The sequence below is a fragment of the Miniopterus schreibersii genome, assembly GCF_964146895.1.
Source record: "Miniopterus schreibersii genome assembly, chromosome: X".
NCBI classification, from domain to species: domain Eukaryota; kingdom Metazoa; phylum Chordata; class Mammalia; order Chiroptera; family Miniopteridae; genus Miniopterus; species Miniopterus schreibersii.
Genome location: NC_138104.1, coordinates 67930549 through 68188832, shown reverse-complemented (window position 1 = coordinate 68188832; position 258284 = coordinate 67930549). Strand labels below are relative to the sequence as shown.

At 51.9% G+C, this 258284-nt stretch overlaps 11 protein-coding genes across 36 annotated transcripts; 5 read left to right on the top strand and 6 right to left on the bottom strand.

Annotated features, from left to right (window-relative positions):
* Positions 1-3277: 3277 nt before the first annotated feature.
* On the top strand, positions 3278-28240 carry L1CAM (L1 cell adhesion molecule). 3 transcript variants are annotated; one of them, XM_081126476.1, is made up of 27 exons: positions 3278-3614; positions 13205-13393; positions 16942-17047; positions 17275-17477; positions 18309-18431; positions 18536-18706; positions 18944-19055; positions 19178-19362; positions 19758-19889; positions 20024-20167; positions 20696-20807; positions 20920-21086; positions 21181-21337; positions 21534-21658; positions 21820-21930; positions 22174-22371; positions 22620-22690; positions 22868-23090; positions 23623-23738; positions 23943-24144; positions 24240-24362; positions 24478-24651; positions 24751-24870; positions 24993-25148; positions 25684-25818; positions 26119-26202; positions 26803-28240. In XM_081126476.1, coding segments are annotated over exons 2-26 (3444 nt in total). In that variant the 5' UTR covers positions 3278-3614; positions 13205-13392; the 3' UTR covers positions 26196-26202; positions 26803-28240. The 3 variants fall into 3 exon arrangements, with proteins under 3 accessions (XP_080982602.1, XP_080982603.1, XP_080982601.1); XM_081126475.1 differs by having other exon boundaries at positions 3547-3614; positions 13205-13389; positions 26119-26191; XM_081126477.1 differs by lacking the exon at positions 25684-25818 and having other exon boundaries at positions 3502-3614; positions 26803-28235.
* Positions 28241-57072: 28832 nt separating this feature from the next.
* On the top strand, positions 57073-81637 carry PDZD4 (PDZ domain containing 4). 3 transcript variants are annotated; one of them, XM_081125073.1, is made up of 8 exons: positions 57073-57745; positions 74823-75058; positions 76152-76242; positions 76738-76836; positions 77770-77832; positions 78260-78361; positions 78653-78748; positions 78928-81637. In XM_081125073.1, the coding sequence occupies exons 1-8, from the start codon at positions 57686-57688 to the stop codon at positions 80473-80475; spliced, it is 2295 nt and encodes a 764-aa protein (XP_080981199.1). In that variant the 5' UTR covers positions 57073-57685; the 3' UTR covers positions 80476-81637. The 3 variants fall into 3 exon arrangements, with proteins under 3 accessions (XP_080981199.1, XP_080981198.1, XP_080981200.1); XM_081125072.1 differs by having other exon boundaries at positions 74823-75076; XM_081125074.1 differs by lacking the exons at positions 74823-75058; positions 76152-76242 and having other exon boundaries at positions 57074-57745.
* A 3258-nt stretch (positions 81638-84895) lies between these two features.
* SSR4 (signal sequence receptor subunit 4) lies at positions 84896-89009 on the bottom strand. Of its 2 annotated transcripts, none has more exons than XM_081126085.1 (6): positions 88731-89009; positions 86752-86870; positions 85875-85949; positions 85602-85691; positions 85239-85304; positions 84896-85057 (listed from the first exon to the last, which is right to left on the bottom strand). In XM_081126085.1, exons 1-6 carry the CDS (start codon positions 88795-88797, stop codon positions 84953-84955), a joined length of 522 nt encoding a protein of 173 aa, XP_080982211.1. In that variant the 5' UTR covers positions 88798-89009; the 3' UTR covers positions 84896-84952. The 2 variants fall into 2 exon arrangements, with proteins under 2 accessions (XP_080982211.1, XP_080982212.1); XM_081126086.1 differs by having other exon boundaries at positions 86752-86867; positions 88731-88887.
* A 170-nt stretch (positions 89010-89179) lies between these two features.
* On the top strand, positions 89180-98390 carry IDH3G (isocitrate dehydrogenase (NAD(+)) 3 non-catalytic subunit gamma). Of its 2 annotated transcripts, XM_081126083.1 has the most exons (13): positions 89180-89262; positions 93220-93258; positions 93556-93567; positions 93830-93927; positions 94361-94473; positions 95680-95740; positions 95841-95973; positions 96135-96268; positions 96605-96707; positions 96805-96951; positions 97693-97787; positions 97872-97932; positions 98216-98390. In XM_081126083.1, exons 1-13 carry the CDS (start codon positions 89182-89184, stop codon positions 98315-98317), a joined length of 1179 nt encoding a protein of 392 aa, XP_080982209.1. In that variant the 5' UTR covers positions 89180-89181; the 3' UTR covers positions 98318-98390. The 2 variants fall into 2 exon arrangements, with proteins under 2 accessions (XP_080982209.1, XP_080982210.1); XM_081126084.1 differs by lacking the exon at positions 93556-93567.
* A 43-nt stretch (positions 98391-98433) lies between these two features.
* On the bottom strand, positions 98434-103130 carry SRPK3 (SRSF protein kinase 3). The gene is made up of 15 exons (XM_081126082.1): positions 103003-103130; positions 102798-102928; positions 102542-102650; positions 102325-102412; positions 101968-102055; positions 101388-101494; positions 101140-101305; positions 101005-101030; positions 100376-100505; positions 100047-100286; positions 99859-99959; positions 99312-99419; positions 99174-99243; positions 99002-99094; positions 98434-98864 (listed from the first exon to the last, which is right to left on the bottom strand). The coding sequence occupies exons 1-15, from the start codon at positions 103026-103028 to the stop codon at positions 98680-98682; spliced, it is 1668 nt and encodes a 555-aa protein (XP_080982208.1). The 5' UTR covers positions 103029-103130; the 3' UTR covers positions 98434-98679.
* A 1537-nt stretch (positions 103131-104667) lies between these two features.
* PLXNB3 (plexin B3) lies at positions 104668-121412 on the bottom strand. Its single transcript, XM_081126161.1, has 36 exons — positions 121337-121412; positions 119839-119935; positions 116701-117744; positions 116056-116235; positions 115375-115503; positions 115195-115295; positions 114523-114655; positions 114206-114362; positions 114009-114117; positions 113815-113929; positions 113502-113627; positions 113304-113420; positions 112902-112995; positions 112649-112818; positions 112269-112420; positions 111944-112049; positions 111034-111164; positions 110605-110781; positions 110308-110497; positions 109932-110162; positions 109686-109847; positions 109453-109604; positions 109190-109290; positions 108875-109098; positions 108532-108710; positions 108181-108247; positions 107548-107875; positions 107317-107420; positions 107135-107228; positions 106611-106789; positions 106306-106466; positions 105908-106055; positions 105627-105691; positions 105486-105561; positions 105291-105365; positions 104668-105033 (listed from the first exon to the last, which is right to left on the bottom strand). Exons 3-36 carry the CDS (start codon positions 117733-117735, stop codon positions 104929-104931), a joined length of 5673 nt encoding a protein of 1890 aa, XP_080982287.1. The 5' UTR covers positions 117736-117744; positions 119839-119935; positions 121337-121412; the 3' UTR covers positions 104668-104928.
* A 9439-nt stretch (positions 121413-130851) lies between these two features.
* Positions 130852-152065, bottom strand: ABCD1 (ATP binding cassette subfamily D member 1). The gene is made up of 10 exons (XM_081125973.1): positions 150737-152065; positions 147767-147947; positions 139576-139718; positions 139319-139487; positions 138598-138692; positions 135716-135861; positions 135027-135172; positions 132712-132796; positions 132362-132487; positions 130852-132171 (listed from the first exon to the last, which is right to left on the bottom strand). Exons 1-10 carry the CDS (start codon positions 151652-151654, stop codon positions 131964-131966), a joined length of 2217 nt encoding a protein of 738 aa, XP_080982099.1. The 5' UTR covers positions 151655-152065; the 3' UTR covers positions 130852-131963.
* A 159-nt stretch (positions 152066-152224) lies between these two features.
* On the top strand, positions 152225-176270 carry BCAP31 (B cell receptor associated protein 31). Of its 3 annotated transcripts, XM_081125972.1 has the most exons (8): positions 152225-152548; positions 153570-153705; positions 155412-155512; positions 160517-160664; positions 172782-172917; positions 173825-173942; positions 174670-174770; positions 175869-176270. In XM_081125972.1, exons 2-8 carry the CDS (start codon positions 153614-153616, stop codon positions 175905-175907), a joined length of 735 nt encoding a protein of 244 aa, XP_080982098.1. In that variant the 5' UTR covers positions 152225-152548; positions 153570-153613; the 3' UTR covers positions 175908-176270. The 3 variants fall into 3 exon arrangements, 1 of the variants encoding a protein (XP_080982098.1); XR_013998025.1 differs by lacking the exons at positions 172782-172917; positions 173825-173942; positions 174670-174770; positions 175869-176270 and adding an exon at positions 164509-164596 and having other exon boundaries at positions 152475-152548; positions 160517-160814; XR_013998026.1 differs by lacking the exons at positions 172782-172917; positions 173825-173942; positions 174670-174770; positions 175869-176270 and adding an exon at positions 164505-164595 and having other exon boundaries at positions 152475-152548; positions 160517-161064.
* Positions 176271-180054: 3784 nt separating this feature from the next.
* On the bottom strand, positions 180055-189529 carry SLC6A8 (solute carrier family 6 member 8). 2 transcript variants are annotated; one of them, XR_013997977.1, is made up of 14 exons: positions 188629-188961; positions 186871-187002; positions 185613-185862; positions 184981-185113; positions 183873-184007; positions 183686-183789; positions 183470-183594; positions 182777-182889; positions 182558-182695; positions 182376-182478; positions 182183-182283; positions 181937-182107; positions 181214-181590; positions 180062-180328 (listed from the first exon to the last, which is right to left on the bottom strand). XR_013997977.1 is itself a non-coding variant. In XM_081125219.1 (13 exons), exons 1-13 carry the CDS (start codon positions 188888-188890, stop codon positions 181450-181452), a joined length of 1908 nt encoding a protein of 635 aa, XP_080981345.1. In that variant the 5' UTR covers positions 188891-189529; the 3' UTR covers positions 180055-181449. The 2 variants fall into 2 exon arrangements, 1 of the variants encoding a protein (XP_080981345.1); XM_081125219.1 differs by having other exon boundaries at positions 180055-181590; positions 188629-189529.
* Positions 188428-209798, top strand: PNCK (pregnancy up-regulated nonubiquitous CaM kinase). 15 transcript variants are annotated; one of them, XM_081125228.1, is made up of 13 exons: positions 188428-188498; positions 188651-188742; positions 198562-198631; positions 198869-199000; positions 199227-199301; positions 199385-199523; positions 199664-199787; positions 199991-200066; positions 200162-200274; positions 200369-200447; positions 200544-200631; positions 200803-200947; positions 201278-201689. In XM_081125228.1, the coding sequence occupies exons 2-12, from the start codon at positions 188703-188705 to the stop codon at positions 200938-200940; spliced, it is 1074 nt and encodes a 357-aa protein (XP_080981354.1). In that variant the 5' UTR covers positions 188428-188498; positions 188651-188702; the 3' UTR covers positions 200941-200947; positions 201278-201689. The 15 variants fall into 15 exon arrangements, with proteins under 15 accessions (XP_080981354.1, XP_080981352.1, XP_080981355.1 ...); XM_081125229.1 differs by having other exon boundaries at positions 188438-188498; positions 188646-188742; XM_081125221.1 differs by lacking the exon at positions 188428-188498 and having other exon boundaries at positions 188602-188742; positions 200213-200274.
* A 4830-nt stretch (positions 209799-214628) lies between these two features.
* Positions 214629-224213, bottom strand: DUSP9 (dual specificity phosphatase 9). 3 transcript variants are annotated; one of them, XM_081126446.1, is made up of 4 exons: positions 224036-224213; positions 218148-218573; positions 216372-216821; positions 214629-216059 (listed from the first exon to the last, which is right to left on the bottom strand). In XM_081126446.1, the coding sequence occupies exons 2-4, from the start codon at positions 218536-218538 to the stop codon at positions 215734-215736; spliced, it is 1167 nt and encodes a 388-aa protein (XP_080982572.1). In that variant the 5' UTR covers positions 218539-218573; positions 224036-224213; the 3' UTR covers positions 214629-215733. The 3 variants fall into 3 exon arrangements, with proteins under 3 accessions (XP_080982572.1, XP_080982571.1, XP_080982573.1); XM_081126445.1 differs by having other exon boundaries at positions 224026-224206; XM_081126447.1 differs by lacking the exon at positions 224036-224213 and adding an exon at positions 219207-219358.
* Between the last annotated feature and the right edge of the window lie 34071 nt (positions 224214-258284).

The following is a 258284-nucleotide window of genomic DNA, read 5'->3' as shown; positions in this document are numbered from 1 at the left end:
AACTGCTCACACACACACACACACACACACACACACACACACACACCCTCTGACAAATCTCAGAAACTATACTGAACAAAAGAAGCCAGATGAAAGAGTGCATACTGTATGATTCTGTTTGCAATAATTCTAGCAAAAACAGGTATCCCAGTGGGAGCCAGGGGCCAAGGGCTGAGGCTGGAGGGAATTTTGGGTGGTGATGGAAATGTTCTATATCTTTATTTTAGTGGTGGTTACATGATATTTATACAAATTTATTGAACTGTACACTTAAAAAGGGTGAATTTTACTGTATGTAAATTATACTTCAATAAAGCCAATTTTTTTAAAAAAGGTAATAACTTTTAGAATGTATCAAACTAAACTAAAGCCAAACTATATTTCAAGAGATACACCTAAGACACAAAGACATAGAAAGATTGAAAGGGGCTGAATAGGTCCGGCCGGGCATGGCTCAGTGGCTGAGCATTGACCTAGGATCCATGAGATCTGGGTTTGAGTCCCGGTTGTGGGCTCAATCCTCAGTAGAGGGTGTGCAGGAGGCAGCCGATCAATGATGACTCTCTCATCATTAATGTTTCTCCCTCTCTCTCCCTGTCCCTTCCTCTCTCTGAAATCAATAAAGATATATATATATATTTTAAAAAGGGGGATGAATAGAGAAATATAGGTCAGGCTCATGAGCCCATCCTGCTAGCTCACTGAGACTTTGTCCCTGCTCCACTGGCTTCTGTGACTCACGCCCCCTCATCATATGGCTGTCTGGGAGAAGCTGGCCAGACTCTGGGGGACTGCTCTCAATCAGCTGACTGTTCCCAAGAGGGGTGGGTCACAGGGAGCTGTGAGTGGCACTTGCCATTGAAGGGGGTGTGAATGGGCAAGACCCAGCCATCTGTCTGTCTAGTACTCCCCCAACCTCCACAGAGAACACATGGCAGTGGAGCAATGATTCACTTCTTGGTCAAAGTCAATCCCTCCTGCTTCTCTTGGGACTTGCTCTGCCCAAAGTCCTCTCTTGTTCCTGCTGCTCTTGCTCCCATTGACCCCTCTATCTTGGCAAACGGCAGTGGGAGAATGGGCTTTGCAGTCACATAAAGTAAGTTCAAACCCCAGCTCTGCCATTTATTTTCTGGGTGATCTTAGGTAAGTCACTTGGCCCATCTGAACCTCAGTTTCCTCATCTGTAAAATGGGGGCAATACTGGTGCCTACTTACTAGTAATGGGCTGAGGAGTCAGTGAGCAAATGCACAGGGAATGCTCGGCACCTCCTGGCTGTGTGACTGCATAACCTGGGGCTCCTCACTTGGAGGGTGAGGATAATAACAGAATCTTCATCATAGGTTCATGTGCAGATACAATGAGCAAGTGAAGAGAGATTTCCTGGCTGTGCTCCCTGGATACATTCCTTGGCCTCTTTGGGCTTCAGTTTCCTCCTCTGTCATGTGAACTAATGATTGATCTCCTTGAGTTGGTGTGCAAAATAAATGTGCTAATACATGAAATGTGCTTAGAGCCCTGGCCGATTTGGCTCAGTGGTTAGAGCATCGACTTGAGGACTAAAGGGCCCTGGGTTCGATTCTAGCCAAGGGCATGTACCTCAGTTGCAGGCTCGATCCCTGGCCCTGATTGGGGCGCGTGCAGTAGGCAACCAATTTATGTGTCTCTCTCACATAGATGTTTTTCTCTCTCTCTCTCTCCCTCCCTTCCACTCTCTCTGAAAAGAAATGGAAAAAATATCCTTGGGTGAGGATGAAAAAAAAAGTGCTTAGAACAATGGCAGGCTCAATAAATGTGACTTAGTGTAATAATTGCGATGGGTACTAGTATAATAAATGGAAACTGAGCCCATCATTATGCACTTAGGCAGAGCATATAATGGGTTCTGTTCTCTTACTTTACTCCTATCATTGTCGTTGTGATCAGCATCAAACTCAATATTCCATAAAGGATTTGTGGAAGTTGGTGCTGGGGGAAGAGGCCTTGGAAACTATAGGGGATGAGAGGAGGCAGAGGTGGCTGGAAAGAAGAGAGGCCAGGCCTATCAGAGGTTGGATCAGAGCAGACGGGAAGCAGACTCCAGCTCAGTGCCTCATGGAAAATACCCCCTTCTTGGGTGCCTAGGCTTGCCCTTCAAAGCCAGCTCCAGGCCCACTGGCCTTGTGCCCCAGCTCAGCCTCCTCGTTGCTCCTGAAGGGGCTTGAACCAGTGGCATAAGAGTCCTGCCAGCACTCCCACTCTTGGTCTCCTGGAACCAAAAGACTGGCCACTGGTAGCCCTGGGGGTAGGCTGGAGCTGGGTGTGGAAGACCCTCCACCTTTACTCAGGTGTCCAGTCTTGTGCATGCTCCTTCTAAAGACCGCCAGAATCAGGGCATTCTGACCTTCCCTGAAGGAAGGTGAGGCCACTCCAAGCCTCCTCTTCCAGAATAAACAGAAGCTGGCAAGGAGATGGTTGGATGGGGTGGGGACAACAGGCCAGGATGCCAGGGCCCCTCCCACGTAGGCCTCCAGCACTGCTTGGAGGGTCTCAGGAGGCTGAGCTGAGGGCCCCGGGAATGCTTCATTGGGCAACAGGAATGCCCATAAAAATACTGTGGCCACCAGGGCTGCAATCTGCCATCTGGGCCCTAGGCCTTCCTTGCCCTGCGGCAGGCTCGGCTCACTCCGGAATTCTTGCACCCTCCGCATGACCGCCTCGAGCTTAGTGGGGCATTGGGGAGGAGCTCCTTCCCCGGGCTTCCTGGGCAGGGCTGCGGGAGAGTGGAGCCACCGGGAAAGGTCGGGATGGGGCTAACTCCACGACAAAGAAATAAAACGTCGAGCTTGGGAAAGCTGGCAGGGAGTCAGAGGAATATCTGGGAACTGGGAGTGGCAGTTGAGAGGGGCGCCCTCTCCAAGACCTCCTTACCCCCAGGCTCTGGACTGGTTAGGAGCCCGTGCCCCTCTGCGTGTGTCTGGCTGGCTGAGATCGAGTCCCGCTCTCTCCTCAGGAACTGGGCGCCTAGGATTAGGGGGGACTCATTGGGAGAGCCCAGGGCTTGGGAATCTTGCCTTGGGAGGGGAGGCATCCAAACACCTCAAGACGGGGGCAAGACTGGGACCGCGTTGCATGTGAGTGCCCAAAGCTCGCCCAGCACCCTGGAGGGCAGACGGAGGGCTGGGAAGAGGGGGTATGTTTCACAGCCCGACTCCTCTCTCCAAGGCCGAGCCCCAACCTTGGGAGCAGCCCCGCCCCGCAATTTCTGCCCGGAGCCTCCGCTGCGGTGTGGGCATCCGAGGCACTCCGGGGATGTGGGCGCGGGTCCCACTGAGCTCCCCGAAAGGGCCATCAGCAGCTCTCAGCGCACGCGGGGCTCCGCAGCCTGGCTCCTCCGGGACGACGGGCGAGGGCGCGGCGGGGCGGAGCGGGCAGCCGGGGAGGTGATCTCACTCCCCCCTCCCTCGCCTCCACTGCGCTCCCCTCCCCCTCCCCTGTGCGCACGCCCGCCCCGCCCCCGCCCCGCCGCCGCCTCCGCAGCAGCATCGCCAGGCATCGCAGACTCGCTCGGGCCACGGGTCCTAGGCCGGCGTGCGCGGAGGCTGGGCGGGCAGCCCAAGTGGCGACCGTAGCGCAGGTAAGGCGGGCAGGCCTGCCCTCGGGACCGGGCCACAGCTGCGAAGCCCCAGGGCCCCCGGCCCAGCCCTAGCCGGAGGACGAGAGCAGGAGCGCGGCCCCGCCCGTGGTCAGGGGCGAGCCGGCCGGAGCCCCACCCAGGTGGCGGGGACTCGGCCCTGCGGGTGGGAGCGGGGCGAGGGAAGGAGGCCAGGGCTGGAGTCCGACAGGTGAGAGGGGCACCTGGGCTGCGCCCAAAATGCCGACCCGAGGAGGGACACTCCAGGTGTGGGGGGGAGTCAAGTAAGGTCTGTGCAGGCAGGTGGGGGCTGAAGTTGGCACGTCCCTACCGGTGCGTGCGTGTGTGAGAAAGGGATCGCGACGGGGCCTGATAGCCGCCCCCACCGTCCCCCGCCTTAGGCTGCTGCAGGGTGTGGCCCTGGGCGTGGCTGCCCCCTTCCTCAGTTGAGGTCCGGGTTCCACTGAAAATTCGGCCACGGGCGTGGTAGGAGGGGAGGGTGGGCTAGGCTGCCCCTGCAATGGGGGAAGGGGAGGGAACCGGGCTGGGCGCTGCCTGGCTCTGTGCCCCAAGGTAGAGGTGGGGGGCTTTGTTCTTCTCTCTCTTCTTTCCAAACCCCAGCCTGGACTCCCAGGGCCTCCCCTCCAAGATTGCACTAGGACTGGGGTCTCCTCCCCAGAGGCGCAGGGTGCGTCTAGAACCTCAGTTTCTGCAGGCTCTTGTGGCCAAGAAAGGGTGCATCGAGTGAGATCGGCCTGGGCGCCCACCGGTGTGTGCGCCTGTGCACATGGTTGTAGAATGTGGGTCTGTCAGGTAGAGGGGTGGGAGGGAGGGAGGCCATCATTGGCTCAGGGCTGGGGATTCTGGAAAGCAAGATGCTCAGTTCAGGGCCCTACCCCAACCCACTACAGGTCTTTTGCCCTTACAGTCTTCCTACCTCTATTTGGTTATGGAAGGGTCTGCAAATCCTATTACCCCCTTCCTAAGGCAGATTTTGGGAGTCTTGTTTTGCAGGGATTGCAAAGAACACCTAGTACAACCTGCTGCCCCCTGCAGGATATCTGGAGCCCCGCCCATCACTGCCGGTCTCTCCCAGGCCCTCCTAGGGCCATCGGCCCCCCTCAGGGAGTGGGGGCTTGGCACTCCCCTCCAAGTAGGTGCCTTGCTTCCAGTTAACTCCACCCAGAAAGCAGGGACTTCTGGGCAGCCCGGTGCCATCTCTGCTGACAGTGAATAATCCAGTCAGCTTTTCTTCCCATAAACTGCTTCTGAGCCCCATCTTGTCCCCTGTAGGGTGGCTGGGGCAGGGGCCTGCTTGGGGCCTCTCACCTCTGGCCAGCTTCTTACTGTAAGCAGTGAGACTCAGCTGGGCATGGCCTCTCACCTGGCACAATGCCCATGCAACGCCAGCATGTGCACCCATGGGCTCCTGAGCCTTTGGGGCTCTTGGATGTTTGTGACCACATGGGGAGCTCAGGTCAGGGCTGGGACCCTCCTACCCCCAGCTCCTGGCCATTTTTCTGTGCCACATCCTAGTCTTTCCATACTTATTTATGTCTGTGTGTGTGCAATCCCAAAGGTAGTACATCTTATTGTGGTACACTTGAAATATACAGAAAAGAACAAAAGAAATTAAGAATCACTAGTGATCTGATCACCAAGGGAGAAGCCTGTTTAGTACACCCCAGCCTCAGTCTCCTTGGTTTGCTACAACCTGCTCCTGAGAGGTTCTTCCGCTAGTGCCCAGACCCATGCAGAGTGGGCAAAGAGTGGGCACATGGCAACCTGAGGCTGTGGGAGCCCCTCCCTATGCAGTAATGAGCTCCTCCCTGCCTAAGAACTCAGTGGCCCATGGGGTGGGCAGTCATTCACTGGGCAGCTGCTCACTGCCAAGTGCCTGCTTGGGCCGGCTCACAGCTGCCCATAGAAAAGCCAGTAATGAACCACACTGACACTGTCTTCGTCCTCAGGGGGCACAAATTGATTTTCATTTTTCCTATGTGACTGTCTAAAGGGAAAAGGGAGGCATGGAGTAAGGAAGGGCCTACTGCAGTGGACAAGAGCACCCCGGCTGCACTCCTATCAGCCTCTTTCTGCCGCTGGGGCCGGTGCCTTCCATGACATGTGCTTGGACAAGACTGGCTGGGGAGGGTGGAAGAGGCAGCTCCCATGCCATACCTGCCACTCCCTAGTCCAGTGACTCCAGATCCTCAGTCCCTTCCCTGGCTTTGAGTGTCAGCCTTCTTGGCTATCCGATGAGAGCACTACTGCTTAATCTCCAAGGTCCCTTTCAAGGCAAACAGTCCCTGGTGCCACTTTAAAGGGCTACAGCTGGAAAGAAGGTCTCTGGGGCACTCTTCTGGGCAGTGAGAGCCATGTGGTCTTGCAGAACTGCCCAGCCTCCAGGAGAGCCAAGGTGAAGGTGTGATGGAAGCTTTTTCTGGATCTCCTTCTTGGGCTAAAGGTTGAAACAGCTCTGGGACCAGGAGGGAGTGTGGGTGCCCTGGGTCCAGAAAGGGCATATTCTGGGGAGAATGGAATGGAAGTGGGGGTTTTGTGCAGAGATCTACATCCTAGCCAATGGCCCTCCTCCACCAGGCCCCCTCTCAGCCCCAAGGGCCACGCCCTACCCTGTGATTCAGACAATGGGGAAGGTGGGGTGGGGGGGGAGGTTTGAATCACCCCTCTAGGGTTCCCAAGATGGCTGCTGCATTTGCCATGCCTCCTTCTCCCCTAATTGGGAAGGTTGGATCTAGATCCCTGGATAAGGCTCTGTGCCAATCCTGGACATCCCCTCCTGCTTCCCCACCCCCCTGCTCTCCTTGTCAGTCACCCAACTCTCCACTTCCCCCCAGACCATCACCTTTCCCCCACCAGCTCAGCTGAAGTTTCACTGTGAGGGTGCACCACTCCCCTACTCCCCCATTTGCCTCTGCCTGCCCCACCCCTCCCTGTAGGTGCCTTGGGTTCCATCTCTCTGCTTCCCCTTTTGTCTAGCTTCTCTCTCTGCTCCTCTCCCTTCCTGCCTTACCACCTCTCCCATATCCTGCTCTCGATTAAACTTGGCCCCCCTGAGCTCTGAGCCCAGCACACATCCACTGGGTTCCATGACTTTAGGTTGGGCTCAGACCTCCTGTGGGGGCCTCCTCTGACCTGGAGGGTGGACAGGGGCACCTGGTAACCTCCAGCCAGAGGACTGGGGCAAAGGTAGAAGGTTAGCAGGACGAGCCTGTCTTCTCCCCAGATATCAACAGGATCTTTGTGGTTTCCTGAAGGTTGGAGAGAGAGAGGAGCCTGGAGGGTGGGGAGTTCCTCTGTAGGGGGAGGTTGTGGGTTGCTGGTCTTTCCAGAAGCTTTTGTTTGTCCAGTGCCCCCCACCCAAGGCCTCAGGAGCTTGCCTGAGTCCTCCATGTTCTTCCCAGGTCATGAAGCTGCAGAGGGAGCACTCAGCCACTGTCCTGACACTCATGCCAATCTTTGACCCTAAACCCAGTAAGGACAGCTGTGTTGGCCTTGGATTGGGTGGAGCAGAAGGGTGACAGCATCCTGGGCTTTGCGCACTTGGCCATGGGTGCCTTCTGAGCTGTCTATCTTGATGTCAGCCTGATGGTGGAGCTTGAAGGGAGGGTATGAGTCCCATGGAGCTTCCTCCCCTCAGCTCTCCTATCTAAAACATTCAGAGCAGACAAATTGGAGGAGGGCAGCAAGGCTCGAGGTTTGTATGGGGGACGGCTTTGGGTGTGTGAGTGTGTGTGTATTACTCTTTGCATGTGTGGGGATCATATATCTGGTTGCATGTGTGCATTCGTGTGTGTATGTGTATGTGTGTGTGTGAGAGAGCATGCGCACACAGATCCTCCTATGCCCACATGAGTCCCCTCGGAGCCTCTACTGGGCCTGTGCTAGGAAGGGGTGGGACTAACGGTGGTGGCTGCAGAGGCTCACATGCCTAGCTGCATGATGTGGGGCTTCCCATTTGGGGTGCCCTCTGGCCCCTCCCCTGGCTGCCTGTGTTCATTCCTTAGGAATGCCTGGGATGACAGAGGCTCCATTGTCTGCCCCCAGTCTTCCTGTGACCCTTCTGCCCTTTAACCCATTGGGAGTGGGGAGCCCTGAGGGGGCTGGAGGGGCCTGGCAGTGTCTGAGCCGTTTCTAGGTGCCCAAGTCTGCCCCCCCCCCCAACTTGGGGCCAGGCATCCCAGGACTGGGGTCTGAACAGCAAGCTGGGAGACATGGGGCTGGTGCCTCTTGTTGCTGGCTGGGCTGCCTTTTGCTTTTGCACTTTGCTTAGCATGTTCCCAGCATTGCCTGCCTGCTCTGCAGCCTTCTCTCCCCCATAGTCCTGGAGGCAGGCCCTGCCAGTGCATAGGAACAGGATGTACATTGCCCTTCTGACCTAGTCCCCAAAGCACCCTCTATTTCCACATTCATTTCTCAGGTCGGGAGTTTCTGGTCTTGTTCAGAGTCCACTTTCCAGCGCCAGAGGAAGAGCTTAGAGGGGGGAGAGACACAGCTTTTCGGCTGTGGACGTCAGTTTCCCCAACTATACATAGTAAACTTAGCTGTACTGCTGGCATTCTAGGGGTCTGGGATGCCAGAGTCTTGGCCCCTGCTCCACTGGGCATCAGTTTCCCCTTCTACACAGGGAGTCAATGCTGTCCCTAAGCCCTGACTGGAGAGAGGGGCCTTGCAGGTAGTCAAAGCCTCTTTGTGAGGATACCTTGGGGCTTTTGGTTTCAAGAAAGGGATCAGAAGGACCCAACATTTTGGATAAAGGGAGGGGCCCAAGAAACCCAGGCTGTCCCTGAGTTTAACAGTGAAAGGAATTTGCTTTCTCTTGGGCAGAGTCCTTGAATGGGCAGTCTCCTTGGATGGGCAGTCATGTAAAACACAAGGCCAAGGGACGGGATGGTTCCTGCTCAGTGCTGAGGGTCACATCCCACTTCCGAGTGGCCTCTTCCCAAGATTTCCCTCCCTGCTTCCCACATTTGCTTGCCATCTGCCTAGCAAATATGCCTTTCTCCTGGGTGCAGGACTGCTGGAGGCATTCTCATCCAGGCTCCTGGCCCTCTGGGAACACATGTTGGGAAGCCGAGTCTGAGAGATGAACTGACCCTCAGAGGGAGCCTCTGCCCCATCTAAAACCCCACCCTTGGCAAGCATCAGTGATCGTGGATACGGCACTCTGGTTTCTTCATCTGTGAAATGAGGATAATGATAGCACAGCCTTCCCACAGAACAGTCTGAAAGATTAAATGAGTGATGTGTATAAAAGTGTCCCTGTGTGTAAGAGTCTTTGGTGTGTGATTAAGTGCCATCCATGAATTTACTCAATAAAATGGGGCAGCTGACTGTGACATGGAGAGGGGGTAGAAGAAAACTGTCCCTGCCACTGATGGCGAGATTCCCCCTTCCTCCTCCAGCGTAGACTGTTCTCTTTGCTCTCCCACAAAGGGTTAACCTCTGTCCCGCCCTTTCCTCATCCCTTAAGGAGAGTGGTCCTTTACAGGTAAGCTGTCATTGCCTTGGAGACCTCAGCTTTGTAGGGGTTGAAGGTGTACTCTGAGGGGGGGTCCTTTGGGAGGGGTGAGGCAGGGAGCACAAAGGATGAAACATCAGTCCTTTAAGACTCCCAAGCCCCCAGGTACCTGTGGGGGTTCCTACCCAGCAGCCTCCTTTATATATTATCTAAATAACCCCTTAGGCTGCAGTAAGCTTTCCTCTAGGCCTCCCTCATTTCTGCCAGTGGAGGGAGCTGGGCTCCATCTCCATGGAAACCTGCCAGCCACAGGCTGGGGGGAGGGCAAGAAGGAGACTTAAAGGAACACAGTGCATGGGATGTAGGTGACACTCACACCCTCATATATGCACCTACAGGCTCCAAGGCCCCCACCAGTCCTGCTGAGGAGACAAGCCAGTCATGAGTGGCACTACACATGCCCCCCAGAGCTACAGATATGCAGGAGTGGCACCACCCTCTGACCATCTCACACACCTGGGACACAGAGCCCCCACCCCTGCCCCCACTCAGGCCTGCTAGGTCACAGGGCACTGCCATTCTCAACAGACACTGAGCTCGAGGTCCTTGTTACTTATCCCTTGGGCAGGCGCATTTCCATCAGATGGGTGGGGCAGAGAGGACTTAAGGCAGGAAGTGGGAGCTGGTGGGCACATGCAGGGCACCCTTAAGGGTTCCCAAGGTATGTGTGTGTGTGTGTGTGTGTTCAAGGAGGAAAGCAAGCCACCCCAGGTCTCAGCCTGGCTCCATGTCCTCCCAAGCCCCCCCCCCCCCCAAGTCAGCAGACAGAAGCCACAGGAGAGGAGTTCTAGGGGCACAGTAGGGCCAGGGTGTGGCCAAGGGTGGGGCTTCTCTCGGTCCCACTGGGCTGGGCCCCTCCCTGCAGCCTCCAGTGGGCCTGACCATGCCGTCCTCATCCACTTCAGTGCCTGCCACACTCTTTCTCTGCCAGCCTGTGAGTCGTGTGTGAGGCCCCAGGGGAGGATGGATTCCCAGCTGGACCCATTGAGGAGCAGCCTGCCTTTGTTGTGCCCTCCCCCAGCACAGTGGCGGGTTTATGCAGTGGGTGCACATGCGGGCATGCACACGGACACTCATTGTTTGCCTGTGGACTTGTGGGCATCCCCCTACCCCCAGCCAGGCTGCTACTCACTCTGCCTTAGCAGCAATCTTGGAAGAATTCACTGTGGTCCTCTGGGTGCTTCTTCCTTCACCTCTGGGGGGGGGGGGGGAGCACCTGCTCCCTGAGGGCCAGCCAGCAGTGGCTCATTCATCTTGTCTTTGTACCACACCCTTGCTCCAATGCCACAAGTGGCCAGGGACCTGCTGCTCTGTCTCTGTCATTGTTGTCTTCATCATCCTGGGCTTTGTCTCTCTGGTGCTGGCTCACAGCTTCTCTACTCCACCCTGCCCATCAGTCCAGCCTGACTTCCAAGCCCAAGAAAGCCCCCTCCTCTGACTCAGGTTCATCTTTTCTCTTTTCCCACCCCTTGCTTGGTGTATCCCCCAGGGACCAGGACACAGAGGAGGCACCACTAGGCCTGTGCTTACTCACACAAACACATACATAAACACACCTCTTACTCTTGCTCAGCCACTTCTCATCAGTGCTTTCTGCAGCTGTCTCCTGCCCTTTTACTCTTTTCCCCTCTTTTCCCTGCTGCTTGGGTCTCTTTCCAGATTTCATCTTGTTACCATGGTGGTCTACATCTGTCTTTGTCTTCCATTCCCTCCCCCAACCCCACTTCTCAGCCTCTCCAGCTCCCTCCTGCCTCTTTCTCACCCTGTCTGTCACCCTTCAGTCTTCCCCAGTCTGCCCCACCTTCGCAGACATGGCCTTGGCTCCATCTGTACACCAGCTTGTGGAATAGCCCCCCTCCTCCCCTGCCCCTGGAGGTGCTGATGGGGAGTGGGGGGCCTGCTGAGCTGACAACCTGAGCTGCTTGCTCTGTAATTGCCAGAGGAATGGTGAGAGATCAGAGACCCAGCAGCAGTGGGAGGAGAGGAGGCAGAGTTGCCAGCTGTCGGGGAGCCTCTCAACCTGGCTCCTGCCTGCCTCTGAGTGCCTTGGAAGGTGGCGAGCTGGTTGGCAAATACTGGGAGACTAAAAAAGGTTGAATAGGAAACTGTGGGGCATTGGGATGGGGCAGAGTGGGGACCAGGGGGTTGGGGGTATCACATTTCCCCTGGTATACAACCAATGTATATATGCCATACCCCATTCTGGGAGCCTAGATTTGGACAACAAGTGGAAGAGCTGGCGTGACAGGGAATATCATTCCAGCAAATGGAACACTTGGGCCTCCTCGAGTGCAGGAAGGTCCTTCTTCAAGTGTTTTTTTTGTTTTTTTTTCTTTCCCCTCCCCCTCTTAAGACCAGAGCGCTCAGAGCTCCCAAGGCTGCTGTTTGATCGCCTATCTTCTGATCTGAGTCTCCTACTGCTTCCTACAGGCCTTGAAGTTGAGGCCTGGGGCCCACCCTGCTTGCATTGACTTTGTTGGGGAAAGTGGGGGTTGAACAGGTCCGCTGTTGCTCCTCCCTTCTGGGCCCCAGCTCAGCTCTTGCAAGTTGGGAATTGGCCATGTATTTGCCACTTCCTCTCCTCCAAGTCATTCTCCTGGCCTTCGGCCCATCCACATTGACCCACTCCGGTGCTTCTCCACCTCCCCCTGCAGCGTTGGGTGTGGGAGTCTGAGAGCTCCAAGTTGACTGCTATTCACCACCATACACTTTTCCTGCCCTTTCCCCAGGAAATCTGTTGCATTTGTCACTCTTCATAGGCCACCTTACACAAAACCAATTTGTGGATCCTGGTTGCCTCTTAACAGAATCTAAATATCTTAACACAGCATTCCAGACCTCCTCACCCACCCTTCTGGCATCCTGGATGAAGTTTGGTGCCCCCCTTGATAAGATCTTGGCTGGCACAAGGAGGATGCCCCATATGGACTTGGTGAGAGCATCCAGACCCGGGCTCCAGCCCCCAACCTCAGTCACCCAGCATCCTGCTGTTGCCCCTCTTGCACTTCCACCACTTGCCTTTCTCACACCTTTTCCTGTTTGGAGTCAAAGTGGTCTTTCTTCTTAGGAGTCTGTTTCCTCTTCAAAAGCTAGGCCTGCCAGTCACTCAAGAGGTGTCAGAAGTATTGTCCCAGAGCTTTCTCTGACCCCTGCCCTGACCCTGGCCTGGAGCATCTGGAAGTCGCCTTTATTGCCCCCTGGGGGCTTGAGGGACAGCAGAGAGGTGCTTTCCTCCCTCCTTCCCTCCCTCCCTCCCTCCCTCCCTCCCTCCCTCCCTCCCTCCCTCCCTCCCTCCCTCCTGCCACTTCTTGAGGTCAGGCTTTCTTCTCCCTTCTTTGTTGATTTTCCTCAACCTATTCTGTAAAACACAGGCTCTTTGGGCCCCTTTCTTTCCTTACCTGTCTCCACTTCCCAAGCCCCCCACCCCCTTCCACCTTTTTAGGCCTGAACAGCATTCAGGGGTCAGTAGGCTCTGAAACCCATACCAATAAGATTTCGACAAGAGTTCTCTACATATGTGTGCACACAGAAATAGCAGGCATGAGGATTCATCCCCTGCAGATACAGACAGACACACAAGAAGACAGGCACATGCTTCTGAGTGCAGCACCCTCCCAGGGAAGACACATACAAATGTGCTCCTGCATGCACACATAAATACTAATGTGCACATTTGGCTACATGCAGATCCACACCCACGCTCATGCCCATAGGCACCTTGCTGGCACATCGAGTCACTCATGGGAACAACATGCACAGACAAAGCAGCCTGTGGCATGCCCAGGGGAACTGATTGGGGCAACAAGTTGGTGATGGAGAGGCAGCTGATGGGAAAGGCAAATATAGAATAGGAAGGGAATGAAAAGCAACCTGGAGGTCCAGCTATTGCTTAGTCTCAAAGTTGTGGCGGGTGGAGGGAAGGATGGGGGAGTTGGCCATGAGGGTTGGGCTGGGGGCGGGGCCAAGAGCCCTGGCTCGCCCAGATGTTAGTAACTAACAACCCTCCGTTTTTCTCTCCTCCCTCACCTTTCCTTTCCCTCCTCCCGTCTCCCAGTGCCCCCCACCCCCAGCTTCCACCCCAAGCCGTCCATCAATCCCCTTCCCACCCCGCCGGAGCCTGAGTCCGGCAGGTTGTGCCGCGCCGAGCCGCCGGCGCCGCCGGGAAGATGGCCGTGGCGCTGTGGTACTTGTGGCCTCTCCTGTGCAGCCCCTGCCTGCTCATCCAGATCCCCGAGGAATGTGAGTAGCTGGAGGGAGCCTTGGCGCCTCCCTTCACCGCCACGCTTTACTCCTCTTTATCTTCTAACTCTTCACCTTCTCCGGGTTTCGGACCCTTAACCGTTTTCCCCCTCACTCCTCCTTTCTTGGGCACGGAGTGGGCAGGAGGTACCCAGGACACTGGGTACCTTTAGAGAGAACAAGATGGAAGGCGCGGGGTGTCAGCACCATGGACAGGAAACAGTGACGCGGGCGAGCCGGGGAAATTTCAGCACCACGGACAGAGGGCTTGGCCCTGGACCCGCCTCCTTGGGCCTCTCTGTGCTTTTTCTCGGTCCGCCCCACCTCTCCAAAACCCCTCCCCCAGAGGCGTGATGGGCGGGAAAATGGGGTTGTCCCCAGTGCTCAGCTAGCTTGTGCAAAGGCCTGGATTCAAGTCTTGATCCAACTCTGACTTAGGTAATCTCATTTTGGGCCCATGTAGCCCTATGAACTGAGACAGGAAAAGATACCTTGCAAAGGCCAGCAGGCTTCTGGATCCAACAATTTAATGCGTAGTTAGTTGGTGGGTCTGGGAGGTGGACCTGCTGGAGCATTACATTTGCGGGGGATCACAGGTAGGTGCGGGGGTGTTTGGGATTGTAACTAGAGGATTGTGACTGAACATGATTATTCGTTTATGCTTGTGAGTTGGACAGTCTGAATATTTGTATCTGTGGATGTGCGCGCCTATGATTGACTTAGTGTGGTCCCTGAGAGTGATTCCTGAGTGTAATTTTGATTTCCTATATGGGTAAGTTTGTGAGTCACCAGAACTGTTACTTATTGGTCAGGTTTGTGAAGGTCTATAGGTATTTGACTGTTAACATTTGATTGTAGTGGGTTGTGTGTGCATGTGAGTGGGGCTGCATGTGAGTACCTGTTTGTGCTAGGGGGAGTATATTACTGTGATGGTCTTTTCTCTTGAGTGTGAGCAGGAGATGTAAGCACTGCTCTAAATGACTGTTAGGGTTCAGTGAGGGGCATTTCACAGGGTAGCATTTGTGTATCCTGAGCCTGCTCCTTCCATAGCTCCAATCCCTTCCCCCCTCACTTTGCCACCTTTGTCTCTGGGCCTGGACCTGGAGGAGGCCAGTGTCCCAGAGAAATGAGCTGGGAGCTAGGAGTAAGAAAGACTGTCTATGCCAGGAATGGGACAGGGACCAAAGGAGGTGGACTTAGAAGGCACCTGGCATTGGGGGTCAGCAAGGGTTTAGAGGAGGTGGAAAGTAGCTGACATAACAAAGGTCGGGGATGCCCCCATAGATACATACATGGAGGTCCATGCAGTCATGCCTATGCAGACTCCTCCAGCTACATATGCACATGGACATACACATGGGTAGACATAGACAAGCCACCTGTACCTAGCCAGGCACAGAGATACAGAAGGGGCAGAGACCCTGAGAGGACACATAGGAGGCACACAGACATGAATACATGTGCACACACACAAGAGTGAAGGGTTTAGACACAAAAGAACAGTCATCCACACAGGCAGGTTTTCAATACAAAATTGTACACTGAATGCAAGTATGCACACACAGCCTTCAGATGCACTCTGGCAAGACACACCCCTATAATACAAATACACTGGTGGATGCTCACAAACATACTGCAGTCCACCCCGGGACATCCACACATGTGCCGGTGTCATACTTTTGCACATTCACACACATATACTCATCCTCCTTCCCTCTCCATCTCCTCTCAGTTGCTTTTCAGGCATTACCCTGGGTATCAGCTCTCCCTGCTACCACACGGGCTGGGCCATCTGGCCAGGTGCATCTGTGTATGGAGAGGCAGGGAGAATTTGGAGAAAGGCAGGAGCCAGGAAAGAGAAGTAGGCCAAAGACCATGGCAGTTCCAAGGCTGCCCTGGCCACTGGCCTGGACTTGGTATTAACCTCGATACAATATGGCCTCCAGCTCAAGCTCGCTCCCCAGCCAATCCAGGCCCCTTTGTCTCTTCCTGCTTTCTCCACCCAGTCACTTTTCCCTATCCTGTAGTCCCCGTCATCGTCTCTTGTTCTTGGGCTGCCTGCACTGGCTCCTCCCCAGCTCTGGGCTCTCTCTGCAGGGTCCCTGGGGAGCTCCCTCCACTCTCATGGGGACCCTCACACTGAGGTCTTCTGCAGACACAAAGCTTTCAGAAGCAGCCAATGGCTCCCTTCCCAGCCCTACCTGCCCTCCCTCTCCTCCCTTTTTACAGCCACCCTGACCAGTGCTGGGCTGAGTCCTGCTCCTAGGCAGTGGCTCTGGCCTCAGCCCCAGGGAGCTTGGTGGCAGACTGGGAGGAAGGAAGGGGAGAAAACGAGCACTGTGTCAGCCCTGCAGGCGATGGAAACTCAGATACAGCAGGGCCTCTGGGAGGGTTTCACAGGGAGGAGGCTGCTGGGCTCTGAAGGCTGGGCCTGGGTAATTGAAAACATTGAGCCCTGCTAATTGGATTAGGAGGGAAGTGGGCTGGAGCAGGGGAGGGTGCACTGGCTGTGGGCTGTCTGCCTCCCAGCCTTCCTAAGCATCCTGGGTGGGGTCAGTTCTGCAGGCCTTGCCAGGGAGATGCAAGCGTCTATCCAAAGGGCACTCCTTGTTAAAGGCACACATTTCTCTCTCCCAGCCCTTTGACACCCAGGCCTGACTCCCCCTGGGCATTGCCCTACCCCTGAACTGATGATCTGGGCTTTGTCCTGTCCTGGGTCTTGACTTGCCACAGCTTCAACCCGGCATGTGCCTCCCCTGCAAGTTACACCGCAATGGCCTCCTCTCCCACCCCGCCCTTCCCCAGGGGGTCTACTTCTTCCCTGCTGGGGCTGTGTGTCAGCATTTCTCTCCACTTTCTCCCTTGCTGCCTGGATTTCTCAGATGAAGGACACCACGGTAAGTTGGGGGAGGGTGAGAGTGTTTTCTAGGAGGCCAGGGAGAGAGGGAAAGAGGAATGTCAGCATGTTCCACTCTCCTTCCTCCTCTCCCTGTGTGCCATGTGTCCTGTGCTGGCTCCTGTCTTTTCTGGCTCTTGGGTCCTTGTCCCGCTGTCTCAGGTTGGAGGCCCACCTCTCTCTCACCTGTGTGGGCTGTCTTTGTTTTGTCACTGTCCTGGCCTGGCTTTTCTCCATCACTCTTGCTGTTTTTTCTGGTGCTCTGTTCTCTCTGATCCCCTCTCTCCCCGTGAGGGGTTTGCCCTTCTTGGTTTCTGTGTCCTTGGTTTTGTTGTCTCTTTTTTTCCTTCCATACTCTTTGCTTCTCTCTTTGGCTTCATCTCTCTTTTAAGCATTTTTCTTTGTAACTTTTGTTGTTGTTTTCTCTCTGTTCTGTCCCTTTCTACATTTATTCTGTGTCCCTTTCTCTCTTTTCATATCCCACATGCCTATAGCTAAGCTAATTGGTCTCTCTAGCTTTTAGCTTGTTCTAACTCTTTGCCCACCCCCATGGCCCTGGGGCCTCCAGGGGTTCCAGACCAAGTTTGTCTCATGATGGGATGGGGGTTGAGGCCATGATGTCATCCTCACCACCACTCTTTCCATCCTGTCCCCAGTGATGGAACCACCTGTCATCACAGAACAGTCTCCACAGCGCCTGGTTGTCTTCCCCACAGATGACATTAGCCTAAAGTGTGAGGCCAGTGGCAAACCCGAAGTACAGTGAGTGACCTTCACCCTCTAAGCCCTGTTGTTGACCATTGACCTCAACTTCTAGTCCTCAGCCCTCCTAGGCCTCCCAATTTATGAGCCCAGAAGCCCTAGATCTCCCTCATCACCCTTGGTCTTGACCCATCCCAGCCTATCCCGGGGGCCCCTGGCTGCTACTGCCCTTGTCTCCTGATCCAGGTTCCAGGGCCTCAGTCCTCCGAGCCCTTTTCTGCCCACAGGTTCCGCTGGACTCGGGATGGCATCCACTTCAAACCCAAGGAGGAGCTGGGTGTGACCGTGCACCAAGCACCCCATTCTGGCTCCTTCACCATTACCGGCAACAACAGCAACTTTGCCCAGAGGTTCCAGGGCACCTATCGTTGCTTTGCCAGCAATAAGCTGGGCACCGCCATGTCCCATGAGATCCAGCTCATGGCTGAGGGTGCGAGGCACTGCAGGGGTGGGGGAAAGGCCTAGGACACATGAGACGGTCCCTGATCAGGTCTCAGGGACCTTGTGTGGGAGCTTGTGGGCTCAGGCTTGTTGGCTGACAGAGTGGGTGGAGGGTTGATTCTTTGCGTGCATTGTCCCTCCTTCTGGCCTGCCCTGTCTCTGTCTGGAGTCATTGCCTGGGCTTGGGCTTCGGTCCCCCCTTCATCTCTGCAGTCCCATTTCTTTTTCTGCCACTCTTGGGTCATCTCTCTCCACTTCCCCCACCACTCTGCTTCCCCTCTTCTCTCTCTCCTGCTTCTTCTCCCCACCTCCAACCTGGCGTTTCTGGCTCTGCTTTTATCTGTGTCGCCTTTTCCCTGGGGTTTTCCCTCTGCATTCCATCCTCCCTGAGCTTTCTGCCTCCCAAGCTTGCTTCTCCTCTCTCTGCCCCTCTGGTTACCTTGGGAACCGTTGCCATGGTTTCTGTGTCAGGATGATGGAAGGGTCTGTGATTCCCGCATCCCTCCACAGCTCCCTTCCCCCACTGCTGCACCTCAGCCTCCCCCCACCCATCCTTGTCCTGTCCTGGGGTTGGGAGCTGAGAATTGTGGAGGGTTAACCCTTTACAGCCATCCAGACTGCCCATCCTCTCCTGCATGGAATGCCAGTCTCAGCCCTGAGCCCAGAAAGGACCCAAAGTCTCTACCTCCCTTTATGTGACCTTCCTCATGGTCTGGCCCTCTTACTCCCTCAGCCATCCCTCCGCCTTTCCCCTGTCCTGACCTGCCTTAACCAAGAAGAGAGTTGGGACCCATCGTGCCAGCCTCTCTGTCCCTTCTAGGTGCTCCCAAGTGGCCAAAGGAGACAGTAAAACCTGTCGAGGTAGAAGAAGGGGAGTCAGTGATTCTGCCTTGCCACCCTCCACCCAGTGCAGAGCCACTCCGGATCTATTGGATGAACAGCAGTGGGTGCCCACAAGGAGCTGCCACCTGGGGTGGGGGTGCCAGTGGGCATGTCTTCCTGGATGGGGGGTCCTGACCTTTGCTTCCTTGACCCCCACTCCCACAGAGATCTTGCACATCAAACAGGATGAGCGGGTGACAATGGGCCAGAATGGCAACCTCTACTTTGCGAATGTGCTCACCTCGGACAACCACTCAGACTACATATGCCATGCCCACTTCCCTGGCACTCGGACAATCATTCAAAAGGAACCCATTGACCTCCGGGTCAAAACCAGTGAGTCCCAAAGTTTCTGACATACCCCCCTCCTCTTTCACCTCAGGCTTGGCCCATTCCTTAGATCAGAGGATCTTTCTCTTCCTCGAAGACAGCTTGGCTCCCACCTCAACCTTTCCCAAACCCCTTCTTAGGTGGTAAAAGCAGAGGTGGTCGCTCCCTTTAGCAAAGGAAGAAAATGAGACCCCAAGGGCTCGTTCGGGTGTCGAAAGTCACTCTCTCCCTTGCTCCTCACAGCCAACAGCATGATCGACAGGAAGCCACGCTTGCTCTTCCCTACCAACGCCAGCAGCCACGTGGTGGCCTTGCAGTGGCAGCCATTGAGCCTGGAGTGCATCGCTGAGGGCTTGTGAGTCTAGGAGCTCTGGGTGGGGTCGGGCAGAGTTTCTGCTGAGGGACAGGGCTCAACAGCCCTGTCTTCTCTCCCTTCTACTCTCTTCCTTGGCCTCCTTGCACTGTGGCCCTGGGCAGCCCCACGCCCACCATCAAGTGGCTGCGCCCAAGTGGCCCCATGCCAGCCGACCGAGTCACCTACCAGAACCACAACAAGACTCTGCATCTGCGGAACGTGAGTGAGGAGGACGATGGCGAGTACCGTTGCCTGGCTGAGAACTCACTGGGCAGTGACCGGCACACCTACTACGTCACTGTGGAAGGTATGGTGCCTCTGCCAGGCTGGACCCCTGCCCAACTGCAAGGCTCCCAAGAATGACCTCTGGGGCTCTGGTGGGGTAGCTCAGTTGGTTAGAGCATCATCTTGATACACCAAGGTTTCAGGTTGGATCCCCAGTCTGGGCACATACAAGAATCAACCAATGAATGTGTAAATAAGTGGAACAAATCGATGTTTCTCTCTTTTGCTTTCTCTCAAATTTTAGAAAGAAAGAATCAGAAAATCTTTAAAAAAAAAAAAGGCGTCTGGGGACTAACGACATTCACGACATTCACGATGCCCATTGTCACTTGGGGGGGGGGGAAGCAGAGGGATCTGGGCCAGGGGAAGAGCTGGCTACAGGCTGCGGGTTCAGGGCAGCTCTCCCCTTCCTTGCAGCTGCCCCTTACTGGCTACACAAGCCCCAGAGCCGTTTGTATGGACCAGGGGAGACTGCTCGCTTGGACTGCCAAGTGCAGGGCAGGCCTGAACCAGAGGTCACCTGGAGAGTCAACGGGATCCCTGTGGAGGGTGAGAGGGCCTCAGACAGGGGCAGGGAGCATGGGGAGCCCTGGGGAACAGGGAAGGAAGAGGAAGGTGAGGAGGGGCCTCAGCGTGACTCACTCCTCTGCCTTGGCCTGTGGACCCACCTGCCGCATGCACAGAGCTGACCAAGGACCAGAAGTACCGGATCCAGCACGGAACCCTGATCCTGAGCAACGTGCAGCCCAGTGACACAATGGTGACCCAATGCGAGGCCCGCAACCGGCATGGGCTCTTGCTGGCTAATGCCTACATCTATGTTGTCCGTGAGTGCCAACAACCTAGGCCGACCTGCCCTCCCCTCTGTGCCTTACGACCCCCAGTCTGTCCCTGCAGCCCACCAGGCCAACTCAGCCAGCAGCTGGTTTGTCTACCATGGCTGCCTTTCTTATCTCCGGGCCCCTTCACCCTTTCTCTCTCTCTTATCCTCACAATAGCAGGGCAGGGGTGTGGAGGAAGGGCAGGTGAAAGAGCAGCCTTTTAGAGAGTGGTCTGGCTCACCTCATTTCATCCTGGCCAGGATATGCCAAGGCCAGCATGGTGGCTCCTCTCTTGGGGCCTCAGGGAAGATGGGGGCTGTGCCAGGAAGGCCTTCAGGAAGAAGTAGGCTGTCAGTGGGGCCTCGACATTGGTAAAATTTGGGTGGCTGGGATAGGGAGGCACATTCGAGGCAGAGAGAGGTTCAGTCTGGTGGGGGCCTGAGCTGGGCACAGGAAAGCCTGATGAGTATGGCTCCCTTGCCCAGCCTTGAATCTGCCCTCCTGCTCTGTCTCCCATGACTCCTCTTCCTCCAGAGCTGCCGGCCAAAATCCTGACCCCAGACAATGAGACCTATTTGGCAGTCGAGGGCAGCACTGCCTACCTTCTGTGTAAAGCTTTTGGAGCCCCTGTGCCCAGTGTCCAGTGGTAAGTCCCTCCACCCCTGCTGGGATGGTCTAAACCTTTTTCTGGCCTAGGAAGCCAGGGGGCAGAGGAGCAGTTCGGGGAGACTGAACCAGGCCCACCCTGCTTGTGCTAGGCTGGACAAGGAAGGGAAGACCGTGCTTCAGGACGAGCGCTTCTTCCCCTACGCCAACGGGACCCTGGGCATTCGAGACCTCCAGGCCAACGACACAGGACACTATTTCTGCCAGGCTGCCAATGACCAAAACAATGTCACCATTGTGGCGAACCTGCAAGTCAAAGGTCAGGTGACCCCATGTGATTAGCACCTCCAGAAGGGATGATAGGGTCTCTGGAGGACACCAGAGTGACCCTCCCTTCCCATCATTGCCCTCAGATGCCACTCAGATCACACAGGGGCCCCAGAACACAATCAAGAAGAAAGGCTCCAGAGTGACATTCACCTGCCAGGCCTCCTTTGACCCCTCCTTGCAGCACAACATCGCCTGGCGCAGAGATGGTCGCAACCTCCAGGAGCTTGGGGACAGTGACAAGTGCGGGCTCAGTGGAAGGGGGCAGTGTGGGAAAAGCAGAATGTCCAGACCTGGCCTCATCCATGGGCAGAGCGCCCCTGCTTTGAGGGAGAAGGTTCTGGCAGGAGAGGGAGGGAAAGGGAGCAGAGCACAGATGGTAGAAAGTGGTAGCTCCGCCGGGAGCATAAGGACAAGCATTCCCTCCCCTTCCTGCCAGGTACTTCATAGAGAATGGGCACTTGGTCATCTACAGCCTGGACTACAGTGACCAGGGCAACTACAGCTGTGTGGCCAGCACAAAGCTGGATGTTGTGGAAAGCAAGGCAGAGCTCCAGGTGGTGGGTGAGTCATAGGGTGGTAACAGGCTTGTGGCCTGGAGGCATGGGGAGCAACTGGCCTTGGAGCACAGAGGTCCAGGTTCACGTTACAGGACCCTTTGAGCTGGGGGTTGGGTCTTTTGGCTCAAACAAGTTGCCAGAGAACCCACCCTCCATGGCCCTCAGGGAGCCCTGGGCCCGTGCCTCAGCTGGAGCTGTCCGATCGTCACCTGCTGAAGCAGAGCCAGGTGCGCCTGTCTTGGAGCCCCGCTGATGACCACAACGCCCCCATTGAGAGTAAGAGGCTTGAGCATGATGCCACTCACCTCCTCCACTGCCACCCTCGCTAGCCCTCCCTCCTCCAGGGACCTTGGCTCCATGAATGCCACCTAGCTGGGGCTCATGGTTCCTCATGCAAGTTCAAGAATACTAGTTGCCTGGGGCACTCCCTCCTTCTGGGAGAGCCAGACTTAGACCCACATTACCCCTCCCCCATGCCACACACAGATAACTCCATTTCCGATTCACTTCTTTTTGCAGAGTATGACATTGAATTTGAAGACAAGGAGATGGCTCCTGAGAAATGGTACAGTCTGGGCAAGGTGCCTGGGAACCAGACCTCTACCACCCTCAAGCTGTCACCTTATGTCCACTACACCTTTAGAGTTACTGCCATCAACAAATATGGCCCTGGGGAGCCTAGCCCCACTTCTGAGACTGTGGTCACACCTGAAGCAGGTGAGATACCTGGGAGGGGTCTCAGACACCAGGGTCCCCGGGCTTTGCAAGGAGGGCCTGCAGAGGTAACTGTGCCCAAGCTCCTCTGCTTTCAGGTTTCCAGAGGGAGCTGGGGGTAGGGTTCCCTTGGGGCTATTGGCTCCTGCTTTCCAGGGCCAGAATGGGCGATTTCTTCTTTGGTCCTCAGACCTTCACTGCCTAAGCAGGAGCCCACAGCATTGATATGTTAACAACACGTTACTTTCCAGCCCCAGAGAAGAACCCCGTGGAAGTGAAAGGGGAAGGGAACGAGACCAACAATATGGTCATCACTTGGAAGGTGAGGGCACCTGGGCTGAGCTCCCCCTGGACATCATGCCAGGACCCACATGTTTGCTGATCCCCCTGGCTGTGCTAAGGACCAGAGGATGACTGGGGATGTGAGGCTGGGTGGAGGTAGGTCACAGGATGGGACTGCTCTTGGCTGACCAGCTCCTCTTCTGCTTGCCCCCTGCAGCCACTCAGGTGGATGGACTGGAATGCCCCGCAGGTTCAGTACCGTGTGCAGTGGCGCCCTCAGGGGACACAAGGGGCCTGGCAGGAACAGATCGTGATCGACCCCTTCTTGGTGGTGTCCAACACCTCCACCTTTGTGCCCTATGAGATCAAGGTCCAAGCCATCAACAGCCAGGGCAAGGGCCCCGAGCCCCAGGTCACCATTGGCTACTCTGGGGAAGACTGTGAGTAGCAGGGTGGAGCCCCTGTGCACTTTCACAGCCCACCCCCTGCACTGCACACCCAGCCCTTGCCTCTCAATAGTGCATTTCTTGGGAGTAAGAATATTGCCTTACATAACCAAAGTGCCATTATGAAAGTTCAGAGAGTTACCATCGATACATTTCTCTAGTTGGCAGTCGATATTCCAATTATATCAGTCAGTGCTGTCTTTCCCCCCAGTCCAGGGTCCAGTCCAGGATCCCACATCGGGTCTAGTTGTCCTGCTGCTTTCCTTCCCTTGAATCTGGAACATTATCAGATGTTCATTTTGATCACCTGGTCAAGATCTTCTCTGGTTACTCTTCCCTGTAGTTGCTATTTTCTGCCTTGCAACTAATAAACAGTCTGTAAGCAGAGACCCTGAGGCCATGCGAATGCCTTGCCCCTCAAACTGCCTGCTCCCCATAGAGTATCCAAATCCATCTTCTCCTGAGGAAGGGTTCTGGGCTGGCCTCAGGATGCCACAGGCCCTCATCTGTGTTACACTGTTTCCAGATCCCCAGGCAAGACCTAAGCTGGAAGACATCAAAATCCTCAACTCGAGCACTGTGCTAGTCAAGTGGTGGCCTGTGGATCCAGCCCAGGTCAACGGCCACCTCCGCGGATACAATGTAAGGGTCCAAGGTGTGGGAGGTGGGGCGATCCCAGGGTGAGGCGTAAAGCCACTAAAAGTGAGAGAAGATTGGAGGTAGGCCTCTGCCACCTGCCAGCTGCTCTTCTGGAAGTCCTTGGGTTGTGAGGAAAGTGGGTAGCATGTACCTGGGAGTCGCTGCTGGATGCCTTCTGCCTCTACGGGGTCTCTTGTCCATCTGCAGGTGACGTACTGGTGGGAGGGCAGTCAAAGGAAGCATAGCAAAAGACACGTCCACAAAAGCCACGTGGTGGTGCCTGCCAACACCACCAGCACCATCTTGGGAGGCCTGCGGCCCTATAGCTCCTATCATCTGGAGGTGCAGGCTTTTAACAGCCGGGGACTGGGGCCTGCCAGTGAAACGACCTTCAGCACCCCAGAGGGAGGTGAGATTTACACTCTGTGCCCCTGTCCCAGCCCCTCCTTTCTGTCCCAGGGTGAGCCTGGGTGAGTACCTGCTGCTTGTCTCTGTGCCTTGCAGTGCCCGGCCACCCTGAGGCATTGCACCTGGAGTGCCAGTCCGACACCAGCCTGCTGCTGCACTGGCAACCTCCGCTCAGCCACAATGGCGTGCTCACTGGCTTTGTGCTCTCCTACCACCCATGTACGTATGTGGTGGGCCCAGAGCCCCAGCCCAGCCTGAGTGGGAACTGGAGGGGAGCTGGAACATGGGTAGAGCTGTCTGTCAAAGATCACTGCCTCCTTGCCTGTCCTTGCAGTGGACGACGGGGGCAAGGAGCAGTTGTCTTTCAACCTCTCGGACCCTGAGCTACGGACGTACAACCTGACCAACCTTAGCCCCCACCTGCAGTACCGCTTCCGGCTGCAGGCCACCACGAAAGAAGGCCCTGGCGAGGCCATTGTACGGAAAGGAGGCACCATGGCCTTATCTGGTAAGGTTGAAGAGCTGAGGAGGCCCTGCCAGGCAGCCAGGCCCAAGAGGGCAAACCTTAAGCTGCCTCGATGTCCCACACCCTTCTCTCGCTCCTCAGGGACCCCGGATTTTGGCAACATCTCGGCCATGGCCGGCGAGAATTACAGCGTGGTCTCCTGGGTCCCCAAAGAGGGCCAGTGCAACTTCGGTTTCCAGATCTGGTTCAAACCCCGGGGGGGTGAGCACAAATGGTTCCTCTTGAGGGGAAGGGGCTCTGGGCCCAGAGGGGCTGAGGGCAGCTTGGAGCCAGGGTGCAGCCTGGCACTCCCACTCATCTCTGCTGCCCTCTCGCCCCTGCAGATGAGAAGGTGGACACTTACATCCCGCCACAGTATGTCAGCTACAACCAGAGGTCCTACACGCAGTGGGACTTGCAGCCTGATACTGACTACGAGATCCACCTGCTCAAGGAGATGGTGCTCCTGCACCAAATGGCTGTGAAAACCAATGGCACTGGTAAGGCCCCAGGGAGCTGGGGGCACTGCCCAGTTAGCTTCCTTCTGTCCCAGGTTCAGCCACCTCCAACCTAGGCCACCTCCCAGAATCTCGGTTCCATGACGGAGAAATCCAGGCCCCTGAAATGGCCCCTTTTAGTACCCTTCTATTTTTTTTATTTTTTAAAATTTATCTTTATTTTTGAAAGTATTACAGACATCCCCCCCCCCCCACATCACCTCTCCCCAGTATCCTTCTCTTTTAACTGTTTCTAAGGCAGTCATTTTCTCAGGAGGTTTTCCCCCCTGACCCCTGCTCTCCAGAGAGTCCAGTCCCCCTTCTGGTATATCAGTTACACACAGCGCTCAGCCCCAGGTCATCACCCTCCCAACACGGCCCCCTGGTGTCTATGGGCCAGGCTTGCCGCTGCCCCTGACCATTGCTTGAAGGCAGAGGGGTTGTGACAAAAGTGAGGTCCCCGCACAAGGCCATGAAGCTGGGGACATGGGCTTGGGCTGAGGCTCTGTCTCAGCCGGGACCGGGCTCTCCCCGTCAGGCCGTGTGAGGCTCCCTTCCCCTGGCTTTGCCACTGAGGGCTGGTTCATCGGCTTCGTCAGCGCCATCATTCTCTTGCTCCTCATCTTGCTCATCCTCTGCTTTATCAAGCGCAGCAAGGGTGGCAAGTACTCAGGTAAACCTGACCCCAGTCCACCCTACGTCCCTTCCACAAGTCCTCTTCGGTCCCTGAGCCCCCAACAGGCGGCACGGGCATGCTGGGGCAGGCAGAGGCCCAGAGCCAATGGCAGCCAGCCCCGTGGGAGGTGAGCGGTACACCCTCCAATGTTTCCTGGCTTCTGAGAGCTGCCAGGCCAGTGCTGGGGGAGCTCAGAGCACAGAAAGGGGGAGCCTCACCTGTCCTGCCTGGAGATGGGGCCCAGTACCCAGGGATAGGTGGGGCCGGAGAAGTCAGCTCCCCTCTGTGTGTCTTCAGTAAAGGACAAGGAGGACACCCAGGCGGACTCCGAGGCCCGGCCGATGAAGGATGAGACCTTTGGCGAGTACAGGTGAGCTGGGGGTGGGAGTTTTGCCGACCAACTGCCCAGCACCACCCTTGCTTTCATATCTGACTCTGTCTCTCTCTCTTCTCTGTGCTGCTGGGTGACATCAGGTCCCTGGAGAGGTAAGGCAGGGGTGATGGGAAGATAGTCAGACCCCGATCTCAGAGGCCTTGGCTTGCCAGGCTCTGTGCTCCCCCAGCCTTCTGATCTGGCAGCTCCCTGTTTCAGGCACAAGCCAACACCTCCAACTCCTCTTCTGCTCACTGACACCCAGCTTCTAGACCTGCCTGTCACTTTCCCAACTCCCCCACTCTGGGCTCTGCAAGGGCTAACAGCTGGACAGGTGCCTCCTTGCTCCCTCATATCTGCCAGGGTTCTGGGTATGCTCAAGCCTTGCCCTTCTGGTGGTGTGCGTGCCACTTGCCCTCCAGATGTGTGTCAAGGATGAGAACCTCTTCTCCACTGCATTCAGAGTAAATGGAAGACAGATAGGACCTGGGCCACTGGAGCCCCACCATGTCTCCCAGCCAGGCTTCCTCCATCAGGCTAGTACTTGCCAGCTCTTGCTGGGCCCCACTGGGCAGCCTCCCACTCCCTCTCGCCCTCTGCCCCTGCAGCGACAACGAGGAGAAGGCCTTTGGCAGCAGCCAGCCATCTCTCAATGGAGACATCAAGCCTCTGGGCAGTGACGACAGCCTGGCTGACTATGGGGGCAGTGTGGACGTCCAGTTCAACGAGGATGGCTCTTTCATTGGCCAGTACAGCGGCAAGAAGGAGAAGGAGGCAGCAGGAGGCAACGACAGCTCAGGGGCAGCCTCCCCCATCAACCCTGCAGGGACCCTGGAGTAGTGGGGTTCAGCCAGGCAAGGCAGGCAGGGTGCAACCCAGCCCTGGGCCACAGGGGAGTCCAAGGCCAGGACCCCCAGCCCAATGCCTATTTTGGGTCCGTGACCTTGGGACTGAGGTCCTTCTCTGTCTCCACTAGGCCTCGCCCCACCCTCTGGCCTTGGGCCTATAGGAGGCTTGAGTTGGGAGCAGAAGAGAGGAGCCCACTGCCTAATCCCCTTCTGACTACCCGCACCCCACTTTATTGCCAAAACCCAGCTGCACCTCTTGTTGGGCACACACTGCTTTGCTCCAGCTTGGGAGCCAGCTGATCACTCACACATCAGGAGCCTTCAGGTGCTGCCTTGCCAGCCTTTGAGCAGACAGACCAAGGTGGTCGGGGAGGGGAAGTGGGGATGGCCCCAGAGGGGTCTCCCAGATGCTGCCTAGTGGGATCTCCTCAGGACCAAGATTGACACCATCCCCAGCCACTCCTTGGCCAGCCTGACTGGGACTGAGGATAGAATTCGGTGTCCCCACCATCTGCTCCCTTTTCTTTGCCATCTCTGCTCCAACCAGGATGGAGGCTGGGTAAGCTGGCTATGGGTGCAGAGGAGGCCATCTGGAGAGCTCAGAGTCCGCACTCGCCAGTATCGCCCTCCTCCCACTGCCCACCCCACCCTGTGGCTGGCTTTCAGGAGCTCCATACACACGCTGCCTTCAGTACCCACCAGACAACATCCAAGTGGCCTCCATCACTGCCAGGGTGCGGGGCAGGCACACCTCCCCACTTCCCATGTACCCCGCCTCTCCCAGCCGCTACCACACTAGGACCCCTTAGCAGCCCACTCTCCCCAGTCTGAACAGTTTCCTTCCTCAGCCTTCCCCTCTGCCCACCTTGGAAATGTAAATACACCGTGACTTTGAAAGTTCCTACCCTGCCCTTTCCCCATATGCCACTAGTGTGTAGGCAGATGTCTGAGTCTCTAGGTGGTTTCTAGGTTTTATAGCAATTAGCTTTGATGATCCCATCCCAGGAAAAATAAAAACAGACAAAAAAAAAAAAAAAAAAGGAAAGATGGGTTCTCCCAGCCCTGCTGTGCTCTTGCCGGCAGCCCCCATCTCCCTGCCTTTGCTTGATCTGTTGATGAGCCCTTTACAAAAAACAAAAAAGTATATATATGTATATAAATATCAGAATTATAACAGGCAAATAAAAACCTGGAAACGAAGAGGAACTGTTGTCATTTTACTGAGCAAGGCTTCTCTACCATCTCCCTCACTGCCTGCAGTAGGTCAACTCCTTCGACCTCCCCTTCCAGGCCTTGCTACCTGCTCCTCCTGCTCCTGTTGGCCTCCAAGGCAGCTCTGGGCTATCCCCACCATTGGACCCCTTCATTCCTGCAACAGGGCAGGCACAGGAGCAGAGTGTGGCCGGGTCTCAGGAGCCTCTTCCTTGTCTAATGTGACATAACCAACCTGCGTGCCTGCCTGGCTCCTGGCTTCAGCACCCTGATGGAGTAGACCTCCCTCGGTGCCCAGCCCTTGAAACCAGTACATACTTTAAATGAATGACCACACATAAACCTCAAGTGGACCCACAGGGACAACCAGCTTGCCTTGGGAACTTCTGAGTCAGTTTGTTACTTGGCTCTCCCAGGTGAGGGCCCTCACCTTTCTCCTATCCCTGGCCTCCGCAGGTCTTTGATTCATCTTCAACTGAGTGAGTAGAAAACATGAGAAGAAAAATTCTTTCCCCAACGTCATCTATCCCTGAAGCCCTGTCCCAAACCCTCTGTCCTCTCCTGGCCCCAGGGGGCGAACCCCAGTCCATTGAGGTCAGCCTTCCACCTGGGCACCAGGTCCCACTCAAGGATTGCTTTGTTGTGTCTTCCTTCTCTATTCCATACCTCTCATTTTTCTGTACCTATTGGGCATCCCATGGGCAAACAAACGTGCTGTAATAGCTTCTATCGCTAAAAACACTCCCTTACCGCATGCCCTTCCAGCTCTTGCCCCATTTCCACAAACCCCCCTCAAGGCTCGTCTGCACTCATCATCCCAGCTGAATTTCCACCCTTAGCAGCATCCGCTTGTCCCCAATATAGGTCGCCTTGTTCTTACATAACAATAACTGAAGCTAACCCTGTCTGGTTACCTCAGTTGCTTGGAGCTTTGTCCCTATATGCCAAAGTTGCCTGCTGGGTTTCATCCCTGGTCAGGGCGCATACCAGAAGCAACAAATGAATGCATAAATATGTGGAAGGACAAATCAATGTTTGTTCCTCTTTCCTCTCTGAAATCAATTTTTTTAAAGGCAGTGGATATATGCAGTCTTTTTTCGGAGCTGGGGGAGAGGGTATATGCCCTAGGAGGAGAGTTGGGCCAGAGAGTGGCTGCGCCAGTTATGTTACTATGGCTGTCTCTTGCTGGCCTCTGCTTCATTACACCTGAGTGGGGGCTCTGCAAACCGCATTCCTGCTCTGCCTGCCGGCTCCAAGTTAGGCTTTGCTAACAGAATGTGGTGGAGGGAGACTGCAAGTCTGAAGGAGGGCGGAGGGACGTGCTCTTTCCTGTCAGCATCACCCTCGCAGCAAGCATCTCATTTCCATGGCACTAGCTGAATCCAATTATCGGATTTCCCAACACTTACAAAAGCAGCTTTGTTGCATCCAGCTGAGACACCAACACCAGGCAACCAGTGTCCCTCCTTAGAGGTCTGGGTCCCAGGCCCACGGGACCCTCTTCTGAGCTCAGAGACCCCAGCACTAAGCTCTGTCCCCCTCAGGCTGAGTTTCTCCTGGGAGGTTGCTAAATTTGAGGAGCTGCGGCCGCTTCCTTTTGTTGCAGCCTTAGGTGGGAGGCTGCTGCAACAAAAGACCACAAACCACGTGCCTTACACAACAGAAATGTATTGCCTCCCAGTTCTAGAGTCCAGAAGTCCAAGATCAAGGCATCCACAAGGTTGTGACCCCTCTGAAGGTGCTAGGGAAGGATGTCATCATTTCTGCTTCCTGAAAGGATCCAGACTGATGGAGAAACTGGTAATAGGAGCGGTATCAGGAATAATATTCTGAAAGAGACGCTTTGGAGATTGGTTTGTCTTCCTCTTCGGGCTTGAAAACACCATTAAGTTTCAGGGTCCCACTCTTCCCCATCCACAGAAATGTGAAGAAGCTAGAAATTCAACTGACATAGGATCCTGTAACCCACACATTGTGCTTGATTTCCAGCACTGTCAGCCCTATTGCTACAAAAAGTAAGAGAATTTTTAGGGCTGTCATGGAAGCTCTCTGCTGCCTTACAAGGGAACATCCATTCTCCTCAAGACCCACCACAACCATCCCTGTTGCCATTAGACCCACAACGAGGGACCAATCTCAGCATGGTCTAGGGGTACAGGCACATGCTAAGACACAGGAAGAAGCAGCTTATACACCAAAAGAATAGCAAGATTTTAAAAATAGTAAATACTGGCAAAAACCTGGGGAAATAAGTATGGGAGTGGATGCTAAGGATGTTATACCAAGGAGAATGGAATATAACAGTGGTTGGGCACAATTTATTAACTGGGTCCATTTACCAAAGATTCTACATTTAATGTTAGCCCATGCAGCTGGAAGGGACTTTAACAGCCTACTTGGTTGGTAGACTTAAATTTGAACTCACGTGTGGCCTAAATTCAATGATATCAAAATGCCAGGAAAACTCTGGCTTTGGGAAAGAACCCAAAGGTATAATTCCTAGGGGGAACTGCAGCGATCGGTATCTTGAACTTGAAAGTTGCAGTGATGGTAATATCTTTCATATCTCAATTTGTCTACTTGGCCGTGAGCAGAAGGTGGATGGATCTTGGAGAATGGCTGTGGATTGATGTAATCAGAAGTGACTTCAACTGCAGCTGCTGTTCCAGATGCACTCTCTTTACTGAAGCAGAGCATCACAACCCCTGGCCTCTGGCATGCAGCTATTGCCCTATCAAGTGTTTTACTCTATAGCAATTTTCAAAGTCCACCAGAAGCACTTTATTTTTACTGGAAAAGGCCAACAGTACACCTTCACAGTCTTGCCTATGGGCCATGTGATCTCTCCTCTGACATGATATAGTACTTAGAAACCTTGATTATCTTACCATTTTTCACAACATCTACTGGTTCACTACACTGAGGACATCATCCTGATCGAATCTGATAAGCAAGAAGCAGAAAGTACTATAAATGCCTTAGTAAGACTTACGCAAACCAAAAGGTAGGAGATATACCCCCATGAAAATTTAGAAAAGTAAAACCTCAGTGAAGTTTCTAGAAATTCAATGCTCTAAAAGGTAAAGATATCCTCTTCAAGGTGGAAGACACAATGTGCACCTTGTACAAACTACCTCTAAAAATAATGTTTGATGGGCTGTTCTGGATTATGAAACCTGTATCACATGTGTGTGTGCTATGCTGACCTATTTACTGTGTAATTCATAAGGCTGCCAATTTTGTGTGGGGATCAGAGCAAGTGATAGTTGTGCAGTGAGTCCAGGCTGCAGTGCAAGCTACTCTTCCAATTGGTCCTTTTGACCCAGCAGATTCAATAGTACTAAAGTGTCTGAAAATAGTGATATGGTCTGGAGTCTCTGGCCAGCACCAATAGGAAAATCACTGTGTAGATCTATAGGGTTTTGTAGAAAACCCATGCCCTCTTCTTTCAATAACCATTCTCCTTTGGCTTACTATCAGGCCCTGGTAGAGACTGAACTCTTAGGACTACTGGTGACCATGTGACCTCATTTTCCATCAGGAACTGGGTGCTTGTCCGACCCATCAAGACATAGGTTGGGTACGTGCTGCAGTGCATCACAATGGAAATGGGATTTTAGAGATAGGAGCTCAGGTGGTTTCAGAAAGCACAAAAAGTTGCATGAGCAAGTGCCTCTGATTCCTTTGACACCAAGTCCTATAACATGCCCTCCTCTCCCTTAACTGTGCCCGTGCTTCCTGGAATGTTTCCTCTGACCAGTTGACTGACTAGGAAGTAACTCAAGCCTGGTTTACAGATGGTTCTGCACGATCTGCCAGTAGATGGCTGCAGCATTACAGTGCCACCGATGGGTGACCCTGAGGACAATGGCAAAGGAAAATTCTCCAAATGAGCAGAGCCTTGAGCAGTGCAGCTGATTGTTCATTCTTTTTTATTATTGTTGTTGATTTGAGAGAAAGACATCAATTTGTTGTTCCACTTATTTATGCATTAATTGACTTCAATGTTTTTAGAGTCTACATATAAGTGAGATCATACAGCATTTGTCTTTCTCTGCCTGACTTATTTCACTTAGCAGCACAGTGCCCTGAAGGTCCATCCATATTGTCACAAATGGCAGGATTTCCTTCTTTTTATGGTTGAATAACATTCCATTGTATACATGTACTACATTTTCTTTCTCTACTCATCCATTCACAGGCACTTAGGTTATTTCCATGTCTTGGCTATTGTAAATAATGCTGCAATAAACATGGGGGTATAGGTATCTTTAAAATATACTGTTTTAATTTCCTTTGGAAATCGTCTCAGAAGAGGGATTGCTGGATCATATGGTAGTTCTGTTTCTAATTTTTTGAGGGTCCTCCATACTGTTTTCCATAGTGGCTGCACCAGTTTACATTCCCATCAGCAGTGTACCAGGGTTCCCTTCTCCACATCCTTGCCAATACTTATCTCTTGTCTTTATATATATATAGATTGATTTCAGAGAGAGAGGAAGTGAGAGGGAGAGAGAGAAACATCAATGATGAGTCATTGACCAGCTGCCTCCTGCATGCCCCCTGCTGGAGATGGAGCTTGTAACCTCAGCATGTGCCCTAACTGGGACTCGAACCCTGATCTCCTGGATCATAGGTTGATGCTCAACTGCTGAGCCACGTCACCCAGGCTCTCTTGTCTTTTTGATAATAACCATTCTAACAGATGGGAGGTGATACCTCATTGTGGTTTTGCTATGCATTTCCCTGGTGATTAGTGATGCTGAGCACCTTTTCATGTGCCTGTTGACCATTCATATATGTTCTTTGGGAAAATGTCTTTTCTGGTCCTTTACACATTTTTTTTTCTTTTTTTAATATTGTTCAAAATATTACAGATGTCTCTTTTTCTCCCCATTGACCCATTCCAAGCAGCCCCCCCCCTTACACATTTTTAATTGGATTGTTTGTGTATGTTTTTTGCTATTGAGTTGTAGGAGTCCCTTATATATTTTGGATATTAACCCCTTCCGATATGTGGTTTGCAAATATTTTCTCCCATTCTGTAGGTTACCTTTTCATTGTGTCTATGGTTTCCTTGGCTGTGCAGAAGCTGTTTAAAGTGATATAGTTCATTGTCCATTCTGACAGGCCTGAGAGATGGCCAGAAGTATAGATCTACATGGATTCATAGGAAACTGCTAATTATTTGGCTGAATTGTTATGACTTGGAAAGAACAGGGTTGGAAGTTTGGTTATAGAAGTTTGGGGAAGAGGAATATGAATGAATTTCTGGGAAGAGCATCCACTTCAGAGGAAACTCTCTGTATCCAGCTGGACGAAATGATGTGCCCTATGGATGCCGGTCAACCTCTTTCCCAGCCACCCCAGTGCTTGCTCAATGGGGTCATGAGCAAAATGGCCATGGTGGCAAAGGTGGGTTATGCATGGGCTCAGCAACATAGACTGTCTCTCACCATGGCCAACCTGACCCTGGCTGCTTCTAAGGCCCAAATCCGCCAATAGCAGAGAATCATACCGCCACAGACATGGTGCCATTCCCTTGGGGTGTAGCCAGCCTCCAGTGGAGACAGTATCTTAAAAAGTGTGTCTCTGAGGATTCACGCCCTTCAGGAATGAGTTTGAGAAACTCCATCAAGTATAGAATCCCAACCAGCCAGGATGCCAGCTGAGAGCAAGAGAAATATGGAAAAAATATTAGAATGAAATTATAAAAATAAATTTTGGATTCCTGACCAGGTATAGAAATGAGTGTTACAGCCATGTATAATATTTTCCTTAAATATATTAGTTAATTTTATATAACTATTTTCTGCTTCTCCTTTCCCTTTATTACTTTACACAGCAATTGTTTTAACAGGATAATTTATAACTTAGTCTCTGGGTCACAGAATATTCAAGTGGGATTATGACTTATTTAGAGGAGAAACTAACCTCATTTAATACCGTGGCTGTCATTTGGAGAAGATTACAAAGGCTGTTGGGACTTCGTGTCTCTACCCTTTGGGGAGAAGGTAGGAGCATATTTTTCTGAAGGATGCTGGCATTTCATCAGGCAGGAACATCAAGCTGTCAGCATTGCTGATGGAAGTTCAAATACATGTAGAAGGATCCTGGTAAGCAAAAGGGGTGGGAGGGGGAATTGTGCCACATCTGGCTTTGTGATACTGGCACGTGGGGACTCTGCAACCACATTTCTTCCTTGTCTTCTGGCTGTCTGTTAGGTTCCCCCAGTACTGAAGCTAGAGAAAGACTGCAAGGCTGGAGAAGGGAACAAGGGTCTTGTTCCTTCCTGTTTGCTTTCTGTTCCTATTGTCACCCAGCCTTGGCCCTCAGCCTGCCACCATCAGTTGATTATCATCACCAGCTCAGAACCAGTCAGGGAACACTCCCCTCAGGAGTCAGAGCCCAGATCTATATGGCCCTTCTCCTAAGCCTTAGCAGTTTCGGCCACAGCCATTCAGCACCCTTTCCTCAGAGTCTGATTTCCAGTTCAGCAGGGCCCCTCCTCTGAGCTTAGAAATTCATGCCTTGGCCCGTGTGGCTCAGTTGGTTGAGTGTCTTCCAATGCACTGAAGGGTTGCTGGTTTGATTCCAGGTTGGGGCACATGCTTAGGTTTCGGACTTGATCCCTGGTGGGGGGCGTGTGAAAAGTAGCCAGTCAATGTTTCGCTCTTGCATTGATTGATGTTTCTTTCTCTCTCTCCCTCTCCCCTTTCTCTCTCTCTAAAATTCAATAAAAATATTTTAAAAAAGAAATTCATAATTCCACTTCTTCTTGTCCTCCCAGCCTTAAAAGTGGGAGCTGCATTCTGCAGTTATTACCTCTGTGCTCTCTCAGTTCCCCCAAAACCTTCCTTCCACTGCCTCCTTAATCAATTCTCTATATTCAATCCTCTCTGCTGAAATACTGTGTATTGTTTGTTTTCCCAGCTGGATTCTGACTTGTAGCCTCCTTTAATGGTTATTTGTCAATCATATCTCAATAAAGGTGGAAAAATAAAAGTAAGAAAAGTGGGTAAAGCATATGAATAGGAAGTTTATAGAAAAAAAATCCAAAATGCTAAGAGGCATAAAAAGATGTTCAAACCCATTGATTACCAGAGATGCAAATTAAAACAACAATGAGATATCACTTTACACCCATTAGATTGGCAAACACACACACACAGACAGAAACACAGGTAACACCAAATACTGGTACCAATGTAGGGATATAGGGATATAGGACCCCTTGTGTACTGCTGCTGGGAATACAGGCACAATCATTCTGGAGAGCAATATGTCAGTATCTAGTTAAATAAGTGTGCACTTAGCCTAAATCCCTGTAATTCTGCTCTTAGGTATACATCACAAAGAAATCCTTACACGAAGTGTAAGGTGGCATATGTGACAAAGCTTATTATAGATTTATTTACAGTGACTGGCAGGTGCAGGCGATCTGGACATTCATCTTTGAGGAAGCAGGTAAGACATTAGGGAACACTGTGTAGTATTTGCCAGCAAGAGTATCTATAGAGCCCTGGCCAGGTGGCTCAGTTGTTTAGAGCATCATCCCATGCACCAAAACGTTGTGGGTTCGATTTCCGGTGAGGGCTCATACCTAAGTTTCAGGTTCAATCTCGGGACGCAACTGATTGATGTTTCTCTCTCTCTCTCCCTTCCTCTTTCTTTAAAATCAACGAAAAACATATCCTTAGGTGCAAATTAAAAAAAAAAAAAAAAAGATTATGTGTAGACCCAGCAATATTAACAGAGCCTCACCCTGGCTGGGTAGCTCCATTGGTTAGAGCATCGTCGCAATATGCCAAGGTTGTGGGTTTGATCCCCAGTCAGGGCACATACAAGAATCATCCAATGAGTGCATGGATGGATGGAACAACAGATTGCTCTCTCTCTCTCTCTCAAATCAATCAATAAAAAAATAAAAATAAAGAGAGCCTAAAAACGATGCTGAATGACTTCTGGGGCCAGTAACGACAGAGTAAGTAATCTGAACCATAGCACTCACTGAGAACAACTAGACGAGCTCAACAGACTAGGAAAAACATTTGCTTGAAAATATCCAAGTGGTAGCAGCAGGTAGTGAAGAATTATGGGGCAAAGAAGTGGGAGAAAGCAGAAACTGAGAGGTGAGCTCAGTATTTAAGGTGACTTATCCCTTACGGCTACCTGCTAATTCCAGAAGAGGCAGATGAGAAGCTGAGCACAGGTGTTTAGATAGACTTGTGTGGCAAGAAATCAAAACTTATAGTTTAGGGTCCACCAAAAGAGTGGCACCTCATGTGTTGGGTTGAAAATTCAAAGGTCTAGGAGTAAGTGTTAAGTGGAAATAGAGTAGTAGCCCTGTTCCCTAAGGGTCTGCAGTCAAGCTCTGAGCCATTTCAATCCCTGGAGACTAGACAAAGAAAATTCAGGATTTCCAGTGTCCCAGTTGTCTGCCAGAAGCAAATATAAATCTTTGAACCTTGGCCAAGTAACTCAATTGTTCAGAGCATTGTCTGAATACACCAAGGTTGCCGGGTTCAGTTTGATCCCCAGTGAGGGCACATACAAGAAGCAACCAATGAATGCATACATAAGTGGAACAAATCGATGTCTCTATCTCTATCTCTCATCCTTACTCTCTCCCTGAAATCAATCAATAAAAAACTTTTTAAAAAGTCTATCCTTGCCCAGCCAGCATGGCTCAGTGGTTGAATGTCAACCTATCAACCAGGGAGGTCAGTTTGATTGCTGGTGAGGGCACATGATCCCCAGTAGGGGGCATGCAGGAGGCAGCCAATCAATGACTCTCCCATCATTGCTGTTTCTATCTCTTTCCTTCTCCCTTCCTCTCTGAAATCAATAAAAACATATATTCTTTAAAAGTCCATCCTTAATCCATGTAATTGCTTTTGCACCTTTGCCAAAAATCAGTTAGGTAGGGGGTAGAAGGTAGGGGGTGGGGAGGGCAAGAGAGCATAGAGGGGATAAATGGTGGTGGAAAAAATAAAATAAAATAAATTAAAAAATCAGTTGGGTATATTTGTGTGGGTCTATTTCTGGGTTCTCTATTCTGTTCCATTGATTGTGTGTCTTTCCTTGACAAAAACACACTGTCTCCACTACTATAGTTATCTAATAAGTCTTGAAATTGGGTGGACTGATTCTTCCCACTCTATTCTTCTTTATAAAAAATTGTTGTAGCTATTTTAATTCCTTTGTCTTTCAGTATAAATTTTAGAATAATATTGTCTATATCTACAAGAAATCTTGCTAAGGTTTTTATAGGAATTGCATTAAATCTGCATGCTAATTTGGAGAGAGTTTATATCTTTGAGTCTTTCAATCCATGAACAGGTTATGTCTCTCCTTTTATTTAGCTCTTTCATGAACTTTTTTGTAATTTTTAGCAAACAAGTCCTATACATGTTTTGTTAGATTTGCACCTGTTTAATTTTTTTTGAGCTCTTGTAAATGATACTGCATTTAAAAATATATATATGTTTGTTTTGTTTTTAATCCTCACCTGAGGATATTTTTTCCATTACTCTTCAGAGAGAGTGGAAGAGTGGAAGGGAGGGACAGAGAAAAACATCGATGTGAGAGAAACACACCAATTGGTTGCCTCCCGCAAGTACTCCGACCAGGGCCGGGGATCAAGCCTGCAACCGAGGTACGTGCCCTTGGTCAGGGTCGAACGCAGGACCCTTCAGTCCTCAGGCCAACGCTCTAACCACTTAGCCAAACCAGCTAGGTCAAAATATGTTTTTATTGATTTCAGAGAGAGGAAGGGAGAGAGAGATAGAAACATCAATGATAAGAGTCATTAATTGGCTGCCTCCTGCACATCCCCTGCTGGGGATCGAGCCCGCAACCCGGGCATGTGACCTGACCGGGAATCGAACCGTAATCTCCTGAATCCTAAGTCACTACTCAACCTCTGACCCACGCTGGCCTGGCAATGATATTACATTTTAAATGTTGATGTCCACATGTTCATTGATTCTTGCATACTGATCCTGTATAAGGCAACTTTGCTGAATTCCTGTGTTCATTCTAGGAGATTTTTGTATACTCCTTGGTATTTTCCACATACACAATTACATCATCTACAAATAGGAACAGTTTTATTTCTTCCTTTCTGATCTGTATGCCTTTTATTTCTTTTTCTTACCCTAGTGCACTGGCTGTAACTTCCAGCACTACTTTGAATGAGTAGTGAGAGCAAACATCCTTGCCTGTTTCCTTCAGATCTTAGGGGTAAAGCAGTCTTCTACCTTTAAGTATAATGTTAACTGTAGGATTTTTTTAAATTTATTGATTTTGAGAGAGAGAGAGAGAGAGAGAGAGACTGATTTATTGTTCCACTTATTTATGGACTCATTGGTTGATTATTGTGTGTACCCTGACCTGGGATTGAACCCACAACCTTGGCATATAGGGCATATGTGCTCTAACCAGTTGAGCTACCCGTCCAGAGCCTTAACTATAGGATTTTTTTTTTAGATGATACCAGAAGATGCTTAATCAAGTCACCCCCTCTATTCCTATTTTTCTGACAGTTTTTAATAATGAATTAAATTTTGTCAAATGCTTTTTCTGTATCAGTTAATACCATTATGTGATTTTTCTTCTTTAAGCTGCTTATATGGTGGATTGCATTGATTTTCAAGTATTGAACCAGCCTGCATCTCTGGAATAGGCCCTCCTTGGTCATAGTGTGTTAGTCTTTCTAGATTTTGCTGAATTCCGCTCACTAATATTTAGTTAAGGATTTTTAAGTTTATATTCATAAAGTTTGTAGTTCTCTGTTTAAAAATTTTTTAATATGTTTTTATTGATTTTTAAAGAGAGAGGAAGGGAGAGGAGTACAGAGATAGAAACATCGATGAGATAGAAACATCATCGAGGCTGACTCTTGTATGCCCCCTTCTGGGGATCAAGCCGGGAAATGGAGAAGGTGCCCTGACCAGGAATTGAACTGTGTTCATGAGTTGACGCTCAACCACTGAGCAGCACCTGCCAGACTGCAGTTTTCTCTCTCTCTCTCTTTTTTTTTTAATATATCTTTATTGGTTTCAGAGAGAGGAAAGGAGAGGGAGAGAGAGAGGTAGAAACATCAATGATGAGAGAGTCATTGATCGGCGGCAGCCCGCAACCCGGGCATGTGCCCTGACCAGGAATCGAACCCTGATTGCCTGGATCCTAGGTCTGCGCTTAACCGCTGAGCCACGCCCGGCCGGGCAGTTTTCTCTTTTTTTAACTATCTTTATCTGTGTGTGTGTGTGTGTTTTTAATGTTTTTTAATCCTCACCCAAGGATAGTTTTTTTTCATTGATTTTTAGAGAGAGTGGAAGGGAGAGGGAGAGAGAGAGAGAGAAACATCAATCAGTTGCCTCCTGTATATGCCCCGACCAGGGATCAAAGGTTTGGTATCAAGGTAATACTAGTTTCATAAAATGAACTGAGAACTGTGTCCTGCCCTGGCCAGTGTGGCTCAGTTGGAGTGTTGTCCCATGCCCCAAAAGGTGGTGGGTTCAATTCCCCGTCAGGGCACATACCCAGGTTGCTGAATCAATCCCTGGTCTGGGCTCCTGCTGGAGGCGACCAATCAATGTTTCTTTCTCTCTCTTCTTCTCTCTAAAAACCAATTAAAAAAATAAAAAAAGAGAAAGAACTGTCTCCTCTGCTTCTATTTTCTGGAAGAGATTGTGTAGACTGAATATTAATTCTTCTCTAAATGTTTGGCAGAATTATCTAGTGAAACCATCTAGGACTGGAAGTGTGGTTTGTTGTTTTATTTTGGAGGGGGTTTTTAAATCATCAATTCAATTTCCTTAATATTTATAAGATTATTCAAATTATTTATTTTGATGGTTTCTGTTTTTGAGGAATTGGCCCATTTGCATTTTTATTTAAGTTCTCAAATCTATATGTGGTTTTAAAAAAATGTATCTTTATTGATTTCAGAGAGAGGAAAGGAGAGGGAGACAAAGAGAGAAACATCAATGATGAGAGAGTCATTGATCAGCTGCCTCCAGCACACCCCCGACTGGGGATGGAGCCCGCAACCGGGGCATGTGCCCTGACCGGGAATCGAACCACAAACCATGATCTCCTGGATCCTAGGTCTGTGCTCAACCGCTGAGCCACGCCTGGCCAGGCTCAAATCTATGTTTAAGTTATTGGTAGAATTCCTTATTATCCTTTTCATGCCTGAAGGGTCCATGATGATATCCCCTATTTTATCCCTGATGTTGGTCATTTGTGTCTTCTTATTTTTTCTTTGTCAATATTCTAGAGGTTTGTCACTTTTATTGATCTTTTCAAACAACCAGTTCTTTGTTTCATTGATTTTGTCTGTTATTTTTCTGCTTCCAATGTCCTTGATTTCTGGCCTTACCTTTAATTTCCTTCCTTATGCTTGTTTTAGGTTCATTTTGCTCTTCTTTTTCTAGTTTCTTTTTTTTTTTTTTATGAACTTTATTTAAAAGATTTTTTATTGATTTTTAGAGAGAGAGGATGGGAGAGGGGGAGAGATATACATTTATGTCAGAGTGAAACATTGATCAACTGCCTCTTGCACGCCCCAGACTGGAGATCAAACCCTCAACCCAGGCATGTGCCCTGATTGAGAATCGAACCAGCAACCTTTTCCTGCCCAGGACAACACCCAACGAACAGAGCCACACCAGCCAGACCTGAACTTTTTATTTTAATTTATTGATTTGAGAAAGAGAGAGGAAAAGAGAGAGAGAGAGAGAGAGAGAGAGAGAGATTTCTTGTCCCACTTATTTATGCATTCATTGGTTAATTCTTGTATGTGCCCTGACTGGGGATGGAACCTACAACCTTAGCATAGGGGGCTGACACTCTAACCAACTGAACTACCCAACTAGGGTTTTTTCTAGTTTCTTGAAGTGGGAACTCAGACTTATCCTCTTTTCAAATGTATGCACTTAGTGTATAAATTCCCCTTTCAGCACTGTTTTACCTGTGTTACCCACATTTTGCTATGCTGTATTTTCATTTCCATTCAGTTCAGTGTATTTTTTATTTCCTTCAAAACTTCTTTGACCCATGGATTGTTAAGAAGTATGTTTTTCAGTTCCCAAGCACTGGGAGATTTTCTTGTTGTCTGTTATTAACAAGGTGCTAAATCGATGGATGTCAATATTGGAAAGGAGACCAAAGTACCATATAATTTTGCCTTTTTCTTGTCTCAATGCAAAGAAAACCAACCCGTTGTATTTGGATGGCCAGCCAACCTGATGCCATTGAGAAGCTACCTAGGGCTCTAGTGCCTTCCTTGCCAGCTGATATTACTCACTTAAAGCCAGAAGTTGGCAGAAGCACTTGGCAGCATGTTTTCAATCTATGGCCCCATGCATACGGATGTACACTGACTACTGCATGCAATTCTGCAACCAAAGACTTTGCTCATTTGCTAGAGCAAGCATGTCCAGTCCCAACACATCAACGGGTATGGTGGCCAGGCAAAGCCAACTACTCACCATCCCCCACAACTCTGGAAGAACTAAAGGCATTGGAGACTCATCATTGAGGGTGTGCTGATGGCCATACTTGAAGCTTTTCAATAAAGGTGAGCTGGGAGAAGCTGCAGCAGTGTACTTGAAAGACAGTAAGTCTCACGTCAATTTCATCCATGGTTTGTTGAGGATTTTTATTTCTCAAAATTTATTGTCATGGCTCTCTCATCATTGATGTTTCTATCTCTCTCTCCCTCTCCTGTCCTCTCTCTGAAATCAATAAAGATATATTAAAAAAAAAATTTATTGTCATGGATCCAAGTGTAGGTTGAAATCACCCTCTGACCCTGATCACCTTTGTCTTGAGTCTCAAAACTCAAATTAGGGAGATGGGAGAATGACCCAGACTGACTATTACTCAAGCATAGCAGCAGCTATTCAGTTTTGGGAACTCTAGAGAAAGGCAAAGAAGAAAAGAAGAAACTAAAAAACTGCTGTGTCAGTTGCTCAGTTAGCACTCTTTCCTAAAGGAAGTGATTTCTACTCTAGCCAACTTAATAAGGGGGAGAAAGGAAGAAAGACATTGTATGTCCTTATGGCAAAAGGCCAGGATGCTGGAAGAGGGATTGTAGAAAGAGACTGGAGTAGGCAGGAATTTCAGGGACAGTAGAATCAGGAGTGCCTAGCGGGACAAGACTATCTGCTAGAAAATACTTGGCAAAGGGCTCCAAAATCACAGACTGAGGGAAGCTCAGAGGTGGGAACTGGAGAACCTATGTGTCAATAATCCCTTTTCAAGCTAAATTAATCCCTGCCTATTCTGGCAGGTCCTGGTGCTGCTTATTCTGCAACTTCCTGGGAATTGTCTCACTTCCCATGAGTACAGGTTGGTGGTATCTCCATTAGCCTTCTACTGTTCCTTTCCTTCCATGGTTCCCACGCAGACAAGTTCTCTAACTGGGAAACGTGTGTCCTTACTTCTCCCAAATGTCCCAGAAACACAGTGAGGAGAGGCCTGCTGTGCAGTTTAGAGGCTTCCATATTCTGTCCTCTGGAAGGAGTGTGTGTGGAGCTCTTGGGGGAAATGCCACCTGATTTGGTTACTCTGTGCTATCTGAAAGAAAAAGGGAACTGCAGAGAGTGGCCATCTCACTCCGTGCTGGAGAAGCACCTTAAGCTGAAACAACTTATTGCATCCTTTTGAACCCTAGAGAATAAAAATGCTGATTAAATTCAAGATATAGAACAAATAGCCCGGCAGGTGTGGCTCAGTGGTCAAGAGTCGACCTATGAACCAGGAGGTCATGGTTCAATTCTCTGTCAGGGCACATGCCCTGGTTACTTGCAAGAGACAGCAATGATGACTCTCTCTCGTCATTGATGTTTCTCTCTCTCTTCCTCTCTCTTCCTCTCTCTGAAATCAATTAAGACATACTTTAAAAAAAAGATATAAAACAAATAAAAATAGTTTACTAAAGGGATAAGCCATAGTGATGTGTAAAACAATATCGTTTGTCAAGAGCTCCAACAGAAGGAATAAAAACTGTTATAAAAGAATTAGAAAAACAAGGGATAATTTTAATAAGACACTTGCCCCCCTAATACTCTTACACTTCTAATGAAGAAGAAAGATGCTTTAGTCTGCTTGGGCTGCTATAATAAAATATCATAGACCCAGGTGGGGTGGGAGGTGGATGGGAGGCACTTCAACAACAGGCCTTTATTTCTGTCAGTGCTGGAGGCTGGAAGTCTAAGATCAGGGTGCCAACCAAGTGGGTTCCTGGTGAGAGCTTGCTTCCTACAGATAGCCGCCTTCTCACTGTGTGCTCCCACAGCATTTCCTCAGTGCTTGTTGGAGGAAAAAAACAGATCTCCAGCTTTCTCTTCTCATAAGGGTACTAATCCCTTGTAAGGGCCCCACCCTTATGGCCTCATCTAAACCTAATTACCTCCCAAAGTCCCTACCTCCAAATATCATCCAATTGGGGATTACGGTTTCAACTGAAGAATTTGGGAGAACAACAAAAAAAAAGAATTTGGGAGAACAAACTTTCAGACCATAACAGAAGGTAAATTTGATAAAGATGATCAACCACTGAACAGATTTGAACAAGAACTTAAAGAAGTAAATAAATCTGATGCTTCATTAACTCCTGCAACCATTCTGACTTCAAAATTTGTCTGCAAAATTTTTCTTTGTATCTATGTTCTGTCTTTTCTTCCTTTCCTTCTTCCTCTAGCAGGTGAGTCTAAATTTTTGTTTGCTTTTGCTTATGGAAAAAGTTCAATATTTATGGCAAAGGACTCCTCAAGGGTTTTACACTCTCCTATTATTTTCTCTAGTCATTTACAGGCAAACTGAGAGATGTGTCCCACCTGAGAGATCTATGGTTATTCAGAATGTAGATGACTTCCGGTAGCCTCAGAAACTAAAGAGCAATGCAAACCTGATACTTTGACATTCTTACCATTTCTCCCTGGACAGGGACACAAGCCTCAGTAGACACATTGCAGCATTTCTAAACTGAAGCAAGATACTTATCACATTAGTAATCAGCTGCAGGCCATAGAGTGTGACAGTCTAGGAGGCAGCCCACTTTGCAGATAAAACGGCCTACTGTTACTACTACTACTAAAAAAATAATTAGCCAATTTTGGTACTATTAGAGTGTTACCAACAGTGGATTCCTTCCAGCTTTTGCAGAGCAGACCAAACCTCTGATTGAGTGGTTGCATGAACGTCCTCCAGGTCTCTGGTTTGTCCCTAGATTCTGAAGAGGCTTTTGAATAACAGAAATTGGCTTCTAGTCTCTCCCCCAGCTTTAGGGTTCCAAGTTGTGAAAAACCCAACTGATTCATTTAATATTCCCGTCCATATTGCACACTTGACGATGTTTATTCATGGGTCACGCACTTGGAGTAAAAGTGGCCAACTTAAGGCTTCCTGTGCTGTGGGAGAGGCCTCATACCGTGGAGTCACGCTCTGTCTGGAGTTAGGCCTGCACAAGCAGACTAGTTAACGGTAGTGATTAGAGCTGCAATTCTTGGTGCCTCAATTCTTGGTTCTGCACTTAAAATAAACGTATGTGTTATATATATTACATATACATTATATAAAACATCATATATTTTATATATAATATATAAATAATAAATATGTATTTGGTGTCTGTCATACCACGTGTTGAATTTGAAAAAATAGAAGCTTTCTAAATTCCTTGGGAATTAAAATATCTCCTGGAAAAATTGATAGTCGATTTGTCAGAGGTTTTATAACTGCCTGCTCAGATATCAGCATGGTAGCCTCCCCTTACCTGCAGGTTCGATTTCTTTTTTTTTTTTTTTTAGGTTTTATTTTATTTTATTTTTTAAAATAATTTTTATTTTTGTTTAAAGTATTACAGATGTCCCTTTTTCTCCCCAATGACCCTTCCCCCCCCGTTCCTTCCCCCTCCCCAGTGCAGCTTCGATTTCTGAAGTTTCAGTTACCTGTGGTCAAGCACAACCCAAAAATATTAAATAGAGCCCTGGCTGGGGAGCTCAGTTGAGTCATCCCAATATGATATGCCAAGGTTTCGGCTCCATCCCCAGTCAGGGCACATACAAGAATCAACCTAAGAATGCATGAATAGGTGGGACAACACAGCAATGCTTCTCTCTCACTCTTCCTCCCCTCTTTCTCTAAAATAAAAAAATAATATATATTAAATGGAAAATTCCAGAAATGAGCAACTCACGAGTTTTACAGTGCTTGCCGGTGTGTTCTGAGCAGTGTGATGAAATACCTCCGCTGCACTCCCTGTCCCGCCTGGGACTTGATGCACCCCTTTGTCCAGCGTTTCCGCACTGTCAGTGTTCCCTGCCCATTAGTCACTTAGTAACCATCTCAGTTATCAGATTGACTGATAAAATAAGTCGCCCTTACTTTACTTTATAATGGTCCCAAACCATTCATATAACTGTTTTTACAATATATTATTATAATTAGTTATTGTTGCTAATCTCTTACTGTGGCTGATTTATAAATTAAACTTTATTACAGGTAAGTATGTCTAGGAAAAACATAGTACTGTGTATATGTATATATAGGGTTCAGTACTATCCATGGGTTCAGGCATCTACTGGAGATCTTGGAACATATCCCCACAGATAAGAGGGGACGACTGTATAGCATTTAGAGCTCACACAGAGCAAAAGGATGAAGTTTCTAAGGGCAAGGATTGTCCTGCTAGAGCTGCAAACATTGCAAAAGCAGAAGCTCCATTATGAAAACAAGAAGAAGCTGTCATTCCTTAAATAAAAAATGCTCCAGCCCTGGCCGGTGTGGCTCAGTTGGTTGATGTTGTCCAGTGCACCGAAACATTGTGGGTTCAATTCCCGGTCAGGGCACATACCCAGGTTGTGGGTTCGATCCCCGGTTAAGAGCACATACATGTGGCAACTGATTGATGTTTCTCTCTCTCCCTCTCCCTTCCTCTCTCTAGAATCAATGAAAACATATCCTCAGGCGAGGAATAAATAAATAAATAAATAAATAAATAAATAAATAAATAAATAAACAAACAATAAATAAATAAATAAATAAATACATACATAAAGTGAGGTTTAAAAAAAATGCCCCACAAAAGGAAATGGGCAATTGAAAAGGAGACTAAAAGAAGTTGGGGCTGTAGGAATTCCCTAACAAAATCATTCTTCTACCACTGTCCCTATTTGCCTGGTTAGTGTTGTGTAAAAATCATTTGAGTAACAAAGGAATTTTACTTTATTGTTTTATTTTATTTTATTTTATTTTATTTTATTTTATTTTATTTTATTTTATTTTATTTTATTTTATTTTATTTTATTTTATTTTATTTTATTTTATTTTATTTTATTAAATATATCTTTATTGATTTCAGAGAGAGGAAAGGAGAGGGAGAGAGAGAGAGAGAAACATCAGTGATGAGAGAGTCACTGATCGAGCCCACAACCTGGGCATGCGCCCCAACAGGAATTAAACCCCGATCGCCTGGATCCTAGGTCGACGCTCAACCGCTGAGCCACGCCAGCCGGGCTAATTGGCTTTCTTAAGCAAGTCTGGAACCAGGCAGCATCCTACTCAGCAACTAGAAGGGAGCTGGGGGGGGGGGCTACAAAATAGAAGGTTGTTGTAAGAAGAAGGTTGGGGCAAGGGTGCTATTAACAAAAGAAAAGAAGGATTATTTGGGGGCCAGGACAGCTTCTTTTTTGGGCGAAAGAAAAAGGCAAGGGTTTTTGTCATGCAGATTGCCTCTTCTTTCTTTTCTCTTTTTTAAAAAATAAAATTCTCCTTTTATTTGCTTTGGATTTATGACTGTAGCTGTTAAATAGTTGGGTGTATATACCTTTCTGACCGTCCTTTTTCATCAGCAACGTATTTTATCACTACGGACAGAGTACCTCTCTTTATTCTATTTGTTGTTTTAACCCTAAATTCCACGTGACTTGCTACCAATACCAGCTATGAGCATTAACTCTCCTGTGTTCTTGGGTTTGCATGTGTTGAATTTACCCACTGCTTTTATGATTCTTGTTTCTTTTAAGTGTGTTTCTTCTAAAGAGCATGTGTTTGAGTTTTTCCTGTTAACCTAACATGGTGGGTAGTGCATTTTAATAGGTGGTTTCACGTTATCACATTTAAAATAACTAATACATCTTTTTCTTTTTTTTAAATTAAATTTATTGGGGTGAACATGGTGAATATGAACATATAGGTTTCAGGTGTGGGTTTCTGTTACAAGATCTGTATATTGCACTGTGTGCCCACCACCCAAATTCATATCTTCTCCTGTCACATTATATTAGGGCCCCCTTCACCCCCACCCCCTTCCCTCTGGCAACCTCCACACTGCTGTTTGTGCCCACGAGTTAACTTATTTCGTTGCTATATGTATACATAATAAATGTGTTACTCTATATTTATTACTTCTTTAGATTGTTTTAGCTTTCTTCTACTTTTCTTATTTACTTATTTATTTTAATTTAAAGAAAATTTCCACCCTCACCCCCTCCCCTTTGGCTACTATCAACATGTTCTCTATGCCTTTGGTTCTGTTTAGTTTTGTTCACTTATTCTGTTTTTTAGCTTCAACATATAAATGAGGTCATATGGTAGTTGCTGGTGTCTGACTTATTTCACTTAGCATAATGCCTTCTAGGTCTTCTTCTTTCCTTGGGGGATAGAGAGGCCCACGTGAAAGACTACCCTACTGGTGTTTGTGAATTCCAGACTGGTTGATTAAGATTATGTTTCTGGGAGAGGCCAAAACTGCAATTAGATCAAGTATCGAAACCAGATTTGGTATTATGGGCTTTTAGCATGAGGGACCCATGGTTTTCTCTTTAAGTGTTTTTCGCATCTGAGACACATTATTTGAGAAAATGGAACAATTGCTGAAGGGCCTAAATTATGTAAATATGATGCTACTTATATATTTGATGAAAACTCAGGAGAAACTTATTGGGCCTTACAAGAAAAACTCTTAATTAAAAATTTAAATTACAAAGCTTCAGAGTTAAGCTACTCTTTATATTTGGATTGTATAAAAACTTAAAAATAATACTCAAATAGTTAACCATTTGAAAGCTCAGGTAATGTCACAACAGATAGTAAAATTCATGTATGACGAAGAAAATGTTCACAAACTGTTTACCAGGAAACTGATGTAAGCTTCAACATAGGCATGATATAATTAAAGCTTATTCTCCCAAGGCAAATATCATACCGAATTTTAAAATTCATCCTATTGTAATTCTGCTAGTTGTTTCGCTTTGTATTTTAGTTGCTGGCTATTTAAGCACCGGGAACTTGCTCAGAAAAAGGTGAAAACAACAATGGAGAAAATTAATATTGTAAAGTTATTGTTTCATAAGGATACAGGGAAGTGAGTGTAAGGGCAAATGCAAATGAAAGAGAACCTTAATCCTCTCAGTAGAAAATAAGACAAGAGGCTTCCCCCCCTCTCAACATTTTCATTCAGAATCTCTTCCTTTGTCCTTTCAAATGCATGTAAATCTTTTAAAAGGTAAATTAGCTTCAGGACCTTCTCACAACTCAGGAATGTTTCCTCCCTTCCAGGGCCTGGAAGCACCTTTTGAAATGTAATCAAGGAAGATACTTCCGGACATCCAATTTCTTGGGAGGAGATGGGTCTGAGTTCAGCTGACCCCAGGTTCCAAATGGCAAAACATCCCTATTGGAATGACAAGTATCCGCCTTGCTCTGTAGAGGGTGAGAATTCCTGAGTCTCCGCAGCCCTGTGGGGTGGCCTGCCATGCGCACCATGTTCTGTTTTCATGCTTATTCAATGATACCATTATTTCCTTTCTCTTCTGCTTTTATTTTATTTTTTAATTTTAAAAATTGATTTTAGAGAGAGGAAGGGAGAGAGAGAAACATGGATTTGTGTTCCACTTATTTATGCATTCATTGGTTGCTTCTTGTCTTTTTCGATTTTATTCTGGGTTAGGAGATTTTGTTTTTAATCATATTTCCCCAACACACTTCACAGCAATGGGAAAAGGGCAACTTTTCATTAATTGGACCTTTATCAACTGAAAATCAAGCGAACTTTTACGCAAGTATAACATACAGACAGAAAAGTGAAAAATCAGAAGTATACAGCTTGGGGAATTTTCACAAAGTGAACACATCCATGTAGCCAAGAACCCAAGTTCAACATCCAGGAACTCCCAGAAGCAAACCAGAGGATGTCACCCCCAAATTGACCACTTTGGAATATTGATAATTTTGAATCAAAGGCACGTAAGAAATAGCAGGTGCAAGAAGTGGCACTCTGACCCTCCTCTTTCTTTCTTCCTGAAAGCAGGAGATAAAATTCCCCTGTGAAAGGTGCTCTCTGTGTAGCTGGAGGAAGGAGGACATTCTTATCACCAGAGACGGGGAACTGGAGTCCTGGAAATCTGAACAAGCAAACCTTGTTCAACTCACCCTTATGTTCCTAGTTACTTCACTATGGACTACCCCTAGCTCAGATCCCTTTGTCTTGTCAATTCTTCACAAATGCATCATTTCTTTGTCTAAAAGGTATAAAAGCTTCCTGCTCTGCTCACGTCTTTGGGTCTCCATTCTTTTTTGAATATACTTGTAAAAATTTAATAAAATATGTATACTTTTTTCCTGTTAATATGTCTTACATCCGTTTAATTCTTAGGCCCAACCAGAGAGAGCCCCAAAGAGGGTGGAGAATTTCCCCCCTACACCCCTTCCCAAGGACAGAGTAGAATTTGCAAAAGCAGCCCTGAGGTAGGGGTTGGGGTGGGGAGTAAGTGGGACTAGGGGGACAGGCAGGAACCAAAGACAGAAAGTTGGAGACTACAGCCAAGATCAGTGAAAGAGATGGTGGGATTTGAGGCAGAAAGAAAAGGAAGGGTCAATTCCCTTCTCCAGAAAATCACAAGATTAATTTACTTGAGGAAGAAACTGTGACCTGACTCCAAGGATTTCCAATGGTCCCCTTAAAATTTAAAAGTGGCAAGCCTCTCTGTCCTCAGAGGGACTTGCATTTGGATGCACCCTAGTTTGTAGAGAAGTGGACAGTTGTAAAAGTGAGAGTACGTACCGATAATATCACCTCCCCAGAAACTCAGTTTACATTTACTCCTGGAAGCAACTGTGATCTGATTCTAAGAATTTCCAAGGGCTTCCCTTAAAATTTAAAAGTGCCCAAGACCCTGTTAACCTAAAAACAAAAGGCCAAAGTGAGAGGCAATAAGCATTTATTCGGTACTCACTGATTCAGGCAGAAGCCCAAATAGTGTTCAATTAGGCGACAAAAGGGATGGGTATTTATGAGATGGGGAAGGGGAACAATTACATCCGTAGAAGGAAGGCATTTCTATTGATGCAGATAACATAACATAGTGACCTTAACTCTAAACAGCGTTTTTAATTTTCAGTCCAGCAGTCATCAGTCCAGTAGTCATAATACATACTTTCTTGTTATCTTTGCAAACAGTTCTTTGGGACAGAAAGTTGCCCTAAGCCCAGTCCAAAGGTTATTTTGTCTTGCTTAAACATCTCAAAGGTTTGAGAAGTAAGACCTACAAGGCAGTTCCTCTGGCATGGCTGCTCGGGCTCCATTTTAAAGTGGCTCCGTTTATATTATTTTTTACAACTTAATAAGTATAAGCAAATGCCCCACCTCCAAAGGGACTTGCATCTCAATGCAATGTACTTTTTAAAGGAAGGAAATACTTTGGTAGGCTTCCTGGCATTGTTAAAAACAACACTCAAAAGCATCGAGCTGGACCTTGTAATAAGACTTGAGAAAGCAATCCTGAGCATCTTCAGCCTGGAAGAGTCTTTTTTTTTTTTAAGAAAAAAATTCTTGATCACTATACACAAAAATCAAGTCCAGCTGTATTGTAAATTTAAAAATAAAAGGCAAAACAAAAAAGCTTGTAGAAGACAACAGAAGAACATCTTCATGACCTCAGAGTTAGGAAAGATTTCTTTTCCTTTTCAATTTTATTTTATTTTACTAATTGATTAATTTATTTTGTGTTTTTTACTTTTATTTTTCAGTTACAGTTTACATTCAATACTATTTGTATTAGGGAAAGATTTCTTAAACCGGACGCAGAAAGCACTAACCATAGGGAAAGTATTGATAACTTAAGTGTTTTCTGAGCTCTGCCATCACTAAGCCAGTCTGTTACTCCTCTCTTATCTTCACCGCCCCCTCCCACCCTCAATCCACCCCCACAGTGTGGCTTCCGCTGTCTCCATTGTCTTTACCCCAAATCTCTAAACTCCTGTTTTATGCAAAGCACAGGGTTACTACTTCAGGATGAGTCTCTTACCTATGGAAGTGTACTTTGTATCCAGTGTTTCCTGAGATGTGCTGCCTTTTGGCTGCTTTGCTATGCTTGCTGCCTTTTAATTGCACAAATTCTCTCCCCATGTTCCCCAAGTCCTATAGGTCTTGCTGTGTGCGGGGATATAGGTGTCCCACTTTAGAATAAATCCCGTACTTAGACAAAGTGCACTGCTCTTATCTGGAATGTGAAAGCCTAGGGCAGCTCACTATTTACTCTGCATGCCTGTCCCCTGCAGCTTCCACGAGAATTCTCACTGCTTTGGGAAGGCCCCACACTTTGCTTGGGGCTGAGGATACGGGTCTCTGAGTTTTGCTGAAAATGCTTTTGTGAGATCACCAGAACAGTGAAAGCGCTGTCTCTCATAGCCAGTTCGTATGCTCGTACTCTTTAAAAGGAATGAATATTGATTTTTATCAAATGCCTTACAAACCCTACTGATGTGATCAAGTATTTTTTTTTTTAATTTGCTGAGTACTGACTTCGGTGAAGAGATTTCCTGATGTTGAACCACTTTTGCATTTCTGGACTAGACCCTACTGAGTCATACACAATATTTTATTCTTTTGTTATATTGCTGGAGGCCACTCGCTTATCTTTTCTTTAGAAAATTTGTACTTTTATTCAAAAGTGAGAGTTGCCCATAGGTTTTGTTCTGTACTCTCTTTAGCGGGTTTAGATATTAGGTTTATTGTTGGCTTTATGGAAGAGCAAAGGTCAAGATGAGGTAACACCCTTGAAGGAGATGAAGGCTTGTTCTTTGCTAGGGGCTTGCCTAGCAAAGAACAAGCCTTACTACAAAGCTATGATAATTAACAAAGACTTACATTAGTACAAGGGTAGACAACCTGGCCAGTGTGATGAAACAGAGAGCCCTAAACAGACTTCTCAAAGACAAGACATTCCTTTAACATGTGACACAGGTGGCAGGTCAGGGAAGAAGGATGGAATTAGTCAACAAGTGGAGAAGGAAATATCCAGTAGGCACTCCTTAGTCACAGGGGATACGTTCCAAGACCCCCAGTGGATGCCTGAGCCTTTGGATAGTACTGAAGGGTCTTTTATATATTGCTAGTGGGAGTGTAAATTGGTAGGACCACTTTGGGGAAAAATTAGGCCTCACCTGTGAAGTTGAGCATGTGCATATCTTTGACTCTTGGGCACAAATGCAAGAGGAACTTCCATATGTTGCACTGGGAGGCATGCACGCAAAAGTTCATAGTAACAAACTGGAATCAACTGAAATGCCCTTCATGGAAATGACATCATGGGGGGGAAAATCTTAGTTATAGCCTGGCCAGCGTGGCTCAGTGGTTGGATCCAGTCCGGTCAGGGCACATGCCTGGGTTGTGGGCTTGATCCCTAGTGGGTGGCGTGTAGGAGGCAATCGATCAATGACTCTCTCATCATTGATATTTTTATCTCTCTCTCTTCCTTCCTCTCTCTGAAATCAATAAAGACATATTTTTAAAAAATCTTAGTTATATAATGTTGAGGAGAGAAAAGCAAGTCCCAGAAGACTACAGACAGGGTACTTTTTGCATAAAGTTAAAAATATGCTAAACTGAAAACATACAACTTTAGGCATACATAAATATATAATAAATCTATATAAAAAGGGGGGAAGCAACCCAAGTGTCCATTGACAGATGGCTGAATAAACAAATATGGCCTGTTCATACAATGGAATACTATTGAGCCATAAAAAGGAATAAAATTCTGACACATGTTACAACATGAATGAACCTTGAAAACCTTATGCTAGGTGAAATAAGCCTGTCATAAAATTACAAATATTATACAATTTCACTTATGGGAAATATCTAGAATGGGCAAATTCATAGACAGAAAGTAGACAGAGGTTACCTGGGCCCGAGGGACGAGAATGGGGAACTATTGCTAAATGGGTACAGAGTTTCTGTTTGGGATGATTAAAGGGTTTTGGAAATAGTGGCGATGGTTGAACATTGTGAATGTAACTAATGCCTCTGAATTGTACTCAAAAATGGTTAAAACAGCAGATTTTGTATTATACATATTCTATCACAAATTTTAAAAGCAAGAGAATGATAAATCCAAATGCAGGCTATTTGGTCACTGTGGAGTGTGGGGAAAGTGGAGACTCAGGATAGTATTTGTAAGTTATTAGTAATCATCCTATGCCAGGGTTGGGTTGTGGCTTCACAGGTGTTAATGAACTTATTTTAAAAATAAACAAAATGAAAGCAGGCCTTGAATGGACTAATTTGATGGATAGTGAGTAATTCGATTTTGTGCATCTGAATTGAAAAAAAAACAACAAAAAAACGCACTAGAAAGCAAATACCCATGATCTCATGAGTCAGGGCACATTCTCACATAGAACATGAGAAGCCTCCTGGGCCTCCCATTTGCTTCCTGCCTGCCATCAACAGGGTTTCTTTTCAGTTATGCAAAATGGAATAGCAGAAATAGACCCCTACAAATACTGTCAACTTATCTCAATGGAGAAAGGATAATCTTGTTCAACAAATGGTGCTGGAACAACTGGACATCCATATGCAAAAAAATGAATCTAGACAGACCTTATATCCTTTATAAAAAATTAACTCAAAATGGATAGTAGGCCTAAATGTAAAATGTAAAACTATAAAATCCTAGAACATGATGACCCAGGGGAAAATCTAGGTGACCTTGGGTTTGGTGATGACTTCTTTGGATATAACACCAAAGGCACAATCCATGGAAAATGGAATAGCATACACAAGGCTTAGAGCCACATTAGGAGTGGGCAACTTTGCCACTCTGGGATGACAGAGAACGAAGAGTCAAGCTTCCCCAGAGAAGAGAAGCTGGACAGAGTTTCCGGGTCATGGTCTGGCCTCAGTGTCTATGGGAGTTCCATTGTGGGGGAGCTAGTGGACAAGGTCACAAACAAGTACTGGGAAACAGGGCTCCCAATTGGGCATCTGGTAGAGCTGGAATGGAGACCAGAGACCTTACATCCAGTGGGAAAATAGGAGCATGGGCTCCTGGCCTCTTTGTAGCAATCAAGGGTGGGTTGGAGTAGAACCCTTCTTTGGGGTAACCTGGTGCCCTCAGCAGATCCAGGCTTCAGGGAATCATAACAAGACCAGTTCAGAAAAGAACCTGGGCCAAGCTCAGCTTGGCATTTGGTCTTCAGATTAAAGAATGTTACAATGGTCACAGTGATCATGGTGGTGACAACTCTCACAGTGTCTGTCTCTTGAGCACCCTGTTCTGCTCCAGACAGGCTGCACACCACACCTGTTACCCTCCTGCCTTACTGGGATGTCCCTCCACCCTCTTCCTTATTGATGAGCTCAGATCAAAGTAGTTGCCCCTGGATCAACTGTTTCTGATCTTCCTTCCCACACTCTCAGGAAGCTTCATATTTGTTAGGGTTTTCTGATCAAAGGAAGAAACTGACGCTAACTTAAGTGAAAAGATCTATTTATTTGGCACAGTGCTGGATAGATCACCAACTTGGTGGAATGTCTGATCAAACAGGCCTTGGGATGCACAGGTATGACCTGTTAAGTTCTGGCCAGCAGTGCAAGCTGCTCTGTGGCTTGAGCCATGATGCAACCACAATCAATCAACCAAAGGTGCAAGGGAAGGATCTGTCCATGGTAGACAATTATGCTGTGCTGAGTCTGCGGGAAGCCTCAATAGAAGGATCCCAGCACAGACTCATAAAGGTTGGGAGCAAGGCCATATCTTCTATGGCAGAGCTACTCACCACTCAGAACATAGCTGCTACCACGCTATTGGGTTGTGGTACAGACTTAGAGCCTGACCATGGGACATCAAGTGCCTATGTGACTGGAGCTGCCTGTCACGAGCTGAGTACCAGCAGATCCACCAAGTCATGTGGCCAAGCAAGCAGAACAGCAATCCAGTGGAGATGGCACCTTCAGGGCCAGGCCCAACTGGGGACAGATGCTTAAGTCAGGTATATGGACAGGTTGTCCAGACCCCAGATCCCTTGCCTCCATCACACTGGTATTTCTCAGCTCACACCTATAGACTCATGGCAGGATTTTCCCTATGACTGACAGAGCTGGTTCATAGATGGTCATCTCATTATATTGGTAAGAACAGAATGCTGCCTCACTACAGTCCCACTCAGGGAAGAGGTCGTGTAAAGACCAAGGTAAAAATTAGTGATGCAGCTATAAACCAAGGAACAACAAAGTTTGCTGGGAGTCCCCAAGACACTAGGAAGAGACAAAGAAGGACCCTCCCTTAGAGCCCTAAGAGGAAGCACAGCTCTGCCAACACCTTCATTTTGTACTTGGAGCCTTCAGAACTGTAAGGGAATACATTTCTGCTGTTTTAAGCCACCAGGTTTGAGGTCCTTTGTGGTATGGCAGTCCCCTCTTCAGGTCTGGGACAGACAATTCTGAGATGCACTCTATTCGGCTCCTAATAAGATCAAGTCCCAGCAGCTCCCAGTGTCCACCAACTTGAGAGTGCAACCTGGCTTTCATCCTGAGATCACTTTCCAACACAAGCAATCTGCCCACCAGCCCTTGTCTGAAGGTCTGCTTTTGGGGACACTCACATCCCTTCTCCAGATTCCTATAAATCAGGAGTCAGGGAGGAAAGAAGAGCTTTGGAAGGGCCTTCCCCCCACCCCGGAGGTCTAATTGCCCTGTGTGGTTAATGATTTTGTCACTTGCCAAAGCCTGGAAATAAAGCATGCTGCCAGGGGCTTGGGCTCAGCAGCTCTCCCCTGGCACCCCATGGGAACGTGGTCTTCAACCCGATGCGCTTTCAGGCAAAGGCCTTCTCTCTCTCTCTGCTTGTCCGAGAAGAAAGGACAGGTTGTGGGAGAGAAGAGGAAGAGATGGAGGGAACGTTAAAGCGCTGTGCCTGAGTGCACACTGGGGATTAGAGACACAGGTAGGTAGGCAGCAGACCCAGGAGGGCAGGGCCAGTCCTGTCCTCACGCGAGGGCTCCAGGGCATCCAAGCCGCTTGGCAGGCTCTCCCTAGAATCCACGCCACCTCAAGCTTTTTTCCTTTTTATTCTTTAAAAAAAAATTAACAACGATGTCTATTTCAACGACAGAGAAGGAAAAGCCGAGTTAAAGGAGAGAAGCCGACATGAAAGGGAAACCGGAGGGAGGGGTAGAGGCATTCGGGCTGCTGCGTAAAGGACCTGGCAAAGGGGCTGAAATCGCGCCCCCTCCGAGGCCCGGAGCTCTCAGAGGGATCCTGGGAGGCGCTCCTCCAAACAGGATCCCTGTCTTCCGAGCCGGCCCAGTGCTGGACGCCCCGGACCCGACGCCTGGGGTGGCGGAGAGCCATGGGTTCCCCCACCTTCAAGGCTCCCGTGCAGGCCCCGCCCCTGGCTTCCCGCGCCGGCTCTCAAGGCCTCCTGGAGATCTAGCTCCCACCCAGCCCCGCTCTCCTCCCCCGCGCGCGTGCTCCCGGTCCCCGCGCCCCTCCCCCGCCGCCGCCGCGGGCGCGCGCGCGTGTCGGTCGTCCGGGGAGGGAGCTGGAGATAGCTGGGCGGGCTGGGGGCCGAAGAACGGGCGCCGGGAGCGCTGGGAGCGTGGCGGGGCGAGGCGGGAGCACGGGCGCGGGCCTGGCTGCGAGCGGGGGCCGTCGCCGCGCCGCCGCCCCTCAGTCTGCTGGCCGGGCCGCGGCGCTGAGCGCGAGGGCCGGGCTCCCGGGGCCGGTCGCCATGGGCGGGAGCCGGAGGCGGCAGCGGCGGCGGTGGGCCCCTCGGGCGGGGAGGCACGTGGCCCACGACCCCTGACGCCCCGGGCTGCCCGGCTGGCCCCCGAGCCTCCTTGGGGGCCGTAGCCTAGCAACCACCGGCGCACCTGCCCATCCCCCCGCTTCCCTTTTTTTCACGGCCGGGTGCGAGGGAGCATGCCCGCCCCTGGCCTCAGCCAGCTAAGAGTTAACCCGAGGGGCGTGGAGCTGCCCCCCCCTCGGGGGCGTGCCCCCCTTCTCTGCTAGGCGGCCCGCCCCCCGCTTTAGGGTATGGCTCCGGGTCCCGGCCCGGGACCCGAGGTCCCGCGCAAGGGCCAGTGAAAGGCGTTTATCCGATTCTGACCTCTTCCCTCGCCGGCCAGCACCATGGGATGTAATATGTGCGTGGTCCAGAAACCGGAGGAGCAGTACAAAGTAATGCTTCAGGTAGGGCGTCTGGGTTGCTGGGGTGGGAAGGCGTGGGCGCCACCTGAGGAGGAAGTCGGCCCCTGAGTAAGGCCTGGTGGAGCTGGGGGCCGCAGATGTGGGAGGGCTGGAGGGTTCGGGAGGAAGAGGTAGGGAGCCATCCTCGCCCTCAATTTCTGCAGCTGCTGGGTGTTGGCGCTCCTTGGGAACCAGTCATAGATGAGGGGAAACTGCGTGGCGATGGGGTGCGGGGCGCATCCTTTGGACTATGGAGTAGATTGGGACGCGAGCCTTGGGTTCAGATCGGACCCGGTCGGGAAGTTGGGCTCGGTCCGAGTCCGGCGCCTTGCGCTTGGGAGCTGGGAGGCACGGTGCTGCCGGCGCCGGTGCCTGGTGGAGGTTGCATAGCAACGGGCTATACCCTGCACACGCTTGCCTTGCTCGACCCAGGGCAGAGCAGAAAGGCTGGCGCCCAGCGGCTCCGGGACGGTCAAATCCAGGTCTCCTCGGGACAGAGGCGCAGGAGCGGGAGGGCAACCTGGGGCCCTGCAGACGCTAGGTCCGCTCAGGGATGCCTTCCCTCGCACCCACCGGGCTCCGGCCCTGCCCAAACGGTGGCTCCCAGACCTTAGGTGCCTCCGGAGAGTGGCCGCCCTCGGGTTCAGCGGGGAGGGCTGTCCCCCAGCGGCTGTGCCCGGTCTGCTCGCTCTCCCTCTGGGCCTCGAGGTAGGGGGCAAGGACCGGACTGGGAGGAAGAGGAGGCACTGGGCTGCGCGTTCCGACCCTGACTCCAGCCAGGAGGCTGGGAGCAGGGCTTCCTTGCCTGTGCGTAGCGTTATTTTGTTAGTGCGTACCCGTGCCCCGTCTATATGTTCGCCGAGGCTCCTGCGGCCCCCGCGTGTGTGTACTTTCTGTGTGCTCTCTGAGAGCTGTCTAGAGAAATGTCCCAGATGGTTTGGCCTGAGACGCCCCCAGGGATAAGTGGAGGGAGGTCAAGGTCAGAGGGAGTCGAGACCCAGGGGCATACAGGACACAGATAAGCGCTTCAACTCCGTGTTCATTGGTCAGGACTGGGGAGCTAGTGCAGCCAGGAGCGGTTCCGGCTGGGAGAATGGGGTCTCCTTAGAAGAATAGGGGGAACTCCTACAGGCATCAGCGGGGCCGCAGGAAGGGGGTAAGAATCAGTGCATCGGGGGTTGGGGAGGCCTGGGAAGCCCAGCATTTGTGCTGGGAGCCTAGTTCTTCTGGCCACCATGAAGGGAGGGCGGGTGGGCATGAGGGGAATCTTGCCCTAGCCTAGGGGCACTCCTCTGCTTTCTCCTGAATAGACCTCTGGGGCACGCGAGCCCTCCGCTTTGCACGCTCCCTGTCCCCCCACCCCGTTCCTGGCCTTTGCCTTTGCCTCTGCCTCCTCCTGAGATCAGGTTAGGGAATTTCCCGGGTTGGGGCAGTCCTATCGAATTCCAGTGATGGGGGCACTGGAGCTGCCGAAGGGAGGTGGGCTGCGCTGGTTGGTCTGTGAGGCCTAAGAATCCCATCATCACTGCTTCCTTTATTGGAATCATCAAAAGGCAATCGGTTCCAAAGGGGGACAGAGAGAGACTTTAATTGGGGTGATGGGTGCATGGTGCAGCGTGCAGATGGTGTTTATTGAGTTGTACACTTGAAACCTGTATGGCTTTGCTAACCAATGTCACTCCAATAAATTCAATTTAAAAAAAAAAAAGGCAAGCGGTCCCGAAGCAGTGGGCTCTGGACTTTGCTGGGAGGCATTGATGTAGTACTCTGTGAAAAGCAGAGGGCAACCTGCACTACATTACAGGCCTGAATTGAGCCGTGGTTGGGAGGAGACATTATGGTAACCCTTTGGTGGGGGGCTCCCCATGGCAGTGGGAGGAGGCACCACAGGTTGGGCTGGGACTCCCTTCAGTGATCTCCATGTCTGAGGAGGAGGGTTTGAATCAAAATTCCCGGGCCAGGCTTTCCTCTTTGAGAGAGAGCACCAAGGACTGGGCAAGCAGGCCCCCAGCTAGGAAGGTCTCCAAAGGTCAGCCAGTCCCTGGGAATGCTGCTCCCTTTTAAAGCTCCTGCAAAAGTTTGGACAGAAGGAGAGACTGGACGAAGTTTTAAAAGAGGAGCCATCCATTAAAGTTAAGGGAAGACAAAAGAGGATTGAATTTTTAAAACCTGGAAAGCAGAGAAAAACCATTAGCTATCTCAGATAACCCTGTTTCTGGGGCTGGAGTCCCAGCATAGAACAGAGAGCTTTTTGCTGGAGCCTCTTCTCAAGGAAGGAAGCTTTTGTCCCAAAAGACCAGCCAGTTTCCAGGACCCCTTGCTTGGCCCCAGTGCTCCTTAAACACTGGTGTCCTCCCAACTTCAGTGGCACTTCTCCCTGTCTCCTCCGTACCTGCCTGTGACCCCTGCACCTTACCCCAGAGTGAGGGACCCCACCGAGACACAATGCAGCCCAGAGAAATGCACGTGTACCCTACATCACTTGCCATGTAACTTCCTTGTGAAAGGGCTCCCTGGAGCCCCTTCCTAGATCTCCAGAGGTCTCTGACCCCCAGATTAAGGAGCCCCCAAGTCTCTATCCTAGCCTTGAGTTCCAGACCATTTTCTCCTGATGACTCAGGCACTTAGAAACAACAGCACTACAGCTTTATTGAGATAATTCACATACCCTTAAAGTGTACAATTTAGAGGTTTTTAGTATATTCAGAGTTGTGCAACTATCTCCACTATCTAATTTCAGAACATTTTCGTCACCTTAAAATGAAACCCCATACCCATTTCCCCTCATACCTCCTAGCCCCTGGCACCCACTAATTTACTTTGTCTTTGTGGATTTACCTTTTCCAGACATTTCTAAATGGAACCATACAATATGTGACCCTTTGTGTCTGGCTTCTTTTATTTATCATGTTTTCAGGGTTCATGTTATAGCATGTATTAGTACTACATTTTTTTTTTTTTTATTGCTGAGTAATATTCCCTTGTATGGCTAAACCACATAATATTTATCCATCCACCTTTTGGCTATTGTGACTCATGCTGCTGTGGGTGTACAAGTATATGTTTGAGTCTCTACTTTCAGTTTTATTAGGTGTATACTCAGAAATGGAATTGCTGGATCATATGGTAATTGTGTTTGATTTTTTTGAGGAGCTGCTTAACTGTTTCCTACCAGGGCTTAACTGTTTTACATTCCCACCAACAATGTAAGAGGGTTTAATTTCTTCACATCCTCCCCAACACGTGTTTGTTTTTTTTTTAAATTAATGAATGAAGTTTTAAAAATATTTTTAAATTGATTTTTCTTTTTAGAGAAAGAGGAAGGAAGAGGGAGAGAGAGACATCTACCAGCTGCCTCCTGCACGCCTCCCCTCCTTGCACTCCTCGGACCCCCTGCATGCCTCCCACCGGAGTTCCAAACCCACAACCCAGGCAAGTGCCCTGACCTGGAATCCAGCTGGCGATGCCTCAGTGCGCTGGAGGGCGCCCACACTGCCCAGGGCCCAGCACATGTTTTTGGAAATAGCCATCCTACTGTGTGTGAGGTGGTAGCTCATTGTGATTTTGATTTGCATTTCCTGATGGCTAATGATATTGAATATCTTTTCATGTGCTATTGGTCATTTGCATATCTTTTTTGGAGAAATTTCTATCACTGACAGTACCACACTACCTTTACTATAGCTTTGCAAGTAAATTTTCAAATCAGCAAGTGTAAGTCCTTGAACCTTGTTCTCTTCAAGATAGTTTTGGTTATTCTGGGTCCCTTGAGTTTTCACATGAATTTTAGGATCAACTTGTCAACTTCTGAGAAGAAACCAGCTATGATTTATAGGAATTACATTGAATTTGTAGATCAATTTGGGCGAGTAGTTATTACTCATGAACATGGAATGCCTTTTTACAATTTTATTTATTGATTTTTAGAGAGATGCGCGCAAGAGAGAAACATCAATTTGTTGCTCCGCTTATTTACGCACTCATTGGTTGATTCTTGTATGTGCCCTGAGCAGGGATCGAACCCACCACCTTGGCATATCCAGACAATGCTCTAACCAACTAAGCTACCTGGCCAGGGCCAACATGGGATGTCTTTACATTTGGGTCTTCAATTTCCTTCACCAATGTTTTGCACATTTATGTATTTACTTATTTATTTAGTTTTTTTGTGTTTTTAAAAAAATTATCCTTATTGTTGAAAGTATTACAGATGTTCCCTTTTTTCTCCCCCATTACTCCCCTCTACCCCACATCCACCCTACCCCTAGGCCTTCCCCAGACTATTGTCTGTGTCCTTGGGTTATGCATTTATGCATAAAAGTTCTTTGATTAATCTCTCCCTGCCCACTCCCCCATCCCCACCTTCCCTCTGAGATCCCTCAGTCTGTTCCATGCTTCTGTGTCTCTGGATCTATTTTGTTCCTCAGTCTATTTTGTTCATTAGATTCCACATATGAGTGAGATCATGTGATGCTTGTCTTTCTCTGACTGGCTTATTTCACTTAGCATAATACTCTCTAGTTCCATCCATGCTGTCCCAAAGGATAAGAGACCCTTCTTTACAGCTGCATAGTATTCCGTGGTGTAAATGTCCCACAGCTTTTTTATCTACTGATGGGCACTTGGGCTGTTTCCAGATCTTAGCTATTGTAAATTATTTTGCACTTCAATTAAATTTATTCCTGCATATTTTATTTTTTAAATTTATTTTTATTTTATTTTATTTTTTGTATTGTTCAAAATATTACAGATGTTCCCTTTTTCCCCCATTGATCCCCTCTATCCCGCACCCACTCCGCGCCCCAGGCCTTCACCACACCGTTGTCTGTGTCCATGGGTTATGCATACATGCACATAAATTCTTTGGTTAATCTCTCCCCACCCACCCATCCACCCACCCACCCATCTCCGCCTTTCCTCTGAGATTCGTCAGTCTGTTCCATGCAATATTTATTTATTTATTTATTTATGTATTTATTTATTTATCCATTTATTTGTTTATTTATTTTAATATATCTTTATTGATTTCAGAGAGAGGAAGGGAGAGAGAGAGAAAAACATCAATGATGACAGAGTCATTGATCAGCTGCCTCCTGCAGGCCCCCAGTAGGGATCGAGCCCGCCACCCGGGCATGTGCCCTGACTGGGAATCCAACCACAATCTCTTGGATCCTAGGTTGATGCTCAACCACTGAGCCACGCCCAGCCGGGCACCATATTTTATTTTTTATGATGCTATTGTAAGTGGAATTGTTTTCTCAGTTTCCTCTTCACCTTTCTCATTGCCATTGTATAGAAATACAATATATTTTTGTATATTGATCCTGTGTCCTGCAACCTTACTAAACTTCACTTATTAGCTTTAATAGTTGTTAGTGGATTTTTCAGGATTTTCTATATATGGGATCATGTCATGGGCAAATAGATACAGTTTTACTGTCTTTCCAACCTGGATGCCTTTTATTTCTTTTTCTTACCTATTTGCTTTGGTTAGAACCTCCAGTACAGTGTTGAATAGACGTGGTCATCCTTACTTTGTTTCTGATCTAGGGAAGCTTCCAGTCTTTCACCAATGAGTATGAAGTTAGCTGTGGGTTTTTCATAGATGCTTCTTATCAAGTTAAGTTCCCTTCTTAGTTTGAGTGCTTTCATCATGAATGAGTGTTAGACTTTGTCAAATAAATGACTTTTTTGTGACTGTTGAGATGTTCATGTGACTTTGGCTCTTTATTCTACTTTTATGGTCTATCATAGTACTTTAAATGCAGCAGGTCAGAACTCTAGCTCTATTTCTATTATCCTAGTCATGTCCTTCAAGGGTGGGTGCTGGAGGTGGCAGATGGGGGGGGGCAAGCTTGAAAAATCTGGTAAGGACCCTGGGGGGGGGTGCATGTCGAGTTAGGAATCAGAAGGAGCCTAGCATCATCTAGCACCAAGGCACAAAATGCCTTCCATGTGCCCCTGCTTGCTGGGCCTGTGGATCATCACACTCCACTCTGTTGAGCTTGTCTCTTTGCCCTTTTGTCTTTCTCCCTTGCCACTGCAGTCTTCCTGATTTTGGTACCCCTTCTCGGACACCATCATGTGCTGGCCTGCTGGCTGGCAGACCTGGTACACAGGAGGCCAATATGACAGAGGAAACACTCCCACCCCACTCCACCCGTTCCCTGCAATGCCCAGCCATCTCTGCTCTTCTTTCAGCCTCTAGGATGAGTGAGTCAATTGCCTGTCTTCTTCCCTTTGGCCACATCAGGATAGGCCAAAGGACACCTCTCCAATCCTTTTGGTAGTCTCCCAGGCCTTCTTTTGTCCAGCACCTGCTAACTTAGCCCCCACTGTGCCAGCCACCATCCTGTGTGCTAGGGATCCAGCTTGGAACACCACAAACTCCCTCGCCTGGGGCCTTTTTATAAGAGGGGGCATACTGACCATGAACAAAAAGGTGCAACTGTGAGGGAGAGAAAGGCCAATCTGCTGTTGGGAGCAGGCGGGGGGGGGAGGGCAGTGGGCCCATGCCTGTCCCCTCTGAGACATCTCTATCTTCCGTGGCACCTCCCCCTCCACATGCTCCCTCCTGCTTGAGTGGAGGCTTCCTGTGAGCAGGGCTTTGGTTCTATCAGTGTTCAGGAAGTAGGTCCTCTGGAAATCACTGTAGAGTGCATGAATGGGGCACTGAATTCAATATCCATCATGTGCACAGGCTCACCGCGCTTTACCATTGACACAAGGTTTTAAAGTGCCCTTACTTCCTTACCTCATTTCCGAGAACTGTCCGAACCATTGATAGAAAATTGTAGAAAATGCAAATTAATCTATAGTGACAGAAAGAAGAGCAGCATTTGCAGGGATGGTTGGAAGAGAGGGATGATAGAGGGGCCTGAGGACACTTAGCAATGATGGAAATGATCACTATCTTAATTGTGGTGATGGTTTCACACATGTATACATATAACATCAAAACTTCTTAAATTGTATGCTCTAAATAAGTACAGTTGATTGTATGGTAATTATACTTCAGTAAAAACAAGAAATACTTGTGTACACACACACACACACACACACACACACACACCCCAAAGGACAAAAAGCAGGTGAAAGCACTTAGCCCTGCACAGGTCCTAGTGGGGCTGAGTGGGTCTTGCCTTCCTTCTTCTGCCTCAGGTCCCTGCCAAGTAGAACAGTGTGATGTTCTGGTGCTGAATGGTTCACTTGCTCAGGGCCTGTTTCCTTACCTGCTGAATGGGAATAAAGAGTGCCTGCCCCCTGAAGCCATTGCCTTGACAAAATCAGTGTCCTTGGCACTGGGTTCCCTGGGATCTCATTTGGGTGAGGGTGGGGGGTGGAGTTGCTGCCATCAAGCCATTAGGTTGGTTGTTAACTTGTTGAAATTGGATGGAGAAGGCCTTACTCATGTATGTGTCACAGTCAATGTCCAGTGACAAAAGAATGTCTAGTATTATTCTGAGGGTTTCTCTAATGTAAAAGAATCAGACAGATTTGGTCCTTTTGCTCAGGAGTCATGGCAAAGTAGGAAAGACTGAGAAGCTGGGGCTTGGGGTTGGCTTTAGGGTGTTGTAGTGCAATCTGCCCCTTCCTCATGTTTGCTTTGAGCAGCGGAAATGAAAAGCTCTCCATAAAGAATATAATTTTGATTACTGCCAGGCCTCGATTGTGCTCTTGGGCCAGTCAGGTTGGCCCAGAGGTGAGTGGGTGGCAGGATGTTTTTGGTGTTGTCCACAGGCCTTGGGAAGCTGTGAGCACACACCTAAAGGTTGACATTCATGACTTGGCTTTTTCACCCAGGAGGTGTGGGGCATCCCTCCTTCCCTGCTCCTCTCCCCAAGCAGGACTTCAGAGGTTCCTGAGAGGCCTGCTTTCCCTGGGAAAAGCAGGGGCAGGACAGATGGGTCAGATTTCAGTCTAGCATGTGTGGGCCACCATCCACCCACTCAGCAGCTTTGGAAGGAAGGGGAGAGGAGAGGAAACAGACCCTTTCAAGCACTTGCTTGGTGTCTGAACCCTGTTCAGGTGTGTGCAAGTCCCTCCTGGTTCCTCAAGGGGGCGCTCTGGGACAGCTGACTCCACACTGGGGCTCTTGTTAAAATATAGGACCTGATTCAGCAGGTCCATGGTGGAGCCTGGGATTCTGCATTTCTCACAAGCTCCCAGGCGATGCCCATGCTGCTGGTCCTTGGACCACATGCTGAGTCGTGAGAACCTCAGGTGGGAACTTGGATGAAATCAGTGAAGCCCCAAATCACACCAACATCACTTAGGATGTGAGTTTGTTACAAATAAGAAGCAAAGCCTCACCTCAGACCTATGGAATCAATTTCCAGGGGTCATTGCCTAAGGTGGGTCCTAAAGGATTAATCTGTTTTTCCATGTCATGTGTGGTAACTGACCCTCCTTTCCCATCACCCATAGCCTTACCAACATACAGGCAGCTCACATGGGCACCCAGACACACACACCACCCCCAGACTACTAAAAAGACCTTGGAGATGAAGGCCTCTCATGCTTCCTTTTCACACTGTTGTCCCTGGGCAGAAAGGCCTTGGGGGTGTTACGGGGGTGGATGGTATGCCTTGTCCAGGGAGCCTCATCTGGAGGCACACTATACACTTGGCCAGTTACATGGTGATGAAGTGTACTGCTGTGTCCTTGCTAGAATTCTTACAAATTAAGGCATTTTGTAGCCACCAATGCAATTTATTCAGGCAAGAATCATCCTTGGATGGTAAAACCATTAGATAAAGGTTGTTGGGGAATAGGATATTCACAGGGTCTCAAGGTATTACCCCAAATTTCTTGTGAATTAGGAAGGGAAAATGCAACTTTGCTACCAAGAGACCTGGCAGCCTCCACCTTGACTACATGATCAAACCAACCAAGGCTCCCCCAGCCTTCAGACGGCCTGACTCCAGTGCCTCTGGATGTTGTGTGTGTGTGTGTGTGTGTGGGGGTGGGGATAAGGATACAGCAACTTGTCTAAGTGCTTAAACTGAATCTAATGAGGGCAAGTCCAGACTCTGGGACATTCTATAAGGCAGCTGCCCTGGACTCTTTTAAGAGGTTAATGTCATGAAAGTTTTAAAAAGTGGATAAATTGTTCTAGATTAGAGGAGACTAGAGACATAACAAACAAGTATAATGTGTGTGGTCCTTTATTGGATCCTGGAATAAAAAAAAACACCAAAACTGTAAGGGCATTAGTGGTACAGTTGGAGAGATGTGGAGGTAGCTATATCAATGTTAAATCCATGAGCATGTTAAGGGTGTTGTGGTTTCCAGGGGCATGGCAGCGTTCGTTTCAGCAACTTGTTTTCCAAAGTGTCTGTGTAAAAAGGTGGGATCAGGGGCATCAGAATGTGCACTCTGGGGAGATTTGGGTGAAGGGAATGCAGATGTTCGTTCCTGTGGATTGACAATTTTCAAAATCCAGAGTTGGGAAGACATGAATGAGGGCTTCCGCTGGGCCACTGAAAAGACAGAAGTGCAGAGAATCTGCCCTTGGTTCAGACTGCCCTTCCCTGCAGAGGCTTCTTTCTAGGCCAAAGCTCTGTCACCTTGGAAGTCCCAGTAACACTTGTCTGGACTGGGGAAGCCAGAGACAGAGCCAGCTGGTCCATTAGAACTCCCTGGCCAGGGCAGAGGGTAACTTCTGGTTTCTGTTCTCTCCTAGGCTCAGTTTCCTAATCCTCAGAGTGGGGTTAGTTGAGTCATAATAGCAATTACGTAGTTAACTACCTCCTTGAGGCCTTACCAAGAGCGAAAGGGCCTTCCCCTGGAGTCCCCGCGGGACCCCCAGAAAACCAGTCCTGAATTTTCTCAGCCCTCCACTCCCTCCTTTCCTGCCCAGATTCCGCATCGGAGTATTTGGGAAGTATGGCGAGTGAGAAACGGGAAGAAACGGAAAAGACGCGGGAGAGACTGGCTCTTTGTCTGAGGCTCTGGGCTGGGAGTGGGGCGGGGCGAGCGCGCCTAGGCCTACGGCCCCGCCCTCCGCCGCTGGCGGCTGCAGCGCGCGGGGGGCGGGGGACGGCGGGGCGGCAGCGGGGCAGCTGCAGCGGTGGTCATCTCCTGTACCTGGCTCTGCTCAATCGTGACTGCTCCCTGAGCCTCCTGCGTTGCTCTCCTCCACCCCCGTGTCCCCTTATTACTCCCGTGTCTCCCTTCACCCGCCACTGGTGTCCCTTTCCCCCGTGTTCCCCTTGCCTACCTCCAACGTCCTCAAGGCTTTCTCTTTTCCTCATTCTCTGGTATTATGAATTTTTCCTCTTCTGAATCTGTCCCATCAGCTTCAGCTCCCCGGTAATAAAACAGCGGGGTCCCCCAGGGCCAGAGCACAAAGCAGCGGGCAGTAGCCCAGGTACCCAGACTCCCTGTTTCTGGTACAACCTCAGACAGTCCACCTGCTGGGGCCCCTCACTTTCCTTGCTCACCTCCAACACCTTTGATTATTAGAAAAGTCTTCCTGCACCCACCATGACTCCCTTCAGATACTCCTTTTGAGCTTGGTTTGAGCTAGGCACCTGCACCAGCTGTGTGTCTTGTCCCCTCCCCCAACCCTTCCCACTCTCACCCTGCTTTCTGGCTGGTTACCTTGGTCACCAAGCTCCTGTTGGAGGAGTTACATCATAGGGGTCTGGCTTGTACTGAATGGCCTGGGTGAGCATTGGGGTGCTAGGTGGGCATGGGCTCCCTCTGAAAGCTGACTCGGTACCTAGGGGGGCAGTTCCCCTAGGTACTCCACCTAGGCCCTCCTGTCCTCTTCTTTTTTTTAAAAAGTAATTTAAAAAGTTTTTCAGTGACAGTTGACATACATTATTATATTAGTTTCAGATGTACAACAAAGTGATTAGACATTTTGTCACTTAGGAAGAGATCTCCCTGACAAGTCTAGTGGCCTCTTTCATGCCCCACACCTTGGCCACCCACACAATCATTTCTGCAAGTGCAATCCTAGAGAGAGCCAGTGGGAGTGGGATGGGGGGTGGGGTGAATAGGAGGATGAGGGGTTGGGAGGATGGAGGGTTGGAAGGTGTCTTCCCAGTCTTGCTCTGGTCCTGAGAGCCACTGAGGCTGACTGGCCAGCCCTGTGGCCAGGCCCTTCTCAGTTTTCCAGAACCAGCTTCCCAGTGCTCCCTGGGGTGGGTGTAAAGTGGTTTTGGCCACCTCCCTAATGGGTAGGTGGCTGTGACTCATCCCCCTCACCTTCAAGGCAGGAGGTCCTGGGGTGAAGGCCCTTCTCCCACTTGGAGGCCACAATCCAAGGTCTCCCTAACCCTTACTTCTCTCACTCTGGGACTCCAGGCTCCTGGAAGCTGTCCCTTTCTTTTGGGCAGGAAGTTGAAGACAGTGGAGGGAGACAGTAGGGCCTCCTAAGCCTCCTCACATCAGGTTTGGATGTGACGTCTGATGTGACTTCATTGCCACTGTTCTCCTTTAATGGCACTCAAGGGGCTGGAGCCCCCAGGCTGCAGTCTGAGCCTGGCTGCCCAGGAGCCAGGAACACAAACCAGCCAACTTCCAAGGTCTGCAGAGAAACTGAAAAAAACTCAGAACAGATCACAGGCTAGATTGATTTTGTATGTTTTCTCTCTGATTAGAAAAGTAATGTTCGTTGAAGAAAATGCTGTCAAGAACAAAAAAGAAAAGTCACATAAATACTGCTTCCACCTGGCCCAGGGTGCTTACCACTTGCTGAGATTCACACTCCCAGAAATCTCAGATTTCCATTTCCCTTGCACAATATTTTTATTTATTCCTTCCAAGCCTTTCCCCATAAACATGTTATATGGTAATCATCATAGTTCATGTGTCATTTTATATCTTTAAGAAACAGGCTTGTTATTAGAAGACTGTGGTAGACACAGTTAAGGTTGTTGTGAAGTTTTTGGCATTAAGAAGGATGCTGGTACGTCAATGAATTAAAATATGGAATGACCATATGGCCCAGTGATTCCACTCATAGGTATACACCCCAAAGATTTGAAAACAGGGACTCAAACATGAAGTCAGGGACTTGCACAGGAATGCTCCAAACAGCATGATTCACTGTATCCAAAAGGTAGAAACAACCCAAATGTCTGTCCACAGTTTAGTGGAGAAACAAAATGTGGCTTATCTATACAATGGAAGATTATAGAACACAATGGAATATTATTCAGCCTTAAAAGGAATGAGGACAGTCCTGGGACCAAACTGGAATTACAACTAAAATATAGAAAAACCACCCTGAATAATCAACTGCAGCTGAAGATGAGCTGGAGAGCACCCTCATAACCAAGCAGGAAAAGTAGAGACCACATAGAGACTGGTGGGAAGTGCAGAGGTGCAAGAAGGCTGGCTGGGCTCCCACAGGCAACAGCTGAAAGTCCTGAGAGATATCTCAGCTGTGGGGGGGTTCCCACTGAGGACTCTGGGGCCTAAACCCCAGGCTGGGCTTCCCAGCCAAGAGCACCAGAACTGAGAAAGGTGCCCACATGACACCTGGCTGTGAAAAGCAGCCATGTTTCTGTCTGCCAGGGAGAGACAGCTGGAAATGCAGGCACCCTCTTAAAGAGCCAATACACAAAGTTTCGTGTGCAGCCACTCACCTTGGGCTCCAGCAGAGGGAGGGCAGAGTGGACTGGAGCTGTGTGAGGAGAATCTAGGGTTGTGGGCTCTGGAGATAGAGCTCAAGGGGCACCCCTCTGGATTCCTGTGCTGAGTCATTCCCCCATACTGCAGAGGACATCTTTTATAGGCAGACATTTACCTTCCGAGCAGCTTTTGCCTGAGGGGGAAGCAATTGCCCCACCCTGCTGAAAAAATCCTACCCCATGGAGTTTCTACAGCCCAAGGCTCATTAAGAGAATTAGATTAATCAGCCTTCAGGCTGAGGCAGACCTCAGAGTGCTTTGAGCCTTTGCCTTATCTGCTTTTGGACCTGGGCCTTGGAAAAGCAGACTTTGGTGTGCATCTTGGTCCTGTCCAAACGCACCCAGCCCCAACAGAGGGGACCTCAAGCAGTGCGTGGGTTGTTGATAGCTCCAAACAGGGTACTCAAGGCCAGTCACAAATAGCGTCTGACATTGGCCTGCACCAGAGACCATCCAAAAGGACAGGGTCCTAGCAGGCCTACCTAATACATAGAAACAAACTCAAATAGGCAGCCAAAATGGGGAGACAAAAAACAAGCCCTAAATGAAAGAACAAGAGAAGTCTCCTGAAAAAGAGCTAAATGAAATGGAGATAAGAAATCTATCAGATACAGAATTCAGAATACTGATTGTAAGGGTTCTCAACAGCATGAAAAAAGATAGAAACTATGAAAAATTATCAGAAATGAAGAATGACATACAAGAAATAAAGAATACATTGGAAGGAATAAATAGCAGATTAGAGGAAGCTGAGGATCGGATCAGCGAATTAGAAGACAAGATAGAAAAAAATCAATCAGAGATCCAAAAAGAAAAAAACAATTAAAAAACAGGACAGTCTAAGGGAGATGTGGGACAACATGAAACGCAACAATATTTGCATCATAGGAATGCCAGAAGAGGTCGAAAGTAAGCAAGGGATGGAAAACCTGTTTAAAGAAATAATGGCAGAAAACTTCCCTAATCTGGTGAAGGAAAAAGTCACACAAGTTCAGGAGGCACAGAGATTCCCAAGCAAGAAGAATCCAAAAACGCCCACACCCAGACACATCATAATTAAAATGCCAAAAATTCAAGACAAAGAGAGAATCTTAAAGGCAGCAAGACAAAAGCAATCTGTTACCTACAATGGAGCTCCTATAACGTCGTAGGCTGACTTTTCATCAGAAACTCTACAGGCCAGAAGGGAATGGCATGAAGTATTCAAGGTAATGAAAAGCAAGGATCTGAAACCAAGACTACTCTATCCAGCAAGGCTATCATTCAAAATAGAGGGTGAAATAAAGAGCTTCCCAGACCAAAAAAAAAAAGGCTAAAGGAGTTTATCACCACCAAACCAGCATTGCAGAAAATGTTAAAGGGACTGCTGCAATAATAATAAGAAATAGAGAGAGAAACTTAGGCATAAAGAATTAAAATCACAATAAATAAGGACCTATCAGTAATAACCTTAAGGACTTTAAGGGAGAGATCGACACAGTCATAGTCATGGACTTTAACACCCCACTGACTTCCCTGGATAGATCTTCTAGACAAAAAGTCAACACGGACACAGTGATTCTAAATGGCACATTAGATCAGTGGCGCGGCTGTGAAACCTCGCCCATGTGTTAATTCTACCAGGGTCCAGTCTGTGCCACCTGCTCAGCATGCTCAGCACTCTCCCTGGGTTTTTCTGGGCCTTTCATGGCTCCTGATGCACAGGTGCTTGGGCAGAGCCTCAGCATGTGTCTGCTTGCCAGTGAGTGTGGGTCTTCTGTTGGGATAGACACACTTGGGCCCTTGGCTTTGAGGTATACGTGACAGGAGGGGGGCAGGAAGTGATGAGCAGGTGCCAAGGACACGAGCTCCTATTGCTCTGGTCCCCAGAAAGAAGGATATGTGATGTGGCAGGAAAGAGTGGCAGCTGTGAGAGCTAGGGTGAAAAGGCAATGGGGGGTTCCCCCCCAGATGACTAATTTACCAAAAGCTTAGGATAGAGACAAAGGAGGATAATGACACAGGCTGATAGTGCTAAGTGAGGAGGTGGTGGTGGGGGGAGCAGAGGGAGAGGGAGAAAAGACAATCTGGAGGAGAAGAGGGTTCAATACAGGGTCATACACCCCACTGCCACCAAACCTTACCCCTCACCCACACAATCCATTCATACCCAGACCCCCACACCCCTACTCACACCCACCCAATCCATAAACAACCACCCCTGCACACACTCTACCCACACACCTACCCCTAGGCCTCCACACCTCAGCCAAAACCCCACCTACATCCCCACTGCCACCCCACACCCTTATTCCTACCCCTACCGACCCCCACTCACCCTCTGCCCCACTCTCATCCATACCCCACACGGGTACCCATCTCCCATACTGCCCCCCAGCCCCTACTACATAAAGCAAGGAGGGGGCTTCTCCCAGGTCCCCGACTGAGCCCACTCCCCATTCCCTGAACCCCCAGCCCCATGCTGCCCCCCACCAAGCCTGAGATGCTGCGGCTCCTCAGGGCTGTTCTGCGGAAACTCAGGAACTCTGAACTCTGAAGGCATGTACGTGTTGGTTTTCTATATTTTTCAAATGTTCTATAATGAACCTGTTTCACAATTAGACAAAATTAAAACAATCTTTTCTGACCATGGAATGCTTAGAGAGGGGGGAGACATACAAACAGAAATTATCTATAAGGACATAATCATGTAGCAGAAAGGGAATTACTCAGAGGAGCCATGGCTGGCCGGGGGTCCCTGTACTCTGTGCTTTCGTAAGACAGCCTGCCTTCCTGGCATGACATCCAGGGGCTGGCTGGTCTGTCACTTTGCAGCTGAGAAGACATGTTGCAGCTGGATTGGGCATCTCTATGAAGAACCCCATCCCCCTGAAACATCCAGGGAGGAAGGTGGCACTTAGTGTGAGAATAAGATGGGACAGCACAGGCAAGCTGAAAAGGGCTCTCATTTGCCACAGCTGCCTGTGCCCATGTGCCTTTGCCCAAGTGGGGGGCTTCCTCTCATTTTTGTAGGAGCTCTGTTCATGGGTGCACACTGCGTCCCCAGAACCTGCACTCTCCATGCTGACTGCCAAGGACTTTGCTTCCACCTGAAAACCAGCTTCCCTATCTCTGCCCCCCTCTCCCATCCCCTGATGCAGGGCAGGTGGCACCTACCTGCTCAGGGAGCCTCCCTTACCCCCCTTCCTAGGCTGGCCCTGTGCTTCCATAGCACCCTCTAAAGGCCTGTCTTAACACTTACCTGCTGGGTACAGCCATTTGGGGTGTCACTGATAGTGTGTGGCCTCCCCAGGCCCTTCCACAAGCTGCTGAGCCAATTGAAGACTCTGCCATCCCCCTGCTCCAGGAACTGCTTTCTGATTCTCCCTCACTGGCCCCATGACAGATTCTGGCTGTGTTTGTTTGGTCATTAGTCTTGCCTCCCTGCCAAGGAGGGCCTTGAGGTTGCAGTGCGTGCTGTGGGGTTCGCCAGCTGGAAAGTGATCATCCTAGAGCCCAAGGAACACTGGCTACTGCAGAAATTAAGGGCTGGGCCTTCTGCCTCCAGTTGCCCTGAGGGCCACTTGCTCCACCCAGCGGAGACCCTGCCCTGGATCTCTGCCCGGAAGGCCCTCCACTCTCCAGCCAATATCAGCCTGCTTTTTCTTTGAGCCTACTCCAGCCCCACCTTCTTGGCCCCCAGCCTGCTAAATGGCCTCCTCCTCCTCTGCCCACCCCCTCTGACTACTGGCCTGGATCATGACCTTGACTCACTCCCTTTGTCTTGTTGAGCCTTGCTTTCCTCATTTGCCAATATAGATTGTTGGGGTCAGAATTGGGCACATCAGGCACACAAGAAACAGCGGTGGTTGTATAAGGGCCACTTCCTTGGCCTTAGGCTGCCTTGTGATGCTAGAGGCTCTGTGCATGTTGGCCTTTTCTGTTTGGTGAATCCCTCACTACCTTGAGGACAGAGATCCTGTCCTTTGTGTCTTTCTTACTCTTCCCCGACTCTCCTGCCTGAACCCATTTGTTGACTGACACCCATCGGGAGCGGAATCAAGGTCTTCCTCTCACACAATAGATGCTCAGTTATTGCCAAGGGAAACTCCAAAATCTTTTAGATACTAGCTCTGGCCTCAGTGTTGCCTGAAGATGCAGGGCTGGAGTGAGGGGGACAGGAGTGGATGACTTCTGGAGGAGGGCCGAAGGATGTTCTAGTGTGAGAGCAGAGCCCCCAGACCCAGTGCATAGTCACTGGGGTTCCCAGGCCTCTGGGGCATGGCCAAGCATTCCCCAGACAGCACTGTATGGTGATAGGGCTGAGAAGTGGGGTTCACCTGGGAATGAGAGCTCTTAAGATAAGCAGGGCCAAGGGTGGAGAGCAGATTTCTTGGCTGAGCAGATTGGGGCACTGGTCAGTGGGTTCTCATGGGGGCATGTCTCTGCTGCAGGTGAACGGGAAGGAGCTCTCCAAGCTGTCTCAGGAGCAAACCCTGGAGGCCCTGCGCTCCTCCAAGGAGCCCCTGGTGATCCAGGTGTTGAGACGCAGCCCCCGCCTCCGGGGGGACAGCTCCTGTCACGACCTGCAGCTGGTGGACAGTGGCACTCAGACTGACATCACCTTCGAGCATATCATGGCACTGGGCAAGCTGCGCCCACCCACCCCGCCCATGGTCATCCTGGAGCCGTACGTCCTATCTGAGCTGTGAGTCGCCCTCAGGAGGGCCCCGGGCCCTGCCTCCAGAGAGGGCACGTCACCAGGGGCAGTCATCCTCACACCACCCAGAGGCTACGTTGCTGCAGCTCTGGGCATGGCAGGGAGACCCCAACTGGCTTGCCCTCTCAGGCAGGAAGTAGGCTCCTTGTCCTCCAGAGTTGACTGTGGTACCCAAGAGCTCAGAATCTCCAGGCCTCTAGCCTCAGGCTGAAACCAGCAGGGGAAGGGGTCAGGGGAGGCTGCCACACAGGCTTCTCATTGTATCTACCCCTAGGACCAAGGGAGGACCATCCTGGGACCTTGCTGCTGGAAGGTTGAGGTCCTCAGCTTCTCCTCCTCCATCCTCTCTCCTCTGCCGTCCCATCGTCTTCTGCCTCACAAGCATCACCCCTTGAATCTTCTTGCATCCTTGTCTGTCCCATTTCTCTCCCTGCTCTGAACTTCTTCCATCTCTTCGGCTTCTTTCTTTGGCTTTGGCCCACTCGGAAGAAGGGCCTCTCATCCAGGCCTGGTGGCTCATGACTGTGTGAGCACTGACTCATTCTGCTAGTCTAAAACCCCGACTAGTCCTGGGATCCCCTCTGTAGAGAGGTAGGCCCAGGGCCGCCAACAGCCAAACTTAGCTTCAGGGCAAGGGGGGCACCATTGGAGGTAGAGTGGGTCCTTCTCTGCCCCTTAGCAGTCTTCTGGGGCCTGGATAACTCCTGGGGGCATTGCATGAGTGGGGTCAGTGCTGGGTGGGGGGGGCACCCCACAGTTTGGAGAAGTTGGTCCCTGCCGGCTGGCATGGTTTGAGGAGCCTGAGCTGGGGCACAGTGCGGGACAGGGCTGGAGAGCTAGGCATGCCTGTGTCCTCAGTGCGGACCCCTGCACACTCCTGGTCTATGCATGGATGCATGTAGACCAGGAGGGAGTTCTGGAAGAAGCAGCCTGGCCATCTTCCCTGAGGGTGAACCCCGAGCAGGGCTCCATGCTGAGTGCAGTGGGACTGGCCAGCCCCGAAGCTGGGGCAAGGGCATGAGAGGAGGAGATGGCCAGCCTGATCCCCCCTTCTCCTGGGCAGCCCCCCCATCAGCCATGAGTATTATGACCCAGCGGAGTTCATGGAGGGCGGCCCGCAGGAGGCAGACCGTGTGGACGAGCTGGAGTATGAGGTGAGCCAGGTGGCCAGGGCAGGGCCCACAGCCAGCCTCAGGAGCCAGTCCTAGGACAGCTATCTACAGCCCAGCCCAGGCCTGGCTCCTGCTGCTTCCAGGAGGCTGGGCCTTGTGGTCCTTCCCAGTGTGTGGCTGGTTACTCAGGCTCACCCACCAAGTCTGGCTGAGTTGGGGAGGGCACGGGTGAGGTCCTACGGTCAGTTTATGTTGGTGAGTCTGTGTCCTGCACATGTCCGTGTCTTGTGCATCCTGTGTGTCTTGTCTCATTTGTATGTCTTGGGCATTTCCTGGTAGAAAAGACTAGTGAACACATGTGCTATTTTGGGATGGTAAGAAGAAAGATCCTCCAAATGTGAGGCTGGAAGCTCAGTTCAGGTGAAGTGCTACTGGGGGTTAGGGCTGGGTCGCGCCTGCCAGCACTGCAGCATGGGTCCTTGGTCACATATTTCTGGGGCTTTCTTCCTCTGCTTCCCCCACTCCCCCTTGTGACAGGAGGTGGAGCTATATAAAGCCAGCCACCGGGACAAGCTGGGCCTGATGGTTTGCTATCGCACCGATGATGAGGAGGACCTGGGCATCTACGTTGGAGAGGTATGAAGGTGGGGATATGAGGGTGGAGTCTTCTAGAAGGCAGCAGAGCCCCATGCCAAGACATCTTCATTGTGCTAGGACCTCAATGCTGGACTTTGATGCCCATCTGTACTGCACTGGTGAGGGGAATGGGCACCATGGTTGTGTGTGCTGAGGCAGGGTCTGGCACACAGAGAATCCCCATACCATCCAACCTCAGCCTTTCCACACTGCCCAGGGCTCTAAGGCTTCTCACAAGGACCCAGTTGCCAGGGATAAGGCCTGCTTAGCATCACAGGGAGGCTGCCAGTCAATGAGGCCAGGGCAGCCAGTAGCTTCAGTGTATGTCTAGCCTGATAGCCCTCCCCCAGCACACATGGCCAGGGTGGGACAGTGGGCAAGGCTGAGGCAGGATGAGGTCCTGGCCAGGCTTTGTTCTTCCTCCCACATCTTGCAGCCAGTCCTCCTGGCACTCATGGGGTCATTCTCCTTCACCTGTCTGTGTGTCCTCAGGAGGAAGGATGACTTCCCTGCTGCCTGCCACACTCTAGCAGTATTTTAATCAAGTTAACCTTCATATGAACATCCTACTGCTGTTTTTTGAGTATGGGAAAGTATCCAGCTTCCTGCATCTGCCTAGCCTCTGACACAAAAGAACAGGCTTCCATGCAAAAGAGTGTAGGAGGGGCAGTCAGGGCATGGGCATGGGGGGTGGTGGGCAGGGGCTAGAAGGTTTTGGTCAGCAAGTTGGTGACTCGTGCTAGGAAGAGGTGACTAGCCCCAGGCCCACTGTTCTGTCCCTGACTCCTGGAGTTTGGAAGCTGCTGAGTGGAAGAGGGAGTAAGCAAGGAGTCTTTGGTTTGCTTTGGGGGCCCCTGAGGTGAGGATGACCCTTTCTACTGAAAGGGCACCTTAGTGGAGGTGCCAAGTCCCCAGGGTGTGTGTGCCTTGCAGGTGAATCCCAACAGCATTGCAGCCAAAGATGGCCGGATCCGAGAGGGAGACCGAATTGTCCAGGTAAGTGGGGCAGGCACGTCTGACCCAAAGCTTCACTGTGTGAGCTGTCCCATTACTTATCTGAAGCTCTTAGCTCTGTCCTGCTAAGAGTTTATCCTGGTGCCAGGCATCCTTCTGTGCCGGAAACTGGGGCTGGGTCTCATCTCTCCTGCACAACTGCTCCAGGTGACTCCTGTGTATCCATGGGATCTGCTCTGGCACCTTGCCAGCCTTTCCCTCTATCCCCCAGATGTGAGCACATCTACTCTATGCTGCCCTCTGAGCACATGTGCTTTTGCACAGGCCAGGCTGTCCTCTCCCGAGGTACCTTCCACTTCTTTCCATCCTGCCAAAGCTTGAGAGCCTGTTCTAGCCCAGGGTGATCAACCAGGGCCCACCCTGGTGCCAGCTCTCCCGTCTTTGTTGATTGTTCCTCGGCCTGCCACAGATAAACGGTATGGACGTCCAGAACCGGGAAGAGGCGGTGGCCATCCTGAGCCAGGAGGAGAACACCAACATCTCCCTGCTGGTGGCCCGGCCTGAGAGCCAGGTGTGTATCTGGCAGGGTGTTCTGGGTCCCCTCACATTGGGCTTTTTCTGTCTTGGAATCTGCTGATCTGTGGCAAGGGCATAGACATGCCAACAACCTGGCACTGATGGAGGGCTGGAAGTGTCTCAGGGCCTGTTTCTCCTTTTGGCCTACGATGGCTGGGACCACACCCTTTCTTGGGTTGTTAACTTCATTGAGACCAGGAGGCTGGGTATAAAACCTTGAGGCAACTGGAGGGGTATCTGGGGAGGTTCTTAAGACAGTAGGGACATCATGGGTCTGTCTCTGCAGCTGGCAAAGCGAATGAAGGACAGTGACCGGGACGACTTCCTGGATGACTTGGACTCACAGAATGAGGGGAAGTTGAAATCCCCCCCTGCCCAGCAGGTGAGGAAGGAGTAAGGAAAGGGCAGGTGGTGGGGAGGGCAAACAGGAAGGGAGAGTGAGGAGGGGCTGGGGGTGTGTGGGAGGTGGATGGGACCCCAAAGTCCTTCTGATCCTTGATCCTCTTTTGGTGGTCCTGCTAGTGGGACCCAAACTGAGTAGGGTTCATCTTTCTACCCCAGCTTGGAAAAGAAGAGGAGCAAGGGGCCCCTGAAGTGGGCCCAGGCCTGAGCAACAGCCAGGAGCTGGACAGTGGGGTGGGTCGGACTGATGAGAGCACCCGCAATGAGGAGAGCTCTGAGCACGACCTGCTGGGGGATGAGCCCCCAAGCACCACCAACACACCTGGGACCCTGCGAAAGTTTGGCCTGCAAGGGGACGCCCTGCAGAGCCGGGACTTCCACTTCAGCATGGACTCCTTGCTGGCTGAGGGGGCTGGGCTGGGGGTTAGTGAGGTCCCCGGCCTCACTGATGAGGAGTATGAGCGCTACAGGGAGCTGTTGGAAATTAAGTGCCACCTGGAGAATGGCAACCAGTTGGGCCCCCTCTTCTCCCGGGCCTCCAGTGGCAACAGTGCCCTGGACGTCAACCGCAATGAAAGCCTGGGCCACGAGATGGCCATGCTGGAGGAGGAGCTACGGCACCTGGAATTCAAGTGCCGCAACATTCTGCGGGCGCAGAAGATGCAGCAGCTGCGGGAGCGCTGCATGAAGGCCTGGCTGCTGGAGGAGGAGAGCGTCTATGAGCTGGGGGCCAGTGAGCCCAAGAAGCGTGAGCTGTCTGACATCTCTGAGCTGCCTGAGAAGTCTGACAAGGACAGCACCAGTGCCTACAACACAGGGGAGAGCTGCCGAAGCACCCCGCTGCTCACTGAGCCTCTGCAGGAGAGCCCCGTGAGGCGGGCTGCTGCTGTCAACTCCAACTTGAACCAGACCCCCTCTGGCCCCACTGTCGTCACCCACTCCAAGGCAGCTCCTTCACAGGGGAGCCCTGCCAAGTTCCGATCCCTCTCCCGGGATCCTGAGGTGGGCCGGAGACAGCACTCAGAGGAGCGTGTCCGCCGCAGTCCCAAGATGGGGGTGACCCTGGAGCGTGTGGGTCCCGAGATCAGCCCTTACCTCTCTAGGCGCCACCGAGGCCAGGGCCAGGAGAGTGAGCACTACCAAAGTTGTGTGCAGCTGGTCCCTCCACACTGCCTGGAGGATCTGGGCCATGGCCCCTTGAGTTTGGCCGGTGGTCCTCGGGTGGGTGGAGCAGTCGTGGCAGCCACCGAAGTGCCCCGCATGGAGTGGAAAGTCAAGGTGCGCAGTGATGGAACCCGGTATGTGGCCAAGCGGCCTGTGCGTGATCGCCTCCTAAAAGCCCGGGCCCTGAAGATCCGGGAGGAGCGCAGTGGCATGACCACAGACGATGACGCTGTGAGTGAGATGAAGATGGGCCGTTACTGGAGCAAGGAGGAGCGGAAGCAGCACCTAATCCGGGCCCGGGAGCAGCGGAAGAGGCGTGAGTTCATGATGCAGAGCCGGTTGGAGTGCCTGAGGGAACAGCAGAACAGCGACAGCAAGGCTGAGCTCAACATCATTGCCTTGAGCCACCGCAAAACCATGAAGAAGCGGAATAAGAAGATTCTAGATAACTGGATCACCATCCAGGAGATGCTGGCCCACGGCACTCGATCAGCTGACGGCAAACGGGTCTATAACCCTCTGCTCTCGGTTACCACCGTCTGAGCCACCCAGATGGGAGCCAGCTGCACTACAGGGCGGGCCCTCTGCCCCAGCCCAGGTCCAGTGAGCCTCCAGGAGCCCCATCCCCTACTCTCCCTTAGAATCTAGTGTGTCTGTGTGTGCACAGGTGTGCGCACCCCTGTCTTTGTATTTGTGCACAGGACTTTGTTACCAGAGAGAAGCCCCTGAGGAGCATGGGCATCCCTTCAGTTGTGTGCACGTGTGTGCGAAACATGAGCCCAGGCACATGCACATGAATACACTCACACATACTCCTCCAGAGCTCTCTCAGTGTGGGTACTTGGGGACAGGGAAGTTGAGCTGAAAAGGAGAGGTGAAGAGGATTATCCTAAGCACAAGAGAATGTCCAGCTTCCGAGCTGAGCAGTCTCCTCCTGCTGGGAGCCTCCACTGTTTGTAGACAAAGGCAACCCTGATTTTTGTGGGTTTTCTCCCTTTCTGTGCTTGCCACTTGTTTTTCTGTTTTGTGCACCTGCCCTGGGGGCTGGCAGCTCCTTCAGGCAGCCTGACAAAGGTGGAACCCCCCCTAGTGAGGGCTGGGAAGGAGGGGGGGGGGAGTAAGAGGGAGGGTGGGGGTGGGAGGGAAGAGATGGGAAGGAAGGGAAGAATGGGAAGCAGCTTTCCTGCTGGCCTCCACTCTGAGATGTGGGGACAAGGAGCCTCTGACGTGGCTTTCAAGGCTTACCCTGGAGGCTACTTCTGACCAAGGTAGAGCCGACACTTGGGGAACTGAGGGGGCAGTATCCACCCAAGAAGAAATAACAGCCCAGAGCTGGGCCTAACTCTATGTGGAGTGTGGGTGGCTTCTCTTCTGAGGGTCATACTTAGATGTGAGGGGTCCAGAAACCAAGGCCCATGTGTAGTAGCAAAAGACCTTTGAAACAAGACCCACATGGAGTTGAGGGACTGGCCTGGACCCGTGAGAGGCGTGCCCGGCCAGCTGGGTTGACTAGGGAGATGTCCTCCACCCCACTTGGCAGGTGTGGATCAGGCAGCCCTCAGGGACTGGTACATTTAGTGAGAGCCAGCCTCAAGCTCCCTGGGGCCCTTCAGCCTCAGAGAGCCTCAGATTGGAGGCAGACAGGTTGCCCATCCCTGCCCCCCACTGGCAACACAACAATAAAGCAAGCTGCCTTTTTATGGTGACTCCTGGCCTCCCTGTGTTTATTTTCATCAGTCCAGCTGGGAGAAGAGATGTCAGTGTGGGGTGGGAGAGGGAAGTGGGGGGAGGGGGCAGGGCAGGTGAGGACTGGGGACAATTGAAAGCTGTGCCTCAGTCCTGGCTGGTGTGCTCAATGGTAGTGCATCAGCCCACGCATGGAAGGGTTGTGGTTTGGATTCCCAGTCAAGGGCACGTACCCTGGGTTGTAGACTCGGGAAGCAACCAATCGATGTGTCTCACATCATCTCTCTCTCTTCCTCCCACTCTCTTAAAAAACAATGGAAAAAATATAACTGGGTGAGGATTAACAAAAAACGAAAAAGCTGTGCCTTAGCTTTCTTGGCATGTCACTCAGGAACTGCAAGGTCTTCTGATGTCAGTGTCCTGTACCCTGAGAGGAGGTATGACAGGGTCACTTGAATCATTTCAGGGGTGTGACATAGGCTCGAGGTGGTGCCAGATGCAGGAAGGATGGCAGAGGCCTGGATCAGGATTGGTGGTGGGGTCTGCCACTGGATGAGGCCAATACTCCTTCACCGGTGGAGCCTTAGAGAAGTGGGTTCTACCCACCCCTTCCATCTGCTCCAGAAGAACCCTAGCAAAGGCAAGGAGCTGGGAGCTTCTCAAAGGCACAGGCTACCCTCCCTGTTTAGGGACCCCAGTGCCTAGCATATAGAAGATGCTGAGTAAATGTCTTGGTCATGAGATGGATGGCCATAGAGGGCCCTTCCAGCTCGGGGACTTCCAGAGGTACAGCCAGATGCTTGTGGTTCCATTCAGTGCAACAAACCACTGGGCATGGGCTAAGTGCCAGGACCCATGCTACATGCTAGGTGGGGGCCAGGACCACGAAGGCCAACTCCAGGTGCGGCCTGTTATGTGTGTGGCACTCCTTGGAGTGGGCAGTGTGGCCATGAAGGGAGCTTCCCCTGAACAGACCTGGACACTGCCAGCAACTGAAGTGGGCAAACACACACAATGTAGACCTCTCATTAATTCTGCTAATTGGCTGAGATGGGCGTAAGTGAGGAATCTGAGCCCATGTTCCCAAAAGCCCTATGCTCTGCTGGGAAGGTGGGTTCCCAAGTGGGCCACATCTGTCTGGCTACTGTCTTGAGCAGCTGGGAGGGAAGGCCCAGCGCATCACACTGTAGGCTGGAATACCATCGAGTGCAGAGTAAAAGGGCTTGTTGGTGAAAAGGGGTGAATGGGAACAGAGGGGTGGGGCAGGAGATGCCCCCTTCTCAGCTCAGCCCTCCGAGATCTATTGCTGAGGACTAGGTATGTAGACTCTTGTGACCAGCCCGCTGTTCCTCTGGAGAGGACATGGCCCCATGGAGGATGGGGCTCCCCTGCCACGGAAAACTGGAGGACAGAAGTCAACTGTCCCCTGGGCACTCCTCTCCAGCTGCTGAGAGGCTCACTTGGATGGCTCTAGAGATACCCCATTCTTGTTCCAGTGAGGACTTGCTTAGATGCACAGTGCTCAGGTGATGTGGGCCAAGACAGGCCTAGAACCTGTAGTCCCTGAAAGCCAGTGCTGGGGCTCGGCTCTCACTAATTCTTGGAGAGGTGGTGCCAGGAGGGTTGGCAGCCCTTGGCTACTGACACCCTGGAACAGTGACTTTACATTCAGGTCCCATTGCCATCATGCAGATTGTTAGAACCAGGATCAAAAAGAGCCACTGGGAGGCACACAGCTGCCACTGTCTACCCTGCCTGCCTCACCTTCCCGCTGGGCACCTGCCCTGTGCAGGCTGTGTAGAACACAAGCACCTGTCTCCTTTTGCTCCTTAGAATGAGGGTGAGCACCAATCACCTCCAGCAGGTGCCCTTTGAGCTCCCTCTGCTGGTCTTTCTCTGGAATCCAGAAATGTCAGCAGCCCTAGCCTGGCTTGGTCCTTAGGGGACTCTCAGCTGTACTGCTTTTGGGGGTGAGGACCCAGCTCTTGAAAGCCTCCTCATTCCTTGCAGTTGCCCCCATCCCCATGAGTAGGGAGAGGCTGGTGTCCCATAGCCTGAGGTCAATGGCAGTTCCAGGTCACAAGCTACTTGCCCTCCATGCAGCCCTTCCTACTGCTATGGAGGACAGAGCCCAGGCACTGAGGAGTCCCTGCTCTCCCAGGTAGGTTTTGGGCCTCCATTCCTTTTTGAGTGCAGCTTCTCTGGAGGCTTCCATTGTGTTACTCACACGGGCCTGTTTCTCTTCTGTAACAGGCAATGGTGATCAAGCACCAAGGTGCCAGGAGTTTGCCAGATGGGCCCAATGACCCCCTCACAGATCCCATAGGAGGCAGTCATGTCAGAACGGAGCAAACTGACTTGGAACATGCATGTAGGAAGGACTCCCCTGGGATTTGCCATCTAGCTCCTTTGGACGCCAGGGCTCTCGGCACCTCTGTAGCCATGGGTGGCACCCAGGTAGGAGAGCTGAAGATTGACCTGGAGCATGACACAGGCACAGGCATGTCTGCCTGGTGTTCCAATGGCACTGGGTGCTCAGGGGAGTGGGATCACTAGGAGGGGAAAGTGCAAGGCCAAACTGGAAGAGGCTAGCAACGGGCTCCTCAGAGGTATGGGGGTCCAGGTCATTTCTTCTTCCTGTGCCTTCTATGTGTCCCACCTGACACCATGAAGTGGGAGCACATTAAGAGGCAACATGGAGGTGATGGGGTGTAGTACTTACAATGACCACAATCCAGACAGCTGGCAGGTGTATCAGCTTCAACCGCATGAGTAAAATGGGCACTCCCAATGTAAGCACGGAAAGTACTTCCATGTGTGGCTCCTGCCTAGGGCTCCAAACACAAGAACTACTCTGTAGGCCATGCAGGGCTGAGTCTACATGTGTTGCTGACTGCTAGATTTCGGGAAAGCTGGACAGTTGGCTTCCCAATGGTAGGTGGTCAGAGGGCCCTACCCTAAGCAGGCAGAGGGGCTGGAGGAGGGCAGGAGAGAACAAGGAAGTCCTCTCTGCCAGAAGACATCATGTGCTGGGAGGAGGGGCAACTCCATGCCCCACTCAAACCCATGCAGGCAACTGGGAGACACTGGTCACTGTGGGCCCCAGGTAGGGAAGGCATAGCTGGCAGCTGAGGAAGGAAAGGCTGTCACAGCAAAGAGTAAAGAAAACCCACGAGACAGGAGCTTTAGCGCCATCCCCACTTAGCGCTGCACTGTCTGGGGTGCACTGGGGATGCTGGCTGCCAGGCTCTGACGCGTGGAAGGCAAGGTGCAGCAATGCAAGTGAGGAGCCTCTGTTTATTGAAAGAAACAAGTGGGGCTGGGGGTGCTGGCCTCAGGCCTGGATGTGGCTCTTGGCGTTGAAGGCCAGGTAGTAGATCACTATGCCAATGACTGCGGCTAACACCTCAGTGGAAACCCAGGGCCCGTTCCAGGTGCCCTGCAAGAAAGGAGACCAAAGCAAGCTCAGGGGAGGGATGGGCAAGGGGCTCAGCCAGCCTTCATTACCCTCCTTCTGGGGCACAAAGACACACTGGCCAACTATGGCCCAGCCTCCACCCCCCGAAAAGGATGAGGTTTGCTGCTTCCCAAGACCAGGCCAGCCTCTTCAGCCCACTCACCCGATGGTCTACGCTGACTGTGAACAGGGGTGGGATGATGGAAATGTCCTCGTTATTTCTCTGAGCCTGCAAGGGAGGTGCTGGGGTTAGGGGCGCTGCCAGGTGGGGTGGGGTAGAAGAGGCAGGAACACTGGCTTGAGTCATGAGAGAGGAGAGAAATGGGTAAGTGAAAAACACAAGGTACAAGCACAAGTAGGGCAGGTGTATAGGAAGGCACCCACGCCCAGCCATCCTCCCTGCAAGCAAGGCCCTGAGTGGCCCAGAGCTCTAGGAAGGGGGGGGGGCTGTAGGGTGGAGGGGGCTTTGGAAGTAGAGTGTGCCCTCCCTCCTGCAGGCTTGGGAGGAGCTCCAGGTGATACTCACCTTCCTCAGGAGGCTGTAGGACTCCTCGTCGAAGAATCTGACCTCATAGGTCCCAGCATGAGCACTCTTGTGATCTAGGCTCCAGGACACCTGGGTTGGGTTTTGGCATGGGGTGGGCACAATGAACATATCAGGGTCCCCCTGCCAGTGCTAACACAGCGCCACTACCAAGATAAAGAACCCTGACCCTGCTTGACCAGACCACCTCTAGGGCTTCATCACACCTGTGAGCAGGTGGCCTTCCTCCAAAATGACAACCAAAGCGTCCCTTACCTGATAACGCCCTACGTCCTGGCCACGGGTGACAGGAAATTGTTTTCCACTGACATCAGCATAAAGAGCCATGTTCTGGGGAGAGGACAAAGGGAGAATCACTTTCTCCTCTATATGGCTGTTGGCAAAGGCCCCACTGTGCTGCCCACAGCAGCACCTGTGGCATGTAGGGACCGCAGTGTGTCTGGCAGGGACACCATGAGAGAATCATGGAGGTAGGACCGGCACAACCCAGAGCCTTGCCAGGAAGCCAACACCCATGAATGCTATCACTACTTCTCTGGCTCCTCAATGCAGGGGCAGGGGGCACATTCCTCTTATGGCCTGGCCCCCCTAACCCACAGCAATCCTGTTAACTGTGAACAGCATGGGATGATTGATATGTTATTATTTCTGAGGCTGTAAGGGGGTGCTGGAGCCAAGGGGTAAGGCCCAACTTCCTTCTTTGGGCCTTTGGGATGCAGGTTAAGGTCAGGGGCCAACGCCAGGTCTGTTCAGTCTTAAATTTACCAAATACCCACATGGACATATACCTTGGCAAAGAGCAACTAGAAAAGGGATGCAAGAGCCTGGGGACTGACCCCTGGCTGTTTCTCACTTCCACATACACTCTTTTAAAACACAGCAAAGTGTCCATCTGCCTACATTACTGCACCTAGGCAAAACAAACCAGGCAGCTTAGGAGAATGTTCTTTAAACACCTGCTATAATCTGATCTTTGTGTGCTCTGAGCTTTCCTACACCTGTGAATCGAAATCCACATTGGTCCCTGGGTCTGACCCCATCTACTGCCAGCTGAGTAGCTGATGTTAAGGTCCCAGGCTCACTACTAGCCTCTCACCCCAGCACCCTCCTGGCTGAACCCCCACTGCCTTACCTGAACCCTGTTTTTGCATGTCAGGGAAATCTCCACGATGAAGACAGTCTCAGTGGAAATGACGGCATCAGAGGTTGTATAGTAGGAAGGGGTGATCTGGGGCTCCACACAGGCCTCTGCTGTGGGGAGAAGGCAGAGAGATACCTGGGTAAGGCCTAGCTTGTGCATGCTGGGCTGCGGGTCAGAGGGATGACCCTGGCCCTAATTCCCACACCTCATTATCTGAGGACATATGGAGCCCTTTGGACCCCGCCAGGTGAGATGTGGGAGACAGATATAAATGATCAGTCAGAAATGCAGTGGCCAAGGGGTGGGATGGGGAATGGGAAGGCTTTGTATAGGTGGAACCTCAATGCAAGGGCAAAAGAAGAGCAGGGGAGTCAGGGGTGGGGGGCTGGATGGGTTCTCTACACAACTCACATCTGTCCCTAGACCTATGGTCAGGGAAGCCATGCAATGGTTTGAGGCTGCAGCCTACCCTGGCCTGTAGCACTCCAGAAGCCCAGGGGGCTAAGGTGACCTCAGTTCAGAACCATGAAGAGCCCTGGATAGTTTACTAAAGGCGTCCTCCGCAGACACCAAACATGGTGCTGCTGGCAAAGCACGTGGGCTTTTGTGATGAAGGGAAGGGTCTCTCCCCCAGCCAGTTAACAGAAGGTCAACACTAGCTCCAGTTTCCAGAGGGAAGGAAATGGGGGAGGTTCTGGATCTAGATGCACAAATTGTCCCCTTGAACAGGGCTGCCCTGAGAGAAAGAATGATGCCTTGGCCATCTCCGCACTGCTAGAGGCTACAGAGAAAGAAGGGTGCCACCTAAGTCACAGGGCACCAAGTAAATGCTACCAATGGTAAAGTTCTCAGTCAACTGTTCTCTGTATGTGGTGTCCCTGCAGAGCCATGCCTTAGGTTGAGGCAATCAGAGATTTTGGATCAGGACACTGGGGAGATGCCTGGGCACACTGCTGCGGGCGGTTTTTAGGAGCCACATCCCAAAGATCCTTCTGTGTCCTGCTAAGCTTGGCCTTTTTCCTACGGACACTGGAGCACCAAAGGGTTTTACCGCCAGGTTTGTCGTTTCCAGGCATCACTCACTATAGCATGGGGAATTCCTGAAAGATAAGTGAGAAGGGTGCAGGCAGGAGGCCAGTTAGGCTGGTGGAACACTCCAGACACCAAGGGTGCTGGCCTGAAGTAGGGCGGGTAAAGTGAATGCACAGAAAGTAACCCCTCCCTAGTCCAGCCCCTAGCCGGCTCTGGCTGTAGCAAGGACATCTTCCTTAGCACACTTCTGCACTCCAGTCTGAGCTCAACCCTGCCACTAGGTGTTCTTTAAATAATGTCAATTGATCTGTGGCTCTGCTCTGCTGGAAAGCCCTTTAAGGTTACATCAGGGCCTCAGGTAAAAACTAAAAAAATCAACAGTCTGGCCTGACACTCAAGGCTCCCGCTTACCTTAACCTCTCCAGCTCCGATCTAACTCGCCCATGCTCATGGTCACTCTGCCTGGTGGTCCCTGCTTCCTTTTCACCTAAGAGCTCCCTTCCCGGAGAGGCCTGGCCCCACCGCACCCAATCAGGTGGTTCCTCTCCACCAGACCAGTTTCTACCCCCATCACCCTGCGCTGCAGAGCTTTGCTCCTGTACGACCTTCCTTAGAGACCAGGAGCTCTGGGAGAGGGAGCAGGGACGTGTGCACTTTCCCCGCTGGAGATGGGGGCCGGGTGCATGGGAAAGCCTCTGGAACTCTCCTTCGCAGGAGCAGAAGGGGAAAAGATTTGGTTGTTTGTTCTGGCAGCCTGGCTGCTGGATAAACCTGTGTGGTGCAAGAGCACATGGTGGCCTTGGTCGTCGCGCCCCGAGGCCACCTGCCTCTCGGAAGAAGGCCCAGAACCCCGCTTTGCCCGCACCCCTCCTCCCCGCCACGCACCACCACTCGTGGGAGAGAAGCTCGCCAGAGACGAGCTCCAGCTATGCCGCTACCTGAGCAGCAGGAGAGGCCAGACAGCAGGAGTAGCGCCAATGCGCCGAGAGATGCCAGCGCCACCATCGCCTCTTCTATGCCGAGGTAAAAAGAGCGACTCCACTGTACACGAGGAGCAGACTAGGAAGCACGACGCGCAAGAGGACGCGGTAGCCAATCAGACGCCGGCAGGCCGGGCGGGGCTGTGACGTCGCTGGCGGCACTGACGTGTCCCCTCACTCGACATGGGGCTCAGCTGAGCTCCCTTCAAGATGGCGGCGGCGGCGGCGGCGGCGGCGGCGGCGGCGGCGGAGGCTGTGCTCCCAGAGCAGGAAAAGGGCGTGGGAAACGGAAAGCCATGCGCATGCACACTACTAGAGCCACACCCACTCTGCGGACTTTCCTCCCCTCCAAACTCTCGCGAGAGCGGTCTATACGTGTAGGGACGTGCGGTGGTTCCCACTTTCTGTCATGGCGCTGAAGGTGGCAATGGCTGTTGGTGGCCCTGCGAAGGCATTGCTCAGGCCAGCCCTCCTCTGCCGTCCTTGGGAGGTGAGAGTGGGGAGCGAGCCGCAGGGGCAGCTGCAGCGCTCGCTGGGGGGTCCTTGCCCATCAGGGGGCCAGATCTGGAGCCTCAGCTCCCAGGGCGTCCTGGAGTCCGATTGGTTGCACGTCCTGTTGGGGGCGGGGAGGGGGTCTGTGCACCGGAGTTGATTGGCTGCCTCCGTTGTCAGTGAAGGGGTCGGCCAAAGTTGGCGCTGGTCTGGCTTCCCCTGGGGTCTGCATTTTGTGGCGGGGTTGCTCCAGAGTGGTGGGGAGAGTACACTTTGGCGGCCTACGATTGTTACCTTCCTAGTGCCCTTTGCTCCCCTCCCTTGGGGACCCCTCCCAAGACGGTCACGTATCTTGGCCTGCCTTGTTCTTGCCGGCGTGGTAATCCGGTTCCTTGCTGACGTTCCTTGGGTTTCTCTTCTTGTGGACTGTTTGCCACATGTCCCAGTGGAGATGGAGAATTGGACTTTGTCAGTACCCCCCAACACTCCCCATGACATTCTTATAGCCCCAGTTCTCCCCACCGCAGGTGCTTGTAGTAGGAGGGAGCTAGGATTTCTGAGGCTGGCGGGCCTTTGCAAACGGAGTTCTCCGTTTAGGATCTTGGTTATTCGGGTCCGATTCCTCTCTCTTTACACACTTAAATGAGAATAATTTAGTCCCTGGGTGAAGCATCAGCGAGCCATAACTGGCCTGGAGGACAAGAGATATGATCTCGAGGCCTGGCTACCCCACTGACCCACTGTGTGGCCTTAGGCCAGGCCCCTCCTCTATCTGGGCTTTAGTTTCACCTCTCTCTCAAAGGATCCAGCCAACTCTGACCTTCCAGAACGCTGCAACTTTGCTTACACTCCTTGTGGACACATCTCCTGTCATGCTTTCCCTCTCTGGCCCCTGGGGAAGATGGCCCTGTAACAGCATATGCTTTATGAAATTCTGTTTAAAATGCTCACTCCTCCCACCTTGCTGATGAGAGATTTCCCAGAGGCCCTGATGACTCTGGTAGCTAGGCTCCCACAGGGTCTTGGTGAAGACATTTGTCTCCTTCCTGACCTCCCTTGTGTGTGTGCTTGTGTCCATGCTGGGGTGGGCATGAGGGGACTGTGAACAACCTGGGCAGTGCCTTTCCCTGAGACTGGTTGTCCTGGGTATGGGAACCTTTAGAAATGAACCCTAGATTTTTGCTCCCACTAATTGGAACCTTGTGGGAAAACATGTAGCCATCATTCACACTTGATCCAACAGAAACATGTTGAAGAGAGAAGCCTCTCTAAGCTGTGGCGTGTGGGAGCCTTTCGTGGGAACACATACCACCCTGGACTCCTTTCTTTCCATAGCACCATCAAAGAATGAGGGCTGACAGTCCACCCTCTGCTTGAGGAATTTGCAGGAAGTCTGTGCATGTATCCCATCCTGCTGCTTACTGAGCTCCTTTGATGGGTAGCTTCACTGGGACTGGATGTGAAGCAGATCCTCTGTAAACCTGAAGGAACGTGCCTGCATCTGTTCAGAGCAAGGTCAGGGAAATCTCTATCCTGAGAGCTCTCTGGGTCTTTAGCCAAAGCTGGAAGGACTATCTAGTATAGGGACCAAACGAGGAAGAGGTTCAGCCCTGGTGGTGGTGATGTGATCCAAGGTGGGGGAGGGGAGTTGCACAGAAGCAGAGCCAGGCCTGGTGCTAGGGCTGGCTCACCACCACGCCCGAGTTACCTGTCCAGTGGACCTCAGAGGGCCGAAACCCAGGAGGAATTACTGCCAGGAGCTGCAGGGGTCAGCCTAGCATCCCCCTCATTGGACACCAGCCTTAAACACTGGCCTGAGGGGTTGTTGGGGTAAACAGGAAGGTATGCTTTTGCACAGCTCTGTGTGCCTGCTAGGGACTGAACAACTTGCAGACCCCGTCTTGCTCAATCCTTCAGTAGTCACCTAAAGTAGGGACCACGTAAAATAGGCATCTCTTTTCCATGGGTTTCAGGTTAGGACGGGAAACTGAGCAAGGTTAAGCTGTTTGCTGCCAAGAGTAGTGGATGTGGATTTGGACTGAGGTCTCCCTAGCCCCAAAAGCCCTCCATCTCTTCCTTTATTTCCTGATGTGCTCATTCATTCAGGTAGTGTTTCTGTGTCCTATCTCTAGGCTAGGCATTCTGCTGGGTCTTGGGGTGACAGTAGGAGACTGGACAAATTTGGCCTCCACTTTCAGGGACTTAGGGGTTGGGGAGGGAGCAAGACAGCAACAAACCTAGGGAGATTGTGGTTGGAGGGGGAGGAATTGAGGTAGGGCTTAGGGAGGCCCCGGGATAGGGGGTAGGTACCAATACCTCAGCACCCTTAGGGTATTAGGGAAGGCTTCCTGGAGGAAGGGCACTCTGTTTCCTTCCACAAGTTTGTATGGAGAGCCTGTAGACAAGAGGAATACCCAAACTGACAAGTGCTAGAAGGAAAACAGAAAAGCCCTGAGTGTGTTTGTGGCTACAGATTCAGGGGCCACATGGACTAGCAGATACCCCCAGAGCATCTTACCCTAGCAGTAACCCCCCTCTTAGCCCCTGGCTTGGGTGGGTAAGTGGCACACCTGTATTTCCAGAGCTTGTGCAAATGGGCGCCTTGTGAATACTGGCCAGGAGACTGAGATGGGGATGGTCAGCTTCTGCTCGAGCTTTCAGGATTTCTAGCAGGAAGGCACGGCTCTTTGAGAGATGGCCATGGTGACTCTGCTGTTGGCTGGAATGCTCTGCTGCTGCTCCACAGGCAAGTGGCAGGGCATCCCCAAGTGACAAGGAGGACCTTGACTCTGCCCCTGCCTCTTTGGATTGAGGGACACTCAGGTGTGTTCCCAGGTGGGGCACAGCAGGGAGGAAAGTGTGTGGGCCCTGTAGCCCCCCTGCAGTGAGACCTTGGATGAGGGCTTCTCCCTCCAGGACAATGTGGGGACTCCAGATTGGTCACTTCTCAGCACCTGTCCTATTTGGCTTGGTGAGTTGCTCTGAAACTGTCAAGCATGGCACTGATATGGCTGTTCCAAGTCAGAGTTGGGGACATTTGTCATTCATGTAGGCTGTGAAGCAGTTTTGCAATCCTTTATGAAAGCCTTCTAAAAGATTGGTGTCTGTTACTGTTTTAAAAATGGTTGGATTTTTTTCCTGCACGTTTGCTTTGGATTTCTGATTCTGGAGGGCAAATCCCAGCAGTGCTTGCCTCTGGAGGGGGAGCTGGGTGCTGTCTTTTTCTTCTGATCACATATCTCTATGTTCTAGATTTTCTTCATGTTCTGCTTTTGTAATAAGGAAAAATGATAAGATGATCATTGTGGTGGCCCTCTGGTTTGTTATAATGATTTGCTTATTGTGTCATGTTTAACATGCCAACTTTTTCTTGTTACAGACATCACTAAACAGGAATAATTGACCAAAAAAGAATCAGAAACAATTAAAGAGAGGAAGGGAGACATAAACATTTTTTATTCTTTTTTAAAATATCTTTATTGATTTCAGAGAGAAAGAGAGAGGGAGAGAGAGATAGAAACATCAATGATGAGAGAGTCATTGATTGGCTGCCTCCTGCATGCACCCCACTGGGGATTGAGCCCGCAACTTGGGCATTGTGCCCTGACCGGGAATTGAACCTGGATCCCCTGGATCATAGGTTGATGCTCAACTGCTGAGCCATGCCCGGCCGGGCTAAACATTTTTTAAAAACTGACCATGTAGCTGAAGGAGGCATAAAGGATTGTGACAACCCTCCATGGTGCTTCAGCAGGCTAATCCCTGGGAAATGGCTCTGGAGCCATATGTCTGGGCATGCACTGTGTACTGTTGTTCACCAGACAGTGAATATGGATTAAGTGGAAGGGGTAATGTGCAGGGCCTGTCTGGGCACTGTAGGGACAGTCGCTCTTCCTTGCCAAATTGACTTTCTGGGCTGGACAACAACCACTAGCATCTGGGTTCTCTTTGCCAGGTTCTAGGTGCCCACAAGGCCCCCCAGAGGAACTTCTCAGTAAGTACTTGCCTGGATGTGTGTGTGCTTGCATGTGTGTAGATTTGTGTTCATGCATGTGTGCACCTGTCTGTGTGCATGTGTAGATGTGTGCATGTTCTCTTGTATGTGCCGGGCCTCTTTGCTCCCTGGCCCTCTTTGTCCTTCCCTCTGAGGTGTGGTCTCCAGAGGTCACCCACCCCTCCTACTTACCTCCTTACCTGAACTGTGCTGGACAGCATCCCCAGGGAAAAGGCACAGCCTTGTTCCTCCAACTTTGGCTGATCCAAGTCTTCTTCCTTCCTATCTCCCCTCTAGCAACAAACAATTGTGAGTATTCTTTTCATCTGCCTATTAGATTTGGGGCTTTTAGTTGCTTTGGGATTGATGAAAGTCCAGGTGGGGGCAAGGACTGCTTCTCCTGCTGTCTTCCTGACCAAGGAGCCCCCAATGAGCAGCCCTGTCTGGGATGGGGTGAGGGACAAGGCTAAGATACCCCAAGCTGGCACCTCACGATTGGCTGGCCCACCAGGTCATTACAGGTAGGAGGAAGGGAACTAAAGGCCTGCCTTCCCCCTCGCTCTCTTTCCAGCCTCCATCTGCTAAGTATGGTGGGCGGCACACGGTGACCATGATTCCAGGGGATGGCATTGGGCCGGAGCTCATGTTGCACGTCAAGTCTGTGTTCAGGTATGGAGCCCCCAGGCACCTTCCCTTGATGTGTCCTCCTAAGGAATGTTGTGCCAGGTCCCGCCAGAGGGTACTCTGAGAACTTTGTGCCAGAGAAGCAGTAAGCCCAGAAGCCCCACTGGCTGGGACTTTGCCCAAGCACCCAGTGAGCCAGTGGCAGGAGGGCTGTATTCCCAGGCCTTTCATCCCAGTGCTGGCCATCCTGCTAGGCTGGCCTGGGCATGGGAAAGGTAGCACCAGTCCTCCTGTGTTGTGGAGTTCATGCAAGTCCCCATCAGTTGTTGCAGGTGGGCCCAGTTTCCTATCAGCCAGAGCCAGGTCAGGTTAGGCAGTAGCAGGAGAGAGGTTACTGCAGCCAGTGGTCCAGGCAGGCTTCTTAGAGGAGGTGTGGAGGAGGCCCAGGGCCAGCAACCCTGATCCAGTTTTGCCCCAGGCATGCGTGTGTGCCTGTGGACTTTGAAGAGGTGCACGTGAGCTCCAATGCCGATGAAGAGGACATCCGCAATGCTATCATGGCCATCCGTCGGAACCGCGTGGCCCTGAAGGGTGAGCTTGGGGGCCAGGATAGGGTGCTGTGCATGATTATTTCTCTTCTGAGCTGATACTTGTCCCTGGGGCCCTACAGCTCTGACTTCAGGGCTTTTCTGGCCAGGGAGGACCCTTGTGCTTGAAGAGTGGACAGAAGGTTCTGGGGGCCTGTCCGTGCCATGATTCTGAGATCTTAGCGGCACTAGGCTGTGTGGGCGATGGGCTGCCTCCCACCCACTTCTTCCCTCTTGAGGCAGCCCTCTCTGTTGGGGTCAGATTTGACCCTCAGAGTCTGTCTTCACAAACCAAATATCCCAGAGATGCAGTTCTCAACCTCTGTCTGTTGCCTTGGCTCCAGCTGGCACAGCTATGGATGTTACAGACAAGAATTATAGCCCCTCCTGAGTTTGCCTTGGTTTGGTCCAGGTTCTTAATCCATCACTGCTTGGTGTGAGGAGTGTGTAAGCAAAGGTGAACTGAAGTAGAGACCTAGGCCTTGGCAGTCAAGTGGAGGGGCTAACATGCAAACCACAGGGTGCCCGAAGCACTCTGGGTGAAGGCAGTCCAGGCAGGTCATGACTCGGAGGGGCCAATGGCCCTTGTAGGTCCCGAGAAAAGCCTCTTCTACTTTGCACCCTCTGACTGTCTTTTCCCAGTGGTTGCTGCCCCCCACCCCAGCTGCACTTGCTCTGGGTGCCCTCGGTCCAGCCAAAGCCAAGCCATGGTCTTTTTCAGGCAGCTCCTTCCTGCCCCTGAGGTAGGACTTGTGTGGCACCTTGATGCAGGGCCTGGCAGTAACCCTGGCCAAGGTCACCTTGCTGGCAGTGGCCTGGCCCACTAGCCTGTTAATACGCAGGAGCGGCCACTTTCTGTCCAGCCAGACCCTGCTAGTCTCCTCCTAGGGTCTGGCAAGACCTCCTGGCTTCCTGCCAAGCCTTATTCATTTCTTCCTTCAGTAGGTATTTATTGTCTGGTATGGGCCAGGTGCTCTTCTAGGTCCTCAGAACCCATCAATGAAGCAAACACCCTCCCCCCCCACCCTCATGGGGCTTATGTTGGAAGTACAATCTAGTGCACTGTAAAGTATTTCTGCTGCTGAAAGCCATCTTCTCTGGTTGGAGCTGCCTTTGATGTGCAATCCCTGGATCAGGAAGGGGAATATGGTGGCACAACTGAGCCTGAGGGTCCCTTCTTCAGACTGCCTGTCTTGTTTCTGTCCTGCAGGCAATATTGAAACAAACCATAACCTGCCACCATCCTACAAATCCCGCAACAACATCCTTCGGTGAGAGCCAAGTAATGGGATGGGGGCTCAGCAGGGGTGGGATGGTCTGTGCCAGCAGAGATTGGTGGCACTTCCCAGCTGCTTCTCTCTGTGTCCCCAGCACCAGCCTAGACCTCTATGCCAATGTCATCCACTGTAAGAGCCTGCCAGGAGTGGTGACCCGGCACAGGGACATAGATATCCTCATTGTCCGGGAAAACACAGAGGGCGAGTACAGCAGCCTGGAGCATGAGGTGATTGAGACCCAGACTACCCCCTTACCCTCTCAGGTCATGGGATCTGGGTAAGAGCCTGGTGAGGGTTAGCCGTAAGGAAGGCTGTGCCCAAGGAGAAGCTTGTGCTAGAAAGCAGGATCAGACAGGACCTTGGTCTCTTCTCCCCATCTCCTTCTCAGAGTGTGGCAGGAGTGGTGGAGAGTCTGAAGATCATCACCAAGGCCAAGTCCCTGCGCATAGCTGAATATGCCTTCAAGCTGGCCCAGGAGAGTGGTCGCAAGAAAGTGACAGCCGTGCACAAGGCTAACATTATGTATGCTCCCCGCCCCTGCCATGTTCCTACCTATTCTACCAATAGTCCTGAAGCAGCTGAAATGGGCAGGCTACTTGGTCTGTTCTCAGGGACTCAGGGCGCAGGACTCTGCCACCCACCAAGGGGCCATGCCCAGGGTTGTGCCCTGTTGCCTGTGTCTGGCCATGACCTCGCTCCAGTGCACACTTGGGGGAGGAGGAGCAGAATTCTGCTCATTTTGCAGATGGGGGACTGGCTAGAGAGGTTAGAACCCAGCCTTCTGTGGCCATCTGCACACCCCGTCCTTCCAGCTGACCATTGCAGTGGCCAAGCTGGTGTCCTGTGTTCCCCCCATAGGAAACTGGGTGATGGACTCTTTCTCCAGTGCTGCAAGGAGGTGGCAGCCCGCTACCCCCAGATCACCTTTGAGAATATGATTGTGGATAACACCACCATGCAGGTAGTTAACCCACTGGGCTCCACGGCTGCCTGCTTTAGGCACCCTGGGCTTCTCATGCTCAAGCTTCTGTCTCCCCCACCCCCCCCTTGCCTTGCAGCTGGTGTCCCGGCCCCAACAGTTCGATGTCATGGTGATGCCCAATCTCTACGGAAACATTGTCAACAACGTCTGCGCAGGTCTGGTCGGGGGCCCTGGCCTTGTGGCTGGGGCCAACTATGGCCACGTGTATGCTGTATTTGAGACGGTGAGTGCTGCTGTTGGCACCAGGGCTGCTGGCCTTTTTGAGCTATAGCTCACATGCCATCCACTTCATTGAAAGTATACAATTCAGTGCTTTTTAGAATATTCAGTTATCACTATTTAATTCCAGAACATTTTTATCACCCCAAAAGGAAACTGTACTTGTGAGCTGTCGCTTTCCATCCCCCCACCCCTGCCCCTGGCAACCACTGATCTGATTTCTGTCTTATGAATTTGCCTCTTTTAGACATTTTCTATAAATGGAATCATACAATATGTGGCCATTTGTGATTGATTTCTTTCCATTAGCATAATGTTTTCAAGGTTGAATTATGTTGTGGCCTTCATTCCTTTTTATCGTTTAATACTAGTCTATTATATAGATAAACCATGTTTTGATCCATTTGTTGGGGGTTTTTTTGTTTGTTTTTTGTCTTTAAAAAAAATTTGAGGACAAATTACATAACATAGAATGAAACCATTTCAGAGTGAGTAATTCAGGGGTATTAAGTACATCCAGTGTTGTATTTTACTTCTGTCTAGTTCCAGAACATTCCCATCACCCCAAAAAGAGACCCTGTCCCCATTAGCAGGCACTCCTCATTCCCCTTCCCCTGACCCCGGGCACCCGCTGATCTACTTTCTGTCTCTATGGATTTTGCTTGTCTGGACACTTTACACGAATGGAATCATACTCCCTACATTCTTACATTTGCTACCACCTTCGTCATCTTGCCTCTTCCAGGCTACAAGGAACACAGGCAAGAGTATTGCTAATAAGAATATCGCCAACCCCACGGCTACGCTACTGGCAAGTTGCATGATGCTCGACCACCTCAAGTAAGTGTCTTCTTGATGCCCGGTCATCAGCCCCCCAACCAGCCCCTTAGGTCCCAAGGACTGAAGGCTGCTCTCCCTCCTTAGGCTACACTCCTACGCCACCTCCATCCGTAAGGCTGTCTTGGCATCCATGGACAATGAAAATGTGAGGTTCCTCTGCTCCCCTCTCCTGTCCCCCCAACCCTTCCTCTATCTTGGGTTGAGCTGGTGTGATGCCTGAGGGGCTGGAGATGGTGATCTGGCACTTCCTGCTGCCCCCAAGGGGAGGGTGGTACCAGGTAGGGTAGGGCTTCTAGGCCTTAGCTGGTACCACTACCCTCCTGGTGGCAGTTCCAGCCCCTGCAAGCCATAGGCGACAGTGTACAGCCCTGGGCCACTTGCAGGGTAGGGGTTGGATATTGGTGCCCAAACTTGCCCATCTCCCACAGATGCACACCCCGGACATTGGGGGCCAGGGCACTACATCGGAAGCCATCCAGGACATCATCCGCCATATCCGCGTCATCAATGGCCGGGCTGTGGAGGCCTAGGCTTTCGCTCTCCCAACTCCAGCACCCCAACTGCCTTGTTGGATGGACCCAGAATAAACCGGCTTCTGCTCTAGCCCTCAGCTTTGTGCTTCTGTCACTCCAGGACGCTGGTGTTTCAGTTCACACTTTATTAAGAAAAGAAATACGCACAATTCTCACTCATAGGGCCCCCTGTGAGGGTCAGGGGTAGAATAAATTCTCAAAGGTGGGCCTGGCCCCAGCATCTGTCTACTCTGCCATGGGGGTGTATGAGAGCTTGCACCCACAGGGTAGGAGAGGGTAGCTCCAGTAGGGTGGCAGGAGTTGTCTCGCTTTCCCTGAAGGCACTGAGAGGTGAGGGTTGGGGCAGGAGCTGGCAGGGCCTAGGGATTGAGCCAAGGGTGCTGGAGGCAGTCGGCTGCACTGGCCCGCTTTTCAGGGATGTACTCCATCATGGGCAGCAGGAAGGCACTGAACTGCGTGGCCTGCTCCAGGGGCCACTCATACTTCTCCATGAGCACCTCGTATAGGCCCCAGCGCTTGAGGTTGTGGATGTGCCTCAGCTCTCCTGCAGTGGACAGCAGGACTCAGGTTAGGCTCTGCCAGCATCGCTTTTGGCTCTGGAGCCTGTGCTCCCCTCTTTTAGAACCCAAGGTTCCTGTCCCACCCTCTGCACCCAGGTAGCTTGAGTCTGTTCAGCCCCACCTCTCCGGTTGAAGAACTCCCGGGAGTAGCGGCCTGAGAGCGCAAAGGCTGGGGGGATGTCTCCCAGGAGCTCCACAATGTGGGCGATATGGTCTGTGGACAGAGATGAGGCTGGGAGGCAGCTGCGAGGCCCCGAGGCCCCAAGGCCGAGCCCAGGGCATGCCTCCCCTACCCTCATCACGACTATAGTCTTCTCCAGAGTGGGGCTCGAACAGGTAGTCACCAGTGGCTAACTCAAAGGCCTGGAAGGGGAAGAGGTTGAAGCTGCTGGCCAGCAGGCTGACCCCCGGTGGGGGCAGCCCAGGCCTACCATGCATGCCGTGCTCCAGATGTCGGCTGGGGGCCCATACTCGGCACCAATCAGCACCTCCAGGGCCCGGTACTGCCGCGTCTGTATGTCCTCAGTGAAGTGCTTGTGCTGGAGACAAGGGGAGCCCTGGGGAGGAGCTGAGACCACAGCTGGCCTGCCCCACCGGTCTCCCACCTCTTCTGGGCCATGCACCCAAAGAGCTCAGTGGGGCTCTTTGCCCAGGTCTGTGAGCCTCAGGGTCCCCAACTCCCAGGAGGAACTGGCCAGGTGATCTGAGGTAGAGGTTGGCCCCTTCCCAGTGCCCCACCCCGCCCTCGGCCCCTTGCCGTGAGCCCAGTTCTTCTGCCTGGAATGGACCTATGGGCTCTGCCCTGGGTCTGCTGTGCCAGGCAGGCTGTGGGGTCTGGTCAAGTGTATTGCTGGGTGAGCCCTTGCTGAACAAATGATCAAGTACCCCACAGGCCCAAGTGGGGCTCCCCAGGAGTGGGCCTGTGCCTCTACCCTCATGGCAGGGCACCTAGTTCTGCTCTCCAAGGCATGCTCATACCACCCAGCAGGCGTTGCCCAGGTCTGCGATCTTGATCTTGATCTTGTCTGCATTTTGAGGTTCTAGGGGGTTCACCAGGAGGTTCGAGGCACCAGATGGTGCTGAGGAAGGAAGAGAAGGGAGAGGCTGAGCTGGCCTCGCCCCTCCCACCCTACCTGCCCGCCACCTGCTGGCCTTGCCCAACTTACTGCTGGGTGACAGTAGGCCCCCAGTCTCCCGCTGGTTGGATGAGCCTGAGAGGATGGAGCACGAGGCAGGAGAGAAAAGGGAGCCGGAGAAGCCTGAGGTCTGGGAGCCTGGGCTGAGGCTGCGGTTGCCACCCGGGGCCGGGGAGGAGGAAGCTGGGGAGGGGCCGGCTCTGGCCCCCCCAGGGTGGCAGCCAGAAGAAGAGGTGGAGCCACTGCCCCCCTCTAGTCTTGAGCCAGAGTCTGGGGAGATGGGCAGAGGTGGTCTGTGAGCAGACAACCTGGCGGCCATGCTTGGCAGCCCCTGGGCCTCTCCAGCCCCTTCAGCTCACCCTCGGCTTGGGCCGCCGCCTCCAAGGCCTCTAGCCTTTGCAGGTCACGCAGCCGCTCTTCCAGCAGCCACCTCTGCTGTTTCCTTTTGCGCCTCATCTTCTTCTTCTTGTTTTTCGACAGCTTACCCGGCTGCCGTTAGAGCAGGGTTCCTGTCACCCGTCCCTTGACCAGCCCAGGCCTCTGTCTGTGGCCCACATGCCCCACAGGGGACAAGACCTTCAGGCTCCAGGGCTCCCATGGACATAAGAATGTGGCACAACCTCCCTCCATCCCACCCCTTGACACCAGCCACTTGCCCATCTTCTGCCTTCCCTCCTGCCTTCACTCCTCAAAGCTCAAGGTTGAGGAGGAACTGATGGGCCTGCCTCTTGACTGCGTGCCTGCCTCCTTTGGGGGCAGCCTTGGCCCCTCCTGACCCAAGATGTGATGTATTTCCCCTGAGGCAATGGTGAGCATGATGGTAGGCAGTTTGGGGCATGTGATCCACCCTGTGTGTCACCCTCATCTGAGCCATTAGCTTTTTGGAAATGCCACTGCGGGAGTGCTGGGGAGGGCGGGGAGGCTGAGGAGACAAGCTTTGAGGACGTGGGGAAATGAGGCACAGGAAAAGAGGGGTGCCCCAACTTACCGAGACCTCCTGGGGGGCAGTGCTCACTGGGTGGCAGGAGGGGCATGTAGGTGGGGGGTGGGTGGAGAAAGGAACAGACTCAGGTAGGGGCTGAGGCCCACAGGCCCAGCCCTAGCCTCACACAGGCTCTTGTACCTGTGGAGCGGGATGGAGGCAGTGCCCCTGATTGCTGCCACTCTGTGGCTTCAGCAGCCAGGCGCCTGATGTAGGTGTCACCCACACACAGCAGGATGTTCTCGGGCTTGATGTCTGTGTGGATGATCTTGCACTTGGTGTGGAGGTAGTCCAGGCCATGTAGCACCTGGGGACAGCCATTCCTGAGCTCTGCCAGCCCTGCCCAGGCTGCCTCCCAATGCTGTTCACACGGGGCCCGGGATGCTCACCTGTTTCACAATGCTCTTCACGCAGGGCACAGGCAGGCCCTGGTAGTTGGACTTGATGATCCACTTAAGGAGCTGGTGGCCCAGGACCTCCAGCACCATGCACACATCTGGGACTGGGAGTGAAGGATGGCTGGCAGGCACACAGCTGGGACACAGGTCTTGCTCACCCTCAGCTGGGATTGGGAGCAATGAGGCTCAGGCAGTGCAGAGCTGGGCCTGGGCAGTCCTGGTGATCACCACCATTCCAGTGTCATAGTGTCCCTGTCATACTCAGGTGTGCCAGTTGGGATGGTACATTCTGTGGTCATCCTAGGGAGAAGGCACTTGAGCAGACACAGAGGCCTCTTAGACAAGCCTCACTCCTATGCCCAGGTGTGCCAGAGAGGCGGCCCCTGCTATTTGGGGATAACTCAGCAACCTGCTTAGTTATGCACTCCCCCACATGAAAAAGTAATAAGAGTATTTCTAAGAAGTGTCACTGGAAGGCATAAACCCCCATCATGCAGATTTGCAAACTGAGGCCCTAGTAGCTGGGAAGGCACAAGCTGGCCCCTGCACTGCCACAGCCTACAAAGGATACGGACTCCATTAACCCCTGAGATCCTGAAGTCATCGATGAGCTGGACAATGGTCTCTCTTTTGGGGTCACTGGGGTCACTGTCTCGGACCTGGAGCAAAAACCAAGCTGCCGTGGGTGGCTCCAACCTGCCCCTCACCAGTTGCTCCCAGTAGCAGCGGGCCCCTCTCCCATTCTGACCAAGCTGGTGGCCCCTCCCTTGCCAGCTCCTCTAGGTCCTCCCACTTGGGTAGAGCCAGCTGGAGCGTGCCCCTCTGGGAGTCCTGCCCTACCCCAGGAGCCCCGGCAGGCCTTGCACCCACATTGCTAGGCCCCGGGCAGCTCGCAGGGAGCTGGGAGTTGGTAGGGGAGGTCTCTCACACATTTCAGGAGCTTGATCTCATCCACAGCTGTCTCCGTGTAATGCCCTGCGCTCTTCACCACTTTCAGGGCCACAAAGCGCTTGCGCCTGTAGTGCCAAGACCCGTGTTGGCTGCCAGCCACAGCCAGACCCATGGGGACATCATGGTGGCCCCAACCAAGCCCAGAGGCAGGATCCCAGCTGGCACTGGGACCCAGGGGCAAAGGGGACACTCACTGGATGTCCCAGCAGAGCCAGACGGTGGAGAAGTGGCCCCAGCCCAGCTTGCGTACCACGTGGTACCGCCCATTGAATAGGTCTCCGATCTTCACAGGGTAGTAGCCGCCTGGGGAAGGGAGCCCATAGCTCTTTGTAGGGGATGTCACCCTTCTGGCCCCCTGGCCTACGTGGGCTGGTGCCAGCACCCTTTCTCCTGGGTTGTCCCACCCCCTACGCCGGTACCTGGCCACCTGTGCCCCAGGCCAGACCTCACCCTTGCAGTAGTCCTTGGGGTCTTCCTGCTCCTCGTCATCGGAGCCCAGCAGCCCCTGCAGCATCCGAGGTGTGGGTGCAGTGGGTGCTAGTTCAGAGCCTGAGGACTCAGGCCCGCAGGAGGCCTGTGAGCTGCGAGTGGGGTGGGCAGGCAGTGAGCTCCTGAGGTGCCAACCGCCCCCCCAGGCGCCTGGGCCAAGCCCTACCTGCTGCCACCCGTGCTGGCGCTCATCCTGGCCTTGAGGCCCACAGCTCCGGTGCCCCGGGCTGCTGCTCCTGTGGAGCCTGGCCTGCTGCTGCTCCTGTGGAGCCTGGTCTCAGCCTGCGAATTTATAGCCTCGGCCGCTGATCTCACCCGCCTTTATAAATAGCCTCCCAGCTGCTCAGCTGTGGGCAAGGTATGCAGCGAGGAGGGGGCAGTGCTGCGACAGTGGCCAGGGAGAGCCCGACCCCCAGGATGAGCCCTCTGCTGCTGCCCAGGGCTGGTAGAGGGGGCCACCTCCAGGACAGGGTGTGACTCAGCCTCCATACTGAGCAGCCCACAGACACCTCAGGATCAAGGAGGTTACCCACGTGGGGACATGGCGACTGGACCCCAGGCTGAATTCTTGAACTCCAGAGCCAGCTGAGGGGAACAGCCAGGTAAGGATGCTGTGGATATGGCACCCCAGTCCTCAGGCCAAGAATAACTCCCACTTCCCACCTCCCCCACCCCATCTCTGTGCCTAGAGCACTGTTGACTGTTTTCAGACATTCTCTGGCTTCCCACTTGGCCCTTGTAAGAGCTTTCCCAGGGGTGACCCCTCATATTCCCATGGGAACCCCATTCCCTGCAGTTAGATTCCCACTTTTCCTGTACCTCATTGACCCCTGAGACAGGTGGGAGCCTGGTGTCCTCCTTTTCCTGAATGTGGGTCACTGAGGGCCCTGGGGTAGCAAGTCAGGGACATGAGCTGAAGGCAACTCATTCCTCCCATCAGAGGTGCTGGCTAAATGGAAGCCTGGGAACCTGTCCAGCCAGGACTCTGGCACTGAGATGCTGTGCAGTCTCCTCCCCAGCTCTGTTTCAGGCCTGCCATTCCCTGCCCTGCTCATTGTCTCCACCAACATGTACCATGTGCCCAAGTGGGAGCCACAGGGAGCTGTCCACACTGGCCTTGCCCTCAGGGGTCCTCTTCTATTGGGGAGCAAACAAACCCACAGCTCTAGTGGGCTGGTGACAAAGGGATGTTTAGGCCAGGCAGAGCTTGTGACCTTGGAGCTGCATCTAAGGGATCAGGAAGAATTGGGTCCCCAGAAAGGGGGTGGAAGGGTAAGCCTCCAGGGCGGCAAAGGGCCTGGTTGGGATAAATCCGGCAGCAGGATGGACTGGAAACCTCCTGGGCTGGCGACCTCCATGGCTGGCCTGCCACAGAGTGGCTGGGGGTCAGGGAGAGGAGGGCAGGCCTTGGCTGGCCAAGTATGGGGTTCTGGCAGAGGCTGATGGGCACTTTTACTCTTTAAAGGGATCATACTGGCTGCTCCCAGGAGGGAATGGAGGGGGCAAGAATGGAGGTGGGAGGCCAGTTGGGGACTGTTGAGAAGTTAGAATGAAACAGGGGGTCTTAACAGTGATGTGGTTAGCCCAAGATGGGAAACACTTGGTCCTGTGTCCCTGTGCCAGAAAAGAATTGGTAGGGCAGGGTAGGCATAGATGGGGGCAGGAGGACAAGGGCACCTTTCCTGCAGGGAGCAGTAGAAGCAAAGGGAGGGAGGAGAGCAAGGCCTGGGGATGCCCAGTGACCCCTCTTTTTCTCAGGCAACAGAAGTCACAGCCATGGTGCTGAGGAGAGGGCTATGTAGACTGCAGGGGAAGGAAAGAGCTGGAGATTGGCTTTTTCTAAAAAGAGAGATTTTATTTCCAGATGCAATTTTCCAGCAAGCAAATAAATATAATGAGGGGGAGGGGGAAAGATTTCTATAAATTAGAAAAAAGCCTGGGGCAGAGGGGAAGGGTGAGGGGAGGTTGCAGGGACCCCCACCTCCCCACTCTCTGTTGCTGGCTTGATCCAGGGGTCATAAGGCACTGTGGTGATGGGTCCTGCTCACTGCTCTCCAAGCTGATGGGCCTCAGGTTCACATGTGGCCTGAGCTCACAGGTCAGTCACCTTGTTCTCCACCAGGGCAGCGATCTGCTGCAGGCGGCAGGCCAGCTGCATCTTCTGGCCCACAGGGTCCTCCTCCAAGGCGTTGATGATCTGTCAGGGCAAGGGAGGACACCCTGCATGAGCCCTCAGCCTTCTGCCCACTGACCCAGTGCTAGCCAGCCCTGCTTGTATCTCAGGAGTGGCTGGGGTATCCAGCAGGGGTTGCCCGGGGCCTCCTTGGGGAATCTAAACAGAAGCCAAGCCCCTTCTTAACCTGGGCCCCTCCTCTCGTCTGCCTGCGGGGGGGGGGGGCTGGACACCTCCGCCCCCAGGGGGGTGCCTCTCCTCCTGGAGAGTCCTGGCCTCACCTGGTCATAATACCTGTGGATGTGGTTATAGAGTTCTTGCAGAGCTTCCAGACAGTGGGGAGCAGAGGTGTAGTTCTGGGGGGCAGCACATTTCAGGGGTAGTGGTGAGGCACCAGCCTGGGCCTCAAGCCCCAAGCCTCCTCCTCCACCCTGTCCCCCAAATATGGAGGGGTGTGCCCCTGGGTTATGCCTCACCCCCGAGAGCTCGGCCAGAGCTGAATTCATCTCCTGGTAGCTTGCTGGAGAGCTCTGGCGAATGACAGAGTAGTATCTGGAGGAGGGGACACAGTTAGGGGAAAGCAGCCTCCACCCCCAGCCGTGCACCCTGACACCTACCTCTCCACCATCTGCTTGTAGCGAGGGATCTCCCGGGCGTAGAGCAGTTTGTTCACCGGGGAATCCTGCTCCGGGTAGGGGTGGGTGGGTGTGAATGGGGAGGTGGCAGGGCTCTGGCCCTATCACCCTAACTGAGCCACCAATGCCTCCTCCCCCTGGCCCCCATTATGCGCCATCAGCCCCAGCCCCACCGAGGGCTCTGCACCCAACCCCCATGGTTTCCCCCACGAGCCCTTTTTCTTCAACTCCCTGAATGTGACCACAGCTGGCTCTGCTCTCACCCGGCCCACTTTATGCTCTGAGAGAGTACAGGAGTCTATGAAGGTCTGGGCAATGACAGCAAGGATGGCATCCACGTTGTCTGACACCCGTACGTCAAAGATGAGCTGTGGGTTCTTCAGAGTGTTCACCCAGAAACGCAACAGCAGGCTGGAGACACAGGCCGGCCATGGGTGTGAGGCATGGCTAGTCTAGCGCACATCAGCAGCCTGGGCCCCAGCCCTGAGTCCCACGGGGAGCTGTCCTGCGAGTTCATGCTGTGGGTGGCCAGAAACCCAGCCGGATGCCTCCAAGCCTGGGTTCCTGTTCAGGTCCTGCTGCCCTCACCATGGCAATGACTTTGTCCCTCTGGGACGCCATGTCCCATCTGCACAGGGATGGGGGGCAGCAGGCAAGGTACCTGTTAGTCTTCCAGATGTGCAAGGTCTCTGGGTCCTCGATGCCATGCTTCTCTGCCAGCTCATCCAGGAAGTCAAACAGGTACTTGACAGCGATGGGCACGGGCCGGTTCACGCTGAGGATGGCCTGGAAGGTGTCATCCACGAACTTCTGCAGTGTGCCCTGGAAGGGGAGTGGGTTCTGTCAGTGAGTATGGGGCCCCAGGAGCCTCAGGAACATGTCTTTTCCCCAGCTCAGTCAGGGGCCCCTTGGTGAGCCTTCCTGTCACTTGGTTCCCCTGGAGCCCAGCTCCTCAGCTGCACTGACCTTCATGGAGAGTAGGCGGGTGAGGTAGATTTCTGGGATGGCTTTGGCCCGTGTCCGCTCCCGCTCCCGCTCCCGCAGGCTGCTGCGCCGTACCTTGTTCCCTTCTGGCTCTTCGGTGCCCTTCACCAGGTGCCAGAGGCGGACCCCACCCTCCTCGCCATCCTCCAGTATGGGGATGCCTGAGGACACATGTGTGGGCCTCAGTCCTATGTCCCTGCTGCCCACCCCACCCCACTTGGCAGGGTGGTACAGGGTGGGAGGAACCTAGGGAAGCAGAGGGTAGCAGTGTGGAAAGGAGGGTGGCAGCCCTGGGGCTTCCTCAGCCCAACACCCCATAGCCCTGGAGCTACCTGACCAGGACACATCATTGCCCTCATCTGCCCCAGGCCTTATGCTCAGCCTGGAGCTTTGGCTGGCCTGCTGGCAAGGTGTGGGGAGGCCCAGGTGAAGGCATGACCAGGACTCCTGCCTGCCCGCCTCAAGCTCCCTGGGGCAGATGGGCACGTCTGGGTTTCGGGACTCACTCTCCCCAGAGGGGCAGCTCTGGGCCAGGTTCTGGGAGATGGCGCCTCCGTTGTGCAGCTGGGGGATGAGCCTCACTGTGGCCCCATCTGGGACCTGGACAGGAGGGGAGAAGTGGCTGGGCTCCTTCTCTGGCATATCTAGAGGTAGGAGACCTGCTCCCCAGCCTGTGCCCACCCCGAACCTTGTAGTGCTGCAGGGTGTTGAGTCTCTTCCAGTGATTCTGGGTCACTGAGGTCAGGTCCTCATCTGACAGGGTTAGGTGACCAGCCAGGCCCGAGCGCCACTCTGGGGGGACCCAGGGAAGCCAATCAGCCTCCAGCCCTTTCCTCAAGTCTGCCGTTCAGAGCAAGGCAGAGCTGAGCCTCTTTAGGTAGAACAGACCCAGGAGGGGAAGGCAAACAAGCTCTCTCACCAAGGTCCAGGGTGTGCACAGAGGGCCTCTGGGAGAAGGGGGTACCCTTGTAGACTTGGTCCAACACCTTCTCCTTGACCTGTGTGATGGTGTCTGTGTCGAGCACCCGGGCGGGCACGTGCTGCGCTGCACTGCTCCCTGCGGCTCCTCCAGCCCCAGGGCCCACAAGCACCATCAATGTTAAGGGACGGAACTCCACATCTTCCCGAAGCAGGCGACTGTCATTCAGGGTCCTTTTTGCCTTGCCTGTCACAGCGTCCACAGGACCCTTATCCACCTGGTACTGGATAGCCCGGAGAAGCATATACAGCGACTCACCAGCCACCTCCTGCAATCATTAGGATGGGCCAGCATTGGCCAGGGGATTGGCAGACTGTGCAAAGCTCACAGGGCTTGGTGGGGTTGGAGAGGGGCAGCCAGCTGCACAAAGTGAGGGTGGAAAATGACAGCTGGCTCCTGCCTCACATCCAGCCCAGGAAAAAGTTCAAAGCCCTTCCCTTTCCAACCCCCTCCCCATTGCTGTGCCTTCAAGCCCTGAGGCCCCTGAGGGAATTTGGGTGCAAGTTAATGAGGTCACAGGTGGCAGTCCCTCAATGGAGCAAGGGGGGAAGGTGCCATCCAGGGCCCCCTCACCCTCAGGAAGGTGTAGAGACAGATGGACAGCCAGTTAGTGAGCAGCTTCTCCACCATGGTTTCCGTTCTGCAAGGAACAGGCCTCAGGTTAGAGATGGGCGCTGCAGGGCCACCCTGTCCCTGGGCTGAGGTGGGCAATGAAGGCAACGCAGTTTTTCCACCTGTCAGTCCTTTGTACCTAGGTCCCTGGTGAGGGTGCCTAACTACTTCCCTACCAGTGGCTTCTGTCCTAGCCCACCTCCTGGGGACTCCTGGCCCTGCCAACCCCAGGACAGAGCAAGGTAGGGGGGAACTTAGGGAGCAGGGAGCCATCACCCCTGCTGCTAAGACCAAGGTCAGGCCAAAGCCAACCTTCGAAGCATGAGCTTGGGGTTCTTGTGCACGTAATGGGCAGCTAAGTCACCAAGCAGCGTCCTCATGATGTCAGTCAGGTACTCGAGCTTGCTGTGCAAGGCCAGAGACAGCAGTGAAGCCACGTGGCAGCGGTCCCGCTGGGAGAAACTGGGCTGCTCCTCCAGTGTGTGGATGAGCTAGGTGATGGTGGGGGAAACTGTTGCTCACTCTGGGACGCCCCATGCCTTATGCTTCCTCCCACCTTTGTGCCTATACCCACCACCCAGCCCAGCCCAGCCTGTGCCCAGCCCCACCTCCGTGCCCCCCTATGAGATCCCCTGCCCGCCCACGTGGCCCTCACTGTGAGGAGAAAAAGCTTGCTGTTGAGCAGATTGGAGAGTTGCGTGAGGCCCTGTCGCACGGGGGCACGGCGGCCCTCTTCCCCAGGCCCTTCGAACACGGGCTGCAGCGGGCAGCCGCAGTGCCCTGGGAAGAAGACACGCTCGGTGTACGTGCGGTAGTCCAGGAAGGGGATCCCGCTGGCCTCCAGGTCGCTGCTGAGGTCAGTCATCTCTGTCATCAGGTCTGCAGACCGGGAGCCACCAAGGTGTGGGCTCAGGCCCTAGTGGGCCCTCTGCCCCCTCCCCTGTGCCCCCTCCCACTGCCCCCTCCCCACCTGTGAACTCCTTGCGGCACTGGTCGCCCACACCAGTCTCCAAGTTCTCCAACTGCACCAGAACCTTCTGATAGTCCCGCAGGGCCTGCTTACTCTTGTGCCTGCAGCCCAGGGACCAGGTGTTAGCCACAGGCCCAGGCCTGCCTGGGCTGGGCCACCAAGCTAGGATAGCTGCCTGCTTGGAGGCCTGCCATGGGGTGCCCTTTCCAAAAGTGAAGAGGGAAGTTTGTGCAGGTGCACACATGGTGGGGAGGGCCCCTCACCTGTACATGAGAGTGAGGAGGAGCACGGCCGCGGTCAGCACAGCAGCGCCCATGCCCAGGCCTACCTGGGCCTCCACTGGGAAGGCAGATGGTGCAGGCTCAGCCTCGTACTGGACAGGGCCCAGGGCCAGCCTCAGGTTGCCCATCTGCACCTGGGGGCAGGCAGGGCTCCTGAGCGAGGGCCTTCAGTGCTCCACTGGCCATCTACCCCTGCACCCAGGGCCCAGCCTTACCACAAACTGCAGCAGTGTGCTGGAGCCGTTGGCAGGCTGTGGGACCCGCGGGGGTGGCTCACAGTACAGGTGGGTGAGTGTGAGCGTCTTTACCAGGCACTCGCCATTGCCAATATGCACACGCACCTCCTCCTTGCTGATCCCCAGGTTAAGGCCCTCGCCCTGGGAGACAGACCAGGGGCCTGAGCTAGGCTACCCAGCCTGCGCCCACAGCCCTTGTGCAGCAATGGTGGCAGAAGTCCTCACCTCCACATCCAGGACGTTGCCTGGCTTGAGGCGGGCAGGCCCCTCGCGGCTGAGGGGGGCTAGCCGGGGGTTGGGCTGGTACAGAAAGTCCTGGCCCCCGCTGGCATTGGCAAAGTCCACGTGCACATTGTCTAGGGTGAAGAAGACCCGCCGAGGGCGCGTTCCATCTGGCACGGCAGGGCTCTGGCACAGGAGGAGGCTGGAAGAGTTGATGGAGCAGACGGTGGAGCACTGCGAAGAAGTCGGGGCCAGGACAAGGTGGGGTGAGCGGGGGCTGGGGTTTCCCTGATCATTCCCAGGAACATGGTGGCCCTCCCTGCCCTCTTCACTGGGCATGGCCCCATGGCAGCCCCGGTGACTGCTGGTGGGTGCTCACCTGCTGCAAACCCCCCTCAAGCTGGACACAAGCTTGTGGGGCTGTAACAGGGGCCCCACAGCTCCTCTTCAGGTCCTGGGGCTGAGGCCCCGCAGCCTGCATCTCTGCCGTGGCCTCCAGCCACACAGACAGCAGGGGCCACTGCACCACATCCAGGTCCTTGCCCCTGACTCGGATCAGCCGCCCGCCCCTGTGCCGGGATAGTAGTCAGCAGGGGTGGGGGCAGTGGACAGCCCAGCTCAGCCTTGCCTCCCCACCTCTGGCCTCCCAGGTTGCCCCGGTGGACCAGGTCCTCACCCTCGAAAGCTGACGCTGGGCTCTGCTGCCATGAGCTGGGGGTTGGCGGTGTAGCGGAAAGGGCTGGCCAGCAGTGTGCGCTGGGCATGGCCAAAGACCACGCGAACCACAGCTTCTCCTGGCCCAGCCTGAGGCATGGTGTGGCACACAATGGCCTCAGGACATACTGGCTCCTGGCTGTAGGGGAGAGGGGTCTGGCATCTTGGACTCTAGCCTCAGCCTGGCCACCCCACAAGAGCCCCACTTTGCCTCCCTCTAGGGCAGAGCCCACCAGGGGTGGTCGCAGTGACCATTTCTCTTGGTCTTTCATGGGGACCTTGGGGAGCCCTAAGTCAACCCCCTGTGCTGTACAAAAGGGGTTACTGAGACTCACAAGGAGTGTTCCCAGCTGACAGCAGCCAAGCTAGAATGGGGAGGAGAGATACTCACATAGGACAGGATTGGCTGCCCACAAAGGCGCTTATGTTGCCTCCTGTCTGGAGATGTTGCCCATGGATGGTGAGCTGGGTGCCCCCTGCCTGGGGACCCCACTGGGGACTCAGGCTCAGCAAGATGGGGTCCTGGGGTGCAGAATAGGCTGGGACTGGCATGGCAGCCTGGCCTAGCCTGGCACTTCCTCACCTCAGCTCCAGCCCCCAAGCCCCTGGGTTGTGAGGTGCTGGCCCACTTCTAAGCTCTGTCTCCTGGGCTACAGCCGACTGCACTCACCTTCTGGAAGCCCTATGCTCAGCTTCTGTAGTCCCACAGCTCTCCTCTCAGCTTCCCTGCCCTATAGAGGGGGGCTCTTCTCCCCTTACTGTGTCTGTCCTTCCCAGAGGGCCTCCTCTGCCATCCCTTGTACCACCCAAGTCCCCCGAGCTGTAAACCCTGAGATCCAATTGCCTCCTTGGGGTGCTGCATGCACCAAGCAGATGTTAATCCAATGCTAACCTGCCCCAGCCCCCACTGCTCCTGCCCTGGGCTTTTTGGCTCCCCAAATGGCCCCAGCAGGCGCCTAAGGCTCAGGCTAGTGCCTGAAGGTGTCCCCTGCTCTCCCCCATCCCCATGCCCGCAGGCAGCCAGGCCTGCAGCAAGTTCCAACAGCTCCTAGAGTCAGACTGGCCACCTACCCGCTGTACTATCGCTTCTGCTGCCCGCCTCCCTCTTGGACAGCTGCTGCCAGCAGTGTCTTCACTGTGCCGCTACTGCTCTCAGCCCGTCCTCCACTCAGATCATGTAGCTTCCCTACTGGACATGCAGTGTTCTGGCTACGCTTGGGTCAAGTTTGAAATCCTCATCTAGGTGTCTGTGCCTTTCTGCCCCTCCCTCCTACTAAGATCATCTCAGGGTGGGCACTGACCTGGTAGGTGAAGTGCTGAGTTGAGATGCCTGGTGGCCGACTCTTAATGGCCACTTGGATTGGGCCCGTGGTGCCTTTGGGGGCAGGAGATGTTACACACACAATCCTGGGGAGCAGAGGCCCGGTAGTTGCTCAGGGCCCTTATGGGCTGGGCCCTTCCCTGGTGGGAGCTGTGGGCAACCCACCAGCCACTACTGGAAGCCTGCCCCCTCCACCCCTCTCACTGCCAGCTCCCCTCCTCTCCGTTGGCACATCTGACCCAGGCCCACGTTTCTTGGCTGCAAGCCTCCCTTCTCTCTGGGTGGCCAGTCCCTGAGGGCCTCACCGGACAGAGGTGCGGTAGAGAGAGGGGTCCGGGCTGCAGGGCTGGCCAGCCACGCTCACAGCATCCTGCACGTCAGCAAAGTCTCGGCCCAAGTTGGAGCCCAGAATGGTGAGGGCCAAGCCGCCCTCAGGGGGGCCAGTCAGGGGCTTAATCTGTAGCAGGGAAGGATGGCCATGGGATCCCCAAAGCCACACCTGCTCTGCAGCGGGGAGTGCCTGGCTAGCTGACCAGCCAGAGGCAGGGCTCTGACCTGAGTGAAGCTAGGACAGTAAGGGGTACGGCAAGACAGATGGGACTGGGGGTGGGGCAGGAGGTGGGAGACTGGGTCATTGGGGAGGAGTGGAGGGTAGAAGCCAGGGTGGGGGGCTGGGGGGGCTCACTGTGTCAATGCTGGGTGTTGGACACAGCAACTCCACGGCCCCAGGTGGACACAGTGGCCCATAGAGACAGGCAGGCTGGCTGTGGCTGCACCACAGGCAGCCCAGGCTCCCGTTGGCAGCCTGGCAGTGGCTGCAGTCGGGATGGCCCACAGCACAGTCGTACAGGGTCACTAGGGAAGGTCAGGCAGCACACTGATGCACCTCCCCTTTGCTGCACACTCTGTCCTGCTTTCCCTGCCACCCCCAAGCTCACCATAAAGAGTACGGGCATTGTCCAGCCGCTGGCCCTCGCCCCGGGTGACGTAGATGGGCACCGGGAGCTCCCGCTGGGCCATGGAGGGGTAGAACTGTGGGTGGAGGGTGGATCAGGCCTAGCCCAACAACTCAGGACACCTTTGACCTTTGCTTCCTCTAGGACACTCCTCCCAGAATGGGTGCCATTGTTCAGGGCCCACGTCTCCCACCAGACTGCAGGCCTGGGGCAGAGGCTGTGAGCACCATATTCCTGCTGCACAGAGCAGGCCTCATGACAGTGGGATATAGAGGGCGAGCCTCTGAAGGGCTGGGACAAGCTGGGAGGCAAGGGGGTTTGAGGCATCTAAGGGCTGTAGAAAGCATCCAATGGCAGGTGAGGCTGTGGGGCGTGGCTGCTCACCTGCTGGGCCTGGCAGTAGATGAGGCCCGCATCCCCAGCCGTCTCTTCCAGGGAGGCTGGCAGCTTCTGTAGTTCTCCGGGCAGTTCCAGCCAGCAGTGGTAGGAGGCAGGCAGGCCCTGGGGGTAGACACTGTCAGGACCCTGGACATTGTCAACCCCCACCCGCCATTCCCATCCTCTGCCCACCAGACTGCTTACTCGGAAATGCTGAAGGTTCTGAACTCGCAGGACCAAACGGCTCTCCCAGCCCACAGGCACCAGGAGGGGACCTGCTAGGCCCTCAACCTGAGGACAAACCCCTGGGCCACGCACCTGGACGTCCACCTGGGGAAAGAAGATCCCTTAGCCCTTTGAAAATTGAGGGGCTTGGGCAGAGCATAGGGTGGGGTGGGTCTGCAATGGCAGTGAAGGTGTCAGGCTGGCTGCTGGGCCAGCAGAGGCCCACAGTCGCAGCCCTGCAGCCATGGAGAGTTAAGCACTGAAGGGAGCCTAACAGAGAGGGCCCACGCACCTCCTGGGTGCTATAGATGGTCCTCTCGCCCTCTGGGCAGTGCTCTCCATACACACAGCGGCTGCTCTGGGGGCACCAGTGGCATCGCCAGAAGCTGCTCACACAAGCACGGCACCTAGAGGGGCAAGGGGCTATTCAGGCTGGGCACTCTCTGGGGTCACCACCCTTACCCAGCAGCCAGGTCCAGCACTCACGGGGCAGCCACCTCCAAGGCCTGGACAGCACTGCAGTCGTAGAAGGAGAAGTTGGTGACAGCTATGGTCACATCCTCAAACATCAGGGCCAGGGACAAGGTGATGTGGTCTAAGAGGGCATGGTGGTAGCAGAATAGGTCATGTGGCTCCTGCCCCTCCAGCTCCTGCCTCGGCCACCTTCCCCAGCAGCCCCTCACCTGTGCCTGGAGGGTTAAGTGGCAGCTGGTCTTGGGGAGGGGTGACACAGGCCACGTGGGGCCCTTCCACGTGAGCCAAACTGTCATAGTCTCCAAACGCACAATGGAAGTATTCATCCATAGCCAGGGTGGGCAGCCGGGGGACAGACAAGGTGACCTAGGGCATGTGTGAGGAAAACAAAGCAAGGGCTTCTAGGGGGGCCAACTTACCAAGAGATGGAGCCAGAGCAAAGCAAGTGAGAACACAGGCCGCAGGAGAGGACGATAGGGACAGCCTGGGGGCACCCCCCACAGACAGGTGATGACAGGAACCTCACCTGGCCCTGCTCTTGGCGGGGGTGGTGGGTGGGCAGCAAGCTCTGGACATCCAGGCAGCGGCTGTCCTCCTCATAGCTCCACAGCCACTGGTTAGGCTGGTCTGCTCTCCCGCACTGGCCTTTGCGGGTACACCTGCGGGAAGGAGCCCACTGGGTCACTCTGTGGGTCTCAGGCTATTTGGATGACTGGCAGCAAGGGGTTTGGAAGGATGACCCAGCTGGAGTGCAGTAAGCAGGGGAAAAGACTATGCTCACAGAGGAAGGGGCCAAACATGAAGGGCTTGGTGGCCAATGCATGGACTCTGGTCTTTACAGTAAGAGGGGGCTGTGCTACAGAAGGAAGGCATGTGCACCTGACTTAGGGGTGCCGTAGGGATTCCTGGGGCTTCCGTATGGAGCATGGGCTAGAGGGACACCTGGAAGTGGTGACAGAGGCCTGGCCTAGGGTAGAGCTGGGAGAATGAGAAGTGAACAGGTTTGGCAGTGGTGGGAAGGGGCTGCTGATTACTGGTTCTGTGGGATGGAACAGGATGGGGGAACTCAGCAGTGGCCCGAGTCTTTACCACAGGGAGCTGAACTGGCCTCCTGGCATGCCTAGAGCTGCTTCCAGGTGTTGGTCTCCTGGCATGCACCACCTGTCAGCCCCAACCTGGGCGTAGGTCCTGCACTCACCTGCCCTGGAGGATGCACCAGCCACAGAGTGGGTCCCTGGCCAGGAGGCAGCTGGTGCAGTCAGGAAACTGGGGGCAGGCTGCCACGGGTACCCGGTCCACCTAGATGGACAGTAGGGACAAAGGCAGTGAGTGTGGGGACTCAGGCTTCATGTACCCAGACCCCTGGGACAGCTCTCACCTGCTGGGCAGTCAGGACGTAGAGGTGGCTGTTGCTGCTGTCCACCAGCAGGTCTGGGCTGATGGCTGAGCCTGGAGGTCCCACTTGCTGGGAGTGGTACACCTGGCTTTGGGAGCCGTTGAGAAAAACCTGGGGAGACGGCAAGGACAGGGCTGGGCCAGCCTGCTGAGCGAAGGCCCACTCTGAAGTTGGCCACAGGCTGACTGTTCAGGGCATGTGCTCTCTTCCTGACTGGGGATCCCAAGCCATGGAGGCATCCAACCTGACCATGTTGCCTCCGCCATCTAGCATCACCCAGGGGCAGGAAGGCAGCTATGGGGAGATAAGCAGGTCATGAGAAGGCAAGAGTTTGCCTGGGGGAGACTTCTGGGGCCAGGCTGGCTCTGAGGATCAGGCACTGCCCATCCCACCTCCATGCCACCCTCATCCACCTTTGCTGTTAGCTCCCACTATTGGTTGGAGAAGTTGGGGCTGCCTGGGAGGCTCCTGGGCAGTCATCCTAGCCCATGCCTCTGGGAGTCAGACAGCAAGCTGGCGGCACCCAGCGAGCCAGGACACAAGCTGAGGTGGAAGGTACCCAGGGCTTCCCTGAGCCGCTGCAGGGCCTAGCCTGGCAGTGTTGAGACTACATTGCTGAGAGGTTGGCTCTATGGCAGCCCCCTTGCTCTGTCAGGCCCTCACCTTATGCAGCTGGCCCTGGGTGTCCCCCAGGAAGGCTACCATGTGTCCATCTGCCTGGAGGGCTGCAATGGCGCTGATAGGCTGCCTGAGCTGCAGCAGAGGCCCGGCCTCCAGGGGCTGGCGGCCAGCAATGGGGCTGGGGGTGTGCTCATCGCCACAGGGGTACGACTCAGGGGAGTCCTGGACAGGCAGGGAGGGGAGAATCAGTTTTTGCAAGAGGCAAAAGGTACCTTCCCCAGGCCCAGAGCTAGTCAGAGGAGGACAGCCAGGTAGCCAGTGAGAAGAGAGAGAAGCAGGCTGGAGGGCAGGGCCAGGGAGCCCCGTGGCAAGACAAGCTCACAATGCAGAGAGGGAGAAAGACAGACCAGCTAGGAGACTTGGAGAACAAGTCGGCTCCTCCTTGACATCCTCTAACCAAGAGCTTATTGGTAATTGTCACATGAGAGTATCCAGCTGCCCCTGGCCCGGGACTACATGTAGCAGCCCCTGCCCTGGGCTGAGAGATGCTGCAGGACCACGAGGGACCAGGACAGAAAGGCAGGCAAGGCCAGGTGAGGCAGCAAGAGGTCAGAGCTGCCTCCAAAAGATGGTGGGCAAAGCCTGAGGTGAGAAGACAAATGTGGTGCTTGGGCCCCAGCCACTTACAGGGGGCAGGGTGACGCAGCGTGAAGTGACGCCATACTCCACAGTGGCTTCCTCCATGCCGCTGGGGCCCCGGCCGCCTGCTGTGTAGCAAAGGCGCCGGGCCTGCTCCATGCTCCCGTCCAGCTCTGCCAGGGGAAAGGCACATAGGGCTGCCTGTGTCCCCTTCGGGCCTGCAGCAAATGCCCCCAACAAAGTGCCGGGGGCAAGGAATGCAGCCTGGATGAGGCCCTGACCGTGGCAGTTGAGGGGCACCTCCACATAGGAGTAAAGATTGGCATCCCCCAGGCAGACTCGGGCAACGTAGGAGCGGTACTCGGCCTGTGCCCGGGCCCCACGGCGGCGGAAGACGAAGTAGGCGGAGCGGGCATTGGCAAAAGCCGCCACGTAGCTGTTGTTGTAGTCAGAGAAGTCTCCCACCACGAGGCGGCCCAGGCCCTCGCTGGAGAAGGGCTGGGGCCCAGCCAGTTGGCGCACAGTCAGGGGCGGCACCCCTCCTGACAGCTTGCCCGCCAGGCCTCTGGCCACCAGCAGGAGGTCCCGGCCTGGTGCAGGCACCACCAAGCCCACTGTGGCCACTCCTGGGGCATTGGCGGCCACAAACTGCCCATCACCGGGGTCCTCAGCCTGGTACAGTAGTTTGGACACGTCTTCAAGGCGCCGCTTCTCGCACACACCCTGCCTCACCTGGCCGCAGGCCACCAGCTCCTGGGCCCGGCTGCTCACAAGCAGCAACTGGTTAGCGTTGTCAGTGAGCCGGGCCTGCGGGCACTCAGCCGGGTCACGGAAAGGCACACAGTCCGGACTGTCGAAGACGGGGCCGGTGACAGCCATAGCTTCGAGCTGTAACTCAGGGCTGAGCTGGAAAAGGCGGTTCACCGCACCCACGTAGAGTGTGCCGCCGCCGGGCGCCAGTGCCAAATGGTTGAAGGTAGTGTTGAGTGCGGAGAAGTGATGGGCCTGAGTCAGGGGCAGCGGTGGGCACAGCAGCAACAGCACGAGCAGCAGGTGGGGGCCAAAGGGAGACCAGGGAGCCATCACAGGAGCCTGAGGGAGAGGCAAGCACCTGAGGCCCAGTGGGAGGGAGCACCACCTCCCCACCCCTGGCCAGCACCTGTCCGAGCAGCAAGGGGAACAGAAGAAGAAGGGATAGGGAAAGAGCACCAGAGGCAGAGAAGAGCTGGGAAGAGAGACAGAGATAAAAAGGGAGGGAGAGAAGGACAGAAAGGCAGAGAGAGGGAGGCAGAAAGCAGGGACAGAGAAAGAGAGAGGGAAGAGAGAAGCAAAGAGAGGGACAAAGAGAGCAGAGAGAAAGAGACAGGGAGATAGAGGGAGTGAGTGAGAAAGGGGGGTGGAGAGAGAGGGTAGGAAGAGGGACAAAGAGAGTTTCCAAGAGATAGGGGGTGTTCATATGCATGCGCCAGAAAGAATTGCTTTTATCTTCTATTTTATATGCATTTAGATTGTTGGAGGGAGACAGATCTTGTAAAGACAGAAGAACATGAACAGAAGGACTCAGTGACAGGGGGCTGTGACAGAGAGAGGAAAGACCATGGAGAAGAGGAGAGGAGGGCAAGGCAGAGGAGGTGGTGATGGGGAGAGAGGAAGGGAGGCAGAGGAATGGGGAGCACCCAGACAAGGGGGAAAGGGAGCAGGAGCCCAGAGACGGAAGAGGACATGGGAGAAGGAAGGCTGATGGAAACCACATCATAGGGGATCCTGTGCCCGCCACTCAGACGAGAGGGCATGGGAGTAAGAGGTGTGAGGGTTAGCAAGAGCAGGGAGACCCTGCTCGGCTGGCGTGCCTCAGTGGTTGAACGCCGACCTATGATCCAGATCTTGGTTCGAGTCCCGGTCAGGGCACATGCCCGGGTTGCGGGCTCGATCCCCAGCAGGGGGGCATGCAGGAGGCAGCTGATCAATGACTCTCATCACTGATGTTTCTATCTCTCTCTCCCTCTCCCTTCCTCTCTCTGAAATCAATTTTAAAAAAAGTTTTTAAAAAAAGAGCAGGGAGACCCCATCAGGGAAAGGAAACTGGCCCTGGGCCATTGGCAAAGAGGGACCCTCACCAGTGGGCAGAAAGAGTGCTGGAGAGAGGAGAAAGAGCAGGGGGAAACTGAGGTAGTGAGAGGAATGCAAGCTGAGATGCAGCTGGACACTGCCCCAGCTTGCCCCAAAGAACTCAAGGAGGAGGGACAAGCCAGGGCCAAGGAGAACAGGTCATGCCATAGACGGCTGCGAGGGCCCCAAACTGAGCTTCGAGTTGGTCAGAGCAGGAGTTGGGGGAGAGCTGGGAGCCAGCCTGAGTGAGGTGTGGGGGAGGGGAGGGCACCAAGAAACAACACAGGGTACAGGAAGTCTGTCCCCTGCTGGCGCCACGAGTGTGGATGTGGAGGGGTGAGAAAGAACAGAGGGGAATGAGAAGATAGCCAGGAAGAGAGCTTGACTGAAGAGAGGGGAGTTGGGGAGGAAGGGCAGAGTGCTTGAAGGGCGTCCTACCCAGAGAAGGCATAGGCACGGCTCCCCACCCATTTGGAGCCATTTGGAGCCCAGACTGGACGTAGTTCCCATGGGTCTGGTGGGTACTCAAGTCTGAGCCCTGCTTCCCAGTGGGGGGGGGCTATTAGCAGCAGCCCCTACCCAATGGCCCTAGCTGGCTGCCTAGGTGACCAGGCAAGAGAGATAGAGAGATGTCAAAAGGGCAGAGGCCCTGGGCCTTGCTCCTCTCTCCTCCTGACCCCAAACCCAGAGCCACAGAGAAGGGGACAGCTGGATCCTAAGCTGAGCTAGGATCCCACGTAACTGTGCGTATGGGTAGGGCAGGAGGAGGCCCACACTCTTTCAGTGCCCCGTGCCTGCCAGCAGAGATGCACTCCTGGGCTCGCAGGCATGGTGGTGGGGCAGAGCCCCTTATCTTAGTAACACAGACAGGAAGGTCAGGCCTGGCTCAGAGACAAGGCCATTTCCTCTAGACCTGGGATATCAGTGACAGTGTCTGTGGCATGCGGGTGGTGGGGTAGAGGGACTGTGGCCAGGAGGTGCAGCAATTGGAACCCCACACCCAGGATCCCCTATACTATTTTACTTGCCCTGCCCCTCCCAAGGACACCTCTGGGGACTGGGGACCCAGGCACTCACCACGGAGAAGGAGAGCAGGAGAGGGAAACACGTCTCTTCACTTCAGCTGCCCCAGGGCAGTGGTGACAGGCACAAGACTGCTGTAGGAGGCATTGCCCTGAGTGGGAGGGAGACAGTTGAGGCTTGGCCCCGTTCACACTGGCCCTGGGGGAGGAGGGAGGCTTGGCGGGGGAGGGCAAGGGTATAGTGGCCGGGCTCCACCACAGCTGGCAGCTTTGTCAATAGTGGCCTGGCCAACGCAGCCCTGCCTCCACCTCAACAATGTCCCTTCTGTCCAGAGGCCAGGAACCCACTATCTGGTACTCTCCCCCCACCCCGGCTGTTCTGGCCAGGGGACTCCCTGCCACTCCCCACCCTCAGAGAGACACCCCCTGGGATCTGGGGACAAAGGCACAGGGTTTCCTCCAGCCAGAAAAATGACACCCACACAGCCAGCCCCATCCCTCTGGTGTCAGCCAGGGAGCTCCTCCTTGTGCACAATGGCACAGGGAGGCCACAGAGCCCCCACGGAAGGTCAGAGCGCCGAGTCCCCCCAATGCCAGACTCAGCCTTAGTAGTCTTGGTGCCTGGCTGAAGTGCCAGTCCTGGCCCTCAATGCCTGCCTTTGTCCAGGCTGGGGGCAGGGGAGACTCTGACAAAGGCAACCCGTTTAGGAGACTCTCCTCCAACGCCCCCTACCCCTTTGGCCCAGAATAAGACTGGCCAGAGAGCAAATGATTGGGCTGTCCCTGTCCAGCCCCACCTCCGAGGACTGGCAAAGTCATGCCAGGTAGATCATGGTGGTAGTGGACAGTGCCAGCAGAGAATACACAGGAAGGGGTGGGTAGGTATGGCCCACAGGAACCCAACCCTTAGCCTCAGGCATGGCAACTGATTGCTGGCTGTACCCCTCCCCCTCCCCCAAGGAAACACCATCCCAGGAAGGGCCTAGACCCCCCTCCATGCATGGGGTGGGGAAAGCAGTGTCCACTAGCAGCTGGCTCCCTTGCCACCCTCACAGGGCACCATCTGCACACCAAACCATCAGAGCTACAGTTCTGCCCCATGATGTAGGGGCAGGTACACTCAGGTTGGAGTCTCTGCCTTTTCCATGGTGTGCAGCAGCAGCAGGCTTCAGGGCAAGGTGGCAGCAGCAGGGTTTGCTGCCACCTGGCTGGGCCAGTTGGGTGGCTGTGGGGGCAGGGAGGCAGGCGGGCCACCCCCTTATCCTGTGCCCTGCCCTTGGCAGCGCCAGCTCTTCCATTCAGGGGCAGAACTTCTGAGTCTTACCTCCCAGCTCCAGGACCACCCTGGGGGGTGGTGGGGGTGGAGTGCTGTCCCCTAGGCATCAGGAGGTATTATCTCAGGGCTGGGGCCTGGCCCTGAAGGCCTTTGCCGGATCAGAGTTAGTTGACCCTATGGACCCCTGGCTTCTCCCAGGTCCCAGCACACCCTGAGGTGGTGCCCCCCCAATCCAGAGACCTCTGCACCCCTTGCCCTCACTTGCCCTGATCCTTACCTACCTGGGTGGGCCCCCGGCAAAGGCTGAAGAGCAGCTGAGGGTGCCAGAAGTGCCTCTCTGTGTAGCCCTGGCCTCCCTCCCCACAATGCAATAGAGCCCAACCCAACTCATCCTGGCTGGCCAGGCAGCCCAGCCCCTCCCCTTCCACCCGTTTGCCCGACAGCGCAGGGCAGGGTGCTGCTGCCCTCTGCTGGCTTTGGTGGGCATGGCGGAGGGCAGGCTGCAGGCACCTGGCTGGAGCAGGTGAGAGCAGGGCGGTGCCCTCCCATGGAGTGGTCAGGGGAGCATTCCATAGCCTTCCATGAAGTGCCTACTGGGTGCCAGGCTTCTGGCACCGTTCAGAGACAAAGCTCACTTCCACATGCCTCAAGAGTCTTCTGGGTCTCAAGCAGAACTACTTCCCAACAGATAAGGCCCCATTTCCAGAAAAGCCCACCTATGGAGGGCATGGAGGGGCACAGGGAGGGGGAATCAAGTCTAGAGGCACTCAGGGCAACAGGGAAAGGAAGCGATATTTAAGCTAACCTTAAACCAGTGCTATGACTATGGCCCTGCTCTTGAGGTATTGGGGCTGGGCTAAGTGTTCTAGATATATTAACTCATTCAGTCCTTCCATTGGCCCCAGAAGGGGGTATAGCTATTTCCTCCAGTTCACAGGAGAAGAAACTGAGGCATGAAAGGTTAGGAAACTTACACAAGTTTGCACAGCTAGTAAATGGCAAGGTTAGGAGTCAACCACAGGGCTTCTGCACTTAACCATCAGGCCACATGGCCTTGAACCATGAACACGGCAGGAACTGGGCAGGAGGAGTGATGGGGACTGATGAGGCTGAGACTGCAGGTGACATGCTCATGGGGTGTTTCCCTCTACCTGGAGCACAAGGTTGGTTGAGGTGAGCTTTGAGGGTGCAGAAGTCAGCAAATCAGGGAGAATTTGGACATACCTAGTGCGTTCCTGTTTCTCCACACCTTTGCCAACACTTGTACTTAGTACTTTTACCTAGTACTTAGTACTTTCTGTCAATATGAGGGGTGCAAAGTGGTTATGTCTTGCTGGGCTTTTAACTGGCATTCCCTGAGTACTAGTAATATTGAGCTTCCTTGTGTTTCCTCTCCTGTGAAATGCCTGATCATGTCTTTGCCAATTTTTCTATATGAGTTGTCTTTTCCTTACTATTTTGAGGGATTCTTTATATATACTAGATACCAGTCCTTGGTCTGTTATGTCTTCTCCCTGCCCATTACCCATCTTCTCAGTTTGCTTGTAGCATTGTTAGATGAAGAAGTCTTAATTTGAATATAATTACATTTATTGATCTTGTCCTTTATGGTTTGTCATTTTTGTCTTAAGAAATCATCCCCTACCCAAGAGCATAGAGATTTCCTCTTGTGTTTCTATTCTGAATATATTTATAGGCTTTCATATTCAGGTCTGTAATCTATCTAGAATGAGTTTGTTTGTGTATGGTGTGAGATAGGGATAATGTTTTATATTTTTCCACAGGGGTGTCTATTGTTCACACCCCATTAGTCAGCCTATCCTTCTGCACAGATGTGTGGTAAGCCCTTGGTCATATGCCATGTCCCATACCTATGTAAGCATGGCTCTCTTCTGTCCATTGGATTTACTTGCCTACCCTGTTGTATTTACTAGAGCTTTAAAGCAAGTTTTCATAATTGGGAGTCTCTTCTTTTTTATTCTCTTTTTCTCCTTTTCCTCTTCCTTGAGTTCCTCCTCCATTTGTTGCCCCTCCTCCTCATCTTTCACAATTATCTCGCTTATTCTAGAACTTTTAGTTCTCCTTAGAAGTTTAAGAAACAGATTGTCAAGTTCCAGGAAAAACTGTGCTGGGATTTTTTGAAATTTGAATTACTTTGGAGACTAGCCATCTCTAAAATATTGAGTTTCCCCATGTACGAGCATAGAATATCTTTCTATTTATTAAGATCAGTGCATTTCCCCCTAAAGGACTTGCACATCATTTGTTAGATTTATTACTAGAGACTTGTTTTTTGTGCCATGATAAATGCTATCTTCTCTTAAATTCACCTTCTGATTGCGTTGCTGGTATATAGAAACACAATTGACTTTTTTTTCTTCTTTTTTTTATTGATTTCAGAGAGAGGAAAGGAGAGGGAGAGGGAGAGGGAGAGATAGAAACATCAATGATGAGAGAGTCATTGATCGGCTGCCTAGCCCGCAACCCGGGCATGTGCCTTGACCGGGAATAGAACCCCAATTGCCTGGATTCCAGGTCGACGCTCAACCGCTGAGCCACGCCCGGCCGGGCACAATTGACTTTTGTGTATGGCTTTTGTATCAAGCAACCTTGTAAACTCTTGTATCAAGTCTAATAATTCTTTCTGGATTCCCTTTGTGAATTCTTTTTGGTTTTCTACTTACGTAATTATGTTATCTGCCAGTAATGACTATTTTGTTTCTTTTTTTCCAGTCCTTTTAACTACAGTTTCTTTTCCTCCTTTTACTTCCTTGGACTGTACACCATTGAATGGAAGCAAAAAGAATGTTCTCAATGTTTCATTATTAAATATGATGTTTGTTGGGGGTGTTTGGTAGACACCTTTATGAGATTAAGGAAGTTCCCCTCTAGTCCTAGTTTGCTATGTGTTGAATTTTATCAAATGCTTTTTCTGAATGCATTACTGAGATAAGATTTTCCTCCTCTCATCTCTCTCTTTCTCTCCCCCCCCCACTTCTCATCTCTTAATGTGGTAAAGTATGTTACTTGATTTTCTAATGTCAAACCACCCTTGCATTTTCTGGGCTAAACTCAACTTTGTCATGGTGTATTTTATTCATATACAGTTCTGGTTTGGTTTTTTTAAAAGCCTTGTATAATCCTTGTTGGGTTTTGGTATTAAGACATCATAAAATGTACTGGGGGAGCATTTCCTCTTTTTCTGTTCCCTGAAACAATTTAAGAGAAGGGTTATCAGTTCCTGGAAGGTTTGATAGAACTCATCTGTAAAACTATCTAGGCCTTCCTTGTTTTTGCAGCCTCCTGCCCCTCTATCCATACATTGTAAGCTACTGATCCAATTTATTTAATAATTTTGGGACTGTTCAGGTTTTCTCTTTCTTCTTGAGTCATTTTCTTATTGTGGTATAAAATACATAACATGAAGTTTATCATCTTAACCAGTTCAGTTGTGTTAAGTACACTTCTATTGTTGTGAAACAGGTCTTCAAAACTTTTTCAAAATCTTGCAAAACTGAAACTCTATACCTATTAAACAACTAGTCCTTTTCCCCTCACCCAAGCCTTTGGCACTCACCCTTCTACTTTCTGTCTCTATGAATTTGACTACTTTAGATAACTCATATAAGTAGAATCATACAGTGTTTGTCTTATTTCACTTGGCATAATGTCCTCCAGGTCATCTATGTTGTAGCATATGGCAGGATTTCCTTCCTTCTTAAGGAGGAATAATATTCTACTGCATGTATACACCACATTTTGCTTACCTGTTCACCGGAGGATGAACACGCAGGTTGCTTCTACCTCTTGGCTGTTGTGAATAGTCCAACCATGAACATGGGTATGCAAATATCTCTGCTTTCAATACTTTTGGGTATATACCTAGAACTGGGATTCCTGGATCCTATGGTAATTCTATTTTTAATTTTTTTGAGGAACCTCCATACTATTTTCCATGGCAGTTGCACCATTTTACAATCCCACCAACAGTGCACAAGGCTTCTAATTTTTCCACATCCTTGCTAACACTTGATATTTTCTTTTTTAATAGTAACCATCCTAATGGATGTGAGGTGATCTTATTGTGGTTTTGATTTACATTTCTCGATGATTAGTGATGTTGAACATCTTTTCATATACCTGGCCATTTGTATATCATCTTTGGAGTAATGTCCATTCAACTCCTTTGCCCATTTTTTAATTGGATAATTTTATTTTTTAGGAGTTCTTTATATAGTCTGGATAGTAACACCTTATCGGATATATGATTTGCAAATATTTTCTCCCATTGTGTAGGAGTCCTTTTCACTCTGTTGATTGTGTCCTTTGATGCATACAAGTTTTTAAGTTTGATGTAGTCCCATTTGTCTACTTTTGCTTTTGTTGCCGATGCTATTGGTGTTGTTTGTAGGAAGTCACTGCCCATTCCAATGTCATGGAGCTTTTTTCCTACATTTTCTTCAGAAGTTTTATAGTCTTAGTTATTACACTTAGGTCTTTAATCCATTTCAAGTTGGTTTTCCTATATGATGTAAGATAAGGGTTCAACATCATTGTTTTGCACAGTTTGTTGAAGAGACTGTCTTTTTCCATTGAATGGTCTTGGCACCATTGTTGAAGATCATTTGACTATATATGTGAGGATTTATTTCTAGGCTCTCTATTCTGTTCCATTGGTCTATTTGTCTGTCTTCATGCCAGTACCACACTGTTTTAATTCCTGTAGCTTTGTAATATGTTTTGAAATCAGGAAGTGTGAGTCCTCCAAATCTGTTCTTCTTTTTCAGATTTGTTTTGGATAATTGAGGTCCCTTGAGATTCCATATGAGTTTTAAGGTGAATTTTTCTATTTTGAGTCAGTTTTTGGTAAACAATATTTTCTTAGGAACATGCCCATTTCATCAAAATTTCAAATTTATTAGTATAAAGTCTTTTAGTTTTATTTTATTATGAAGTTTGATGGGTCAAAACCAGATGATAATGCTTAATATTCAGCTATTTTTGACCTATAAAAAATGGCTGTTTCATCTCGTTCAACCTAATACATACAAAAGAGCACACAGCACTTACAGGAATTGTTTAGAGGATGATGATAAAGTGCTACACATAGTCCCCACTGTCAGTGGCAGGACAACATTTCCAATGCCTTTGAAGCCCCTCCATGTACCCTCTTCCTCCCTAGACAGAGGCAACCACTATCCTTTCCTTGCTTTTCTTTATACTTGTCCCAAATATGAATTCTCTAAATGATATATTATTTAGTTTTATATTTTTAAAACTTTATATAAATATAATCATACTAGATTTTCCTGTAATTTGTTGCTTTCTTTCCATATTACAATTTTTACATACATCCAAGTTAATACATATAGTTGTAGCTTATTCACTTTTATTGCCAAATGGTTTTCCATCATATGACTCTAACATAGTTTGTTTATTCTCCTGTTAATAGACATTTGGGTTGCTCTTGCCTATTATAAACAATGCTGCTATGAATGATTTGTGCATGTAATCTGTTGTATTTGCGAAAGACCTTCTCTAGGGTGTGCCCAGGAGTGACATTGTTAGGTCATAAATATGCATGTCTTCAACTCTACTAGATAATGCCAAATTGTTTTCCAAAGTGGTTGTACCCAATTACATCCCCCCGCCCCACTCCACAGTGTACGAGTTCCTGGTACTCTATAGCACTGCTACCACTTGGTATTGTTGAACTTTTTAATTTCTGTCGATCGGTGAGAATAAAAGGCTACTTTACTATGACTTTAATTTGCATTTCCAGAGACCTTCTGTTTTAACTCGCCAGAGAGTAAGGTCTGGTCTCCTGCACAAGGTGGGGCAAAGATGTGAGCATTTGGCAGTTTCATGATTTAGAAGCTTCTTATATAGACTTTCAGTCAACTCTCCTGTTGCACCACCCCCACCACACACACGTTTTTTTCTTCTGATCTATTTGCTGCCTCCAATTCTTGTGCAAACCAGTCCCTGCTGCTGGCTGCCTCCCACCACTGTTTTAAAAGTTTGTTCTGGTCTCCTAAATCTCTTATTACTCTTCCACCTGTTTTCTAGCTTCCAAAATTTTCTTAGTAGGTATTCCTCTCGCTTTCTTTGGTGAATTTATTCCTTTTTACATTTGTCACCCCTTACCGTCACTTTCACGGTGTTTTGATTTTATTATTATTTTTATTGTTAATCATCACCCAAGAAAAAATTTTTTTAATCCTCACCTGAGGATATTTTTTCCATTGCTTTTCAGAGAGAGTGGAAGGGAGGGAGGGAGAGAGAGAGGGAGAGAGAGAGAGGAAGAGAGAGAGAAACATGGATATGAGAAAGACACATCGATTGGTTGCCTCCTGCACATGCCCCAACAGGGGCTGGGGATCAAACCTGCAACCCAGGTATGTGCCCTTAGACGGGGAATCAAACCCGTGGCCCTTAGGTCCGCGGATTGTTGCTCTAACCACTGAGATATCTGCCAGGGTACTTTCACGGTGTTTTGAGAAGCAAGGACCACACAGGTGTTCAAGCTCCCATGCTTAACCCAGACTCTCCCATTATGTTTGAAATGACTATTGGGTCTGTGGTTATATTCCACTTTTCCTTCTGAGTATTGTTTTTTAAATTGATTTTGGGGAGAGAAAGAGACATCAATTTGTTGTTCTGCTTATTTATGAATTCATATGCATTCATTCGTTGCTTCTTGTATGTGCCCTGACCTGAGATGGAACCCACAACCTTGACATATAGGGATGATGCTCTAACCAACTGAGCTACCTGGCCAGGGCTTCTGCCCATTGTTTATTTGTATATTCTCCCCTTTCATTCTTGCCAAAGGCTTGCTTATTTTACTAATTTCAAAGAATCAATTTTTGGTTTTATTGATCTTTCTTTTTTTTGGTTAATATTCACCTGAGGATATTTTTTCCATTGATTTTTAGAGAGAGTGGAAGGGAAGGAGGGAGTGGGGAGAGAGAGAGAGAGAGAGGGAGAGAGAGAAAAACATTGAGGCATCGATTGGTTGCCTCCCGCATGCGGCCAGACTGGGGCCAGGGATCGAAACCTGCAACCCAGGTATGTGCCCTTGACTGAGATTCGAACCCGAGACCCTTGGTGTGTGGGGCGATGCTCTAACCACTGAGCAACCTTAGCCAGGGCACTATTGATCTTCCTGTTTTCCATTTCATTAATTTCTGCTCTTTGTGATTTCCTTCCTTCTACTTTCTTTAGGTTTATTCTAACTTCCTGAGTTGGCCCTCATTTTATTCATTTTAAGGCTATACATTTCCTCCTAAGTGCTGCTTGAACTACATCCCATAAGTTTTTGTGTCTTTTTAAAAAATATATCTTTATTGATTTCAGAGAGAGGAAGGGAGAGGGAGAGAAAGAGAGAAACATCAATAATGAGTTATTGATCGGCTGCCTCCCGCACGCCCCCTGCTGGGGATGGAGCCCGCAACCCGAGCATGTGCCCTGACTGGGAACTGAACAGCGATCTCCTGGATCCTAGGTCGATGCTCAACAGCTGAGCCACGCCGGTCAGGCCCCATTAGTTTTTAGATGTAGTTTTTTCATTGTTGTTGTTCAGTCCTCTCTTTAGATTTCCATTATAGTTCTTCTTAGACCAATCATTTGAAAGTGTATTTTTAAATTTGAATTTGTAAATTTAAATTTCAAAACATTTGGGAGAACTTAGTTTTATTATCAATTTATGATTTTATCCTATTGCAGCTTGGGAACATGATCTGTACAATACCAATTCTTTTAGTATTTGTTGAGATTTGTTTTGTGGCTCAGGACATGGTGAGTTATAGTAAATGTTCGAGGTGAACTCGATGAGAATGTGTAGTCTTTAGTTTTGGAATTCCCATTTATCAAACGTGTTCATTTTTTCCCTATATTCTTACTACTTTTGTCTGCTTGAGATGCCAATTGTAGTGAGAGGTGGTGTAATTTATTGTGGTGAATTTACTGATTTATTAATTTTTCCTTTTGCTGCTACTTTTTTGTTTGATATACATTTGAGGCTCTGGCATTAGGCAGGTGCACACATGTTCAGAATGGTTAATGCTTCAAATGAGTTATTTCTGTAACCATTATGCAGTAACCTCTTTAATTCCCAATAAAGATTTGTGCCCTGAGGTCTACTTTGTCTGATATTAATTTCTCTTCACTAACTTCCTTTTGGATGGTATTTGCCAGTTTGTCTCTTTTCATCCATATCAATTAGGGCTTGGTGGCAGACCACAGAACCATTCTAGCTACTTAAGTTTTTGTGTTTTTTTTTTGTTTTTTTTTTTAAAAAGATTGATGATCAGGCAGGGATGACTGACATATTCTTGGGAAGAGATGGAGGAGCAGCTCAACAACCCCCACCATTTGATTCATTGCCTCCCCGGAGTCATGAACAAATCCTAACCTCCACATTTGGATAAAATGCCATCTACCTCTCACCGCCCCCCTCCCCAGACCAAGCCCCTTTCCCCCAGGCTGTCTACGCAGATCTTCAACCACCACCTGACTCTGCCAGCCCATGCTCCCAGCTGCCCCCTCAGCGGATCTGCAGGCTAGAGCTCATCCACACTGCCTACTCCCTACTCATCCTTTCCCAGGGGGCTGCAGGCGCAGGCCCAGCAAGTGCTAACTAGATGATGGCTCCTTTCCAAACTGAAGGGTGCCATCACCCATCAGACTGCCCAAGCTAGAACCCAGAGGTCATCTTGACTTTCCCCCTCCCCTCAGTGTCTGACCCCTCACCCCCATGCCTGTTGATTTTTTTATGATCTCTTTCTGATCTGTCCAGGACTTCGGGCCTCAGCATGTCTTGTCTGGGCTGCTTTAGGTGGTGTGTTTGCTCATATACGTCTCTCTCTCTATTACCTATCAATATATCCTTTATCGTCAAGCAATCAATCTATCATCTATGTTTTGAGGTGAAATTCACATAAAGGAAACCTTGTACCCATTAGCAGTCAGTCTTCATTTCTCACCTCCCCTGGCACCCATCCATCCCCTTTCCGTCTCTGTGGATTTGCCTATTCTGGACATTTCATATGAATGGACTCAAATGATATATGTCTTTTGTGACTGGCCTCTTCCACTCAATCAGCATCACATTTTTGCAGTTCACCCATGTTGTAGCACAGGTCAGATCAGAATTTCATTCTTTTCAGAGTGCTGTGCCTCTCTCCAAACAACCCCTCACACGGCCTGCTTTAAGCATAACTCTATGTGGTTTCCATCCTGCTGAAAACTTTTCAGTGGCTTCTTGTTGCCTCCGGAATGAGTTCAGGCTCCTCAGGGTGGCCCTGGCTCCCCTCCCCTGCCCTCAGCATCCATGTTCCGTGTCTTGCTCCTGATCATTCCCGGTCCTTTTCACAAATGTTCCTTACTGGAAGTCCAAGGAGCGCTTTCCCCACTGTCCCTTGCCAGGCTCTCAGGACCCTTCCTTCTCCATGTTCCCCCAACCAGCCCACTTTGCAGCCCACTGCTCTCTCCATATTCTCTCTGGAAGCTCTTCATGCAGGGACCCACCACCGGTACCCTCCTCCTCACCCCACACTGGGTCTAGGCTTGGTCTAGAGTCCTCAGCCAATAATTTGGGCTCAGCCAATATTTTTATGAGATGCTGTTGCTGAATCCACCTCCCACCACCATGTCAGCCACAGAATGTGCTGAGCTGTGTCTCCAGGTGAAGTGTGGGGGCTGAGGTTATTCCTTCTCTCCCAGGCACCCCGCTGTCCATCCCTGTCTCCCACAAGCCAGGCCAGACAAAGAGGCCAGGAGGCAAGAACACACTTTCCATGGGAGGTTTTTACTGAGGGACTGAGGGAGGCTTCCTGGCCCAAGGGCTGAGCCCCCCTCCACCCTTGGAAGGCACACGACGGCAGTGGGGTCTCCCTCTCGGGCAGGAGCTAGCTTTGCAGAGACAGCTTCCCTGGCTGACCCCTCTTTGGCACTGAGGTGGGAACACTGGTGCCCACACTCCTGAGGCAGCACAGTGTCCATCTCCCCCTCTGGCTGGCCTGGGCCCCCCCTGGTGGTAGCTGGCAGTGTAGGCTGGTGGGGCAACAGGCTCATTGGGGCTGGTTCAGATGCTGGGCCACCTGTGGAAGGACCACAGCCCGGGCTGCCTCCCCTGCCAGCAGGGTGTTCACATTGGCAATCAAGAAGACTACAAACAGGAATCCAATAAATTAGCTTGTAGGGACCGAGAGGGACAGGGTCTACATTCTTATTATCGCTTGCTAAGAAGTGCTATGCAATTCTTTCTCCCAAGAGCTCTTTGGGGCAACTCGTAGGGAGAAGGGGCGCAGACAAGGAGCCCTGTCTGGCCGTGTGTCCTTTTTGGCCATTTCTATGGCAGGAAGGGCATCCAGTGGGATGGGAGCCTCAACGGCCACTTGAGTAGTGGCAATAGAAGGATGGACCATGGGGTCTCCAACGGACTGAAAAAGAGGAAACAAGGGGGACTTCAGTCTCAGGAGGGTAGTACCCCACAAATGCTGAGGCTCAGCACAGACTGTCTTGGTAGTGTGAGCTAGGGCTTACCTCCTACCTTTCTCTCCCTCCCCCCAAAAAAGAGAGGACTCAGCTACCCTGCCCAGGTCACAATTATGGTGGGGCAGGGAAGGGGGCAGGGTTGGGGAGGGCGGCAGGGTAGGACCCTACATGTCTCCTGGCCTGAGGGCAGGGGCATGAGGGTCAGGCACACCCTTTTGCTGGCAGTTGTCTAGGCAGGGCAGGCCAGTGGCAGGGAGGTCTAGGAGGAGGGAAAGTCATGCGGAGTGGGCCTATGGTGGGGCTGGGTGGTGGGGGAGTGGATAGGCAGGCATTGCTGTTTCCTTCATATGATCCGAGGGCTTGGGGCAGGGCAGGGGCTGAGGGCCCAGAGCCATGATCCTCTGTCAGGTGGCAGCACCCTGGACAACCCTGGGGCCTTGGCCCAGGATCTGGCAGAGCTCCTGGAGACGCTGCTGCATCTTGGGAATGCCCGCCAGCTGCTGCTCAAGCCGCTGCTTCTCCTCAGTCAAGCTCAGGCGGGCGGCTGAGTCCAGCTTCTCGAACTTCCAGCCGCCCTCGCCATCGAACTGTAGTAAGTGTGTGTGGTACTTCCTGGACCAGGAGAGGGACAGGGTCAGAGATGCAGAGGCTGCTCAGCAGGAGACGCATGCAGGGCCTACCAGAGTCCTCTGCCCCTCTGATGGCAGCACCATCTCCTCCCAGGCTGCAAAGCCAAGGGGGTGTAGAATGATGGAAGGGCGCTCCTTCCCCTTGACTCCAGGAAGGAAGAGAGGGCACCTACCACAGGGAGGGTCGGTGGGTGATGGAAAGCAGAGCGATGCCTGCATCCTTGGCTGCTTGGAAGATCTTGCCTTCCACGTCGATGCTTATGGCACTGGTACATTCATCCAGGAGGGCATACTTGGGCCTTGAGAGTGGGAGCAGAGTGGACGAGGCTGTGGACCCTCCACTGCTGTTGATCCTAGTCCCTCGCCCCATGTGGCCCAATCCTTGCTGAGGCCTGGATAGGGCCTTCTAATGGTACTGCCTTCTCCCTAAGGAGGCCCCAGGGAGCATGCATGCTGAGCTGCCGTTGGCTTGGAGAGCAGTCAGTGCCTGAGGGAGCCCTACCACCCTGGACAACCCACTCACTTGTGGTAGAACATGCGGGCCATGCCGATCCTCTGCTTCTCACCCCCTGACAGAACGTCCTTCCAGTCACACATGGCCTCCCAACCTAGGCAGGGGACAAGGGGGCTCTGTTCAATTCAACAAGGGCCCAGGCACACTGGGTGTAGTGGGAGGGGGCTGGGGAACAAGTGACAGTGGAAGATGACAGCACATTTGACTCCGGAGAAGGTCGACTGCTGGCTATGTGTGCTCTGGGCATTTGTCTGTCTGTAGGTGATACTTTAATAGTAAAAAAGAAGTTGAGACGAATTATATCTCCTCCAAAAGAAGATATGTGGGAATCCTAACTCTCAGGATCTCAGATGACTATATTTGGAGAAAAGGTCTTCATAGAGGTGATCAAGTTAAAGTGAGGTCACTAGGGTGGGCCCTGATCCAGTATAATGGGTAGCCTTATAAAAAGGGGAGATTTGGACACAGAAATATACATAGAGGAAAGATGATGTGAAGAGACAGAGGGAGAAGATGGTTGTCTGCAAGCCAAAGAGAGGGGCCTAGAACAGAAGGAGCCAACCCTGTCTACACATTGATCTTAGACTTCTGGCTTCCAGAGCTGGAGGCTAATATATTTCTGTTTAAGCTGCTCAGTCTGTGGTACTTTGTTACAGAAAACTCATAAGGGACCTAACAGGGTACCAATGAAGAGTCAGCCCCAGGAAAGCTGGAGCGGTCTCTCCAGAAGGCTTCTCACCTGTAGGCACCAGGCCTTTGTATCACTGACTCATGCCAGACCCTCTGTAAGGCTCAGGCAGCTGCTTGAATGAGCAGATGTGTAGATGATTCACCAGAAATGGCTCCTTACCTCCTGCCACTCTGCCTTCCCACAGGACTAGAATTTTTGGTAGTGCGCATGGTACCCTCAAAAAAACGCTATACTCCCTAGCTTGTCTTGAAGTATATGACTATGTGACTGAATTCTAGCCAATGGGGTTTAAGTGTTACAGTGTGGCAGCTTCTGGAACTTTCTTTAAAAGACAGATGGCATATACCATTTCCCTCCACTTCCACCATCCTATGGCTTGGGATATTATGTGATGGCCGGAACAGCCATCTTGGACCATGGGGTGACTTTGGGAATGGAGGCTGCACAGAGCAGGGCCACCTCAACCAACTATGGCCTTCCTTCCTCAGGACTTTTATGTCACAGTAAGATAAACTTGTGAGCTATCTGAGCCACCGTGGGGGGGGGGGGGTCCTGTTTATTCACAGCTGAACTCAATGTTAATAGGTTGTGATGGTCAGCCTCAGGGGCCCCAGGCACTCAGGGGTGCCTGGAGGACAGGAGGGGTGCACTTCCAGGCAGAGGGTGGCTGGAGCAAAAGAGGTCAGGCCAGGCCAGGAGGAAGCTGGGGATGAAGCTTCAGCATGACTGTGGCAACCAGTACTCCACCACCTGCAGCCCTCTTCCTATGCAGGCCACCACACCTGGGAAGAGTCTGCAGGAGTAACTTCATTTAATGCTGGTGCTGAGGGAGGAACTAGTACCTGTCCCCCTCTACAAGTGGACAGAGGCTCAAGAGGTGAGGTGTTTGCTCAAGGTCAAGCTGCCCCTAAGTGGCCCGAGGCAGGAAGAGGAACCCTGCTGCTCAGATTTCACTAAGAATATCAGCTCAGCCCCGCCCTGGGTTCTGCCCTCTCCTCCTCACCTCTGGGCCCTACAGGCATTCCCAGACAAACGAAGTAGGCCCCTGACCACTGCCTTTTCTTGCCACTAGCCTGTCCCTCCCTCCTCTCCCCAGGACACCGTGCCTCTTAGGCTCAAGGCAGAAACCAGGGGTGTCCCCTACACCTCTGCTCCTGCCTCTCAACCTCCAGGCCCTCTGTGCAGACAGCCTGTGCTTGCTCCTCACTCCTCCCCCCAGCTGCCCTACTCAAGCCACCATGCCTGAGGTCAGTCCTCTTGCTGAAATTCGGAACTGACCTGTAATTTCCCTGCCTAAAGCCTTCCAAGGGCTTCCTTCCTTCTCAGCCTCCCCCGCCCCACTACCCTCACTCCTCCAGCCCCAGGGCCTGTTGTGAGCATCTCACCTGATGGTGAGCACCCCCCTGGATGGCCCCTACCTGCTAACCTGGCCTCCCTTCCCTAGCATACTCAGGCTGCCTGAGCCATCCGCTTCCTGTCAGTCCTCCCTATTAGGAGGGGCTCTCAGGGGCACCTAGCACATTGGCCTCCTGGATGTTGGGGGCCAAGAGGGAGGCAGAGCTGGGGTGGTAGCAGGTTACTGGATGGATGGCTCACTCCCTGGTGCTGAGAAGAGAGATGTCCCATCCCCTACCTCCTTCCCGCTGCAGAATGTGGTTCAGGTGCACGATGTCCAGAATGGCTTCCAGGTGCTGCTCTGAATAGCCCTTCCTTCGCATGTCCTCCACTGAGTCAGGGTAGATCACCTGGTCGCGCAAGGAGCCGACAGACATGTAGGGCCTATGGGAAAGCTGCATGTCCACCAAGGGAAGGGCTGGCCTTGCCCATGCCGTGTCTGTTCAGGCTCCACCATGACCCCTGGATGCCAGAGGTGTGGTGAACTCGAAGCCCACAGATCCCTGCTATAAAGTGCTCCAGGCAGTGCTCACATCCACCTATGCACACCAGGCCCACACAGTCGCATGTGTACACCACACACTCACCCTGCACACATAGGCATGCATGCATGCACGCATAGACACAGCACACACATGCACATGCTCACATGCACACACACACTATATGCACACAGACACATGCCCCCCCCCCCCAGTGTGCACCCTCATACATGCACACCACACAGCTGTAAAGTCACCAGGTGAGGGGGGTTGGGAGGGGGCAACTGGAGGCTCCATAGCCCCTCTGATTCTGGAGCAGCATCTTGCTGTCCTCTCCCAAGGCCCCAAGTTCTGCCATTTCCTAGGTGTCAGGTTCCACAGGTCGGAAGGGGCAAGGGGCAGAGCTGGGGACTCTGGCTCCCTTCCTCTCCCCTGCACCGCTCACCTCTGAGGGATGTAGAACATGCGCTGGGGTGGGGGCTTGTAGAGCACACCACCATATGTGGGCCAGAGCCCGCCAAGGATCCGGAACAGAGAACTCTTGCCACAGCCATTGGGGCCCGTGATGAGCAGGTGCATGCCATCTTCCACCTGTGGAGGCAGCACCATGTGGTACCCAGGGGGGCAAGGGCTTCCTTCCTCTCACCTGCAGCCTCCCTGACAGCCTCTGACAGCTACCTGCACCCAGGTGCATGCCAGGGGCCAGTGGGTAGGCCCTCCTGGTCTCTTGGTAAGGGATGGAAGGGCTTGGACAATAAGGTCCAGCATCCAGAGCCCTAACCAAATACCTGTTTTGGGCCCCAACTTGTCTCTTAAGGCCCCAACACACACCAGAGAGTATGGGGCCAGCAGGAGGAGGGCCTATTCTGCTACAGCCATATGAATGGGTGCAAGCCCCAGAAAGTCAACATCACCCTCCATCTCACTTCACTGGGAATCCAAGTGTTTTGGCCTCCCCAGCAGAACTGCTTTCTCTCTGGGAACTGCTCTGGGAAAGGTGCTTTCTTTAGAGTTCTAGGTGGACAGTAAACTCCAGCTGTCCCCCAAAGCCCTCTCACTGCCCTCATGGATAGTAGGGAGCCACAGAGATGCTGCTGTAACCCCCAGGCTCAGTGTCAAGGGCCTCAGGCTCCCCAATTGGCCAATCACATGATGTCCACTGGCTAATGAAAAAAGACCAGTCAAGCTAGGGGGAGGGAGGTGTGTGGGAAGGAAGGGGTCATAGGGAGGGAGACTGCTGTCCTCAGGCCACCTACCAGCCTCCGAAGTCCTCAGAAGATCTGAGAGTGTAGCCCATGTGAGTCCTTCCCTGGCTTACCTCAGTCAGTGTTAGGGGTTGAACTGTGTCCTCTCAAATTCAGGTATTGGAGTCCTAAACCCCAGGACCTCAGAATGTGACCTTATTTGGAAATAGCCTTTGCAGATGTAATAAGTTCAATTTAGATGAGGTCATCCTGGAGTGTGATGACTCCTAATCCAATGTGACTGGTGTCCTTATTTATAAAATGGGGACATTTGGACACAGCCATGAACACAGGGAGAACGCCATGTGAAGATGGAGGCTGAGATTAAAGTGAAACCAAGGAACACCAGTGATGGCCAGCAACCACCAGAAGCTGGGATAGCCTGGAACGGATTATCCCTCACTGCTCTCAGGAGACACCCTGGTGTGGACTTCTAGCCTCAAAAACTGGGAGAAGCTCCACTTCCATTGTTTGAGCCCCTCAATTTGTGGCCTTTATTAAGACTATAAACTCCCTTGGTGGAGCCTGAGCCTTCCTCCTTTCAGATGTGTGAGGGCTCTTCTGGTGCCAGACTGTGGGAGAGCTGCTTCGGCCCTCAGCTGGTGCCATAGCTCCCTCCCTCCTCTCCTTCCCTGCGTCTCTCCAGCTGTCCTTCTTACCGCAGTACCTGGCCTATCATGGCTGGGAACTGCTCCCCTTCTCCAACATCTCCCAGACCCAGAGCCCAGCTCTACCACCAGTTCCACCAGGCCAGAGCTCTTGCTCAGCCCCCAACCCCTGCTCTTCCACCCCAGTCACCCACTCCTTGCCTGGTCTTGCTTCCTACCCAGCTGAGGCCCGGCTCACTAGGGCTTCTGGTCTTTGCCTAATTGGGCTTCTACTAGGCCTGCCTGGAAATCATTCACCTTGGATAAACCAGCTATCAGCAGCTTCCCCTACATCCTTAAGAGTGATCACTGCTGGGGGCGATGGGGACCACACCACTGTCCTATGCTGCTTGAGGTAATGACATGTTCCCAGCCTCCAACTGGCTAGCAGGGCCCTTCTCAGCAGATCAAGGAAAGAAGACCCAGGCACTGCCTCTCCACTCACCTTTTGCACTTATTCCCTACCCAACCATGGCTCCTGCTGAACCGGTTTCTCACTCCTCCCACCATTCCACTGTCTTTTCTCTGCCTGCTCTCTTGGAGGGGCCTTCTTCAGCACGCTGTCCACCCACCTGGAAGCTTCTGGATGAAGTTTCATCTAACCTCTGTTCCCACCAGGGATGGTGACCACACTTTTTATGACCCCTGCTGGACTCTGGGCAGCTCACTGCGGACCTTTGTAACATTTTAGGGTCCCCCAGAATGGGGCCTCCCAGAGGGCAGGGGCCTCCCTGATTTACTTCTGGTTTCCAGTGCCCAGCCTGGAACTCAGAAAATACTGTTTGAATGAATAAATAAATGAATGAACAAATGACTCCCTTTCACTTCTTTCCATGCACCCTCCCCCCATAGATTTCTCTTTCGCTCCATCATTCCCCAACCAGGTGGATGTCAGCCACCAGGGCTTCCTTTCCACAGATGGCCTGTGGAGTGGCTGAGAGCCCTCCTGGAGGGCCATGCTGCACTCAGCATACACACCTGCACTGGCAGCTTCTTGAAGCAGATGGGTGGGACCCCAAGCCCAGGTCATCGGAGGACAATCTCTTCCACCACAGTAGGAGTTGAACCAGAGTCCCTAAGTTCTGGGCTTCTGTGGGACTAGGATGGGGTAGGGGCGGGGTTGGCAACGATAAGGTGAACCTTCAGGTGACTCTTGGCCAATCCTGGTAATCTCAAGTCTCTCTCTCTCTTTGTTAAATCAGTTCTGTCTCCATTGCCCCACAACTAACAGGCAGAGACACGTTGGTCTTTCACCTTGACCTTTGCACACCTGCCACGTAGATCTTGGGACAATGGCTGCTGACAACACAGGCAGGCCAGCTAGGCTGGATGCCAAGGGCTGAGGCTTGCAGATACAGAAGGCCAGGCCTCAGGCCCCATGGCTCAGCCCAGCCCAGCCCAGCCCAGCCCAGCCCAGCCCAGCCCACTCAACCTACCTTGATGTTGAGGCTGGCCACCACCACCTCTCCTGTGGGTGTGATGATGGGGATATTGTCACAAACAATCCCCTGCTCCACATCCACCACTTGGCCTGGAGAGAGAACACAAGGAAGGAAGCTAGGGAGCAGTAGCACTCCCTTTGCCTTCTGGTAGGTTCCACATCCCCCCCCCCCGACCTCCAAAAGCATGCCAGTGTGTGGCCCAAGGCCCCTTGGGAGTACATTGGGTCTTCCTACAAGCAGAGCCCCCCCACCCCAGTGTCTGGTGCTGTGTTCTGGGTGGGGAGAGGCAAAGCTATTTCTATGGCTTCTGGAATCCAAGGCATGGAGTCCACCCCTGCTCTGAAGCCCTTCCCTCCTGGCACCATCTCAGTGGTGGCTCAAACACTGTGGGCCCTTTATCACAGCATCCTGGCCCCTACTGTAGGCTTTAACTTTCTCTTGCTGCCCATATGGGCAAGTGACTCCCTTACTCAAGGATCATGTCCCCCTCTTTTGCAAGGAGAAATCCTGACTACGGCACCTAGAAGGAACAGGGCAGTGAGTAGGTTGGTCAGCAGTGACTACACTGGGAAGGAAGGCTGTGGGGGCCACAACTCACCAAGGAAGCCCTCCCTGGGGGCACAACTCAAAGATCCTGCCTTTTGGGTGGCACAGGGAGGTGCTAGTGGTGGGAGGGCAGGGACCAGTGGGGCCTCTCTAGGAAGGGAACCCTTACCACGGATTTGCAGGGGACCCTCCACACGGACACCAGACCTGACCACAGCCCTGGACGCTGCCTGAGCGTCCTCTGGCTCCCCAGGCCTCTTGAAACGGCAGTGCTGGACATCTTCAAACACCTGGAACATCTCATGTACACGGGCTGTGTAGCCGGCCAGCTCTGTCACCTGTGGGAAGGGTGACCCTGGCTCAGCTCCTGCCATCTGGGGGTGGGATAGAGGGCATGGTAGGGGTGGATTTGTGGGGGTGGGGTACCTCCTTGTAGGATGAAATGATCCTCTCAATGGCATCCGCAGCAGCTGTGAGGAGGTTCCGGGCAATGGTGAAGGCTTCTGTGCGTTCGCTCACCAGCTCTTCCTCCCTCATCTCCAAGGCTGCCTTCTTCACTGCTTCTGAATCTATGGAGCACAGTGGAGGGGAGGGGTGGGGACAGTGGGAAATTAAAACTGGTCCATTGGAGGAAAGAGGAGTCTATCCAGCAAATGGTGCTAGGACAAATGGGTATCCACATGCAAAAGAATGACCCCCTACCTCACACCACACACAAAAACTAACTCAAAGGGGAGCACTGACCTGCATGTAAGAGCTAAGACTACAAAACTCTTAGAAGAAGGCAGGGGTAAATCTTCATGATGTGGGATTATGTATGACTCCTTAAATAAGATACCAAAGGCACAAGCGACAATATAAAAACAGATAAATGATCTTCACCAAAATTTAAAACTTTGGGGCACCAAAGCAAACCATCAAGAAAGTGAAAAGACAACTTAAAGACTGGGAGAAAATATCTGCAAATCATATATCTGAGGAGGGTCTAGAATCCAGAATATATAAAGAACTTTTTCAATTAAACAACAAAGAAACAAATAACCCAATTAAACAATGGGCAAAATATCTTAATACACATTTCTATTGTATATCTAAGATACACGAATGGCCAATAAGCTCAAGAAATGATGCTCAACATCACTAGTCATCAGGGAAATGCAAATCAAAACCGCAATAAATTACCACTTCACACCCACCAGGAGGACTATAATTAAAGAGATAACAAGTGTTGGTGAGGAAGTAAAGAAATTGGACCCCTCATATACTGCTGGTGGGGATGTAAAATGCTGTAGCCACAGTGGAAAACAATTTGGAAATTTCTCAAAAAGTTAAACATAGAGTTACCATGTGACCCAGCAATTCCAATCCAAGGTACATATCCAGGAAAAACAAAAATATATGTCCATGCAGAAACTTGCACACAAATGATCATAGCACCATTTTCATAAGAGCCAAAAAGTGGAAACAATCCAAATGTCCATCAATGAATGAATAAAGAAATTATGGTACACATATACAATGGAGTATTATACAGTCACTAAAAGGAAGGAAGCACTGATTCATCCTACAATGTGGATGAACCTTCAAAACATTCTGTTGAGTGAAAGAAACCAGTCACAAAGGGCTACATATTGTGATTCCATTTACATGAGGTGTTCATAAAAGGCAAGTCCATAGTGATGCAAAGATTAGTAGGTGCCAGGAGCTGGGGGTGAGGTGGAGAGTGACTGTTAATGGATCTGGGCTTTCTTTTTGGGGTGAGGACAAGGTCCTGGACTTAGATACTGGTGATAGTTGCACAACTTTGTGAATATATTAAAAACCACTGCCCTAGCCTCGCTGGTTTGGCTCAGTGGTTAGAGTGTTGGCACAAGGACCAAAGGGTTGCAAGTTCGATTTCCAGTCAAGGGCACGTACCTCAGTTTCAGGCTCAGTCCCCGGGTGCATGCGAGAGGCAACCAATTGATGTGTCTCTATCATATCAACGTTTCTCTCTCCCCCTCCCTCCCTTCCACTCTCTCTAAAACTCAATGGAAAAATATCCTCGGGCAAGGATTAAAAAACAAACAAACAAACAAACAAATAAATAAAACAAACCACTGCCCTGGCTGGTGTGGCTCAGTTGGTCAGAGGGTCATCCCATACACCAGAAGGTTGTGGGTTCGATTCTCAGTCAGGGCACATACCTAGGTTTCAGATTCCATACCCAGTCTGGGTGCGTGTGAGATTTATCTACCTGTTTCTTTCTCCCTTCCTCTCTCTCTAAAATCAATAAAAAAATAAAATAAAGTAAAAAATAAAATAAAAACCACTGAATTGAGTACTTTAAAAGGCTGAATTGTATAGTATGTTAATTACATCTCAACAATGTAGATTAAAAAAATGACCCAGCTCTGGCCAGTTTGGCTCAGTGGTTAGAGTATTAGCCCACAGACTGAAGGGTCCCAGGTTCAGATGCTGCCAAGGGCATGTGCCTTGGTTGTAGGCTTGATTCTGGCCCTGATCGGGAGCTCAGGTCAGGAGCATGCAGGAGGCAACCAATCGATGTTTCTCTCTCTCTCCCCTTTCCACTCTCTTTGAAAAGCAATGGAAAAAATATCCTCGGATGAGGATTAAAAAAAAAAAAAGAGCCACTAGGCATTTGGTTTACTTTCTTGGCACACCCAGCTCTTTCTCTCTAGACTGCTCTCGCCATGTCCTACACTAATCACAGCAGGCCCCCTGGGGCCATACCTGCACCTTGTTCTCTAAGGCCTAGAGCTGTTGCACCTGCAAGCCTCTCAGACTATCCCCTTTTGGACCTCCACTATTGCCCCCATTTCTCCCTCCCCCCTCCCTGTGGCCTCCATGAGAACTGCCATCCTAGATACCCTGACTTCTCCCTGGAACCTGCTCCTGTCTTGACTTGCTTTGCTGTCTCAGTCTAGACCCCATGGTTGCTCACTTCAATCCTTTCTTGTCAATGCCCTTGACTTCCTTGACTCTTGGAAAACCCCAAGGGGCAGGACTTTTACACAAGGAATGTTCTAGAAATGGTGATGAGGAGCAAGGGGAATGTTGACTCTGATGGTACTGGGTGTGGGTGAATGAGCAGTATCCACTGTGGCATCAAGGGAAGCCGGGGCTCCTGAAGCCAAAGTAATGGGAAGGACTCTATCCAGGGGCATATGTTGATCAGAGGGAGAAACTTCGCATATGGTGATAGGGTGGGGCAGGAAGGGGCAGGAAGTCATCTCAGGGCCTACAGAGCAGCAAGAGTGCAGTGTGGGGTAGAAAGGGGACTTGATGGCTGGCTAGAGCACCTCACATCACCTTCTGGGGCCTGGCCCAAGAATCTAAGGAACTGGGCAGGGGAGGGGGTTGTTAATCATGATAGTCTAAGTTCCTGGGCCTTCATTCTCACTGTGACCCCAGGGACACAGACCCCAACAGGAAGGGGGACACAGACCCTTCTCCCAGGATGTCCTGAGAGCTAGACAGTAACTGCACATAAAGTGAAAGGGTCTGCAGGTGCCTGGGGCATCCTGGCAACAGCTGGTACTTCCCTGGAGACAGAATAAACTACCCTTGGGCAGCTAAGACCAAGGCCCCAGAGCAGCACACCTAGCAGTTGTTCATGGCCAAGGCCTCCCTCGGGCCCTCCAGTTTTGCAGTGCCAGCAGACGAGTAGGGCAAAGGCATCTAAATCTTCCTCAGTTGAGCCCTGGCCCGGTAGCTCAGTTGGTTAGAGCACTGTGTGGATATGGCAAAGTTGCAGGTTTGATCCCTGGCCAGGGCACATACAAGAAGCAACCAATGAATGCATAACTAAGTGGAACAACAAATCGATGTTTCTCTCTCTCCCTTCTTCTCCCTCTCTAAAATCAATAAATAAATTAAAAAAAAAAAATCTTCCTCAGTTGATAAAATACCTGCATCCTCCCACTGGTCCCTAGTGCCCTCAGCCTCTTTGAAGCACCTGGAGCAAGGACAAAACAGACAAAAATCCTTGCCCTCATTGCCCTCCCAGCCTAAAGGGGCAGAGGGACTACAAACCAGATAGATAAGTGGAATAGATAGGGTGTTCAGTGCTTGGGAAAGCAGGGAGGTGGGAAGGGGAAGAAAGAATCAGGGTCATGAGCAGGGCAGGCCTTATCTAGAGGGTGCCTGTGAGCAAAAATCTGATGGGAGGGTGGGACTTCAGAGGAAAGTGCATTCCTGGAACAGGGAGCAGCATATGCAAAGGCCCTGAGGCAGAAGCCTGCTGGTGTTTTGGGGCAATAACAAGGAGGCCAGTAAGAGGGAAGTGGAGTGAGCAAGGGGGCAGGAGAATTTCACATTTTCACAGGTAACTGACTGTAAAAGCTATGAGGATAGAGACAATAGCTTATGCTTCTTAAATCACAGTGCACTATGGCACAGTAGAGGATCCAAAAAGTCCTAGGGCTTCAGAGGAAGGAGAGGCCTCAGGCACTAGGCTGGCCGAGCTGTGCCAAGCACCAGGGGTAGAGGGAAGTCGCTGCAGGCACTTCCTCACAGAAATCATAGGTGTGTTTTCTCATGGGTCTGTCCCCATGCTCTGGACCAGGTATGCTGACTGGGTCTGGCATCAGTGCCTAAATCAGGGCCACTCTTGGAAGACAAGTGCCAATGGGAACAGAGGAGCGCTAAGCCAAAAGGGGTGAGCCAGCCAGGGTTCCAGGACCCTTCACTGCTTGAAGCCCCCAAGAGGAAATGAAACAAGCAGGAATCATGGAAGGAGGGAACTAGCAGAAGGTGTCATGGTGCCCCTGCTCTGGGGTCACGTTGGTGCTTCCAGTTGGTCACATGTCAAGAGTTCTTGCAGCCAGCTTTGGAGGGGAGACCCCTCAGTAACAGAGGTGGTGGTGGAGGCAGCTATTAGGATTCAACCTCTTCCCAGTAGCTTCTCTAAGAACTGCAGGGAAACGCAACCTGTCCCAGCCCATTCACTTACTCCTTGCCCAGGGCTGTAGCTCCCACCTGATAGTTTTATACAAGAATTGCTGATTTCTATTATTTTTAATGCCTGTCACTCTTCCTAATGCTTACTTTCCCATTATGTCCAAATATAAGTTCTCCTCAATTATTTTGAATAGCTAATTGCAAATCCAATATTTCATTGTTCCCATTTGTTTTCACTTCCAATTAAAATGTTTCAATAAAGCTTCACTTGTTTGCTAAAAAAAAAAAAATCAAAAAAAAAAAAAATCAGGGCCATTCTTCATGTAGAACTGTTGGTGGAAAGTAACTATCCACCTCCAATTAGATCCTTACTCTTGGGGGTCACCCAGAGAGGGACAGACAGTTGAGGGTATGGAAGCCCCAAGGTAGAGCCACCAATAGAAAGAGAATCAGAGAGATTTCTGAAACAAGTCAGGCTCTTTCTATACATGACTGAAAACTCTCTCACTATCAAAATGCATAAAATAGAACCCCTTTGAAAGCAGAGCTGTTCTATAGCCCAGGCCAGGTAGCTCAGTTGGTTAGAGTGTCATTCCCATACGCCAAGGTTTCTGTTCCATCCCCGGTCAGGGTACATACAAGAATCAACCAATGAATGCATGAATAGGTGGGACCAACAAATCAATGCCTCTTTTTCTTTCTTTCTTTCTCCTTCTCTTTCTCTAAAAAAATCAATCAATAAAAACAAAAACAAAAAGAAAGAAAAAGAAAGCAGTGCTATGCTCATAGGAAAGCAAGGCAAATTCCCAGGAGCCTACAGAAAAGCCAGCAGCCAGATGCACCAATGAAATCCCTAGAGACTGAGAAGACAGGTCATGTAGCCAGAGCTCTAGGTGTAGGAAACAAAAGGTCACCTCTAAGAATTGGTAATTATGTGTCTTCGGTTTAAATGAATACTACTGTCAAGTTCAGGTACTCCTCTTCCCCAAACTAAGAGGTGAACATGAAAATGGCCTCCAAGTGATTAATTACCAGGAGTGCTTGGCCAAAACAAAAGCCAATATGCACTGGGGAACTGTACCCTCCTGTTAGGCCATACAGGGTTCCCAGGAAAGTCTGGTCACAAAACCCACAAGGAGCCCTGGCCAGGTGGCTCAAGTGGTTGGAGTATCACTCTGTACACCAAAAAGGGCACATACCTAGGTTGCAGGTTCGATCCCGGGTTGGGGCGCCTAAAGGAGGCAACCAATCAATGTTTCTCTCTCACATCTCTTCCTCCCCACCCTACCCCTTAAAATCAATAAAAACATATCTTTGGGTGAGGATAAAAAACAAACCCACCAGGGCCGGCTGGTGTGGCTCAGTTGGTTGAGCGTTGTCTCATGCACCAGGAAGTTGTAGGTTTGATTGCCGGTTCGATTCCCAGTCAAGGGACATGCTCGGATTATGGGCTCGATTCCCCAATAGGGGCATGCAGGAGGCAGCCAATTCATTGACGTTTCTCTCTCTCTCTCTGAAATCAATAAAAAATATATTAAGAAAAAAAGAAAAAAACCCCAACAAAACAAATAAACAAACCCACAAGGAAAGGATTCACCATGAATAAAGACTGGCAGATGGACGATCAAGCTGGCTTAGACCCTCAAGAATTCAGATAACCCAATAGCCAGATAGAGGCTGTGTATCATCAATATGATATACAGCATAAAAGGAGCAGTCAAAAGGTGAGAAAATCAGATATTTGTCAAAACAATTTGAAATTTCCTTTTGAAAATGGAAATTTCTATTTCCAAATTTCTATTTGAAAGAGAATCAAATAGAACTTGATAGAAACAGTCACTGAAATTTAAAAAAAATTCAAATTAGACTCGACTGAAGAGAAAATTGGCAAATCAGTGAGCAGGAAGATCTGAAGAAATCTCCAAGGATTCAGCACAGATAGTATTAGATGGGAAATAGTGAAAAGAGTGGAAAAGCCACAGAGGAGAGAGGAAGTCCAGCAAGAGTTCCAGAAGGATCAAGTGAAAGAACAAGAGTGAGTCAATATTTGAAAAGATAACAGCTGAGAATTTTAATAAACGATTAAAAAAATCTGAATATTCAAAGGCCATACAACTAGTCTCAAGCAGGATAAATAGAAACCCACAGGTTAACACTTCCATGTGAAACAGCAGAATACCAGAGAAAGTAAAGTCTAAAAGCAACCAGAGAGACAATATAGGCTGCTGTGGGGTTAAGCTGATAACAGATTTTCCAGCAGAGACAATAGAATATTGTTAATGGGCTGAGAGAAAATAACTATCGTCCTGGGCTCCCACATCCAGCTAATCTTTAGTTGGGGGGGGGGGGGAGGGTAAAACAAAGACATTTTCAGGCAACAAAATAATTGTGAACTGTCCCCGATGAAAGCCTTGCAGAAAGACCCTCTGAAAGATGTCTCTCTGGAGGAAGGTGACTAGGCTGTGAGCAGAGAAATCAGTAAACATGGGGATGGATTTAGACATGCATCAGCATGATAGCAATAGTCAAGTATAAAAACACAGGAACACAAATGTGACACTGAGCTACATCAACCCATCAGCTGGGGCTGGTCCTCGTGTTAAAGTATTCTCCTCCAAGAGGAGGAGGAGCCATCGATTTTCAACCTTTCTCATCTCATGGCACATAAGCTAATTACTAAAATTCTGCAGCACACCAAAAAATATACTATATTTTTTGCCGATCTGATGACAAAAAATAGGTATAATTTTGATTCATTAACACTGGATGGCTATTGTGTTGGCTGTTATCATTTTTTGTTTGTTAATCCTCACATGGGGATATTTTTTTCCATTGCTTTTTCAGAGAGAATGGAAGAGAGGGAGGAAGGGGGAGAGAGAGAGAGAAACATCGATGTGAGAGAGACACATCTACTGGTTGAGTGAACCCACAACCCTTCAGTCTGCTGGCCAATGCTCTTACCACTGAGCAACACCAGCCAGGGCTGTTGTCGTTTTTTTATTTGACAACCTAAGGGAAATGAGGTCAGTGCCCCTGACTAAATAGTCAGTTACTGCATATTTTAAAAATTCTTGTGGCATACCAGTGTGCCACAGCACACCAGTTGAAAATTGCTGACTTAGACTGTTCTCAGTGTGCACACAAGTTAACCTTTGAAAGGGCAACCATGAAATAGAAGGAATATGTTGCAAGCCAGTAGAGGAACAAAATGAGAATCCTGAGAATCCAATCGCTAAAGTAACAGGCAGAAGAGGCTTCCCAATCCCCCCAGGCCTTAGGGCAGAGGTCTCTAGCCTCTGCAACCTGCGAGAGTTGTTTGAGGCCTGGGAAAGTCAAGGCCCAGGGATGAAGAGGCTTGCTCAAGGTACTTCCCCATCCTCCCACCTTCCAGTCATAGTTGGTTGAGGACAGGCATAACTGGGTGAGGGTACGTGCACCTGGTGAGGGTACCTGTGGTATTCCTGTCACAGTCCCTGGTCTCAGGTGAGAAGTACCAAGAAGCATGAGATACTGAAAAGGGGAGACTCACACAAAGTGGAAGGCAGCAAGGGAGAGTGTGACCTGTGGTGATCTCTAGGAAGCCAGCCAGGCCTCAAAGCCTCAGCAGTGGAAGGCGCAGGTGGGCCAGCTGAGCACTGGACCCTCCAGAGCCTAGCACCCAGTGGTCCAGGAGGACAGGGCCCTGCCCCCACCCCCTGGGAGTGCTGACTCTCACCTGACTCTGAGTAGCCAGTGGCGGTGATTATGGGAACTGCCACCATGAGCAGGCCTGAGGCACTCCACACATACTTCATGAGGAACTGCTCCAGCATGACATACCACAGGCGCTCTAGCAGGATGAGGTTGATCTGGGAAGCCAGGGCCTTGTAAGAGTGCTGCAGCAGGGCCAGCTCCACCTGCCAGGGAGAGGCGACAGAGACAGCCTGAGAGGCCTTGTGGTAATGAACATGGGGGCGACAGCAAGAGGTCCCAATTGCCAAGGGCACATATGCCATGCCACCTGGTGGCTAAGACAAGGTTGAGAGGTGGGAGTTATGACTGGGCCACATTTACAGTAGAAAGGTCTTAGACTCCAGGTGGGGAGGCAGTATGGGATTGTCTGACATAACAACACTGGGGTACAGAGGGGTGAAGAATGACCCCAACTGTTGAGGCCCATTTTGGTCCTGTCTTTCCACTACCTCTCTAGTTGGGTAGCTCACTTTGCCTGTTTCTTTGGGTAACTGCTGGAGGACTAACCTGAACTCAGCAAAAGGCAGTGCTTCATTTTGAAGAACTTGATTCAACAGTTTACTTACGCCTACTTAGGCCCTGTCTCCTGCTACCTTCCCCAGGGATCCTCTGGGTGAGAAACTTCCACTGCATTCTCCCACTGAAACCTGGAGGGCATGCTCCTGAGCCAGCCCTGCAGGACTCACCCTCTAATGGTCAGCTGAGTGCTCCAGTGGGGTGGGCCTCTCCTATCCTATCCTCCCCTCCCTTCCCCATTCCTGCACTGGCCACCACCTGCCATCTCAGAATGGGTACCAGCCTGGAGAAGAGAGAGCAGGAAAGGGAGTGGGAGAGAAAGAGACTCTCCCATGGCAGTACCGTCCAGATAGGCAGGGGGGCTGGAGGTGTCAGGAAGTGGTCACGGCAAGGTGGCCATTGGGTTATGGATTTCTTGGCTCAGTACAGAAGTGTGCATCCCAGCTCTACCTTCCTAGCCCTGACTGACAATAGCTGCCCAGCCTGGCACCATTTCTTTTGCCAAGTGCTTTTGCACTTAACTCTCCATTTGATTCTCACCACATGCTACGCTACCTTCATTCTCATTTCCATTGTACAGTAGAATATTACAGAAGCCCAGACCTGCCCAAGTTCACACAACTTAAAGGTAGCAAGAGGTGTGGAATTTGGACCACACTGGCAGAGCCATCAGGAAAACCAGATTTTTGGAAATGATGCTTTGATGTATTAAGAAAGGTTTACCTTGTTATCAAGCCAGCAAGAGGCTGTGTGTGTGTATGTATGTGTGTGTGTGTGTGTGTGTGTGTGTATGTTTCTGAGATTTCTCATTGAAATCTCAGTAAGAAGAGAATACTCTGCTGTCTGTCTACCAGCCAGCCAGTCACCTCTGCCTTAACCTGTTAGTCTGAGCCTGGGCCAGCGTCCACTGGGACACCAGCCAGTGGGACTGGGATGAGCCACATGCCTGCACAATAAGGAAAATTGACTCACCCATGGTGGCCTGTTATCCCATGCTGCTTTCCAGCCCTTTGGCAGAGGCCTAAAGAGACAGTGAACACATACTGCCTCCCCCTACCCCTATTGAACTCTCCTGGCGAACATGCTACTTCCTGAAGCTAGCCTAGAGAAAGTCCCTCAAAGAGCAAGTGATCTCTCTGCCCTCACCATATAGGTCCTCTGCATCCTGTGGTTCTGCCTCAAGCCCAATTTCCTGTTCCTGAAGTGAGTACGCCGCCTCTGAGCACCCTGGCAATCCTGACTTGTGCTGGGAGCTGGCAGGAGTGCCAGCTGGGGCTGACAATGTAGCTGCGGGTAATGTGCCAAGGGCCTCACCCAAGGCCACGGCTGCCTGCCAAGGACCTGCAGCCCGCATGAGCGAGAGGATAAGGGGGTTGAAGCTGCAGACCAGGCGCTTTTCTCCTAATCTGGAGTCTGATATACAGCCAGTGAGACAAGGTCCAGGGGCAAGAGGTCACCTGACCCAGGGAGGACACATAGGCCTTCAGGAGGTGGATGCCATTGCACCCCTCCCCCAGAAGTACTCAGAACCGAAACCAGAGTTGCTGGGAGCAGGGGGCAGGGCCCTGAGGCAGCTGCAACCCCAGGCATGAGGAAGAGGAGGGGCTAGGGTGAGATAAGGGGAGCATTGGCCTGCAGTAACCTTTCCCAGCACCCAGCTCCTGGCGGTCCCTGCCCCTACCCTGCCTTGGCCCACTGGGGAACTGAGCCCTGGAACACAGGCGGAAGGACAGCCATGCCGGGGGGCAGGGTGGCCACTGGGCGGGCAGGAAGTGCGTCGCTCCGAGGTGGCGGCCTGGGCCCTGCATCTCTGGCTCAGGGCCTCAGGGAGGCGTCTGAGCTGGCAGCCCAGCTGGCCCTTGAGCTCAGGCAGAGTAGCCATTGACCCGGAGTGCTGAGTGCTGCTACTGCTGCGGCCACCTCGCTGGGTGCTGCTTGTTAACCTCCACTTGGGCTGAGTCATGCCCATAATGCCTGCCTGCCTGGCCAGCCAGCTCAGCTGGACGCCAGCCTTCAAAGGGCCTTGGGGCCCAGGAGGGGCTGGGCAGCAGGCCATGTTCCACCATCCCTGATCCCAGACAGCAGGAGCCTCCTTCCAGCTGACTACAGGAATGGGGCGAGCCAGGAGCTCTAGCATCTCAAACCGCTAGGATCTGCAGCTCCAAGGCCAGGACAGCCTCAATGAGGAGAGAAAGCAGAAGTGACCAGGCAGCTGTTCCAGGGCAGTCCCCACCCAGCCTTCCTGCTTCTCCATTTCTGTGTCTAAGTCTGGGCTGCCCAAGGCCCTGGCCATCCCGTCTCCCTCTTCTGTGGCCTGCCCACACCTCTGGCATCAACCCCAGTCAGCCCTCGGCTTTCCCCACCACTCACAGTTGCCTGCCCCTGGGCCTCCCAGCCACATGCTTTCCTCCATGCTCAGCACCCCAACCTGCCCCACCTCATGGCCCCCATAGAAGGCGATCTCCTCTGAGTTGGCCACCACGCGAGAGTGCATGTAGCGCAGCTCCCCCTTCCTTCGTGCCTCCTCTGCCACCAGCTCCCCAAACTTGGGTGAGAAGGCTCGCAGCACGTTAGCTGTGAGAAACACCACGAGGCCAGCAATGGCCGAGGGCCAGGCCGTGCCGGCCCCACGGGAGCGAGCCGTTTGAAGCAGGGTATAGGCAGTCACGGCCACATCCAGGAGTGGCTTGGTCAGGTTGGAGTACAGGTGCGCCACAGAGGCAGCAAAGGCCACCACATCCTCCGTCAATGACTGGTCAGGGTTTCGAAGCCGCCCATCCATGTTGCTGACTCGGTAGTAGGTCTGCTGGGAGAAGTAGAGGCTGTAGGCATGGGCCACTAGACGGCTTCGGAAAGACAGGGTCAGCTGGCCCTCCAGGTAGCGGATGGCACTGTTGATGAAGGTGGCTGGAAGGGCGATGAGGAGCCATTGCAGGAGTTGCCAACCAAAGGCCTGGGGGTCCTTGCGAACGATGCAGCGGGCCAGACGCCCATCCAGGCGGGCCACATATACTGACAGGAAAGTTCGGCTCACCAGGGCTGCTGAGTGCAGTGCCAGTAGCCCTGTCTCCCGGCATAGGATCCTGGGGAAGAGCAGCCTGAGGAGCCACAAGAGTCGCTGCAAGAACACTCGGTTCACACCGGCTTTGGCCGCTGTGGCCACTGTGGCTGACGTGGCCCCTGAGGCCTCTTGCGTGGACTCCCCTGCAGGCACTTGAGGGCCTCTGGCCGGAGCCAGGCACTGCCGCACCAGGGGGTAGATTTTGTGGGCTCCATAGGCCGTGAGGGCCAGGACCACAGCTGTGCGCTTCAGCGTGGACACCCGCGAGGGCCGGGGGGTGGAGAGCACCGGCATGTCACCTGGGCTGGATGCACGGGGCTGGGACTGGTGTCTGAGCCAGCAGTCGAGGCAGGTGGCTGGAAGGGTTGTTGCTCTGACCCCGGCTCGTTGTCTAGGCAACTGGAAACCTTGCAGTGGTCCCTGAGACTGTTGCTCTAGGCCACCGGGGCGGTGCTGGGGCCCCTGGTGCGGTGGGCTCAGGTCCCTCCAGGGTCGCGGCCTCTTCAGGCAGCGGAGGTGGAGGAACTTATCAGTCTCCTAGCCCCTGGGGTCAGAACCTCGAGAAGACTCGAGCAGAGAGGGCGTCTCTTCCTCTCCACCTCCTCCACCTCCTCCTCCTACCCTGGTGGCGCCCCTCCCCGGGGCAACAGGCGCGTCAGTCCTCTCCACAGCCAGGCTGAAGCGACATTGACTCAGCCACCGCCCAGAATCCCCACCCACCCACCCCTCTCCAGGGGCGAGTTGGGGGAAGGGGAGGAGGCGAAGGCGGGGCGGGAGGCGGAGGAGGGGCGGGAGGCGGAGCCCGGGCGCCCCGCGCCCCACCCTGTTCTCGCCCCACGGTCCGACCCCGCCCCCTTCCCGGACCAAAGAGACGTGGGAGGACCGCGCGAGCTAGAGAAGCGGCCCCTCGTCTTCCCGCCAAGGCCTCGCCCCGCCTCTCTGCGCTTCCAAAGCTCTGCTTCTTCCTTAGTCCTGGGCATCAGCGCATTGGCTCATCGGCTGGGGGAGGCCAGGGTGGTGGTGGAAAGCGGCCGTGGGCGGAGCCTACGCGGTTTCGCTTCTGCTGGGGGAGGGGCAGGGCCTTTCTGCGCTTCCGGTTTCCGGCTGCGGGGGAAGGGGCGGGGCCAGTGCCTGGGTGGGAGAGTTTGGCGGCTGCGGAGGAGCGTGCTGAGTTCTGTGGGAAACTCGGTGAGCGGGTCCTCATGCCTGGCTGGGCTCTGGGGCCGCCGAGGTCCCCTCAGCCCCTCGACAACGGGGAACGGCGGGCAGGGTGGAGAGGCCCGGGGTTGAGGGCCGAGCCGGGAGTTCGGGGGCAGTGCTGGGCGGAGGGAAGTCGGGGCTGTTGCGGCGGAGCTCGGCTCTAGGGACGTGAGGGCCGGCTGCGGTGGCGGGGAGCGGTGGTCAAGCCCCTCCGGAGGAGCCTCGGGGGTGGGTATTGGGGGCGTGCCGGGCCAGGGCCACGTCGAGGGGCCTCCGGGGGTCAGCGTTCGGTGTCTCCCAAGCCTGGTGGGAGCTGTGGCCGACCGCGGCTGCCGGGAGGGTCTCCTCTGGCTACTGAGGAGACAGATGCTTCTAGAAATTTCTCTGGATCGGGCTGTGCATTTGCTCTTGGTCCTCGGAGTCGCGTGACTCCCGCCCTCTAGGAGTCGCTCTTGTGGGCTTTTTGAGGTATTCCGAGTCCTCCAGCCCCATCAGAGGCAGGCGCGGCATTCGGGAAGCCTGTTAGCCCCTTCTCTAGACCCAGAGGGAGCTGCTGGTTTTCGGAAAGGGCCTCCTGGTTTCCCTGGGGCGGGGGAGGGGGACGCCCTGGTTTTTGGAGAAAATGCGTTACTGAAATACTGCCGCCGCGGGGCCGGCTGGGAGCTGGGAGCCTCTGCCAAAGAGCTCCTGGTGGCTGGGAAGGGAGCGGGCCTGATGGATGTTAAGAATTTCCTCCTGTCTATATAATTTTTATTAAAAACACGTTCCCACTTAAACAAGCATAAGGTGTCTCTTGGACTCCACAGGGAAAGGAATTGTCCAGAAAGGTGGCTCTGGACGTGTTAACACACATACTGGAGTCGGCAGCAGAGTAACACTGCCCTGGCAGGTGGAAGTTGGTCAGGCCTTTGTGCATTAATGCTCAAGTCTCCCTGCTGAGTCAAGCCCCATTTCCAGGATAGCATGGCTGTCCAGTTTTCATGACTCCTGTTCCTTCTGTTCCCTGTAGGAAACAAGCTCACATCTCCCTGTTGGAAACCTTCTAGCAACAGGATGAGTCTGCAGTGGACTGCAGTTGCCACCTTCCTCTATGCAGAGGTTTTTGCTGTGCTGCTTCTCTGCATTCCCTTCATTTCACCCAAAAGGTATGGCCTGTGGAGCAAGCAGGCAAGCAAATAAGGTGACTGTTGCCAAGCTCCATAAGTTATGTGTGTAAAGTTGGTGGACCCTGGAATTGTCGCCAGACAGAAACAGGTAGAACATGTCTGGGGTGAGGGTGGCAGGGGTTGTGTTTATATTGCCAACCTTCTACACTGTTCTGCTTTGTCATATCTTGCTGAGTTCTTTTCCTGTGCACCCTGCCTTTTGGTCTTCTGAATTCCCCAAAAGGGAGAAGACCTAGCTCTAGTTATGGTTCTGGGAATCATGCCTCCTGCTTCCCCTTGGATCCCTGGGCTTCAAGGATGGCAATGTGGGATCTGGAAGACTTGTACCATGAGGTCACATTGATGCTGATTTGGTGACTTTTGTCCTACTAAACTAGTCTCACTGGTATTGTGTAGTAGCCTCATGAGTATTACTCAGCCTATGCAGGGTGAAGCCATATTCCTTTTCAGTGAACAGAAGACCTGTTAAAAGTTAATTGAAAAATAATTTTTATTTGCATGTAACATGAACACATTCTGACTTAAATTAGAACATTACAAATGAAGCTGAGTCTCCATAGATGTATTTTAAATCCTCACCCAAGGATATGTTTTTATTGATTTTTAGAGAGAGAGGAAGGGAGAGAGAAACATTGATGTGAGAAACACCCATTGGTTGCCTCCTGTACTCATCCAACCCAGGATCGAACCCTCAACCTAGGTATGTGCCCTGATGGAGAATAGAACCCACAACCTTTTGGTGTATGGGATGATGCTCCAGCCAACTGAGCCACCTGGCCAGGGCTCCAAAGATATTTTTTTAAAGCTGTTTTTAATGAAAAAATACAGACACCTGATGTGATACAATAGAAAGTATACAGCACTGCCTAAGAAATATTCTTGTCAAGTGCCAGATCTGACTCTTCACACCTCATACAGTTTGGAGGAAATACAGAGACAGAGGCCCCCTGGGAGCTGCAATCTGGGAAGCTTCATAGGATAACCTGGTTTTTGCATAAAGTAAATTGGGAAAGAAAGCAAAAGAGGGCAAGGGAAGGGCTCAGAGAGTAAGAGAGATTTAAGATACTTTTCAGCTAAATGCAAAATTGAAACCGTATCTCTGCATTCAAATAAACAAGCTATTAAAAATACAACAATTACACTTTGGGATTCTGGCTCTGATAGTGAGGAATTCTTACTGATTTTCTTGATGTTTGGTGATGGTATTGTGATATATTAACCATTTATGAAGGCTTTTCTCTGGTAGAGCTACATCCTGAGGTATTTGTGGAGGGAAGTGAAGGGAGTTTGGATCTGCTTCGTAATAATCCAGGGTGGTGGGATTCTAGATGAATCAAGATTGGTCACATGGAAAAACAACTGAAAGAAAGAATGTGTATGTGACAAGCATTTTGAATACTACATAGAGGAATGCAGTGGAAAGTAAGTTTCTCATTTCCTTCCCCAGAGACTGCCAGTGTTTATGACTGGTGTTCTAGAAATTTCTATTTATGGACAAGCATCTTTTTTTACCCACTCTTGAATGGATGTCATAAATTGGAAAAATGTAAGCAACTAAGGCTGAGTCTGTATGGGCTATTTGGCCATTGGAGAAGACTGCAAAACTGAATTTCTGTTCTCAAGGCCCAGAATCCAAGTGTTCTTTTTCTATAGCCTCTGTTTTTTTTTGTTTGTTTTCTTCACAGATGGCAGAAGATTTTCAAGTCCCGCCTGGTGGAGTTGGTAGTGACCTATAGCAACACCTTCTTTGTGGTTCTCATTGCCATCCTTGTGCTGCTGGTCATTGGTGAGTGAGCTGTGGCTGAGGGCAGCTACCCAACTTAGACCCTTGCTATGGCCTTTGCTGCAAAGCTCTGTGTCATGTTTCATGTGTAGCGTACAGCTTTGGCTTTTCAGAGATGGACCACTTAAGTGTCTGTCTTTCTCTTGGGGAAGAGACTCCCTTCATCCATGAAGAGGGTACTGCTGGCAAGGCCTTCACCTTGACCAGCAGTTTTTGTGGACCCTGTGATGACCACTTCATGTCTCTGGGGCAGCTCCTTGGGGTCGTTCCAGAACTGAAACCAAGAGAACCTTTACTGGCTCATGCTCACCTTGGTCTGAGTAATGCTGCTCTCTAGTCACTTAGACAGTAGCATCAATCAGTCTCTCCCTCCATGCCTGAAATAGGCCACAATTAGGGGACTGAGTGATCCAGTAGATAGGGAGCCTAGCTGGGAAGGAAGCTGCTGTGTCCTGTAGTATAGGGGTGACCAAGAGGTCTGGCAGCTTATCTAGGGAGCAGATCCCAGACCTTTCCGGATCTGGGTCAAACTTCAGGTCTTTCCAGGTTCTTCTAGCTCTGAAGTTCTATAAACCCCACATTGAGGTACATGCCAGGGATGGGGCCTGGGGCCAGGTGGTGCTACGATGAGAGGCAACCATTTTATGACGTGCTGGTGGCATGATTATTTAGAGACCAGTGGAATTAGTGAAGCTCTCATATGGCTGTTAAATATATGTTTTGCTGTGAGTGATCAATACGTCACCTTGCTTGGACTCCAAAGTGTTGGCTCAACTCTGCCATAGACAGAGGTCCTGTTTTCAAGGTGTGATGCTTGCTTAAGCTCAGAGCACTCCTCCCCAGTCCATATCAGAAATTTGGCAGGGGGCCCTGGCTGGTGTGGCTCAGCTGGTGGGGCATTGTCTGGTGCACCAAAAGGTCACAGGTTCGATTCCCAGTCAGGGTACATGCCCGGGTTGCGGGCTCGATCCCCAGTAGGAGGCATGCAGGAGGCAGCTGATGGGTGTTTCTCTCTCATATCAGTGTTTCTCTCCCTTTTCCTCCCTCCCTCTCTAAAATCAATTAACAAAACAAAACCATGTACTTTTTTTAAAAAAGTAAATGCTGCAGGGAGTGGGAGGCCAGGGGGCCAGAGTTTAGGGGAACTTGCATGGTCCTACCCACTAACTGCTGTGTTAGGCATTTCTCCTTCCTACTGTCTCAGGGCCTGATGGGATATGTTCAGGCAGGACTGCCTCTGAACAGGCCAGGTGTGGCCTACTCATTCGAAGCCATGCAGTGGGTGTCAGCTCCCTGCATACCTTGCTGTTGAAATACTTGGCAAGTCTCCATTGAGAGGTAGCTCTTTCCAATCGGTCATCTCCCTGAGCAGCCTCTGAGCCTGTAGGGGTAGGGAATATGCACATCATCCCCTGAGCATGAAAAGCCAAGCTTTTCTTATGCTTTTGCTTTTGAATGTGGAGTGGGGGTGAGAATTTGGGCAGGGAGGGGCTGTGCTTGGGGTATTTCCTCTGGGCCTTCCCCTTCTGCAAACTAGACTCCAGGAGTTCTACATTTCCTAACACACCCGAGTGGTCCAGGGAGGCCTTTGGGGGAGAACACAGTAGTTAGCAAAGGCGCCATTCTTCTTTTTTGGAGTTGGGAAATTAGTCGATAGTTCTAGAGAGAGAAATCCGGCTATGATGACAGGCTGCTTCTTACCCTAATGGTAAGAATTGTAATTAATCTAGAGAGGTCTGTAGAGGCCTCCACAAATATAAGTGTTAGCTAGTAGCAAATACTAGTGAAAGGTGATGGATTTACTAGCTAGAGCTGCAGTCCTGGATGGCCCCTAGTCTTCACTGAGAGGGGCCTAGGGCAGATCTGACTGGGGAGTGGGCTTGATGAGGGTCCAGGGTCAACTGCCCTGGGCTAGAGGCCTGAGATAGGGAGGACAGCACTCTGTTGCATGATTTGGGCTAATATGCCCTAACACTGCCATCCCCAGTCTGCTCTTTGCCATAGGCCAAGGTGGTCCTTAAGGTGGTGGGGTTCCTAGATGCTGATGACTGTAGAACAATGTTTTTTTAATCACAAAAAATAACATTTTAAAAATTTCAGAAATTTAACCTAAAAAGTTAAAGTACCCCATAGTTCCATGTCTCACAGATAACCATCATTAATGCTTTATTGCACGTTTCCATAAGCATTTTCTGTGCTGATACCTTTATTAATATACTATGTACTGTTTTGGATTGTGCATTTTTCCACTTACTGTATTTTAGACATCTTTTTACAGCAGTTTAATTCTTTTTAAAGATTGTGTAACGTAGTCGTCCCCTGGTATCTGTGGGGGATTGGTTCCAGGACCCCTGTGCATACCAAATTTCACGGATGCTCAAGTCTCTTATGTAAAATGGTGTATTTGCATATAAACTGTGCACATCCTCTCATATACTTTAAGTCATTTCTAGATTATTTATAATACCTAATACATGTAATGTTATGTAAATAGTTGTTATACTTATTGTTTAGGGAATAATGACAAAAAAATGTCAATACATGTTCAGTGTAGACACGACCATCATAGGCCTAACTACATAATACACATCAGCAACAATGCAGCATTTTTTTCCAAATGTTTTTGATCTGCATTTGGTTGAATCCATAGATGTGGAACCCATGGATATCTAGGGTTCACTGTACAGGCATACCTCAGAAATACTGTGGGTTCAGTTCCAGACCACTGCAATGAAGTGGATATCACAATAAAGCGAGTCACACAAATGTTTTGTTTTCCAGTGAGTATAAAAGTTATATTTACACTATAGTCTGTTAAGTGTGTAATAGCATTGTGTCTATAAAAATAATGTATATATATTAATTAAAAATACTTTATTGTGACCTGGCCGTGTGGCTCAGTTGGTTGGAGCGTCATCCCGTGTACCAAAAAGGTGGCGGGTTCAATTCCCAGTCAGAGTACATACCTAGGTTGCAGGTTCGCTCCCCAGTCGGGGCACGTACAGGAGGCAACTGATTAATGTTTCTCTCACATCGATGGTTCCCCCCTTCCTCTCTCTAAAATCAATAAAAACATCCTCAGGTGAGAATTATAAAATATTTTGTTGTTGTTGTTAAAAGGGCTAACCATCTGAGCCTTCATTGAATCGTAATATTTTTACTGTTGGAGGATCTTGCCTCAATGTTGATGAAATGCTTTTTAAATTGATTTTTAGAGAAGAAGGGAGAGAGAGAGAGAGAGAGAGAGAGAGAGAGAGAGAGAGAGAGAGAGAGAGAGAAACATTGATGTGAAAGAGAAAAAGACATCAGTTGCTTCCTGTGCGCACCCGACCGGGGATCGAACCTGCAACCTGGACATGTGCCCTGACCAGGAATTGAACAGGCGACCTTTCAGTGCATGGGACTGTGTTCAATCAACTGAGCCACTGGCCAGGGCATGATACAGATTTAACACAAAGGCACCAGTAAGGGAAGGCAGGTTTTTATAATGTAAGATCGGCTTAAAAACCAAGCAGTCTCAGACCAGGAATTAGATTCAGACGATATCCATACAATGATACCTTGCCCTCTTATGTGGGGGTCTATTAAAGGCCCACTTTAGGTAGGTCTTTATGTACTAACTTAAAAAGATGTCTTGGTATGGGGGAGAAAGCAGTAGGTATGGGATGATTCCATTTCTACTTCACAAACATATACATGTGAAAATATTTATAAACTAGAGTACTGTACATCTAACAACGGCTCTCAGAAGCAGAGGCTGTTCACCATTCAGCAGTTACTTGCATACCCCCTGTATACCCAGAACTGTGCTAGGCCCTAGGGATATAGTAGAAAATATTTCTGTTCTCGTGAAGTTTTTAGTTTAATTTGGAAGAGACGGGCAATAAACCTGTAATTAGGATACTTTCAGATATGGGTGTGTATTACCAAGAAAATAACATAGGGTAATGTGACTTAAAGTGACAGCTTTAAATACAATGGTCACATACCATTTACCCTGTTGGAGGTGATCGTGTTATGGAGTTCTTTCTTTTTCTACATTTCTTGAATATTTCAACTTTTTTTTTTTTTTAAATTATCTTTATTGTTGAAAGTATTACAGATGTCCTCTTTTTTCCCCATTGATCCCATCCACCCTGCATCACCCCCCCCCCCCCAGGCCTTCACCACACTATTGTTTGTGTCCACAGGTTTTGCATATATGCATATAAGTTCTTTGGTTAATCTCTCCCCACCCACCCCCATCTTCCCTCTGAGATTCATCAGTTTGTTCCATGCTTCTATGTCACTGAATCTATTTTGTTCATCACTTTATTATGTTCTTTAGATTCCACGTATAAGTGAGGTCATATGATATTTGCCTTTCTCTGCTTGGCTTATTTCGTTTAGCATAATACTCTCCTGTTCCATCCCTACTGTCCCAAAGGGTAAGAGATCCTTTTTTAGAATGTTTGAACTTTTGATGAAAATGAATTCCTTTTTTAATCCGAATAAAAATTGTTTTAAGTAATAAAACTTGTTACAAAGCTTAGAAATGAAAACCCTTGAATCTTTAGCAGGCATCCTCTGGTTCTTGCCTCTTGGGCAGCTCATGTCTCCTTAGTGGACATTTCCATAAGCAGGATTACCTTGGCTTATCAGTGGGGTGGCTGGTGGCTTGCCTGACTTGAGATAAACAGAACCAGACATTGAGGGGGGACCATGGGAAAGCGGGGCTGTTTCTGGCTAGCAGTGCCTCAGACTTGGTTAGTATCTTGACACAGAGAGCAAGCTTGTGGCCTGGGTAGAATGGGGTCAGGGAGGGACATGAGAAAAGCTGGAGGAGAGAGAAGTTCTGCGGGTAGAGCTCTGACAGGCATTTCCTGAGGCGTGTGTAGAAGGGGCGATAACTGGAGATGGTTTGATGGAATCAAGGCCTCCCGGACTCACACTATCTGTCTCAGCTGGACAGCCTGGATTTGTTCCAGAGGGAGTTAAACTCTGTGTCTCCTCTCTGTTCCCCTGCAGATGCTGTACGTGAGATTTCGAAGTATGACGACGTGACAGAGAAGGTGAACCTCCAGAACAACCCTGGAGCGGTGGAACACTTCCACATGAAGCTTTTCCGTGCCCAGAGGAATCTCTACATTGCTGGCTTTTCCTTGCTGCTGTCCTTGTGAGTAGGGAGAGGTGAGGGGCTATGAGGGGACCCCTGGTCTGTGACTTTGACTCCTCAGTTCATGACCTTGAACCAGAGGCCTGCCTGTGTTAGGGAATCCACTGTTTCCCCAGAGAACTCTGATTTTCCTCCTGATCTCCAGAGGCAGTATAAGGAGTGAGACAGGACTGACTGGAAGGTCAGAAGATGCGAGTTCTGGCTCTGCCACAACTTGCCATGTGCTCTGTTAGGGCAAATGCATTAGCAGCTTATTCTCTGTACGTAGTGTGAAGTAAGTGAGGTGTTTCTTTCTCCAGGAGAGGCCCTTCAGAATCCATTTTATTTTTTAAATATATCTTTATTGATTTCAGAGAGAGGAAAGGAGAGTGAGATAGAGAGATAGAAACACCAATGATGAGTCATTGATTGGCTGCCTCCTGCATGAGCCCTGCTGGGGATTGGGCCTGCAACCTGGGCATGTGCCCTGAGTGGGAATTGAACCTCAATCTCCTGTATCATAGGTCGATGCACAACCGCTAAGCCATGCCGACTGGGCTGGAACCCATTTTAAAAGGGACCAATTAAATGGGCTTTTCGTGTATAGGGTCCTGCCCTGGGAGGAGTGGGCAGAAATGTCATGAAGAGGCTGAGACCTACTGTGACCCCAGGGCCTTCCCAGATGTTAGACCTGTGGGAACATATTCTAATCCATGGCAGTCTGAGTATTTCCATTTTTTGTTTGTTCGTTTTTGGTTTTTTTTTTTGTAAGATTGAATTCCTTTATTAGGGCCATGGGGTTGGCTAATTGGGCAAGACTAGACTGATAGAAAGCACCTGTTTGAGCTTGGGACTGGTTTACTGCCTCCTGCTCACAGGGGTTCTGATTGGGGCCCTGGCTGTTCTAAATATGCTGACTGGCAGGGGGTAGAAGGCCAAGGGCTTCCAGAGGTATTGGGAAGATGCCCACTGCGCGGATACTCAGAAGCAGTGTGAGTGTGTGGATCCTTGGGCTGAGATCGCCCACCACCCGTCACCTGAACATCATTTTTCACTAGGCATTAGAATGACAACCTGTCTGGGTTTCAGTTTTTCAGAAAAAGTCAGTTCAGATGAGCCTGCTCTCTCTAGGTCAAAGTTGGAAAAGTGTCACGGGTGGTGCTGGAAAGGGCAGACAGCTCTTCAAGGTGAGTCAACTAACCACAGAGTCAGGAAATGAGAAGGCTGGGAGGAGTCAGACACAGACCCTAGAATTTTAGGGTTTCAGGAAGCTCTGAAAAAGATGATGATCTTGTGGGCTGAGACTGAAAGGGAGGCAGGTCTGGAGGACCAGGTCTCAAAAACAGGATTCCAAGTCCATCTGCATGGGAGCTGGGAGTGGGGGAAGTGGGACACGATGGCACTGCAAGTCTGAGGGACCACAGAGGCACTCAGGGCTTCCCAGCTACTTCATATCTCATCTGGAAGATAGGAAGGCCAGGAATAAAAGCAAGGACTGCCCCAGAGGAGCACACACAGCTTAAGAGTAGTATGAGAAAGGTGGAAGCCTGCAGTGAACTCTGGATAGGACATGTGTGGGACATGGGAGAAGTAGTTCCCTTGATGTTTCTGTGTCAAGGAATGGTGGGTAGAAGGTCATGGGTCAAGGAAGCATTGGGATGACATGACTGAAATCTCAGAAGGGTAAAGGTACACTGGAGTGCCCAGCTACTCGAAATGACTTAGTTTCCACTTGGGCTTGATGACATTATGTCCTGAGGCTCTTGGCAATTGTTTGCAGGTGGAATTGCAGGGCGGGAGAGATTCTGGAAGACTACAGACAGGCAGGCATCCCAACTTCCAAAGGAGGGAGAAGGTAGATGAGAGAATAACTAGAATGGGAGGGTTTGATTCTGATCTCAAGCCATGTTCTAGAAAGAATAGCTTGTGTGCTTTTAGAGAAAAGAGGCATCGTTGGCGACTACTCTGAATTCTTTGAGAGCCAGTTCTTTCAGTCTGATCCTGCCCTCTCTTGAGCTAGTATATATGGATTTTCAGCAGGATGATTTCCAGGCTCCAGTTCAATTCTTATGGACCAGGTGCTAACGTGTGGGCCCTGTGCTAGCATAACAGTCATTAGGTGGGATTTTAACTCCCATGAGTGGCTGCCCCATGGATCAGCTCCATCCAGATAGAGGCCTCAGAAGCTTGGGTTCTACCCCAGACCTGCTCAGTGTTCAGTGCTGAGAACAGTTGTCACGGTGAGCAGATGCAGAGATATGGAAGCTAGGAGGAAGCGAACAGCAGGTAGGTTAGCTGCCTCTCAATCCGTGGTTGTCTGGGTGGGGTTGACTCAAATGGGACTTGAGCTTTTAAAAGGGGAACATTTGTAAACGTGTGTGTAGGTTCATAAAGGACCATGGAGATAGGGCCAAACAGGAACTTGAAAGACTTGTGGTCGTGGCTCATTGCAGCTCACTAAGAGTTAGTGGCCAAACTAATGCAAAAGCTGATGAGCCCTTAGTGCTCTTTAGCGAAGGCTGGGACCACCAGGCTAGGTTCTGTGGACCTCCTGATCCTGTTCCGAGTGTCCATGTCCCTCTTACTGTCTGTCTCTTCCTCGTCTGTGTTTGCAGACATCTCTCTGGCAGGCACTGACTCAGTACCTAAACCTCTGTAGGTATTGGTTAAGTTGGGAAGGGAGGCAGAGCAGGGTGGATTGGTCAGGAGTGGCAGGGGACAAGCTAGAGGGTTTTGACTGAATTTGTACCCAGCCTCCATGTGGTATGTTTGACTGAAAACATACCCAGCTATGTTTTTCCAGGGTACTGCACTGTGGTCAGAGTTGTGTGTTCATATTTGGCAGCAGTGCACTGGATGGAGTGGAGTATCCTGGGAGCACGGAGACCAAGTTGGGGGTCGCTAGAGTGAGATGCCTGAACCAGGGCGTGGTAGCATGAGTTGAGAGTGGCGGACAGATTTGAGAGGTTTGATGGAAGATACCAGAGGAGCTAACAGCCTCTGAGGCTGACGTGGCAATTGTGCTGTGGGCATCTACAGAGTAGCAGCTGTGGCAGAAGCCAGAGGACCACCTGCATGTGCATGTACATGGAAGGGAGGGAGGGGAACTGGTGAGGCCCATCAGAAGGAACAAGGAAACGGGGGTGGAGGATGGGACCGGCAGCAGGATGGCACGCTGTCTCAGCCCAGAAGCCTGAGGGTGATTTGCCTTGCCTTCTGGCTTTTCACATGTGCTCCCCTGCTCCTGTATATGTTTTTTAATTGTGGCAGAATACATATAACATCAAATTGACCATCTGAATAATTTCTAAGTGTGCAGATCAGTAGTGTTGAGTCCGTGCACACTGTATACAATGAAACTCCAGGATTCAATTCATCTTGTAAAACTGAAACTGCCCCAGTTCCACAGCCTAGGTATCTCCCTTCCTGCGTGCTTCTTCAGTGTCCTGGGAGCCACTGTCATGGTGGGGCTTCCTGCTGCCAGCCTTACTCCCCTAGCCAGGTGACCTTTCTGTCATCAAACCGATCCCACCACCCCCTGCTTCTAGTGCCTTCATAGCACCTTTGGTATATAGGCCTGACACCTAGATCCTTTAGGACATGGCCACTCCCTGCAGCCTTCCACAGTCTGTTTTGGCCTCTCTGTGTCGAAGCTCTGCTGGCAGGAATCCCAGGGGGGCTAGTGAAGACATACTTCTAGGCGCCCAGAGGACGCAAATGCTACATAATGCCCTAGCTGGTTTGGCTCAGTGGTTAGAGTGTTGGACTGAGGACTGAAGGGTCCTGAGTTCAATTCCTGCCAAGGGCACGTACCTCGGTTGCAGGCTCAGTCCCTGGCCATGGTCAGGGCATGTGCGGGAGGCAGCCGATCGATGTGTCTCTCTATCTCTGTTCCCTGCACCCCTTCCACTCTCTCTGAAAAGCAATGGAAAAAATATCCTTGGGTGAGAATTAAAAAAAAAAAAAAAGCTACATGATGAGAGTGGGCTTTGGAATTGGGCCTGGGTTGGGATCCTGAGTCTGCTACTGGCTAGCTGTGTGACTTTGAGTAAGTCAGTTACCCTCTATGAGCATTTCCCTTACTTGCAGAGCAGAGATGAGGATACTTCTCTTAGGTGATTAGTGTAAGGATCGAGGCGACTATGCCCAGCACCTGGGGAGTGTTTAATAAATGGTAACTTTTGTCAGTATCCCCCCAAGTAGTTAGAGTTTTGTGGGATTTTTCCCAGTAGGGAAAGGAAGAGAAAGCTGAGTTTTGGCTTTTAGGATTCTTATGTTCTGGGCTGGGCATGGAGTGGTGGCAGAGTAGAGTGAGGCAGAGAGGACAGGTTCTGCAACAAGAGCAGAGAGTTGGGGGAAGGGCTTTCCCAGGTAGAGGCCAAATGAGTTGGAAGCATATAAAGAAAGAAAAAGTTCAAGGCAAGCAAGCTGATATGTCTTTGGGGGCCCTGGGCATCTAGTTGGATGATGCTACGGGGTTCTTAGCCCAAGGTGGACTGCTAGCTTATTGCTTAGTCCATGTAGAAAACATATGTAGCAAACATATGTAGAGGCAGAACAGAATGGTCCCCCGTGAATGTCACCCAGTTCTAGCAGTAAACGTTGCCTGGCCAGTCTTGTTTTATCTCCCCCCATCCCCCACTATCTCCTGGCTCTGGATTATTTTTATTATTTTTTCTTTCATAATTGAGATTTTGTTGTTTGTTTTGAGAATAAGTACATTTCAATTTGTACACAATTCTTTTCTTTCTTTAAAAAACTGTATCTTTATTGATTTCAAAGAGAGGAAGGGAGAGAGAGAGAAACATCAATGATGAGAGTCATTGATTGGCTGCCTCCCGCACACCCCCTACTGGGGATCAAGTCCGCAACCGGGGCATGTACCCTGACTGGGAATCGAGCTGCGAACTGCGATCTCCTGGATCCTAGGCCGATGTTCAGTTGCTGAGCCATGCCCAGCCAGGCTGTACGCAGTTCTTAACATACGTACCAAAAATACAAGTCATGTGGTTGTGATTCTTTTCTAACCAGTTATTCCAGTGACTTTCCAGTTTAAAATCTGGAGGCTAATTTCCCTTAATAGAGTATCAAGTACCAATATCTTCAAATGATATGCTGTTACATCAGAGTCCCACTAATTTACAGTTTAATATCATATATACTACATAATCAAAATTTCAGTCTTTCACAGCACATTAACAAAGTTACTAGGAAAACTGGACTACCACACCAAAGATGTTAGAGTGCAGGAAATAGACAGGGAGAGCCAAGACCAAGGAGTGGTTTTCTTTAGGAAACAATTCTACCAAATTGGGATAGGGCAGGCGTGTGCTGGGTGCCTGAGGGCCACGGCGCACCTAGTCGCTTGGCAAACTTGGGCTGCTTGGCCGCTGCTGCTTCTCCCGCTGCCCAAGCTGCTCACAACTGCCATTGGGGCAGTCGGCTCTGGATTATTTTGAAGCAAATCCCAGATGTCGTGCTTAAAGGCAAAATAATATTTTGGTGTATCGCTTTGAAAAGAGATGGTTGGGCCTCTTCCCATGCACTGAAAGGTTACTGGTTTAATTCTGGGTCAGGGCACATGCCCGGGTTGCAGGCTTGATCCCCAGTAGGGGTCATGCAGGAGGCAGCTGATCAATGTTTCTCTCTTTCTCCCTCTCCCTTCCTCTCTCTTTCTCTAAATGTCAATTAAAAAACCTTTAAAAAAATTAGAGGCACACTAATATCTCACCTATAAGAACATTACAATAACTCCTTAATAACAAACTCATGAGTATCTGCTCACATTTCCCTGATTACCTTGCAGGGTTTTGTTTTTGTTTTTTGTTTATATTGATATCTAACTAAGGTATTTTTAAAATCCCAGTGATTGGTCCTACCCAAAGATAGTGATTTAAGTGGGGGAACACTGCTATAGAAGGCCGGCAGAGGAATTTTTGGTCTTCACTTCCACTTGATCCATGCATTTGTTGGCTGCCATCATTTTCTAAGAATACAAAGGTAACAGCACTTCAGATCTAGGCACTGGTAAGAGCCTTTTTATAAGAAAATATTTTAAAATTGATTTTTAGAGAGGGTGGAGGGGAGAGAGAGAGAGAGATCGATCGATTGGTTGCTTCTGGTGCACCTTGAACCACAACCTAGGTATGTGCCCTGATTGGGAATCAAACCCACAACCTTGTGGTGCACAAGACAACACTTCAACCAACTGATCCACATTGGCCAGGGCATGGTAAGAGCCTTTTTGATAAGTCCATTGACTTTTAGTCCCCACCAAGCAAAAGTCACCCCACCCACAGTAGTGTGCCAGTGTCCTATGGATGCTGAGCATAGGAGGGGCACTGATCAAAGGGGTCTGCAGTAAAGTGTGTGTAGGGGTCTTCCTTATGAAGAGTCCAAGAAGGCTCATCTTACATACATCAGAATGAACATTGACTTCTTTTAAAATAGATTGTTCAGCTACTTGATTTGGGCCAAAGAATTCTCTTCTTCACACTAAAAACAAACAGTGAATGACCTTTGGGGCTCTGCCAAGCAAGCAGGGGTTCCTTCTTCCTGATTCCAAGTTCATCGAAAGCTTACCCTTCCATGAAGGCCCCTTTCTCTCAGAGCCTGAGGACTCCAGCCTCTGGCCTAAAGGCAGAGGGTGGGAGAGTGGAGAGCAGGGTTCTGGATGGGAAGGGACCAGTGGACTCCTCCAAACCCATCACTGTAAGATGGAAACACTCTCACTGTGAGGAGTGTGGCTTGTGTAACTGAGGAACTGGATTTGGACAGCATAGCTGAAGCCACCTCTTCTTGTCCTTTACCTCTCTGCCTACCCCCAGGCTCTGAACACAGTGGGCCTCCTGCTGGAGCCACTGCTTTGTTTCCTTTGGACTCTAGGGCCGTGCAGGGCACATCCAGGGGTGACGGCCCCCTCCCTGCCACTGCCTTCAGGGTTATTTCTCCAGTAGCCAGGTGGGCTAACAGCATGTTTTAGTTGGAGTCAGCTAGTTTCAGAATATCTTTGCCTAGGTTGTCTGACCACCTTCAGTTGCTCTCTGTCCCCCAGTTTACACAGAATCCATTGGCTGGTTTCTAGAAGGCACACCATAAAAACCCCAGAAACACAGCTTGCTCCTGTCTACTGGCTCTCTTCAGCTCAAGGGGGTGGAGGACTGGTTGCATATCCCTGCCCCCTCCACCTCTAGCTGGCTTTGCTGTCATCAGGGTGGCCAATAGCCAACTGGGTCTTTAGTTAGAGTTGCCACAGGGGCATTTCCTACTCCCCCCCATTTTTTTTTTTTAGTTTTAAATATGTTTGATTTCAAAGAGAAGGGAGAGGGAGACATAGAAACATCAATGATGAGAGAGTCATTGATCGGCTGCCTGCTACACACCCCCTACTGGGGATTGAGCTTGCAAACTGTGCCTGATTGGGAATTGAACCCTGACCTCCTGGTTTATGGGTTGATGCTCAACCATTGAGCCCTACCGGCCGTCTGTGCTGCCTCCTTATTTTTTCTACAACCTCTGCTCCAGGGCTAAGAGAAAGGCTGAATGGGTATGCTGAGATTTACTCCATCAGCCTGTGGGAGGATTGTCCCTGGATCTTCTTGAGTTCTGCTTTGCTGCCTCCTTATTTTCATGACTGCAGGCTCTTCAAGGTGAGAGTTTCCTGAGGCATCACCTGGATTTTGGTTCCTTGCCAGGGCAGCCTCCTGTTTTCCTGGACAGCTGGGGCAGGTTCACCCAGAATCCACCCACCCTGGGGAGCCCCACCTGGGGCAGGGCTGTAGTCGACCTGGAGAATCAACAGGTGGCGCTGTGATGCTAGCTTCCCACTTGCACAGGGGCAGCAGGGTGAAGGGAGCTGCCTGCCTACCTGTGCTCTGGTGGTGTCCAGAAGACTGAGTGACCCAGCTCACCTGAGGATGTGGCACTTAGGAGATGCCTGGTAAATACTAAGTGGGCAGGATCAGCAACAGGGATAAGGGTCCACCATAACCATAGAATATTCCAGGCAGGACTTGGAAGGACCTTCCCCCTTGTTCTGTTCTACTTCCTGTTAAGCCCACAGGAGGGAGACAGGATATGAAGCATGTCTCCTCTATTTGATATGGTTGGCCCTGGTTCTCTAGTGTCCATACAGAGACTTGCTCTCTTCTGCCTTCTCTTGTTTATTCAATCTTTTATAAAAGCATGAGAGTCCTGCTCAGTGTCCAAAAACATCTTACCAAGAAACCTGTGTTGTGTTCAGGTATTTGGGGAGGCCATTAGTCTGCCAAGGACACATCTGGATTCTCAAGGTTCCTGTGCTGGCTTCTCCCTCTGTCACTGGGGGCATTGAACCCAGGCCCCTCTGTCAACCCTGTACCTTTGGGAAATCCCTTTTGCTCCTGAGTTCTGTCTGACCTATTGTCCAGAAATGGTTAGCTAAGAGCAGTTACCCCCATGACAGTATTTGGTGGTAAAGCAGGCAATGATGGAGGCTAACTAGCAGGAGAGGGAGAAGCAGTACCTCAACGTTTTCGCCAGGCTGATATCTCTTGGGCTGTTGAGACTTGGAGAGTCTGAAGCTCAGCGCCTTCCATCGTGGGCTCAGTGGAGACTTAGCACTGAGGGGACACACAAGGGGGCATTGATGTGTTTGAGAGGGGCTGGAGGGTGAAGGGTCATGGGAAGTGTCGGAGCTGGATCTTGATGGGTGAGTGTAGGGCAGGTGCAACAGCATGGGGCCTAGTGTATGAGGGGCAGTAAGAGTTCTAGAAGGTCGGCTCCTGGGCAGGCCTAGTTGGTCTGCTAGGGAGCACTCCTCTTGGCTTAGCCTGGGGCCTTGTGGGTACACCCTATGGACATGGTCCAGGACACTGGGATCTGTCCCCGGCTATGGTGATGAGTGCTTTCCGGAGTGCCTTCTCAGCTACCACTGCAGTCACAAGCCTGGCTTGCTCATCCACACGGGTCTGACATGGTGCCTTTCTGCCACTGTTTCCTGCCACCCTGTTGCTGCACGGGCAAGCTCCATGTCCTGTGTCCCCCTCAGTGCAGCTGGTTCGGGGAAGATCCAGGGCCCCAGACCTGCATCCAGCCCTGGCCTGAGATGCAGCCGCACACACGTGAGAGTGGGGAAGGTCACCTCCAGGGCCTTGGGGGATCCATCTAGAGGTCAAAGGTGCAGTCCCTGGACTGAAGGCATTGGTAGCTGGGCAGCCAGACAAGGGAGAAGAATACAGCCAAATGCGGAACAGGGGAGAGCCAGGAGGGGCTTTTGGGGGGCAGGTAGTGATTGAGTTGGGTCTTGAGTCATCAGCAAAGGGGAGGAGCCATTGCAGACTGGAAGACTGAGTGCAGTGGCAGGGAAACAAGGCGAGTGTGAACCCTGCGGGTTCCAAGAAGGGCCAGTGATTTGGTGTTACTAGAGCAGAGAGAGTGCCAGCCAAGGGCTGAGCACAGGTGTTGGATGGATGGAAGCAGAGGGGTGTCATGATCAGATTGTCTTGGAGAAAGATCACTCTGGTTTCCCTCAGGGCATGGATTGCAAAGCAGTACAGTTATGGGTAGGAAGGAAGCCAGTTAGTAGCTGTTAAAACCACCCAGGGCAGAAGCGGTGATGGGGATGACAGGGTGTGTGTGGGGGGGATAGTCTGGAGTTGAAATTAATAGTAGACAATGGCTTGGGGGGAGGAGTGGAGGCCTAAGGTGGGGTGCAGGCCTGAGAGCTTGGGAGGTGCAGGGGCAGTCTGACCCTCATGGACAACAAGCTGCATTGGGTGTGTCTTGGGGACACTCAGGAGCCACAGTCTAGTAGGCAGTTGGGCGTAAGGGTCAGGGAGGAGATTGGAAAGTGGCCAGGGCTGCTTGAATCAAGGGCAGGGGAGGATTCTGTCAGCTGCTTCAATGCTGCAGAGTGAGTGCCCCCCAGGACTCCAGGGTGCTCCTTGGATTGGGTGGTTATGGCACTGGTGGGCCTGCTAGTGGTTTGGCCGGGCTGTGGCCTTGATTGGCATAGGTTAGGAATAGAAGGAGGAGGAGAGGGGGGAGTAGCTTGGGTTGGTAGGAGGGAGAATGGTGAGGAGTGAGGTTCATGGAGGGAAGAATTACCTAGATTCTTCCTGGGCAGGGTTGGAGGAACAGGTCTAACAGGAAGGGAAGGAGAGGACATAGATGGCATGAAACACATGGGGCTGGGGGATATCTACCTTGCGCTGAGGGGGAGACCCTAAGAGCTGCAAGCTGAGGTGGGGGGGCGTGGCGAGCCGGCTGAGGCTTCAGGAGGGCCCTGGATGGCTCCTATTGGCAACACTGGTGCTCCATAGCTGGGGATGGGCTGGTAAGACACCGAGGAGAGGTGGGCCTCTGCTGTGCTGCTGCTGTCATTGCTGCCACCATCACCCATCACCCTGGACCCAACCTCACACAGCACTGCTGGAGTCCTTCCCGAGTCAGCTGCCTGCCCAGCTTTGTTGGTGGGGCAGCTAGGGAGAAGTGTCACCCTTGGGCTTGCCTCTCTAGCTTTGCTTGCTGGGTCCACCAGGTGGCACACGTGCCCCCCCCCCCCCCCCCCCCCCGCCGGGGATTGGCCTAAGCACTCTGTGCTAGGAGGTTGGGGTTTAGTCAGACTTGCCTGCCTTCTGGGGCTCCTCCAGCGACTTCCACTGCCTCTGTGAGTCAGGTACATTGCTTTTCTCTGGCTTCTGGGGTTCCTGGGAGCTCCCTCCAGGGCTCCAGCCCAGTGGGGGGCAGGCTGGTGGGTATGCAGGGGCTGAGACAGGGAAACCTGAGCCCTGGGCCACGAGGTCCCAACTGCTAATTTTAGAGAGCACATGTCACTGGAAACTCTCCCTTCCTGCCAGGAACCAGTGGCCTTGCTCTTCCAGTACTGCCAGGGGAACCTAGAACCTGTCCCTAAACCAGGAAGCATGGTGGGCATCTCATGTCCCCTGGAGCCTGCTCCCCTCTACGTGCTTGTTTCTGACAGGGGTTCTGACTGGGCCCAGGCTCCAGGTCCTGACCCAGGTTCTGGGCCTTTGGGCCTGGGTGTCCAGTCAGCCAGAGCTTGCCTTGTTTGCTTTCTTGTTCCCTCGGGCTGCCTGAGTAGCAGATGTCCATGAGGAACCCATGAAGGCTGGCTGATGGGGCTGGAGAGGATGGCTTGGCCTGGGAATGGCCCTGGACAAAGCATAGTCTTTCCCTCTTCCCCAGGGCTCCTGCGTATACCATGCCTTCCTCCAAGCTATGGCTGGCCTGGGTCTCTGCCCCAGGTGTGTGGGGAAAATTATCCTGTCCATCCCCACCCCTCAGTTTTGACCATTTGAGGGTGACTTCAGGAACTGGAGCAGCGTGTGCCCCCAGCTGCTGCCTGTTTGCCTGTCATGGCTTGTTTCGCCCTGATTCTTTGTTTCTGTCCTCCTAGCCATAGAGGACCTCAGTGTGGCAATGTTATCTAACAGATGTGTTCTGGCAGCTGCCTGCAGAACATGTTTGGGACAGGGGTGGGGAGAAATAGTCATTTCCCTCTTTCTCAGTTGGCTTTGGAAATTTAGAACGTGTAGTCGTTCCCAGCTCAGGCCTTGGGGTGAGACAGATAGGAGTAGGGATTTTAGCCACATCCATTCCTGGCACTTGACCTTGACCAGTTGCTTCAGCCTGTTGAGCCTCAGTTTCCCCTCTGTGAAATGGGGGCAATGATCACCCCTACCTCACATGGTAGGTGTGAGGATTTGGCTGGCCTTTTGGAAGCACCCCCAGGCACTAGCTGCTCTTGTTTACCAGGGCGAGCCTGGCCTTGCATTGAGGAAAATGGTGCTGCTCTGGCTTTTCTGGCACCTCCAGGTCCTGACCTGGAGAGTGCCAAGTTCCAGGCCCTTGGGCTGTAGCTTACCCTGCCTGGGTGTCCTGTCAGGCTCCTGCTTCCTTTGCCTGCCATTTGGGGGCAGTGTTAATTATTCTGGTGCAGAGGACAGCTCCTGATCCACCTTTCCCCCCATGATGCCAAATCCAGGCTTGCAGCGTCTCGCTTGGCTGCCCTGGCAATCCAAGAGGGCAGGTCTAGGCTGGAGGCAGGCATGGAGTGGGAGCAACAAAGAGAAATTCACGTCAGCCATTTTTCTCTCTTTCTTTTGCTCACTTCTCCCTTTTTGTAAACAATCACAGCCTGCTTAGACGCCTGGTGACTCTCATCTCCCAGCAGGCCACCCTGCTGGCCTCCAATGAAGCCTTTAAAAAGCAGGCAGAGAGCGCTAGTGAGGCGGCCAAGAAGTACATGGAAGAGAATGAGCAGCTGAAGAAGGTGAGTTTTTGCTGCCTGACCCCACCATGTGACATTCTTTATGGGCCACAGTGGCCACTGAGAGCCTATCAGTAACACTATGGTTATTGGAAAAGCCAAGGAATTGGGTGGAGGGGCAAAGGGGCAGTTCTCAGTGGGAGCATGTACAAGAGGGGTCTGGGGGACGGGTGGGGAGAGGGGATACTCTTGCTGCTTTCTCACCTCTACCTGCAACATTCAGCCAGATTCTTCCCTGATAAAACTGACTCCCTAGTGAGCTGAGCCCTATGCTGTGACCTGTGGGCAAGTTAGCCCAGAAGAGCATTGCTATCAGCTGGGGACGAGGTAGGGATGGTGTGTGGCCAATCCTAGAAGGCCTGTGAGAAGAGGTGAGGTGTGAGCCAAGCTGGGAAGGAGGCTGATGGGCTTGGATTCCAAGGCAGGATAGAGTTGGACGGGCAGGGGCGAGTTTGGGGCTCCTTGGCCAGAGTGAGCTGTGGAGCCTGGGGGGAGGAAGGAGGAGCATTGGTCACTGGGAGTGACTGGCAGCAATCCCCAGATGACAGCAGATTGACTCACTGAATGGACTGGTAAACTCTGAGGAGCTGCTGAGACAGGAGGCAAGGCGGGGGGCCAGAGTGGGCAGGGTGTGTGGCCTGTGAGCTGCAACAGGTGGCCCTGCTGGCTCTGCCCTTTGCCTGATGGCTAGGAACAAGCAGTGGCCCAGTTCCGTGCTGACATTTCCGAAGGGGCAAGTGCCCAGGCAGCTTGAGGAATCGCAGCTCTGTGGGGAGGATGGTGCTGGAGTGCCTCCCTTCCCTCCCTGCCCCTCCCTCCTTCCTTCTTTCCCTCCTTCCTTCCTTCCCTCCTTCCCTCCCTCTCTCCCTCCCTGCCCCCCAAGTAACCAGGCCCTTGGCACTCTTCCTAGGAAGCTGCTGGTGGTGGAGTCGAGTTGAATGCCAGGGAGGTGAAGTTGGAGTTAGCGAACAGTGACTTGCAGGCTGAGCTGAAGAAGCTGAAGGATGAGCTAGCCATCAACAAGCAAAGTGAGCACTGTCCTCAGGTGTCCCCTGGTCCCCAGAAGTCTGGAGCCTCCACTGGTGGCTGCTACCGCTCATGCCAGAGTATTAATAACAAACATGTGGGCTCAGGAGCTGGGTGAAAACAAACAAATGGCACCCTTATCCAGCTCAGACACAGCCTGTGGGGCTCAGTGGTTTAGCGGTGCACATGGGGTCCCAGTGGCCTGTAAACTAATTCCAGAGCATCTCACCCAGTGCCAGGCATTGCGGTCAACAGGGGCTTGCAGGTAGGGAAGGAAAGAACTTGGGAGGCTAAATGAGAGCTGGTTGAGATGTTCCTCAAAACTGTACTGCGAGTTCCCAGGCACTCCCTCCCTAAAGGCCTCTCCAACATACCTCTCCTGTTCTCAGCTTCCAGGCAGGGATTCTGCTCCCTGCCTCTTGCTCTCACTCCCAACATTATCAGAATGTTTGTCCTATGCCCTCAGACTTCCTGAAATCACCCCTGCCAAAAGCCGCTCAGGGTACCTTCATTAAAGGGTCTGGGAGGTCCTCCGTATTTACCCACTTCCCCCAGCTTTGTTGGCCAACTTCCCCATTTGGGGGGCTCTCGGGGCAGCTGGCAAAGGAGCTTTCTTAAGAGGAGTTTGTCTCACTGGGGACAAATTCAGAGCCTGTATTTGGTGTCAACACAAGTGGGGTTTTTTTCTCTCACTAATCCTCATCTTTTCATCACTTGCATCATCTCCAGAACTAGAGAAAGCTGAAAATGAGACTCTGGCCATGCGGAAGCAATCTGAAGGCCTGACCAAGGAGTATGACCGCCTGTTGGAGGAGCACATGAAGCTGCAGGTCAGCATGCCTCGGCCTGCTCTTTTGGGTGGGAGGGCCCCTCTTACCCCAGTGCCTTATCCCTATCCACTGGGGAGGCCACTGCCCTCCTGCTGTAGGCCCTTCCATAGGCCCTGGTGGTGGGTGGAGGGCTGCTCCCTCTCTCTTGTTCCGCCTTTCTCCGTTGCTGCTGAGTCTGGGCCCAGCAGCCAGACCCCTTTCTTGGGCAGGAGAGGTGTGGCCTGGCAGATGGCACCTACTTACTAAGGTGTTCTTGGCAGTGGGGTTGACCTCATGCCCAGCATTAGTGTCCTTGAAAGGAGCTCTTTCCCTTACATGACCCCCCACCACTGATCTGTGGTATGGGGCCCCTGACTCCAGTCCAAGTCCACTGAAGGGACCTCATCAAGAACCAGAGACGTGTACAGAGGAAGCTCCAGAACTAGCTGCTGGCCTTCCCTCTGTAGGGGCTGCAAGGTTATGTCGGGGTAAAAAGCTCAGGGCATTGCAGGCTGCCCCTGCCCCAGTAGGTGCTAGTTACTGCTGTCACCTATGCCCCCAGGCCTGGTCTGAGTCCTCAGACTAGCTGCATCTGGAAGCTCAGGTGGCCTGGAAATCAGGCATGAAGGCCAGGTAAACACTCCTAAGCTCTTATAGCTTGTCTCGGCAATTGGCAGCCCAAGTTAGGACACCACAGTGGTTGAAGAGGAAGGGCCCAGCCCCCAGAGGGGGCCAGTAGTCTCAGTGTAGGGAAGGTTCACCAGCAAGAACTACAAAAGGTGTGCAGAATTGGGAAGAGGCTGACCTGGACTTGGAAGAGACTCAGAAGGGACTGGAAAGCTGAGCTGTGTGGGCATGGGGGCAGGGGTGGAGTGGGGCCCAAGAGGAGGTATTGGTTTGGGGTCAGCTGATATAAGGGTTGAGGCCTTTGCTAGAGTGAGGCTACTCCCACCCTTGCAGGCTTTTGGATCTTGCTGAGGGTGGGGACATTTGTTCACCTGGATACCTTAATTTGGGGGAAAGGGTGCCATGCTGGACCTCTGGGGTGGAGGGGCTAGAGGGCAAAGGGGAAGGAAGAGTGTGCCACTCCAGTGCTTTGCGATTTTTGTCCTTTTTTAGATGGAGATAGATGGTCCCACGGACAAGAAGGAGGAGTGAGGGCCCCTCCTCTCCACCTGTGGCTGAGGCCTGGCCCAAGTTTGCTGTTTCCTGAGAGCCAGGCCACCCTCAGTACTTGCACTTCCTGCCCCCTCACTCTGCTTACAGTTCCTTGTTCTCCCAGCACCCCCCGGGGGACCGGATTTTCACCCACTCAGGATGAGCTTGCTGCTGGCCTGGCCAGAGCAAGGTGGGCACCTAGAACCCTTGCAGTGGGATTTACTTCCTGCTGGGTTGAGCCCCCTTTTGTGTTGCTCGTTGATGTTCTGGGTTCCAAGGCAGGCCCCTTTTCTCTGTTCCTGCAGGAGGGTGGGTGGAGCAGGCAGAGTAGTTTCTCTTGGCAATAAAGGTTGTTATGATGTGTCCATGGTTCATGTGTGTAACTGAGGCTGCCCCTAAGTGATAGCTCTGACAGAGATCCCCTAGTCTTTGCCCTTCCAGGTACTTTCTTTCAACTTTAATCCTTAAAGTCTTCCCACACCAAGTTAGGCCCAGGCTCATACTTGCCCTCTCTCTCTGCCCCTCCACTTCCTGCTCCCCAGGCCAGGTTCCACTTTATGGCCACTTGGGACATGTCTGTCCTGTTGGTCTCCCTGGCGGTTGGCCTCTGGGCCCAGAGGAGCTTGTCAGACTCAGTAAACTGGTGGGTCTTCCTGGTGGCAGACTCGCTTGCCTCCTCTGAGTCCTATTCATCATATTTAGGACAGATAGAATGTGGCAGAGTGCTACTAGTCACTCCCTGTCCCCCCTCCCCCCACCAAGGTTTACTGGATGACCTCTGAGTAATGCAGGCTGAGAGAGGAGACTCGCCCTTGGCAGTGACCTATGACTGGCCCAGGGCAGAGCTAGGAGGTGGGGAGGGGCTCTAGATTGGTCAGGTGCAGCTCTGAGAACATGTTAGGTGTGCTGTCTGCTTGGAGAGTCTGCTCTTATAGCTCACTGCCCCTCAGCATCCCCTGCCAAGCAGGGCCTAGTACTTAGGGTCAGCCTGAGGCTAGGGCAGGGGTGCCTAGGGCTGCCGGCCCGAGGACTGGGCGAGGGGCGTGGGACCTGGGGAGCTGGTGGAGGGTGTATTCTTTTGGAATTGGGGGGTTCCTGGAGGATGGTTGTGCTGATGACCAGCCTTGTGCTCCCCTCCTCCTGCCCCTGCCAGGCCTGGGCTGGTGGCCGCCTTTTCCAGTGGCCGCCTCTTCCCACCTCTCCCTGGGTGGTGCCTCCTGGGGCGGGGCCCCTAGCTAACACCTTCTGGTTGCTATGCCAAGGTTGAAGGCTGGTCTCGCTTTTCCAGGAAGTGTCCCCTGACGACCACAGCCTTCTGAATTCACCCTGCAAACTTTTAGAGGCCAGAGTCCAGTGTGGCTTTGGGTTCTTCCCTGGCCAGTCCCAGGAGGCCTCTGAGCCCCCTTGGCATCAGGCTTTGGGCTGGGCAGAGAGGAGGCGGCTGCCTAGCTGGGGGTGACAGACTCTTAGAGGTGGAAAGCGAGGCCCAGCTGCAGAAACCGGCCCCTCTGGGTGATCCTGAGTTATTTTCCTCCAATAACCTTACTCTCTGAGCAGAACTGTACCCCAGCATCCCTGTCTGGCTGGCCCCGTGGCCGATCTATTTCCTCTCTGTCTCTCACTTAGATTGCCTGTCCCTGTGTTGTAAGTTCCTACCTCAGGGGGCAGCTACCTGAGTAAATGGTGCTTGCCTACAGCTCTCCTGGCCCCAGCCAAGCAGTCCTACCTCTGTCAGGTTCTCTTTTTGTGATGTCAATGTTTTCTGAGTCTGGTGGTATAGCAGGTGGCTTAGAGGCCATTTGGCAAGAGGTGACAAAGATCTGGAGCAAGGCATGGCCACTGTTGGAGAGTGGAGAAATTAAGGAGTTGATGTGAACCTGGGGTGGGGAGTGGAGTGGGTGTAAGGGTGACGCCAGGCTCTTTTAAACTAGTAGGAGGGAATTGCCAGGGGGCAGGGCTTGGTATAATGAGGGGCTTTATTACCCCAAGAGAGCCAGGCTGGAGATTTAGGAGCTGACAGCACTCAGGGTTCTGGAAGTTGCAGGCGTGGTGAGAGCTGAGGGTTTGTAGTGTGAGAAGCCTTTAAGAGAAGGGTGGGACATGGGTTGGGTTGGAAGAGCAGGTTGTCAGGCATCCTACAGGGGCTGGTCTGCTGGGGAGGTGCCTCCCCACATGCCAGCACAGGCTCTGTGGGGAACTGCCTCCCATCCAGGTTCTTGTGACCATCAGAGCATGGCTGATAGCAACATCACAAGTCAGAGCCTGCCCTGGTTGTATACTTGGGGCTAAAGCCCCTCTTCATTAAGGGGACCACGCCTTGGTATATTAAGAGCCTAGAGAGGAGCAAACTCACTTTTCTCTGAGGGGCTATCCCTTTTGCCTAGGCTGGCATCCAGAGTGAGCACCAGGCTCCTAAACCTTGACCTTCACCCCAGGCCTGCCTCCCCTGGCCATCCCCTGTGCTCATGCCTTATCCTGCCCTTCCTCCCGTGACACTGGATAGAGAGCGCTCTGCTCTCACATAAGGCTGAAGCCTCTTGTGCTTGAGGTCCTGCCCACAAGGACTTGAATGGAGCCATTGTGTCCAGTTTTTTACCACCCCTTCTTTTAAGTTGTGGTAAAATATATGTAACCTAAAACTTCCTTTTTAATCATTTTTAAGATTACAGTTCAGTAGTGTCAAGGACATTGTTGTGTGTCACTGCCATCCATTCCCAGAACTTTTCATCTTGCAAAACTGAAACTGTGCCTCCATTAAGCACTTACCCATACTCCTCTAGCCCCTGGCACAAACCAGCCCACTCTCCATTTCTATGAATCTTAACTCCTCCAGGGGCCTCATAGAATGGAATCATACAGTGTTTGTCTTTTTGTTTCTGACTTCTTCCACTTAGTATAATGTCCTCAAGGTTCATCAATGTTGTAGCAAGTGTAAAATTTTCCTTTTTCAGGCTGAATAATATTCCACTGTATGAATAGTCCACATTTTGTTCATCTATTCCTCTGTCACTGGACACTTGGGTTGTTTCCAGCCCCCTTCTTTCTTAATCCCACTCCATTCAGGCTTTTGCACAGCCCCCCAACCCAAACCTCTCTGGTCCAGGTCTCCATGATCTTGTCGTCAAACCCAGCCAGCATTCTCAGGCCCCCTCTCCCTTGACCATCAGCAGCACCTGACAGCCAAGCACACTCTCTCCTACCTGACCTACGGTGGGGGGGGCATGTTCCTCAGACACATTCCGGGATTAGCTCTGTACTCTTGGGATTTGTCCCACCTGCTGACCACCCCTCCTGTCTCCACTGCCTATTCCCCTTCTCTGACACCTCTGAGTGTTCCAGGGCTCAGTGCATGGGCTGCTGCTCCCTCTATACCCACTCTTCTCTGCCCTTGCTGAGCTCATCCAGGCTCAGGGCTTTCAGGGCCGTCTTTATGTGCTGAGAACTTCCTAGGTTCTCTTCAGTTCAGACTCTTCCCAGAACTCCAGGCTTCTTTTCCAGCTGCCATCTAGTCTCCACTCAGATGACACCACCATCCCCTTCAAACCTTGTCGTCTCCCTGGCATGGGGCCTGGCAATGCCACCCTTTGTGGTGCTCACGCTCAATCTCTTGAGGCCTTCCTGACTACTCTGTCAACCCTGCATCCCAGCGGTCCACAAGCCCTATTGTTTCCACCTTGCAAACTGGTCTCTAATCCAGACTTCTCCCCTGCACTGCTGGTGCCCTGGTCCCAGTGACCTCCACCTTCCCCGGGCTCTGCTGCAACCTCACCTCTCCACCTCGCCTGCCTCTTGCTGCCTACATCTTGGAAAGTCATCTGTTTAGTGTGGCATTTGGGCAACCTTTGGAAAATCTGCACCCGTGACTTCCCACCCACCTTCCATGACCTCACACTCACTTGCCCTGCTTAGTGTGTTCCTCTTTAGCATACTGTTATCCTTTCTCCCCAAGTATGTCAGCTCCCTGGGGAAAAGGCTTTCTGCCAGCTTCTTTTCCTGCTCTATTCCCAGTTCCTGAAACACTGTCAGGTATGTATGGAGACCCCACAGAACAAATACTTCCCCAAGGAAATAACTTGAGGTGAGGAGGCCTCCCCTGTACTTCCAGTCCCACCCCCTTCCCCCAGACAAGCAGAGGTGGAACAGGAGCCAGCTTTGGAAAATGACATGTTTTTATTGCTATGTTTGCAGTGGCTTTTAGCACAGTAAGAATGTCCCCGCTGGCCCCCCGCCCTTGCCTAGTCCCTCCCCTCCAGCTGATGTCAGGGTGTGGGGGAAGTCTTTCTAGGGTCCGCTTGGCTGTCCTTGGATTAGATATGACACAGATGTAGGTTAGGTAAAGCTGCTACATGGAAGACTTGAGACATGAAAAGTGTATCAGCTTTAAGCTTGCAGGTGGGAGCCAAGCCTGGATGATCCCTTCCCTGGCTGGTGCCCACCTCAGATCCCTGTGGTCTGCCCAGCCCGGGGGGCAGGACGTGGGTAAGCTTGAGCATGCCAGGTGAGCAGCCCCAGATCCCTGGGACAGAACACCATACCTACTTAACCCCATGACTTGTGGGCAGAGGGGCAGTGTGGAGACACCCCTGGAGGCCCCTACCATGCACTTTTCCACCTCAGTCTGGGGCCGGGGACTACACATGCATACCCACACAACAGACTCCCACACTCGACAGCCTGAAGCTCTTGTTTTGCCTATGAAAATTAGATCTATAAATTCACACTCCTTGGCTGGGGCAGAGGAATAAGGAGGGGCTCAAAGGGACTGGGAGTGGCAAGGAGAGGGACCTCGGAGCTGTTTTCTCTTTAGAAATATACAAGCAGAAATCTCTCCTCAAGTTTTTATAAAATGTGCAAAATACAAGCCTCATTTGCCCACAGGCACAGTTTACACCTGGTATTCACCTTTTGCTAAGAGATAGAGATCTATATATGCCCTACATACTCACGCACACATGCACTCGTACACAAGCTCACACAGTTGATATTGGTGGCAATTGGCGCAGGAACCAGAAGATTCCATTGCTGGCTGGCTCTCTAAGCTTCTAGATTAGGGATGGGGAAAGGGGTCTAGCCCAGTTAAAATACTCACCTTGGTTCCACTGCCCCTCCCTCCCCTTCCTCCCCTCTCCTGTTCTCTTGTTCCCCAAGCTGCCTCTGGGGTGAGGAGCCACCCAAGGGTGTGTTGGGCAGAGCCTGGAGAGGCAGCAGGCACTAGGGGGAGGGCAGGGTGTGTTGGGCAGAGCCTGGAGAAGCAGCGGGCACTAGGAAGGGCAGGCTGGGCAGGGCCTGGGAAGCAGCGTGGGCACCAGCTTGGTTGGTGGGGGGAGGCATCTATTTTTGGTGGGTTGTGGTATTTTTGGCATTTTATTAAAAATGGAAAAAGTTATTTTAGTTATAAGCACTCATGGTGCTTCCTCCCCTCCCCCCCCAGGCAGACCCCAAAAGTGTCAGGGAAAGGCAAGCCCCCTGGAGGGGTTGGGGGCGCTAAAGCAGGGGCTGCTATGGCTACAAGACGGAGAGCTGGCACTAGGAGCCGGCCCTGTCACATGACGCTCTCTACCACCACAACCTTGCTGCTCTCGGCCACTGGGGTCAGGGTGGTCAGGCCCCTGACCTCCAAGTCCTGAGCTCTATACTCCAAATGGTGGAGGCCCCAGACAGGCTGTGTCAGGTGCTGCCAGCGCTGCAAGAGAAAGGGACATGGTGAGCCCCTGGGAGGGGCACCTGCTTGTCCTTGGCCTCCTTCCACTACCACCACCTGGCACCAACTCAGGGCCCAGGACTGCTCCTCCCAGGACACTGACCAGGACCTAATCCCTGTACCAGGGAGACAGGGTTATGTGGCTGTGAGAATGGAGGTTAGGGACAGGCCTCTCCTCCCCCTGCCATGACTCTGGATGGCCAGCTTTCCTTTCATTCAGCTGGCCTGGAGGTTTCTGGTACAATCACCCATCCTGGTAGGAGGAATGGACAGCCTGGAGGTAAGGCTTTGACCCAACATAAGGGAGGGGCGGTGTCAAGGAACTGACCTCAGCTATGGTCCCCTTGGCCGTGAGGAGGCGGCCCAGCAAGTGGAGGGGCACACACAGCATGGAGGAGAGCGCGAGGCCCCAGCCCATGGCCTCGCCCCACCACGGGTACACATAGGTGTTGTTGTAGACCAGTGGCTCGGAGTACACAGCATTGAAGATAAAGATGCCCTGTGGAAAGAATCTGCAATCAGCCAGTGGTCCGAGGTGCCCCGCCCTACCCAGTCCAGCCTTCCTGACCCTTACCATGCAGACCAGCGGGGTGAAGAAGGACCAGCACCATTTCATCCAGGGGCACGGCCGGTACCCAATCATGCAGGCCACGTCGTCCATGAAGCGGTCAGCTCCTGGGGTGAGGGTGAGGCAGGAGGGCTAGAGCTGGAGACCCACCACCCCAGCTCCACTCTGCAGCCCCACTTACCCCTTGGCCCAGACCTACCATATACCCAGGCGACCACCACGCACTCCCAGAAGGCCTGCCAGAGCAGGGTCGTGCCACTGGCTGAGTAGTAGTCAAACAGCTGGAAGACATACATCCCACCCTGGGGACAGAGCCAGGTCAGGGCAGGTGCCAAGTGGCAGCCAGGGGCCAGAGCCAGCCCTTACCCTGCCCCCACTCACATCAGTCACCATGGAGAGGTCGATGACAAAGCAGAGAGCACAACAGAGGGCCACGGAGATCTCCCTTTGGAAACGGAAGTAGTAGGAGGCCGGGAGGAGGTCCAGCAGGCCTGTGATGAAGCCTTCCACACCTACAAACTGTGGCCAGGTGCTCAGGCCACGTCCCTTGCCCACCTGCCACCCCCTTCCAGCCCCCTCTGTCCTGTACCCCTTGCAAACCTGACTGTCAAGGCCCAGCAGCAGCAGCATAAAGAAGAACAGGGCAGCCCAGAGTGGGGCCACGGGCATCAGCGTGACTGCCCGGGGGTAAGCAATGAACGCCAGGCCAGGCCCTAATTAGAGGGGGAAAGGAGCAGGATGTGGACACCGGTGGCCTATGCCCACTTCCTGTCCCCCACCCCTACTCCCTGATACCAGAACCGTAGATGCCATAACACCCTGTGACCAAGGGCCTTTCCTCTCATATCAAGGCACTTTTAAGTGGCTCAAGCCCTGTGTGGGTGTGCCATACCAGGGGCTGGAAGGCTCCTGCAAGTCCTCAACATATCTCTGCCCATAGGAGTGGGGTGTCTGGTTTGGACTTCTGGTCACCATTGACGCCTTAAAGGCCTTCCTTTCCCTCTGCAACACTGGCAAATATGAGGCCATATCCCAAGGCCTCTGGGGGTGGATGGCCTGGGGCTCAAGCTCCCAGGTGGCCCGGCCCACAAGGCTTCAGCTTCTAAGCTAGCTGGAGCAGCTGTGCCTTGCAGTTGCTCATCCAGGCCTGTCTCTGGCCCAGAGCAGTGACAAGTTGAGTTTGAATTTTTTTTCATTTCTCAGAAGGTCAATTTGTATGTGCTTTCATGTACATGGTATGTTAGGAGAGTAGCAGTTGTTCTGGATGCCAGGCTGGGGCCCAGGGGTCTTTACCTGACTCTGCCACCTTGGAGATGTGCACGCCCTGCTCTGTGGCCATGAAGCCTAGGATGGAGAAGACCACGAAGCCAGCGAAGAAGCTGGTCCCGCTGTTGATAAGCGCAAGGATGATGGCGTCCCTGGGAGCACAGGAGACCCCAGGGGCTGGTTAGGCTGCTTGCTTGCTGCCCATGGGCAGGCAGGGCAGGGGAGCAGGGCAGGGGTCCATACTTGTAGCAATTGTTGTTGAAGCGATTGTAGCTGCCGAGGGCTGTGAGGGCCCCTAGGCCAATGGCATATGAGAAGAAAATCTGGGTCCCAGCATCTATCCATACCTGGACATGGACCAGGAAAGAGTAGATGTGAGGGGCCCTGTTGGGCTGGCCCCCTAGTCTACCTCCCACTACCTCCACCTCACCTGAGGGGACCCCAGCTTTGACCAGTCAGGCTTGAGATAGTAGATGATGCCATCCAAGGCGCCAGGCAGCAGCACTCCACGTACCAGCAGCACAACAAGGACCACGTAGGGGAACGTAGCAGTGAAGTACACAATCTGGGGGGCCAAGTTGCTCAGAGGGGCCCTGCAGCACCCACCACCCTCTTAGAAGCCCCCAGCATGAGCAGGGCAGGCTACGGTCCCCCGCCAGTGGACAGTGTGTTCAGAGGTAAGGCATGAGGCCAGCCAGCAGCCTCCCCTTAAACTCCTCAGAGCCATTTCTCCTTCCAAAGGCAGCCAGGTGCTTGGCTGGGGCATTAGCAGCCCCATAGCAAGCACAAGTCAGCTGCAGAGGAAGGGGAGAGGCAGGGCCCTCCCCGGGCAGAGAATGGGACAGCAGCCTGGAGGCAGGTTCTATGTGTCCTGTGTCCCTGACTCCCGGTCGTCATCTGCAGAGAGGCGGGGTCCTTGGTAGCTGGGATTAGAAGTAGGCCAGCCAGAGACAGGCAAGAGTGAGACAGACGGCAAAGGCCTCTGCCTTCCATCCAAGTGGGACCGCCAGCTCGGGAAGCGGCTGCTCTTCAGACCCTGCTGGGGAGTGAGCCAGCCTTCCAGGGACCTGGCCATGTCCCACAGCCCTCAGAACACTGTCTTATTATGGGTCTGTTCACACATTTGTCTCCTGAACCTGACAGAGAGCTTCTGGGGCGAGCATGTGTCTAGACTCCACTCTGGGCCAGGACAGACATGCGAGAGAGAGCCATAGAGCAGGTCCACCCAGACTGTCCAAGCAGACTCAGATGGTGAGTGAGGAATAGAGAGGAATGTTGAAGGAGGGGAGGGGGCGGGAATGCCCAACACAGGGGAGGGGCAGCTGCTGCCTGGGCCTCTCCAACCAGAAGGAAGGCTGTTAGACCTGGATTTGGAGGGTGGGGAGGACTACGAAGCCATAGGGTGGGGATCAAGTGGCCTGGATTGAAGTACCTGCCCCCTCTTCAGGTCCGGGTCCTGGCCCTAACCCAGTCACCTCCTGTTGCAACAGTGGTTCCTGGCAGAGATTCCCCCCAGCCCTGCCCACCTCCAGCTGTACCTTTCCTGTTGACTTGACCCCCTTCCAGACACAGAAGTAGACCAGCACCCAGCAGGCCAGCAGACACAGGGTCACCTCCCAGTTGAGGTCCCCTGGCACCTCCAGCCCTGTGGAGAGCCGCAAGACTTTCTTCCTGGGGAGGGAGAACACATGAAGGCTGAATGAGCAGAGGGCAAAACTACTGGGAGTTGTCCCAGGGGTGGTGCTCCTCCTGCAGCTCTTGTCTGGCCCCTCCTGAGCGCCTGGGTTGGGCCCAGGCTCAAGCCTGTCACCTGGAGACATCACAGTGTGTATGCCTAGAGCCCGGGAGCCCCTGGACAAAGGTGGTGGGGCTAGTGGCTACCCCCAGCATGCATAGTGGTAGTTCCTCCTCCCCCAGGCTGGTAGGTATGACTGAGTGATAGCGCCTGGAGTAAGAAATGGTGCTGAAGGAGCAAGGCCCATCCATCCTAGCTCCCCTAAGGACTGGGCTGGGGAGGTCCCCCGAGGGCAGGCAGGGCCCAGGAGTGACTCCTGCTGGGAATCCCCCCAGGGCTGGGCCCCACCCAACCCATGCAGACTTGGGCCAGGGGCCACATGTGGAGCTGAGAGAGAAGCACAGGCTGGGCCTGGTCCAGAGGCGCCTGACTCACTCCCAGAACTCGATGACAGGGGACCGGCGGTCAGCAAGCTGGTCACATGTGAGGTTGGCCAGGCTGGCATTGGCACAGTCTTCGTGGTGGAAGATCTCCACGCAGTCAGGAGTGTTCCAGGTATGGCCGCACGTGGCCCAGGGCAGAGTGGTGGTGAAGGACTTCACCAGGTAGTAGAAGCCCCAGGCCAGCACCATGATGTAGTAGGTGTTGCAGTAGAAGACAATCACCATGGAGGCATAGCCCAGGCCTAGGAGGAGAGCAGTTTCTATGCAGGATCTCTCTGGCCAGCTTCCCACCACTCCCCTAACATTCCGCTCCCTGCATCTGCTGTCTTCCCCCTCCCCACCATCCATCCCGTTAGGTCCTCTGTTGTGTTCCAGACCGAGCCCCATAGACTATCCCTTGTACAAGTGTCCCAATGCTGGGCTAACTCTCCAATCTGTCCCTGGCCAAAAATCAGCCCCTGCTCCTGGCCTCACCTGCATCCTCCCCAGACCCAAAGCAGAGCCCCTCCCATCCTGCCCCTATCTGAGCATTAAGTCCTGTTGATTCCCTAGCCTCACACACCTGCCCGTTCTCTTGGACCTCACTGTCACCATGGCAGTTGAAGGAGGGCCAAGCCTCCAACTGGCCCCCCAGTGGCCTCCAGTTCTCAGCAGCATGGGGGGCTTTCTGGTGACCTGGGGCAGTGTGGGAGATGGTCACCCTCTCAGTGGGCAATCTCAGCTAGTCACTTCCCCTCTGTGTCTCAGCCTCCTCTGGACAGTAACAGTAAAACCTACCTCCTAGGGCCTTGAGAGACGATGGGGAACAATGCCACACACAGAAGGGGCTCTAAGGTGACCTTTGCCATTATTGGTTCTTGCATTCAGACCCTGAACTTTCAGTGGCTCCCATCCAAGCTCCTTAGCCTGGCCCTCTGGCCTTGGGAGAGCTGGCCCTGGGCAGCTTCTCCCACCATTGTCTCTTGCATCCAGCCACCCTCCACTCAGCCCCAGTGAGCCTGCTGGGCCTGGGCATCCTCACCCTGGTAGAGAGGCCCAATCCCCCCTCTAGCCCTACCCTGCCCAAAGTCAGAGTGGTCTGCATGGTCTCCAGCTTCCCCCTCATGACTTGGGGGGCCATCAACGGGCTGCAGGCCTAGTGCTCAGGCAGGATGAGATTTCTCAAGTGGGTGCCAGCCTTGCCCCAGCAGTGGAAAAGGGAAAGAGTGCTGAGGGAGAGGGCAGAGAGGGGCTGGCCCAGGGATGCTCACCTTTGAATAGGGGGCAGATGTTCCAGACGTTGATGCTGCCGGCCTTCATGAATTGGCCCAATGAGATCTCCAAGAAGAAAATGGGGATTCCTCCGACCAGGGCGATCAGGATGTAGGGAATAAGGAACACGCCTGAGGGAAGGCACAGACCAGGGACTTGACCCAAACTCCACAACCAGGCCGTGTAGGCTTGTGGCCACTCCAGCTTTCAGAGGGCGTGGGAGGCTGGGTGAAGCCCCAGCTCTGGGCTCTACCCCAGCCCCATCATAACTTCCCACTGGGTGAATCAGTGCAGGGGGTGGCCACTGACTCAGAGGCCCCGGGTGAACAGCCCTGGGGGTGGGGGGTTGGAGTATTGAGTGGGAACTGTGGCCCAGCTCCCTAAAGTGGGAGCCTTAAGCCCACAAGGCTTCTGCCTCCATGATTATCTAGGGTGACCTAATGGGTATAGAGGACACATGTGCTTGCATACACAAGCCATCCCTCGTGTCACAGTTCCTTATTTGCCAGGCAGTACAGGAAGAAAAGGCGGTGAGGGCATGTGCGTGCATGTGTGTACGTGCACCATGGCTGGTGCTCAGGCCTGGGGGCCTTCCTGATTTGGGCGAGGGCAGGGAGCCCTTGCCTTCCCTGTATTCACATACTGGCCTACAAGTGGAAAGGTCCAGGGAAGAGGGTGAGTGGGTGGCAGTCCTCTGCCAGTGGGTGTCTATGTGTGTGTGTGTGTGTCTGAAAATGTCAGTGAGCAAGTACAGAGGGAGACATTGTGGGAGAGGCCACCTGGCTCTGGAGGCAGCATGCAGAGCAGGGTCAGAGACCACAGGTCAGGAATGGGGGGTTGGGGGATCTGGGCCCCAGTAGCCTCTGTGCACTCTCCACTCCACCAGCTTTATACCCTTGCCCCTGGCCCAGCTCTCTCCACTACTCAGAAATCGGTCTTCACTGCAGCTTGCCTGGCTCTTGGTCCCAGCATCCTTCTTGTGTGTGACCTTGGGCAAAGGCCTTCACCCTGGGCCTCAGTTTCCCACCCATCACTCAGTCACGGTGGCTTTCCACCAAGCCCCGTGCTGCTTTGCAGTCGTTGGACATGTGTGCCCATCTCTGTTGCTAAGCTGGGCTGGGGCGGGCAAGCAGGCATGGGGTGTGCATGCAGTGTGTCCAGCGGCGGGGCGCCAAGCAGCCCAGGCCGAAGGCTTCCCATGCCTGGCTCAGGCACCCAGTGTTCCAGGCCCAGGCTAGAGGGGAGGGTGGAGAGGGGAGGGCAGAGGAGAGAGGGGAAGAGAAGAGAGGGGAAGGGAAGGGAGGGGAAGAGATGGGAGGGGGAGGGACAGAGTGGCCCATTGTGTGTGTGTGTGTTCGTGTGTGCACACGTGGGGGGCCCACACAATGTGCCACTTGTGTGCCTGACCAGCGGAGGCAGCCAGGGCTCCTCACCTCTGGGCGCCCCCCCAGGGGGCAGGCCTCTCCTTCCCACCTCAGTGGCCAATCCCAGAGCTCCAGGAGTACAAGGGGGCAGCCCCGGGGCTTGGGCCAGAGGCTCGCCGGCGCCCTCCCCCCACACACTGCCAGGCACATGACTAGCCTGGGGGTGGACGCTGCCAGGCTGGGCCACGGAGCGGCAACAGCAGGCGAGGGGCGACCCCTGGCCCCCGACTGCCCAGGGGGCCTTCCCCACTCCCTGGACTTCGACCGGGTGCCCCGATGGGGCGGGTGGCGGGCGGGGGAGGGTCCATTGCGCGGAGGAGCGGGGGCGCTCACCTCCGCCGTTCTTGTAGCACAGGTAGGGGAAGCGCCACACGTTGCCCAGGCCCACGGCGAAGCCCACGCACGACATGATGAAGTCCATCTGGCGCGTCCAGGTCTCGCGCGGAGGTACGGCTAGGCGGCCGCTAGGCGCCCCCAGGCCCGCGGGGCCATCGCCCTTGGCTGGGGCCCCGTCGGGCACGGGCGCGATCAGCGGGCCCTTCTTGTCGTCTCCGGACACGCTGTAGATGCCGTTCTCAGCGTTCTTCTTCGCCATGGTCCCAGCGGGTGGCGCGGCCGGGCCGGGGGACGGGTGGCGGGGGGCACCGGCGGCTTGGGGGCCCCGAAGGCGCGGGCCGGCCAGGGGCGGCCGGGCCGGAGTCGGGGCGGCGGGCGGGCGGGCGGCGGGTGGGGTGCGGGGCGAACGGGCGGCGAGGTCAGAAGCAGTCCACGAAGCACTTGAAAGTGAGCCTGAAGAATCTCATGTGTGTCGGGGGCCCGGGGGCGCGCGGGCGGCGGCGGGGCCCGGCCGGGCGGCGGCGGCGGCTCCCGAGGCTCCTGCCCGCGGTTCGGGAGCCGGCGGCGACTCCCGAGGCTTCTGCCCGCGCGCGATTCCGGCGGCGGCGGCGGTTCGCCCGGCCCGAGGCTCAGCCTAACGGGGCGTGGGCGGCATCGGGCGCCCGCTGTCTGCAAGCGGTGGCCGGAGCATGGGCTTGCGGCCCGCGCCCCCCGCCCCGGCCCGGGCCCGTACGACTGCCTGGCTCGCCCGCGGCTTCTGCTCAGGCGGCTCCTGCTCAGGCGTCAGTGGCGCCCGGGGCGCCCTCGCCCCTCCTTCCCGGCGGCGGCGGCTCCAGCCGCTCTCCCGGCCGAGGTAGGTTCAGCGACTCGCCACCGCGCTCCTACCGTTCCTCTCCTCCTCACCCTGACCGGCTGCTGCTTAAGAACAGACTCCCGGGTGATGTCACTGTCGCCCCACCCCCCACGACCGGGCTGCTCCCCCTCCCCCTCCCCCGCCCCTCCCTCCCGCCTTCCCCGTCACTCCGCCCACCTCCTCCCGCCCTCCTCCGGAGGAGGAGACGGCGCTCCAGCGGGAAGCACAGGATGGCTGCTACCTGAGGCCCCCGTCAGCACCTCCTCCCCAGAGGCCAGTCTGCCCCTGTCCCCAGGTTCACCTTGGCCTACCCCTGCCCAGATTGCCACTCCTAACCTGTCCTTCCCGGTTCTAGAAGAGCCGCTTCCCTGGCTGCCTTCCAGCCATCCTTATCCCCGTTTCTCCTTCTCCTCCCCCTTCCAGTCTGTCTCATCTCTGGTCCCTCCCTGACTCCCATCTGGGGGCAGGGGCAGTGTTGGGCACCAGAGAGGGTGCAGGATGCTTCAGCCACCTGAAGGGCTGGGCCCAGCTGGCCACAAGGGAAAGGCCGGGGGTGGGGATGTCTGCCTTCAGGTGTGCTGTGGGGTTTTGCCACAGGTACCACCCTGCCTCTTCCTGGCATTCTGTCCTTCCCAAGGGGTGCAGCCCTGGAAGCTGGAGTTCAGGGTCCCAGCGTTTGGTGTGACAAGTCTCTATGAGCCTTTTAAGGGGACAGAGGGGAGCCCTTCTGGCTGAGGTGCAAGGCTACATTTTGTCACCAAGGTGGGGGAGTGATAGGGACCCCTGCTGCCCCCATCCCTGCCAGAACTGCTGGAGACTCAGGTAGAAATCGGGTAAGACTGCCCCCTAGTGCCTAGTGGGTGTACAGACCCTTCCTCAAAGGCCTCAGCTGGGAGGTCCCAGCTCCCCACTCTTGACACTCCTTTCCCCAGGACCTCCAGGACTCCCCAGGAAGAACAAGGTTGTTCAGCTGCCTCTCCACTGGCAGCTGAGCAGCCTGTTTGGAGTTTTCCAGGGCCAAGAGCAGTCATGGGGGGAGAGGAGGAAGGGATCATTGTCCTGGACCGGTACGTGAAGTGTGCCCCTCCCTCCCCACCGCCGGCCCAAGTCCCAGGCTTGCTGCAGTCCCCAGATGGCTCATCCTGTTAAGCTAAACCCTCGGCCATCCAGTGGCTTTAAGAAGAAAAGCAGTTCCGGTTGGAGCCAGATTGAACCTGCTAGGTGAGGGAGGGGCAGCATCTCCACCTAGGCTGGCTGGAGGAGCCTCAAGTGGCTTATGGGGGAGATGGGTGGGATTGAGGAGGGCTTGGAGACCCTTGAGCTGGTAGGGTCGCACTGCTCATCAGAAGACCCTAACTTGAGTCTTCTCTGGCCCAGCCTAGAACTGAAGCTGGTTTGGAGTCAAAGGGGCGATAAAGAAGTACCTTACCCTTAGATGGCCGGGAGAGCTGGCCCCCTGGGTGAGGGTTGCTTCAATGAAGAGGCGAGGGCAGAGGCCAGACAGCGCACGAAGAAGCAGGGGGAAGTGAAGATGTGTCTGTGGGCAGGTGACTCAAGATCACGCTTGTCCAAGGAGCTTGGTAGAGAGAGAAAGCAGTGACTGGAGAAGGACATGGGCGAGCTGATGGTGCTTTGGGGAAGTGGCCACAGCTTCCGGGAGGGTGAGGGCATGGGGTGAAAAGAGCAAGGCGAAGGGAGCCCGAGAAGGACCCAAGGAGCCAAGGGTGAGGCCCTCAACCACTCTCCTGGGAGGGGAGGCAGGTTCCAAGGCTAGTGGCAGGAACGTGGCTGCAGTTGCCTCCTTGGGGTCAGAGGCTGAGAGGGAGGTGGCTAGGCCAGAGTGGCTGCTGACGATGGCTTGTGTGAGCTCTGGGACTCCTGTGGTGGAGGCTCCCACTGCTCCAAGGACAGCTGCTTTCAAAGGGTGTCTTCAGATGTTGGAGCAGGGGCCTCCTCATCTGGGGGGCGGTGCAACAGGCTGCCAGAGCAGACAGGGCCACACCGTTCCCCCTCCCCTTCTCCCAGTCTTCCTCAAGCAGGACACCACTCCCCTGGCCCTCTTGGACTACACAGTGGCATCCTCCTTGAGGCCCATGCACTGCACACTTCTCATAGCATCACAAATCTGACCAGTCCCTCACCATCTGCTCTTTTTTTTTGGGCTTTTTGCACTGGAGATCAAGCTCAATTCCTCTCCAAGGCTGCAAGATTAGGCACCAGCTGGCCTTTGGGCTCCCCAGCACTGAAGAGCAGCCGCCTCCCAAGCTGCTCTCCCTGCCCTTGGCCCTTGCCAAGGCCCACTTCCTGGGGCACCTCTTCTTTGCTGACCTCCTTCTGATCCTGTAGGACTCAGCTCAACTACCACCTGTTACAGGAGGCTAGAGAGGAAAGTCAGGGAGCCTTCTGACCCGTGCCCAGCCAGTGCAGCTGGGCTTGTTTGGTGCTTGAAGTTCAAGAACCGATCCTCTTGGACTGGATGATTAGGCCAGAGTTTCCCCAAGTGGGAGCTTGGGGCCATAATGCTGGCTTCTGGTGTGCTGACCCCCATAGCCTGTGGGAGCATCCAAGCTGCAGCGTTCCTGGGGCACTTTCCGTGGCGTGCTGGGCACCTGAGTGGAACGAAGACAGAGGGATTTCCAGCCCTCTGGATCTTGGCGTGTTCTCAGTGCTTGGGTAAGGTGTACCTTGCCACCCACCCCCAGCAGCTGCTGGAGAGGAGTGGGGCGGATGCCCCAGGACCCCAGCTAAGGGCCAGGAAGCTGTCCCTGCCAGCCCCATCTAAGCCTCTGCCTGTCCTGTCATGTCCTTGTGTTCATGGTCCTGTGGCACTGGTTCCAGAGCATGTGCAGGAGAGGGTGAGATACCTGTAAATAGTTGCCCAACCTCTAAGGGGGAGTGTAACCCCCTGTGTTCAAGTGTGGGCTGTGTACTGGGTGAGAAGCAAAGTGTTCCCCAGGCAGCAGCATGGTGGGCAACCAGTGGGGGTGAAGGTGGAGTAGGAGCCCAGGAAGAGGGGGAGGGGAGGAGGGGAGCACTGGAAGGAGGGCTCCCATTGTCCAGGGAGGTCTGGGAATTGGACCCAGTACCCACCGAGACTGGGGCTACAGTGTCCCCCCCCCCCCCCCCCCGTGGACCATGGAGTGGGCTGGGTGGGAGGGCATCCTGCCCTGGGGCAATGGGTTAACCCCAGGAGGACCTGGGCAGCTGGAGGGTGGGGGCGCCTCCTCTGCTGCAGGCTGCCTGCACAAGGAGCTTTGCAGTTAGAATTAGCTGGCAACAGAGGGAAGGCTGGAGTCCACCTTGAAAGGCTTTGTACTTCCAACAGCTGGTGAGGGGAGGATGGCGCCAGGCCGCCCACTGGGCCTGGGGTCTAGGAGGGGGCAACCTGACCCCCACTCCTGCACAGCACTCCTTGTTCACCAGCTGTGCTTATCCACACAGACCCCTGAAAGGATTTATAAATTTGTTTTTATGTTTTAAATAAACTTTTTATTTCTGAATAGCTTTAGATGTACAGACAAATGGCAGAGATAGCAGTGAGAGTTCCCACACACGCACTCCTAGCATTCTGTTTTGGTGCAGTGCATTTGTCACAATAATCAATAGTATTGTACCTTATGATGAACTCAAGTCTGTAGTCTTATTCAGAGTTCCTTGGCTTTCCCCTCATGTCCTTTTTCTGTCCCAGGATCCCACACTGCATTAGTCGTGTCTCCTTAGGCTCCTCTTGGCTGTGACTATCCTCTCAGATGGGGAACTGCTGTTCGGAGTTTGTCTGCTGTTTCTGCCCTGAGTAGACGGGGACATGGCTATTGAGAGGAGGACCGCAGAGGTGAAGCACCCTTCCCGTCACATCCTAGTAAGGCTTCATGCTGTCAACATGACTAAGCCTCTGTCCACATCAACCTTGGTCACCTGGCTGAGGTTGCGTTTGTTCATCTGGTGTCTCCACTTTCAGTGTAATTTCCCCCCTTTGCACCCTGTCCTCTTTGGACCAAAATGCACAGCCCACACTTGAGAATGGGGTTATGCTCCCCCTTGGGGGTTGGGCAAGTCTCTACACAAATTATTTGGAATTATCTGCACAGAGCTTGTCTCTTTCCCCCTATTTATTATTTAATCATTTATTTTTAACTGGATATTTATTTTATACTTTTGGTTATAATCCAGTTCTACTCTATTTATTTTGTTGCTCAAATCTTTCCAGCATCAGCCAATGGGAGCTTGGGGCTCTTTCAGTTGACTCCTGTGTCCCTTTCTCATACCCCTGTCACGTGTGTGTGTGTGTGTGTGTGTGTGTGAGAGAGAGAGAGAGAGAGCGAGAGAGAGAGTGCAAGAGAGAGAGAGAGAACACTTCTTTCCTTTCTGGCACTACAGGGTGCTCCAGGATCATATTGTCTATTTTTTTGCCCCAGCCCTAGAATCGGCCATTTTTCCAAGGAGCCCTTTATTGGAGAATGGTGTTAGAAACCAAGGTTGGGCTCTAGTGTGCTCATTGTTGCTGGAGTATCACTGCTTATAGGCCCTCTCAGCTGATAGAACAAAGAAATTTATGTGTAAACTAACCTATGTGATACACATATCTATAAACATATGCATACATAATATATAGATACAGATGCATATATCTATATGCATCTGTATCTATATTATGGTAAACATAAGTTCATACTGATGTCTTCAACTCTGATCCATCACCACATGGATCATTCTAGTGCCTCCCCTTGTTTGTTTGTCTCTTCCCACTTCAACAGTGAGAAGCCTGGCTCCCACCATCTGCCTTCCATTTACTTAATTGTCTAATTCCAGTGCAAATGTAGAGTGGTTTAAGAATTGCTAACCCGTACCCCATTGGGAACAGCGTTGTCAGCTAGAGTGCAGTGTTCACAAGCGGTTCCTTGTGCCTTAGGTCTTAGACTCCACTCATTTCCAAAGGGACTTAGATCAGCCCCTTTTCCCTGACCCCCTTCAGGGAGATGCTTTTGTACATTTGTAATACACATAGATTCTTTGGTTATAGTCTGCATTCCTTCCTGGCATCCCCCAACCTCCTGAAATATTATTTTTAATTTTGCATATTAGCATAGATTCGCTCTTTCTTCTGTACAGTTCTTTGGGTTTTGACATATGCAGAAAGTCACGTATCCACCACTACAGCATCATACAGAGTAGTTTCATGGCCAGAATCACTCCTGGGTTTCCCTTAGTCAAATGCCAACCCTCCCCACACCCCTGGCAACCACTGATCTGTTACTGTCTCTATAAATTTGCTTTTTCTGAAATGTCATATACGTGAAATCATGCAGTATGTAGCCTTTTTCAGACTGGCTTTTTTTCACTTAGCAGTGTATATTGAAGATTCATTCATTTCTGTTCATGGCTTCATAGCTCTTTCCTCTTTATAATTGAATAGTATTCCATTGTCTAGATGTACCACAGTTTATTTATTCACTCACCTACTAAAGGACAGACATCTTGGTTGCTTCGACTTTGTGCTGATTGTGAATAAAGCTGTGGTAAACATCTGGGTGCAGGTTTTCAAATCCTTTGGGTAAATACCAGGGAGCACAATTGCTGGATCGTATAAGAGTATGTTTAGTTTTGTAAGAAACCACCAAAACTGTCTTCCAAAGTGACTGTATTTCCACCATTTTGCATTCCCGCCAGCAATGAATTACAGTTCCTCTTATTCCACATCCTTGCCAGCATTTGGTGTTGTCTGTGTTAGGATTTTGGCCATTCACATAGTTATGTAGTGGTATCTTGTTTTAATTTGTAATTACCTAATGACATATGATGTAGAGCACCTTTTCATATACTTATTTGCCCTTTGTAATTCTTCTTTGGTAACACTTCTGTTCAGATCTTTTGCCCATTTTTAATTGAGTTGTTTTCTTATTGTTGAGTTTTAAGAGTTCCATGTATATTTTGAATACCAGTCCTTTATCAGATGTGTTTTGCAAAGATTTCCCCCCAGCCTGTGGCTTGTCTTCTCATTCTCTTAACAATGCTGTTCACAGAGCAAACGTTTAAACTTTTGATACAGTTCAATTGATCACTTTTTTTTTTTTTCATGGACCATGCTTTTCCTGTTGTACTTAAAAACTCATCACCAAGCCAAGATAAGAGAGATTTTCTCCTGTGTTTTCTTCTAGAAGTTTGGCATTTTACATTTAGGTCTATGAGTGACTTTGAATTAATTTTTCTGTAAGAGGTCCCCTGAAAGGATTTTCAAAAGCTCTTAATCCACTACCACCCAACACACACACATGCATTTTGAAGTTCACATTTACAATATTTCAACAGCTATTTAAATAGATGTGAAGGGTGTAATTTCTGGTATATTGTAAATACTGACTTAAAACAAAAATTGTGATATCACTTTTTACACGAAGCCAATGGCATCAAAATCACCTGGTGAACTGATACCCATGTCCATCTCAAAGTCTGCATGCTGGCTCTTCTTTCCCAGGCTCACTTGGGAAGTGGGACCTTTTATTCCTGCCTCCACTTTTCATCTGCTGCCTCTCAGAGAGGTCTCCATGTGCCACTTTTCTCCATGTGGACAGTCTTCTGTTATTCCTCCATCGTATTTCTCTGAAACACAAATGTATATGTTACAGTTCTTGTTATAACCCATGACCATGGGGCTCTGATCATGTTTCTTCTGGCATAATCATCAAACAAACAAGATGGATGGGCTCCAGTCTGCGTCAAATAGGACTTACTGCCAGTGTGAGATGGGGCTCACCATCAGTCCCATTCCTCTTTTCTGTTTTTAGGTGTAAGTCCTAGGAAGCCCTGTTCATAGAGATGAGCAATTGGGAGTGAGGCTCATGCTGCCGAGTGCTGGGGCCCTTGGAGCCTTCTTGAGTGAACTGAGAGGAGCAATTGGGACAGGGTGGGGGATGGGAACAAGAGAGGGCCTTCTCAGACTTACCGATTTTTGGACAGAGTACATGTGGGAGTTGAGATCTGGAAAGATGATTTTAAAAAACCTCTGCCTGCCCCATGGACCCTCTTAAAGACTGTGTGATGCCAGGGGCCTGCAGATCCCTGTAAAGACAGATTCAACAGGTGACTCCTGGACCCTGCGATTCTATGAAGCCCCTGCAGCTCTCGCTTGTGTGACCGTGCTCCTGTCAACAGCCAGGACACCCATCCCCCCCATCCCTGGTGAGGACTGGACCCCCTGGGCAGTGCACCAGAACCCATGGGACTAAGTGAAAGGAATCCACTAGTTGTTGAAGAGATTGATTTTGGCCACCCAGCATTTATTTCCTGAGCACTTTGCCTGGGCCGGGTCAGCAGAGACACTTTTTGGGAGTGGATGTTATGGTGAGGAAAAGACACAGAAGCTGATGGATGTTCTGAAGACAGGACCAAGGGGGGGGGCAGGGGAGGTCTGTTTGAAGAGGTGACATTTGAGCTGAGACCTGATGGAGCAAACAAAGCAGATATCTGAGTGAACAACATTCCAGGCAGAGAGGCAGCGAGTGAAAGGCCTAAAGCAGGTGCATATTAGTGTGTTTGAAGGCCATGTATGGTATACACCCCATGCATGGTGTGTTTGGGGGTCAGTTAGGAAGCCAGTGTAGCTGGAGTTGGCTGAAGCTGCTTGAGCAAGGGTGGAGAGGGGCCAGAGCCGTGATGAGAAAGGGAGACCAATTATACAGAGTCCTGGGGCCACTGTCAGGACTCATGCTTTGACTTGACGTGACATGGAAAGCCATTGGAGAGTCTGCAGCCCAGGGGTGACATGGTCTCAATGAAGGGAATGCTCTGGCTGCTGGGTGGGGAAGAGACTGGTGTAGGAGAGGTTAAGGTTAGGGTTCAGAGGGCAGAGGGAACCCAGTGAGAAGGCTGTGGCTGTCCAACTGAGTGCCGATGGGGCTCAGGCCAGGGGGACAGAAGTGGCAGTCGCAGGGCTGGGACAGGGAAGGAGGCTGTTTTAGACCAAATGGCTTGGACGAAGCGGAGACCAGAAGGCTCATAGCCATGTCAACATGCGACTGAAGAGACTTCCGGATGGAAAACACCAGTGGTGCAAAGGCCCTGGGGCCAGCCCAGCCAGGCCGCCAGGGGCTGAAGCCGGTGGGAACCTGCATGAATGACGGTGGAGGGAGGCAGCCGGCAGCCCGCAGCCAGCAGCCAGCGCCTGCAGATTGCCTTACAAGGCGCCCTGCAGCGCGGCAGCCGGGCTCAGCCACCTCGTGCTCCGCCGCCAGCGTTCGGCAGGAGCGCGCTCGGAGGGGGCGGGGCCGGCAGGGTGGGGGGTGGGGGCTCCGCGCGGCTGCCACTGCGTGAGTCGACGCTGCGGCTTTCGATCCAGGTCTGTACCGAGCGCTCCCAGGCGGGGGCGTGCAGGGTCGGGCCCGGCGGTCGCTGTAGCCCCCGCTTGCCCCCGCGCACACCTGTCATACTCAGCGCTCTCCTGGCCCGAACGCCCGCTGCCCACGCAGCTCCAGACCTGGGAGGCCCAGGCTGCGGAGTTCCTCCTGCCCCGCGGCGCCGAGGGCCGGGTGCACCTGGACAGCCGCGTGGGTGGCCGTGGCAGGCGGCTGTGGGCTGGGGTCGCAGGTGCATCTCAGGCGGGTTGGTGGTCTGGGTGGGGTGTGCCTGTGGGAGCTGGGCAATGAATGGGTGACAAGTCTCGGCCTTTGGGCGCTGTGGATGGGGGTGGGCTCCGAGTGGCCAGGGTGGGGGTGCATGGAGCCTTCTAGAAGGCGGCTGATTGCGGCTGACTTGGTTGTGTGGCGGCAGAGAGCTGGTGTCTGGGCGCTGATCTCCATCGGTGTGGGGGGGTTCAGGATCGCGGCAGTGTATCTGGGGGTGGTGGTTGAAGGAGTGTGTGCTGTGGCCTCGCTGGGGAGGCGTCCACCAAGTAGTGCTGACCTGGGCGGTGGGGGAGGGGCGAGATGTATCCGAGCTGGGGGAGGGTGTATGGAACCTTACCGGACGTGTGTTCCTGAGTGAGGCTGTCGCTGAGGGTGGGTGAAGAACTGCTGGGCCTGGGGTGGGAGACGGGGTTGCTCCTCACCCAGGGCATCTCCCTCCAACTCTCCCTTGCCCCCCAGACATGCTGCTGCTCAAGAAACAGACGGAGGACATCAGCAGCATCTATGAGATCCGGGAGAAGCTGGGCTCGTGAGTGTGTGTCAGTGAAATGTGATGTGTGTGCATGTGTGGCAATGAATGTGTGTTGGTGAATGTGTGTGTGTGTGTGGGGGGACGTCGGCTTGTGATGGAGAGGGCCTCCTCTTCTGCTTCAGCTAGGGGGCGGCCCTTCCCTCTCCCCACCTCTGCTCTCTCTACCCTCCCCCTCATCTCATCCTCCTCTTTACCTTTCCCCCTCCCTTCCTGCCTCCACTGTCTCTGTTGCAGGGGTGCCTTCTCTGAGGTGGTGCTGGCTCAGGAGCGGGGCTCCTCACACCTTGTTGCCCTCAAGTGCATCTCCAAGAAGGCCCTTCGGGGCAAGGAGGCCCTGGTAGAGAACGAGATTGCAGTGCTCCGCAGGTGCGTGCCTGGCCCTGGCCAAGCTGCTATTGCCTAAGGCCTGTGGAGCAGTGTCCTGCCTCCTCTGTGTCCCCAGGAAGGCCTGGCATGGGGTTCTGCCTTGCTGGATTGGGCAGGGATGGCCCGTGGTAGGGAAGGGGGCAGAGGTGGAAGGAAGTGCTCCTAGGCCTTGAGGCCCAGAGGGTTGCTGCAGTGGCCTACAAGGGCTTTTTTCTTGCCGTTACAGGGTCAGCCACCCCAACATCGTGGCTTTGGAGGATGTCCACGAGAGCCCCTCCCACCTCTACTTGGCCATGGAGCTGTGAGGAGAGCAGGGGTAGGCTGGGGCTGGGTGGTGAATGGGGGCCGAGAGGCGTGGGTCAAATGAGCACCTGCTCCTCACAGGGTCACAGGGGGTGAGCTGTTCGACCGCATCATGGAGCGTGGCTCCTACACAGAGAAGGATGCCAGCCACCTGGTGGGCCAGGTTCTTGGAGCTGTCTCCTACCTGCACAGCTTGGGCATTGTGCACCGTGATCTCAAGGTGCCTGCCCTCTTGCCCACCTGCCCAGGCCTTACCCAGCCTCCCTGTGCACCAAGGGTCTGGGGGACTTGAGAGGACCCAGCCCTGGAGACCATGCCAAGGCTGACTTGGCATTTTTTCTGGCCACCTGTGTTTCATAGCCTGAAAACCTCCTCTATGCCACGCCATTCGAGGACTCCAAGATCATGGTCTCCGACTTCGGCCTCTCCAAAATTCAGGCTGGCAACATGTTGGGTACTGCCTGTGGTACCCCAGGATATGTGGGTATGTGAGGGGGCACCTTGAGGCTCATTGGGGGCCAGGGGGCCGGGGAACCCTGTGGGGACTCTGGTGCCAGGGGCAGGGTGGGTGGTGGGCCATTCCTGGGGTTGACTAGGCTGAGATAGACAGCACTGAAGGCTGGTGTGTGCGTGCACGGGTGTGTGTCTGTCTGTCTGTCTGTCTGTCTGTCTGTCTCTGGCCCCCAGCCCCGGAGCTCTTGGAGCAGAAACCCTACGGGAAGGCCGTAGATGTGTGGGCCCTGGGTGTCATCTCTTACATCCTGTGAGTGACCACTGGGAAGGCTCTTCTTCTGCCTGCCTGCCTCCTGCTGGGTTGGGGAGGGTTGGACAGCTGGGTGATTCATCTGTGGGTGCCAGGCTATGTGGGTACCCTCCCTTCTACGATGAGAGCGACCCCGAACTCTTCAGCCAGATCCTGAGGGCCAGCTACGAGTTTGACTCTCCCTTTTGGGATGACATCTCAGAATCAGGTGAACTTGAGGCTGGCCCCAAGCTCAGAGAGGGGAGGGGGGAGTGATAAGGGGAATGGGAACAGGTTGGGCTGACCTGGCCTCCCTGTTCCAGCCAAAGACTTCATCCGGCACCTTCTGGAACGAGACCCCCAGAAGAGGTTCACCTGCCAGCAGGCCTTACAGCATCTTTGGTGAGTGGAACCCCTGCCCAGCTGTCCCAGGACCAGAGGAAAGGACCAACACCCTTAGAGATACCCCCCTCCCACTGACCCTTGGTCTCCCGCTAGGATCTCTGGGGATGCTGCTTTTGACAAAGACATCTTGGGCTCAGTCAGTGAACAGATCCAGAAGAATTTTGCCCGGACCCACTGGAAGGTCAGTATGGGCCAGGCCTGTGGACATTTTTTGGCTCCAGGCTGCCTCCCTTCCCCACCAACTCCATTCCTTAGCCTGAGGGGGATGGCCTGGGCTGCCAGTGGCCTCTGTGATCCTTGAAGTCTTGGGGCCAGGGCTGGGGCATAGCCTGATACCCTTCTCTCCCTGCAGCGAGCATTCAATGCCACCTCTTTCCTTCGTCACATCCGAAAGCTGGGGCAGAGCTCAGAGGGTGAAGAGGCCTCAGAGCGGAGGATGGCCCGCCACAGCCACCCGGGCCTCCGGGCTGGCCAGCCCCCTAGCTGGTGATGACCAGGTGTGTGGGGGTGGGCCCTGCATCCCCTGGGAGGTGGTTCCTTGGTGAGCTTAGAGGGTGTTGGGCCCCATGTGGCCAAAGGCTAGGTGAACCCCAGAAAGAAAAGGGCTGAGGGCAGAAAGCACAGATGGAAGGGAGGATCCAGGGTTCTAGGAGGAATAGATGAGAGTGGGGACTGCGGGGACCATGAGAATCTGAGAGGGGCCCAGTGCCAAGACCCAGTGGGCTCCACAGCTGAGAGCTTTGGGAGCTCGGGCACAGGGCAGGCCAGGGGTGCCTCCTGACTGTTCCCCTTCCCTGTGCGCTTCTCTCTCCCTCCACCCCTGGCAGATGCCGAGGCTGAGTGCACTGACCCCTGATTCTCTTCCCATGGACCCTCTCAGTCCTCTCCCCCATTCCCATACCCTTGGAGCTGGCCTCTGCTGGAGAGTTTGAGATGTGTGTGTGTGTGTGTGTGTGTGTGTGTGTGTGTGTGTGTGGCACATGGTACCAAAGTAGGAGTGGAGCACCCCCCAGGCTCTGCCCTTGCCTAGGGGCTGGTGGGGCATGTCCACGGGGGCTCCCTTCTGCTGTCGCTGCACAACCCCTCTAGAAGCTGAAGAGGCACCAGGGGCTGTCCTTCCTGCATGCTGTTCTGCGCTTCGCTGACTGTGGGTGGTCCCGCTTGTGTCGTGGCCCTTCAGCTCCCCTCCAGCTCCCCTCCAGTTTTTCCCAAATCAATAAAAACAGACAGAGCAATGGGCCAGTGGTGAGCTGGAGGGAGGGGTAAGGGACAGGGATGGGGGATGAGTGTGGAGGGGATGGGTATGACCTATGGGAAAGAAACCAAGGAGGCAGGGCCACTGCCCATGGGACCACACCATCCGATCTAGCCCACTGCCACCCAACCTTCTGCTCCCTTGATCATGGCAGACAAACTCTTGGTTGTACAAGAACTTTCTGTCCCTGCCCCCTACACAAAGTGCCAGCAAGAGGCAGCCCTGGCAGCCAGCTCTGCCACCCTAGAGGTGGGCCTGCCTGTGGTTCTGGCTCCCTGCTGGGCTGCTAGCAGAGGAGGGTGGTGGGAGGCCCAATGGGGGCCCAAGTCTCTAGTACCCCAGGGTTGGGCTGCAGTGCCCCTGCTGTTCAGGGCCCGCGGGAAGGGCTCACAGGCGAATGGAGGCCTGTAGACTGGAGAGCCACCAGAGTCCCAGCCTGTCTCCTCTAACTTCTCCCCACTCCTGCTACCGGTGGCTGTGGCTAGACAGTATTTCCAGTGCACATCTTCATATGGGGAAGGCTAGTGTCAGAGAGTGGATGGGAAACCCCTAGGCCAGGAGAGGGCATCACTGGGGCCTCACTTCCTATGCTGTGCTGCAGCTTTGGAACCCATGGGCTCCAGGCCTGGGGGATCCCGGGCTGGGTTGGTTATGGCTTCTGGTATGAAGAGTGGTGGCCAGTCCTCTGGTCTGCGTGGTCTCTGCCCTCTTGTACCCCAATTCTGGAGAGGCCCAAGCTGCTCTGGCCCCATCAGGCCTCTTTCCTGTGCCCATCAGGGGAAGACCCCCTAGGGCCATTCCTCATCCCCAGCCAGAGCAGAGAGAGCGCCTCCAGAGTTTTGGGTAAGCTGGCCACTCCTTCCTCCACACTGCTACCCCTGCCAGCCCCCATCGTGGAGCATGATGGAGAAGAATCTTCTTGTCGACTTTTGGGACCTGAAGAGGGCAGTGAGACCCAAAGCAAGACTGGCCTGGGTCTCAGGAGTGGGGACTGGATCAGGGTTTGGGGCTGGAAACAGGGGGCCTGGCTTCCACTGAGGAGAGAAACCGCTATACAGCACGCCTCTGGTTAGCTGGGGGTGGGCATAGGCCAAGGTGGGCATGCCTGCCTGCTGGTTCCCAGGCCCACAAGCCCCTCTGTGGCCTTCTCCTACCATCCTCCCACCACCTTCCTGTTCCACATTGCCCCAAGCACAACCCTCCCACAGGTCCCTGAGTCTTGGGCAAGTCTGGAGGGGATGGGCAGCTTTCTCCTCTGTCCCCACACTCAATTCTGGGCCATCCTTCACTCCAGGCTTTGGGGTCACACAATTCAGGGGACCTCAGGCAGGTAGTGCCATGGCCAGGTCTCAACAACTTGGCCTTCCTACCTCCAACAACCTCTTCTGCCTCTCCTTAGCTCTCTATCTGGGGCCTTGTCATCTGTCCTACCACCTCAGACATCTTCACCAGTGTCCCTTTGTTGGCTCTCCTTCCCCTCTTTCCAGTTCACATTAGACCCTGCGACACCGACTCTTTCTTATTGTCTGTTAAATATTGTTTGGGCCTCTACTCTTGTGCCTGGTGCTGAGCCCATCAGTCATGGGGCCTGCCCTCATGGAGGAGGCCCTGTGCTAGAGGGGTGGGCTTACTCGGATGATAGGAATGATGTGCGTGGGGAAAGCAGCATGCTGCCTGCTCAGAAGCAGCAATGTCCCAGCCAGTCTTCGAGAAGGAATCACAATTGTTCTGACAGGGCCAGCTCTTCCAGCCCAGGCCTGCTGCCAGATCAGGGCCCCAGCTCCAAATGCCCTGACACAGGCTGCAGTTTGGCCTCTGGCCAGAAGGTGGCGCCATGGTCACATCCATCAGCCACCCTTGTTCCTTCAGCACCTGGGGGAGTTGCTCAAAAGCATTTCTCTCCTCCACTGCCCCCCAAGATCCTGCCTCAGAAAAGTCACTTGGGAGAGAAGTCCTGCCTTGCCCATCTAGGCACAGGAAGAGAGTGGGACCCTTCCTTCATCCCTCTGAGCCCTTCCCATCCGAGGGAGCAGCTTGTGAGAGGAAAGCTTTGGGTCATCTAAGCTGTGGGATGAGGCCTGGGAGAGAGAAAGGACTGGTTCAGCCAAAAGCAAGAGATGGGGGGTGGGGGGGGGAGAAATAAAGAGGAAGCTGCGGGCCCCTTGAGAGCATTTCACACTCAGGAAACAGCAGGCGCTCAGGCGCTGAGGCTGGCTACTGGAGGGATCAGAGCCTGGCAGGGTAAGAGTCAGGCTTAGTCTGAGCAATGGTGAGCCACTGGAGGGGTTATAGTAGAGAGTGACCTTATCCAGTCTGTGCCAGGTGCTGAGCTGGGGTGTCTGGAAAACTCAGGTGCTGTGGCTCAGCAGCAGGGTCCAGTAGGTTGGCCTTCTTGGGCATTGGGGACCAGACCAGAATTGAGGGGGGAGCCTTGTGGGTGGAAGGAGAGGAAGCTGTCTCCCTCATTCCAAATAATACAAGATTGGTCACACACTGTCTTGGAGCAAACCTATGGGTGGCAGGTGTTCTGGGGAGGTGGAACCTCGGGGGCCACACTGGGGTGGGGAATGAAGGAGAGGGGTCTGGGGTGGCTCATGCATTTCTGGGTGGATTGTGGAACTGTTCACCAAGAAGGGTTCACCTGGGGTGGGTTTGGGGAGAGACAATGGGATTGGTTTGGGATGTGGCGAGCTGGTGGTGTCCGAAGTGGAAGTAGAGCAAACGAGACTTGTTTCTCATCCTCTCTGTAAACACGGGTCTGGCTTTGCAGCTGAGCCCAAGCATTAGCTCAGTGGGAGCCCTTACTGCGGCTCGCTCACCGCCCGGCCCTGTTCCGGAGAGCTTTCCAGGTACTCACTCAAACCTCAACTGGAAAGTAGTCACTCTCGTTATCACTGGCTCCACTTTGCAGCTGAGGAAACTGAGGCATAGAGAGGCCAAGTAATTGAGCCAAGACCACACAGCCTTGTGCTCTATTCTGCCACCTGCCTTGGTACAAGTGAGGAGAGTTCGCTGGGAACATGAGGGTCATGTAGGGACTTGACGAAAAGATGGGGGAGTTCTCCAGCCTTCTCTCTGTGAGTGCAAACTCTGTGAGGACTGAGAAAGGCACTAGGCTAGAGGAACTGCCCTGGATTCGAATTTGGGCCTTGCAGGTGGTTTTGTCACCTTTGAAGTCCTCTGTGCCTCAGTTTCATTTATTTAAATTCCCTGTGAAATGAGCACCTGGGAGGTCTTTCCATAGTAGGAGATGGGGCGTGGCATCTGGGCCCTAGAAAGACCCCTCTGGAATTCAGTATCAGGGATGGCTGGGAAGTGGGGCATGGCTGGTGGCGGGTATACATGTGTGTGGGTCATGTGGAGGGCAAGGCAAGAGATGCAGAGAGCCTGTGCCGAAGCCACGGAAGAGGGACTGGAAAGATGGAGATCGGTCATGTTGGACTGAATGGGGCGGGGGGAGTCGAGAATGCCCTTCCACCAGCACTGCCCCAGAACTCAGGAGAGAAGCAGTCCTATTGAGGACACGAAGGGGCCAAGCCAGGCGCCCTGTCTCCACTCTAAGCTGAGTTCCTTCCTGCCAGTCACTTGGTGGGCTCACGGCAGCCACGTTTGCTGCCCACCCCCAGCTTTGTCCAGGCCCCACAGTTTCCTTTCCTGTCTTCTGGGATGGAATGTTTGGGAAATAACAAGCAGCCTGGTTAGGCTGATTGAGGCCTGTTGTGAGAAGTCGCTAGAGATCAGCCTGGAAAGTGAACTTTCTCACTAGGGAGCCGCTGGAGGATTGATTATAGGCAGCACAGTGACAGGATCAGATTTTTGCTTTAGGAGAATTTTTCAGTATTTCCAAACCCTATCTGCCCCTTTTTGATAAATGTGAAAACCTCATCTCCAGGTCCCCTCCCCAGGCCCCATAGAGAGTTTGATAGTTCCCCTTACTCCAGGGAGCCAAGCCTGCCTCACATAATGCCACAGTAGAGGCCTCATTGCTTCTCTCAGTTTCTCCTTGTAGTTCTCTCAACTATTGCTTTATGTATTTTCAAGTGAGGTTATTAACTGCAGATGAACTTAGAATTGAAATATTTGATCAAAATGTAGTGACATGCATTAGTACTGATAATGGTTTAGTCTTATTGTCTACTTTGATGGTGAACATGGCAACTATAACTTTCTTTTGGTTGATATTTGCCTGATGTATCTTGGTTAGTCCTTTTCCTTTCAAACTTAAACTTTGTTTTTTATTGAGGTATAATTCACATATGATAAAATTCACCTTTTAAAAAGTATAATTTAGCCCTGGCCAGGTGGCTCAGTTGGTTGGAACATCATCCCATAAACCAAAAGGTTGCAGGTTTGAGTCCTGGTCAGGGCACATACCCAGGTTGCAGGTTTGATCTCCAGTCTTGGCGAATACGGGAGGCAGCTGATCCATGTTTCTCTTGCACATGGTCCATGTGTCTCTCTCCCTGTTCCTCTCTCTCTAAAATCAATAAACATACAAGTATGATTTATTGTTTTTTAATATATCTACAAAGTTATTCAATCATCACCGCAATATAATTACAGAATATTTTCACAACCCCGAAAGAAACCCCTGTGCCCATTTAGTGGTCTCTCCAGTTTCCTCACCCTACCCCCAGCCTCTGGTAATCACTAATCTACTTTCCGTCTCTGTGGGTTTGCCTATTTGATATTGCACACAAATGGGATCATACAATATGTGGCCCTTTGTGTCTGGTTTCTTATGCTTTGCATAATGTTTTCATCTATATTGTAGCATGTGTCACTACTTCATTCCTTTTTAGAGCTGAATAACGCCCTGTTGTATGAATAGACCACACTTTGTTTATCTCTGCATCCCCTGATGGGCATTTGGGCTGTTTCCACCTTTTGACTATTGTGAATTATGCTGCTATGATCATTTCTGTGCAAGTTTTTATGTGGACATATGTCTTCAGTTGTGTTATTTGGTAGAATCCACCAGTGATGACTTCTAGGCTTGGGTTTTCTTTGTGGGAAGATTTTCAATTCCTAATTCAGTTTATTTGCTTGTTATAAGTCTATTCAAGTTTTCTATTTTAGAGTCAATTTTGGTCGTTTGTCTCTTTCTAGAAATTTGTCCATTTCATCTGAATTGTCTAATTTGTTGGCATAAAATTGTTCAAACTTTGCCTATAACCCTTTAAATCCCATAGGTTAGTAGTAACGCCCCCATTTTCATTCCTAATCCTGAGAACCTTTCTTCTTGGTCATTCTAGGCAAATCAAAGAAGCAACTTTTGTTTGAATTGATGTTCTCTATTGCTTTCCTGTTTTCTCTTTCATTCATTTCTGCGCTAATTTGACCTCTGCTGGCTTTGGATTTAGTTTGCTTTGCTTTTCCTAGTTTATTAAGGTAGATCATTAAGCTATTGATTTGAGACCTTTCTGTTTTTGCTAGTATAGACATTTAAAGTTACAAATTTCCTTCTAAGTACTGCTTTAGCTGCATTCCATAATTTTCTATATGTTGTGGGTTTTTTAAAAAGAGATTATTGCTGATAATCTTTTTTATTAAAAATGTCTATTGATTTCAGAGAGAGGAAGGGAGAGGGAGAGAGAGATAAAAACATCAATGACGAGAGAGTCATTGATCAGCTGCCTCCTGCACGCCCCCTGCTGGGGATCGAGCCCGCAACCCGGGCATGTGCCCTGACCCAGAATCAAACCTCCATCTCCTGAATCCTAGGTTGATGCTCAACCGCTGAGTCATGCCAGCTGGGCTGATATGTTATGTTTTCATTTCATTCTATCCAAAGTATCTTCTAATTTCCCTTGTAACTTTTTTCTTTGACCTGTTGGTTATTTAGGAGTTTGATGTTCAGATTCCAAATACTTTTGAATTTCCTAGATTTCTTTCTTTCTTTTTAAAATTTTAAAACTTAACCCTTTTAGATATGTTGAGACTAATTTTATGACCTAGGTTATGTTCTATCCTGGAAAATATTCCATGTGTACTTGAAAAGAGTAAGTATTTTGCATTTGTTGAATGGAGTGTTTTATAGATTCCAGTTACACCAAGTTTGTTGTTAGTGTTGTTCAAGTTTTCTATATTCTTGCTGCTTTTCTTTCTAGTTTTATCAATTATTGAAAGTGGGGTAGTGCAATCTCCAACTATCATAGTTGAATTGTCTCTTTCTCTTTTCAATCTGTCAGTTTTTGCTTTATGTATTTTGGGGCTTGTTGTTAGATGTGTATATGTTTATAATTGTTATAGCTTCCTAATGAATTGACTCATCATGATGAAATGTTTCTTTTTTCTCTAATAATAGCTTTTGTCTTAGAGTATTTTATCTGATGTTAATATAGCCACTCCAGCTCTCTTATGGTTACTGTTTGTATGATAAATCTTTTTCTGTCCTTTTGCTTTCAATCTATTTGTCTTTGAATCTAAAATTTGTCTCTTGTAAGCAATATATAGTTAGTTGAATCTTGCTTTTAAAAAATACTTTTATTGATTTTCAGAGAGATAGGAAGGGAGAGGGAGAGAGAGAGAAACATCAATGTGAGAGTGAAACATCCATTGGCTGCCTCCCACAACAGGATCAAGCCTACAACCTGGGCATGTGCCGTGATTGAGAACTGAACCAGCAGCCTCTTGGTGCACAGGACCACGCCCAACCAACTGAGCCACACCGGCCAGGACAAATCTTGCTTTTTTGAATCTCTGATTATTAGTTGGGGTGTTTCGATCATCCACATTTAATATAATGGTTGATATGGTTGGATTTATATTTGCCTTTTGCTATTTTTCTATGTCTCCTGTTTCTCTTCTTCCTTGATTACCTTCTCTGTGTTAAATATTTTAATGTACCACCTTATTTCCTCTGTTGACTTTTAAACTATATATATATTTAATTGCAGTTGCATTATAGTATGCATCTTAATCACAATCTACTTCATATTAATACTGACTTAATTTTGGTAAAATGTAGTATTTGTTCCAAGATAAGTTCATTTCTTCCCTCCTCTTTTGTGCCATTAATGCCATGTATATTACATCTATATAGGTTATAAACCCCCAAATACAGTGTTATACCCAATGCTTTATACAGTCTTATGTCTTTTAAAGACATTAAGGGAAGAAATGAGGAAAATATATTATGAGAGACTTTTATATTAATCCACATATTAATTATTTTTGATGCTCTTCATTTCTTCCTGTGAATTCAAGTTACTAACTGTTGTCAGCCTGAAGTACTTCTTTTAATATTTCTTGTAAAGAAGTATACTAGCAACAAATTCTCTCAGTCATTGTTTATCTGGGAATGTCTTTTTTTAACCTTCAATTTTTAAAAGATAGTTTTAGATATAGAATTTTTGTTTACAACTAGCTCTTTTGTGTTTGTCTTACTTGGAGTTCATTGAGGCTCAATAATTTTTCTCTCTGTTCTTTGGGTTGGATGATCTATTTTCAAGTTATTTCTTCAAATATTTGTCCTACCCCCTTTTTCCCTTTCTCTTCTTCAGAGCCTCCCATTATACATATTTTAGTATGCTCGTTGAACCACAGGTCTCTGAAGCTCTTTAAACATGGAAAATATGAGAACAATGAACTTACTGGATCTGATTAATGTTTCTCATAAAATTTTGGATGTTTCTGCCTCTGAGAAGTCACTTTCACTGACAGTGCCCCTGAGTGTGGGTATTGCCCAGTACTTCAAATTGAGTTAGTCCCCTTCAAACCTAAGCAGAGAAGCTGCTGGTCTTCATGGGCTGTCTTGCCCAGGCAGAACCTCCATGGCAACCAAGCTGGGAGGAAAGAGAGTAGGCCTAGGCCAGAATGACATAAATTCCCAAAGTTCAGCTTCTTAGTTTATTATATACATTTGGTTGATTTCCAGATCATAAAGGTTGTTTTTGTCAATACTCACTTGTCATAGCTGGAAACCTGCCCTTTCAATCTGTTTTTTTTTGGTCCTATCATTTAGATGTATCTCTTATAAACAGATTTTAGCTGGATTTTTAAAAATCCTGTTTTTAACTGAAGAATTTAGTCTATTTATTTTGCTTACTGATATTTGGATTAATTTCTAAAATATTATTTTATACTGTCTCTACTTATTCTAGTGTTTCCGCTTCTTCATTGTCCTCTTTTAACTTCTTTTGGATCAATATTTTTTTCTCATTATTTGATACTTTTTTTCTACTGGTTTGGAAGTAATACTCTATATTCTTTTAGGAGTTACTTTAGAAAGTTTAGCATACATATTTATCTTAACAAAGTTTAAAGTTATTCAATACTGATACGGACATGAGGAAATAACAGGGTCCAGAATTATCTTCCCATCATACACAACTGGAAAACTTGAATAAATATATGATTCAACTGTTTTTAGATGGTGGACAACAGTCAGTGAAGACCCTGTGGTGCCTGAAAGAAGGGAAACAAATAGGTGAACTCCACCACCCAGACTTTCTGACTGAGGTAGAAGAAGCATAAAAATGTAACCCATAATGATAAAAATCAGACAATCAAAACAAACCCAGGGGAGTTCCTGTTTCTGATCTGGCATGTAAGGAGCTTGGCAGTCATGACACCATGCTAACAAGTAAAAAGCTGAACAAGCCGAAAAATCAACAGCTCTCCTTAGATCCATTGGAGAACTGAGGTCATAGGACAAACTGGTGCTCCCAAAACTAGAGAGACAGGTGAATACAGAGAATCACAATTTACCAGAGCAGACCCCACAGCTGGGAACAGCGCTGTGGCAGGAACGCCTGAATTGTAATTGATGAACTGCTGGAAGCTGATTGTGGACAAGTCACAGTCAAAAACTGCAGGGGGATGGGGCAGTCTTAGGGACGCTTTTGCACTTTTGTGAGTTTTACCTCCAGGAGCCCTACCAGGTTCTCACAGTGAAGATCGGAGAAAAATCTCCTCATGGTTATGGCAGGGGGGTGGGGAGTGGGGTATAGATATTTTGAAACACACCAGAGCACTCTGTTCTTCTTAACAAGGCCCACCCTCAAGACAAACTGTTATATGAGAGCCTGACCTATTGAGGTTTTATCAGAGCCTGACAGACCTGAGAGAAGGGAAATTCCCTAGTCCAGCCCCCTCTAGCCGTCCTGTCCCACCTTAGGAGGGGGAAACTGAGAAGCACTGTGAAGTTCACAGTGCGGAGGTACAGGCTTGCTAAAAGACTGAGACCTAATCATAGGTCTATGGAATGCTCCCTCGCCCCTCACACCTCGCCACCACATTACTAAAGGCCTATTTACCACAGGTCCTTTTACCCAGTTCATCATGTCTGGATTTCAACAAAAAAGTACAAGGCAAGCTAAAGGCAAAAAACCTCAACAAAACAAAACAAAACACCCCTCCCCTCCAAAAAAAAACAGTTTGAAGAGACAGAGCAAGCATCAGAATCAGAATCAGATATGGCAAGGTTACTGAAATGATCAGATCAGCAATTTAAATACTATGATTAATATGCTAAGGGCTCTAATTGAAAAAGTAGACAAAATGTAAGAACATGGCCACAGTTAGCCACCAGGGAGGATGCAAAATAAGGTTTCTAGTTAGGAAGCCAGATGCGCCATAAATCTTTGGGGATTTTATTTCTAAAAGGAGGAAGCAGGGAATGGATGCTGGAGGATACTTAGCATTCTCTTCCACAGTGTCTTTCATCAATTTCTGAAAATTCTCAGACACTGTCTTTTTCACTATTGCATAGCCCCTATTCTCTTTAACTTTTTTCTTCTAGAAATTCAGCTAAATATTTGTGTGACTTCAGTCTATCACTCTGTTCTGCATTCTGGATAATTTCTTTAAATCCGTCTTCCAGTGCATTAATTTCTCTGTTCAGCTATGTTTCACATGCCATTTAACCCATATCTGGAATTTCTAATTTTAATTATTATATTTTTAATTTCTAGAAGTTTTATTTGGTCATCTTTCAAGAATACCTAGTCATTTTATAGTCTCTTGTTCTTTTTGTTATACTTTTATATTTCACTTTTTTCTTCAAATATATTGATCATACTTATTTTTTTTAAATATGTTTTTATTAATTTCGGAGAGAGAAAGGGAGAGAGAAACAGCAATGATGAGAGTCATTGATTGGCTGCCTCCTGCACGCCCCCTGCTGGGGATGTGCCCTGACCAGGAATTGAACCACAGTCTCTTGGATCCTAGGTCGATGCTCAACCACTGAGCCATGCCCAGGAGGGCTGATTGTAATTATTTTTATATTTGTGTCATATAATATCAAAATCTGCTATTTTTGCAGGATTGCTACTTAAATTTATATGTTTCTCTCATGAATGGTGGCTTGTTTCCTTGTACATTTTGTGATTTTTTTTTTCATTGTATATTTCAGAATTTCCTATAGGAATTCTTTGAGGCCTGTATTTAAAGGACATCCATGTGCTGAGGATTTGTGCTTGCTTGTGCCAGGTGCTCTTGGGCAATACTCCCTCTGGACCACTTTATTTAAAACTTTTAAAAAATGTTTTTTTAAACTTTTCTATTTTTATTGTACTGTCACAGTCTAACTAAAATCTGTGTGCAAGCTAATCAGATTCAGCTTCAAGACAAATCTAAGAGCTGTCCCCCAACCAGATTGCTCTCCCTAAGTCCCTACAAGAGAGAAATTCTGGCGCATCCACTACTCTATGCTTAGACCACGGTAAACTAAAATTACAGCTTGTAATTTTAATTATAAATTCTCAGGGTCAACATTTTCCTTTTTCGCCCACTTCCACCCAGATCCAAGGTCAAGATATGCAAACATCCTCGCCTCTTTTGGTGGGGTATTTTTTTCTAGGTCACCAATTGTATTAGTTTTCTGTTGCTGCTGTATCAAATTATTGCAAACTTAGTGGCTTAAGACAGCACAAATTTATTATCGTACCATTATGGAAATACAAAATGGATTTCACTGAGTTAAAATCAAGGCATCCACAGGGCTGCATTTAAAAATATATATATCTTTATTGACTTCAGAGAGAGGAAGGGAGAGGGAGAGAGAGAGAGAGAAACATCAACGATGAGGGAGTCATTGATAGGCTGCCTCCTGCAACCCCTGCACTGGGGATCGAGCCGGGTTTGACGGGGAATTGAACCACGATCTCCTGGATCCTTGGTCGATGCTTAATCACTGAGCCATGCCGGTTGGGCTGCATTTAAAAAAAAATCCTCATCTGAGGATATTGTTTTTATTGATTTTTTTAGAGAGGGAGGAAGGGGGGGAGTGAGAGAGAAACATCGATTTGATGCCTCCCGTACGTGCCCTGACCAGAGATCAGACCCACAACCTAGGTATATGCCCTGACCAGGAACCAAGCCTCAAAACTCTTGGTGTACCCGATGACGCTCCAACCAACTGCGCCACTTAGCCAGGGCAGGGATGCATTTTCTGAGGAGGCTCAGGGGAAGAAGAAACCTTTTTTTTTTTTTTTTTTTGGCCTTATCCATCTTCTAGATTCAGGATGCTCACATTCCTTGGCTTGTGGCACCTTCATCCATCTTTAAAGCCAGCAGTGTAGCATCTTCTAATCTCTGTTTGGCTCTGACCAGTGTTTTCATCATCACAACTCCTTCTTTCACTCTCCTGCCTCTCTCTGTCCTTTATAAAGATGCATGTGATGGCATTTCAGGCCCACTCAGATAGTATAGGAGTCTCCCCATTTCAAGAACCTTGACTTAATTGCATCTGCAGAATCCCTTTTGCCATGTAAAGCACCATAGTCACAGGGTCCCGGAATTAGGATGTGGCTTTCTATAGGGGGCCACTATTCTGCCAGCCACACCTATTGAGAGCATTGCCCTTTAAGAGTACAGGCTTTAGGTGGGGGCCCAGGTGTTGTCTCTTGGTTCCCATGGGTGGTGTCTGGAAAGTCATGGGAAGGTGTCCAAGGAGGAGGGGGTGGCCCTGGGCTCCTGGGTGTAGAGTCCCCGCAGACAGGTGCTAGCCCCAGAACTGGTTCCCTCTTCTTGACACAAGTATCCTCAGAGTTTCTGACCTTAGAGGCTTTCTCTTATTTTCCTACCAGCTCAGCCATTCATTCCAACATGTTTTTAGATTGCATCCTATGTTTTAGGGCTCTGGGCCAAGAAGATTGCCCTAGACATGCTGCCCACATTGCTCACAAAGTCACCAGTGTGTTCTTATGCTACACTTGTCCCCACCCACCCTCCAGCTTCCCTTCTACTTCCTGCCATATCTCTGTGGTTGGGAATTCTGACTTTAGAAAGACTACTCCAGCTATGGTGTGCAGAAAGCACTGGAGGTGTTTAGAGCTGAGGCTAGGAGATGGGGGAGGAGCAAGCCTCATCTGTCACTTTGGGTGGCTCAGTGGTCTCCGCAGGCTCTCTTTGCCTCCAGCCTGGGCCTTTTTGGTCCACATTCCACACTTTGTCAGCCAGAGGGACAGGTGCTGGGACATGCAAGTCTGCTCTTGTCCTTCCCCAGCTCAGATCCTTTTGTGGCTCCTATCACCTCATACTGAAGCTTGGGTGTGACTATGCACCAAGTCTTGGGATATAGCTGCCAAACTCCATGGTCACTTCTGGGTCCCTGCTCCCCTGATCTCTCTGCCACTCTGGAACCTAGTGTCATTTACTGCTTTATGGGGTCTTTTGTTTAGTGTCTTCCCTCCCCCTCTGGGAACTTGGATCCAAGTGGCAGGCCTCTTTGGTTCACTGCTTCGTCTTAGTCATTAGCCATGTGTGGCAGATAGGGGTTCAATGGGTCGTGAGTAAATGGGGGCCTTGGCCAGAGGTTGGGCCAACAGGCAGTGCAGGCACCAGATGGGAAATGATGACATGGGGGTGGGGTGGTACTTGAGTCCCTGACCAGCCCAGCATGTTCCCCTCTTTCTAGGCCTCCCTCCTCCCTTCCCCCAAACCCTCCAAGGTGCTCAGCAAACAGCTTCTCTCAGTTCAATATCTTACATAAATTGTTTATTCAGTAACAATTCAAGAAAGCAACTGTGGGGTGGGTTCCCAAGAGTAAGATGGTCACTGGGCTAGGGTGCGTGTGTAAGTGCCACCGCCCACTGCCCGAGAGGGGTGTGTACTGCAATGCATGGCTGTGTGTGTGCATGTGTGTGTGGCTGTGTGGGCCCGCAGCATCAAAATTCAGGCCTTCTTCTTCCCCTCCCCCACCTCCAGCTCTTGCTCTGAGACCCCATCTTCTCCGGTGGCAGTTTGACCACCTCAGTCACAAAGAGCCCCAGTGATCCCGTCAAGACATCTGGGAAAGAGGAAAAAAAGCATCTTTTCAAATGTCAAGTGGATAAACAGTCAGGGCGCCAGATGTGCGGCTGGGAACCCTCCCAATGGCTCTCAGGCCAGCAATCTTCCCAGTGGTGCTGCCCAGCAAGAAGCCACCCAGAGATGGGCTGTCACCATGGACGCTGGGTGGCCACTGCACCTCTGAGTCCACATCCCCTGGGAAGCCCTTGGCAGAGAAGCAGGGAGGTGAATGCACTGGTGGTAGTGGTGAACCCTTCCCCATAAGCAGCCATTTGGGGACAGGGATGGGGCTGGGAGCAGGTCCCTGTGGCAAATGAGGTGGCTAAGCAGGCACACACCCTTCCTGGAGGGGGAAACCACAGGGAGGCTCAGGGCCCAGCAGAGCTTGCAGGGCGCACAGGGCCTGGGCCTGGGAACAGACAGCCACCTGGAATGGTCCCTCAGAATGGGAACCCACCCCCAAAGAAAAAAGTAACAGTCGCAGAAGAGGCAGTTTCTGGAGCATGGTTCCGCCCCAAAGCGGCGAGGGTCAGGCTGGTGGTCCCAGCCAGCCCATAGGCACATTTAATAGGATTCCCGAGGATGTTTCAAGTGGGCAGGGCAGGTCTCTCCTGGTGGCCACCCTGGAGGGGCTCCCAGCTCCTGCCTCCTCCCACAGCCCCCGCATGAGGTATTGTGCTTCCCCCCCCCCCCCCCCCCCCCCCGCTTACAGCTAAGCCCCCTCCCTCCCTCCCTCTCCCCCCAGCATATGGGTGGTCAGGAGCACCCATTGGGGGCGGGGCAGGGCCCCTATGTGGGGTCCAGCTCAAAGACACCATCGCTGGTGGGGGTGGTGAAGAAGGAGGGCAGGTCAGAGGTGGCAGACTCCTGCCCCCCGCTGCCCCGCTCCCGGGCACGCCTCTCCTCCAGCCGCAGGCTACGCTCGAAGTCCAGCAACTGCCCCATGAAGTTGAAGTTGGGCGAGATGTTAGACTTCTTCCGCTTGACCAGGTCATAGGCATCATTGAGCGACAGGTGGAGCTTCTGCATGAGGTAGGCCACGGTGACAGTGACAGAGCGGCTGACACCCGCCAGGCAGTGGACAAGCACCCCGCAGTTCTGGGCCAAGGCCTCATCTAAGCAGGGGCAGAGTGGGGGCCAGTGTGAGGTGCAGGCCAGTGGCCTTCTGGAGGGGCCCTCACAGCCTCCACCCCATCCTGCCCTCTAAGCTAGCTGGCCCTGGCCAGATTTGCCTGGGAGCCCTGCCTGGCCTGAGGACTCTTGGCCCCAGCACTGCCTGACCCCATAAGTGCCATCCTGGCTTTGGGCTCTGGATGTGGCAGCTAAGCCTGGGAGGAGCCCTCATGAGGGTGAGGGGGAAGAAATGGAAGAGGCCAGGAGCCAGGACTGGGGGGAGGAGGGAGAATGGGAGGGCAGGGTGGACTCACCAATGAATGCAATGGCCTCAGGAAAGAACTGGGACAAGTTCTGGCTCCAGTGGTCCGAGATGGGAATCTGCTTGTAATGAAAGTCACCGTTCTTCTCAAAGAGGTTAGGGAGGTTGGGGGTGACATTGAGGATGTAGCGGATGCCTAGCTTGGCCAAGCTCTCCACATTGGCTGAATCTCGGGCACTGCCCAGGTAGAGGTTGGGCAGGATCTGGACAGGGAAGGATGGCAGCAGCCCCGCTGGGGGTGGTGTGGCACCCTCCGAATCCAGGCCACAGCTCATGGAGTCTCGGTCAGGTTCTGATTCTGCATCCGAGCAGTCAGAGCCCAGGCACAGGCCACCCAGACCCACTACTGGGCTGGGCACCATGGCCAAACTTGATCCACCACGGCTGTTGAGGCTGGTCTCACACAGGTGAGGGCACTCAGCCTGGAATCTGCTGAAGCCACCTGGGAGGGAGAGAGGGAGGGTTCTGCTGATCTGGCCCCCTGGGTAGCCAAGTGCCCCCGGCTGGTGATAGGGAACTGACCCTAGATAGCCCCGACACCTGAGGGGGCTTGCAGATGTTCCTAAAGGGAACTCAAAAGCCAGCAGCCTGTTCTATATTGGTGTCACGGTGTGGTGCACCATGGGCTGCTCAGCCAACCTCAGTTAGTACTGTAGGATACTCTTTGGGACAGCAAGTGCCCACTGTGGCTGCTGGGCCCAGGCAGAGCCACCCAAAAAGGATCTTACACCCCCAGGACCAAGCCGAGGCAGGCACAAGGGCTCAATAGAGTCTAGATGTGCTGCTAATCTTGGGGAGGACGGCGGCCATCAGTTAAAGAAGAGAGAAGGTTCAGATGTGAGTGCTCTGCCTGGGTGTCTCCCTAGCCAGCTCAACCAGGAGCACCCTGATGGCAGGGGCCAGGTGACAGCCATCACCGTGCTCTCTTCATGGATAAAATGGGACCCTGAGAGGAGGAGAGGCTGGGAGAGTGCGACATTCCTCCTGGGTGGTTCCAAAGTCCCAAGAAGTGAGCAATTCCTTGGTCTACAGATTACTTCTATTTCCCTGGGCTGGGGTGGAGGCCTGGAAATCCAACACTGTATTTCTATATCCCTGTGCATTCAGAATGGAGCAAGGGAACACAGCCCAATGACCCTCTTCAATGGGGAGGTGGGGACAACTGGTTCCGTAGGTTCATGGGAACCCTGTTCTTACCCTGGACCTCTGGAAGGTGTGTGTGTGTGTGTGTGTGTGTGTGTGTGTGTGTTGGCAAGGAGCTAACAAGCCTGTATCAGCCTGTTTCCCTTCCATCCCTCAGCCCTGCCATAGCTGTAGGGGCGAGACAGGTCTCTGCTTTCTCAGGCCTCCTTCTGCTTTCATTGCTTCTCTCTCTCCGTCTTCCCCTTCTAGAGCCTTTGCAGAGCAGGATTTGTCCTCTTGTGTCCCCTGCCTCCTTTGCCCATGGCTGAGCAGCTGGAGGAGGTGTTATTACTATCTCAGGAAGGCTGGGAACCCGCATGTGGTACTCCATTCTTGAGCATACTGTGAGCCAGATCAGGTCAGCCAGATTCTCCCCATTTTCCAGACTCAGAAATGAGGCTCCCAAGGGTGAAGGACTTGCCCAAGGTCATGCTCAGGGGAGGTAATCTCACCTCCACTTTAGACCAAAAAACGGGGCTTGCTCAAGATCAAGTGAATTGTGAATTCCCTCTGAAGATGGGGGTCCTGCCTACCGGGCTGGGATTCTCCCCAGGCTGTTGCCCACCCGGCCATTGCTAACACCTACCTTGTAGGTAATAGGCCAGGTAGCCTTCCTCCCGCAGCTTCTGGAGCAGGGTACCCAGCACAGACTCGGGTTCCCACTCCTCGGCCTCGGCCTCGGCCTCAAGCTCGGCCTGGGACTCCCCGCGCCGGTGTCTGCCCCCGCCCTGATCGTACAGGAGCACTGGGGCGGGCGGGGGCGGCTGTAGTGGCGGCCCGGGCAGAAGTGCGCGCACCGACAGGCTGCCCCGCCGAAGGCGGCGCAGCAGCAGCGCCGGCAGGGCTACGCTCAGCGCCCCGCCAATGCGCGCCGACTCGTACAACTCCCGGCTGCGGCAGTCAAGGAGCAGCAGCCGCGGCTGCGGGGGCGACAGCTCCCTGCGCAGCCACAGGCACGAGCGGCCCAGACCTTCCATGGGTTCGCGGCTCCTGGCACGTCCGGCCGCTGACGCTGCGGAGAGAGGGAAGACACGCGTCGTCGTGAGTCCGCGTCCTCCGCGCCCCGCTACCACAGGGCTCGGGCCCAGGGCTCAAGATGAGAAGTCAATCCCCTGTCCTGAAGGCAGGCGCCCAGGGCACCCGCAGGGACACCTCTCCACCGCCTGATTCTCTTCTCGCGCCCCTCCCGCAGTGAGGACATACAGAAGGCACTCTGTGCGCCCCACGAAAAACACCCGAGGTAGCCATCTGGTTGCCGGGTAGCTGCTCACCGCCCCGGGAAAGGACGTGTGAGAGGTCCCCCGGAAAGGTAAGGCTGGGCATCCAACGGCCCCTTTGAGAGCCGTGGGTTCCTTCCTGGCCCCCGCCTGGGGCATTCTAAGGCCCCGGCCGCCTTCCTTCACACCTTGTTTCTGAGTTTCTCGCTCGGTGTACCCGAAATCACTCCCCAAGTTCGCGCTTCAGACTTTGGGGGCGTGTGCGTGTGAGAGGGGTTCAAGACCAAGGTCTCCCACACGTCCAGGTGGGCCCAGGTAATAGAGGTGGGGCGGACGTGATGGGCCTTGGCTAGCCCTCCCAGAGCTGACCGGGCTCTGGTCCACCTCCCCCCACCCCCATGCCCCAAGCCCCGGAAAAGAAGAGAGACCTGAGGCGTGATCCCGCGGCGGGTGGCTTTGCGCCGATGTCTCGGCCACGGCCACCGCGGGACGCGGAGCGCGGTCCCCGGACAGGGTGTCCAGGGGCCCGGCCGCTGGGAAAGAGGGCTGCGCGGTCGAGCAGGCGCGCACGTGGAAGCAAAGTCCTGAGCCGCCCGCGAGCTGGCTGCTTCCTGGCAGACCGACCAGGCTTCCACCTTGGAAGCCGCTGCCTTTGGACAACGAGTTACCGTTTAGAGGGGCGGGGCAACGGGGGCGGGCTCAGGGTTCCAGTGAGCCAACCGATGTCAGCGAAAGCAGTCGGGTGGCGCCCCCCCTCCCCCGCCCCGCCCCGCCCCGCAAGTGGCGCGCTGAGCTGGGACTTCCACCGAAGCAGGACTGGACCGGGGCAGAGGCCAAGGGCAGGTCAGGGGCCCAGCAGGGGACCAGCCACAGCTCCCCTGGCCGGCGCCAGTTAGGCCCCCGGAGGCAGGGGGAGGGGTGGGGACAAGAGCCCAGTGCCCCTGCCCCAGAGGCTGCCTCCAGAACAACTTACTTGGTGACCCTGGACCATCATGTCTCCTGACTGGACTTCAGTGGCCCCATCTATATAGTGGGCTCTTCATAGCCACCACCTAGGGCTACCGTGGGATGCCACTGAAATCATGGAGGGGTGGAGGAAACAGGACCAGAAACCCATTGCTGCTTTCTGGCCCAGAGCTCTGCCCGAGGCTGGCTGGAGGGCTAAGCAGGCAGAGAGCAGCTTCTGGGCACCCCCACTGTCTTCGCTGGCACAGGCCTGGCCAAAGGCACCCAGGAACTCTGAGCTCCCAACTCCAAACTGGGGCACTCTACTCTTATCACGTTACTAATCCAGCTTCTCCCTCTGCCTCCTGCTTAGTCAAGAGCCAAGTAGTTTCTACTTAAGTCCCACTCACATTTGTACTCTCCTCTCTGCCTCGCTCTGCCCAAGGGTTTGCATTGGCCAACTCTTGACCAAGTTACTGTCACAGCTTCCAAAGCTCTCTCCCTGTCTCCAGTTCTGTCTGCCTCAACTGCCCTCTGCCCTGCCCTGCACCAGAACATTTGTTCAGCATAGGCCAGAGGCCTCCATACCTTCCATGGACACAGGATGATGAACAGGCAGGACACACAGGGTCTCTGCTTGCACATAGCTCCCAGGCTAGTAGGACAGGTCCGTAATTAACAGGAGACCAAACAAGATAATACCAGGTGTGATAAATGTTGAGACAATGAAATGAGGTGGGGAAGGTTTCTGAAAAGTCTAGTTCTGTGTCCCTTCTCTGGTTAAAACCCATCTAAAGCAAATAGCAGAGTTGAAGGAAAATGTACAGCAGATAAGATAAAGCTCATACAAATTAATCGAAAGGTTAAGACTCTGATAGATAAATGGGCAAAGAACCAGAAAAGACTGCATGGAGGAGGAAACCCAGTTGGGTACAAGAGATTTGGGGGAAGATTCAACCTCAGGCATGGAATGGAAACAAATTTAAAAACCAAGTTAGTAACAACAGAAAACAAGGTAACACTCCCACCTAATACATTAGTAAAACGTTCTCAAAATGAGAACACTCACTGCCAGCAAGGGTGCTGTGAAACTGTCCTGCTGCTCTTTTGTTGGTTGCTGGAGGATTCTCTGTTGGCCCTTTTGGAAATTAATTTGGTAATATGCATCCGGAGTTAGGAAGAAATTTACACCCTCTGGCCACTTCTGGTAATCTACCCTAAGGAATCAAGTAAAAGGCGGCAGAGCTCTATGCACATAGGATGGGCACCACAAGCCATGTAACTAAGGAGGAGGGGCTCAAAGCCACTGGAAAGCCAAAGTTTAAGCTAGTTAATTCTAGTGCAGCTACTGAAAACACTTCTCAGACCAGAGTAAGATGAGAAAACTCAGGAGATAATGCTGAGGAGAGCCAGACTGCCTCAAAGGGGCCTCCAGTCACCACTCCCTCCCTCCTTCCCTGGCCCAGTGTGTCACCAGCCTGGGTCTAATCTTTGGCCATAGCCCACCATGTCCAGGCCTCTGGGATGAATCCCACCACTAGCATACAGGGGCCTCAGGCAGCAGGGTTGTGTCCCCCTTCCCTCAGCCCAGGCCTCTCTCTGCATGCTATCCGGATTCTGCTCCTTCTTCAGCATCCCCCCCCTCCAAGGTGTTTTCCTCCAGGCAGCCTTTGTCCATCTCCTGGGCCAGCTTGTGGTCTCCCTCCTCTGTGCTCTAGACCTCAGTTCTCTGAGGCTTCATTGCTCCAGAACCAAAGTTTGGGAAGCCGGAGATGGGGGTTGGGGTCAGAGCAGGGCCCATTTCCCCTGTCCCACGTGCTCTTGGGCAGGGACTCTTTCTCCTAGTGTCTCCTATCCCTCCATTCTTGCTCCCAGAGGCAGAGGTAGGCTGCCACCTGGCCAGGGGCCTCAAGCCTGGGGGCTCCCTCCAGGCCTGCTGCACCTGTGGGTGTTACCCTGGTGTGACCAGGGGTTGAAGGCACCAAGGTGTTCTGCAATGTGCCAGACTGGGGTGCCTGGCTTGGCTGTGTTGTAGGCAGTGGGGGTGGCAAGGTCCATCTCACTGGGAGGAAGAGAGACACATGCCCCCACCTAAGCTGTCATGGGGGCTCAGTGTGGTTGTAGAGAGGGTCGCTGACCCCCACAGAGGTAGGAGCTCCTGAGATGCCCAGGCATGCTTTCTGGAGAGGGCTTCCTGGAGGAGGTCATGGGAGCCTGGCTGGGAAGATGATGAGGAGGGAGGCAACTTCTGCAATGGCAAAGGAGAGGAAGCTAGGCTCCAAGAAACTCCCAGGGTGGGGTTGTGTAGGGGCCTTTGTCTTCCAACCTTGAAGAGTGGCTCCCCGCACCTTGCTCCCAATTCTGCTGGCAAGCCTGCCAACCGGGAAAGCGAGTGCTCTGTGCCCGGCGCCAGCAGAGCCCGCTGCGCCAGCAGCAGGACAAACTGGAACCTGTTGCCACCTCCGCACTGCAGGGCTGAGCACAGCCAAGCCCCCTTCCCCCGACCCTCTCCGGGCCAGCCCCGACTCGGCCCCCTGGCAGCGCCTGCTTGGGCACCCATTGGGGCTCCCACCCTGCCCCGCGCCTGCTCTCTCCGTGGACTGGTCAGGAGGAGGTGGGCAGCGTACCTGGGCCTCTCCAGGCCCCCTCAAGGCACTCTCCGCAGGGTGGGTGCTTTGCCTGAGGCCCCAGCCCACGCTGGGCGCCCCTGGCCTCCGCGGACCCAGTCACTGCCCCTTGGAGGCTGCGGGGACTTTGAGGGCAGTAGGCCCCTTGCGCACCACATGTGCCCTCTGGTCCTCAGAGCCACCGGAGAGCGGTGCCCAGCTTTCCCCTTCATCCCCCCCACTCCGAAATGCACGGTTCCCGCCGGCCCAAGTGGCAGGCCAGGAGCACAACTCCCAGGGACAGCGTTCCTGCCAAATCCAGTGTCTTTTCCACCAAATACACTTTCCGCTGGGGATGGCTTTCTGCTTTTCCTGGTCGGTCCCCTCGTGGGACTGGGAGTTCCTCCAAGGAAGGAGCGGGGTGTGCCAGGCCCCAAGCTGGCCCCAGCCCCCAGTGCAGGGCCTGGCACCAGCCAGACGCTCACGGAAGAAATGCTCGTTAACAACGAAGGCATGAATGAATGAAACCAATTGTTGCATGAGGGAGCCCAGGAGGGTGCTTTTTCTCTCAGAGGGTTGAACACTGCTCCCCCCACTCCTCACACACACACAAACACACGTGCAAACACATTACTCCCCCCAAACACATGCACACACACCCCTCGAGTGAATTTCTGTCCTCGTGGAACCGACCTACTATGTGTGCTGCCTCCATTTCAGTGCCTGTCCCTGGATTTCTTCTCCCCGCCCCCCCACCGACACCCTGATATCTAAGGACGGTACCTTGCGCCCCAAGTGCCTTCTTTATCTCTTAGGAAAGAGGCCAAACCATTCGCTGGCGAGACTCAAAGTCTGTTTAGGGAGCACCTGGGGGCCCTCAGGATGGCAAGCCGCTGCTGAAGGCGAGTCAGAGGCACCTGGCAGGGATGTCACCAAATGCTGCAGCCTCTAGAGCCAGCGTGCCAGGTGTTGGGGATGGTGGTGGGAGGGGCTCAGGGATGTGCTGGGGGCTGTTGAGGGCTATTTGTGATGGGGGTGGGCAGGGTGCCAGAGAGAGGGAATCCAGCAGGTGTGCATACATGTTGGGGTGTCCGAGAGAGTGTACTGGGGAGTGGGCCTGGTTGCGGGAAGTGGGGAGTGTCAGCCACTGGGGTGTGGGTTAGTGCTGGGGCTTTGCTTGGGGTGGGTACACTGCAGTGCCTCTGGGCTGGGATTGTGGGTGGGGTGTCTGTAGTGAGTATATGGGGAGTCGGAGATGGTGGGGGCACAGTGAGGGGAGCTATGTTAGCCCAGAGTGCAGGGATGTGTTGGGAATATGTATGTGCCTGGGTGTGTATTGAGGCGTGGCAGGGTCTGGGATGGGTGCTGGCGTGAGTTGGGGACAGTGGTGGATGGTAGGTTAGGGGCTGCTGCTGTTTGCACGGCAGGGACCTGAGTCTGCGGTGCACGGTTTGTGCGCGCGCGTAAGTGGCAGGGGGTGTGCGTGGCGGAGGACACCGGAGGTACAAGGGCCGGATGCGGGTGGGGGGTGCGGTGGCAGGACCCAGAGGGCCACGCAGGGGAGCGTGCGTCGGCCCATGGGGTGTGCGTTGGCAAGACTTTGGGGGTCCATGGTGGAGGAGCTCACGTCGGAGGGCGGCCAGGCCGGGTGGGGGTGGGGTGGGGTGGGTGCCCTGGCGCCGCGTGCTCCGCTCACCTCTGCTCACCTCCGTTCCACTCGGCTTCCTGCGCCGGCTCCGCGCGTGGCGGCCGGGAAGTTTCCGAAGCCCGGGCGGCGGGAAGTGCCACCGCCACTGCCGCCGAGCGCAACCGGAGCCTCGGGCGGCGGCCTCGCCTGGAGCCGAGGGGCCGCCGCCGCCGCCGCAGCTGCGGAGGGAAACTCCAAATCCCGCCTCCGCCGCCGCCTCCTCCCCTCCCGTCGCCGTCTTCTCCGCCCCCTGCCCAGGAGGGGCACTGTCGCCCGCGGCGCGCAGGGAGGGAGCGGGGAGGGGCCGCGGCCTGCCCAACGTCTCCCTCCACCTCCCCCACCCCCTCCCGCCTTCCTCCCACCTGCAAGCCTTTGCCTGCTCCGCCTGGCCAGCCGAGGCCCCTATCTGGATACCCACTGCAGCCCCTGGCCCCCAACAGCCCTGCTGTGTAGGGGCCACGAGCGTGGGGAGCAGGATTGGGGTAGGGCCCTGACCTATGCTGGGCCTGGGCTGGGGGAGGGTTGCACCAAAGAATCTCCGCTGGCACCCCTGCTTCCCTCAAGAGAAGCAAAGGAGCACATCCAGGACCAGGCACAGCTTGGCCTCCAGGGCCACCTCCTGCCGCCACGGGGGAGAGAGATTAAGGTCGAGCTGATAGCACTGCAAGTGCCTCCAACTCCTAGGTCCTCCTGCACTGTCTTCTTCCAATTCTCACATATCAGATTCTGGCTAATAGTAATAGCATTTGAGCCCTGGTGCCTGGAAAGGGTGGAGCCAGGACGTAGGGGTAGGGGTTGGGAGGGGGTCATTAGGCTCATTGTGCTTTTCTCTGCAATAAAGGCCAGAGCATCTCCTTCAAGGAACTCATTTTGTCCTTACACCAGTCTGGGAGTCAGAGGAGACTGTTCCCATGTGATAGCTATGGAAACTGAGGCAATGGTTTCCTGGTGGTCACGCAATAATGTCGTGGCAGAGCCCAAGTGGGCTCAGACCGCTGAGTTCCAGAGCCACAGCCGAATGTGAACAAGAAGGCCACTGGTTTCCGGTTTGTTCACTGCTGTGGGGAGGGGAAGGCGGGGGGAGCACATAGGGGCTCCCAAGCCAATAGCTGGTGAGCTGGGACCCAGCCCTGGGATAAGTCATGAGGGATGCTGAGAACCAGCATAAGGCCTTGGGCAGGCAAAGGCTGACTTCGGGCTGGGGGTTCCCTTCTCAGCCCAGGGAGATCAGCATGAGGTGGGGCCAGGCTGAGATGACATCTTGAAGGAGATGGGCAGAGCTGGGATGCCAGCCACTCCATGGATGAGGGGCAGCCAAGGGAGGCCTGGCTGCCTGGCTCGCCTCTGTTGCAGCGCTGAATTCCCTGAGTCATTACTCCTGGAAAAGAGAGGAGAGAGATAGCTTTGTCTCTGTGCCTCAGTTTCCTCATCTGTACATTTGGGGAGAGGAGACCTCTTGATTTCCAAGGGCCCTCCTGGCTTCATGGCAGTTTTAATCCATGCTGTGTGAGCCAGGGCACGGTCCTGCTGCCACTAGCCTGCATGCCTGCCCTGCCCTTTGTCCCCTTCTAGCCTCAGCACTTGGGCAGGGGCCTTTCTGGGCTGCATCTGTTGGTCGGTGCCTCTGCCAGGTAGGGGCCCAAGGGCCCCCCTGGGGCCAGGCTGTCTTTTCTCTTCTCCTTCAGTATCGGGGCTCTGGGGTTCAGTGTGGAACCCAACTGCGAAAACAACACCACACCAGTGAGCAAATGAAACTGTGTGCAGAGACTGTCACTGGACCCTGTGCTCTGACAGCATTGCCATTGTCTTGAAGTCCGGGGGCCTTTGCTAAGAGATCATATGCTAAAAGCTACAGCAATAGGGCCATTTTGTTAACCAAAACATGAAAAGACATTGAGACCAAAAAAGATGGAGTTGGCTTTCACCCCTTGGTGGTCCTTCCATTTGGGGGAGACATATAGTGGCTATGCCCATGGCCCTGGGCGCTTAGTTTGCCCCTGGCAAAGGCTTGGTGGGCTGACTCACAGAGGAGTTTCGGGAAAGATTTGATAACAACCCCCCCCCTTCGCCCCCACCATCTTGTGCTTTAGTGACTCAGGGCTGAAAGGCTGGAGGAGGAACATTTGGATTGAATGATGCTGCCCCCCACCCCTGCAAAACTCCCACCCCAGCCATCCCACAGTGCCTCTGCTCTCCAGGCAACAAGACCCACCAGTGCTGGAGAAAAAGAAAGCGAACACAATGGCCAGGCCAGGCAGAGGAGCTCTAAAGGCGCAGGCCTGCTCCACCTCAGGAAATGGGACCTCCCTTGTCATCCCCAGAGATTTGGCTAATAAGGCCTGGCCTGTGCCCTGTTGAATAAAATGGAGAACTTTCTTGAAGAGGACTTGAGTGCAAGACCAACCATGTCAGAACTGAGAGTGTTCTAAGGGCACAGCTGGGCCTCTACCTTGGAAGCAGCCAAGCCCATCTGCTCAGTTCCTTTCTTCTCCTCACCGAAATCTCAGAGTGGGTTGACTGGGAAGCTCCAGCCCTCACCCTCTCCCTTGAGGTTTTGCCCCCTTTCCCAAGAGCACCCCAAGGCTCTCAGTGGGGGACCAGGAACTGCCAGTTCTTCGCAAGGTGGAGGGGCAGAGAGCTGGGCCTTGCTTAGGAAGGAGAAGTCTTCAGCCTGGCCCAGCCAACTGCCAGCTCTGCTTTGACACACTGCTACGGTGGGCCTTTGGCTGAAGGCTCAGTCCCTGTCCAGGCACACCTTTTCCAGGACCTGAATCTGGGCCACTTTACAAGTGAGCGAAGCTTTGAGGAGAGGCCCGCCACCCCGTCTGGCCCCTGCATGGAGACCCTGCTCTTATCTGGTGGGCCCTGTCACTTGGATGCACCCACACCCGAGACTTTATTTCTGGGCAACCATTTGGTCCTACCAAGAGCAATATTTGCAGCTAAAGCCATTTGCTCACAGGACAACTGCCCCCCAGGCTGCCATCACTCTACCACTGGGTAACAGGCTTCATCTGCCCCTCCTCCATCGGCGGCTCCTTAGCCAGTATTTTCTAGACATGATACCAGTTGCCATGCCTTCAGAAGCACATTCTAGACCCTGTTCCCAAGCACCCCACCTGCCTGCAGCAGCTCCCGACAGAGCTACATCAGGATATTTTAAACCAAATGGTCCTGTGGCAGCTCCAAGATCTGCACTTGGAGCTGAGGTGAAAGGGTGAGAGGCAATGCCAGACAGGAGCAGGAGGGAGTAAGAGAGGAGGGCAGGGAGACCTCATGCCAGCCTGTACAGCGATTGATTTCTGAGGGGCCAGGTCTTCAGGAGCCATTAACACTCCCACTCCAGGAGGGCTCAGGTTCAGGTTCAATAACCTGGTTATAAACCCCCTCTGGCCAGCTGCGCAGGCTCCTTCTCCTTGTCTTGTCCTCCCAAGCAGCAGTGCGTGTGTCTGGATATACATTACAGATGATATAATCCTTGTACCGGGAGCGAGCCAGACGCCAACATCCATTGGCTGGACAGGCAAAGGGAGAAAGTGGGGAGCCCCTTCAGCCCCCATGCTGTGGAAGGGGAGGAGAGAAGGGAGCAAACGACTCCTGGTTGCCTCATCCCCTGTTTCCCTGCCCCTCCCAACACTGCAAGGCCCAGCCTGGCCCCCCTTTGGCTCCCTGCACCTAGACCAAGGCTTGATGCCAGGCAGAGTCACGTGCTGCTCTGGGGTCAGGGTGCACCAGGACCTCTCTGCACCTCTCCCTCAACCTCTGGAGCCATTCTGAAGTAGGGGGGAGGTCTCTACCCTCTGATCTGGTCTGGGATCATCTCCGTGGTTCCAGCCCTGGGCCTGGAAACCCTAGTAAGTCTCTCACAGTGACTGAAATAATCGAGGGCAGGAGAGAGCTAAGGCCCAAGGCAGTGACTTCCCCAAGGCCCTACAGCCTCTTTGGCGAAGTTGGAGCCCAAATCCAGAGCTGCAGGGACCATCTTCTAGGGTAGGAGTCAGATAGTGACAAAAGCAGGTACTGCGGCCAGGCCCTCAGGGCCTAGGCCTCAGGAGGGTGCTGAGCAGAGCCAGTTCACAGAGCTGCTTAGCCACTGGGAGGGAGACTCAGGTGTGGCCCTGCTGGCTTGCAGGGAAAGCCCCATCCCAGAGCCTTTGGGTGGTGAGAACGGAAGCTCTTGGTCACCATGCGGGTAATGAGGACAGCAGGCACCTCCATGCTGTTACTAAACCATTCTGGCAGCATCTGATGAACATTTGAAATGAAGAAACTGAGGCACAGAGAGACAGGGTCAAGGACCCAGCCAGGCTACAGCCTCCACTGAGGGAACTGCCTCTGCTCTTGGAGACTTGGGGGCAAGCAGGAGGGGGCCAGAAACCCAGTCGGAGCAAGGAAGGAGACCGTTTTTGATTCAAGAGGGGCCCTGGCCAGCTGTTTACGAAGTCTGAACCTACTGCGGAGAGGGCCTGGTCCACCTTTGAGTCCAGCCAACCCCACCTGGGTGCCGCCCTAGTCTGTGGCTCCAGGGTGACAAACAAACCTCTAGAGCAGATGTGCTCCAGCCCAGATGAGGGCCTTCTCCTCTGTTACCCTTTCTTGGCCCTGCCCCCATCCTCTATGAAGTCCCCCAGCTCTTGCTGCCCCCTCCCCACTTTCCTGTTTGAGAGTCTTGCCACCAGGAAGGCTCGGGATATTTCTGCCAACTCTGTGGGGATTTTCTGTCTAAATTTAGAGTAGCTATTACCCTGCTGCAGTACCTGCTTCCCACATTGGTGAGTCATTTGCATCCTGAGAGCGACCAGCCCAGATTCCAGGCCACGTGACCTGCGGCCCCTAAGGGCCAGCCCCTGGGCAGAGAGAAGGCAAGAAGAAGGAAGGGAAGGATAGGACCCTGTGGCAGGGAAGCCAGGAGGGTCAATCGAATCCCTTGAACAATTCCATGGGTGGGAGGAAGACAGCCAAGGCCCCTCACTCAGAGTCAGGCATATAGCCTGTTCTCCACATTGGCCCTCCCAGTGGGGGGCTGTGAGGAGTCATTGAGCACCTTGCAGGGGTCCTCACTGTCCTGCCTGGAGATGACTGTAAGTCCTCAGTGACCGTGTGCCTGGGCAGTGTGGTGAGTCAGCTCCCCACTGTCTCCTGCCTCATCCTGACCCTTGGTATCTGCCATCTGGGTCCCCCTCCTCCCATTGCCAGTGCCATTTCATTATTACAGAGCTCTGAGAGTCATGGCTTTAGGGTCCTGTTTGACTCTGCTGTCACCAACCTAGAGCTTGAGACTGGTCTTCTAGCAGTGGAAGCCTCTCTTCACTGCACCCACACTCTGGGCGAGCGTGGGATGGGACTACGAGGGTAACACAGAGCCCAATTTTTCAACCTGCCTTTGGAGAGCTGGCCAGAGCCACAGGGACTGTGATTGTGACCTCAGCTTCCTTGTGGCATTCTGGCCTGTGCTGCCTGTGCTCTGCAGTCCCAGAAGGGAAAGGCGGTGGAGGAGTCGAGTTTGGGGTCCCCAAGGCTATAATCCTAGGAGGGCTTGCCAATCATTAGAGCGAAGTTGTCGCGATCCAGATACAAACTTCCTGTGCTTTCTCTCAGTCCTGGCTCACCCACTGGGGCTGGCCTGGATAGGCTTTGCAGGTTATAATGGAGAGAAGTATCCAGAAGTTGTTCTCAGGTAGAGGTACTTGTGGTACCCGGAATGCTATCCCCTAGCCAAGCCTACCCTTCCCCCTGGATCTCATCACCATGTCTCCCCGCCACCGCTAGCCCCTGTCCTCCCAGCATCAGCCTTGACTCCACCCAAGTCCCTAAACGGCTCTCAAAATCCTCCCGTGACCCCCGTGCCTTTTGAGTCGAGACACCCCTGTGTCCTAACTCTCTCCTAAGCTCTGGGTGCTGCATGTTCTCCCACACCCACCACCCAGAGCCCAATGCCAGTTAGTATCACCCAGCTTCTCAAGGTGACTTGTCCACCTTCCTGTCAAACTCCAGGGTCTTTGAGGCTCTTCCTCCCAGCCACCCACCACTCCCTCAGTTGCATGTCCACTCCTGGGGCCTTTGCTCTGGGCTCACGGCTTCCCTCCCACATGTCAGCCCTCATCCTCATGATGGCTCATCTGAGTCCTTGCTTCTCAGTGCTTCTCTGGTGACCCCCGGCCCCATCTCCACTTGAAATCCCACTTTCAGCCTGTAGAATCCCTTACTTTCTCCTGGCCACCTTCCTTCCCACAATCCTCAGCGGCCACTCCCAACCTCTACCAGTCTTCTGGAGCCCAGCTCAGGCCAGTCTCTCCCAGTGGGTGCCTTTACCACCCACGTCATCAAGAACCTTCAGGCCAGTCAGGTGAGAGCTCCCTGGACTTTGTGCCCTTCTTCATTCCAAAGCCTCCAGGCTCAGAAGAGGTGGGGTCCTCTTTCTGTGCCAAGTTGGCCTCTCCACTTGAGCCTCAACCACAGGTTAGGTGCTGCTGCCCAGGTGCCCGTTTCAGTCTTGCTCTCACTCACATGTCCTATGTGCCCAGTTTTCTTCCCACCGCTCTGGCCAGTTGCCTCATCTCTCTTGGGCTCCACAGCCTTCATTCATGTCCCTTACATGGTCTCACTGGATGATAGCTCTTCTCTTGGGTGGTGACTGTGACATCAGTGCCACCTGGATGCCCATGGCCATTCAGATGAATTGTATCCCACAGGGAACTTGCTGTCTACCCTCCAGTCACCCAAATCCCAACCTTGGGAGTTGCACTCAGTTCCCCTCTCTGTCCAACCCCCCCCCCCAACAGTTTCTGCTGAGTTTACCAGCTAAAGAGCTTGCAAGTGCATTACCTCCTGTCCTTGGCCAGACCCTACCCCCTCCTCACTGTCCAAAGCCTCCAAGCTCAACCCTCTTACCCATCCCCCACACGGTGGACACAGTGATTGTCCTCCTCCTCAACACCCTTCGATGGGTCCCAGTGGCCACAAGAACAAAGTCCAAGAACTGTGACCAGCTTGCACGGCTCTGTGTGACCATTTCCTGTTGCCTCTCCAACCCTTCTCTCCAAGGTCACTCCTCCAGTCCCAGATTGCTATGGGTGGCTGCCAGAATGCACCAGGATATCTTGTGTTCCTTTGCCTTATTCTAAATAAGCTCACATTGTGAGTTTCTAGGTAGACATCTATTTTGTGGGACTACTCTTCAGCTCACTACAGCCTGTTCTATGCCCCCAGTTCACATCTGGCCCATGTTTAAACATATTCCTGCCATCCACCATCCTCCAAAGTCTTCACCTGCCATGCCTGTTCCCTCTTACCATCGTAGCCACCCCTTCTGCCTGGCATATCACTTTCTTCCCTTTGCTAGGACCACCCGGCACAGGCTGGCTGTGTCCTCCCAACCCTGGACCACTGCAGTCCTTGACCAGGGGACCACCTCTTTGAGTTGACAGAACGTTTAGAGGAGATGGGCCATATCACGTTGGCATCTGTTTGCAGCTCTTTACACCGAGCCTGGCTCTGGGATAAGGCTCAAGCAATGTGTGTAGACCCAGGAGCAAATGAATCCAAGAGCTTGGCTCGAATTGTTAGCTGACTTCAACAGGCTCACCAGACCCTCCTGATTAAGAAACAGGAAAATGAAGCTGGCAACCGAGGAAGGGACAGGGAGCTGTGGAGTCGCTGCTGGCGGCTCCATTCCAGCTACTGGGGACTCAGAGGACAGAGCTTTGGTCTTTTTGCTTCCCTTTGGGAGTCACGTCTCTAGCTTGTTCCAAATGAAGGCACATTCAAAAGAGTCCCCATGGTCACTTTTTGACTGGCCTGGGAATATCGTCAGTCCCTGGACTATCCTGACCCTGGGCACCCTGCACGCCCGCGTTTTGACAAAAACCCTGAACCAGGACGGAGGCTCATGGAGCAGCAGGCTCTGCTGATCCACTGTCCACGTGACCGTGGGCACAGGCCAAGATGGTGGCAAGGGGCGTGACGGAACAGGGAGGGCCCTTCTCCACAGTGGACCAGCCTGGCCAAGAGCACTCAGCGCTCTCCATGCCCAGTGTGGGAACAGAGCACGGACTGGGCACCTGCTTCCTGGGTCGAATTTGGGTCTCCACCTGCCACACCAGGTCCCTGGGACCTTCCCTGACACCCCCGCCATGGACCTCAGCTCTGTTCTTCCTGGAAGAACCTAGGGTGAGCTGTCCTGTCTTGGTTTGGAGCCCCGGGCCTGGGAGGAAAGCACGTGGCCAGGGCCAGGCAGTCTGGGCTCCCCAGGCTGAGGTCCCTGAGCATTGCCTTGTGAGGGGGCAGCCCTGCAGTCAGAGGGAGGCTCCCTGCTGATGTGGCCCAGAGCCTGCAACAGGACAGGAGGGAGGGACAGGGGCACAGGCCCATCCTGGGCACCCCCACCCCATATAGCCTTTCTCTTCAGTAACTCTTAGCTTGAAAGCCCTGGTGTCCCCCAGAGAGGCCGATGTGGCTGTGTCTGTGTGGGACAGGGATGGCAGTGTCAGAGTTTTTGAACCCCCTTCTCAGAGCCAGAGGCAGGCTCTCATGAAAGTTGGTACCAGGTCCCTCCAGTTTCCAGGCAGTGTCAGGTTGGCCCCCAAGGGAGAATTGCAGGGATAAACTTCCTGGCTTTACCAGCCCAGCCCAGCTCCACTTCCCTATCTTCTCCCTCACCATCCTCCACCCCTTTCCCAGCACTCTGCCTCAGCAGGCACCTGACCTTGAGCAGAGGGGTCAGGGATGTCTGGGAGGTGCATGCTGAGGGAGGAACTCCGACCCCATGTTGTCACTGAGTTGTCCTGATGTGAGGGGGCCCTCCTGTCTCTGCATGAGCCGCCACTTCCTCTTGGAACCCCTGGGCCTGCACTGGGCCTGGTCCTTACCCTCAACAGGCTGCTTCTTGGCTTGGGCTCTGGCACACAAGGTGTCCCTTGCCTGTGGAGCCCTCCCCTCCTCCCCCTTGGTCCCATAGCTCAGAGCACAGGCCTCAGGTATCACCCTGCTCTCCTCTCATGCATTGTAGGGCTTCCTTTTGTGCCCAGCCAGCTGGTGAGCCCAGGGACACTGGGTGCCTCTGTGCTCCAGAGTACCTGGCATTGGACCTGCACACCACAGGTGCTCCACAAACCTCTCCCAAAGGAACGATGTTGAGTTGGGGCAGCTGTGTATCCCCACATAGACCTTCACAGCACCGCACTCTGTGCCTGGCCCTGAGCTAGCCCATCGGGGTATAGAGAGGACTGGGAAACTGCCTGCCTCTGGGAGATGACCATGTGTGGGACTCACGGCACATTCTACTATCCCAGCACTGGTCCACAGCTGTCTGGCCACCTGGTTGGCTCCTGTGGCCCCTGTGGCTCCTGCCACTTGCCAGGGCCTTGCCCTGCCTCCAGATGAGGACCCTGAATTTCTGGCAGTGCCCGGAGAGCTGCCTTTGAGCCCTTCCTTCGTGCTCTGGTGTGCCTCATGGCCTGCAGGCAGTGTTGGACAGCCTTGATGCCCTGCTGGCTCCAGGTGCTCCCCAGCCTTCTCACCTGCTGCCCATCACCTTCCCACCCCATCCCGATTCCACACCAGGAAGCTGGCTGGGGCCCGTGGCTGTTCCTGTCCTCGCCTTTGTTTCTAGTCAGAGGACTGAGTGTGTGCTTTCCAAGGATGGGGCTGGCTCTCCCCCGCCCAGCCCCGAGGTGCTTGCTGGGCATATGCTGAGGAGGGAAGGTGGGCAGGGAAGGGAGGAAAGCTGCCATGCCATCCCATTGGTGGTCCCTGGGACACCTCTGCTTCAGGTTCCATAACCAGTCAGCCGCAGGCCTTGGTTACTGCGGAAACCAAAGCCTCATGTGAGTGCTTGTCATCTGGGAGTAAGGACACAAGCAGAACACCTCTGCAAAGGACAAAGGACAGAGTGTCCATGCTACAGCACAGAATTCCACTGGGGGGATACAAACATGTGCACTGGGAGCCTATATGAGTCCCAGGGATCTGCAGGGTTTTCAGGGTAAGAGGGGCTGTGCGTGCTGCAGGCCTAGGGGGAAGGCTGGGTGCACTTTCGGGCATGCACTGCCAGCACCGCTGTGGAAGCACAGAGCTGGACCAAGGCAGTCACACAGCGTCTACACGTGGGTGTGCACAAACCTTCATGGGGTGTAAACACACCTCAGGAGCCGTCCAGGCAGCCTACGAAGGTTGAGACACATGCACACATGTGCACATGCCCAAGCGCATATGTATATAGAGCTTGCTATGGTTTAAATTGTGTCCTGGGCTGCCCCATCATATCCTGAAGTCCTAAACTCCCTGTACCTGTGAATGTGACCTTATTTGGACATAGGATCGTTGCAGATGTAATTAAGATGAGGTCATACTGGAATGGTGTGGGCCTGTAATCTAATCTGACTGGTGTCCTATGAAAAGCTGAAAAGGGGACATTTGGACACAAACACAGAGAAGAACACCATGTGAAGATGGAGGCAGAGCTGTACGAACCAAGGAACACCAAAGATCATCAACATACCACCAGCAGTGAGGGGAGACACCTTGAGCAGATCCTTCCCATGTACCTTCAGAAGGAACACTGCCCTGCTGCTAACTCCACCCCAGACTTCCAGACCCCAGAACTGGGATACAATACATGCCTGTTGTTTTAAGCGGCCTAGCTTGTGGTACTTTATTACGGCAGCCCCAGGAAGCTCATACAGAGCCTGACTGTTTTCTTTCTCATGCGTTGTATTATTTAATGCCAAAATATCCTTATGAGGTGGATGTTCAGCATTTCAATAAGATTCAGAACATTTGAATGACTTGTTCAGAATAATTCGGTCAGTTTGAGGTAGACCCAAGGTTCAGTGCGACTCTTCTGATTTTAAATCTAGATCCAGTGCAACATAAGTTTCCCAACTTCCTGATATCAACAGGTTTTAATTTTATTTTAAAATGTGTATTTCTCAAGCTTTGGGCCTGACAGATACAAGGCAAATTGCCCACCCTTACTCTATGCACTGTTCTACTTTTGATAAATTGCTTCCTTTCTAGGAAGAGAAACAGTCAATCTTTCTTTCTCTTTCTTTCTTTCTTTCTTTCTTTCTTTCTTTCTTTCTTTCTTTCTTTCTTTCTTTCTTTCTTTCTTTCTTTCTTTCTTTCTTTCTTTCTTTCTTTCTTTCTCTCTCTCTCTCTCTCTCTCTCTCTCTCTCTCTCTCTCTCTCTCTCTCTCTCTCTCCTTCCTCCCTCCCTCCCTCCCTCCCTCCCTCCCTCCCTCCCTCCCTCCCTCCCTCCCCCCCTTTCTTCCTTTTTTGCTATAAATGTCCCTCCTCAGTACCGCTTTAGCCGAATCTCACAAATTTTGCTATGTTGTACTTTTATTTTTATTTATTTAGGTGTATTTTAAAATTTTTCTTCAGACTTTCTCTTTGCCCCATGGATTATTTAGAAGTGTGTTGTTTAGTTTCCTAGTGTCTGGAGATTTTTGTTATTGATTTCTAGTTTGATTCTATTGTGACTGGAGAACACACTCTGATGATGCCAGTTCTTTTCAATTTGTTGAGGCTTGTTTTATGACCTGGGATATGGTCTATATTGGCATGTGTAGCATGGGTACTTGTAAACAATAGGTATCTGCTGTTGTTGGGTAAAGTGTCCTATAAATGTCCATTACATCTTGTTTGTTGATGGTGTTATTGAGTTTTTCTATATTCTTGCTGATTTTCTCTCTATTTGGGTGGAGTGTTGAAGTCTCCAACTACTATAATTGTGGATTTGTTTATTTCTCCTTTTAGTTCTACCAGTTTTTGCTTCACATATTTTGCAGCTCTGTTGTTTGGTGAACGCACATTAAGTGCGCTGTCTTCTTGGTGGAATGACCTTTATCATGATAGGTTTTTGTTGTTGTTGAAATGAATTTTTTTATTTTTATGCAGATGAATTTTCTTTTTACCAGTTATTTCATGATGTAGGGGACCCAAAGCAGAAGAGGGTCTTGAAGGGAAAGGGAACTCAACTCAAAAGAGACAGTTTTGCTTTCTTTGGCTATTCTAGACCCAGATTAAGAAAAAGGAAGAGAAGCCTGCACTCTCCTCTGCCCCTCACCATGGAAAGGGGAGAAAGCCACCAGTGACCATTCCTACCTGCTTGGGAACTCCAACATAAGAGAGGTGTGCATAGGGCTGGGGGTTTGATAGGAAACTTAGAGTTCCATGAAGAGGAGTTTGCTTATTCCACCTCAAAGACAGAGCCAGATTCAATAAGCAACAGCTGTTTATAGTTTACATTGAAACAGGTCCTTAGTTTATTCTTACTTGATGGCATTTCTTTCAACCCCTCTCTAAATTACAGCTTTTCCTAAATAAACATTGCAACATAGTAATTGGTGATTAGTTATGTTAACGAAGAGCTTATCTTTAGGGAGGAAGCATAGTATAGTTGGCATCCAACGCATGTCTGTGGAATGAATGAATTAACTGACTCGATTGGTTTCTAGGGATAATCTAGGTCTGGGGGTTATTACTAACATGATAGCTGAGGACCTGGGAGGAAGAGGACTGCATTCAACAAGTGGCCCACAAAATCCACAGATAGGGGGACCAGGGAAAGCTCCACAGAGGGTGGGCCCTGGAACTGAGTCTTGAAATAGTTCACCAAGTGGAGCAGGGAAGAAAGTCATACCAGGCAGGGGGAACAGCATGGGTGAGAGCATGGAGACATGAAAATGCTTAATCTGTTCAGGGGCTTTCCCTGTGGCATGTAGGCATGTGTGTGTGTTTGGGGTAAAAATGAGGCTGGAGGCTTAGGAGAGTTGGATATACATGGCCACACAACTGTTATATCAAAGGAGAGCACTTTGGGGAGGGAAACAGTAGACACACACACACACACACACACACACACACACACACACACACACACACGTCTCTGCCTCTGCAGGTCAGTCAAGTAGAAAGCAGACATGTTTGCCTTTGGAGGTGCCCCTCAGCGCTGCCTCTCACTGCTGACATGGGCGCCTTTTAGCTGGCAGCCTCGGGCCAACCGCTCCCCTTGTCCCATGTTATGCCAGCTCCTGGCTCTCTGGACCCTCCAAGGACAGGGAGAGGGGGAGGCCAGGCAAGGCAGAGCAGGGCCCAGCAGGCCTGGTCCGGATAAGGTGGGGTGGAGCAGGCCCGCTCGGGAGGGAGAGAGGGAGGCTTCCATTGACCCACAGCAGGGCCAGAAGTGCCCAGTTCCTTGTGCTGAGCCAGCCAACTCAGTCCTCACCCAGGCCAACCTGGGCCAAAAGGAGGGTGACTGTTTGACAGGCCCCTTGGAGACATCCTCTTCCAAGTTCTGGTTGTGCAGAGAGCCCTGGGGCTCCAGGGCTCAGCCTCCCTGCCTCCCTTTACTGGGGATCAAATTATTTTCACCCATTATGTGTAAGGCAAAGGCAGCTGTGTGTGTGTGTGTGTGTGTGTGTCCCAATCTTCACTCAGCCCCCCAGGGGACTGCTGGAGGGGAGAGAACCACAGCCTTCCAGAAACCCTCAAGCAGCTTTCATTTGTGTGGAGAGATGAAAAGTGGATAGGCCTGGAAGGTATCTGGGAGGAAGAGAAGCAACTGCACCTGGAGCCACATTAGACACAGGGTAGGCGGAGGAGAGACAGGCATCCCAGGATGGCTCTGATGCTTGGAGAGATGGCTTGGTGGAGGTATGTGAGGGATCCCTGCAAGGGAGGCTGGTCTGGGCAGGAGGACATCAGGCCTTCCCAGAGCATTCCCATGAGATGGCAGGTGAAGGTTGGACCACGGATCTGGGGCTTGGCTGCAAACCTGGGCTAGGCACAGGGAGTGGCAAGCAGTGGGAGAGAGTGTCCTAGGCTCAGCACTTGGCTTCCTTCCCATCTGCCCCTTGAGGCTCCTGACCTCTGACCTCTCTGCTCCAGCTCCAGTCCCACCTGACCTTTGCACTGAGTTGACGCACTTGCCTTCTCTTCGGGCAATGACTTTGTTTCCCCTTGACTCTGCCTCCCTATGTGGGCAATTGCCTGGGGCAATGGCTGTCTGGGCCTGCCTCTACCCCAGGACCCTGGTTTCCTCATGTGGCCCTTGTAGATACCTTCTACCCACGCTGGCTTTTGCCTGTCCCATGGAGGACCAGGGACTGATTTGTGAACTCAGAGCTTCTGGTCAGGCCACCAGCAGCTTGAACCTAGCTTTGGGCACCCCTGCAGGTCCTTGCAGCTGAGTGGGCCAGCTGCCTGCCCTGATGGGCACAGACATGGGCCAAGACATGGGCACTGTCTTTGCCTGCAGCGGTGAGGCTACTTCTCTCAAAGATGGCCTGGACCACCTGACACAATAAAGGGAAGTGGATGGAGGAGAGATGGACAGGATGCCCTCTGTGGGCTACAGCTGACTGGTACATCCACGGACTTTCGGGAGAGCCTTCAATCTCCTGCCCACCAAGCTTGCAGTGGCCCTGGGGGAGGTGTCCACTTTCTGCAAGTGCCGCCCAGGCCCCTGCCCCTTTGGAAGTTGGCCCATGGCCTCCTTAGGCCTGGCTTCCCCACTGTTTGTTCATTCCAGACCCCTTCTCCAGGCCCCTTCCTTGCTGGGGTCCTGAGGACCTGCTCCAGAGCTTGTGTCTTGATGCCAATCTGCCCCAGGAGGAAGCTTCCTCTGGCCTGGCTAGTCCCTTGGCACCCCAGCTGCCTCACTTACCCATCCTGGGATACCTCAGATAAGGGAGAATGGAGCTTGGAATGGTCAGGCCGGTCAGATGGGGAGAGGGCCAGCACCCCACCCTCCCCACCCTTCCTTCACAACTCCTCTTAGCTCCCTGCACTCCCTCAGGAGGAGGACCTCTGCCATTGCTGCCTTACCCCCTTGACTGGGGTCTGCCTGGCCGTGGCCCTTTTATATGTTGGCTCTGTGATCATTAGCTCAGAGGCCACGGTGCCTACGGGTGGCCCAAGAGACCTGGCCACAGGGAAGAGACTTGGATTCAGGGCAAAGGGGAGCTGGAGCAGGACTTGGGTGACATGTTCCCAGGGGCCCTCAAGCTCCAGACTATGTGGCTTTGAGCAGGAGGCCCCTTGTACCTGGGCACTGTCAACCACACTCCTGATCCCCAGGCCACCCTCAAAGAGGGCAAGGACACAGCAGCTATGCCTTGGTCACAGTGGCCCATTGCAGGGGCTATCCAGACCACTGTCTGTTCTCTGAACTTGCGGGGAGTTTTGGGCCTCCCTCTTCTTTCATTCATCAAATAGTGAAGCACCTATGATGTGCTACTTGCTGTGATAGGTACTGATAGAAGTGAAGAAAACCAAGTGACTTGTCTTGGTACTGACATTCAACCAGGGGAGTCAGATGATTACCCAGATAAAGGGCAAGTTGCCCAGAGCCCAGTGTGCACCTGGGCTCAGGCATCCTTCCAGAGCCCCTTGGAGCCAGTGTGGCTATGGCAAGTCCCTGATTCTCCAACCCCTTGCCCTCTGGTGACTGGCCCTGGGTGGCCACACCCATGCAACTGTGAGGCCATCCTGGGTCTGGGAGCTCTGGGTACCTAGCTTCATGGTGAGCTTGGGTTCATGTAAGCCTGCCTGCCCCCAAGGGGAGGTGCTGGGGCTCAGGCCAGCATGTACCCCTCTGCAGTGCTCAGCCCCCACCCGGGTCCCCCCAGCCCTCCCCTCCTTGTGCCTCAGATGGAATGAACATTCTGTCTCTCTTGCATAAGACCTTTACTCCTCCAGCCCACAGTGCCATCCCCCAATCTCGACACACAAACTCAAGGACACCTCGGAGAACGGGCCTGTCTTATAATCTCTCCTTCTCCCCCTGCCCCCAGTCAAGGTGAGATCATTGAGCTGAAGCTGCAGACAGATGGACAGATAGATGAGCTGTCAGGCCTCTGGGGAGGAGAGTCATGGCAGAGTGAAAGGAAAGGGCTGAGGGCGAGCGCTGGAGATGGGCTGTTAAAAAACCAGGCGCCATGAGGCCTGAGCTGTGGCCACCAGGTTTGGTGACATAGAGTGCACTGGTGACCCTGGCCATAGCAATGTCACAGTGGGTAGCAACTGAATGAAATGGTGGAGGCTGTTAGTGAGGAGGTGGCGTCTAGAGGAGGTTCTCATGCACCCCTGCGCCTCCTTTCCTATAGCCCAGCTCTCACGGTCATTGACAATGGGCTGGGCACTTACTGAACAAAAGCTCAAGGCTCTTCTCCTTCAGGTCAGGAGCAGCACCCCATGGCCTGGGCAGTAGGGTCAGGCTGGCTTGGCAGGCTGGCTGTGGCCAGTGGCCCTCATCCTCTACGCACATAGAGGAGCCCTTTCTCAGGCCCTTATTTCTCTCACTGTAGGAGTGTCCGGGCGCTGCCTTAACAGATGAGCATGACCGGGGGCTTAAACAGTACGAATGTCTTCTCTCCCAGCCTTGGCTGCCAGGCTGTGGAATCAAGGTTTTGGAGGCCTCTGGAGGCTCCAAGGGACAGTCCTTCCTGTGTCTTCCAGTTTCCGGGGACTCCAGTCACTTCTTGACTTGTAGACACCACTCCAATCTCTGCCTCCTTCACATGACCTTCTTTCCGGTTCTCTTCTGTCTCTTATAAGGACACTTGTCATTGGATTTGGGGCCCACCCGGGTAACTCAGGATAATCACATCTCCAGATCCTTAACTTCAACACATCTGCAAAGGCCTCTGTCCTAATAAGCCACAGGGTCTAGGATGGAGACATATCTCTTGGGGGTCACCATTCACTCCACCACACCCACTGTTCGTCACACTCTCAGGCCCCCCAATTCTGAGGACTATGTTCCTGGGTGTTCCTGGGTGGTCTCAGTGTCACTGGAAGATGGGGACCACACTGCAGCTGTGTTCTGCATTGTGTGGGGTGACTGTTCTTGGGTGAAGGTGTGAAAGGGATGACCGCCAAAGCCACTTTCCCGCTCTGGCTATGGGAAACTGAGTGTCCTCTTCCTCCCTGTCACCTAGCCATTGTCCAGCACAAAGCCAGACAGGAGTCCCATCTTCAGAGTGTCCTGGGTGTGACTGGCTGGGCAGGTGCACAGGTTTGAGGTCTCTGTGCGACTGAGAGAGGATTGGGCATTGGAGGACCAAACCCTTGACTGGAGTGGGCCAGTAGGGAGGGACTGGTGCCCCTGCAGAGGGGCTGGCCTCAGACCAGGAGCAAGGACAGGCTATTGGGAGGGACAGGAACAATCGAGGGGCAAGAGGCACAGTTGGGGTGATGGGTTCTGTTTCCTCAGGAAAATATGGGGCCCAGGGGCTGAGGGAAGAGCATGAAGAGTAAAGGTACAGCCGTCTGAACCCTTGAGCATTTTGGAAGAGGGACCAGCCACATTTTGAGAAACTACACATAGGCTTCCCTCTGTCCTGCCCTCAAGCCTCTGCTCGCGAGGCTGCCCCACCCGAAGGCTGATGCCCTTCCAACCCCAGCCCGCTTCAGTGCTTCCTCTGTGAGACGAGGGTTCTGTTCTTCCCGCTCCCTCCTATCCTTGCATCCTTGAAAATTATGCAGTCACGCAAAGGCCATTCACAGTTAAGCCATGCAAGCGGGGTTACTTTTCTTCTCTGCACAGCATTTTGTTTTCCCAGGAGTTAATAATTGTCCTTTGGCTGACTGTTTGCTTAGCTTCCCATGCACTTATCACTAATTCAACCCCAGGCTCGTCCCGGTGTGTAAATGTTCTCTCAAGACGTTCAAACACACCAGGCATTCTAGTGATTTCATCTTGAAGAAAATCTCTCATGGCAGAGCCCTACCAGCTGCAGGCTGTGGCTGCCACGCCCCCATTCCCCGCACGGCTGGCATCCTAGGTCTCCTTTTGCCTTTTACTGGGGGCTCCCCTCCCCTGAGTTGGAGCCCTCAGTTTCCCCCCACCCCATGATGGTGTGTGTTTTTTTTTTCCTTCTTCTTCTTTTTTTTTTTTTTTTTTTTACAAAAAGCTTGTGTTTACGTAATGCTTGTGTAAAGTTTAAAAAATATGTTTAGAAAGAGCTAAACTGGAGATCAGAAGCCCTGGCTTTTGACGCCTGGCTTGGCCTCTGCTATTCAGTGTGGCCTTGAGCAGGCCTCTCCCTCCCTAAGTCTTGCTTCCATTATCTATAGAACCACAGGTTTAGACTGGGGTTATTCATTAATCCTTCATTTATTCATTCAACAGACATTGGTTTAGCAGTGCCTCTTAAGAAAACTGTTTATCATGGAAAATGTCAACCAAAAGCAAAGCGAGAGAGAATAGTTAATGAAGCCCTGGGGAGCAATCAGCCAGTATCAACAATTACCAATAATTTGCTTGTATTTTTCATTTATAACTTTCTTTTATTTCCTGGAGTAATTTTTGGAATTTCTTATTTTGAAATATTGTAGTTAGGGTCACAGCAAGTTGCAAAGGAAGGGGCATGAGGCTGGTGCCCCCCTCCTCAGCTACCCGGCATCAGCGTTTTGTGCGTCCAGCAGATGAGACTGGTGTCACCCCAGAAGGGCTTGAGGTTGCATTTGTGCACTCACACGTGTGCACGTGCCTCTACAACTCCATCACCTGTGTAGATCTATGTGATGCCACTGCAACCCAAATGTAGTCCTGCCTGTCACCACACACATCCTCATGCTACCTTTTAGAGATGTGTAGTTTTATAAGAAACTGACAAACTGTTTTCCAGAGCGGCTGCCCCATTTTCCATGCCCATTTCTCCATGTCCTTGCTCGCCTTTGCTATTGTCCCTACCTTTGATTTCAGCCCTTCAAGTAGCCGTGGAGTGACATTGCACTGGGTTCTCACCTGCATTTGCCTGACAGCTAATGATGTTAAGCAGCTTTTCGTGTGCCCATTTGCCACCCACATGGCCTTTTTGGTGAAATGTCTTTTGTCCATTTTCTAAGTGGATTGTGTTTTTACTGTTGGATTTTGCCCACCCTTTTAATTTATACTCCTCCCTTGTTTCTGGAATATTTTTTAAAATGAACTTTTGACTGTGGAATAATTTTAGTTTTACAGAAAAATTGCAAAGATAGCACAAAGTTCCCTTGTGCCCTTCCCCAGTTCCTCCTGATATTAATACAGGCCTTGAACACAGTACATTTGGCAAAACAGAGAAATGAACATTGGTACAATACTAGCTCCTCAACCCCAGACTTCATTCAGGTTTCACCAGTTTTTTATTAACGTTGTTTTTCTGTTCCAGGATCCCATCTAGGACCCCACAGTGCTTTTAGTCTGGAGTATTTTAATTTTTTTTTATCCTCACCAAAAGATATGCTTTTTACTGATTTGGGGGGGCGGGGGGCGGAGAAAGAGAAAGAGAGAGAGAGAGGCATTGATGTGAGAGAGAAACATTGATTGGTTGCCTCGAGTATGGGCACCAACTGGGGATCAAACTCACAACCTTTTTGGTGCATGGGGCGACTCTCTGATGACACTCCAGCCAACTGAGCCTCCCGACCAGAGCTGGAGTATTTTTACTTTTTTAATTAAAAAAATATTTTTTAATCCTCACCCTAGGATATTTTTCCCATTGCTTTTTCAGAGAGAGTTGAAGGGAGAGAGGGGGAGAGAGAGAGAGAGAGAGAGAGAGAGAGAGAGAGAGAGAGAGAGAGAGAGAGAGAGAGAGAAACATCGATGTGAAAGAGACACATCAATTGGTTGCCTCCAGCACGTGCCCCAAGCCAGCCGGAGATTGAGCCCGCAAACGAGGTATGTGTCCTTGGCCGGAATCCAACCCGAGATCGTTCAGTCTGAGGGCCGATGCTCTAACCACTGAGCAAAACTAGCTAGGGCTGGAGTATTTTTAAATAAATGCTAGACATGCCCGGCCAGTGTGGCTCAGAGGTTGAGCATGGACCTATGAACCAGGAGGTCACTGTTCGATTCCCGGTCAGGGCACATGCCTGGGTTGTGGGCTCGATCTCCAGTAGGGGGCTTACTGGAGGCAGCCAATCAATGACTCATCATTGATGTTTCCAGCTCTCTCTCCTTCCTTCCTCTCTCTGAAATCAGTAAAAACATATTTTTTTTTAAAAAAATGCTAGACATTGTGTCATCTCACACATAAATACTTACCTATGGATCTCTAACAGATAAGGGCTTTTAAAAACAACCACACAATGTCATTATCATACCTAACAATCCAAATGAAAAATAAGCCCTAATGTTACCTAATACCCACTTTCCTTGATTGTCTCAAAGATGCCTTTTAATAAATGGTTTAATCAGATATGAATGTTGGCAAGGTGCATACTTAGTATGAGGTTGATATGTCTCGTGTGTTTTAAAATCTAGAACAGGTCCTTCCCCCCTTTCCACACCATCTATTTGTTGAAACAGCCAAATCCTTCGTCCTGTAGCATTTCTCACAATCTGGATGTAGCTGATGTCATCCTTGTAGTCTACCATTTTCCTTTATGCTCTGCATTTTCTATGAACTGATAGAGCAAGAAGCACGATAAGATTCAAGTTAAAATTTTTTGGCAAGATGACTCCCCAGGTGGAGCAGAGCACTTCCCATCCCATGATGCCAGGAGGCACAGCTCGTCTGTTTGCCCACTTTCAAACATGTTAAGATCCATGAGTAGATTCAGGCGGCATCAGCCTGATCCAGCCTTTATAAAATTCCCCAGCAGCCATACACCTGACGGTTTTAGTACCCATTGATAACCTCCATCTAGGTTCATTACTTAGGATTACAAAAGAGCAATTTTCTGATTCTGTAATTCTTCCTGCATTTCCCAGTTGAAATTCTGTAATGGAAGAACTTACCCTCATCAACTATTTGGTCATCGTGAAATACAGGTGATCCAGGAAAAACAGGATCGATGCCAGAAATTCCTTTCTTTTTATTACCCTTCAGAGTATGACATGATTCTCTGGCAATGTCCAGAATGAACAGTCCTTAAGCACTTTGGACATACTTTAGCCATTGCTCTCATTCTTCCTTTCGATGATCAGATGGTCCCACCTTGGGTCTGTAGGAGATCCTTCAAGGTGGTCTTGTGTCCTGCAGACTTGATCCTAGTGATCTGAGGACTTCCTTACTTCCTGACACAGCAAGAAGTATATTTCCCATGTTGTATATTTCCTGCGTCACACCTGGATTGTGACATTTCTCCAAGGAGTTCTACCCAGTTCTTTTTAGAAGAAAATGGTATTCAGAGAGAGCACACGTAGGCGTTGCTGAGTACAGTTTAAGAGTGCTTTGCAGTTCTTTTTCCCGGTAAGATACAGCCCATTACGTATATGTGATCCAAATACCATGTTTTCAAGACAATTGAAATACTACTTCTTGGTATGGTTATGCTACTAACTGGTTTCGTTCATTTGTTTCTGTTTTTGATGCTTAGGAATTGTTTTTGTTTTCTTTTTGATTCTTTAAATTACAGAAACATTTTTCATGAAACAACATCTATATATTTATACCCCCTTAGTTATTATACTAAAGATAGCATACTGTGCTGTGCCTAGCTTGATGTATCATTACATCCTGGAGACATTCTGGGCTATGCAAAGCTCTGCCTCATCCATTTATCCAGGTGCATAACGCTTCAAGACACAGGCCTGGCACAGCTGATGCAGCTTGGCCTGAGCGATGGGTGGTGCGTTGTTTCCAGTCCTTTGCTATTACTGATAAGTATCTACTCTTCATAGGTCTGTGAGACTCCCTGCCCCCTTCCTCCTAAATTATTTCAACACATGCAGAGTGCTGGTTGTGTGCCAGACCCTGGGCCAGGCTCTCTGGATGCAGTGATTATGGTGGAGACTGCTGGCTGCTTCCCCATTCTTCTCTGGTGACAGAGCCTTAGCTGAGCCCATGACCGCCTGAAAAGAGAGCACTTCTGAGCCAGCTTTATAGCTAGGTGTGACCACATAGACGGTTCTGGCCAGTGAGATTTAACTGGAAGTTTTGTATAGCACTTTTTGAGACACTCTTTGTTCACCCTGTTCACCCATTCCTCTGTCCTCCCCCTCATCTCCATTCTGGATCAAGGCAATGAAGGCTACACCCTAGGGATTATGGAGCAGTCGGTTGGAATGATCTGGAAACACCCTTGATTCCTAATGATTTTGTGGAATATCTATACTAGCTCTAAATGTTTTACCTCTGGACTTCATTAATGCACAAGACAAATAAATGTCTACCTTGGTTAAGTCACTATTATTATGTTTTTCTCATAGGTGCTCCTGAACCTAATCTTTACTGACAGAGGAGAAAACCAAACATATGTGGTCTCTGTTATTACCTAGTGGGGGCGACAGCCATTTGATGACACATCCAATAAGTAAGAATGTAACTATTATTGCAAAAATATCTACAATAGGAAAACACAAGGCTGCCCCTCAACAAAAAACCAAGAGCGAAATTAAGGGATTCATTTTAGATGAATGTGTCCAGATTTGGGCAATCAGAAAACCAAGAGGGAAGCTGTTTCTATGTTAGGTGCAGGTAGGTTCTGTGACATTTCAAAATGTGCAGTTGATTTCTGTTTCTTTCAGTTAGTATTGTAAACTAGCTGCTCTGAATAACCTTCCTGATAAAAAGAACTAAAATTGCTTAATAAAAGATTTAAAAATCATCTTTTTAAATGCTTCAATGAGATGTTGAAACAGTAAGGAATCCCAGAGTCTAAAAATTAAGTCAAGACAGGAACCTGGAGAGGTAAACAGAACACTAAGGCTAACCTTCACCCTGAGGGCATCAGTAGACCCTGGTGACCTTGAGTTTTAGATTTTATGGCCTCATGGATTGTGGGGACAAGCCACAAAGCCCAAGGCTTGCAAAACAGGATGTGTAATAGGAAACAAGCCCTCTCCCCACTGCATGTAGGTGAAAGATAAAAGGTATGTCATCATTGCAAGGGCGAACTAAAGATACCCCTTCACCCACAGGATCTCCAGGAGAAGGGCTTATTTCCTCACCTTGCACAAGAAGGAGGGGAAAATATCTTCGCTGCATGTGTGTACTCACAAGGCAGCACCATGTGGATTCACAGCTGGAATTACAATACCTGGGTAGTCCATACATTACTCCTGCTGAGAATTTAGTTTGAAATTGTTCTGGGTTAGAGCATCACCAAAAAGTCTTCAGAAGCCAGTGCAAATCCTCTCTGGAGGAGCCCACTTTCAATTCAGGTCTGCGAGTGTCCTCACTATGAAGTTCTAAGAAATAAAAATAAAGACTAACCAAATAATACTTCTAAAAGTGAAAACTAAAATAATTGAATTTAAAATTAAATGAATGACTTCCACTTTTCGTAGTGTAAATAAATCAATTCATAGCTATTTGATGGGGGCAATTAGAAAAGCTGGAAAAATAGCCTGGCCAGGTGGCTCAGTTGGTTGGAGCATCGTGCACCAAAGGCTTTTGGGTTCGATCCCTGGTTGTGGTGTGTACAGGAGGCAACCGATTGATGTCTTTCTCACACATCTCTCTCTCTCTCTTCCTCTTTCTCTAAAATCAGTAAAAATATATCCTCAGGTGAGGATTAAAAAAACATTTAAAAAAGCTGGAAAAATAGAAAAGTCACTTGCTTGAAGGCATCACAGAGAAAAAAGAGGATGAAGAATTTCCAGGCCAGGGTGCAGAAAAGGCCAGGAGCTGAAAGAGGTGAGGCCAGCGTTTGAAACTGATAATCCCCTGGGGCTGTCTGCAGAGTCTACAATATGCGGGTTGGAGATTGCAGAGGGCTACTGACAGCTATATGGGGCTAGAAGGACAGGCATTGTAGTCCAGGGTCTGACAAGGGAGCACCGTGGTGAATCACCCTCATTTTAGTTGGAATCCTGGAGAGCTGCTCCGTAAGATTGAGGTGATCCAGAAATAGAGTCTCCCAGGACTTTAGGTAGCTTTTACCCTTTCAATCCCTGAAACTGGATTAGAATGACCCTAGATTGCTAGTGGCCTCACAAGCTCTCAAAAGCAGCTGCAATCTTCTCTGGGGGAAGATAGCATCAGCCTTGCCTTCAAGTTATTGCTACAAATGATTTTCAATCAGAGTGTTCGGCAAACAATAAGAACAAGGCCCGTGCATGAGGAGGGGAGGCAGGATGAACACAAAAGGAGGGAAGTAATGGACAGCAGGAAAAGCTTGCAGTGCCTTCAGACATTGGAATGATCAAATATAAACTTTAAAATAACTAAGCATACACTCTCCAAAGATATAAATGAAATATTGATAATTATGGCAGAGAAATTAAACTATAACAAAGAGTTTCTTGAAAATTCTAGAACTAAAAATGACAGTAACTGAAATTAAGAAATGGACATAAGAGCAAAACATGTGCACCCAAAGAGAGCGTCAGTGGACTGAACGATAAGCCGGAAGAAACTATCCAGAATAAAGCATAGAGAGACAAAAGGATGGAAAATAAAAGAGAGAGAGACAGAGAAGATACAGTGAGATCTAACATGGGGAATTGGAGTCCCAGAAGAAGAGGAGAGAAAGAATGGGCATAAGCAATATTAGAAGACATAGTGGCTGACTCCATGTTCTGCTCAGGAGTAGTTTGGGCCTCCCCATCTCTTCTCCTCTTCCCTTGCAAACAGGACCCAGATCTGGCTTCTTTCCCAAACAGGGGGTAAAGTGTTCCTCATGTCCCTGTCCTTCCCCAGCCTTTGTCACCATGCTATCCATTATGACCAGCCTGCAAGAAACCTGGTTCTAGGCTCTGCCACAATGCAGGGCCGCCCTCATCAACCAGATTGCAACACCAGGGAGAGGCAGATTCAGAGAGAGCCAGGGGTAGGAATGTTGCCTGTGGAAGGAGGGAGTTTTGTTACAATTTGCAACTTATTTTCTAAAGTCTATTTTGTAAGAATTTAAGTTTAAAAAAGTTGTGCCCTGCCCCCACCAAAAAGAAATTTTCAGAGAGAGAGATGGAGAGAGAGAAAGAGAGACAGACAGACATAGTGGAGAACCTTCCAAAATAGGAGGGAGGGGCAAACCTCAAATCAAAGATTAAGGAGGGCTTAGAAACTCCATGCGGAATGAAGAGAAATGCACACCTGGAAACATCGTGGTAAAATAACTAAAAACAGAATTACTTAAAATTGTGGAATGTTGAAAGCTTTACATCTGGGATCAGGTACAAGATAAGGTTACTATCTAACACCAATTTTTAAAAATATGTTTTTATTGATTTCAGAAAGAGGAAGGGAGAAAGAGGCAGAAGCATCAATGATGAGAGTCATTGATCAGATGCCTCCTGCACGCCCCCTGCTGGGGATCGAGCCCACAACCCAGGCATGTGCTCTGACCGGGAATCAAACCTCAGTCTCCTAGATCCTAGTTCAATACTCAACCTCTGAGCCACATCGTCCGGTTTTTATTTGACATTGTATTTGAGTTCCTGGCCAGTGCAGTAAATAAAAAAATCAGAAACTATTTGCCAATGATATGATAGTTTATGTAAAAAACCTTAAGAATCTGCAGATAAATTAATCAAACAAATAAGAAAATTTGGCACAGTTTCTGCATACAAAATCAATACATAAAAATAAACAGAGACAGAATTTGTAAATAAAAGGAAGATAACATTTACAATAGCATAACACATATGACTACCTAGGAATAAATCTAATAAAGACATGCAAGAACATTATGTAGAAATATATAATAGTTTGAAAGACATTGAAGGAAAGATAAAAACCAATAGAAATATATTCTAGTTTTTTAAAACATAATTTCAAATTTATAGTAAAGTTACAAGAATAGTAAAAATAAATACAAAGGAACATCTTCAACCAGATGAAGGGCATGTATGAGAAACTCACAGCTAACATTATACTTAACGGTTAAAGAAGAAAAATTTCCCCATAAAGTCAGGGACACAACAGAGATGTCTGCTCTTGTCACTTCCAGTCAACATTGTACTGTAGGTTCTAGATGGGGAAATTATGCAAGAAAAAGAAATAAAAGGCATCCAGATAGGAGAGGAAGAAGTAAAAATATCCCTAGTCACAGATGACATGATCTTGTATATAGACAATACTAAGGAATCCACTAAAAAACGATTAGAACTAATAAACAAGTTTAACAAGGTTGCAGTACAAAATTCTACTGTGTTTCTATACATAGCAATGAGCAATCCAAATAAAATTAAGAAAACAGTTATAGATATATATATTTAAAATATGTTTTTATTGATTTCATAGAGAAGAAAGGAGAGGGAGAGAGACATAGAAACATCAATGATGAGAGAGAGTCATTGATCGGCTGCTTCTTGCACGGTCCCCAGTGGGGATCGAGCCCAATACCAGGGCATGTGCCCTGACCGGGAATAGAGCTGTGACCTCCTGGTTCATAGGTCGACACTCAACCACTGAGCCATGCCAACCAGGCAAAAACAGTTATATTTATAAGGCATCAAAAAGAATAAAATACATAGGAATAAATTTAACAAAAGAAGGGCAAGACTGAACAACAATACGTTGTCAGAGGATGCTAAAGAACATCTAAATTAGTAGAAAGGCATCCCATGTTTACGGATCAAAGAATAACATTAAGATGAAAATACTCTCCAAATGGATCTACAGATTCAATACAATGCTTATCAAAATACCAGCTGACATTTTGACAAGCTAATTCTAAAATTCACATAGAAATGTAAAGGACCCTGAATAGCCAAAACAACTTGAAGAAGAAGAACAAAATTGGAAGACTCACACTTCTCTATTTCAAAACTTACTACAAAACTACAGGAATCAAGACTGTATAGTACTGGCATAAGGATGATAGGCTTATAAATTAATGTACTAGAATTGAGAGTCCAGAAATAAACCATTAATTTCATGGGCAATTAAGTTTTCTACAAGGGTGCCAAGACAATTCAATGGGAGAAACAGTAGTCCTCAACAAATGGTGCTTGGACAACTGGATATCCACATGCCAAAAAAAAAAAAAAAAAAGAACTTGGATACTTCACACCATACAGAAAAAGTAACAAAATTGATCCAGGACCTAAATGTAAAGAGTAAGACTATAAAACTCTTAGAAGAAAACATAGGTGTAAATCTTCATGACCTAGGATCAGGCAATGGATTCTTAGTTATGACACCAAAAGCACAAGTGACAAAAGATAAAATAGATAAATTGGACTTTATTAAAATAGCTCTGTGCTACAAATGATACCATCAAGAAAGTGAAAAGACAATTCACAGAATGAAGGAAAATATTTACAGCATATCAGATAAGGGACTTGTGTCTAGAATATATAAAAAACCCTTATAACTCCACAATAAAAAGACAAAAGACTCAATTCTAAAAATGGGCAAAGAATTCAAATAAATATTTCTCCAAAGAAAATGTGCAAGTAGCCAATGAGCACATGAAAAGATGCTCAACATCATTAGTCACTAGGGAAATACAAATCAAAATCACCATGAGATATCACTCTACACCCACTAAAATGGCTGGAATGAAAAAGATGGACAAAACATGTTGGTGAGAATATAGAGAAACTGAAACCCTCATACATCGCTGATGGAAACGTACAGTGGTGCAGCTGCTTTACAGTTTGGCAGTTTCTCAAAATGTTAAACATGGAGTTACCATGTGACCCAGCAATTCCACTCCTAGGTGTAGTCCCAATACGTAAATTGTAATGGCATGTGAGTTATATCTCAATATAGCTGTCAGAAAAAAAATAGTAGATAGATTTCTTCTACACCTTTCGTATAGATTTCCCAAATGTTGACATTTTACTGTTTGCTTTATTCTTGTCTACACACACACACACACACACACGCATATGCATGTGCATGAGCACACACACACGCGCACACACACATGCACACGTGCACGGGCTCACACACACAATTATTTTCTGAATATTTCAAATCAATTGAGACATTATTGTCCTTTATCTGTGAATACTTTAGTGTGTATTTCCTACAAACAAGGACCATTCTCTTATCTAACCATGCTACGGCTATCAAAACCATGAAATAAACATTGATACAATACTGTAATCTACAGATCTTATCCAGAGTTTGCCAATTGTCCCAACAATGTCCTTTCTAGAAAAGGAGCATCTCCGATCACACATTCCCTTCGGTTGTCACATCTCAGTCTCCTTTAATCTGTGGCAGTTGTCTTTGTGTTTTGTGACATTGACCCTTTTCAAGGGCACAGGCCAGTTATTTTGTAGAATGTCCCTCTGTTTGAGTTTGAGATCTCCTGACCGTTAGATTCAGGTTTTGTAGTTTTGGTAGGAATATCAGAGAAGTGACGTGTCCTTGGTGCATCAGATCCGTAGGTGCACTGTGGCAGACTGTCCCATTACTGGCGATGGTAACTATGATATTTGGTCAAGGTAGTGTCTGCCAGGTTTCTCCACTGTCAAGTTGCTCTCGTTTGCTGTTATTTTTCATTTGTGGGGAGACATTTTGAGACCATTCCGTTTTAAACCTTCACCCACTAATCATTTTTGCTTGAATCGATCATTGCTATGATGGTGATTTTTCAGTTTCATCACTCCTTCTATCTTTATTCCTTGGCTTTCTACTGTGAGCAAGAGCTCTCCTTTCCCTGTTTGCTTATTTATTTATATAAATATGGACTTAGGGGTTTCTTACCTTCAGGAGGAACAAGATGCTCTCAGCTCCTCCAGACTTTCCTTGTCTGCCATCTCAAGAATCAGCCATTTAGCCTAGGGTGCCTAGTTCATTTTGAGTGGATAATTGCATTTAGAAACCAATTTTGAAATTACACAGACGCACCCCCTCACACATGCATATATGTAGATGTATATATAAATATATGTTATGTACACTTCCACACGTGTGTATCTATCATCTATCTATCTATCTATCATTATTCTGTCTACTATATAGCTCTGTTGCTGTTAGAAAGCTGGCTCCCATCATCTACAGTATATTTATGTACTCACTCAACCCTAAAACACTCAGAAAGTAGTTTCAGAATTGTCCACTCACAGCTTTGCAAAGAGGAAAATACTCTCTAGAATTCAACATTTGTTTCTAGTTCTTTGTCTTAGCCTGAGGGCATATAGTCCAAGGACTACATTGGAAAGGCCCTTGGGTTTGTTCCTTTCTTCCACTTCAGTTTCATCACTATGATTAAATCACAGTTTCAATACTGTGGTTACAGTATTGTATGGTGTATGGCTTGGTCCATTTGTTTCCATTTGTATTTCATTTTAGGACATTTCCACTATCCTTGTGATTTTATTTATTTTAAATAATTTGAAGTTCAGATGCTCTCTGCCTTCCAGTTATGCCAAGGGCATTGGTTTTATGTAGTTTTATTTGTTCTAGTCTTTTTTTTAAATTGATTTTTATTTGGAAACTCTGTGGAGAGTTCCAGATTTACTTGGCTGCCATTGTCTTGGCTACCCAGAATTCTCTCCCCAAAATCAATGTTTTGAACATGCCAGTTCTTTCCAATTTGATTTATAAACTGAATGCAATCATAATCTAAAGGCCATTTTTAAATGGGGCTGGAGAAGGTGGTTCTTAAATTTGTATGGAAAAGCAAATGGCCAAGAATAGTTTAGACACTGCTAAAAGAGGTGGAGGGAGTTGCCTTTATAAATTCGAAGAATTGTTCTAAAGGTACTGAATTAAGGCGGTACAGGATTGGCAAAGGATGGACAAATAGACCAACGGGGCAGAATAGAGAATTCAAAACCAGACACGCCACATGTAGAAACTCAATTTATGATAAAGCTGGTATTGCAGGCCAGTAGGGGAAGGAGATGTTTTTTCAATAAATAATGCTTGACAATTAGTTATCCATATGGAAAATAAAGTCTGACAACATCAGCTGTTGGCAAGCCTGGGGAAGTGCAAAGAGACAGCTACTGCAGGTGGGCCTGGGAATTGATAAAACCACTTGGGAAAGTGATTTGTAGTTCCTTGGCAAAGTGGAGGATGCATGCTTCCTGTGGCTTAGGGAATTCCCCTTGGATGTAATCACTAGAGAAACTTGTGCTGGGCATCAGGATGCCAGTCCACGGACTGGCAGAGCTGCCCTGTCTGTAACATGGAGAGTGCAAACAACCCAACCGGCCATCAAGCCGATCAGTGGACCAGAGCGATGGAGGTTAGTTCGGAAACAGAAGAAGGCTCAGAGGATGAATGGATTCCAGCTTTTATGGAGCAGCATGGATGAGTCTTGGAAATTCCACGTTCCATATAAAAGCAGTTTGCAGAAGAATAGAAACAGTATGATTCCATGTATGTAAAGTTTGAATCAGGTGAAATGAAACCATGTATTGTTTGGGGATGCGTACAAAGGCAGTGAAACTATAAATAAAGCACAGGAAGGGTAAGTGTAAAATTCACAAAAGAGGTCACTTCTGAAGTGGAGAGGGGAGAGTGTGTGTGTGGGGGGAGGGGCAAGAAGGGACACCCAAGGTCCTTCCCAGGTAATGTCGCCTTTCTTTGTTCCAAGCTGGGTGGTCAGTATGCAGGGGCTCATGGTATTGTTCGTTCTGCTCATACCTATTTTGTAAATGTCTTTTGTGTTTTCTCAGTTCTAACAGAAACAATTTAAAACCCTCAGAGTTCTGCTGAATTGCCTATGGAGAGACATTGTGAGCTGGTAGTGGCTGGGAACCTCCGAAGTTGTTTTGGGACCCTTGTGCCTCCCCAGGGGGAGCTTGGCCCTGGGCTCTGACCCTGTAGCCTTGCTCACAGCAGCCCTGGGTAGGCTGGTGCCGTGGTTAAAGTACTGAAGTATTCTGTACCTATTTGCTAAATTGTAGCTCAAGTGCTTCCCACCTGCTGAGCCCCCTAGCCTCCCCCTCCTGGCTCCCTCCCCCATCCTGATCCTGCAACTGGTGCTCACTAAGGACCCAGCAGAGGCCCCCTGAGACCCTACGGGGGAGGCCCCTGAGCAGCCTCCGTGCTGGGCCACCGGGGTCAAGCGTGAGGAACATTTGTTCCTCCTCCTGAGGCCCTGCTCTGCAGCAAGGCTCAGCACCTGCTCTTGGAGGAGAGAAGACTCAAGGTTACACCCACCCACTGGATCCATTTACCACCCCATCCGCCCATAGCCAGTTTGCCTAACGACCGCTCACCTAATTGCCAGGTCACCTCCAGGCCTGAATTTGGAATTCAAATGAAGGAGCTTATTTCCACCATTTATTCTAACAGTGACTCCAGCTTAATCAGTTCTCTAATGATCAATTTGCCTAATTAAAAAAAAATTAAGCATTTTGAAACCAATTCACTAGAGGCCCTTCGGCTGTGGCGGGTTGGCGGGGGCTGCTGTGCCGCGGGGCAGCTGCTTCCTCTCCTGCCTCTGGTTCTGTCTGGTGAAGGGTCCAGTGGGAGCGAGGTGCACACTATGTCTCACTATATAGAATTTGCAAAGAAGCGGGATTGGGAGACACAAACGATGTGCAACACACCTTAATAAATATACTACGCATAGAACAAAACAACATAGGGAAAGATCTTTAAGCCAAAAGGCAAAAAAGTTCTTCAAGTGTTTCTGAGAAGAGGAAATAAAAGACAAGCGGAAGGTGTCGCAGGTGTGCTGAGCAGCCGGCTGGCTCCCCTTGGCCTCCGAACCCAGAGGCTGTGCCCAGGGCCGCCCCAACCCCCGGCTCGCGCCCACGCCGCCTGCTGAAGCAGCGAGGCCGCTGCTCCTTCCGCTAGCTGGGGCCATGGAGCCGCCGGAGACCCACTTCAGTCTAGAAGCACAGATTAAAGCAAGCTGCTCTTTGTTATCTTTTGTTTGTTTTTGAAAAATCCTTAAAATGCAAACAGTTGGGAGAGAGGTCCCGATATAGATATAGACCCAGCCTACTGCACCTGGAGGCCTCCCCATAGCTTCCAAATGCCACCCCAGTGCCTCCCTGTGACTTGCCCATGCCCTTTCCTCAGCCTGGAGGGCTCCATCTAGATCTCTAGATCCTTCTCTTCCTCCAGCACCCTCCCCTGGAAGCCTTTCTGGAGCACCCCCACCTCTGTGAGCCTCCACCATCTTTGGAGGACAAGGCTTGGGCCCCTCATTCCGTCTCTCCAGCTGTCCCTCACACAGAAGCTGTTAATGGTTTAATGGGGGAGGAGGAGGAACCCTCAGCCCAATGAGTGGGTGACTCAAAGAGCATCACTTGGGGAGGATTCCTTGCTCCCTTCCCGCAAGCCCAATCCAAGGCTGCCTCCCAAGCAGGTGAGGTGTGTGGAGCAAGGTCTGGGGAGAGTGGGGCGGGTGGCCCTGGGAACGGAAGTACATGCTGGGCTCCCGGGTGGCACCTGCGTCTGCCTGCTGGAGTTTCTGGGGTCTTGCTGGAGGGCTGCCCAGATGAGCCAAGAGAAACAGGGGGCGCTGGGAAGGAAAAGTCGAGGCGCCCATACCCCAGCTCCCCTCTGCCCTGGGAGCAGAAGGCATAAGGACCAGAGGGCTGAGTTGGGAAGGCTGCCTAAGCATCTGGCCTTGCAGGGGATGCCCACCTACAGAGGGGCTGGGATGTGGACACAAGTGGGGCCCAAAGAGGACAGGGCTGGCCCACCTCAGAGTCCTCAGCTAGGCACCAGTGAACTCACCCTGAGAAAGGGGTGACCCCCCCTCAGCAGAAGCAGCAGGCAAAGATGGAGCACCCTCCTCCTCTCGACCTTGAGCTGGTGCCCCAGGAGGGGGCTGGGAGGGGAGGGGAGGTCAGAGGACCTTGTCTCCATTCCGGTCCATTCTAGTCCTGGGATGGGGAGGGGGAGCTTTGAGTGGGATGTGAGTCTGGGCTGAATTTTAATCACCCAAAAGGACCAGAAAAGTTAATGGTTGGGGGTAAGGGGGTGGGGGTGGGGAGAGGTGCCAGAACACACCGTGACCGGCATAAACAAACCCTATTGTGAGTTACATTAGTGGGAATGGCTGATGAAGCCCCAGGAAGTGCCCTAGGGGCTGCAGGCCCAGTTTTGATCTCTGTTCCGGACTCTGAGTGCCCCCCTCCCCTGCCAGACCTTGAGGTGGCCTCCTCACCCCTCCCCTCCGGAAGGGACAAGCAGGTGGGCCTCACCTGAGGCTGTCACATGGGCACAGCAGGGAGCAGCAGCTGAGCACCCCAATGGGCCCTCTACTTTCCTAAAGTGGAGCCAGGTTGACTTTCGGCCTCTCCCTACCCCAGGAGACATTTCCCATAATTGAGGCTATGTGGGCAGGTTGGGGAGAGACTTGGTGTGGACAAAAATTCAACAGGCTATGGTTTGGGGACAAACAGCAGGGTCAAGGTGAGAGGGTCCCTGAGTCCTCACAGGGGAAGCCTGCAGGTTTGAAGACCAGAGGGACTCTTTTCCTTGCCTGCTGCCCTGGGTCGGTTGTAGGCTGTCAGGGGTGGGCAGGCCTACAGGGAATTCCTGGGCCCATGGAGAACAGACAGAGCCCAACAGAGAAGCTGCAGTCCATGGGGCTCTCAGTTCAGACCTACTAGCAATTTCCTAGGTTCCAAACATCAGGGCACAAAAGAGCTGGACTTCAGAGTTTGTTGTGCTGTGCAGGCTGGGGACCCCCAAGACACCCCTCCGTGGCCAAGGGGTTCTTTCCTTTGTTGTGTTTCTCTGGCCAGAAGATGGGCCATCCCATCCTGAGAACCCATGTCCAGTGCCCAATACAACAGTACATTTTGCCCAAGCACACGCTGGCTTTAACATTTTTTGCTATTTTCTGCATAGCATCTCTTCAAGGTCTCTTGATCGGTGCACTCAAGGAGTATGTAATGCCCTGATATTTACTCTCTGGCCAGTGGGATCTCTGGAACCAGGTTTTTTTGTTTGTTTGTTTTTTCACCCGTCTCTCTTTTGGCCACCACCAGCTGCACATCCAGGTGGCTCCAGCATCCCATTGCGGGAAATGGCTTCCACGCACTGGCTGCCTGGTAGCTGAGTGGAAACCATGGCAACAGGAAGCGGGGAGGATCTTCCATTCCCATCACCCCGCAGAAAGGGCAGCCTATTTCTGGGACCTGAGCCCAGTTATTCACTAGTTTTGCATTTTGCTGTGAATTTCAATTCTGGTGAGCTGGTGTCGAGGGTGCTGGTCCTGAGTTTGGGAGGGCTGAGTAAGTGACCTGCTCCCCTTCTGATTCCAAAGGAGACTCAACTCCTGGCTCCAACCTTTAAGGCCATTTGTACTAGACTCAGTCTCTAGCTCCCAAATGAATCCCTTCTTCACCCAGAACAGAAGATGGCTGCTTTTGGGGTGACTGAGGTGAGACCAGGGCCCATTGGGGGATTCTCCTCACTGTGTGACCTCTTTCTATACTAAGAGCCGGCTTCTCTGTTTGGGCCCACTTGGCAGGGTGAGGAGGCTCTGACGTGCTGGGGGGAGATAGTCATGTTC

Coding starts and splice junctions, on each gene's coding strand:
- L1CAM (XM_081126475.1), top strand. CDS start 13,317: ATGGCCGTGGCGCTGTGGTACTTGTGGCCTCTCCTGTGCAGCCCCTGC. Junction 19,363..19,757: donor CTACTACGTCACTGTGGAAG/GTATGGTGCCTC, acceptor CCTTCCTTGCAG/CTGCCCCTTACTGGCTACAC. Junction 21,931..22,173: donor CCACAACGCCCCCATTGAGA/GTAAGAGGCTTG, acceptor TTCTTTTTGCAG/AGTATGACATTGAATTTGAA.
- PDZD4 (XM_081125072.1), top strand. CDS start 57,686: ATGGGATGTAATATGTGCGTGGTCCAGAAACCGGAGGAGCAGTACAAA. Junction 77,833..78,259: donor AGGGAGACCGAATTGTCCAG/GTAAGTGGGGCA, acceptor GGCCTGCCACAG/ATAAACGGTATGGACGTCCA. Junction 78,362..78,652: donor TGGCCCGGCCTGAGAGCCAG/GTGTGTATCTGG, acceptor CTGTCTCTGCAG/CTGGCAAAGCGAATGAAGGA.
- SSR4 (XM_081126085.1), bottom strand. CDS start 88,797: ATGGTGGCGCTGGCATCTCTCGGCGCATTGGCGCTACTCCTGCTGTCT. Junction 86,871..88,730: donor TGGCCTCTCCTGCTGCTCAG/GTAGCGGCATAG, acceptor TTCTCCCCACAG/CAGAGGCCTGTGTGGAGCCC. Junction 85,950..86,751: donor CATGCAAAAACAGGGTTCAG/GTAAGGCAGTGG, acceptor TCCTCTCCCCAG/AACATGGCTCTTTATGCTGA.
- IDH3G (XM_081126083.1), top strand. CDS start 89,182: ATGGCGCTGAAGGTGGCAATGGCTGTTGGTGGCCCTGCGAAGGCATTG. Junction 95,741..95,840: donor TCCCGCAACAACATCCTTCG/GTGAGAGCCAAG, acceptor CTGTGTCCCCAG/CACCAGCCTAGACCTCTATG. Junction 96,708..96,804: donor TGGATAACACCACCATGCAG/GTAGTTAACCCA, acceptor CTTGCCTTGCAG/CTGGTGTCCCGGCCCCAACA.
- SRPK3 (XM_081126082.1), bottom strand. CDS start 103,028: ATGAGCGCCAGCACGGGTGGCAGCAG. Junction 99,244..99,311: donor TCTGGAGCACGGCATGCATG/GTAGGCCTGGGC, acceptor TTCCCCTTCCAG/GCCTTTGAGTTAGCCACTGG. Junction 99,095..99,173: donor AGACTATAGTCGTGATGAGG/GTAGGGGAGGCA, acceptor CTCTGTCCACAG/ACCATATCGCCCACATTGTG.
- PLXNB3 (XM_081126161.1), bottom strand. CDS start 117,735: ATGGCTCCCTGGTCTCCCTTTGGCCCCCACCTGCTGCTCGTGCTGTTG. Junction 113,628..113,814: donor CCATCTATAGCACCCAGGAG/GTGCGTGGGCCC, acceptor TTCTTTCCCCAG/GTGGACGTCCAGGTGCGTGG. Junction 105,562..105,626: donor TACAAGCAGATGGTGGAGAG/GTAGGTGTCAGG, acceptor CCCCTCCTCCAG/ATACTACTCTGTCATTCGCC.
- ABCD1 (XM_081125973.1), bottom strand. CDS start 151,654: ATGCCGGTGCTCTCCACCCCCCGGCCCTCGCGGGTGTCCACGCTGAAG. Junction 138,693..139,318: donor GGGTCCCCTGCAAATCCGTG/GTAAGGGTTCCC, acceptor TTCTCTCTCCAG/GCCAAGTGGTGGATGTGGAG. Junction 135,173..135,715: donor ATGTTCTACATCCCTCAGAG/GTGAGCGGTGCA, acceptor GCTTTCCCATAG/GCCCTACATGTCTGTCGGCT.
- BCAP31 (XM_081125972.1), top strand. CDS start 153,614: ATGAGTCTGCAGTGGACTGCAGTTGCCACCTTCCTCTATGCAGAGGTT. Junction 160,665..172,781: donor TTTTCCTTGCTGCTGTCCTT/GTGAGTAGGGAG, acceptor AAACAATCACAG/CCTGCTTAGACGCCTGGTGA. Junction 174,771..175,868: donor AGGAGCACATGAAGCTGCAG/GTCAGCATGCCT, acceptor GTCCTTTTTTAG/ATGGAGATAGATGGTCCCAC.
- SLC6A8 (XM_081125219.1), bottom strand. CDS start 188,890: ATGGCGAAGAAGAACGCTGAGAACGGCATCTACAGCGTGTCCGGAGAC. Junction 185,114..185,612: donor CCTGTCATCGAGTTCTGGGA/GTGAGTCAGGCG, acceptor CTCCCTCCCCAG/GAAGAAAGTCTTGCGGCTCT. Junction 181,591..181,936: donor CCAAGGGGACCATAGCTGAG/GTCAGTTCCTTG, acceptor TTTCTCTTGCAG/CGCTGGCAGCACCTGACACA.
- PNCK (XM_081125220.1), top strand. CDS start 198,666: ATGTGTGGCAATGAATGTGTGTTGGTGAATGTGTGTGTGTGTGTGGGG. Junction 200,448..200,543: donor CAGGCCTTACAGCATCTTTG/GTGAGTGGAACC, acceptor GTCTCCCGCTAG/GATCTCTGGGGATGCTGCTT. Junction 200,632..200,802: donor TTGCCCGGACCCACTGGAAG/GTCAGTATGGGC, acceptor CTCTCCCTGCAG/CGAGCATTCAATGCCACCTC.
- DUSP9 (XM_081126446.1), bottom strand. CDS start 218,538: ATGGAAGGTCTGGGCCGCTCGTGCCTGTGGCTGCGCAGGGAGCTGTCG. Junction 216,822..218,147: donor CCTGGCCTATTACCTACAAG/GTAGGTGTTAGC, acceptor TCTCCCTCCCAG/GTGGCTTCAGCAGATTCCAG. Junction 216,060..216,371: donor TGAGGCCATTGCATTCATTG/GTGAGTCCACCC, acceptor GCCCCTGCTTAG/ATGAGGCCTTGGCCCAGAAC.